General features: G+C 40.7%; 22 protein-coding genes, 2 long non-coding RNA genes and 2 pseudogenes across 25 annotated transcripts; 10 read left to right on the forward strand and 16 right to left on the reverse strand.

Moving 5' to 3' along the window:
* Positions 1-7,573: 7,573 nt before the first annotated feature.
* On the reverse strand, positions 7,574-18,269 carry LOC117541139 (annotated as a pseudogene).
* Positions 18,270-18,618: 349 nt separating this feature from the next.
* LOC117541140 (GTPase IMAP family member 9-like) lies at positions 18,619-39,491 on the reverse strand. Its single transcript, XM_034208265.1, has 6 exons — positions 39,488-39,491; positions 33,599-34,130; positions 32,096-32,099; positions 26,042-26,306; positions 20,623-20,753; positions 18,619-19,125 (listed from the first exon to the last, which is right to left on the reverse strand). Exons 1-6 carry the CDS (start codon positions 39,489-39,491, stop codon positions 18,619-18,621), a joined length of 1,443 nt encoding a protein of 480 aa, XP_034064156.1.
* Positions 39,492-48,603: 9,112 nt separating this feature from the next.
* Positions 48,604-51,173, reverse strand: LOC117541157 (GTPase IMAP family member 9-like). The gene is made up of 2 exons (XM_034208282.1): positions 51,025-51,173; positions 48,604-50,187 (listed from the first exon to the last, which is right to left on the reverse strand). Exons 1-2 carry the CDS (start codon positions 51,047-51,049, stop codon positions 49,046-49,048), a joined length of 1,167 nt encoding a protein of 388 aa, XP_034064173.1. The 5' UTR covers positions 51,050-51,173; the 3' UTR covers positions 48,604-49,045.
* A 6,251-nt stretch (positions 51,174-57,424) lies between these two features.
* LOC117541141 (GTPase IMAP family member 4-like) lies at positions 57,425-79,732 on the reverse strand. Its single transcript, XM_034208267.1, has 3 exons — positions 79,672-79,732; positions 74,470-75,214; positions 57,425-57,434 (listed from the first exon to the last, which is right to left on the reverse strand). The coding sequence occupies exons 1-3, from the start codon at positions 79,730-79,732 to the stop codon at positions 57,425-57,427; spliced, it is 816 nt and encodes a 271-aa protein (XP_034064158.1).
* A 1,063-nt stretch (positions 79,733-80,795) lies between these two features.
* On the reverse strand, positions 80,796-88,136 carry LOC117541142 (GTPase IMAP family member 4-like). The gene is made up of 4 exons (XM_034208268.1): positions 88,112-88,136; positions 83,243-84,005; positions 82,868-83,058; positions 80,796-80,863 (listed from the first exon to the last, which is right to left on the reverse strand). Exons 1-4 carry the CDS (start codon positions 88,134-88,136, stop codon positions 80,796-80,798), a joined length of 1,047 nt encoding a protein of 348 aa, XP_034064159.1.
* A 1,693-nt stretch (positions 88,137-89,829) lies between these two features.
* On the reverse strand, positions 89,830-120,052 carry retreg1 (reticulophagy regulator 1). The gene is made up of 9 exons (XM_034208290.1): positions 119,775-120,052; positions 117,900-118,006; positions 115,152-115,182; positions 95,062-95,179; positions 94,477-94,561; positions 94,131-94,253; positions 93,591-93,661; positions 92,577-92,700; positions 89,830-91,888 (listed from the first exon to the last, which is right to left on the reverse strand). Exons 1-9 carry the CDS (start codon positions 120,050-120,052, stop codon positions 91,368-91,370), a joined length of 1,458 nt encoding a protein of 485 aa, XP_034064181.1. The 3' UTR covers positions 89,830-91,367.
* A 3,110-nt stretch (positions 120,053-123,162) lies between these two features.
* rnf182 (ring finger protein 182) lies at positions 123,163-124,322 on the forward strand (the record flags this gene model as incomplete). Its single annotated transcript, XM_034208269.1, is given in 2 exon segments — positions 123,163-123,862; positions 123,865-124,322. Coding segments are annotated over 2 exon segments (837 nt in total), but the record flags the coding sequence as incomplete, so codon positions are not given.
* A 9,673-nt stretch (positions 124,323-133,995) lies between these two features.
* Positions 133,996-169,309, forward strand: ranbp9 (RAN binding protein 9). The gene is given in 15 exon segments (XM_034208296.1): positions 133,996-134,738; positions 143,341-143,452; positions 144,412-144,464; positions 146,859-147,026; positions 148,961-148,983; positions 152,910-153,094; positions 156,425-156,537; positions 157,014-157,122; positions 158,211-158,353; positions 160,877-160,970; positions 160,972-161,025; positions 162,299-162,417; positions 163,363-163,514; positions 165,197-165,308; positions 165,725-169,309. Coding segments are annotated over 15 exon segments (1,788 nt in total). The 5' UTR covers positions 133,996-134,518; the 3' UTR covers positions 165,856-169,309.
* Positions 169,310-171,183: 1,874 nt separating this feature from the next.
* On the reverse strand, positions 171,184-185,382 carry nol7 (nucleolar protein 7). 2 transcript variants are annotated; one of them, XM_034208297.1, is made up of 9 exons: positions 185,021-185,348; positions 181,962-182,214; positions 181,074-181,134; positions 180,727-180,773; positions 180,615-180,640; positions 177,849-177,930; positions 176,826-176,947; positions 173,995-174,072; positions 171,184-171,916 (listed from the first exon to the last, which is right to left on the reverse strand). In XM_034208297.1, the coding sequence occupies exons 1-9, from the start codon at positions 185,331-185,333 to the stop codon at positions 171,846-171,848; spliced, it is 1,053 nt and encodes a 350-aa protein (XP_034064188.1). In that variant the 5' UTR covers positions 185,334-185,348; the 3' UTR covers positions 171,184-171,845. The 2 variants fall into 2 exon arrangements, with proteins under 2 accessions (XP_034064188.1, XP_034064189.1); XM_034208298.1 differs by lacking the exon at positions 176,826-176,947 and having other exon boundaries at positions 185,021-185,382.
* Positions 185,383-194,920: 9,538 nt separating this feature from the next.
* epdr1 (ependymin related 1) lies at positions 194,921-198,706 on the forward strand. Its single transcript, XM_034208294.1, is given in 5 exon segments — positions 194,921-195,158; positions 195,160-195,320; positions 196,305-196,513; positions 197,983-198,128; positions 198,130-198,706. Coding segments are annotated over 5 exon segments (639 nt in total). The 5' UTR covers positions 194,921-195,083; the 3' UTR covers positions 198,178-198,706.
* An 8,512-nt stretch (positions 198,707-207,218) lies between these two features.
* LOC117541144 (histone H4-like) lies at positions 207,219-207,832 on the reverse strand. Its single transcript, XM_034208270.1, has 2 exons — positions 207,796-207,832; positions 207,219-207,604 (listed from the first exon to the last, which is right to left on the reverse strand). The coding sequence occupies exons 1-2, from the start codon at positions 207,830-207,832 to the stop codon at positions 207,273-207,275; spliced, it is 369 nt and encodes a 122-aa protein (XP_034064161.1). The 3' UTR covers positions 207,219-207,272.
* Positions 207,833-210,692: 2,860 nt separating this feature from the next.
* LOC117541145 (histone H2A-like) lies at positions 210,693-211,241 on the forward strand. The gene has a single exon (XM_034208271.1). It carries the CDS (start codon positions 210,693-210,695, stop codon positions 210,990-210,992), a length of 300 nt encoding a protein of 99 aa, XP_034064162.1. The 3' UTR covers positions 210,993-211,241.
* Positions 211,242-213,006: 1,765 nt separating this feature from the next.
* LOC117541155 (histone H4) lies at positions 213,007-213,394 on the forward strand. The gene has a single exon (XM_034208280.1). The coding sequence runs from the start codon at positions 213,029-213,031 to the stop codon at positions 213,338-213,340; it is 312 nt and encodes a 103-aa protein (XP_034064171.1). The 5' UTR covers positions 213,007-213,028; the 3' UTR covers positions 213,341-213,394.
* Positions 213,395-214,099: 705 nt separating this feature from the next.
* On the forward strand, positions 214,100-230,864 carry LOC117541154 (annotated as a pseudogene).
* On the forward strand, positions 216,939-217,365 carry LOC117541152 (late histone H2A.L3). The gene has a single exon (XM_034208278.1). The coding sequence runs from the start codon at positions 216,957-216,959 to the stop codon at positions 217,338-217,340; it is 384 nt and encodes a 127-aa protein (XP_034064169.1). The 5' UTR covers positions 216,939-216,956; the 3' UTR covers positions 217,341-217,365.
* On the forward strand, positions 220,137-220,853 carry LOC117541151 (histone H1-like). Its single transcript, XM_034208276.1, has one exon. It carries the CDS (start codon positions 220,183-220,185, stop codon positions 220,786-220,788), a length of 606 nt encoding a protein of 201 aa, XP_034064167.1. The 5' UTR covers positions 220,137-220,182; the 3' UTR covers positions 220,789-220,853.
* On the forward strand, positions 229,122-232,271 carry LOC117541146. Its single transcript, XM_034208272.1, is given in 4 exon segments — positions 229,122-229,450; positions 230,180-230,575; positions 231,282-231,478; positions 231,480-232,271. Coding segments are annotated over 4 exon segments (1,122 nt in total). The 5' UTR covers positions 229,122-229,143; the 3' UTR covers positions 231,702-232,271.
* On the forward strand, positions 229,824-230,859 carry LOC117541153 (histone H2B 1.2-like). Its single transcript, XM_034208279.1, has one exon. The coding sequence runs from the start codon at positions 230,233-230,235 to the stop codon at positions 230,611-230,613; it is 381 nt and encodes a 126-aa protein (XP_034064170.1). The 5' UTR covers positions 229,824-230,232; the 3' UTR covers positions 230,614-230,859.
* Positions 232,272-237,450: 5,179 nt separating the features above from the next.
* Positions 237,451-244,580, reverse strand: LOC117541169 (histone H2A-like). Its single transcript, XM_034208302.1, has 2 exons — positions 244,371-244,580; positions 237,451-237,700 (listed from the first exon to the last, which is right to left on the reverse strand). The coding sequence occupies exons 1-2, from the start codon at positions 244,554-244,556 to the stop codon at positions 237,503-237,505; spliced, it is 384 nt and encodes a 127-aa protein (XP_034064193.1). The 5' UTR covers positions 244,557-244,580; the 3' UTR covers positions 237,451-237,502.
* On the reverse strand, positions 238,622-239,093 carry LOC117541174 (histone H2B 1.2-like). Its single transcript, XM_034208307.1, has one exon. It carries the CDS (start codon positions 239,052-239,054, stop codon positions 238,674-238,676), a length of 381 nt encoding a protein of 126 aa, XP_034064198.1. The 5' UTR covers positions 239,055-239,093; the 3' UTR covers positions 238,622-238,673.
* On the reverse strand, positions 239,808-240,196 carry LOC117541175 (histone H4). The gene has a single exon (XM_034208308.1). The coding sequence runs from the start codon at positions 240,171-240,173 to the stop codon at positions 239,862-239,864; it is 312 nt and encodes a 103-aa protein (XP_034064199.1). The 5' UTR covers positions 240,174-240,196; the 3' UTR covers positions 239,808-239,861.
* An 8,342-nt stretch (positions 244,581-252,922) lies between the features above and the next one.
* Positions 252,923-253,546, reverse strand: LOC117541168 (histone H3). Its single transcript, XM_034208300.1, has one exon. It carries the CDS (start codon positions 253,523-253,525, stop codon positions 253,115-253,117), a length of 411 nt encoding a protein of 136 aa, XP_034064191.1. The 5' UTR covers positions 253,526-253,546; the 3' UTR covers positions 252,923-253,114.
* A 603-nt stretch (positions 253,547-254,149) lies between these two features.
* On the reverse strand, positions 254,150-254,598 carry LOC117541173 (histone H2B 1.2-like). Its single transcript, XM_034208306.1, has one exon. It carries the CDS (start codon positions 254,580-254,582, stop codon positions 254,202-254,204), a length of 381 nt encoding a protein of 126 aa, XP_034064197.1. The 5' UTR covers positions 254,583-254,598; the 3' UTR covers positions 254,150-254,201.
* Positions 254,599-260,204: 5,606 nt separating this feature from the next.
* LOC117541178 lies at positions 260,205-260,787 on the reverse strand. The gene is made up of 2 exons (XR_004568274.1): positions 260,569-260,787; positions 260,205-260,457 (listed from the first exon to the last, which is right to left on the reverse strand). It is a non-coding gene; the product is annotated as an uncharacterized LOC117541178 (long non-coding RNA).
* Positions 260,788-262,322: 1,535 nt separating this feature from the next.
* LOC117541179 lies at positions 262,323-263,185 on the reverse strand. Its single transcript, XR_004568275.1, has 3 exons — positions 263,030-263,185; positions 262,564-262,665; positions 262,323-262,412 (listed from the first exon to the last, which is right to left on the reverse strand). It is a non-coding gene; the product is annotated as an uncharacterized LOC117541179 (long non-coding RNA).
* Positions 263,186-265,733: 2,548 nt separating this feature from the next.
* Positions 265,734-266,197, reverse strand: LOC117541177 (late histone H2A.L3). Its single transcript, XM_034208311.1, has one exon. The coding sequence runs from the start codon at positions 266,162-266,164 to the stop codon at positions 265,781-265,783; it is 384 nt and encodes a 127-aa protein (XP_034064202.1). The 5' UTR covers positions 266,165-266,197; the 3' UTR covers positions 265,734-265,780.
* Between the last annotated feature and the right edge of the window lie 8,845 nt (positions 266,198-275,042).

Genomic DNA, 275,042 nt, shown 5'->3' on the forward strand with positions numbered 1-275,042 from the left:
AGTTTTTAATGCTAAATGTATATCATTTTCTCACAGGATATAGAATGAGACAACACAGTTTGTATCCATTGTGTATGAATGCTTCAGCTCTTCAGACCAACATACACTGAACAAAAATATAAACGCAACACTTTTGTTTTGCTCCCATTTTTTATGAGATGAACTCAAAGATCTAAAACATTTTCTATATACACACAATAACCATTTCTCTCAATATTGTTCAAAAATCTGAAAAAATCTGTGATAGTGAGCACTTCTCCTTTGCCGAGATAATCCATCCCACCTCACAGGTGTGGCATATCAAGATGCTGATTAGACAGCATGATTATTGCACAGGTGTGCCTTAGAATGGCCACAATAAAAGGCCACTCTGAAACGTGCATTTTTGCTTTATTGGGGGGGTCTGGGGGGGTCCGAAAACCAGGCAGTATCTGGTGTGAGGGGTAGGGGTAGGGTTAGGGTTAGGGTTAGGGTTAGGGTAATGTTGTGAATCGAGTGGCCTGTGTTCGTCGTCCATTAAATACGCTAAAATACGCTCCTGCCCTGCCATACGCCTGCCCATACCACCACCATGGGCCACTCGATTCACAACATTACCCTACCCCTACCCCTACCCCTACCCCTACCCCTCACACCAGATACTGCCTGGTTTTCGGACCCCCCCCTATTATTTAATCTATAAAATAAATAAATAGACAGACAGACACTTATCAATCCCAAATTGGGAAATTATTTAACAGCAGCAGTGTGTTCATGTATTAAAATATTTGAAGTTGGAATAAAGTATAAACTACACAACACATGTATAATGCACAGCAATCCATAAGAGAAGTCCGATATGTTCATGAAAACTCCGCAGGAGACACCGACACTATCTTGGCCGAGTGGACTCCGGAGTTTGCTGCATGAGTTGCACTCTATGATCTGTGGTGTAGAGGGCTCAAAAACTGATTAGCCAATGGGGAAGCACCCCTGAAGGTCCCACCCACCTGGGATGTTTGTGTCAAAATCGGGGAAAAAAACGAGGGAGCGCAAATGAGAAGAGCTGCAGCGAGAGCAAAAGTCTGATCATTGAGAAAGAAGCAAAGAGAACTGCAAACAAAAACCTATGTTAAAACAAAGAAAAAATACTTATAGTTTACATGATTACACAAATTGATTTGTTTGCAACTTATAGTTTTATTTTTAAAATGTATTTTATTTTGCTTGACTCCGTTTTTTTTTCTTTTAAACTCATAGTTTTGCTTTATTCTGAGAAAGTGTTGCTTTATCTTTATGATACAAAACGAATCCCATACCTACTACCTCTTTTGTTACATTGGAGCTCTTTAACTGTTTGTTAATGCACTTTTTGATGTGCATGTGTCATATGTATCCAATTTTATTTTGTATGTGAGGACATGTATTAAGACTGCTATTATTGTATTCATTTAAATGCACTTGTGCCTGGAAAAAAAAACCTGAATATTTGACTTCTAAAGCAAACAAATGTAATGCTACAACTGTGCACTTTTTTCAGATTCTGTTAAATTAATGCTAATTTGTTGTGTTTTTATTCTTTGACGTGCCTTTGTTAGATCAACAATGAATAAAAATGGCATGTTTTTCATCGCAGTAATATGTGTTGGTTTAAAATGTGTCATTACCCGCTTTTTACAGGCCGCTGAATGTCTGGCCGAGCTGAATTTTGTAGTTATACAATCTGGCCCAACTGAATGTGTAATTGAATTGCCCTGATTTAAAGGTTGCTTGCATTAATCTGACTAATTACTAATTTCTCTTTTTATTGGCTTGATTATTTTGGTTCTTTTAATTTCTTCCCCTTTCTTTGTTTTTGTGTCTGTAACTATTTGTTTTTGCTTATGTGGCTGTTTGCTAGCTTGCTAGCTGGCAACGTTATCGTTTGCTGTATCAAATCATTATCGACTGCTCAATAAACCCAATAAAATAAACAGCAGATTATTTTTGACACTAGTACTGTATAGCTGTCCGTTTATAAAGTTATGAGTAAAAAAACATGTGTAACTTCTTTGTTTGTTTTGTTTGTATAGTGCTGTGTTCATCGGAGCAACTGCAATGGCTGATTAACGGAAAAATGTAAACGATGAAACTGTATTAGGTGAGTTGAAGGCAAAAATACCCATAATATTAGGTTCAAATAATATTATTACTTTCATCTATACCGTTATGTGAAATCTGTTGACATAATACATTTAATTAAAGTTAACGTTTCCGTTTTTTTCATTTTGTTCCTTCCGCTACGTAGCCAAGATGGCGCGTAGAGTATGACAAGTTTCCAATGTTCCACACTCAACCTTTTGACCGTTATGAGCACATCCTGGTAATTGTAATGCATTTTGCAGCAATTGTAGGTAAAGAAATATGCATATTGAGACAGAGCACATGTTGCACATATATTACTTCCTTAGTTGAATTCTGGGGGTAACAATAAAGATAACACCATTAAACAGTTACACAACATAACAGAAATAATATCGATAGCAGCGTCCCTAGCAACAAGTAGTTAATCATAATAAAAGACATTAAGAAAAAGGCATTTTAAACAGTCATTAAAAAGCAACACAATCTTCCTGCATTGCATTACTCTAAACGTGTAATAACGTGCTTTAACCAGTAGGTGGTTTGGGTTAAAAAGCTGTCAAGTTTACAGTGTTAACAAAATAAAATATACTGCTGTTTCTGGTTTAGTTTACGACGGATTTATTAGTTATTGTTTTGATATTTGTAACACAAAAGCGATGGAAAAAACCCACAGCAACACAGAAAAGATGGTCTTAACATGACCCAGCGGTCTAGTAGTTAATAAAAAACAATAATATCAAAATACATTATTACTACTAACTTTATTGTGAAATTCAAACAGAACGGTAAAAGAATAGTTTCCGGTCTATTCTGAGCCCGATCTCTGTAGATAAATAAAAATAAAGAACTACGACAGATGTGTAATATATTTAATACAGCCGAACCATTTATTACAATGCATTCATGTGATGACTTTCAAAGAGTAAAGCAAGCACTGCTGAATAAAGTATGATTTTATCTTTACGAAACGTTTTTATATGGAATGCAGTTGGAGGTCAACCAATCACAGAGCTTGAGAACTAATCACGGGGTTTGTCAAACAGAGCACATGGTGTAGTCCAAACGATAGCTGGGGATTCTGGGTAGTGTAGTGTCTTCTGCCATCCTTTACTCCGAAAAAATATTTGTTTCTCCGAATCGAAGGGGAAAAATACAAAAGTATTGCACACAATTTAAACCAATCAATGTTGTGTAATTAACAAGGATAATCTGGTGTTTTTTAGTCGATGAGTAGTGCAGATATCACTGTAAAATCAATCGACAGTAAGGGGAATACTTACTTCCGGGTGTACAATTCTCCGTTATCCAATGGGAATGGTGGCTCACATTGCCTTTAAGGGCAGCCGACACAAACGAATGCCGTGCTTCCATGAGCGTCAAATCCCGCCGCAGATGGGAATACGTTGCAATCAGTTGAAAGCTATTTGCGTCCCTTTATGAAGCTGAAGGAGCCTAGGAGCGTCACAACTGCACGCCACGGGACCCTGACCAAACGTCGCTCCTGGACGATTAAGTGAGAGTGTGTTGCCCCAGAAGAACCAGCATTTCAATTATTATAATACTACATGTGAAAATATATGTAAGTATTGATCATTGTGTTGTTTGTGCTGTACTATACGGTCTGTTTCTTTATTGTTTTAAGTGAGAAGTAAAGAAAAGCTGTGCTATGAAAGTTAGCTTTAGATCCATAACAATGCTAGCTAAGTAGCCTAACAGCAGGGACTGTTAGCTACAGGTTATTGTTGTGATAGTATTGTTCAATACCAAGGGGGTATTCGTTTTATTTTGGATAGCGTAGTCTACTTCTCTAAATGAGAAGCGCCAGTTCGTAAAAAATATGAATGCAGCTTCCGGTAACACAAACAACAAAAAGGGGCAGGAATTATGATGGGCGAACTTTTGTTCCCACAGCCACGGGAGAAGTTGGCGACAGTGTGTGTGAGGCTCCAGAGACAGCGTTGGTTTTCAACCTGATGCAAATCTGATGCAAATCTGATGAGAATCTGATGAGAATCTGATAAATAGTTTCTTTCAAATAACTGCTGAGCAGAAAATAAAGACAAAAAGAAAGAATCTGAGTTGTCCAAGCGTCCTCTGTTGCCCTCCAGCCTCTCAAGTCTGGGCAAAACACTGAATACAGGCCAAAACCTGAAATAACTTGAAAGCAACCTAGGTCTGGTCTGTTTAATCAAGAAAATCTGCCACTTTTATATTGTAGAATTTGTTAAATTAAAGCAGTCTTTAATTGTGTGTCCTAAACATAGCCATATATGCTTTTGAAATGTCTTTAAAAAATAACAGTATAGAGTTTATATTGTTATCACCTTTAGCTTGAAAATACATGGATGTGTTTTTTATCTATAAAATAAATAGACAGACACTTTATCGATCTCAAATTGGGAAATTATTTACAGCAGCAGTGTGTTCAGGTGTTCAGGAATTAAAATATTTAAAGTTGGAATAAAGTATAAACTACACAACACAAGTCTAATGCACAGCAATCGATAAGATAAGTCTGATATTATCAGGGAAACTCCCCAGGAGACACCGACACAAACATGGCTGAGTGAACTCCGGAGTTTGCTGCATGAGTTGCACTGTATGATCTGTGTGTAGTGAGCTGTCACTCAAAAACTGAGTAGCCAATGGGGACGCACCGCTGAAAGTCCCGCCCACCTTTTTCTTCTTCTCGTAAACTCTTAGTTTTGCTTGATTCTGAGAAAGTGTTCCTTTATGTTTATGACACAAAACTAATCCCATAGTGTTCTTGTACTCACCATGTTTGGCTTCCTTTGCATCGCAGGCCATGTTTAAGTTGTGGAGGACAGAGCACATGTGGAGCACTGAATGTTTTCATGCACAACACCTCTCCATGAAAGCTTCCTCCAGCAAACCACACCCATATCACCATGTTGACAGCAAAGCAAAGTGAAGATGAGGTTTGTATAGTTCTTCATCTGCAGAGTGTTTTCTTGGTCTGAACGCTCAGGAGAAGAAGCATTTTATTCTAAAAGTAAAATAGTACTTACTTAATGTACCATTAATCTATTCGAAAGCTAAAGTCAATCCACCATAATGGTAATAAGTTTATAAATGACTTCAGATGTACTCAAACATATTGGAGTATATTGTCCTTCTGTTTTGGGGCATTTTGTTCATTTGAAGTGTGCTCAATATTGGTTTTCTTTGTAGCTCTAGTGTACAGTCTTCATATTCTAATATATGTGAGAATAAAATGGATATATTTTATATACAGACAACTCTAAAGAGAAACCCCTACAATATGTTCAGTTTCTCTGGTTTTACTTTATTATTCATTTGATGAAACAATTAATAAATAATAAAATGTGATCTATTAACTTCGACCAACATATCTCCCATATTTCAAGTACATTTCAAATATGGTGATTTAGACCGTTTCTTTGTAAAAGAAGGACAACCGGTCAAAATCACAAAATGATTCATAGAACATGTGTTCATAATCAGTTTTAAACAACACAAAACATATTTTTGAACGTAGGAATAGTTTAGGAATCAATAGTTGGTGGACAATTTGCATCAATGAAGGCACAAGATAACCCAGCAGCTATGATGTCTTGTGGAGAGGATACCAACAAGCATGGAAGCTCTGATTGGAAATATATATCTATAATATTCCACCAAGAATTTGATCTCTAAACTCTGCTTGAGTTCAAACATAAATGATGTTGTTAGAAAATAATATTAACAAGTTTCCTTGGGCATTATTCGAGGTCTGAAACAACTGCACCGTTTTGTCACTCGATTTGTTAATACATCTACATTTTTATTTGTATAATAGAGAGAATAGTCAGGGGTTCCTTCAGTAGATCTAACAGGACATTGTTTTCTGATCCAGCAGAACTCCTTTCTGTGCCAACGTGTACTTCTGTAGCAACACCTTTTGTGTTTCACTTCCTTAGAAAAGAAACTGGTATGATGAATGATCCGATGATGAATCTCCTCACCAACATCATCAGAATCTGCCCGTCAGGTTTTTGGCACAGGAAATAATATCATCCCTTAAAAAAGATGCAAAAATACTTGAAAATATTTGTTATTCAATCCCACACACCATGTTTAAAACCAAATATAGGATAGTTCCAGGATAACTAATGTCTTTGGATGAATGTTTTGATGCAAACAGCTTGGCAGTGTTCTCAGAAGAATTGTCATGCTACAAACAAATGAGTTTACCAGATTAAGGGATATCAAAAGGTTTCCAAAAGGGCTTCAGGGCCCTCTAGGGGGTTGGGGGAGATGTGAAGCATTAAGAGTACAGGAAAGGATAACAATTTATTTTTACTACACAATGTTGAATATTTTGTAATCCTTATATTGGTGTAGCTCTGAATACAGCAGTGATTGAGTCCACCACTGTTGACATCAACTGCAGCAGTTTATCAAATGCCAAATATATGAATGTTTCCAAAAGATCAATGCTGTCTGAGATATCATATGTGAGTGGAAATGTGTGACCGAATGTCGGCCAGGTGCTGAGAAATGGAGAAAGATCATGTTTGAGTTACAGCACCCCCATGTGTCCAGCGAAATAAAACTACTCTGTGCTAGATCTGATCATTTTGTCAAAGCTCCATTACTAATGCAAATGATAAAGGAGATAAAGGGCATCCTTATGTTCTACTTTTATATTAAAAAATACATTGACCCATTAATGGAACCTGACGCTTGGTGTGTAGAATATTGTAATTTGACCCTAAATAAGTTCAGCTATTATTGAGATCATTAATGAGTTTGGGGTATTTTCTGGATATAAAGGTCAATGATGGAACATCCTTGAGACCCAGATCCAAATGAGTTGAGACCCAGTGGTGATTAATACTGTGATTTCTATTAAGATAGACCCTAAACAAATATCTTAGATCCTTTATTAAACAACAGAAGCACATTACACCCTCTATGTGAACTCAAGAGTCTTTTATAATGGGACATTATTGATAAGATGTTTGTCTTTACACATTCATTTCTGTTCTAACCTTTTCATATTGAATACAGCATTCATTATATAATATACTTTATTTATTTTAACCTTTCATTTAACAAAAGCCAACATTGACATTACGTCTTCAGTTATTTGTGGAAAGTCAAAGAAAATGCATCCGTTTTAACATTTTAAAAGCTTTAATTCATGATGTGTATATATTTTTTTTTCTTGTAAAAGCAAAAGCAATGAAAGAACAAATTAGTTTACAGTACATTACTATAGTTTAGAATGTTAACATCTTGGTTGTTGGCGATCTGTCACCCAGTATTTAATTAACTCACCACTGAATAGAACTGATATTACTATAAATCAAATCAAACAACAACATTTAAAAGGTGACTGTGAAAGATTAACAAGGAGGTATTCCAGAGAGTCAGACTGTATCATGGAAACCAGAAAACAAACCTTTTCCCACAGCGTCCACACCTTTTCCCACAGCTTTCATACCTATTCCCACAGCGTCCACACCTGTTTTTCGCAGCGGAACAAAGGTCCGTCAATCCATGAAGCGTTGTCCCTCAGCATCCTTTCCTGGCCCTCTTGTCCTCCTCTTCTCTTATTCTCCCTCTTTTCCTCCTCCATTTCCCTTTTGTGAGCTTCTCTCACCCTTTCCTCCTCTTCTTTTATTCTGCTCCTCTCCTCCTCCATTTCTCTTTGTGAGCTTCTCTCAGGCCTTTCCTCCTCTTCTCTTAATCTCATCATCCCCTCCTCCATTTCTTTTTTGCTGGCTGCTTTTTGATTTTCCAGCTCTTCTCTTTTTCTCCTCATGTCCTCCTCCATTTCTCTTTCACGAGCTTCTATATGCCTTTCTGACCTCTCCCTATCCTCTTTGATTTGTTTTAATTGGTCGTCATACTTTTTATCTAATCTCTTTTTAAATTCCTCTTCCTGTTTGCGTATTTCCTCTTCTCTCTCTTTAAGGTTTCTCTGTTGTTCCTCTTCTTTGGCCCTCTCTGCCTCCTGGAAACATGTCAGTGGTGTAATGGCTTCCTCCGTTCTTCTCTGTTATGTTCTGATCTTGTCGAGCAGCTCTCTGACCTGAGAAACGATCCTTCTCCTTATTATTGAAGACGTGGGTACTGCCCGTTACATCTGGCCACAAGTTCCATCAGATCTTCATCATCCTTCAAGAACTCTTCAATAGTTTGGTCTTCGAGCAGATCACCGTGAGTAAAGAGAACCATGCTGTATCCGTCTGCTTGCTCTCCAAAGATTTCCTGAATCTTCTTCACCGTCTGTTTTTTCTTCAATCTGTGAATCTGCCCAGTCTGATGACGACCAGGAAGACATGGGGTCCAGGAGAAGCAAATGTAATGCTCTGGGCCAACATCATTCTGGTCTCCCCTTCTTCAATCTTGGTGTCAAACAGACCAGGAGTGTCAATAACTTTAACTCTTTGTTTCATCAACTTCACCAAAGGCATTAGAACAGTCTACAGTCATGGATTTAGCAGAGAACTTTGATTTCAAAGTGCTTTTTTCCAAGAATGATGTTTCCTGTGGCGCTCTTCCCAACACCGGTCTTCCCCACCACCACAATCCGGAATACCTCATTATTGTATGTGTTTGATTCTGATCGGAGGTCTGAAAAAATGAAGAAAATATTTCGCAATCTAGGTATTTATAAAATGGTTCAACTACCAAATGAACAATGTTGACAGTGAGGGGGGTGGGCTCAAGATGGTTTAAATAATTTAGAATATGTGTAGAAATTATGTCATTCAATTGATGTTTTTCATTTATTCCTGTATTGGCAACATAGAAAGCGTTTATTAGGTGGTGATAAAGGTAGTGGGTCTGTCAATCCAACACGTTCTCACTCCCAACCGGTCACATGTTGACGGACGGTCAGGGCCCCTCCCCGTCACTCTTACGTACAGGGTACGCCTTGGCAACCCTGTCTCCTAAAAATTACGTTCCCACAGAACTAAACTGCATTCTCAATTACGTTTAGCAAGAAACGTATTTTCTCCCACGTTACGTTTCTTATGAACGTATCTTAAATACGTTTATTTTCTACATATCTTTGCCATTTATTGTCTTGCTTATAATAATGATAATAGTCATTTATAAATATAATTTTAGAGCACACATTTGAAATCAGTAGGCGAGGCTGTAATTTCGCCAGCTGTTACCCCCCCCTGAGCAAGGCAGAAAATAATAGTTTTTAACATGCCAAAAAGCTGCTGTGTCGTTTATTGCACCTCAAACATTAAAACAATCCCGTTACGTGTTTCTGAACTTCCTCTAGAAGAAAGGACAGTAACAGAAAGATCTCTGTGACGCCAGATGTGGGTGTTGTTAATTGCGATATGATATCCGAAAAACATTTCAGTTTAGGATGGCCGAAGGACACTACACTACCCATAATCCCCAGCTATCGTTTGGGACTACAGTCCCGTTGACAAACCCCGTGATTAATCTTCAAGCTCTGGGATTGGATGTTGAGTGGCAGTGCGCCAAGGTTACGCCGAGCGTCAAGCTCTTTGAAATGGAACGAAACCACGGCAGACTATTCAAAAACTGGACTTGAACGCCCCCCAGAACTACACATGCTGGCTATTGTGTTTCGCAACATGTTCTCGATGGCACGTCTCTACTGCGAATTGTAGTTTTAAAAGATGTTTTCGTTTTTCCAAAAATTAGAAGTTGACAGTATTAAACTGTGTACAGCCCTGGAGGTTTAGGCCATAGGAAACACATTGGTGTGTACACATGTAAAACATGTAAGTACTACATGGGTGAAAATCGTTTGTATCCATAATGGGAAGCATTCATATATATTCTACTCCACTACAATTCAATTTTCTTTACTTTAGTAACTCTGCAGATTCTGATTAATGATGTGAAATATAAACAACCCTTAAAGCAGACTTTAGTTACACCTGAGTAAAATTCAGGAAAAGGTGATTGTCAAGTGCCAACAATCAGGAGAGATATTTGATTGTTGGTGCTTGAGAAGACTAAACATGTATCTGGGTCGCAGGTTCCTCAACAGTGCATTACAAGACATCTATCAATATGTGTGTACCTCCACCATTAAACGGTCATATTCTGCACATTTCTTATACTATCTACATAAGAGTATAATTAATGTGTATAATATCAGTTAAAATAAGTGCTTCAACATAGTTAACATTGCAGGAAAGCAATACATTAGACATTAAGTACTTTGTCAGGCTTAATATTTATCTGTAGATAGATACCCCCAAAGCTTTTTTCTTATTTTAAAGAAGACCTTAACCTAATGTATTCTTTAATGTGTTAATAAAGGTTAATTAGTTTGTCTGTTTTGCACATCCTCATATTAATATCTTTGTACATCCTGCACTAAACTGTTTTATTGTAGAGATCACTTACAGTATTTTCTTGATTTTTTTATATTCTATACTTCTATCATTGACCTTCTACTTTCCCCCTATGAAAGTATGTACTCTTAATATGTTTTTCATCAAATAACATTATTCAACAAAAATAACATTATTCAACAAATATAATTCAATAACGTGCTTTAACCACTAGGCGGTGCACACAAGGTACACACAGCATACTAATAATAACTTTGTATTAGTGTAGGACACTTATGTATGTATATTGTATAACATCTGAAGATGTGTAGTTTTATTCATGTTTTTACAGGATATTGCTATACTATTTCTCATGCTTTACTTCTACACATTAATATCTGATTTGTAAAACATCACAGACAGAAAGGTATCCGTCATTTAATGGTAAGCTATTGAAATTGTGATTCCATAGATGTGTCTCCCATCACCCACATTCCCAAACTATTCTCTCAACTGAGTATTTACATTCTGATATTCAAAGAAAATCAGTAATATCTTTAAAAACTACAAGTCCTTTTCTACCAGCTGTGCACCGTTATGGTGTAAATATAACCTATCTACCAATTGGATCAAATATAAAAGTCAGCCGAATTACTATTGATGCTACAAGGAGACGTATTGTGTGAAAAGAAATGCAAGATGTTGTTTAATTGTTGATATATTTATGATTCACGTCACATATTCAGTTTTGGCGGCAGTTCTCCTGTTTGTCCAGAAGTCTTCTCATCAGGGCTCTATAAATAAAGAACTACAGCAGATGTGTAATATTTAATGCAGCCGAACCGTGTATTACAATGGCGTTATGTGATGACTTCCAAAGAGAAAAGTAAGATCACTGGGAATAAAGTATTATTATTATTATTTTATTTTTTCGGATATCATATCGCATTAACATCATATCCATATGCATTGCGGCTAAACATCCAATCAACGAGCTTCAAGCTGAGGATCTTGGGTAATATTTTCAGTGGGTTTGTGTGTAGCCTCAAATGTCCCTTATAGGCCTACGTCTGTTTCCGGTGACTTTATTTACGGCTAAAAAGCCCAAGATTATAGAAATTAAACGAATAAATAAAAACAAGGATAATTGTGTGTTATTGTTGAGTAAATAAGGAAAAAAGATTTTCAAAAATACAGATTTCAGTATTTTGAAGCTCTAAGCCCCATTTATTTTCCTCACAGATGGCAAAAAAAGTCCGACATTATACGATTTAAAATAAAAGCAAATAAATAAAAAGATAAAACACTGTCATGTAATTTACGTTAGAATAAATAGAATGGTTTTGAATGATAGATGAGAGTAAAATCTACGTCACTTTACAGCCCCGCCCACTTTTGGGGAAACCAACGCTGTCATTTGAACGGCGATCAAGCCTGAAGCCACAGAGATCTTCTGTTACTGTCCTACGGTGGCCCTGAAGTGCAAAACACTACAGCATTTCAGAAAACACCACAGCATTTCACATTGGACGGAAAGGGTATTCCTTTAGGGAGACACGTCTTGTTTGTGATTGGACAGAGCCAGCCAGAGAAGCACTGCTGTGATTGGTTGTTTTTGCTGCCAGTCAAGAAATGATGCTTCGTGATTGGTCAACACCCGACAGCGAAATATGTCCCAACAAATCAGCCGTTAGCACACACTCAGAGCTCACAGCTCCTCATATCTGTTCAGAAACTGGACAAAAGTTAAACATGTACAAACCACAGACTGTCTATGTCATGGTGAATACAGTCACTGCTTTATTTATGTCTGTATGACGTTGTTGTGAGTGTGGATGGAGCAGCTACAGGTTAGTTTAGCCTGATGGATCCGATTCCATTCAGAAAACACGCATTTTAAAAGCTTTTTGCCTGCCGTCTTGTTTGCAGACTTGTCAAAGCGTTAATTCATGGTTTGTACTAACCGTTATCAGTATGCAGTTACTTCGGCATCACTTTGAAATGTGTATTACAATTAAATCACAGTCAAATATGTTCATTTTGTTGTAGTTGGTATCTCCCATAGGATTTACATAGAGCTACGCCCCGCCCCCTCTCAGCGCCTCTTGTTTGAATGACAGGAGCAAACACAGCTGACAGCCGCGGTGAAACTCGAGCGATTAGAGCGATGCGAATATTGGGTGGTCTACCATAGTATTTACATGGAGATAAGCCCCTTAAAAAACCATGAATTAATAAAGCTTTAATTCTGTGTTTACTCCTGTCATTCAAACAAGACGCTGGAGACGGGGCGGGCCGTATCTCCATGTAAATCCTATCAGAATCGGATCGATCAGGCTAAATTAACCTGTAGCTGCTCCGTCCACACTCACAACAACATCATACAGACATACATAAAGCAGCGACTGTATTCACCATGACATAGACAGTCTGTGTTTTGTATATGTTTAACTTTTGTCCAGTTTCTGAACAGATATGAGGAGCTGTGAGCTCTGAGTGTGTGCTAACAGCTAACGGCTGATGTGTTGGGCCAATCACGAACCGTCATTTCTTGACTGGCAGCAAAAACAACCAATCACAGCAGTGATGGCTGGCTCTGTCCAATCACAAACAAGAAGTGTTCTCCCTAAGGAATACCTTTTCCGTCCAATGTGAAATGCTGTGGTGTTTTGTGAAATGCTGTAGTGTTTTGTGAAATGCTGTTGTGTTTTGTGAAATGCTGTGGTGTCTTGCACTTCAGGGCCACCGTACTGTCCTTTCTTCTTAGAGGAAGTACAGAAACACGTAACTCTGGATTTGTTTTAATGTTTGAGGTGCAATAAACGACACAGCAGCTTTTTGGCATGTTAAAAACTATTATTTCTGCCTCGCTCATGAGAGTAACAGCTGGCAAAATGACAGCCTCGCCTACTGATTTCAAATGTGTGCTCTAAAATGATATTTATAAATGACTATTATCATTATTATAAGCAAGACAATAAATGGCAAAGATATGTAGAAAATAAACGTATTTAAGATACGTTCATAACGAACATAACGTGGGAGAAAATAAGTTTCTTGCTAAACGTAATTGAGAATGCAGTTTAGTTCTGTGGGAACGTACTTTTTAGGAGACAGGGTTGGCCTTGGAAGTCAGTTTTCAACAGGCAGGGCGTCCCATTGACCTTCATAGACCTCCGTTAGCGTTGATAATAGACGCCAAGAGAACGCTCCCCGACGGTCGGTTGTTATTGTCAATATTAATAAATATAAATAATAATTTATTTATTTATAATAGTCACACTCGATTTCGCCGATTTTCTTGTCGCCCCAGCTGGTCGACACCTCTTTTAGCAGAAACAAAGGCTACATTAATGTGTTAAATCGATGTTAATCCATGTGTGTGGTTGTGGAATTAATGGACGTGCGTTATGCGATTGCGCAACGCAATAATTTAAAAACTCTTCAACTACAGCCCTAATTATATTTTAAAACATTTTAGAAGGCCTCACGAAATACTGTAATATAAATGTAAATTTAAATGTGAAGGGATGTGTGTAATGTGGTGATTATTATTCACCCGCGGATCTATAGGTTGGGTTATTGTTGCGCACGGACATTTTAGTTAACCGGACTTCCTGTTGATGTGAAATCCGAAAACATTTTTAAAAAAAAAAATAATACTTTATTCCGAGTGTGCTTGCTTTTCTCTTTGAAGGTCATCACATAACGGCATTGTAATACACGGTTCGGCTGCGTTAAATATTACAGATCTGCCGTAGTTCTCTATTTATAGAGCCCTGGTGAGAAGACTTCTAGACAAACAAGAAGAACTGCCGCCGAAACTGAATATGTGACGTGGATCATAAATATATCAGCAATCAAACAACATTTTCAATTTCTCTTCACACAATACGTCTCCTTGCAGTATCAATACTAATTCTGACTTTTATATTTGATTCAATCGGTATATTGGTATATTTACACCATAACGGTGCACAGCTGATAGAAAGGGACACCTGGTGGTTAAAGCACGTTATTGAAATGTATTATTTTTATTATTAGATATTAATAGGAGACACAGACAGACAAACTAATAAGGCTTTATTTAAACATTAAAGAATACTTTAGGTTAAGGTCTTATTTAGAATAAGAAAAAAGCTTTGGGGGTATAAATATTAAGCCTGACAAAGTACTAATATATTGCTTTCCTGCAATGTTAACTTGCTGTATGTTGAAGCACTTATTTTAACTGATATTATACATTTGTATTATACTCTTATAAGATGTATGTAGATAGTATAAGAAATGTGCAGAATATGACAGTTTAATGGTGGAGGTATACACACATATTGATAGATGTCTTGTAATGCACTGTTGAGGAACCTGCGACCAAAGTTTTTCATCTCCGGCCGAGTCAGGTATTGAACAATCAATAAATAAAGAACACAGAATTATTAAATATAAAACACAGAATTTGTGTGATTATACTAAATGATTTACAAATAAACACCACTGCATATTTACAACTGTTACACATGCTGATGTAACGCAAATGTTTCCAACTTAGGATCAATAAAGTATATCTCATCTCTTTCGACTCCACTTCGAGCGACAGAATTACTAACAAAGCACTTACATACTAATAAAGGACTGGCTTATCTAAAGCCAGTTGAGTAGCACTTGAAATGTTTGAGCTCTATGAAACCTGATGTACTTATATGATTCTGTTTTCTTCAAGTTTGTATCTTGTTGGTCGAATGCACTTATTGTAAGTCGCTTTGGATAAAAGCCTCAGCTAAATGCAATGTAATGTAATGTAAGATGATCGATGGCTATGCCATATTTGTCTCTGAACCTTGTGCATGTTTCAGGCTTATCAATGAACAGGAGGGGTCACAAACATAAGAGCTGTTAAATAAAGCTCTTCTGACCTTAGCTGGCATGTGGGTATATATTAATGCTGCCCATTATGGGCACAAGCAATTTTCACCCATTTATTAGTTATATGTTTTAAATGTGAGTGTTTCCTATCCCCTAAACCTCCAGGGATGTACACAGTTCAATACTGGCAACTTCTTATAATGGGAAATACGAAAACGTCTTTTAAAACTACAATTCCCAGTAGAGACGTGCCATAGGGCATGTTGCAAAACACACAATAGCCAGCATGTGTAGTTCTGGGGATGGGGTGGGGGAGGGGGGGGGGACGGGGTGGACCCGTTCAAATCCAGTTTTGGACAGTCTGCCGTGGTTCCATCCCATTTCAAAGTGTTGTTCGACGTTCGGCGTAACCCTCAGCGCACACTCAAACATCCAATCACAGAGCTTGAGGACTATCACAGGGTTTGTCAAGCGAAGCGTAGAGAATACTTACTTCCGGGTGTAATATTCTCTAAAGCAACTACTATGAGCTGCTCCGACCCTCGGTCCTGACGGACTCCAACTTGTGTTTATTTATCAAACAAATAAATAAACACAAGGATAATCGTGTGTTATTGTTGAGTAAATAACAGTGTGTGGTTTAGAAAATAATACAATATTAGAAGGAAAAAACAATGAAACAATACAGATTTCAGTATTCTGAGCCCCTATTCTCCCCATAACTGACGGCAACAAAAGTCCTACATTATTACATTAAAATAAAGAAGTAAACACAATAAGTGTGGCTTGATATTGAGCAAGAAAAAGGTTGATAAACGCTGTGAGAATAGATCTGCGGAGAGCATTTCGCCGCGATCCCAACTCCTCTATTACCAACGTTCAGGGAGCTCTATGCAAGTCAATGGGAAGCCCTGCTCGTTGAAAACTGACTTCCAAGGGGTACCCTGTACGTAATAGAGTGACGGGGAGGGGCCCTGACCGACCGTCAACATGTGACGGGTTGGGAGTGAGAACATGTTGGTCAATCATGATGAACACAAATACTGGAAATTAAAATCAAAATAAATTGTAATCTTGCCTGGATGTTTGACTTCTTAACTGCCTGTGTACAACCTGAACTGACATGGTGCAGCAGTGGCCTCTAGCTGTACGTTTATTTTAATTAGAAAACATTTTTGACAGATAGTCCTTACAACATGTTTAGTTTCGATCTTTCATACTTCTACAAATTACCCCATTTTGGGCCTAAAAAACTTTTAAGTATATAAGTTGCCTTTAGTTATAATCAGGAGCCCAAACAAACTTCGTACTGGCTACCCCTCAATATGTAGTCTTGTGAAGAATGTAATACAAGCAAGTAAAAGCTGTGTCGCATTCTCAAAATCACCCAGGCTCTTAAAATGCTTGGAATATAAGAAATATTAATTTTGTATTAACTGTTTTGATCTGTTCATTATTAGGAAATATATCAAGCTACATATCCATCTATGAATATATATTGAGATAAATTGCAATCATCATTAACAGTACAGTTTATTCACTTGCCATTTTGGGCAAGTTTGCTGGCCATAGTTGGTTCTGGAGGGAGGAGCTGGTCTGCTGCTGAGCTGAGGAAGTGAAGTTAGTCTGCAGCAACAGCTCCTTAAACACAGACTGCATGAAGCAAACCACACCCACACACACTGACATCACAGTCTGAAGTTCAAAAGAAACATTGACGCTGATTCAGCATACAACATAATAGTGATTCAACTGACCATGTTCATTTATTTACTTCCTTTTCTTTCCCCTCTAGGCTTTCACGTTCTTGTGATATGATTTAATTCAACCTCTTATTCAGGGTCTCAAATGATTGATACCCTTACATTTCCCATTAGAATGTATTTTCCTTTCACTTTTAGATAACTGCCCTCAGTAAACTCTGCTCCCCCCTCCCTTCAGCATTTACAAGAAATGCCCTCTGTTCTTCTAAATCCCATAAAAAACCTGCACGTACAGAGTGAAGCCATGCCTTTGAATTGCAGCTCGTAGTCTCTGTTGATCAGCATCTCTTTGTCTGAGGCCATGATACTCTGATTAGGGATTGAGTCCTCAGAAAGTATTTGCAAACATTAAACATAAATAATATATGTTGTAAGACTGAGATATAGTCAACCTATATTAGGGATTGTGTATGTTCATTTAAAAGTCTGTATGTTTGTACACAGACTGGCTCGGATCAATTTGAGCTGAACAGTACCAAAGAGTGCAACATGTGAACAGAACACAGGGGTTAATTAAGTCTTTAAACTTTAACGTAATCATTTACATTGTAGGGATGTGACTGAGTACTCATGGGCCCCACAATGTAACTGTACAGGTACACCGCCACACACTGATTTCAAATACAGGAAACCACAGACTGAGTTACAATATTTTATTGACATCCTTGAGTTCCATTACATAAAAGTCCATTTGAGTCCATTTGTTCATAACAAACGTAACGTGGGAGAAAATATCTCTCCCAGCGTATCCCTGGCGCGCCTGTAACATGCCTCCCCCCCGATGTGGCTGGTGTGTATGCGTCTTAACATCTCTGCCCTCAAGGCCTTAGGGATAACAACGCACTGCCCTCTGTTGAGCTCATCCCTTAAGGGCCAGTATTCTCGCACCAAGAGGGGGGGTGTCCTCTTTGAAATCAGGCCATCCCCTGAGGATTACTGATGTCAAAGCTTGTAATACATCGTCCATCTCTGTGTGCTGGGCAATTTGGCGAAACCTGAAGTCAGTAACATCCAGATGCTGTGCCTGATCCAGCTCTGAGTCCTCCGCCTGAAAGCTCTCCATGGAACACACCGCCTGTCGTACACAGGGGGTGTCAGAACCACGACACGGTGGAGTGGCTCTGCTTAGAGTGTCACTGACATACATCTCCGTGTCTGGTTTGTAAACAACATCCAGATTGTACCCCTGGAGCTGCAGTAACATGCCCTGAAGGCGTTTAGGCGCACTCATGAGGGGCTTCTTAAAGATGGTGATCAGTGGTTTGTGGTCTGTTTCTGCAGTGATTGTGTCCCTGCCGTATAGGTACTGGTGAAATCTCTGGCATGCAAAAACTATGCTTAAGCACTCTTTCTCTATTTGAGCGTAGTTTTGCTCAGTCCGTGTCAGTGCGCGTGAGGAAAAGGCTATGGGCTGCCCCTTTTACAGCAAGCAGCACCCCAGTCCATTCATGCTGGCATCACTCTGGATCGTTACAGGCTTTGTGACGTCATAATATTTGAGAACCGGCGTGTTGGTGACCATCCGCTTTATCTCGCGTATTGCATCATCGTGTTTTGGCAGCCAGTGCCATGCTGTGTCCTTATCCAGGAGTCTGGTCTCTGTGAAGAGGCTCACAGATCTCCGATAGCCTTGGCAGGAACTTAGCCAGATATGTCACAAACCCGATCATGCGTTGCACTGCCTTAGCATCCGTGGGCGTCGGCATGTCCAACACTGCTTGAGTTTTCTCTGGGTCGATTTTCAGTCCTTCTGTAGACAGTACATGGCCGTGGAAATGTACAGCTTTGAGCTTGAACTGCAGCTTGCGTTCACTCAATCTGAGCTTCACAGCCCTGCACCGTTGCATGAGAGCTCTTAAGTTGATGTTGTGGTCCTCTTCAGCCTCTGCGTCCGTATCGCCACACCCGACCACCAGGATGTCATCCGCAATAGGCTCGATGCCAGCCAGGCCTGATAGCAGCTCATGTTGCTTGCGCTGATAGATGTCTGGCGCCACTGAGACTCCAAACGGGAGTTTGAGCCATCTCATCTGACCCCATGGCGTCCAGAATGTCGTCAAGCGCCTGCTTTCCTCATCAAGCTTGCACTGGAGAAATGCGTCACGAGCATCAACCAGTGTGAAGACACGAGCCTTGGGCAGTTTGTACAAGACGTCTTCTAGCGTTGGCATGTGGTAATAGGACCTGAGAAGTGCCTGATTGAGAGGCTTTGGGTCAATGCAGATTCTTATGTGCTGCCCCTTTAAGAGGGCCTGCAAAGGGTTTTGGGTTTTGCACTGTGTGTCCATAAATGCTTGCCGTGGTTTCCTGTTTCTGGCTGTCTATGGAGCACATGGGTTGTTTCCTGTCAACTAAATCCTTGCTCAAATCCTAGGGTCTTTATGTCTGTAAGTACCATTCCATATATTGTCTGTGTATACTTAGTTGCACATTTAAATTGATTATATGCAAACATGAAGAACAATGAATGATGCTAAACTTGTTAGCCTGTGAACAGCAGTGGAAATGTTTGTAGCATTTATGCTAACAGGTACTCTGTTGTTTGGAATGTTTGTTTTAGTCTTGTTTCTTTGTTTATTTAGTGTTTAATGTGACAACGTTTTATGACTTTGGGTTTTGTTTGTATTTCAGTTTTACAAAATGGAAAGGAAAATGGAAAGGAAAATGGAACTTAATCAGTAAACATGCAAAACTGAGCTGCTGTCTCCTGGGTGTTTATTTCCGTGTTAAGCTATCTGCCAAGCCTGCAATCCGAAAAGTATTCTTGCGAGAGCAGAATATCTTATCTTGTCCGGTTTAGCTACTGTCACCATGTTGCTTATCCACGCTGTTGGCTCTGTCACTGGCGTAATGTTGCCTGCTTTCACATGTTTGTCCAGATCTTTATTAACCCGGGCTTTTAGCGCTACAGGGACATTTCGTGGTGAGCACTGGACTGGTGTCACTTCAGGGTTCAGATCGAAATGAATATTACCTGGGACTGACTCGATCGGGTCATGGAAAACATCATGAAAGTCTTTCAGTAGCATTTCTTTTGTGAGTGGCATAGACTGGCTAGCATCAATAGTGTTCACCTCCGCTGGAAGTAGTTCTCTTGGAATAGTGAATTTCACAAGGCCCAGATCAGTGCATGCAGCACCACCGAGCAGGGGCTTTTGTTTGGTGTTCACTATCTCAAACACAAGTCTGTGTGTTTTCCCCCTGACCCCACAGTCAGTGTGAAATGTCCCCAGGGATGGCATGTATGTGTCAGAGTACAGCTTTAGCCTTGTTCTGGTCGGCTGTAAGGCTGTCTTTGGTGACAGTTTCTCTTTAAACTGGCGGCCCATGACATTGCAAGTGGCCCCTGTATCTAGCTGGCATAGCTGTCTTTTCTTATTCAGGTGTAGGTGCACAAACCATTTTCGTCCAGGTGCTTTCACATTCCCCACATATTCAGTGACATTGTATAGGTTTTCACTTGTATCTGAGTCCCCTTCAGTTTGCTGGACATCGTCAACAACATTAACTTTTCTCTGCTCTGCTGCTGGCCTGAAATACTTTTGCAAAGTGATTTGAAACGCCACATGCTCGGCAGGTCTTACCATAGGCTGGGCACTGCTCTCTGCCCCGTTTGTGTCCATTTCCACAGTATTTGCAGGTCCACTGCTGCTCTCTCTCAGCCGCTGTGTTTCTTTCCGCTGTTTTCCACTGTGTTTTGCGTTGTCCGCCTTGCCTGTCCACCATAGCATTAATACTGTCCGCCTGTGCCTGCGGGCTCTCAATAAGCCTCATGCGTGACTCCGTCAATTCTGCAAGGCGGCAAATCTCCACAGCTGTTGGCAGCGTTAGGTCCTGTTCACCAGCCTGTCCCTAATCAGTTCATCTTTCAGGTCACGTTACTCACATGAAGATGCTTTTTCCCTCAGCTTTGTTATAAAGCTATCGATCGGCTCGTCTGGTCCTTGTTTGCAGCATCCAAACGTGTATCTCTCATAAATCACGTTTTTTGCCGGCTTCAAATAATCCCCCAACGCATCCAAAATAGTTTCGGGGTCTTTCTTTTGTTCCTCGGTCAGCGTGACCATATATGCCGGCACTCGTTCCCCATAACCCCCAAAACACACCAGGAGCGTCTGCGCCGCGTTACGTTGCGGCTGCGCCACGCTGCGACCTCCTCCTGCGACAACACACACCAGACGCGTTTCAAAACGTTGCGGAAGCGGAGCGTCGTGTGTGCAGCCTCGCAGTTGATTTTGGAATATTTCCTGGACATTTGTACTTCTACAAGTAAGTAGGCTATACGTAGTTAAATGGTTTATGTTTGTGTCCGTTTAAATCGTGTTTATTGTTGTTATTTCCTATTTTGTTGTGTTGTAGACTACAGACACAGTTAATAATAATTGTAATATTCCAGTTATAAACGACATGAATCAAAGATGTGTTGCTGTATTTTAGTGGTAAAAAAATATGCATTCATCATCATAATTATTCTATATATCATTTACAGTGCCTGTAAACCGGAGGAGAACGCTGGCATGTATTCTCCTACTTGAAAGACTACGGGGGATGGGCCTGGCCCGGATGCTCACCTTTCCACTTCCTGCGAAGGGGGGGCTGCCTGCCCGACTTTACCTTACGGCTGCGCCGCGGAAAAAATAGGATTCATCCTAATTTTAGAGAAGCGCTGCGCCGAGCCGCTTCTGGGACGCGTCTGAGCCGTAACACGGCGCGTGTGGTGTAATAGCACCCATTGACTAGAGTGGCCGCGATCCTTACGACCGCCGCGGCGCGGCCGTAACACGACGCAGACGCTCCTGGTGTGTTTTGGGGGTTAGCCGTCTCAGCGTGGCTGCCTGCACCGCATTTGTCTTTTCGGTCAGACCTGTAGCGATCAAAAAGTCCTCAAATACTGCTCTAAAAACCTCCCAGTTTTGGGCTATATCACCAGACATATGTATGCATGCCCTCGGGTGCCGGAATACTGTTTGTCGTAATGACGTGAGTTTTCCTGAGCTTTTAGTCCAAGAAGACCACTTCTGACACCATGTTCCAGTCTGCAGCTTTACTCCGTAACTCACAACTCCATCACATGTATATTCCCGTGCTTGCGGATATAGTACATCACAGTGTAAGCCTGTGTCAGAATGCAGTTTACTCAAGCGCCAACAGGCGTCACTATATAACAGGCATTAACAGATGCCCATATCTGTAACAGCGTCTCCACTGCAGCCTGTGCGTCTCAACCCCCCCGCAGCAACTCTATCCACCACTTAAAGGAAATAAAACAAATGTTTTGTGTTATATCAGCTGCACAATTTACCAAATATATGTTGTTCTTAGTTTACATGCCTCCTGTGTTTTATGAGCGATTTATCAAGTCCTGGCAAATGGCATAAAACATGATTAAACATGATATAAAACCATTCGTATCTATACAACCTAGAGAAAAGCAAAACATTAACTGTCACAATCCTAGTTTTCTCTCACATCTTAGTTGTCTGTCTTGTCAGGATTTTATGTTGAAATTCTGTTCTCCCTGTGTCTTGTCTTCCTTCCTGTGTTTTCCCTCATGTGTCTGATTGTCTGATTGTGTTCACCTGTTGCCCTTGTGTTTCTGCCTCCCCTGCCCAGCTGTGTCTTGTCCTGTGATTACCCTTCTTTGTATTTAGTCTTGTCTTCCCCTGTGCTCCTTGTCGGTTCATTGTCTTTCCTGTCACCCTTCACAGGGTCGGCTCTAGAACAAATCAAATGGGGGGGGGAATCATTTACCAAGGCGGGGCACACACTGCCATCAACAACCAACACACAAACACCAACACAACTTCAATTTAAAAAAACATGCTGTAAAGTCTATTGTCTTTCACACACATTGCAGGGTGTAGTGCTATGGTATAGCGCACCTATGACTTGTGCAGACATGCACGGTTGTGGCACGACCACCAAAACAGAAATATATGGAAATAGGCCACCATATAAAAAGTGTGCAAATGTATTTATAACATGTTTTAGGTGGGGGTGGCCCTAACCTCCTCTAGGGGGGTCTGGGGGCATGCTCCCCCGGGGAGATTATTTTTAAAATATTGAAGTTAAAAGCATCAATCTGGTGCACTTTGAGAGCAACGTGAAGAGATCTATGGATACATCTCTCAGCATCCATATGAAACAGAACTGTAAACAGATTTACTTTTTCTTTATGGATATTTTACTAATCACTCCCCTTTTAAACTGTATTCTTGTGTTACTGTCCTATAGTATTTCATACCCGTTTCATTTATTCTCTTATTCTTTAATAACTATAATGATCATATAAAGGTGTTCCTCGCAAATACTTGTTTACATAAATGGTGACCAAACCGTTTGAGACCCACTGAGATAACCTACACTAACGTTAACTATCTAAACACTGAGAGAGTCCTTACCTCACTGAGCTGAGGTTATAAGATCCTCTCAGTCTGACAAGAGAGGACTCTCCTCCACCTTGGTGTAGAAACAGCTCTTTTTATCCGTTAGCATAGCTAGCTAACCAGATGCTAACAACAACATTCCACGTTACCGCTCGCGCACTCACAAAATGCGCTCGTGCCACACACACACAGAGCCGAGCTTGAATGAAACACAGAGACCCAGAAGTAGGCTACTTGTACTGTATATCATATTATGTTCGATGGCTTTACTGTATAATCAGTGTAACAGATGAACAGATCGCCCCCGGGCTTTCATCTAAACACGCAGCCACATAATGATAACAAAACAAAGGTCATTGGTCAAGCAACACACCAATCAGAGAGCAGCAGTGAGCACACCTCAGGCTGTGTTTTATGTGTGTATTCTTTATTTATGATGTATTTCACACAAAAAACCTTTAGTGGAAACGTTTTCACTTATATGATTAAAAAATAAAAATGGCAAAGTGGCAAGGCTTGCCCACCCTGCGTTGGGGGGCACAGTGACTCATTTGGGGGGGCATGGCCCGTGAATGACCCCCCCCATGACGCCGACCCTGACCCTTCATGTTGTCATGGTCAGTTTTGTCTGGATGCTACCTCGTGTTACCTACTCTTTGGATTCATGGTTTTTGTTAAGTTCTTTACATTGGCAACAGCTTGTTTTTTGTAATAAAGCTCGCTTTTTGTTTCATTTTGAAACCCGCTTCCCTTTTTAAACTACCTTTTCCCGAATCGTAACAGCTATGACTTATCAAGCACGCAACATTGGTAGTTTGGAGACTGTACAATTTAAGTTACAACAACTTCCTGTTTCATGGAGTGTCTAATTTGGCTGCCATCGTTATGGTCTTAAAAAGGTACTGAAATTAAGTTAAAAATACCTAAATATTGTACATCTACAGGTGAAATGTAGAGCAAGAGCTTTGTTAAAGATGTGTGTAGGGAGCTATCGAGCCACCTTGCCTAACTGACTAAATATAACCATATCAGTGAACTAAGTGTATGCATGTGCCACGTTTTGTGCGTCTAAATGCAGCCCTTAGCCCTAAAAAAGTACTATCTGTTTAAACCGTTGAACGCAGACACACAACTTTCCCTATCCAGCTTTCCCCATGTCTTATGGCTTTACTTACTACATTTCAGAGAGATCTGCATAACCAACACATTTACCTCATTCACACCAACGGGGGAGGAGGAAGTTAAAGTACAAAACCTTCTTTCTTCTTTTTCCCATAGTAAAAGAAAAAGCAATCAAACAAAGAAAACACAACATCTGAAAAACATTGTTCAGTTGAAATCAGATTAATAACACCACTTTGCCATATTAACATCTTTGTTCTTGACATTCTGTGACACAGGGACGTGCACAGACATTTGGAGGGGCTATTGCTCTAAACTGGAAAAGCCAGTTATAACCGACAGTGTCAAGAGCAAGTAAAGTCCCCTGGTTTGTCCCCTATACTCTAACTGCCATGAAAGAACTCAAAATCAATATAAGCATATTTAAAAACGAGGACATTTCCGGGGACAGATTGACCCGGGGATTGGCCACCAAAGCCAGGCAGGCATTTGGTATGATCACAATAGCCATATGAGGCCGGAGGGGTTTCCTTTACTTTCAGCTGTCAGATTGTAAACAAAGTCACGTGACTGGGGGCAGATGACAGCGCTGACAAGGTGTGTTTTATCGCAGCGAGACGCTACAATACTAATTGTGGGCTTATCATGTTTATTCGGTCACAACAGAAAGAAAAAAAACTCTCGCTCTCTCCAGAGGTGTCACAATCTTAAGGAGAACCCAAATGCAGCACTCGAGAAACCAAGGGGAATTGGTAATAAACTTTATTGGAGATTCCACTGGATCTGAGGAATACCAACCGAGCAGTTTAACGCACCGGAGGACAGCGGGCAGAAGGTGAGTCAGGGACAGGCAGAGAGTCAGGGAGTAAGCGAGGCGGTCAGCGTAGATACAGACAGGATCAGGGAACAGGCAGAACAGGCAGAGCAGGCAGATCGAGGACAGGCAGGGTCGGAACCGGGTAGGCAATCTGGTATCAAACGCGGGAAAGACAAGCATGAGGCAAAGTACAATCTGGCAAAGAGTGTATGTAAGGTGCAGGTTTAAATACTGGCAGAAGCTAATGGGTGCAGAAGAGAAAGAGAGTGAGCTAACGAGTGGGTGTGGAAAACAGGTGAGACAGGTGAATGGAAAACTACTGGTGAATGATGGAGCAGACAAGAGGGGCAGGTCAGCCAAAAAGGAAAAACGGGCTGTTGCCCGGGCAACAATAGCCCGTACCTGTGCACGTCCCTGCTGTGACACTGTTTAGTATTTGGTCGCAACTCACCCCTGATATAACTGAGAAACTTTAAATCACACATTGAAATTCAAAAAGGGGGATGGTGAACATTCATTAAAAAGGATTCCTAATTCTGCTGCCGTCTCACGCCAACCTATAAAGGATTTAAATGCTTTAATTACGCCATTCATAAAAAAATATTATTAAAGGGCTGTTCTCAGCTTCCTGTCTGGCGCTCCATTTCTCTTTCACAAGTTTTAAGTAGCTTTTTCGACCTCTCTCTCTGTCATCTTTCATTTCCTTCATTTGTTTCTCATACTTATCCAATATTTCCTTCTCCATTTCCTCCCGCTCTAAGCGCATTTCCTCTTCTCTCTCTGTAAGGATTCTCTGTTTCACCACTACTATGGCCCTCTCTGCCTTTTGGAACATTTCATTGGTGTAATGGCTTCCTCCGTTCTTCTCTGCTATATTTCTGATCTTGTCGAGCAGCTCTCTGACCTGAGAACGATCCTTCAGGGAATTATTGAAGACGTGGTACTACCCGTCAGAGGTGGGACCAAGTTATTGTTTTGCAAGTCCGAGTCAAGTCTCAAGTCAGGATGGGCAAGTTCAAGTCAAGTCAAGTCCTAAACTTTGACAAAACAAGTCATAAACAAGTCATTATGTGTTTTTCACCAAATGTAATGACATCGATCAACAGAATAATACTTAATAATCAAACTGCTCTTTATTAGTCACATTAATCATTTAATAATCCATTTTCTCTCTGCTGGTAAAGTAACGTGTGTTTTTCTAATTTAAGAGGGATCAGTAAGGTAAGGCTACCGTGACGGTTTGATTCAGAAGGAGTTTAATGTATAAGATCCCTGATGTTGAGGTAACCCGAATGTTTATTTCCACTGTGTACAACATGTTATAAGGGACCCACAATCTATCTTTATGCAAGGGATAATGTGCAGCGAGGCGTCTCTATGGGGAAAAGAACACCTGCATCTAGATCCCTCTGCAGGTGGTACTTTAAGTATATTTTGATGCTAATACTTTTGTACTTTTACTTGTAACATTTTGGATGCAGGACTTTTTATTGTACAGGGTTCCTGCAGGTTTCGCCAACTCAAATTTAAGACTTTTTAACACCTTTTTAAGACCACTTTGAATAGAATTTAAGACCTATTTCACGGCAATAAAGTATGAAGGAAAATGTATATAAAGAAGAAATACGTCCCATAATCACTTACAAAGTAAATGTATTCATGTTCAACATAAGAACAATGACTGAACACAACAGCGTAACAGTACAGAACTGTGTTAGCGTGTGAGACAAAAAGTGTGTGTGTGTGTCTGTGTGTGCTTGAGTGTGTGTGTGTGTGGGTGTGTGGGTGTGTGTGGACTGTGCAATTAATCATATTTTAATCGCAATTACGATTTTGGCCTGCCACAATTACGAAAACAACATAATCGGATAAAACGATTATTTTGCTTTGCTAGGTTGTGACAGTGCACTACAACATATTTGATCTAATGAATTTTTTAGTAATGTATCATTTATTTAATACATTTTAGAATTGTTTTTTCAGTTGAATTATACGTTCAGGGTAATCAACAGTTAAAAAGATACTGTTCAAATTATTATTTGTATTAAAGTTCAATAAATGGATGTTTTCAAAGTGAATGAATAATCATATTTAATAATCGTGATATTAATTATTGACCAACATAATCTTGATTATTGCTATAATCGAGCAGCCCTAGTGTGTGTGTGTGTGTGTGTGTGTGTGTGTGTGTGTGTGTGTGTGTGTGTGTGTGTGTGTGTGTGTGTGTGGTGTGTGTGTGTGTGTGTGTGTGTGTGTGTGTGTGTGTGTGTGTGTGTGTGTGTGTGTGTGTGTGTGTGTGTGTGTGTGTGTGGGTGTGTGTGTGTGTGTGTGTGTGTGTGTGTGTGTGTGGTGTGTGTGTGTGTGTGTGTGTGTGTGTGTGTGTGTGTGTGTGTGTGGTGTGTGTGTGTGTGTGTGTGTGGTGTGTTGTGTGTGTGTGTGTGTGTGTGTGTGTGTGTGTGTGTGTGTGTGTGTGTGTGTGGTGTGTGTGTGTGTGTGTGTGTGTGTGACCACGCGCTACTATTCCGCAGCTCTGCTGCCTTGGCTACCCTATTTCATCGTTGCTGTTGTATGATTGGTGTTTAGCTACGGTATTTAGCGTCTACAGCACCCTCCGCTTTTTAGGGTTGACGTAGGCCCAAACTTCGCCCCGGAGGTCCCCGGTGTTGTTTGCGGGAGCTGCTGCACTAGCTAACGCTGCATTAGCTGCTGCTGCACTAGCTAACGCTACATTAACAAAACAAACACTAATTTCTTTTGCAAAAGATGCAGCGGGCTTCAAACACGTTCCCTCCACTGGTTTCAACCAAGCACTAAATTAGATGTTTTCTAACCAAATACGGTTGAACTTACACTTCCCCATATTTATTTGTAAGTAGATTCGAAGATAGGCTACATGAGCTGAAGCTTGGTTGCTAGGTTACTAGCTGGGTGTTCTCCAATAAGGGGCCGGGTATGGAAGCAAACAAGAGACAGAAGTATTTGAATTTTATTAGACACCGAATTTATAGCATTGAAAAGAATTACTTTGAAAATCATGTATACGAATGTTTTTGCTCCGAGTTTACCGATGTGAAATAAAAATGTAAAAATTCAAGTTAAAAAAATTCGAATGTTCAAATTCAGATCCCAAAAATTCAAGTGAAAAAAATTCGACGTCAAATATTTCGGTGTTTAAAATTCGATGTCAAATATTTCGGTGTATACAATTCGACGTCAAAAATTGCGATGCAGCCTCATCCGGGCTACTCAGACAGGATAAGCAATCGAGTCCGAATGCAATCAAACCGACTTCTGGCCTATCAGAGCCAAGCGGCAAACCCCGGGACAGTGCGGTGAAGCCCAATGCTGCAAACTGTAGGCGATGGATGCAGATGGGAGCAATTCCCGTAGACCCTTTGTTAAAATGTCCAACTTAACATCAGAAAATGAACATGTTTCTAGCCTGGATCTACAAAAACATATTCTGTATATAGTTAGATTCCCCCTTCATGACAACGGGACTGCTGCTCCTAGCTCCTCTCTGCTAGCTCAGTTAGCTCCATTGGCTCCGTGATGCTACAGCGGCTCAGCTCATGAGGAGAACACTAATTGAACTCGGCCGTGTTTGTTGTGTTGGTTCCTGGTGGACTATTCGTCATGCAAATATAGGATTTATCTGCGGTTGAAACAGACCGTCCATGAATGCAGTTTCTTCGGTAAGTCAACCCTGCGTACTTTATGTTATGTTACTGGTGTTTTTATTAAGCTAACGTTAATGAATGTTTAGAGTTGGGTTAGCATTTGAGCAATCGTAGCTCCATCTGTGCTAACGATGCTATGCGTAGCATCCAAGAGTGTAAAACATTAAGTGGGATGCTACTGTATACCAAAAGGCTTCTGTGCGAGGTTGCTAAAATAAGGTCATCCTTGTACGTTAGATAGTTAGTTTGCTAGTTAGGTTACTGTATACATTGTTAAGGTTCATTTAAATTCGCTATGCTCTACTATAGCATAAAATATACTAGCTAACGTCAACGTATTGTTGAAGAGAGGCTTAGTGTATATTAAATCAACCTCACAATGAAATGTGTGTATCTTTAAAATATGAACGTCACATTTCAAGATGGTCCAGAAATAACGCTCTCTTAGATATTATAATATGGTTTGTTGAACTGGAGTTATTTATTGCAGCTAACCGCCTATCCGACGAACGACCCAAACATTGTTGTTTTTAATATTATTACCAATGCCTCTTTTAATTGTATTATCCTCACACTTGAGAAACAGCCTTATCGTGGCTGTAGAACAGAACATGTAACTTAATGCCTGCATTTAAGGACGATGAATAGCGTAGTCAATGCTTTAGTGACAAGGAAATTATGTTTAAATAGTAGATATGACGTTATCTGTGACTTCAGTGGAAATTAAGCTTATCCATTGCATTGCATTTGTTCAATAGGTTTGTGTCTTACCCATACGTGTGTGATACATATGAATATGGCATATGAAAACAAATTAATTTGACTGACTCATGAAAACCTCATCCAAAGTAACAGTAAAATAAAAAGGACCTACACAATAATACTCAATCAAACTGATACAGTATAAGGACTGTGATATCCAGCAATTTCTTAAGTATAACAATAAGATTATGATCTGTTTTTAAAAGAAGATAAAAAGTAGTTTGCATGTAAAGAAGTCTGTAAGCCACGCATGTAACTTTACATCTGTTTGTTCAAAGTGTCCTCAAGGTGATCCAGACAGGCTGGACCAGAGGAGGAGAGACAGATCTGGACCAGAGGAGGAGAGACAGACCTGGACTCCTAGCAGCAGAGAACTTCAGCACGGATTCCAAGGTGCATATACCTTTTTCATACTTTACAAAGAATGCATAAAGTAATGACTCTAATACACTGATATACATGCCATTAAACATGACTGAATACTAGATCACCTGCACATCAGTGATGTTGAGTGGACTTTCTTAGCTAAAGGTTACCTTTAACCAAGCAACATCACTTTTTTGTTCAACTTTCACATTTCAATGTATTTAAGGCAAATATTATTGAACATAGTGAGAGCTGCGACCCTTTGTCTTTCAGTGAGACAACCGGACAGAGCAAGCTTCTACAGTTGCACTAAGTTTTGATAACAGTTAAATATTATTTGAATAATACATTTATTTCAATGTTGATGAATTTAGAACGGTTTATTCATAATCTGATTATCTTTGTAGTACACTGTTGGATTTAAAAAAACACATTTAAAATAAGAAAATCATTATATTTATGAACAAACAAACACACCTCTTTCTTAAATAACACACTTGCTCTGCAATAATATGTTTCTTGATATTTCTGTTAGGAAAGGACACGCCTGAGAGACAGGACTGCTTCACCATTTCTCTGAGGGTCCAGAAGAACATCCAAGAGGGAAAGGAGAAGCTGATGTGATAAAAGTCAGCTGATCAAATGCATTTGCCTCACTTTAAGAGCTTCACAATACTTGTGCCTTGTACCGCCGAGTTTGCAACGTCACAAATAAATGGTGCCAATCTTCATTCAGATGTGAATGTGTAATTTAACATTTTCAGTAAGAATAACGGACAAAAGGAGTGCAAATACAATTTATTGAAATGTGAACTAAAAGTTATCAAGCATGAACCATCACCATTTTTTTTTTTAAATAAAAACGAAATAATATACATAAGTTACACTCAATGTTAATCTGTTAATTGACAGGCCTGTGCAGGTGGTAACAGCTATGCCCAGCATGGGCTAAGTTCTGTAGGTGCAGCTGGTGCAGGTCCTCCTCCCTCAGGCCTGGTCCTCCTCGCAGGGAAAGACCCTCAGCCCTCTCCGGCCAAACCAACAGACAGGACGGTCATAAAGCTGAGGTTTACCCCAAAGTCTCTAATCATCCATCCTGTGAATATGAGAGGGCAACAAATAGTGTAATAGATGCTTTGGACAATAAGAAATATAAAGTTAACTGTTGAGTTGCTCAGTTTTTTAGATTGACAGGGTTTAATAACACAAACAAAAGGAGAGAAATAAAGATTGGTCTTTCAATAAATTGTGTTGATTTTGTCTTTTGAATTGTTTGTCTGAAGTCAAGTAGCTAGAACTGTTACTTATAGTTTTAATGATACAGTCTGGTTATAATGTTTGGAGGAGGCATCACAGGTAAGAGTACCATTTGTTGTGTTCCATCCACAACAAATTGATGTGTATTTATTTATTTACTATTTCTTGACTCATTACTGTCAGTCCAAAACAAGAGATTTTGTTTTGGTAACGTTTAAAAAAACAAACATTATCTATTTTCCACTACACTATCTTGAATACTTTAGTTTTTACGTCACTACATTTATCCAACAGCTTTAACATTGTAAAGGTGTCACTTCGGACTCTGGGTAATTATGACAGCATGTCCTACTATTTTGAGACTTTGAACAAACCAGACCTTAATCTATTAATGTAGAAAATAGTCAGCACATTAAACCATTATGAAATTAATAATTAGTTAGCTCATTGTTCAAAATGAGCTCCAACTACAACAGTTAAGTCAACTCGTGCATCGGTAATAACAATAAATCAAATGATATCATATAATAGTATAACTTGTGTCTACTTTAAATACTTTAACAACACTTTCCTAATTGTACTAGCATACTTTTACTAAAGTAACATTAACATGTTTAAATGCAGGGCTTTTGTAAGAGTGTATTTCGTATAGTGTAGCATGGTCTACTTGACTTATCTAACCGAAGTGATCGTTACGTTACTTTGCAAACCGTCACCCCCCCACACACACACGGTAACGTGATTCACTTCAATTAATGATAACTACGGAGCTTGCTAACAGCAAGGCACAAGGCTATTTCACTCATTTAGCTAGCTAATGTAAGATACAAATGCTGTCGAGCAAGTAAAATAAAGAGCACAAACTGACTACTTACCCGAGCGGCGAGCCCCGCTGTTCTCCGTCATTTTTCTCCCGGGTTGTTGTGATCACATGACTGACAAAGCCGTGCTCTGATAGGCCAGAAGTCGGTTTGATTGCATTAGGGCTCGATTGCTTATCCTGTCTGAGTAGCCCGGATGATGCTGCATCGCAATTTTGGACATCGAATTTTATACACCGAATTTTTTGACTTCGAATTTTTTTCACTTTAATTTTTGGGATCTGAATTTGAACATTCGAATTTTTTTCACTTGAATTTTTACATTTTTATTTCACATCGGTAAATTCGGAGCAAAAACATTCAGATACATGATTTTCAAAGTAATTATTTTCAATGCTATAAATTCGGTGTCTAATAAAATTCAAATACTTCTGTCTCTTGTTTGCTTCCATACCGGGGGAAAAAAGTTAGTGATTACTGGTTCCATGTTGATTTAATTCAATACAAATTGTTGGGGGGAACTGAAAGGCTATTACCGTACTGGTTACTTTGCAGCCCGGACATTTCCCCCAAAACACATTTAGACGCTATCGCAACATAGAAGTACCTTTCAAATCCGATAATTTTTAAGACCTTCTGAATCATATTCAAGACCTTTTTAAGACTTGTTAAGACCCCGCGGGAACCCTGATTGTAACTTTTTTTAATTGTCTGAACTTCTCCCACCTCTGACAATAAATCCTGAGTGGTAACCAAAAAAAACCCCTGCTCTGAAGGTTATTTTCATTTTACAAATCCTGCACTCAGCTTTGCTTTCTCCAATATTATTGAAAAGCAGCCAGATGCTGCTTCTTTTTTCGGTTTTCGCTAATTTCTTGACTTTTTCCGACGCGCTTGCATTTAAATCCGTCTCCCCGTCACTCTGTGCAGCTGGCCTGTACCACTACACATGCTGTGCCCCCCACCCTTCTTTCACATAATGGTATGATCCTAGTGTGCCCTCGCATATGATTGGCCGCATGGTGGCCCAGCTAAATAAAGACCTGCCCCTGCCTGCAAGGATTCTCAGCAAGAGTAGGAGCGGCTGAAGATTCTGCTTTCCCCGTCGGGAGTCTGCTCTTCTAGCAGCAGCTCGCGATCGGCGTGTTGGAGACCTCTGAATTAAAGTAGCAAGTCACCTCAAGTCAGAAGGCTCAAGTCCAAGTCAAGTCCCGAGTCATTGGTGTTCAAGTCCAAGTCGAGTCGCAAGTCTTTTGTGATGTTGTCAAGTCAAGTCTCAAGTCATAAAATGTGTGACTCGAGTCTGACTCGAGTCCAAGTCATGTGACTCGAGTCCACACCTCTGCTACCCGTTACATCTGTTCACAAGTTCCTGCAGCTTTTTGCTGTGTTTCAGGAACTCGCCAATAGGTTTCCCTTTGAGCAGATCACCATGGGTAAAGAGGACCATGCTGTATCTGTCTGCTTCCCCTCCAAAGATTTCCTGAATCTTCTTCACTGTCTGCTTTTCTTCATCTGTGAATCTGTCCAGTCTGATGACGACCAGGAAGATATGAGGTCCAGGAGCAGCAAAAACAATGCTCTGAACAATATATTTTCTGGTCTTCTCTTCATCAGTGCTGGTGTCAAACAGACTTGGAGTGTCAATGACAGCAACCTTTTGTCCTTCCACTTCCCCAAAGGCCTTAGCACAGTCTTTAGTCAGAGATTCAAAAGAAAACTTTGATTTAAAGTACTGTTTTCCCAAAATGGTGTTTCCTGTGGCGCTCTTCCCAGCTCCAGTTTTCCCAATCATCACAATCCGGACAACCTTATGATTGAGGTAGTATGTATCGCCAGAGTATGTGTTGTGGCAGTTTGTAGAAGGTTGAGACGAACAGACTGAAAAACAGAAATAAATTATTTTCATTTCAAACCTTTATTTAACGAGATTGGTCCCTTGAGATCATAGATCTATTTTTCAAGGGAGACCTGCAGCATATAGGTTCCACATGAAACATAAAACAGTAAAGGACATCATACATTATATTTACAGGATACATTTACATAGTTATAGACATTTACAAGTGACCATAGTATCAACAAGCATTTCATTTAGCCTAGCTTTAAAAACATGCAGAGGAATGAGATCGCTCAGTTTCAATTCTTGCTGAAGATTGTTCCAAGCAAGTGGAGCTGCGCACATAAAAGCTGTCGTACCTAAGACAGTCCTTGCTCTTGGCACATCTAACAAGACTACATCATGCGATCTCAGACAATAGCTGCTTGCAACTCTCTGTGTTATCAGAGAGCAGATATAATACAGGAGTTTACCCAACAAAGCTTTATAAATAAACGTGTACCAATGACTGAGCCTCCGTACAGTAAGTGATGGCAGACCTGCCTTGGCATACAGGGTACAGTGATGAGTAAGTGCTTTACAATTTGTGACAAATCTCAGTGCGCTATGATAGGCGGCATCTAACTTGTTCAGGCAATAGGCAGGTGCATTCATATACAACAAATCACCAGAGTCCAGCACAGGTCAAAAGGTCACAGAGCCTTTTCCTGGCTTCAAGCGAGAAACAGGACTTGTTTCTGAAAAAGAAACCTAGTCTAACCCTCAGCTTTTTAAGCAGGTTATTGACATGAAGTTTAAAAGTAAGACAATCATCAAGCCAGATACCTAGGTATTTGTAACAGGCAACCACTTTGAGTACTTGTCCTTGCATAGTAACAATATCCAAAACAGGCTCTGGTGTCTTTTTAGCTTTTGAAAATAGCATTACCTTGGTTTTATCAACATTTAAAAGAAGCTTAAGCTCAGCGAGCTGAGTCTGAATAATGTTAAAAACAGCCTGTAATTTAACACCAGCCTCCTGAATGGAGGGACCTGCACAGTACATCACGGTATCATCAGCATACAAATGTAAAGTAGCTTCATCCACATTTTCACCTAAACTATTGATGTATATGGAGAATACAAGTGGACCTAAAACAGAACCTTGAGGAACACCATTAGTAATGTTTAACCACTCAGAAGTGAGCCCATCAAAGTGAACACATTGGGACCTTTCAGAGAGGTAGTTCACAAACCACCCACTGCATGGCTGGATATGCCGATACTGAGTAGCCTCTGCTTTAAGATGCGATGATCGACAGTATCAAAAGCTTTGGAAAGGTCAATAAATAGAGCTGCACAACTCTGCTTATTATCTAAAATACTCGTAATGTCATTCACCACTTTCATTGTCGCAGTGATGGTGCTATGTTGCTTTCTGAAGCCTGACTGATGTTTAGACAGGATATCATTTTTACGTAAAAACTCCTTTACCTGTTCACTCACTAAGCGTTCGAGCACCTTCGCCAGAACTGACAATTTAGAGATTGGCCTATAGTTATTTAAAATAGTTGCCTCCCCTCCTTTTAGCAAAGGCAAGACATAAGCTGACTTCCATACTTTTGGAATTGCATTTGTGCTGAGGGAGAGATTTATTGCTTTCTTAATAAATGTTTTTTCGTTGCAGTTCCACAAAATACCTTTGAGGTTCCAAATAGAACCCTTTATGGTTATAAAAATAAACCACAAGGAGTGCCTGTCAGACCCTCTAACATCTGATATCCCCTCTCTTTGTACATTAACACATTTACAAACAATATAATTAATGCAGTCAAAATTATCGCGTTAACGGCGGTAATGAATTTTTTGAATTAATGGCGTTAAAATATTTAACGCATTTAACGCAACGAACAAGTCCTCCAACTCATACGACCAAATGGGTCGATTGTTCAAGCGCTTAATACGACCTATAATTATGTTTTAAAGTTTTCGGCCTCTAGTGCTCCCGTTGAATGCAAATGTTACAGAGGGTCGTTTATTCACAAATAACCCTCTCTGTAAAATCCTAAATTGTAGGATAGTTTGGCCATTAAAACGCTATGTGATTAGATTTCTAGCGAGAAGTATATATTGTACTTTTAGAATCCACGTCCAGTCGATATGTAGGATCTATAGTTTGATAGATATTATGAAGATTATTTGAGGTTTCGTCAGGAGAACGTGTATATGCGGCAAGCTTCCATGTAAAGTTACGGGTTGAAAACGGTCTCGACGTTTTCATAATAAAACCAATGATCAAATTATTTAACAGTGATATCTGCATTACTCATCCACTAAAAAACATCAGTTTATCCTTGTTAATTATACGACATTAATGGTTTAAATTGTGTACAATGCTTTTGTGTTTTTCCCATAGGGTTTTCTCTTTCGATTCTGAGAGACACATTTCTTTTTTCAGAGGTTTTGATAGGCTAAAACATCGATTGTTTTAGCCGCAATGCATGTTGGGATTTGGTGTTTATATGATATGAAATCGGAAAACATTTAAAAAAAATAAAATAATACTTTATTCCGAGTGTTCTTTCTTTTCTCTTTGAAAGTCATCACATAACGGCATTGTAATACACGGTTCATCTGCATTAAATATTACATATCTGCCGTAGATATTTTTTTATAGAGCCCTGATCAGAAGACCTTTTGACAAACTGGAAGAGATGCCGCCAAAACTGAATACGTGACGTGGACCATAAAATATCAACAATTAAACAACATCTTCCATTTCTTTTCACACAATACGTCTCCTTGCAGTATCAACACTAATTCGGCTGACTTTTATATTTGATCCAATAAGTAGATAGTCTGTATTTACACCATAACGGTGCACAGCTGATAGAAAGGGACTTTTTTGTAGTTTTTAAAGATATTACTGATTTTCTGAACTACCTTTCCAACTCCTCATGCAGTTGACTGTTACAGGTCTATACAAGTTCATGGTACGATGCATAAGCTTCACATCGAGAGACTGAAACTGTATTTTCCTTTACCGTTCTGTTTTAATTTCACAATAAAGTGAATAGTCATATTATGTTTGATATTATTATGTTTTAACTACACCACTGTTTTTTTTAAACCGCACCGCCTAGTGGTTAAAGCACGTTATTGAATTTAGTTGTTGAATAAGTTATATTTGATGAAAACATTTAAATATTAAGAGTAGCCTACATACAAAATAGGGGTCAATGATAGAAATATAGAATAGAAAATATCAAGAAGATACTGTAGTGATATCTACAATAAAACAGTTTAGTGCAGGACGTCCAAATATATTAACAGGAGGATGTGAAAAACAGACAAACTGATAAGGCTGAATTTTACTCAGGTGTAACAAAAGTCTGATTTAAGGGTTGTTTATATTTCACATCATTAATCAGAATCTGCAAAGTAACAAAAATAAATGTAGTGGAGTAAAAATACCAGGTTAACCTCTGAATTGTAGTGGAGTAGAACAAAGTAGTACATGCTGCTGTAACAAAAACATTTCCCAACTTGGGATCAATAAAGTATCTTATCTTAAGATGATCGATGGCTACTGCCATATTTGCTAAATGTGCATCTGAACCTTAACAAGTGCATGTTTCAGGCTTATCAATTAACAACAGGAGGGGTCACAGACATAAGACCAGCTGTTCAATAAAGCTCTTCTGACCTTAGCTGTCATGTGGGTATATTAATGCTGCCCATTATGGACACAAGCAATTTTCACCCATGTATTAATTATATGTTTTAAATTTGATAACACCAATGTGTTTCGTATCCCCTAAACCTCCAGGGATGTATACAGTTTAATACTGGCAACTTCTAATTGTGGGAAATACGAAAACGTCTTTTTAAAACTACAACTCCCAGTAGAGACGTGCCATAGAACATGTTGCGAAACACACAATAGCCAGCATGTGTAATTCTGGGGGGGGGGGCTGGGCTGGACCCGTCCAAGTCCAGTTTTGGATAGTCTGCCGTGGTTCCATTCCATTTCAAATAGCTGTTTGACACTCGGCGTAACCTTGTCGCACTGCCACTCCAACCTCCAATCACAGAGCTTGAGGGCTAATCACGGGCGGATGTTGTAGTCCCAAACGATAGCTGGGGATTCTGGGTAGTGTAGTGTCTTCGGAAACTCTGTAGTGTCTAAACTCTGAAAAAACAATTTATTTCTTCGAATCGAAGGTTAAAAACACAAAAGCATTGTACACAATCAATATTGTGTAATTAACAACGATAAACTGATGTCTTTTAGTGGATGAGTAATGGAGATATCACTGTGTAATCATTTGACAGTGTGGGGAATACTTCCGGTTTTATTATGAAAACTTCGTGACCGGAAATATGTGTTCTCACCCACGCTAACTTTACATGGAAACTGCCCCATATACAGTACACGTTCTCCTGGCGAGACCTCAAATCATCTTCGTATATCTATCAAACTGTAGATCCTACACATCCACTGGACGTAGATAATAAAAGTACAATATACACTTCTCGCTAGAAATCTAATAAAAAAGCATTTTAATGGCCAAACTATTCCACAATTTAGGATTTTCCAGAGAGGGTTATTTGTGAATAAACGACCCTCCGGAGCGTTTGCAATCGATATATAAAGAGACGTCCATTAATTAATATATATACACCGAGGGTCGGAACAGCTCATTTGCTTTAGAGAATATTACACTTGCACAAGGATAATTATGTGTTATTGTTGAGTAAATGGAGAATTGCACAGGGGAAAATAACGTATCTATGCCACAATTTTAGATGCGGATTTTGTTAAACTAATAAGTTTGCGCTGTTGACCAACACTATACATTGACGGGGAAGGGGGTAGCAATAAAGATAACACCATTAAACAGTTACACAACATAACATCGATAGCAGCGTCCCTAGCAACCACCTTGGTAACAATGAAAACGTTGTAAAGACTCAATTTCCTGAAGTAATCTTCGTAATAACTAGCAAACTAAAGATCATGCACAACCACTGCACACATAATCTGAAATAACAACTCATATTTCTCACATAAAATGACATCAAAACGCATTTTAATGGCCAAACTAAGTTTAAAATAGGCATTTTCCACCGAGAATAAAACGATGTTCGGCCATGTTTCTTTTTTCTGCAGGGAGAAATGTGAAGATCACGTGACATAGACGCAGCCATTGGAATGAATGGTGAAAAAAAACGTAGGGATCCTACAATTTCAGAGGCGTTTTTGTAGAAATACTACGTCCTATGTTGTGGACCAACGTAGTTATTAAACGTTTTTTTATGAGACTGGGTTGGGTTATCCATGATGGACAACAGCCTGTTCAGTGTCCTCCTCTCCACCACAGCTTCAAAGGGGTCCAGCTTGATGCCGATGACAGACCCATCTTTCCTGATCAGTTTATTGATCCTGCTGGTGTCACCGTCTCTGATGCTGCCCCCCAGCAGACCGCAGCAAAGAAGAGTGCACTAGCCACAACAGACTAGAAGATCTCCAGCATCTTGCTGCACACGTGGAAGGATCTCAGCTTCCTCAGAAAATAGAGTCTGCTCATCCCCTTCTTGTGCACAGCGTCAGTGTTGATCCTCCAGTCCAGCCCATTGTCTAAGTGCACTCCCAGGTACTTGTAGTCCATCACAACAGCCAAATCCTCTCCCAGAATGCACAGGGGTAGAAGAGACGTCCTCACCCTCCTGAAATCAATGACCATCTCTCTGGTCTTGGCCACATTCAGAATACTCACAACATTAGGCTGAGGTTCATCTTCCGCTCTTCTTGAAGTGGTTGTGCTTCTTGTTGCTTCCGGCTAAAATAAACATAATTAAAGACATTTTGAGTGTTTAAAATGTGCTGTAATACACAACACATTATTTATTCCTAAACTTGCAGAAAGAAAAACTAAATTGTGACATTTAATCACATATTTATATATCAATCTTATACACCTTGAATTCTTGTTGGCCAATGATACACATACCCTTTGAAGATGAGCTGGGAAATTGAATATTGTTGGCACAACACCATCTTTAAGCCGGACAGTCTGCCCCGTCCTGTCAAAGTCCTCACTCCTGAAGTGCTCACTGCAGAGCAGCGTCCTGCCAGAGGAAACAAAAACTTCCCACTGCAACTTCCCACTGCAACTTCCCACTGCAACTTCCCACTGCAACTTCCCACTGCAACTTCCCACTGCAACTTCCCACTGCAACTTCCCACTGCAACTTCCCACTGCAACTTCCCACTGCAACTTCCCACTGTACCTTCCCACTGTAACTTCCCACTGCAACTTCCCACTGCAACTTCCCACTGCAACTTCCCACTGTAACTTCCCACTGTAACTTCCCACTGCAACTTCCCACTGTACCTTCCCACTGTAACTTCCCACTGCAACTTCCCACTGCAACTTCCCACTGCAACTTCCCACTGCAACTTCCCACTGTAACTTCCCACTGCAACTTCCCACTGTACCTTCCCACTGTAACTTCCCACTGCAACTTCCCACTGCAACTTCCCACTGTACCTTCCCACTGTAACTTCCCACTGCAACTTCCCACTGCAACTTCCCACTGCAACTTCCCACTGTACCTTCCCACTGCAACTTCCCACTGCAACTTCCCACTGTACCTTCCCACTGCAACTTCCCACTGCAACTTCCCACTGCAACTTCCCACTGTAACTTCCCACTGCAACTTCCCACTGTACCTTCCCACTGTAACTTCCCACTGCAACTTCCCACTGTAACTTCCCACTGCAACTTCCCACTGTACCTTCCCACTGTAACTTCCCACTGTACCTTCCCACTGCAACTTCCCACTGCAACTTCCCACTGTAACTTCCCACTGTAACTTCCCACTGCAACTTCCCACTGTACCTTCCCACTGTAACTTCCCACTGTAACTTCCCACTGCAACTTCCCACTGCAACTTCCCACTGTACCTTCCCACTGTAACTTCCCACTGTAACTTCCCACTGTAACTTCCCACTGCAACTTCCCACTGCAACTTCCCACTGTAACTTCCCACTGCAACTTCCCACTGTAACTTCCCACTGTAACTTCCCACTGCAACTTCCCACTGCAACTTCCCACTGCAACTTCCCACTGTACCTTCCCACTGTAACTTCCCACTGTAACTTCCCACTGCAACTTCCCACTGCAACTTCCCACTGTAACTTCCCACTGCAACTTCCCACTGCAACTCCCCACTGTACCTTCCCACTGTAACATGTTTACATGGCAGATGCGCGTTTTTCGTCGTCTCTCTGGAGTACCAATCACGTAATCTGTGTCACTGAGACAATCACGGATTTCGTACGGGCCGAGGAATTTTGCTGATAGCGCAGAGCCGGAGATAGGCAATAGTGCGAGGACCTTATCACCTATTTCAAAGTGCCTAGGGACAGCGGCATGGTCATAATTACGCTTCATGACAGCTTGTGAGGCGGATAGCGACTCTCTAGCGAGTGAATTTGCCCGGTGCAAACGCTCACGAAACTGACTAACGTAATCTAATACGTTCTTATCTGGTGGATTATCAGCCGAAAGAAACTCATCGTGTAGAATTTTAAGTGGACCGCGGGGCGTATGGCCGAAGACGAGCTCCGCGGGACTGAATCCTAATGACTCCTGAACAGCTTCACGGGCTGCGTACAAAACAAAGGGAATTCCCTCATCCCAATTTTTTTCTGTTTCCATGCAGTATTTTCGCAGCATGCTTTTTAACGTCTGATGCCACCGTTCCAACGCCCCCTGCGACTCGGGATGATACGCACTGGATATGACATGTTTAACCTGCAATTTGTCCCTTGGTCACTCTGAATTACACGCGGAATTCCAAAGGTAGAAAATAACTTCGTCAAGGCCTTAACTACAGCACCGGAAGTAATGCTACGCAGCGGAATAGCTTCCGGGAAACGAGTAGACGTACACATTATGGTGAGCAAATACTGTTGACCTGTTTTTGCACGTGGTAAAGGGCCAACACAATCTATCAACACCCGGTCAAAGGGCTCACCTATAGCCGGTATAGGATGTAAAGGAGCTTGAGGAATTTTCTGATTAGGCTTACCGACAACCTGACACACATGGCAGCAGCGGCAAAAGCTAGAGACATCCTTCTTTAAACCTGGCCAAAATAAATGCTTGAGGATTATTTGATAAGTTTTAGTCACGCCCAAGTGTCCCGACCATTGGCTTTCATGCGCTACAGATAGTACATGCTGGCGGTATGGCGCCGGCACGACTACCTGATGCACTACACTCCAGTCAACTTCAGCAGTAGCAGTGAGGGACCATTTGCGCACTAATACCTCTTTATCAACACATACGCTACCTTCTCATGCCTTGCTTTATTATTACTCATCACCTGCTCGAAACACTTCACAAGCGTCGGATCCGCCGTCTGCGCGGCAAGTAACCGCTCTCGGGTTACCGGGAGTGTGGAACCGTCAACGGCTGGGCTGGCAGGTTGCGCTGGCGCAGCGGTCACAGCAGGGAAAGCGGAAATCACCACTGCTGGCTTTTCCTCCGGCATTTTGTCATCTGAAAACATGGTCCAAAACATAGTATCATGTAAAGACACCTCCGAGTCACTCTTACGCGCCTGCGCGCGAGTGATAGCACAAATGGGAAAAATGTGGGCATTTGTTGCCTCAGACAACACAGTCTGAGGGGAATCCAATATTTCAAGGGCAGGAGTTACCTTACCTCCTGCGATATCATTTCCCATTAAAATAACTATACCCCTTATGGGTAATGCTGGGCACACAGCAACAGGGAAAGATCCAGTAATTAACTTAGACTGTATGTGTACATTGTGTACGGGACGGGGCACATAACCCATTTCAATGGGTCATAATATCGATCCATACCCACACGCTGATTGGTCTGAGAATGGCAGAGCCGAGGCCACAATCACTGACTGTGAGCCTCCAGTGTCTCGTAGAATGTGGACGGGTCTCCGATCGTCCGACTCACCTGTTAATGATATCAACCCCTCGAACACAAAAGGCTTAAAACAGGGATCTATTTCCTCATCGTTGTCAGATGCGGAAATACCGAGTGAGTTCGTGTTAATTAAGCCGATGCCTTTCGGCCTGGTCATGGTTGGTGGCTGCTCCTTCCGCTTAAGAATCATGCAGTTAGCAATAACATGTCCAGGCTGATGACAATAGTGACATTCTCTCTCCTCTCTGTTCCTTGTGAATACTTTAGCTGACTGACCAACAGGTGCACCTGGCATGCGGTGAGAGTTCTCAGCAATAGCCGGAGAAAACACCGTTTTATGCGTTAGCACATATTCGTCTGCCAGCACAGCAGCTGCGGAGGGAGATTGCACTTTCTGGTCATTTATATGCCCCACAATACGGTCAGGTAATCCCCTTTTAAATTCCTCCATCAGGATTAATTCTTTCAAGGCAGAATACTCTGCAGCGTCACATGAGTCAATCCACTTAGTGAGCAACATCCCCTTCTCCCTGGCAAACTCGACATGTGTTTGATTAGACCCCTTTCTGTGATTCCTAAACTTCTGCCGATAAGCTTCGGGAACTAGCTCGTACACCCTAAGTATGGCACGCTTTACCAGATCGTAACTTAGGCTGTCCTCTAGTGAAAGAGCAGCAACCGCCTCCTGAGCTCTCCCGTGAAGTTTACACTACACTAACAGAGCCCAGGCTTCAGCCGGCCACTGTAATGCCGCTGCAATGTGTTCAAACGCACCAAAATATGCATCCACTTCAGTCTCACGGAACACCAGCACTAATGCAACATTTTTCCCTACATTGAAGGCAGGTGGATGAGAAGGAAGTGAAAAGCTTTCTCTAGGATTGCCAACAACACCGGATGCGCGCAGTTTGGAGTCTAGCTCCATCTGCCGTATCCGGATCCGGACTTCCTTATCTGCCTCGATGTTCCTTATCTCTAACTGAAACTGCCTGTCTTGCTCCCTGTCTTTAGCTTCCAACTGTAGTCGGGCAAGACAGACTTTGAGTTTATTCCCTTCCCGGGAATCTGTACTGCCCACAGAAGAGGGTGGACCTCTGCGAGGCGGCATGAACCATGCTTCACACGACTCGCCCCCCTCGCTGTCACCACTCTTTTCTTCTGTAAATGTAAACTCCGCCGCCTGCCTCCGACTTAACGGGTCTTCAGTTAGAACATTGGACACTGGGAGCTCAGCAGGTACAGCCAGGTACTAGTAATTCCTTTCTCACCATCTCATCCCCTACCAATGCCTTCAACTCTTGTTTTAACATTTGCCGGCTCACCACAAGTGCCGCGCTATCTCCATCAAGTCGTCCTTTTTACACCGGTCCAGCTCCTCATAGGACGGCCAAACTAAGAACGATTCTAAAGTGAAGGATGCCATTTTCGGGTGTACCGCCCACACGTTTTACAAAGTTTTCAGCCACAATAAAACCACCTATAACCCCAGGAATTGATTTAAATATCCCGGACGAGACCCCACGTGTTACGTTCCCTACTGGGCTAGGGGGACCAAAGGGACACGACACGACCAGATTGGATTTGGTATATGTTACCGGTGGTTTATTGGTAACCCAAAACAAAGAACACAATAATATACACACCAACAGCGGACCAACTGTTAGCTTTAAAACAAAAAGGGGAACTCCAAAAGAGAGTTTCACAATATAATACAAAAGAAAGAACCTCACTTCTAAAGTGGAACAAAACACTAACCAGAATGAGGCTGTGTGGGAACACAGCTGTTGCTGATCAACCGGTGCTAATCACCGGGGTCTCAGCAATACTTTCACAAAGGCTGATCTACAGGCGCTAAGCTAACCTGAGTCTAAGCTGTTTCACAATGTCAATATCCTACATGCTGTTCTACAGGAGCTAAGCAACCTGGATCTAAGCAATACCCACACACAAACCCTACACTAAACACAGAATACTACGACACACTGCTAATCAGTGTGCTCGCACAGAACCCTACTGAACAAACTGCTAGGCAGTCTAACGAATCACAAAATACACACTGCTAGGCAGTCTTAGGAATCACAGAATAAGGCAATGTCACAATGAGAGGCTTGGGGCGTCTGTCCCACAATACAGAGCCTCCAGAATGATGTCCGTGCCCGGCCTTTATACTCCTCCCCCAGATGACGTGGCAGAAGCGGGCGGGATTGGGTGACGTCCGTCCAATCACTGCGGATGTTGCGAGGTCGGTACGGCCACTGACAGCATAGGAACCGCACAGCTCATTTACATACACACACACAAACAAAGTTAAGGGCACAAGGTAACAGCGACTGTAACAATGACCAAAGTTGGAATTGAAATAAAAAAGGAAAGTGAAACTTATGCTCGTCACCCTCTCCCTCCGGTCCACATTAATACAAATGATCCCAATACGTATGATTGTATGAACTATGAAAATATCTTAACATCAATACAAATGTATTTATTATAAACGTTAGTCCTTAACATCTATCACTGTGTATATCACCATTAAACATATTTTAAAAGTTGAACAACCCCACACAGCTCAGTGAAATGTTGACTTTATTTGATCATTTCAGTAAAAACTAACGTTCATATTTCTCTTTGATTATAATACTGATGAACGTTCAAAACAAAGCACTTTGGCAACTTACCACATACGTTTTAAAATGCTTAATAAGCACCGTAACTTTCATGATATAATTTCTCCGTCATAATCGGTTGTTTCCGTGAACGGCCGACTGTTGTGTGACGCAAATGCTGCGGCTGCAAGGCATTGTGGGGCAGCATTGTCTCCTTTCCTTTCATAAAGCAAGGTCCAATGTTTCCTAAGCTAAAGCAGGTTATAACCAGGGAGCACCTTGAAATCACCCTGTCATGCGGCTTTCACACCAGCGCTTTTCCCTTTCTAGCTCCGAGCGGGAGCTTTTCTGGTTCAGCTCCAGTTTCCCTTTTCTGCTCCCGCTCTGTTCACACCGACCAGAGCTGCCGCTGCTGCGTCATGACGTCACCGTTTACGTGCCTGCTTAATAAAATCCAAACCGCGGAAATCCCTCACATCGACAACAACAACAATGGCCGATTTTATTGAAGCGCTGTTCGCTTTGGTTATCCTCTTACGAAACGAATTGGAAGGCATCGGACGACTTTACAAGGGACGACTTTACTTGGAACTTTCCAAACATCACATGCGAAATTCAAGACTTCTTTGCGGTCTTCAGGAGGTTGATCCCGCCCATGCCCCTGCCTCGACGTAAGAGAGACGTAAGCGACGCCGCCTCTTAGCTCCGAAGCTCTTGCCTCTACACTAGTGATGGGCATTTCGATTCCCTTCGGGGACACAAATCTTTTGATTCAGTTCACTTTGAAGATTCGTTCACTGATTCGTTCACCTGTTCGCGAACGACTTCTGGTGATTTGCACGTTCGCGAACGATTCGTCTTTGTACTTAATTAGTTCAGTGAGTCTTCACTACTGCCGAAGTCCGTACAAGAAGTTTGCTGGCGTAAAATATATGATATTAAAACACATTTTACACCTCACCTTGTTGCCCCATAAATTATGCTCTGGGAATAGGCTACATATTATTTAAGAAATATAATTGGCCATTGTTAAATCTCATAAATGTGTGCCTGACAGCAGGCTAGCACGTTATACTTTCAAACCCATGCACGTACTATGTGGCCTAACTTAAATCCCAAAGCATTAAACTCCATTTGGCCGAGTTCAAAGTGAATAAAAAAATATATCCTCTACATCGGTGACGATTTATTAATATTCTATGTACCCATCTATGTTTACCTTTAGCTAGCGGCTAAGCTAGTTGGACGCTACGGAGCCCAGATATACGCCCTCTGAAGCTTTTAGGGCCGACAGGGGGAGGAGAATGTCCCGCTAACGCTGTGTGTGTGTGAGGAGAATACAACGCTGTGTGTATTTATTGCTAAGCTAGCGGCTAAGCTAGCTGGACGCTACGGAGCCCAGCTATCCGCCCTCTGAAGCTTTTAGGGCCGTCAGGGGGAGGAGAATGTCCCGCTAACGCTGTGTGTTTCACATTAGCGGGACGCTATGGAGCTCAGGTATCCGCCCTCTGAAGCTTTAAGGGCCGACAGGGGGAGGAGAATACAACGCTGTGTGTATTTATCGCTAAGCTAGCGGCTAAGCTAGCTGGATGCTACGGAGCCCAGCTATCCGCCCTCTGAAGCTTTTATGGCGGACAAGTTGAGGAGGATGTCCCACTCCTGTGTGTGTGTAACGGAGCTCAGATGAGAGGGCTCTGATTACAGTTTTAATCCTGTCAAACTGCATGTTTTCTGCTATATTTGATGAGAGATCAAATTATTTTTTGCCACAGGAGTTTGACAGAGAATAACTGAAAGTACACAGTAAAATAACTTCATAGTAGCCTACTTGTGGTAGAATTCCAGCTAGTACTGAGTCCAACAGTAAAGTACTTCATTGTATTTGTGGTAGTTGTCTAACTGAGTCCAACTCTGTGTAGATGGAACATTCAGTATTTCGGAGGGGCCCTAACGGGACCCTCCTCTTGAAAGAAAGGGATATAATATAGAAGAACTGTAGGTTCTTTAAGTTCGTCGTTCGCGAACAGCTTCTCTTTAGCTTTTGGCGGAAGGCGGCGACTCAAACAAACGAATCGTTTTGTGGGAGGAATCAATTCATCTTGTTCACTTCAAAGATTCGTTCAAAAAGAACAAATCGTTCGCGAACGACCCATCACTACTCTACACCGACAATTTTTTGGAGCTGGAAGTGAACCGGATTCCGGAGCTAAGAGGCGGCGCCTCTGCGGTGTGAACAGGAAAAACCTGTACTTTTCAGGCTCCAGCTCCGAACCGGAACTGAAAACGCGTTGGTGTGAAAGGGGCATGAGAGCCGGTTTGTGAAGTATTGAGAGAACAATGTTGGATATTTTCCATCATTCTACTGACTATAGTGTTAAAAACTGCAGCATTTTATTAAATGGGTGGCAGTGGCTCAGTCTGTAGTGCCTTGGCAAGTGCCCATGAGCAAGCCACTAAATGACTTACAACATTTAATTGACTTTCTTGAGTTTAATTACATCAAGTTTTGTTCATACATTTAGGTTCTGACATGTTTCTAAAATAATAAATAAATAAGTTGAAAAGACTTTTCACCTTTAGATAAATGCTCTTCTCTAAAAAGTAAAACATTTTTCCTCAAACCCTTATCATGTTTAAAACAAAGATAAATAGTTCAATGATAACTTATCCCTTTAGATAGATGTGTTGATGCAAACTGCTTGGCTGTGTTTTCAGAAGAATTGTCATGCTACAAACAAATGTATTTACCAGATGTTCCCTAAAGTTCCTCTCCAAAGCTGTAGGGATTGGTACACGTTCATTTCCAGTTTGCTTTTAATGGGTTATTATTTCTTCTTTTTTATGATGACATGACATTTTTTTATTTAGATCCAGTTGTGAATAACACTGTGATTTCTAATAAACTGTCTTTTAAGTCCTTTATTAAACAACAGAAGCACATAATACACTCAATGTGAAGTCAACAGTCTTTTATTATGGGACATTATTGATCACTATGTTTGTCTTTACACATTCATTTATGTTCCAACCTTTTCAGATTGAATTACAAAATTCATTGCATACATACATTTTAACCTTTCATTTGACAAAAGCCAACATTACGTTAGTTACAGGAAAGCCAAAGAAAACGTATCCGTATAACATCTTAAAAGCATTCATTCATGATATATAATATATAATTTTGCTTTTTTCTTGTAAAAGCAAAAGCTATCAAAGAACAAATTAGTTTGCATTACATTACTATAGTTTAGTAACATCTTGGTTCTTGACGATCTGTAACCCTGTTAGTATGTAATTGCAACTCACAACTGAAATAACTGATATTACTATAAATCACATCAAACAACAACATCTAAAAGGGGACTGTGAAGATTAACAAGGAGGTATTCCAGAGGGTCAGACTGTATCATCGACGCCAAAAAAAAAAGATTTCACACCTTGTGCCACAGCGGAACAAAGGTCGTCAATCCATGAAGCGTTGTCCTCAGCATCCTTCCTGGCCCTCCTGCCCTCCCCTTCTCTTATTCTCCTCTTTTCCTCCTCCATTTCCCTTTTGTGAGCTTCTCTCACCCTTTCCCCCTCTTCTTTTATTCTGCTCCTCTCCTCCTCCATTTCTTTTTTGCTAGCTTCTCTCAGCCTTTGCTCCTCTTCTCTTAATCTCCTCATCCCCTCCTCCATTTCTTTTTTGCTATCTTCTCTCAGCCTTTGCTCCTCTTCTCTTATTCTCCTAATCTCCTCCTCCATTCCTCTTTCATGAGCTTCTATCTGCCTTGCTAACCTCTCACCATCCTCTTTGATTTTCTTCAATTGTTCCTCATGCATTTTATCTAATCTCTTTTCCATTTCCTCTTCCTGTTTGCGTATTTCCTCTTCTCTCTCTTTAAGGATTCTCTGTTTCTCCTCTTCTATGGCCCTCTCTGCCTCCTGGAACATTTCAGTGGTGTAATGGCTTCCTTTGTTCTTCTCTGCTATATTTCTGATCTTGTCGAGCAGCTCTCTGACCTGAGAACGATCCTTCTCCTCATTATTGAAGACGTGGTACTGGCCGTTACATCTGACCACCAGTTCCTGCAGCTCTTCACTTTCCTTCAAGAACTCTTCAATAGTTCCTTCGAGCTGATCACCGTGGGTAAAGAGAACCATGCTGTATCTGTCTGCTTGCTCTCCAAAGATTTCCTGAATCTTCTTCACTGTCTGCTTTTCTTCATCTGTGAATCTGCCCAGTTTGATGACGACCAGGAAGACATGGGGTCCAGGAGAAGCAAAGGCAATGCTCTTACCAACATCTTTTCTGGTATTCTTTTCATCAATCTTGGTGTCAAACAGACCTGGAGTGTCAATAACCTTAACTCTTTGTCCATCAACTTCACCAAAGGCATTAGAACAGTCTACAGTCATGGATTTAGCAGAGAACTTTGATTCAAAGTGCTTTTTTCCAAGAATGGTGTTTCCTGTGGCGCTCTTCCCAACACCGGTCTTCCCCACCAACACAATCCGGAATACCTCGTTATTGTATGTGTTTGATTCTGATGGGAGGGCTGAAAAAAATGAAGGAATATTTAGCAATCTCTGTATTTATAAAATGGTTCAACTACCAAATGAACAATGTTGACAGTGAGGGGGGTGGGCTCAAGATGGTTTAATAATCTAGAGCGGGTGTAGAAGCTATGTCATTCAATTGATATTTTTCATTTATTCCTGTAGCTATTCTCAACATAGAAAGCGTTTATTAGGTGACTGGCAGGTTTGGTGATAAAGGTAGAGGGTCTGTCAATGTCAAGTGATGCACCTTGAAGGGACCTTATTTTTTCTTCACCGGAGCAAGAGAGAGGCACCATGATGAACACAAATACTGGAAATTAAAATCAAACTAAATGTTAATCTTGCCTGAATGTTTGACTTCTTAACTGCCTGTGTACAACCTGAACTGACATGGTGCAGCAGTGGCCTCTAGCTGTACGTTTATTTTAATGACAAAACATTTTTTACAGTTTATTTTATAGTCCTTATAACATGTTCAGTTTCTATCTTTAATACTTCTACAAATTACCCAATTTTGGGCCTAAAAAAACTTGTAAGGGTATAAGTTGCCTTTAGTTGTAATCAGTAGCCTGTGGTGTCCAAACAAACTTCTGACTGGCTACCCCTCAATATGTAGTCTTGTGAAGAATGTAATGCACGCAAGACTACAAGCTGTGTTCGCATTTGCAAAATCACCCAGGCTCTTAAAATGGTTGGGATTTAAGAAATATTAATTTTGTATTAACTGTTTTGATCTGTTCATTATTAGGAAATATGTCAAGCTACATATCCATCTATGAATATCTATTTAGATAAATTGCAATCATCGTTAACAATAAAGTTTATTCACTTACCATTTTGGGCAAGTTTGCTGGCCATAGTTGGTTCTGGAGGGAGGAGCTGGTCTGCTGCTGAGCTGAGGAAGTGAAGTTAGTCTGCAGCAACACCTCCTTAAATACAGACTGCATGCAGCAAACCACACCCACACACACTGACATCACAGTCTGATGTTCAGCTACAGTGGGATGATTCATAGATTAAAAAGTATAAATCCTTCCCTTAATAAACAGAACAAGGGGAAATACAGCCTCATGTGTTCAGATTTAAAATTGAACAGATTATATATTTTAGATATAAGCCCTCAATGCTCTTTACATATCAACATTCACCCGTTCACACCCATTCATAGAGGCAGAGGCTGCCATGCAAGGTGCTCAGGGAGACTAACATTCACACACACTCACACACGTTAGCCATACCAATGTGTGGTTAAGTATCTTTCCCAAGGTCACATGGACATGTAGAGCTACATTTTATTTACAGTTTGAAGCACCTCCAGCAGTCTGCAGCTCTCAAAGTGTTTAAAAAGAAACATGGACAGTTAGCTTCAGCATTCAGCATAATAGTGATTTAATCTAATCTGGCTTCATATTATTAAAAGCAACACGAGAATCAACCCGACGCAGTCTGCCATTGTTGTGGTTGTGAGCGGCTGGGAACACAACTGGAACTAAAAAGGAGAACCAGTTCAGAACCAGAAAAGCACGGAGCTTTGGGCAAGAAATTCTTCTTCTTCTTATTCTTATTAGTCGCCATCTTTCCTGTTTTTGAGGCCTTTAGGACGCTTAAAAAGTTGTATAATTTTGCACGGACACCCGAACCGGTAAAAATTACAACATTCTGGAGTCAATGGGTTAAATATTCCAACCTGCTCACTAGCGCCACCTATCAAAATCCCATTTCGGAATAAATTTAACAAAGTCGCACCGTAACTCCGAATGACCTGAAATGTTGCACACATATCCGGGAGGGCCTGCTCTACAAATAACCCTCATGGAAACCTAAGCTCCGCCTACATTTTTTTAAAAAATTGGCATAATTTACATAAACAGTGAAATATTCACTTAAATTTCAATTTTCAGTTTTTCAACACCAAACTTCGTATACAGCATCGGTTGAGGGTCAGACACATTACCCTAGGAGATGAGCATGTCCAAACGATAAATATTTCCGCCATGAATTAAAACGTACTCGCAAAAAGGCGGGGCTTAGAAAGAAATGCTCATAACTCATCAACAATGTATCCAAACATCACAGATTTTGGTAAATAGGTTCAGTTTGTCTTGGGAAATAGGTACACCAAAGCATTTTCATTTTGGACTATAGGGGCCGCCAAAACACCACCAATTTATAACTCGAGGGCAGATGGATTAATCTTTTTTTTTCTTTTTTACACATACTCTCGGGGTGACTACGAACTCAGATTTAAAGTTTCGCAACAAATGCAGAATGTGGGCGTGGCCTATACTTTTTTTTAAAATTGTGATAGCATAAAATGAGCTTCGGACGCAAAACTTGGGACACACGTCAGAGCCCAGGACCTTTTCGAGAATGTAAAAAAAAAACGCAAATTTTCAAAAAAACTGCTCACTAGCGGCCCCTATTGTGTGGTAGTCACATAGTTTCTCAGAACTTCACGAATTTTGGTACAGACATTCCTCATGGAATTGCGGACATATTTGTACATACATTCCATTAGCCCCGTCCCCCAAAAAGTCGGCCATTTTGAAATATGTGCGTTTTTTATGCATTTTAAGCATATTCTTGCGCACTCCTCCTAGGGGAATGATCGGAAAAATTCCAATCCAGGACACGTTCAGCCCCTATCCAATATGATACTTAATTGAGGAACACATTTTTGAAAAATTACTCGTGGAGGTCGTAAGCTAACAGCGAATACACCATTTTTGACGATTTACATGTCGCCAATTACTCCAAACTACTCGAATATAGTTATTCCGATATTCACGAAACGCTGTATACATACTGCTATTATGATTGCACATATATTTCAAATTGCTTTCCATTAGCCCTGCCCCCCAGAAAGTCGGCCATTTTGAAAGATGTGCGTTTTTCAGCCATTTTAAGCACATTTCTGCGGACTCCTCCTAGGGAAATTATCGTAAAAATTCCAATCCAGGACAAGTTCAGCCCATTTCCAATGTGATGCTAAATTGCGAAGGAATAATTGATCGCTCAAATGAGGACTTCGTAAGCGAACGAAGAACTTTCCATTGTTTACCATTTACATGTCACAAATTACTCCAAATTACTCCAAACTACTCGCGTATAGTTTTTCCAATATTCACGAAACACTGTATACATATTGCTATTATAATTTCACACATATTTCGAATTGACTTCCATTAGCCCCGCCCCCCAAAAAGTCGGCCATTTTGAAATATGTGCGTTTTTCATGCATTTTAAGCACATTCTTGCAAACTCCTCCTAGGGGAATGATCGGAAAAATTCAAATCCAGGACACGTTCAGCCCCTATTCAATATGATGCTAAATTGAGAAGAACATTTTTGATAGCTCAATCGTGGAGGTCGTAAGCTAACAGCGAATACACCATTTTTTACGATTTACATATCACAAATGACTCCAAATGACTCCAAACTACTCACGTATAGTTTTTTAAATATTCACGAAACACTGTATACATACTGCTATTATGATTGCACACATATTTCGAATTGCCTTCCATTAGCCACGCCCCCCAAAAAGTCGGCCATTTTGAAATATGTGCGTTTTTCATGCATTTTAAGCACATTCTTGCAAACTCCTCCTAGGGGAATGATCGGAACAATTCCAATCCAGGACAACTTCAGCGCATATCCAATGTCATGCTACATTGAGAAGGAATAGTCCTTCGCTCAAACGGGGAGCTCGTAGGCTAACGGATAATGTACAATTTTTGACCAATTATATGTCAGATAAGCAACTGAGACCTGCCTGTCTGCCTGGCACATCAACTCACACACACACACACACACACACACACACACACACACACACACACACACACACACACACACACACACACACACACACACACACACACACACACACACCTACTGTTAGTCCAACAACGCCCTTTGCTGGCGGCATATTCATTACAAAAGACACCTCGACACTCCCTAACCCTAACCCTAACCCTACTGTTTATTTGTAGATATCTCCTAAAGCCTACAAATAAAGTGTGAAATGTAGGCCTGTTACATTTGTTATTGAGCGATATATATTATACACACTGTTCTTCTTTCTGCACTGACCTCAGCAGCTGTTCTCACTGTAAACATCGCGTCACAATGAAAGCAGTTGTGTTGAGAAAAAAAAAAGCCTAACATCCAGGGGACATGTGATTAGTGAGTAAACAAACGGTAAAGGGCAGAAAGTCTGATGCACATTTGATCATCTCAAATAACACAACGGGAACAGTTTACAGAGCTGTGCTTCGTTTGACAGAAGTCCAGCCATGCGTCACGCCTCTTTTAAACATCACTGTTGGCTGAAATCGTCTCAGGAGAATACTTCAGTGTACCCTCGGTTATAGCTCCTCCAGAGACACTCCTCTCTCCTCTAAATCAGTGTATCCTCGGTTACGGCTCTTCCAGACAGCCTCCTCGATAATCGATCCTCGACGAGCCTTTAGAGACATTTGTTTTCCTTCGAGACGGCGCGCTGAAATCCGTTTCCGGGTCGCTGCCGGAGGACCTGGGAGTCTGTGACGCGAAAATTATAGAAATGAGAAACGGCTAATTTCCCAGGACTCGCGCGCGTCTGCTTGACGCCGGGACGACCTGCCGCCTAAATCTAAAAAATAGTTTTTTACATAAATCCACGTTTATTTTTTAAATGAGCCGTTGCGACTTCCGACTGATTTCGATAGAGCGGGTCACAAATAGAACGGAATAATGGTGAAAAGGTTAGGTAAGAGAAAAATTGATTCAGAATGCAGGGTATTTAACCTGCAGTGGTCAAACGATTATTTTTTTGTTCAATGCAAAGAAAAGGCTGTTTGTCTCATCTGTCAAGAGGCGGTGGCGGTATTCAAAGAATACAATCTGCGCCGACACTATGAATCCCGTCACAAAGACAAGTATGATTGTTATGGAAACAATTGTCATAGACGCCAAGATGTGACATACAGGACAAACCTTGATGTCTGTTTACCTTCTTTAAGGACACAGGTTGCTTAGCCAATAATGTTATTGTTCCCATTCTGTGACCGGTCAATACTGGGTCACAGATGGTCTGTGTTGTGGGTACACTGGGACACTTCCTTCTCTGTATTTGTGGACTCCAAGGTGAAATCTTCGAGGTCATAGGTGTCCGACGCAAGTAGCTCAGTGTTCCCACACTGTTTAGGCTATCTCCTCAAATATGTTGTTTACTCTCTGCGAAACCAGTTAGATGGGCTGGCAAGAGAGAGGCTCTCCAGAATTGACGTGGCAACTCTACCGTGAAGTCAGAACCTCTGACTCTTGGACTTGTGATGTGAATCCTCCGGCCGTAACTCCAAATAAACCACCAGTGTTTGACATCAAAGCTACTGCTCCTACCGTGTCTCCTTCCTGAGTCGGTGACTCCCACTGCATAGCTACACAGAAGTTTCCTCTACAATGATAACTTGCAAGGCCAAATGCGAGCAGACAAACTCTCAAAGCTAAAAAGTGGACTGTTAGATCAGCAGAATACATTTGTACGCCAAGCTCAGCTGAACCAGTCATCCGTTCGGGCCAGCTTTCGGGTTGCTCAACTGATAGCAAGTAGCGGTAAATCTTTCACTGATGGAGAGTTTGTCAAGAAATGTTTGAATGCTGTCGCGGAAGAGCTGTGTCCCGAGAAGAAAGATGTCTTTAATACCATGAGTCTGTCGGCGAGTACAATCACCAGACGCATTGAAGAAATCGGGGGTAATGTATATGCCCAGCTGCAGCAGAAGACAAAATAATTTGACTTTTTTTCATTAGCACTGGATGAGAGCACGGATGTGCAAGACACAGCGCAGCTGCTCATTTTTATTCGTGGAATTAGCTCAAACTTTGAGATGTGCGAGGAGCTGGCAGCCCTCCAAAGTCTCAAAGGGACTACAACGGGGGAGGATATTTTCGGCAAAGTATGCCAAACCATGGAAGAGTTGGACCTAGACTGGTCAAAGCTTGCCAGCATCAGGACTGACGGGGCTCCTAGTATGGTGGGCGCGTCTCGGGGTCTAATAGGACGCATGAACCGGGAGATGGAAGAACGGGGTCTCACCGCCCCGCTACAAGTCCACTGCCTAATTCACCAGCAAGCACTGTGCTGCAAAGTGTTGAAGTGGGATTCTGTCATGAAGGTTGTGGTGTCTGCGCACGGCGATGTGCTGTACTACACAGAGGTCCGATGGTTGAGCCGGGGCAGAGTTTTGAGGCGTTTTTACGAGCTGCTACCCGAAATTAACGCATTTCTTCAATCAAAAGACAAAACGGTCCCAGAGCTGATCGACCCAGAATGGAAATGGCACCTCGCATTTTTAACAGACGTGACAGAAATGCTGAACAGCCTTAACTTGCAGCTACAAGGCCAGGGGAAACTCATTTGCGACATGTATTCTCACATAAAAGCATTTGAGGTGAAACTTGCGCTGCTTTTGGAACAAGTGAAAAAGCACAACTTCATCCATCTCCCTGCTACCCAAAAGCTCTCTGTAGAGAACCCAGCGGTCCCGTTCCCAGCTGAAAAGTGTGTGGAAGCACTGGAAATGCTGAAGGCGGAGTTCGGTGTGCGATTCCGGATACTACATGTTAATGCAAAATAAATCCGTCTTTTCCAGAACCCCTTTCTTGCCGACATCGATGAAGCCCAGCCTTCTTATCAGTTTGAGTTGACCGAGTTACAGAACTGTGATGTTCTGAAAGACGCATTCAAGCCCAACAGTCTCATTGACTTCTATGCCGCCCTCCCAAACGACACATACCCTAACATAAAAAAACACGCAATGAAGATGTTTACACTTTTTGGCAGCACGTATATCTGCGAGCAAACCTTTTCACACATGAAACACCTGAAAACTCCGATGAGATCAAGATTGACAGATGAACATCTGCATCAGTGTTTGAGACTGGCTGTGACTAGAATAGAACCTGACATTTAACTTCTCACCAGCCAGATGCAGGCCCACGGTTCACACTGATGAACTTACATAGGTAAGCTCACTTTTCTGACTTGAATGAGTCATTCTGAGTATAAACAAATGTAATCATAATAAAATCTACTGCGATAAAATCCATCTCCACAACCATACTGGTAGTGAAATGTATTGTGCTGTTTAGGTGCTGTATCACTTAGTTCGGTTTCTCAGCCTGCTTGCTTTGTGGTTTTCACAGGGAAGTTGATGAGAGAGAGCTGCAAACACGGTGTCTACAAGACTACTGTAACCTACACAAGGATTATAAGGAAGGAACACAAGAACTTTGAGAGACTGCTCATGAGTCATTTGAGTAAGAGATTCTGCTCTGACAACTAAGCTAAACTTGTACCTGTTAAGATTGTGCACGGCACAACAGAAAGTTAATGTTCAATGGACTTTTTTTCTGTGAAGAACCCATAGAGGGTTATTTGGTTATTATTTATTTCATAAATAGTGTTATTATATATTTCCAGACTTTATTTTTTTCTGTGAAGAACCCAGAGAGGGTTATTTGGTTATTATTCATTTCATAAATAGTGTTATTTATTTCATTAATTCTGTTATTACTTATTTCCTGACTTTTTTTTCTGTGAAGATCCCGGAAAGGGTTATTAATATTTGGTTATGTGTGGCTTTCTAGAACACAATAAATGTTTACGTTTAGACACTCCTGCGATCGTCACACTTTTTCTGTTACAAACTGACCCCGGCCCCCATCAGAGAAGGGAAAAGTTATGTGGCCCTCACAGGAAAAAGTTTGGGGACCCCTGGTTTAGATGGTTAACTTTAGTCTAAGTTATCTCAGTGGGTCTCAAACGGTTTGGTCACAAATTATTCAAAAGATTATTTCCGCGGCACACCTTCATATGATCATTATAGTTATAAAAAAGGGGAGTGATTTGTAAAATATCCATAAAGAAAAAGAACATCTGCTTACAGTTGTGTTTCATCTGGGTGCTGAGAGATGTATCCATAGATCTCTTCATGTTGCTCTCAAAGTGCACCAGATTGATGCTTTTAACTTCAATATTTTAAAAAAATCTTCCCGGGGGAACATCCCCCCGGACCCCCAGAGGAGGTGAGGTCCGCTCCCCACTTGTAAAAAATAGCACTTTACCCCTGCCTATATGCCGTGAGCTGATTATCGAGCCTTCATTGTCGCGGGTGTACTCACTGTGTGTTTGCGTGTGGAGAGTGCTTTTGTTCGTGCTCTATAGTGCCCGTAATAGTGTTCACTGGAGTCCAGCACCTCAGCACCCCCACTCAAAATACCTTCCCGCGCCTCTGCATGAGACCATGACGTTTAAACATATACAAGTATAGCTTTCAGAGAGACAAACATGTCACATTTGTGTGGTAGGCTGCATGATAAAATGTGTGTGCGTTAAACATGCTTAGGGAAAATATGTGTGTGTTTATTGCAGTGGCTATATGCTGTATGATTACTGCTACTGTCGGGGGGCATTTCCGCGATTGGCGGCTGTGGCAGCAGGTGATGTACTTCCCATTATTGTTTGTTTGTTGCAACAACTAAATAATAATTACTGATCAGCTATATCTGTGTTTGTGTTTTATTGATTCCTCTCTGTTTCATTATTTCCTGTTGTGTTGTGCTGGATCGCCACAACAATTTATTTACTTCCTTTTCTTTCCCGTCTAGGCTTTCACGTTCATGTGATATGATTCTATTCAACCTCTTATTCAGGGACTCAAATTATTGACACCCTTACATTCGTCATTAGACTTTATTTTCCTTTCACTTTTAGATAACTGCTATCAATAAACCCTGCTCCCCCCTCCCTTCAGAATTTACAAGAAATGCACCTTGTTCTTCTAAAGTTCACAAAAACCTGCAGACTGTGGTTAGCACTTTGAACTGTAGCTCTCAGTCTCTGTTCATGACAGGATGTGGCAGTTAAGCTCAGATGCTGTGAAGCAGAGAAAGGTCAACTTTGATTTAAATCCTTGAAATACAGCACCCTCATGTGGCTGGCAAACAGTGGTTCAAGATGAAAGGGAAATAATACTGTAAGGCTTACATTTATCATTTTTATTCAAGAAAATATTCCAGTAGCGTTATCAGCTAAATGTACTAGAAGAACCAAAAATGCCCATTAGGTGACATAATGACCCTGTTGCCCCTTTCACAACAACGCGGTTCCCGTTCTAGCTCCGTGCTTGCGCTCTTCTGGTTCGGAACCGGTTTTTATTTTCAGCCCCCGTTTTGTTCACACCGCCCAGAGCCCGACTGGTGCTGCGTCACAACGTCACCATTCACGTCGCTGATTTTCTCCCCAACGGCGCTCACAACAACAACAACAATGGGGCACTGCGTCGGGTCGATGGTCGTGTTGCTTTAAATCATACAAAGCCAGATTAAATAAAATAACTACTTCTCAACCCTTATGCTTTTCTCCAGAGTGCCGTGGTTCATTATTTATTAATGTGTTTCAGCTGCATTTACCGACTGATGCAGTGCTGCCCGCTGTTTGGCATCACAACGCTGTTATGAAAGTTAATCTGGTAAATGGGTGATGTTAGCATAGCAAAGCTAAACTGACTGTTTTGACTACTTGTTGCTATCCTATTGTAGCATAAGCCGTTTTCTACAGGCACATTTTACTGTCGTATTTTTCATTGTGATTCTACTTGTGATAGACGGACATGTATTGATTCCATCTGATAGCTGCTATAATACAAAACAAAACGTCTGTCTGCTCTCCACAATGATCAATAACAGCGAACGGATGGTCAAAGTAAGGTACAAATAAACAGAATCACACTAAGCCTGGCAGTGGTTAGAGTTGCCTGACTTTATAGAGTGTGTTTTTTTACAAGTGTGTGGTTGCGTTCTAGTCACTTTGCTCAGCGCTACTGCTTGACAGAACTTTTATTTGCCGTTCTCGCCATAAACTGTTGCTCAGGTTGATCTCGCCCCCGTTCGACGTAAGCGTGACGTATGCAGTTCTTCATTCTGGACCAGGGGTGCCCAACCTTTTTTGAACCGAGAGCTACTTTTAAAGTTGCCAGTCTGCCGAGATCTACCAGTCCAAATAGAGAGGCGTAGCCATTACTGACAGCCTACTACCAGGTAAATACACACTTCTTCTTGTATAAATCTGACCTTTGTACGATTAATACTCCATAAAATACTGCAGATCCTTTATTTTACCTCTTTCTATTCTACACACATACAAGTATTTAACTGAAGTTACACAACAGTGTTGTTGATACAGAGTTGGAGTTTATTCACACGTCACTACAGTGGGTAATGTTTTCAAGAAACATTGAACAGTGCTGCCACATATGACACAGGAACAAAAGATAAGACTCTGAACCCTTTCTTTGTCCTTATATAAAATTAGTGTTGCTACAAAAGTATAAATTAGGCTTACTAATAAGACAACTCAGATCTGAATCTACTCAGGAATCTGCTGCAACAGTGCAATAAAAAAGACTAAATTAATAGAATCAAACCCTTTTTTTGTTGCATTTTAGTAGAGTATACAAATAAATGCCTTTAAAATAGGATGCAAGCAACACTAGTTTCTTAACCTGAATTGATAGATTATAATCAATTTAAGTTTGCATTATTATACCATTTTGTACAATAATTATAATGAATAAGTTCAAACAAACTCAAACTTACAGCTGATTAATAACGGTATCTAACTTGAGTTTTTATCATATAAAAAACCTGTTGAAATGCTACTGTTATTTTTATTACGCATCGGCAGCCTCCAGGAATGCTTCTTTCACAACTTCGCCATCTTTGAAAGACTTCATGTGTTTCGCAAGAACGTGCGTGACACGATAAGATGCTATGGTAGCAGCCTTGCTCTTGTTGTTGGGCCTGGTGAAAATGGACTGCTGTGCATTTAGCCGTCCTTTCAGGCCCCTCCCCTTTTGGAGCGTAGGGCAGAATTAGGAGGGAATTCCGTCTCGTAGCGTTTGTGCACTGTTTTGAAATGCCGCTCCTAAATTACCCTTCTTCGATAAAGCCACGCTCGCATTGCAGATGAGACAGATGGACTTTGAATTGGAATAGATACAAACATAATCATCCTCCCACTCGGAGCAGTGCTTGAATTGGAATTAAAAAGGTGCCAGTACTCTAAAATCAGCAACTTTTTCAAGTCAATTTTATATATACAGCCCACAAACAAGAATTTGGCTACTATAATGCTGGTGGGTTTGTCTCTTTACTACTGTATATTTTAGAAAGGTTCACTGTACTTAACATTTTTTATGATAGGCAGTGGATATGGCTAAAGCTCAGTAAGGTCAATATTAACTGAAAATATAGCAATCAAAGTCTAGATCTTCTGCTGAAGACACATGAAGCAGAGACCTTTCAGGTGAGAGCCCCTCTGGTGGTGTTCAACATTAATGACAAGGAAACAAAGCTCTGGTCAGAAGCATTTTTTATAAAAAGCTTTAACAAAATTAAGTATTTCTGTACATTTTGAATGCAATCTAACTTTCCAACTCAGAAAACGAAAAACGAAAAAGTGCCAAAAGTCTTCTCACATGGCTGAGCTGCTTTGCAATATACTTCACCACTGAAGAATACAAATATGTATAAAGTAAACTATGATGCAATCTAACTTTCCAACTCAGAAAAATGATAAAGAGCATGAACAAAGAACATGTAAAAACAAATGCAAAATTTGCACAATCTAAAATGAGAAACTGTAACTGCAAGTAACAAAGTCTGAGCCATGGTAAAGAGTTACATTGAACACCAAGCTGATCAGATAACTCCCTGGTTGGTCTGAAGTCCTTCTATCTCCAGGATCTGTACAAATCGGCACATTATGCCAAAAGTCTTCTCACTGGGTGAGCTGCTTTGCAATATACTTCACATTGTTAGAAAAGGCTCCAGAAGGCCTTGGGGACATCAGTATCAGGGGCTGGAGCTGGACAGGCTCTTTCATCAGCACTTCTCCTTCCCTTTGCCAGCCAGGACCTCACATACTGTTCCGGATTGAACTGTCCTAGTGATGGTCCATTACATTTAATGAAAACCAGGCTGGACAGTCGGCTGACAGAGAGAGCATTCCTTTTTGCAGTAAGGATATCGTTCATGCAGCTGAATGCCCGCTCACACTCACTAGTGGAGACAGCGATGGTTCGGACTGCTTTCAGTAGAGACTCCATGGCAGCAGGTGTACGGGATGCCCTGGTTTCCTTGTATTCGCGAAAGCCCTGAACAGTCTCTCTTCTGTCCACTTTCAGCACTTCGCACAAACGTAGCACCTCTACGTCCCCATACTGTACGTCTAACTCCTCTTCAGGCCAACTTCCAGGATGGATAACTTTCATGTCCTGGATTAGCTGATTGTCCCGGGTCTCCCGGCCATGTAATGGGATTTCTCTTGTGCTGACATGAGAGGAGGTTGTGGAAGTCATTCTGTGTCTCAGATTCTCTACCATACTGCGGAAAAACTGACCTGCATGAATCTGTACAAGCCTGCCATTCTCACGCAGGGCAACACCCTTGAAGGACTTCTCAGCTAGAGCTGTATGAACTGTAGTCATGTGTGGGCCAGGCATGGTGACCATGGATTCAAAAACTCGTATTTCTCGAGTTAAGAGCCTATCTGCTGTAGGCAGTGTCATCTCTCTTTTTTGGAGTTGCCGAGAGAGGTCGCTGAGCTCTGTGAGCGCATCGTACATCAGTCCCAGATTGCTGACAAACGTTGCAGATGTGAGCACATCATCCAGGCCCTTGTACTTTGCTCTGTCTCTGGAATCCCTGCTCGTGTCGTTTGCAGCATTTGTGAAGTGATCATGAAGCACTCGGTAGTTTTCCCAGACTGCTCTGACGCTCCTTTCACTTGAAGCCACCCAGCGGATGGACAAAACACGCCCTATCACCAGGAGACGCTGTCCGACTGCTTGCGCACACTGCGCTAACTGCCTCTGATTTTTGGGGGAGGCATGGAACAAGGAATAGAGTTTGTCAAAAAAGATCTGGAAATGATTGAGCCCTGAGACCTCCTTGACCACATCCCCAACTGCCAGCTCTAGACGATGATTGGAGCAGTGCCACACAAACAGGCTTGGGAATTTACTACACAACTGGGTAGCAACGCCTGTTCTCTTCCCTAGCATGACTGAAGCCCCATCACATGCAAAAGAAACGAAACACTGACCTAAAAAGTCCTCATTAAAATCTCTTCCAAGACACTCCATTAACGCCTTTGTGATGTCATCAGCCGTTGTTCCATCCAACTCGATCAGCTCCCAAAAAAACGTTTCGGGCTCAGCATCAGCTAATGCTGAGCGTAGACACACAACAAGCACCGTTTTACCACTAATAGTGGTAGATTCATCGACCAAAACACAGAGTTTTCTTTGGTTTTCTGTAATGTCTTTTGCCATTTTTTTCTTCAGCTCATGAGCTATGTGGTCGATGATTTCGCCACAGGTTTTATTGGAGTGCAAAACCCTGCCCACGTTCAGCCCATTCAGTTTCTGTACATTCAAATCAATTGGCATGTCTGTGAATGGCCGGCTATGTTTGCCAATTTTATATGCCGTTCGAAAAACTCTGATAGTGGTGTCTAATTCAGATTTATGCATAGACTGCACTTGATGTTGAATAGTTTCACGTGAAGCAGATGTAAGGATGTCAGCAGCTTTTACATGGGCTTGTGATTCTTTATGTTCTTTGATTTTTTTCTCAGGCTAGCTTGTTGTTTGCCCTTGTCAACACCGAAATGAGACACTGCACACTCACCCCATTCAGTTGACAGTTGCAGTCCTTGTCCAGTGTGTATTCCCAAAGATTTGACATCTCTGCATATCCGACATCCTAGCTTCTTATCTTTAAGAAGGAGCCATGCATTGGTCTTGCAAAAATATTGCACCTGGTCCGTTGTCCAGCAGTCAGGTGCATCGCTTTGCCCGGTGTTGGTGGTGGCAGTTGCGCCAGCAGCAGCTAACGTTAGAGGCTCTGGAGGAGGCGGCGGAGCTAGTGCTAATGCTAATGCACTAGAACTTGGAGCAGGAGGATCAACCAAAGAAAGCTCCCCATCAGACACAATTTCCAACACAGGCACAGCATTCTCTGTATTTGAAGTTTCTTCCGGCGACAACCGCTGTCTTTTTGCACTTTTATTAATCCACGCTAACATTTTAGAAATGCTAATTTGTGACGTGACTTGCTTTCCTTCTCTCGGGGGCGTGCCTGCTCTGTTCTATCACTCTACATAGCCACCCACTGGGTGGGAGTTGCACTGCATAAACACAACACACGTGCATCTAGGTATGTAAATTGTAAAGCATTAAAACATGGTTTTACTAACAGTTTTCAGTATGTTGTTACTTCGGCATTATTATTATTATTATTTTGAAACGTGTATTACTATTAAATCACGGTCAAATAGGTTAATTTTGACATAGTCGTTTCCACCACAGTATTTACATGGAGAAGATAAGCCCCGCCCCCTCTCCAGCACGTTCTGTTTGAATGACAGGAGTAAACAGCTGACAGCCGCTGTGAAACTCCAGCGGTTAGAGCGATGAGAATGTCCGTTCGGCACCTCATGACGCATCTACTGAGTACCGGGCGGCTGTATATATATATATGGATGTATAATAAGAACGGCAGGAGAGTGTTGAGTACTGGCACGGTGCATGAGTACTCCATGGGTCAGAACCAGAAGTGCCGGTACTGCGTACCGGTGAGTACCGGCCCAATTCCAGCACTGACTCGGAGTGAGAATTATATATGTTTTGCTTGTGTGCGGACCAGACCCGGCGGCAGACATACGTCTCTGGGCGGGCATTTGATTCACCCCGAAACGTACATATCCCGGGAAATCTGAATTGTCAACGGGGGGAGGGCTGTTAGACGCTTCCCAACTTGGGAAAGCACGCAGGCAAACCTGAGGAGCGCACACAGGGTGGAGAGGTGGAGTGAGGTTGAGTCATGGAGAGAGAGAGCGATATTGAGCGAGGCAGAGAGCGTGTACAGCGGTCTGCTTGCGCACAGAGCCGGAGTTTATGAGAGAGCCGGCTTGAGAGTCAATTTCTCTTCAAAATATAATTGATTGCCAGCCTCCCTTGTCCCTGGCTGGCTTGCTAGCTCGTTGGTAACGTAACTGATGTCTTATAATGTGCCTGCATCTGGCGCTGAGTTGCCATATTCCTTTCATGAACCACTTCCTGATATCCATTGTTGCAGATAAATATAAATGATAATAGCCAAACTAACCTAGCAAGAGTAAACTGACAGGCTGCTGTGCCGCATCTCACTCAAAAACCCACACGACTCAACCCAGCGAAAAACCAGTCTCGCGCGCAGCCTTTCATTCAGAATGTCATAGCAAAATAAAAAAATGATATTAAACTAATCTTTCAACATAGTTTAAAACAAAAATAAATATTAGGACAAAGCCCTACAAATAACAATAAATATAATAATAAAACAATTAAAATGTTGTATTCAGCCCTGATTAAAACAGCGGGCCCAAATCCTGGATGGGCGGGCCCGGCCCCATGGGGCCCGCCCATGACGCCGGGTCTGGTGCGGACTGTCACTCCTGTTGACACGGACAACATTAGCGAACTAGTGCACTGCCCACTGCCCACCAGCCGCGCCCCGACAAGTCACGCCGGCCAATCACAAAGCTTTGATGCGTTCAAATGCATTATTCTGGCACAGGAAGATTATGTTATAGGACATTAACGATAAAACAGAATATTGTTGTTCTATTTTTAGACACATCTCGCGATCGACTGGGAATCTCCCCGCGATCGACCGGTCGATCGCGATCGACTGGTTGGGCACCCCTGTTCTAGACAGACAATTTTTGGTGCTTGTTAAGAACCGGTTTTCTACTGATCATATTTCCATTGTTGAGGTCTACTAGAATAGATTTACATTGTTCAATGTTCCAAACTCACATTGGTTTCTCATACAGCATCTCTGATAGTATGTGTATTCACTCTCTGTCCTACACGGCTTGTTGGAGCTCCTGCCTCCCCCCCCCCCTCCCTGTGCGCCCACTGTGCTCTGATTGGTCAGCTCGCCCACTCTGTTCTGATGAGTCCACCACCGTTACAGTGGAACATCAGTGATTATGTTTTAAAATGGCATTTGTTAGCAACCAGAAAATGACACCAGTAATGACAAACAGATTAGAATGCTGCGTGGGGTCTGGGTGCCGTGTTGGCGGGACGTTGCGGGGCTCGCTGCTCCGCCCTTTGAGGCTCGAGAGGCGGACAGTGTGAGCTGGATTACTGGTGTCGTTTCCTGGTTGCTGCGCGGGGTCTGCGAGATACAGCCTGAACTCAGCCTGAGCACACACACTCGTAGCCTGGCTGTGAGCTTGTTTTGTGGGCTCAGGCTGAGAAATCCGCAGGTAATAACCAGAAAAGCATGACATGGGACCTTTAAATAAATGAAGCCACAGATTGAGTTACAACATTTTATTGACATTCTTGAGTTTAATTACAGAAAAGTACATTCATTTTTAATGCATTTTGTTTCTGGCTTGTCTTTGAACTAAGATGTTTTCACTTTCAGTTAAATGCATGGAAGCCACCGCGATACAACTTGAAGATAAATCAAAAACACTAGTATATTGATCAGTTTACTAAATATTAGAAAGGGTATTTTAGATAATGAAACGTGAACCTGCCTGAACTCTTATTCAGAGTTTTGCACATTTCTTTTTCGTATACATTGTTAGAAATTAAAATCAATGTTGATATGGCGTAATTTGAATAAAATTCACTGTATTTAATTTAAATCAGTTGTATTCTGAACAAACCGGAAGTTCACACTAACTATTAACTTAACACTTTTATTCTGAAAATTCTTAATTTACGGTTAGCATTAGCATGTGACGAAATGCTATTGGTTTTTGATCTCTTCTTTCGGTTTAAAGGTCCGGTGTTGTGTTCCGGTGAGGGGTCGGTGTAAATTAAGATGGCTGACGTAGAGGCATTTATTGAAGCTCCGTCTCAGGAGTCTCTTGCCACTTTCTCAAGAGAGCAGCTGCTCTTAATTGCTGAGCATTTCTCTGTGTCTATTGTCGGTGATAGAAGGGTGAAAGACAACATAAAAGACTCTATAGTGTCAACATTAAGTGAGACAGGAGTGTTTGCTGCAAAGGAAGAGGGGGTTTTGTTAAAACCTCTTTTTCAGGCTAGTTCACTGTCCTTTGAGCAGCAGAAGGAGATGTTATTGTTGCAGCTGAGTCATGACAAAATGAGGTATGAGATGGAGTTTGAAAAGGAAATTGCAGTGGAGCGGATGAGGCAGGAGACTGAGGGAGCCAAACTAGATATGGAAGGACAACGTCTTTCTATGGTCAGAGATGGTGCGGTGTTGGGTGACTGGCACGGTGAACAGGTGCCCAGGTCTCCTCATCGGTTCGATGCTAACAACTTGCGCTTGTTACCGCAATTTAATGAAAGTGATCCTGACACTTTTTTTTTGCTTTTTGATTTTGTGACAACCATACGTTATTATTGCAATATACAACTACACAAAAATAATCATTTAATTGACTATATCAGTACTTTGTAGCTTTATATGTACGTAATCTGCGCGACTTGTGCGTCCACATCTCCACGTGCAGTGCTACATAAACATGGCTGAGTCAGCGATAACTTTCGAGGGGTGGAGGTATGCCCATTATTTTGAGTTGGTCCGAAGAATAGACAGGAATGTGACGGTGAGGTGCAAACTGTGTCCAGGCCAGAAGCTGTTATCTACTGCTGGAAACACCACGTGGTCAAACCTCATCAAGCACCTGCAAAGAACACATGCTAAGGTGAAGCTACCGCACACGCTATTTGTTGTTTGTGTATATCACGCAGTCTGTTCTTCTTCTCTGTCTTCCGGTTGTTGCCTGTTTTGAATGACAAATACACACTACCGCCGCCTGCTGGTAAGGAAAGTTATTGCCACTCACGCATGCGCAGTTCGTACGTGCTCGGCGAGTAAAGTAACGAGTTACTTTATGTAGATAGTAACGAAGTAGTGTAATATATTACTTTTTTTACAGTAATACATTTATAATTTTTAGTTCAGGACCATGGACAATGCAGCTTCCTTGCATTGACAGTTCTCTGTGCTGAATTTTTGCTGAGTTTCCTTTGCCTCATTTTTAATGTTGTGACCTGTCTGGTTTAAATGAGTGTGTTGCTGCTTTGATGAAGCCTAATTTGATAAAGTTTCAAATTAATTTCTGAAATATTTCGTTAATAAATATTTCACGAGTAATATAGTTGTCTTTGTCACATTTTATTTGGCATTAGTAAATAATTATGCACATTTACAGATATTTTACATGATATGAGTTATAACGTGTTATCAGGGCTATTTTGCACAATAGGTGTGCCTTGAGATTTTTACTTGTCCTTTGGTGTGCCTGGGGCACAAAAAGTTTGGGAACCACTGGTCTAAAGCATTTATTATTTTCATTTTCCCAATCTCATATTCAGTGTGGACGGATTGAGACAGCATGGTGTCCAGAGAGCTGCAGAGACTTCAGGGAGAAACCTCCGTGTGATGGACGTTCTGTCTGTTGGTTTGGAGAGGACTGAGGGTCTTTCCTCAGCGAGGAGGACCAGGGCTGATGAAGGAGCCCATGCTGGGCAAAGCTGATACCAACTGCACAGGCCTAGTCGGTCACTTTATTTGACTAAATGTGTTTAATACATTTAATAGGTTTACACCTTCTGTCCATATGTGCTTTATATTTAAAACATTTGATTAACTTTTGGTTCACATTTCAATAAATTGTATTTGTATTTGCACTCCTTTTGTCCATTATTCTTACTGAAAATGTCAGATTACACATTCACATCTGACTGAAGATTGGCCCCATTCATTTGTGATGTTGCAAAACAAGGTACATGTTGTGAAGCTCATAAAGTGAAGCAAATAGAAATAATCAGCTGATGGAGTGTAGATGTGGAAATAGCTGCATTCGATCAGCTGACTGTTTTTACAATAAAAGTAGTTTCTTAGTGAATGTCCTGTACTGGTCTTAAAATCTCATAACATCAGCTTTTAATGTTCCTCTTGGATGTTCTTCTTGACCCTCAGAGAAGGAGAACATGTCGTGTCTTTCAGGCATGTCCTTTCCTAACAAAAATGACAGGAAACATAAAACATATTATTGCAGAACAAGTGTGTTATTTATGAAAGCGGTGTGTTTGTGTGTTTAGGGGCTGTAGATATAATTATTTTGTAATTGTAATGTTTTTTTTTTATTTCAACAATGAGCTACAAAGACAATCAGATTATGAATGAACAGTATGAAGTTCATCAACATTGAAATATATGTTATTATCAAAATAATATTTAACTGTTATCAAAACGTAGTGCAACTGTAGAAGCTTGCTCTGTTGTCTCACTGAAAGAATCACTTTTACCACGTTTTTTACAGACAATATTGAGAGATAAATAGGCGTGTGGTGCAGTGGGTTGAGCGTTGGTGTTCGGATCAGGGGAGCACAGGTTCAAACCCCACTGCAGTCAGCATGTCGTTGTGTCCCTGAGACACTTCACCCCAAATTGCTCCTGTGGGGATTGCACAGTATTGAGTATGTAAGTCGCTTTGCATAAAAGCGTCTAACAAGTAACATGTAATGTAAAAATGTAATAAATAGTAGCAGTTCTCACTATGTGTTAAATATATTTGCCTTCAATACATTACATTAGAAAGCTGACAAAGTCATATTGCTTGTTATCATCTAAATGTAACTTTTTGCATGGAAAAAACCCTCAACTTCACTGATGTGTAGGTGATCTAGTATTTAGTATTGTTTAATGGAATATATATCAGTGTATTAAAGTCAATACTTCATTCATTTAAACCAATATCTTTCTTGATTCTTTGTACAGTATGAAAAAAGAGTCTTTGTACCTGTGCTGAAGTTCACTGCTGTGAGGAGTCCAGTTCTGTCTCACTCTCTGGTCCAGCCTGTCTGCATCACCTGGACACCTTAAACAAACAGATATATATGAAAAGTACTATGTGTACAAACAATATAACTGATTATCTTCTGTTGAACATGTTGGATTGTGTATGGTCCGAGTCAGGGGCCTTTTTATTTTACTGTAACTTTGGAAGTTGTGTTACCAATGCTTACTGTTTATTTGATACCCATTTGGTAATGCAATTAATAAAAACAACAAGGTTTGGGTTCGTTCTTCAGATGACTGTGACGTTAACGTGTAAGCTCAATAATGAACTCCAGCTCAACCAACCATATTGTGATATCTAACTAATCATCTTGAAATATGACATTAATAATTGTAATATACACACATCTTATTGTGAGGTTGATTTCACATACACTACTTCGACATTAGCTTGTCTACATACTTGAGCATAGCCAATTTACATTAACCTTAGATGCATACAGTGCTACCTACATAATAAAATATCTCTAAGTTACAAGGATGTAACCTTATTTTATCAACCTCAAACAGAAGCCGTTTGTTCAACAGTATTATCCCACTTAACACTTGTCTATTTAGTTTTAACCTTTATATATACAGTCTATGATTTTAACTTGGAGGCTACGATTACAATCGTTAGCACCGATGTAGCTACCACTAGCTTACATGCTAACCCAAGCCTTACCATTCATTACGTAGCTGATTAAAATCATTAACACATAAATACAGCACTAGAATTTCACTTACCGCAAAACCACATTCATGCACCGTCTGTTTTAACCGCAGAGCGAGTCACAATAGTCCGATATATAAGCATGAAGAACAAACAACCACGGCCGGCTACAAGTTGTGTTTCCTGGATGAGCTGAGCAGGCAGAGTCCCTGTAACTTTACGGAGCAGCTAGCAGAGAGACAAGAAGCTAACAGCGGCAGGCACTTGACAGAGCCGTCACTCAATGTGACCACGCCCTAATTTATGCAAAAACGTTAAGACCTAATATAAATAAAAGGGTCGCGTTAGAAAACAATTCACTCACAGATCCATAATCATGAAGGTGGAATCTAACTATATCGATAATAAAATGTAGGAGCCAGGGGTAGAAACATGTTTTTTTCTGCTGTAAAGTTGGGCATTTTAACATGGGGGTCTATGGAAATTGCTCCTTTCTGCAGCCATCGCCTATCGGCCAATATATGAACTGCAGTGTGTGGCACTTCCGTATTGGCTTCCCGGCTATACCCATGGATGTATAATAAGAACTGGATACAGCGTGGGAGGCGGGGCCTCATTCATTCCTATGAGAGCTGCTCATTAGCGCATGATGATAAAATGGCCCAACTTTTGAGAGAGTGAAACGTCACAGATTACCCAGCATTTCTGAGAAGTACCCGTATGTGCACTCATAGAGCATGTGCAACTTTAACCAAAATGCTCGTTCACATCAAGCACGTCAATTTGCGTACACGTAACAGCACCGCGCGTTCATGACAGCATGGTAATGGCTTGTTGTTATCATGGATTTGATATGAACGAGGCGGCAGTTAGCAGCTAGCGGCTTAGCTAGTAATGATGCTAATGTACACATCAATCGTTATGTACTTATATTACGCTGTAACAGGATCTAGTGATATCCAACAGAGCTTCATTTAGCATGAAATTATTATTGCACTGTATATATATATATTTATATACAGTGCAATAAGCTTCTTAGTGCAATACGAAGCTACAGGGACGTTAATAATGTCGGTAATATTAACTTTATTTAATACAACATTTACGGTACAAGATTTAATCATACAGCCCATGTAGTATGATAATGAATTGCAGCAAACATGTGCAATATATCCATTATTACAGCTCCGTGGGATGGCAGTAAGACGATATGGATCCGTTCTTATTGTGCATCCATTGGTAAAGATAAACGCAACTCACATTGGTTTCTCATACAGCATCTCTGTAAACTACGTGTATTCACTGAATTTCACTCTCTGCCTTTAACGGCTCGTTGTAGCTCCAATAGCTCCAGCCCCCACCCTCCCTGTGAGCACAGTGTGCTCTGATTGGTCGGGACACGTAACATGAACGTGCCGGGTGGCGCGGTCCCGTGGGTTAGATGCGCGTTCATAATGCAGAGGGAAATAACTCTCAGAATAACGTTATTAGCACATTTTTACAACTTGAGGAACGAATGTTTTTAATAAGGGATATACAAGTGTTCATACTGGGTAGTTTATTTAGTTTAAAAAAAATTATCCAACGAGTTACAGACCACTATTTCCCCATGTAAGTCAATGGGAAAAAGTGTTTCCGGGTCTGGCAACCAAACGGAAGTATAGTACCGCCGTTTGGCCAGCACGAATATTTTCATCTGAGTCCGGCGCACTTCCTGTGGGCTTGGCTCTACCCCACAGTTTGCCGCTTGATTTATATACATGTAGGCCTATGTAATCTGCGCGACTTGCGAGACCACATCTCCACGTGCAGTGCTGCATAAACATGGCTGAGTCTTTTCATCTGTAAACTCCCTCAACGGGCCGCTCGCTCTCTTTTGTTGATCGCCCTCTCACGGGTGAACAGTTCAATGCCCCGCTTCATTGTAGGAATTCTGCCATGTCTCTACTTTAGTTTGACCATCTCTGTTACTAAGTTATGGAATACTAAATAAATAAGTAATTAGATACCTTACCGTTACTGCGCTCAAAAAGAATGATAAGAATAATGCGTCTTGAACTGGTTTCATTAATTAGTGTCTTGACGTTTCACAGACTGTTAGCTTGTTGTGGTGCAAGTGGAGTCTCGAGAGAGGCAAAACGTACACTGTGGCGTGCTTACACTGTAGGTGCGCCGCAGTCTGCGTGATCTGCCTGTAGGTAGGGGCGGGCCGGCAAAGTAACGAGTTACTTTATGTAGAGAGTAACGAAGTAGTGTAATATATTACTTTTTTTTAGTAACGACCCCATCTCTGCTCATTTATGATCAGCTTTATTTCATGATCACTGAGCAACACATTATTCACAATCTGTACATAATTATCATTGTCTGGTGCAGTCACAGTGATTACCTGGAAGACACTCATGCACTCCACACGCTTCTTACATCACTGAGATAAATGACCCATTAAACCACAAAACCCAGATTCATGTTCCATGGTAAACAAAAGAGTATTAATATCACACATGTTGCATGGAGTGTGATTTGCTGGAAGTTAGACATTGCACACCTTGCACCACTTTATATGTCCACTATGTGGTGCTAGAGAAACACTATTAACAAACAGAATGTCACTAAACATCACTTGTAGACCACACATTGTTATTTCATGATGTTTGTCACATGAGGCTGACTTCCTGTTGCCTTTAGGTGGATCTATGACTTATCAAGCACTCAACATTGGTAGTTTGGAGACTGTACAATGAAGTTACCACAACTTCCTGTTTCATGGAAAATGTCTAATATGGCTGCCATCGTTATGGAATTAAAAAGGTACTGAAATTAAGTTAATATACCGGTTAATACCTGTTAGATATTGTACATCTACAGGTGAAATATAGAGCAAGAGCTTTGTTAAAGTTGTGTAGGGAGCTATCGAGCCACCTTGCCTAACTGACGAAATATAACCATATCAGTTAACTAAGTGCATGTGCCACGTTTTGTGCGTCTAAATGCAACCCGTAGCCCTAAAAAAGTACTATCTGTTTAAGCCGTTGAACGCAGACACACAACTTTCACTATCCAGCTTTCTCCATGTCTTACGGCTTTACTTACTACATTTCAGAGAGATCTGCATAACCTACGGGGAGGAGGAAGTTCAAATACAAAACCTTACTACCTTCTTTCTTCTTTTTCCCAAAAGCAAAAGCAATCAAACAATGAAAACACAACACCTGAAAAACATTGTTCAGTTGAAATCAGGTTAATAACACCACTTTACCTTATTAACATCTTTGTTCTTGACATTCTGTGACACTGTTTAGTATGTGGTCAAAACTCACACCTGGTATAACTGAGAAAACTATAAATCACACATTGAAATTCAAAAGAGGGACGGTGAAGATTAACAAGGAGTCAGGCAGTCAAAGGTTTGATAAATCTGCTGCCGTCCAGCATCAAGCCTGACTGTCTCACGCAAACCGGCTGTTATCACAATCCTGTAATGTGTTTAAATGCTTTAATTAGGCCATTTATAAACCTCATTATGAAATGGCTGTTCTCAGCTTCATGCCTGGCCCTCTTTTCCTGCACTTCTCTTAATCTCCTCCTCTCCTCCTCCATTTCTCTTTCACGAGTTTCAAGTAGCTTTTTTGACCTCTCTCTGTCATCTTTCATTTCCTTCATTTGTTGCTCATACTTTTCCGATATTTCCTTCTCCATTTCCTCCTTCTCTTTGCGCATTTCCTCTTCTTTCTCTTTAAGGATTCTCTGTTTTTCCTCTTCTATGGCCCTCTCTACCATCTGGAACATTTCATTGGTGTAATGGCTTCCTCCGTTCTTCTCTGTGAGGTTTCTGATCTTGTCGAGCAGCTCTCTGACCTGAGAACGATCCTTCTCCTCATTATTGAAGACGTGGTACTGCCCGTGACATCTGTTCACAAGTTCCTGCAGCTCTACACTTTTCTTCAAGAACTCTTCGATAGGTTTCCCTTTGAGCAGATCACCGTGGGTAAAGAGAACCATGCTGTATTTGTTCGCTTTCTTTCCAAAGATTTCCTGAATCTTCTTCACTGACTGTTTTTCCTCATCGGTGAATCTGCCCAGTCTGATGACGACCAGGAAGACATGCGGTCCAGGAGAAGCATAAGAAACGCTCTGGCCAATATTGTTTCTGTTTTTCTCTTCATCAGTGCTGGTGTCAAACAGACCTGGAGTGTCAATGACAGCAACCTTTTGTCCATCCACTTCACCAGCAGCCTTAGCACAGACTTTAGTCAGAGATTTAAAAGAAAACTCTGATTTAAAGTGCTCTTTTCCCAGAATGGTGTTTCCTGTGGCGCTCTTCCCAGCTCCAGTTTTCCCAACCATCACAATCCGGAGTACCTTATCATTGTGGCCCGAGTATTTGTTGTGGCAGTTTGTAGAAGGTTGAGACGAACAGACTGAAAAACAGAAAAAAACATTACATTTGTTACAAACACTATTGTTTAACTTTTGAGGTTCCAACTATAACCTGTTATGGTTATACAAATAAACCACAAGGGGTGCCTGTCAGACCCTCTAACATCTGATATCACATTTACATCAAACCAAACAATATAATCTAAAATCACAACACATTAAATCAGAAGGATACCCAACTTATGCAGGAGCATTGGCAGAACACAGGGAATCACACAAGGAAAATAAAACCAGGAACCAGAGGGGATCAGAGACGACGTATTGAAAGTGAACACAAGGGAAGACATATATCAGACAAACAGGCGGGAAAACACAAAGAAAAAACAGACGGAGGTAAATGGATTGTACTTTTACAGCTCTTTATCAGTTCTTCTGGACCCCTCAAATCTCTTTTCATACTGTGAGTTATTCACCCATTCACACCCCATTAATGCAGAGCAGCACTACTTTCTCTAGGGAAGCTAACACTCACCGCACATACACACTCACAATCAGGAGCAACTCAGGGTTCAGTATCTTACCAGAGGAATCGTCGACATGTTGACGGCACGGGCTGGGATCTAACCCACAACATCCTGGTTGAAAGACGACCGCACTCCCAAGCAGCCAAAGTCGCAGGAACACTTTTCAAAAGCAAACAAGACGAAGTGAAAAACATGATCATGACAGACACATAGTCGGATTCCAGATGTCCCTGATAATGCTGTCAGCATAATTCAGCTAGGAAGGATTCAGCGGGGGAATGACCATGAAATATAGGAGAGTAGCGGGAAAGGGGCATAGGAACTCGGCAGACAGCCTTCGATTGAAACCGTTGTGGAGCAAATGCCGTAAAAAGAGGAAGGCAGGTATATATACACAAAAAGCAAGTTTTTATTTAGGAAAATCTGATAACCAATACAGTTAACCTGTTAAACCCTGAGCCTGTTTTTCAGGTTTCAGGCTCGAAAATGACATTCCCAGAACAAATGACCATATCTTCCCTTCTAAAAGGGTTAAATTAATAATATTTTTTCTCAAAGTAATGATAAACCTGTGAGTTGGATGTAGAAAAGTCAGATTCAATATAGATGTTTTTTATTTTAAAGAAAATTCAGATTGAACATGGTAAAAAACTGTAAATTATAGTGTCCGTCCAAAAAATATGTTGTACTTATAGTGAAAACTAACCTTGGATGATGGGTTAGTAGACTAAAAGCTTTAGGAATCCAAAGTACAACATATAATAAGTACCCTGTATCAAGATTGATGCAAAACAAGTGATATTTTACCTTTTTAGACAGATTTAGCAAAAAAAAACCTCTTCTGGGGCCATTTGGGTGGATTTTCCATATCTCTGGCCCCCCTTGCTCGATTTTGACATGTGACATCTCTTTCTGACAGTCAGAGCCAATGGAATCGAGGGGAACTCCCACATAGTCCTTATTTGGTCATGTGTATGTGTGAGACTGCTGCATCGCCGAGACCGGAAGCAGCAGCTAGCTGTGGTGGCTACCATTAGCAGCTAGCATTTACTCTCCGATTTTTACATAAAAATGGAATTATGGATTATAAATTCAATCAGTTTTTTATACATGGACGTTAAGAACCTATGGATGAACAGATTCAGCCGCGTTTTTTCTCATTTTAATGCCATTGAACACGTACTTTGATCAGATTGACAGCTACTTGTGAGACGATCTCCCTAGAAGCTTCGTAAAGGTACGTGTTGTGATGACTGTATTTGCTTGTCCGGATCACTCAGTGATGATACTATATACCTACATAATCTATGGAGTCTCAGCTTTAATCGGATATATTGTATGTGCAGCTATGATAAGTAATAAGGGTACTTTTATCTTGAGTTCTGTGCCAATGTCCATTAGCATTTTTCGCTCAGGGGTAATTTAGATGCTTCTTTTGAGACTTGTGTTTTGTTTTGGTAAACATGGTTTGTATCGTCAGTTAGCTGAGATTATTTCCGTTAATCTGGTATAACACATTAATAGGTTCTTAAATATTAAGATCCCCTGAGACACAGTATCGTGAAAAAAGATCCAGGGTCCCCGCTGGCGGGGACCTTCGGGCTTAACAGGTTAAAGACAGCGCGTTCAAGTGTTTTAGACAGGAACGGGAGTAGAGAGACAGGCCTGTAGTTTATAACATCAGACGGGTTGAGAGTAGGTTTCTTTAGGAGAGGGTTTACTCTTGCCTCCTTGAGACTGTTTGGAAAGTGACCAGAAGTTAGAGAAGTGTTGATGAAATGGGTGAGAAACGGTAGAATATCAGGAGCGATAGTCTGAAGGAGGTTTGAAGGGATAGGGTCCAGAGGGTAGGTGGTAGGGCGGGCAGAGGTAATGAGGGTAAGAACCTCACTTGGAGAGAGAGGGGAAAAGGAGGTTAGTGTGTTGGTGGAAGGAGGGTCTGGTGACCCAGCGGTGAGTAAAGGGGAGTCAGAAAAAGAAGAGCGAATATCATCAACCTTTTTTTCAAAGTGGGTAATAAAGTCGCTTGACAGAAGTGAGGAGGGGGGAGGGGCTTTTGGAGGGTCCAAGAGGGTGGAGAAGATGGAAAATAGTTTTTTCGGATTGGAATAGGAAGATTGGATCTTATCTTGAAAGAAAGTGCTTTTTGCCTGAGAGATCGAAGCAGAGAAAGAGGAGAGGAGAGCCTGATAGGTTAGGAGGTCGTCACGGTGTTTGGATTTCCACCGTTTCCGCTCTGCTGCCCTAAGGACGGTTCTATTAGCACGCAGTGCATCATTTAGCCAGGGAGCAGGAGGGGACTGACGAGCCTGCCGAGATGTGAGAGGACAGAGAGAGTCCAGAGTGGATGAGAGAGTAGAGAGGAGAGTTTCTGCAGCAGAGTTTGAAGGCAGGAGTTGGAACGAGTCAGAGGAAGGGAGGGCTGAGAGCACCGATGAGGCAAAGGTAGAGGGGGAGAGGGAACAAAGGTTACGGCGGACAAGTGCAGGATGAGAAGAGATTAGTTTGTTATGTTTCGAAAGGGGTAGAGAGAATGAAATGAAGAAGTGATCGGATGTGTGGAGCAGGTTTACAGAGAGGTTAGAAGTAGCGCAGTTCCTTGAGAATATGAGATCAAGGACATTGCCAGCTTTATGAGTCGGTGGGGACGGAGACAGTGAGAAAGCAAAGGCGGTTAACAGGGATGTTAGTTCGTCTATCTTCCCTGTCTGGAGGTTGAAGTCTCCGAGAAGTACAGCGGGAGGGCCAGTTTCAGGGATGTGTGAGAGGAGATTATCTAATTCCTCCAATAAGTCCCCCAAGGCGCCTGGTGGACGGTAGAGAACAACAATGGTTAACTGTATAGGATGGGTTACTGTGACGGCATGGAATTCAAAGGTGGAAGGAGTGAAGTTAGGTAGCTTGAAGAGGGAAAAGCTCCATTTGGGAGAGAGCAGGAGACCAGTGCCACCTCCTCTGCCAGTTGGTCTGGGTGTATGGGAGAAGGAATATGCAGTGGAGAGAGCTGCTGGGGTGGATGTGTTGGATGGAGTAATCCAGGTCTCAGTGAGAGCAAGGAAATCCAGAGATTACAGGGAGGCGTAGCCAGAGATGAAGTCAGCCTTAGGAACAGCTGACTGGCAGTTCCACAGGCCACCTGAAACTAGATGTTGGATCTCAGTGGAGCATGTGGGATAGACGAGAGCAGGCCGGTTATATCGATTAGGAGATACACGGGGCCAGTGATAATTGCGAGAAGACACATGAACAGGAATGGAGAAAATACACATGATTATAGCATGAGGGGTTAGTTATGTCTCTCACAGGCTCTGCCCTCTAGTGGACTATATGGCAGAGCCCCGATGTATACACGCGCTGTCGTCCGACAACATCACATCGTTCCACTCCACTGTCCCGGACCGGCATCCTGGTCAGCAGCCGCAGCCTGCTCCACCTCGGTTGTGGAGGCGTGAGGCGCAGTGGATAGAGCCTTGGTGTTGGGATCAGGGGGTCACAGGTTCAAACCCCACTGCAGTCAGCATGTCGTTGTATCCCTGGGCAAGACACTTCACCCCAAATTGCTCACAGTATTGAGTATGTAAGTCGCTTTGGATAAAAGCGTCTAACAAGTAAAATGTAATGTAATGTGCCCGTGGTGGAGACTGGGCCACGGCCAACATAGCACACTCTGGCGCGCTTACCTCGTGAAAAGTTTGCTCGGAAAACAACAGTGCGAGGGCTTCCCCCCCACGTGCCATAGGCAGATCCCCAGCACTGTATGGGCTCACTGTGCACCACCTCTCCCGAGTCCCTAGGGAGCACGGGAGGAGCACAAGTGCCCACGTCCCACATTCAGACCTTCGGCCTGTAACAGGCTGTGGTGGATCCCGCTCTAGCTGCCTGGATAGTTTGAATATCCACCCTGCCTTAGCCTGTCCCACTCAGGAGCCAAGCCTGGAGAGGTTGGCCCAGAATGGGTAACGCCCCGATTGCACCTGCCTCTTGGGACATCGCCCCCCAGTACTGGGGGGTCGCCCAGGGCTGGCCCACCTTCATCTGTGTCATCTCTGAGTACCACGGTGCCCCGACGCGGTCCGGTGCTACTAGGATGAGTGACTGACGTTCTCGCCTCACACTCCCCAGGAGAGGGAGAATGAGACGCAGCGGCGGAAAGGCGTAGAGCAGCTTCTTTGGCCATGGCTCGTGTGCAAACGCGTCCACCCTCAGGGGCGGGTCGTCATCCAGAGCCATGGAGAACCACAGGGCACAGTGGCTGTTGCGCCGGCTAGCGAACAGGTCCACTTCTGATTCCCCGAACTGGGCCTAGAGCTGCTTCACCACCTCCGGGGGAAGCGTCCACTCGCCTGGCAGGGGACCGCCCCTCGACATGAGGTCGGCTCCCCTGTTTTTCAGTCCCGGGATGTGGAGGGTTCTCAGAGATAACACCACCTCTGATGCCCACACCCACGGTCTCTCTGCTGTGGCCAACAGCGCGATGGAGCGGACTCCGCCCTGCCTGTTGATATACACCACTGTGGTACTGTTGTCGCTCCTGGTTGCTGTGATGTGTTTCTGTCAGGGACCAGCGCCCACCTATAGCTCTGCTCAGGCAGGTCCCTCCCCACCCTATTCTGGACGCAGATCCCCCTCCGGAGGTGACTCCCAAATACAATGCCTGCTGGCCGGGAATGGGGGTGCTCTTCTTCCAATTGATCGTGAAACCTAACTTGGTCAGTTCCCTGGACCCGGCCATGACTATGAAGTCGTCTAGGTAAAAGAAAACCCTCATGCCACGGCTGCGCAATGGCTGGAGCGCTGTGGCCACACATTTGTTGAATGTGCGTGGGGATAGGGAATAACCGAAGGGTAGCCTCCTCCGGCCGCCAGTCAGCTCCTGGGAGCCGGCGCACCCCACCCCTGCGAGGGAGCCGGGGCGCATGCCGGGGCGTATGCCGGGGCGCATGCCGGGGCGTGAGCCTTCCGGGGTCGGTTCTCTTACTCTAGCTCAGTGGTCCGCTTGCTGAAGAGAAAAGGATAATGGTGGGTGAGGCGGCCTTTTATACGAGAGGGTGCACGCATTCAGGTAGGCCTGCATCTGGGCCGGCTACGGTTATAAGTCTCAGTGGATGAATGCTTGCATGATATGATCAAAGGGAAGCACCCATAGAGTCCAGTAGAGGGCGGAGCCTGTGAGAGACATAACAAGTAATTTCTACTTGGGGATTAATAAAGTATGTCTTCTTCATGACCGAAATAATGAGATTGCGGATATAAGCTAACAAAATTGGTTTCCCCCGGAGGGTGGCTGGCATCTCCCTTAGTGATAATGTAAATTCAGTCATCCGGAAGGGACTCAGAGCCGCTGTTCCTTTATGTAGAAAGGAGCAAGTTTAGTTGGTTTTGGCAACTGGTAAAGATGCCAAGTGACCACTTTCCTAGAGAGGTGTTTCAGTCACATACAGCGAGGGGAGAAGGCCAAGACCATGTGGAGGGATTATATCTCTACGCTGACCAGGGAGAGCATTGAAATCACAAACCAGTCGTACCAATTTTGTATCATTCTATTGGTCTAGCTTTAAATACAGCAACGTTGGGGTCCACCATTATTGACATAAACTGCAGCAGTTATTAAATGCTAAAGGTACTGTATAAATGTTTAGCTCAGATATTGTGAAACAGAGAAAGGTCAACTTTGATTTAAAATCTTGAGATACAGCACCCTCGTGTGGCTGGTAAACAGTGGTTCAAGAAGAAAGGGCAAATAATACTGTAAGACCTACATTTATCATTTTTATTATAAAAATAAAATAATAGCATTATCAGCTAAATGTACTAGCAGTACCAAAAACGCCCATTATGTGACATAATGGTCCTTTGTGAGTGTAATATTATGTTTTGTTTTTTTGTTATTGTGTGCTAGTAGTAAAAGTATCATTGTAATGCTGCCAAGGATTTATATTGTAAAGATTTAAATGTTGCCGCCGAACAAAAGGCAAGTCCCTGCAAGTGACTGTATACTCATGGGCCCCACAAAATACCTAATACAGGTATATCAACTGATTTTAAATAAATGAAGCCACAGATTGAGTTACAACATTTTATTGACATTCTTGAGTTTGATTACTGTGACGGGGTTCAAATTGTCCGTCCGAAAACACTGGCCTAGTCGGTTGGGTAAGCTCCAAAACTTTATTTTCAGCAACAACAAAAAAATAGCGAACCAGCACAAAACGTCCAAATCAGACCGTCCATAATTCCCGGAGAGTAAACGTGTTCAGCTGTTGCCTTCTCTGCAACGATCTCTCGAACACGTCCCAGCTGTTGCCTTCTCTGCAACATTCCCCGAGTCCCCTTCCAGGGCCAAACCCGTCCCTTATTAACCCATAGCCCCTCCCACCAGGCTTACCGTCAACAGGTGACAACAATTAAACTCCAAACCACATTTCAACATAAATGTAATTTCCTCAAACATGAGGAAACTATCTGCACCAAACATACACAGGTTAACTACCTCTTAACAGTCATTCCCCATAATTAATAAACACAAAATAAATAATAAATAATTGCATGGTTCATAGCAGGAATTTAAAACACGGAAGTGATGCAGCTCCGTCTTTTCTCCGAAATGTTTGGTGTGTTGTGTGTGTGTGTGTGTCGGCTGTCAGTGGCGGAGTGAGTCACTCATGTGATCCGCTCCGTCACAATTACATAACGTTTCGTTAATTGATCACTAGATGTTTCTCTTAACACATTCATTTGAGTTCCAACCTTTTCATATTGAATTACAAAATGTATTACATACTGTATGTAGATTTTAACCTTTCATTTTTACAAAAGCCAACATTGACATTACACCTTCAGTTATTGTGGAAAGCCAAAGAAAACGTATTCGTATAACATTTTAAAAGCATTAATTCATGATGTATATTGTTCTTCTTTCTTGTAAAAGCAAAAGCAATCAAAGAACAAATTAGTGTACAGTACATTACTATAGTTTAGAATGTTAACACCTTGGTTCTTCACAATCTGTCACCTTATTAGTATGTAATTGTAACTCACCACTGAAATAACTGATATTACTATAAATCACATCAAACAACAAAATCAAAAAGGGGGCTGTGAAGATTAACAAGGAGGTATTCCAGAGGGTCAGACTGTATCATGGACGCCAAAAAGCCAAAGACATCACACCTTGTGCCACAGCGGTCACACCTTCTACCACAGAAGTCACACCTTTTTCCACAGCGGACCACATTTTGCCAAGTGTTGAAGGGCTGTCCTCAGCACCTTTCCTGGCCTTCCTTTCCTCCTCTTCTCTTATTTGCCTCCTTTCCTCCTCCATTTCTCTTTTGCTAGCTGCTTTTAGCCTTTCCTCCTCTTCCCTTATTCTCCTCCTATCCTCCTCTATTTTTCTTGAGCGAGCTTCTCTCAGCCTTTCCTCCACTTCTCTCATTCTCCTCCTTCATTTCTATTTTGCTAGCTGCTTTTAGGCTTTCCTCCTCTTCGCTTATTCTCCTCCTCTCCTCCTCCATTTCTCTTTCATGAGCTTCTATCTGCCTTGCTAACCTCTCACCATCCTCTTTGATTTTCTTAAATTGTTCCTCATGCTTTTTAGCTAATCTCTTTTCCATTTCCTCTTCCTGTTTGCGTATTTCCTCTTCTCTCTCTTTAAGGATTCTCTGTTTCTCCTCTTCTATGGCCCTCTCTGCCTTCTGGAACATTTCAGTGGTGTAATGGCTTCCTCCGTTCTTCCCTGCTATATTTCTGATCTTGTCGAGCAGCTCTCTGACTTGAGAACGATCCTCCCCCTCATTATTGAAGATGTGGTACTGCCCTTTACATCTGACCACCAGTTCCCGCAGCTCTTCGCTTTTCTCCAAGAACTCTTCGATAGGTTTCCCTTTGAGCACATCACCGTGGGTAAAGAGAATCATGCTGTATCTGTCTGCATCTTTTCCAAAGATTTCTTGAATCTTCTGCACTGTCTGCTTTTCTTCATCTGTGAATCTGACCAGTTTGATGATGACCAGGAAGACATGGGGTCCAGGAGAAGCATAAGAAACGCTCTTACCAACATATTTTCTGGTTTTCTTTTCATCAACCTTGGTGTCAAACAACCCAGGAGTGTCAATAACCTTAACTCTTTGTCCATCAACTTCACCAAAGGCATTAGAACAATTTACAGTCAAAGATTTAAAAGAGAAATCTGATTTAAAGGACTCTTTTCCCAGAATGGTGTTTCCTGTGGCACTCTTCCCAGCTCCGGTCTTCCCCACCATCACAATCCGGAGTACCTCGTTATTGTATATGTTCGATTCTGATCGGTGGGCTGAAAAAAAAAGAAGAAATATTTAGCAATCGAGGTATTTATAAAATGGTTCAACTACCACATGAACAATGTTGACAGTGAGGGGGATGGGCTCAAGATGGTTTAAATAATATGTGTGACGATTGGGAAGACATTGTAAACAAACAGTGTTTGCTTGTAAAATCAATAAAATTGACACATTTTTAACACAACCGGCAGACGAGCCTAAGACAAGCCTTTCAGTTATAATGCCCAAATCAACACGCCCGCAGCTCACAGCGAAAGTGCGTGAGCGTCTGAGCGAGCGAGAGAGAGAGAGAGCACCGGTACCGGGGAGAGTTGTTGTTAGCATGTGGTGCTCTCTGCGCTAATGGATACAAGAAGATGTTTCTACAACAAGTAGTCCTCTCCTGTCGGACTGAGAATCTCTGTGAGGTAAAGGACTCTGAGTGTTTAGATAGTTCACTTTAGTCTAAGTTATTTCAGTGGGTCTCAAATGTTTTGATCACAATTTATGTAAACAAATATTTCAAAAGCACACTTTTATAATTATTAGGATACATAAAACAGGTTTGAAATCATTCAAATGTATATTATAGGACAGTCAACCAAAAATATAATTTAAAGCTGGAGAGATTTAAAACAAATGCATAAATAAATGTTAACTAGGTCAAATAAGATATAAATGAACAACAAAAATAAAATATGTTACTTGTATTTGTTATTGGCTATGGTTTATTTATAGAGCCCTGATGAGAAGACCTTTGGACACACTGAAAGAACTGTCGCCGAAACTGAATACGTGACGTGGATCATAAATATATCAGCAATTAAACAATATATTCAATTTCTCTTCACACAATACGTCTCCTTGCAGTATCAACACTAATTCGGATGACTTTTATATTTGATCCAATTGGTAAATAGGCTATATTTACACCATAAAGGTACACAGCTGATAGAAAGGGAATTGTAGTTTTTAAAGATAATACTGATTTTCTTTGAATATAAGAATGTAAATACTGAGCTGAGAGAATAGTCAGGGGTTTTGGGTGATGGGAGACACATTACATTACATTGCATTTAGCTGACGCTTTTATCCAAAGCGACTTACAATAAGTACATTCGACCAGGAAGACACAACCTTGAAGAAAACAGAATCATATAAGTACATCAGGTTTCATAGAGCCAAACATTTCAAGTGCTACTCAACTGGCTTTAGGTAAGCCAGTCCTTTATTAGTATAAAAGTGCTTCGTTAATAGTTCTATGGAATCACAATTTCAATAGCTTACCATTAAATGATGGATATACCTTTCTGTCTGTGATGTTTTAAGAATCAGATAGTAATGTGTATACACATTAATATCTGATATATTACATTATATATATATATCATATATGATATATAATACACACATATATATATATATATTTATATATATATATATTATCAGCTATAATATTATGTAAAATATTATAGCAATATCCTGTACAATTATGTGAAAACATGAATAAAACTACACCTCTTCAGATGTTATACATATATAAGTGTCCTACACTAATAATACAAAGTTATTATGGCATTGTCTGCTGTGTGTTATTTGTAACATCTTCAGAAAATACCTTTCCAACTCATCATGCAGTCGACTGTTACAGGTCTATACAGGTTCATGGTACAATGGCTTCAAATCGAGAGACTGAAACTGTATTTTTCTTTACCGTTCTGTTTTAATTTCACAACAAAGTTAATAGTAATATTTTGTTTGATATTATTATGTTTTATTAACTAGACCACTGTTTTTTTAACCCTAGTGGTTGAAGCACGTTATTGAATGTTGATGTTGAATATGTTATATTTGATGAAAACATTTAAATATTAAGAGTAACCTACATACAAAATAGGGGAAAGTAGAAGGTCAATGATAGAAATATAGAATACAAAATATCAAGAAGATAATGTAGTGAACTCTACAATAAAACAGCTAGTGGACAACATCCAAAGATATTAATAGGAGGATTTGCAAAACAAACAAACTAATAAGGCTTTATTTAAAACATTAAAGAATACTTTAAGTTAAGGTCTTCTTTTGAATAAGAACAAAACATTGGGAGTATCAACAGATACATATTAAGTCTGACAAAGTACTCAACGTAATTATATGTTTTACATTTGATAACACCAATGTGTTTCTTATCCCCTAAACCTCCAGGGGTGTGCACAGTTTAATACTGGCAACTTCTAATAATGGGAAATACGAAAATGTCTTTTAAAACTACAATTCCCAGTAGAGACGTGCCATAGAACAAGTTGCGAAACACAATAGCCAGCATGTGTAGTTCTTGGGGGGAGGGGGGAGCTGGGCTGGTCCCGTTCGAGTCCAGTTTTGGATAGTCTGCTGTGGTTCCATTCCATTTCAAAGAGCTGTTTGACGCTCGGCGTAACCTTGTCGCACTGCCACTCCAACATCCAAACCCAGAGCTTGATGACTAATCACGGGGTTTGTAAAGGAAAGCGGAAGTTGTAGTCCCAAACGATAGCTGAGGAAACTCTGTAGTGTCTAAACTCCAAAAAAACTATTTGTTTCTCCGAATCGAAGATTAAAAACACAAAAGCATTATGCACAATTTAAACAAATCAATATTGTGTAATTAACAAGGATAAACTGATGTTTTTTAGTGGATGAGTAATGCAGATATCACTATGTAATCATTTGACAGTGAGGGGAATATTATTATATACTTTCGGTTTTATTATGAAAACTTCGAGACCGGAAATACTGTTTTCACCCCGTGAGAGTTGACGCCAACTTTACATGGACGCTGCGTAAAGAAGTAGTACACGTTCTCCTGGCGAGACCTCAAATCATCTTCGTAATATCTATCAAACTATAGATCCTACACATCCACTGGACGTAGATTCTAAAAGTACAATATACACTTTTCGCTAGAAATCTAATCAATGGCCAAACCATTCCACAATTTAGGATTTTCCAGAGAGGGTTATTTGTGAATAAATGACCCTCCGGAGCATTTGCAATCAACGGGAGCATGTTGTATCTTACATAACCACTAGAGGTGCTACACTTTAAAACGTGACTATGGGTCGTATTTAGCTGCTGAACAATCAACCTATTTGGTCGTTTTTCTTAGGAGGACAGGCTGTTCTTTATGTAAATAATGTTAATATGTTTCTGTTTTTGTAGTGTTGTGGTCTTTTGTAGAGATTTTTCATATATTCTTTATATATTCAATTGTGTATTCCTCGGATACTCTATTGAACTTTTCTACTGTATGATTTTCAGGATAGCCAGCTAAAATCTTGCCTAGGGCAGCAACTTGGTCAGAACCGGCCATTTATCTCACTTCACATCTAATGTGGTCGGTGGGGAGATCTCTCTCTCCCCTCTCTCTCTCTCTCTCTCTCTCTCTCTCTCTCTCTCTCTCTCTCTCTCTCTCTCTCTCTCTCTCTCTCTCTCTCCTCCTCTCCTCTCTCTCTCTCTCTCTCTCTCTCTCTCTATTTTCGCGTAAATACGAGGAACTAAAGGTATTATGTAGTGAGGAGGTGTGTGGTGAAGTGGGTTGTGTGTTGGTGTTCGGATCAGTGGCTCAGGTTCAAACCCCAATGCAGTCAGCATGTCATTGTGTCCCTGAGACACTTCACTCCAAAGTGCTCCTGTGGGGATTGCCCACAGTATTGAGTATGTAAGTCGCTTTGGATAAAAGCGTCTAACAAGTGACATGTAATGTAGTGGACCCATTTAGCTCTGGACTGTAGTGGAGCAGAATTACAAAGAAGCTAAATAAACACTTAATTACCTCAAAATATGTACAGTACTTGAGTAAATCTACTTAGTTACCACCATTGCAGGAATGTTATGTGTGCTAGTAGCCCTCTACACTATAAATAAAATAAATCAATGTTAATTCTGTTTCCATTTTGACAAAAAAAACAACCTATAAAAATACTGTTAAAGTCCCGGAACAGTAGTATTTGTAATTGTTCAGATTACAAATACTGCTTTGATAAGTTCATTATTAGGAAATATGACAAGCTACATATCCAATCTTTAAATATGTATTTAGATACATTGAAATCATCATTAACAATAAAGTTTATTCACTTACCATTTTGGGCAAATTTGCTGGCCATAGTTGGTTCTGGAGGGAGGAGCTGGTCTGCTGCTGAGCTGAGGAAGTGAAGTTAGTCTGCAGCAACACCTCCTTAAATACAGACTGCATGCAGCAAACCACACTCACACACTGCTGACATCACAGTCTGAAGTTCAGCTACAGTGGGATGAGTATTAGATTAAAAGTATAACATCCTTCTCTTAATAAACAGAACAAGGGGAAATACAGCCTCATGTGTTCAGATTTGTTTTTATTGAACAGATGATATATTTTAGATATAAACCCTCAATGCTCTTTACATATCAACATTCACACACATTCACACAGAGCCAGAGGCTGCCATGCAAGGTGCTCAGGGAGACTAACATTCACACACACTCACACAAACTTCCCCCGTTCCCACAATGGTGTTTCAAGTGGAGCTCTTCCCAGCTTCAGTCTTCCCCTCCATCACAATCCTGAGCACCTCATCATTGTATTTGATATCAGAAATGTCAATGCACAAATGGGATTTATTTTCAGACACTGACACACAGTCCAGATGAATGCAATTTTAGATGCTACTTTTATTGACGATTTAGAGTTTGACTCCAGCTCCTTCAGCAGCTGTTATGTGGGACTGATCCACACTGTTACAGCAGCCTGAACTTTGTCAAAGTGTTTTCAAAAGAAACATTGACAGGCTGATTCAGGATACAACTTAATAGTGATTCAACTGATCATGTTAATTTATTTACTTCCTTTTCTTTCCCCTCTAGGCTTTCACGTTCATGTGTGATAGGATTTTATTCAACCTCTTATTCTGGGACTGAAATGATTGACACTCTTAATGTCCCGAATGTATTTTCCTTTCACTTTTAGATAACTGCCCTCAGTAAACCCTGCTCCCCCCTCCCAAAAAAAAAACTCTTCCCTCTGCCACCTCTCCACTACTGCATGTGATCCTGTTTATGTATGTGATCATATCAACTATGTTTGTATAACGTACAAATAACACCAGAATGAAATAAGTAATTTCCCCTTGGGGATTAATAAAGTATCTCTTCCTCATGACCGGAATAACGAGATTGTGGATACAGGCGGACGAATGGTGGGGAGATGGAGGGATAATCTCCATGCTGACCAGGGAGCAGATGAAGTATTGAGAGAACAATGTTGTATATTTTTCACTCATTCTGCTGGTTTAGTGTTCAAAACTGCAGCAGTTTATCAAATGACAAAGGTATGAATATTTTGAAAAGGATCACTGATGACTGAGATGTCATATGTGAGTTGAAATGTGTGAGCTAATTTAGGCCAGGTGCTGTGAAACAGAGAAAGATCAACTTTCATTTAAAACCTTGAAATACAGCACCCCCATGTGGCTGGTAAACAGTGGTTGAAGAAGAAACGGAAACTAATATTCTAAGGTCTACATTCATCATTTTTTTCAAGAAATATTACAATACCATTAAATGAAGTACCAAAAATTAGCCCATTAGGTGACATAAGACCCCACCTGGGTGTTATATTTAGTTTTTTTTTTATTGTGTGCTAGTAGTATGAGTAGAAATAGCATTGTAATGCTGCCAATGATTTGCATTGTAAAGATTAAAATTATGCCCCCCAAAAAAAGGCCAGTCCCCGCAAGTGACTGCATACTCATGGGTCCCAAAACATCCATAATACAGGTACACACACACACACTGATTTTAAATAAATGAAGCCACAGATTGAGTTACAACATTTTATTGACATTCTTGAGTTTAATTACATAAAAGTACATTTTGTTAATGCATTTTGGTTCTGACATGTTTTTGAACAAAGTTTAACTATGTTTGAACTTTTAGTTAAATGCATCAAAGCCACTGTGATACAATATAAATTAAAAACACTAGTATTTTGATCAGTTTATCAAATATTTTAAAAGATATTTGAGATAATGAAGCGTGAACCTGCCTGAACTCTTATTCAGAGTGTTGCACATCTCTTTTTCGTATACAGCTATCACATGTGAGCTATAAATGAACTGCAGCCACTACAAAGTCCTCTTAGGCACTGAGAAACAAACATGTCTATAGTCATATTATGCTAATACAAGGCATTACATGAATAATTCAAGAGGATACATTATACATTGCTGTGTGTCTTCATTATGAAATCAATGTATTTAAATGTACAAGGCATGTTAAAGAAACAGTTTTTCGTCTTTTGATGCTCAATACAGCAAGGTGCCCTACGTACAGTAGGTGCATCATTAAATAATACTTAAGGTGCAAATACAAATAATCCATCTCAAAACATTTTACTTTCAGTGAACTAAAACTACATTTATGTGTCTAATTTTGGATCATCCTATGATGTGAGAACTTTTCATTGGTGAGCCAAGACTTTTGATACCTGCTGTAGGATTTTACAAAATAAAAGTTGCTTGACTAGTTTTCTTAAATGAAGAAAAAACCGTACATATAAAATAAAAAAAGTTTCACAATAAAATGTTTCCTGGTTTTTAATCCTCCTCAACTTGAGCATTAAAGGTGTTTTGATATTGATTGATTGTATGTCTATGGAATTCTGGGTAGTGTAGTTTGATCAGCTGACTTAACTAGAGGCAGAAAGTAGGAACCTAACCTTAAACCACCAACAATCTTTGATAAAAATCCAAAAGTAGTTCATTAAACCTCCACTAACTTCTATGCCGGGATCAGACTACACTATATCTTTGTATTTACTAATGGTCATGAACTATTAGCATTATGAACCAGTAGGCTGATCAAATTCGCTCTGAGCTGGCTCCTGGGAAAATCGGACAAAAACTCTAGGGGTATATAATAAGACACCAAAATAATGTTTAAAAAGATAAATAAATAAATAGATAACTATGCAGTTGCACGTGTGCAGATTGCACAGTCAACAGCACCCCAGTTTGATTGTGTTTTTTAAGTGTTTCCTTCTGCTCACACTTGATCGCACACTTTGTAGGTGATGTCAAACACCCATTATCGTCCCCACATCTGTCGGATTGGGTCTTTTTCTAGCTGATATTGTGTAGTCTGATCTCGGCACTAAACTAAAATTAATCTGTTTAAAGTTACCTCCATTTTTTACAAACTAAACCGCTTTGAAATGTTGATGTTAGCTCTATAGGAAAATTAAACTTGGAAACATTCTCACAACCCCTAACAGTCCTCAGTGACCACACCACCCCCGCCTCCCCGCCACATGTCCTCTGTAACCTGTTCTCCTCCCCTGTTCATCATATTTTCATCAATCAGTGGCGTCTCAGGAGTTTGGAGAAGAATCCAGTAGAACCTGGCTGATCACTCTGGGCCTTCTCCTCCTCTTTGGCTTTGACCTTCTCATCTCCCAGCCCAAGCTCCCCTTCCAGTTGCTCCAGCTCTGATTGGTCCAGCAGCTCAAAGTCCTCCACGTCGCTGTCCGACTCCTCGTCCAGCTCCAGCGGCCCGATGCATTCTGGGAGTCTGGACCGCTCCGAGGCTGAGCTCAGCGCCGTGAAGCCGACCGCTGCTTCTATCCTCTCCTGCATGGCGGCTGTGACGGCGGCGGTGATGAAGTCGCTCGCCATCTGGTTTACTATTTCAAGGGCGTTGTCGGTGGGTTGGTCTTTGTGAGGAAAGGGTGTTTGCTTGGATTTGTTCGGCAGCTGAGGTGGAGGCGAGGGGAGGCCGAGGCTGAGGTCATCGTCATCGTCGTCGCCATTGGTCGTTGCGCCGTTGTCAAGTGAGGGGAATTCTGGGAGGCCTATAGTGAACGCTTCTTCTCTGTCGAGGTCTGTGAGGTGAAAAAGTAAATGATTGTTTGAAAAATAATGGTAAAACAAGAAAGGTGATTAGGGCCACATGTGGAAAAATGTATTGAGATCTGATTGATCTCTTCTAAATCTAATGTTCTTCAGAATTCAGACTATAATCTCCTAATTGAGATTTTTTTCAGAATTCAGACATAAATCTAATAATTCTGACTTTTTTCAGAGAATTCTGACTTTAATCGCAAAATTAAATATTTGTTTTACCTTTTGTCAAAACTTATTCCGTAGTAAGAAGAATTTGACGACCATTTGCCAATATATTCACATTAGGCTAGGAGACATTTCATATTAGCTAAGTCCCTTTACTTTGATCACTATCTAATATTTGATCAGTAAGCTCATTATTCTTTACAGAAAATGCATATGGTAACAAGGACAACAACAGTAACAAGAGACTGGAATGTGTCAGTGTAGTATTCATATATTTTATATACAGTATGTTTATAGGAAGTACGATAGATCTTTTTGATTGACAAAAAAATACCTATGAAAGAATCATTAAGATAACTCAACATCTACTGTTTAAGTACCCATCAAACGACAACATTGGTTCAGTTCTGTTGCAGCTGTTTAATCAGATGTGCCTCTGTGTTTCTGTTTTTAATCTTAACCATATCCATCTATAGGACATAGGGTATAGAGGTGACGTACCCTCTGAGTTCTCAGTCTGTGGTGTGTGTCCTTCTGACAGGTTGAAAGTACCGTTGTCCGTCCACGTCATATCCGACACCTCTGTGTCCGATACGGACATTTCCTTACACACTGTGGAGTCGAGCTGCAGGGAAACACTCAAATCATCAAACTCACACCTGAGAGGGTTAGGGTTATGTGTGGAGTTATTGACAAAAAAAGTATTTTCTGGTGTGTAAAGAAAAACATCACTGTGTTAATGTGCTCATGAATAAGGAACTAATTACGAATAGAAAGAGGCCTAAATTATGACACTAACTAGAGGGAATTATCACTTTTATATCTAATCTTGTTGCAACATTACTGATGGGAAAGAGGAACAAAATATAAAGCAGTCTGCTATATTATATATATAATTGCTACAACAACAACAGGATACAGAAAGAATGCACAGGAAGTGGTCATGTCATGGAACTTAACCAAGAAGTAGAGCTTTGGTTTAACTTTGTTAATTATGTAAAGAAGCATTTTGTCAACTCTGGGTTTGACCATAGACTGTATATAAAGGGTTTAACACATTGGGCCTACATACAGGATAGTGTCCAGAATTAGTTTGTTCAGTTATGGTCAAACTCTATCTCCACAATTATGCTGAAAACTCCCGAAAGTCAACTTGAGTCTCACTTAAGTCCGAATTACAGCAGTCAAATTCAAATCCAGTCTTTTTTTTTGTAACAGAAACCTGACTTTAATCCATGTTTCTATTCCCAACCAAAGTCCTGCTAGCGTGGCGACTCATCCCTCTGCATTACATCCAATGTTTTCAGTAAATGTTGATAGAAAGGTTCTTTAGTTGAGACTTCTGATGGACTTTACTCAGTGAATGTAATCTGTAGCCTGATGATATTTTGGCAGTCACTTTGGCACAGGCCTTGATGCTGATGCAGATCATGTGTACTGGGTTTTAATGAACTTTAACTGGATCCTGTCAGTCAACAGAGGCATCATTCGATTGAGAAAATATAATAAGCCAACCTTGGGAAACATGGAGGAGAGGTCCGACTCGATGCCCTCTTTCTCAGTCTGAGCCTGAATGATTCTCTTCTCTGAAAGTAAGAAAACAATAATTCAAATAATTTATTTAAGATTCCTGGACACCATTTATTAAGATATCTGCTTTACTATCGAATATAAAAGTAAAGGATAAGCTGTACATTAATGTATATGTGTAGGTATTTAGGATTTGATTTTGGTATATCCTCATGAGCCAATAAAGTGACTTTACATGCATTATAAAAACAATTAGATTTAAATTCAATTCAATTCAAAACCTTTATTTATCCAGGTAAAATCCCATTGAGATCAATGATCTCTTTTTCAAGGGAGACCTGCAGCAGTAGGTTCCACAATATGTGTATTGCTAATATTGCGAATCCATCCAGTAAATAAAAGGGGTTTCCATCTGCTGTGTCATTGTTGTTTTATAAAAGCCAAGTGTTTAACATTTTCAGTGGGTTTGGAAAAAAACTCTCTCGACGAAACACATTGACATACTTTGTAAAAATGTATAATTACCATGATTTTCTTTGATTTTCTGAATAAACTCTCCGAGGCCAAAGTCCAGCTTCTGCAGAACTGGCTTTAGCCACAAACCAATCTCATGAGATGAAATCAGAGGCCACAGGAAAATGCCCAACACTGCAGGGAAAGGTAAAACAAACAAGGCAAAAGAAGAAATTGTTGTCAGAGAAAATAAAAACAAACAATAAGTAACTGTAACTTTATCTGCAGATGTTGCAAACCATTTTTGATGCTTTTGATGATACCTTACTAATAAGTTCAGAGGGTGGCCAAATAACTCATTTACATTTCTAGCATTATAGAAATGGTCTAATCACGTGCAAAACTGAAGTGTACTCACCTAGAATATAAGAAATAACAATTCCTGGAATGTAGCGTCCTACGGCAGCGACGAAGGTGCACAAACTGCAAACCAGCAGGCAAAACTAGAAGAGATTGGAAGCAAACACAACGACAATGACACCAAAGCACATGTATCTACCGTCAGTAAGTTAGTATACAGTATCAGTGACATTCTTTGGAAAGGTCAAACATTTTGGAAACACCATGAATTTAGATTCCTTATATATGAAAGATATTGTTTGTTTCGAAGCTTACACAAATAATTTAGTATAATCAGTTAGTTCATTATCTGATAAGCTCTTACAGGTGATCAATTGTTATAAAAAAGTATTTGAAGAATTTTAGAATATAGCAAAACAGTCATTTGATGAAATAAAAAAATTAAAACCGATTTTCTGATTTGTTGTTGTTGTGATAAAGTGTTACATCATTTGACTCTTCCCATTACCGTTTGCAGTCTTACCGCCTGACAAAACTCATAAAGTATGACAACGACATGGCTCTCTGCTCTACTTTGGTATCTCAGAATAGAGTTTAGTCTGGGGTCTTTCAGACTCTGCCTTAGTCTGAAACACTACCTTACCTTGCCAGGGTTTTGCTGTTTGAAAGCAGATGTCTCCTGGAGGAAGAGTTTGAGGGAGGTGCTGAGCTGAGGTCCAGTCCCAGACCGGCCGTCCTGACCTGAGTCAATTATCTCCCAGCTATAAGATAACACCAACAGAAGCAATGTTAGTGATCTTTCATAAAACTCACCTTGGCAGTGCCACTTAAAGCATCAGGAGGAAGACAGTTGGATAGTTGGGCATTGAGAGTGTCTGGATGAGATTTTCACGTTTTGTTCTACGACTAAGCGACTAAATTAATTACTAAACCTCATCACGCTGACACGAGTCACCATTTGCATAGCGGTGATGATGCACATACGTTTGACCGTGATGTAGTTTGTTTATAGACTAATGTTAGAATTGTGTTTGTGTAAACAATTGTTGTTCCACAAAGCTTTTTTTCTGCAATATTCCAAAATCCAATGGGGGCAATCTCATTGCTTTTTGTTGAAGGACCCCTTGTGATGCTAACGTCTTGGTCGGCCTACAAACATATGCATTAATTAACTAATTAGTCGATAGGTAGTGGTGTAAGAATAATGTAATTGGTTTACTGCTATGCTGATGACACCCATGTATCTGCTGCTGAACCCAATGCTACTTCTAGAACTTGTACGCTTGTAAAAAGTGCATTGACAGAGTTGGTCAGTGTTATAATGTTTGGAAGAAAATGTTGTCTTCCTACCACCTATCTATATCCCCTATCCTATCATGTTACATTACATGTTACTTGTTAGACGCTTTTATCCAAAGCGACTTACATACTCAACACTGTGGGCAATCCCCACAGGAGCAATTTGGGGTGAAGTGTCTCAGGGACACAACGACATGCTGACTGCAGTGGGGTTTGAACCTGTGCTCCCCTGATCCGAACACCAACGCACTAACCACTGCGCCACACGCCTCCCTATGTTCTATAGCCTCTTCCAGGACTCTAATAGCGCTTTTCCACTGCAGGGCCTCGCACGGTTTAAGTGTGCCGTGCCAAACCCGGCCCGCTTTTTTTTGCTTTTCCACTAGGGCTAGTTCCGGCTCAGGGCTACTTTTTCACCTTTTTTCTGGCCCTCCAAAATCGAGGTTCTTGCCGGGCCGACAACCGGGCTGAATATGCTAAACTAGTGATGTAAATACTCTCGACTGCTGATTGGTCAGAGAGAATCGCTGGCAAGGGGGCTACAACTACAACAAGATGAACATATTTGACCGTGATTTAATTGTAATACACGTTTCAAAATGATGCCGAAGTAACAACATACTGATACCGGTTAGTAAAAACCATGAATTAATGCTTTGCCAAGTCTGCAGACAGACAGCAGGCGAAAAACCTTTTAAAATGCGTGTTTTCTGAATGGAGATCGGATCGATCAGGCATAAATAAAGCAGCGACTGTATTCGCCATGACACAGACAGTCTGTGGTTTGTACTTGTTTAACTTTTGTCTAGTTTCTGAACAGATATGAGGAGCTGTGAGCTCTGAGTGCTAAGAGCTAACGGCTGATTGGTTTTGTGGTTCTCATTGAAGATGACGTCACGGCTCCGCCTACACTGCGTTACTATAGTTACTGCCCCAGCTACTAAACTGTAATGGAAACACAGCATAAAGTGAGCCTGGCCTACCAAGGCATAACTATACCGTACTAAGCCGAGCGAGGCCCTGCAGTGGAAATGTGCCATAAGATCATCTGCTCTAAAGATGCTGGAAAAAAAACGTTCTTTTTTTATACAACTTTGAACAGCACTCAGATAAACTTGTGTCCTTTGCATTTTCTTTACAGCTACATAGGATTGGCTTGTTGATATGTGTACATGGTCATCATGTAATTTCTGACACGGTATATACTATTAAAAATAGTATCAACACTTGACTTTCCAGATGCAGGGATTGAATAGGTTTATTTGCAGGCTTATAATGTTATTCGTCAAGGGTCATTTATAGAGTTTAGTCCAAGGGAAAAGCCCGTCCAATACAAATGCCATCGTCTAAATTAAGAAGCCGACAATAAAACTGGCGAGATGACTAAATAGACAGGTGGCAGATTGGAAAAGGAACGTGCTTTCCATGCTGTTACTGCCGAGCCACCTAGCGTGGTATGAAACTTTCCCCTGCACCTCGAGGTTTTCCAAAAAGCATCTCCTGTTAAAGCTCTATTAACAGCCCTATCACATCACATTAAACTGCTATAAAAGGCACACATGTGGCTCATGTGTAGGTCATGTGCGATAAATAGATAAGGTTATGAGGCAGCCAAAGTCCTGCTTCTTATTAGCTTTTGTTCCACTAGCTTAAACTAGCCAATAGGTTTTGATTAATCATTTCATAGTTGATTTAATATTCCTAACATTTTCACAGGACTGTTAATATAAAGGCTCTGAGATAGACATATGGGATGATTTAGTAGGTTGAATCTTGATTAATGCTAATGTTACTTGTAGTGAACCCTCAGATAAGATAGAGAACATTATGTGAGGAAAATATTGAGTATTATCACCATATATTAGCAGTAAAGGAGACAGCATTATATGTTTACAACATGTCTGCCCTGTATTCAAATGTTTTATGTAATTGCACAATGCTGGCAAATCCTACCTTGATAACAAATATGAATTATAATCAGAGGTGGGAAGTAGTGGAGCACAAATACTTCGTTACTGTACTTAAGTACATTTTTTTGGTAAAAGTAATTTACTCCGCTACTTACGACGACTTTTAACTTTTACTTCTTACATGTTGAACACAAATACCTGAACTTTCTACTTATTACATGTTGAACTCAAATACCTGTACTTTCTACTTCTCACATGTTGAACCCAAATATCTGTACTTTCTACTTCTCACATGTTGAACCCAAATACCTGTACTTCTACTTCTCACATGTTGAACTCAAATACCTGTACTTTCTACTTCTCACATGTTGAACTCAAATACCTGTACTTTCTACTTCTTACATGTTGAACACAAATACCTGTACTTTCTACTTCTTACATGTTGAACACAAATACCTGTACTTTCTACTTCTTACATGTTGAACACAAATACCTGTACTTTCTACTTCTTACATGTTGAACTCAAATACCTGTACTTTCTACTTCTTACATGTTGAACACTAATACCTGTACTTTCTACTTCTTACATGTTGAACACAAATACCTGTACTTTCTACTTCTTACATGTTGAACCCAAATACCTGTACTTTCTACTTCTCACATGTTGAACTCAAATACCTGTACTTTCTACTTCTTACATGTTGAACACAAATACCTGTACTTTCTACTTCTTACATGTTGAACTCAAATACCTGTACTTTCTACTTCTTACATGTTGAACCCAAATACCTGTACTTTCTACTTCTCACATGTTGAACTCAAATACCTGTACTTTCTACTTCTTACATGTTGAACACAAATACCTGTACTTTCTACTTCTTACATGTTGAACCCAAATACCTGTACTTTCTACTTCTCACATGTTGAACTCAAATACCTGTACTTTCTACTTCTTACATGTTGAACACAAATATCTGTACTTTCTACTTCTTACATGTTGAACTCAAATACCTGTACTTTCTACTTCTTACATGTTGAACTCAAATACCTGTACTTTCTACTTCTCACATGTTGAACACAAATACCTGTACTTTCTACTTCTTACATGTTGAACTCAAATACCTGTACTTTCTACTTCTTACATGTTGAACACAAATACCTGTACTTTCTACTTCTCACATGTTGAACTCAAATACCTGTACTTTCTACTTCTTACATGTTGAACACAAATACCTGTACTTTCTACTTCTTACATGTTGAACCCAAATACCTGTACTTTCTACTTCTCACATGTTGAACTCAAATACCTGTACTTTCTACTTCTTACATGTTGAACACAAATACCTGTACTTTCTACTTCTTACATGTTGAACCCAAATACCTGTACTTTCTACTTCTTACATGTTGAACTCAAATACCTGTACTTTCTACTTCTCACATGTTGAACTCAAATACCTGTACTTTCTACTTCTTACATGTTGAACACAAATACCTGTACTTTCTACTTCTTACATGTTGAACTCAAATACCTGTACTTTCTACTTCTTACATGTTGAACACAAATACCTGTACTTTCTACTTCTCACATGTTGAACTCAAATACCTGTACTTTCTACTTCTTACATGTTGAACACAAATACCTGTACTTTCTACTTCTTACATGTTGAACTCAAATACCTGTACTTTCTACTTCTTACATGTTGAACACAAATACCTGTACTTTCTACTTCTTACATGTTGAACACAAATACCTGTACTTTCTACTTCTTACATGTTGAACCCAAATACCTGTACTTTCTACTTCTCACATGTTGAACTCAAATACCTGTACTTTCTACTTCTTACATGTTGAACACAAATACCTGTACTTTCTACTTCTTACATGTTGAACTCAAATACCTGTACTTTCTACTTCTTACATGTTGAACACAAATACCTGTACTTTCTACTTCTCACATGTTGAACTAAAATACCTGTACTTTCTACTTCTTACATGTTGAACCCAAATACCTGTACTTTCTACTTCTCACATGTTGAACTCAAATACCTGTACTTTCTACTTCTTACATGTTGAACCCAAATACCTGTACTTTCTACTTCTTACATGTTGAACTGAAATACCTGTACTTTCTACTTCTTACATGTTGAACTCAAATACCTGTACTTTCTACTTCTCTCATTTCCCAAACAGCTGGTTCCTTTAGTCTGAATGTGTGTTTGATGCGTGATCATTATTCTTTAGAGTCATTGCGTGCCTATTGATTTGAACACGATCCGTGTATCCATCATTTCCTGGTCTTCTCTAAAGAAGAGGGACCAATGTAAACGTTGTCATGTTGCCGTTGTTCAGCATGGAAACATTCATTAGCTAACAATGACATTATTGTTCTATTAATATAAAGGGAGGTCAGGTACTCTTTAAAACAGCTGCTAGTTATGGGTACTTTTTACTGAAGTACATTTCAAAGCCCATACTTCTTTACTTTTACTTGAGTAAAGGATGTGTGCATCTCTGATTATTATAATACATTTTATTTGGATGCGCCTTAAACGACACCCAATGACACCGTACGTAATTCATAAATACTTTAAATATTTGTGGGCATTCCTACAATGCATTCATAGCAATGTTTAACAAAAACCTATGTTATCCAATATAAATATTTATGTATGTGTACTATAGGATAAGTGACTTGAACTGTTGTCTCCGGGACCTGGGGCAATTTTCCCAACACCATTTGGGAAATGTTGTAATGAAGTTGAAACATGTTGCAGAAACCTGTTAAGCCCCGAGCCTGTTTTTCAGGTCTCAGGCTCGAAAATGACATTCCCAGAACAAATCACCATATCTTCCCTTCTAAAAGGATTACATTAAAAACCTATTTTCTCAAAGCAAGGTTACATCTGTGAGTTGGATGTAGAAGTGTCAGAATCAATATAGATGTTTTTATTTTAAAGTAAATTCAGAGTGAACACAGTAAAAAAAATTAAATGATTGTTACTTATAGTGAAAACCACCCTTGAATGATGGGTTAGTAGACTACAAGCTTTAGGAATCCAAACTACAACATATAATAAGTACCCTGTATCAAGATTGATGCAAAACAAGTGAAATTTGACCTTTTTAGACAGATTTAGCAACAAAAAAAACACTTCTGGGGTCATTTGGGTGGATTTGACCTATCTCTGGCCCCCCTTGGTCGATTTTGATGGTTGACATCTCTTTCTACCCGTCAGAGCCAATGGAATCGAGGGGAACTCCCACATAAACACACACATTACCAAATAAGGAGTGAGAGTGACGCATAGCCAAAACCGGAAGCTGCGATAACTCTGGTGGCTATCATTAGCAGCTAACTTTTACTCTCCGATTTTTACATAAAAATGGAAATATGGATTATAAATCATTTTTTTAAAGCGACAGACACATTATCAACCTATGGATCAACCGATTCAGCCGCGTTTTTTCTCGTTTTAATGCCATTGAACACGACTTTTGATCAGATTGACTGCCACGGTAAGACGATCTCCCTAGAAGCTCCGTAAAGGTCCGTGTTGTGATGTCTGTGTTTGCTTTCCCTGTCGCGAGTTTGGATCGCTCAGTGATGATACTATGCTTATATAATCTGTGGAACCTCAGCTTTAATAGGATATCTTGTATGTGCAGCTACGATAAGTAATAAGTGCGTTAGCATTTTTCGCTCAGGGGTCATTTAGATGCTTCTTATGAGACTTGTGTTTTGTTTTGGTAAAAATGGTTTGTATCGTCAGTTAGCTGAGATTATTATATGGTATGACACATTAATAGGTTCTTAAATATTAAGATGCCCTGAAACCAGTGTTGGGACTAACGCGTTACAAACTAACGCGTTACAAACTAACGCGTTACTGTAACGCAACTACCTTTTGCGGTAACTAATAACGTTACTAGTTACCTATTCCCATTCAGTAACGCCGTTATAGTTACTGTGATTTAAATGGGTGCGTTCCTGCGTTACATTATGTGATGGAACTGAACCGAATCTCCCTGTGGATGTAACTTACAGGCGAATACAGCGATATCCTCTCACAGTACCATGGAAAAGTGAAAGTAACCAGAGAGGAGTGATGAGTGGTTAACGCGGGGTAACATTTCAGGGTAAGCCAATCAGAGACAGAGTTGGGCGGGTCTTGCCTTATGGGGAAAATACACAGACACACAAACACTTGCTAACACATACACGGCAACGCTCACCACCCAGTGTTGCCAACTTGGCGATTTTCTCGTTAAATTTGGCGGCTTTCCAAACCCTCCGGCTACTTATTTGTGTCAAAAGCGACTAACGACTAATCTAACGATTTATAATGGTGTTATTAGGGACTTTTCTGGTGTTTGGAGACTCACGTATTGTTCTGCAGTTAACGAGCCGCGGGTGCTGCCGTGAGCCCCGCCTCCCTCCCATAGGACTCACAGGCGCTCAGACTGACAGTTGCCTGGCCGCAGCAGAGCTGCTGCTGCAGTCAGAGCAGAGAGGAGACAACCACACTCCCCCGCGTCGAGACTGCAAATGAATTGCGCATGCGCCAACTGCCAAGCCGTCCCGGTTTTGAGCGGGATTTAAATGTAAATGTTTCTTCACTCACTTTCAAACTATAATAAAGTTATGTTCTGCTTAAGACGGGGAAGCAACAAAGTAATTTTACCTTGCAGAATAGAGACATTTCTGATCTACTGTCGTCTGGATTTAACTCCGGTGGTTTCAAGTTTTGATCCTTGAAGGGTTGGGAACGTTTTTTGTACTCCCCTCTACCATGCTTTCTCCTACAGCCGCCATTACATGATATGCAAATTAGGCGATGACGTCATTTAGCGACTTCTGGCGACTTTTCGGACAGCCAATAGCTACTTTCCTTACTATGGAGTTGGCAACACTGTCACCACCAGCACACACACACTATGGCAGATGCAAGTATCAGCGAGAGCAGCAGCACATTTACAACTTGGAGATTTAACCACTATTTTCAATTTGTGGGGATAAAGGACGCAAAAAATATTATGGTCAAATGTAAACTGTGTGCAGGACAGAAAGCATTGTCCACATCGAATAACAGCAATGCCAATCTCCTGAAGCACCTAACTAATGTACATGGGGCTATAAAACTAGTCGCCAAAGACCCCACCGTCTCAACCACCGGCAGTGACCCAGATGGAGCAACACCATCTAAACAGCCAAAAAACGATGTTTTTTAAATCGCCACATGTCAACTAAACAGATTGATTGCCAGGTATGTTGTTGAGGACATGCTGCCCATCGCAACGGTCGAGTCTGTTGCCTTCAGAGAACTAGTCAGCAAAAACCAACACAAAAACTTGTATTTTTATTGTTATTATTTTAAGTAAAGTAAAGTAACTTGTTACTACTTACTTTTATAATTTAGTAACTAATAAAGTAACTAGTTACTTTTTTACTATAACTATTAATAGTTACTTTTTAAAAGTAACTTGCCCAACACTGCCACACTGACAGAGTGTCGTGAAAAAAAAAAAAAGATCCGCCGAAGGGGTCTTTGGGGCTTAACAGTAAGCTAGTTACATTTATGATATATCAAGCAAAGATCCTCTTTTTAGCATTCAAGAGCTATATATACACCTTTATGTTTTTGAACGTACCGATGGTTGAAATCACATTTTGCTTTGCTTCAAACCAATCTAGCCTAACCAAATTAACAAAACTGTAGGTCTAACAAGGGCAAGGTAAGTGCCTCAACATGTTTCATCAGATTAAGTAACAATGTACTAAATTTAAATCCAACAAACGATGGATTACATACACCTTCTGTGAAAGCTGTCCTGTAAACAGCTGGTGTGAAATCACCATGAAGATCGTGTTACAGCAACAGCTAAGCAGGTTCCCGCCAGTTTATACAGCTGTTAGGTTCCTGTGCTAATTAGAAGATGTGGTCTTTAAAGGGCTTTATGTTTGTAAGAGTAACACGCATGAGAAGCCTCGAGAAGATAAAGTATCCCATAAACACCCACCCAAACACCCAGCCTTGACACATAACCCTGATGACGTAAGGTCAACCGGTTGCCCCCCTCTCACTTTCCAGGCACACTCCTTCAAAAGGAGGCTGATTTCCGGGGAATCATGATGGGTTAAACATGTGACAGTGATAATGAGAAGCACTAATAGCAGTGGGGGATGGAAAGGATCAGTATTGCAACGTTCCACGAAATAAAGACTTGTACCTGGAAAGAGTCTTCCTGGATGAAGTACTGTAAAGTTTCACCATGTCACAGATCTGGCTGTCGACGAATACCAGAACAGTGTTATAGGAGCTAGTTTTGCACTTGCCAGAGTGCAAAATTCAGTTGGACTTCAGTAATGGCGCGTTTCCACTGCAGGCCTCGCTCGGCCTCGCTCGGCCTCGCTCGGTTTGGTTAGGCCTTATTAGGCCCGTCTCACTTTAATGCTGCGCTTCCATTACAGTTTAGGAACTGGGGTAGTTACTATAGTAACGCAGTGTAGGCGGAGCCGTGACGTCATCTTCAATGAGCCCCCAGAAAAACAACATGGCCGTTAGCTCTTAGCACTCAGAGCTCACAGCTCTTCATATCTGTTCAGAAACTAGACAAAAGTTAAACAAGTACAAACCACAGACTGCCTGTGTCATGGCGAATACAGTCGCTGGTTTATTTATGTCTGTATAGGCCGTTGCTGTGAGTGTGGACGGTCGGAGCATATATAACGTTAGCTTAGCCAAGCTCCATTTAGAAAACACGCATTTTAAAGGGTTTTTCGCCTGCCGTCTGTCTGCAGACTTGTCAAAGCATTAATTCATGGTTTTTACTAACCGGTATCAGTATGTTGTTACTTCGGCATCATTTAGAAACGTGTATTACAATTAAATCATGGTCAAATATGTTCATCTTGTTGTAGTTGTAGCCCCTTTCCAGCGATTCTCTCTAGTTTAGCATACTCAGCCCGACTCAGCCTGGTTGTTCCTGGCCCTAGAACCACAATTTTATGGGGCCAGAAAAACTGTGAATTAGGACCCGCTAGCTGGTACTAGGTCAAGTGGAAACGCAACCAAAAACGGGCCCCGCACGGCTCGGCACGCTTAAAGCGAGCTACCCGCTGCAGTGGAAACGCGCCATAAGACGCCATGAAGGGTGGATTTATATTCCCATCCGTCTCTCTGACTGATTCTGCCCCCAGTGAATTACATTTAGCCATTTTAATCCAGAAGCATTTGCACAACTTGAGGAGAATAACAGTCATCCTAACACAAATGGGCTGCAAATCCTGACATGTTTTAGCCCTCGTGTCACATGCTGTCTGAGCTCCATAAACATTTTGTATACCAACAACTGTTTCAATGCTCCAGATATTTACAGACCACCCACTGATCTGTCAATCAATGCGGACAAGAAGAAGTGTCAGACACCATAGTCTGACGATGTCACTCCAGGCAGATAAATGTCCAACTTTCAACAGAGAACTTGTCACGTCAAAGGCGTCCCAGGTGGAAAAGCAGGGCAGCGGCAACACATGAGCAGCTGACGGGCAGATGTAACTTTTTACCCAACCTCTGATCTCTGAAACAACACAGGAAGCAGCGTGTCTGAGCCTCCAACAAGCCCGTGACGGTGCTTTAAAAATAGAGCGAGACAAACAATGTGAGGAATGGCGACAAAAACATCCAAGCTCTTCACTCGTGATTAGGAAGAGGTCTAAATATGTTAACCCCGACTCTGATGCAACTAATACCTGTTTATGTTCCATGTACAGCCACATATACAGCTGACCTAAGCAGGTTGAGGTTACGGTTTGCAAAAGGCCCGTCTGGCCATGACATGAATCCAACAGGAGCAGGTAATATAAGACGACGGTGTTATGGAAGGAAGGGGAGAGATGCCGCAGCGATGTGTGCCGCTTTCCAAGTAGATCCATGCTCTGCTGTTCATGTTGTTGACCTATTTAAATTTAAAGTAAGAGTAGAATGTGCCAAACATGTGAGCCAACTTTCCTCCTCATGAGAAAAGGTGAACAAATAGCCTGTGTACGTTAAACGCTGATTGCACAATCCAAACACAGACAAGAACAAGACTGCAGTCCTCTAAGTGTGGAAACATATTCAGTATTCAAAGGTCTTAAAGGTTTACCAAAATCACCAAATTAAGACAACAAAATAATAATTCTCAGAGCTTTATCCTAAGTATAATGAAACTAGGGTTAACTGTGCCATTGATTATGAACAAAAAAATATATCTTTAATAACCAGAAACACTTTTCCATTTATCTCCATGAAATCTGTGAGGCTTTCATCTAAAAACCTATATTTCAAAAACGAAATCAGCATGGCAAGAGGTTAGTGAGAAAATAAAAACTGAAATGTTATTTGGGGCGAAAAGACCCTTTAAATTATTGTTTACTTTATTCACTAGATCACAACAAACTCCAGACATACCTCAGTCCTGCCCCACAATCTTCAGAAGACATCTCAAGAGCTTCAGGTGCCTTCAGAAGGTTTGAATTATCTTTTAAAAGCAGCCAAACCCTGGATATTCAAGACGATGGAGAGAGCTACAACTTATCTTTGCAGTTCAAAAAAATGCCAGCGAAAATGAAGGGTCGAGCCAACTTTGTTTTTAAGTGCCACACGGCGCGAGAGCAGCTTGTGTTTATCCTCAATGAAGCCCCGGTTGGAGTATTTCAAGCGGCCTCGTCTAAAAATACCCAGGTCACACTACATTCCTACTGGCAGCCATCAGGAGGACAGAGGGATGGGGTTAAGGGGTGTAGAAACAGCAACACCCTCCACCACCAACCCCAACACCAACAAGACATCAACCCAGACACGCCTCCTCAGTGTCAGTGACACCAGCATTAGAGGGGTCATGTGACTGTTGATGAAGGGGTTTCCTAAACACCTTGGAAATGAACTTTCTTGCCGAGAGTCAGATGAGAAGATGTCAGTCAATATCAGTATGAGGGTAATGAAGCTATACTGCCATTAACTACCTGATTTAGCTTAGCATAACAACTGTCCAAAGGTTACAAAACCAACCACACCAAACCTCCAGAAAGAGCATTGGGCGTTGAAGCAAATGTTCGTAGTGGCCGAGTGGTGGTACAACAACTTTAGTGGCAGTTGGTGACGTCATTAGGCCCAAAAAGACTTTTCCCATTTACTTACATTCGAAAGGGAGATGTCTGTAAATCAGACTACTACCCAGTACGAACACTTTCACTTCCATTGGTAGAAGTCGTTTTAAGTTTTGCATACACACATCCGAGTCCAATCGATGGTCTCAACTCTTAACTTACAAGTGAAAAGGCAAGGTTAACGGAAAAGGTTACGGGAAAAGAAAGGGTAATATAATTTAATATATATTAAGAAATACAGTATATCGTTTTTGAGGTCTACATGATGGAGTAGTACACACTTTTGTTTATGTGAAGAATCTACCAGTGCCTGACTGGTCCCCAAAATGAGGAACAAAACTTGATTATCATGAACATTTTAAACATCTTGACATGTTGTATTGTGGAAAACTGGACCATAAACTGATCCACAATTAGACAAAGTGTTGGCTGATATTTCGATATGTCTTTATAATAAACCATGATTGAAATATTTAATGTACATCATCTATGCATCCTTCAAATGTTATTATGCAGCTTGGATCCAAAAAAATAGATACTTGTATAGCTTAGTTTAATTTTGAAACTGACTTCAAAGTGATCCAAATATATGTATAATATTCAACACAAATATTTATGGGTAATAAATACACAAATATTACGACACTATGACTCTTGGTTATATATGACTTGATCATTTGACTGTGATGAAACTCTCGAGTCTGGTTTGTTGTTTTGTTTTCTACCAGTCGCCCTCTTTTCAATCAGACGCTTCACTCTGAAGCACACCCCCCTCTGTGGCAAGTGATCTGATTGGCTCGACTGCCTCAAGTCACACCTCTGAAACAGCTCAGACAGTGGAGAAACAGCTGAGGGAGGCACGCACGCACGCACACACGCACACGCACACACACACGCACACGCGCACGCACATGCACACACACACACACACACACACACACACACACACACACTCAGGTTTCACAACTCTTAAGGCACTTGTGTTTGTTGTGGGAACAAAAAGCAGCACAGCAAGTGTTTCCTAGAAACAACAAAAACAACATCCAGCTAATGGTCATGTGACATTTGTCCACATGCTGAACTTACTCCATAATCACACACAAGATGATGGTCATGCTTTATGTGTGTCATCCATGATGCAGGTATATTATAATTAGAGATCTTACTTTCCTCAAATTTAAGAAAATCATTCAGAATCCCACAACTTTCTCTCATGCTCTTTGTTTCTAATAATGCAGGAAAAATATTCGTTATAAAATAATTCAGGATCCTTTTTCCTGAAATGTAGAAGAATCACTCAAACCGTAAATATATCTGTGTTTATATTTTGTATTGTAATTGTATTGAATGTATTATTCTTCTGTTTTGTTTTATGTATAAAGTGTAAAATTGTGAATTTGTACTATGAGCAAAGTGCGATTGGTGAGTTGCAAGTAATTGCAAAAGTAAATCCTAAAATAATTACAGATAGGGTTAGGGTTAATTTTAAAGTGATTTAAATGCCACCTCTATATATAAGGTTTAGTTGTCAGAAACTAGACGAAACAAACGTTATATTTTATTTAATATAATTCAGGAATCCTTTTTCCTGAAATGTAGAAAAATCACTCGAAACCTTAAATAAATTTGTGTTTGTATATTTATTTTATTGAATGTTTTATTTTTCTGTTTTATTTTATGTAAAAAGTATAAAGTATGTAATATCATTTGTATGTGCGAAATGCGATCTGTGAACATAGTTGATAAATAAGTTATTAATTGTTACTAACTAAAGACTAAAATATGTCAAAATAGAAAAAACGAATGAATACTTTCTGATACCAAAACCACTACAGAGAGGGTTAGGGTTAAATAATTTAAAAGTTATTTAAATGCCACCTCTATATATAAGGTGTTGTTGTCAGAAACTATAAGAAACCAATGTTAACTCTTGGTAGGAAACACTTTGTTGAGCCATTAAAAAAAACAAATACATAAGTTGGACCCGATAGATGGCCAATGCTATGTTTTGGACTACATCCACAGCTCAAACATCCCAGCTGTCAGCTCACATTTTGAGTCAGCGGCTAATCTCCCACAAGCCTTTGCATGAGCCTCGCTCTGAGCCTGATGTACAACTACCCACAATCCTCTCTGACAGACAGCAGCAGGTGACAACAACACAATCCAAAACACTCTGCTGCTGGCCAAATGTCACAGAGAGAGGAAGCTAAGAGGGTAGAGTGGAACTAGATATGTAAATTAGAATAGAAGGAGCATGTCGTGAAGCCAACTGCTAACAGTCGAACTTCAGATAAATGAAAGATACGTTAAGAGTTTATAAGGTACAGGATAAACTTTAATGCACATTATAGGCATCATATAAGTAGACTGTATAGCAGGGCAGTTGCATTTGATTGCATAAAGGCTTCTCAGGGCGGTGGTGGCAAAGTCGATAGGGACTTGGCTTGGCAACTGGAAGGTCACCAGTTCAAGTTCCGGAAATACCAAGTGCTACCGAGGTGTCCCTGAGCAAGGCATCGTTCCCCACACTGCTCCCAGGGCGCCATTCAAAATGGCAGCACACTGCTCCTAACACTAGGATGGGTCAAATGCAGAGAAAAAATTTCCCCACGGGGATTAATAAAGTATATCAAAAAATGTACATGCTTTCCATGTTGCAGTTGTTTTATGTAATGTACTGTTGCATAAAGTACTTAAATGGATAACAAACATTTATTTGAACCTAAAGCACAATGTTGTCCTTATCCTCACCAAAAAGTTATATTTGTGCATTGAAATGTATGGAAAACTGTATGAAGTGCAAACTGGGGTGCAAAAATGATGAACAGGTAATGTGAAGTATCATAGTTTGAAGCGTAAAGCCAATAACAAATCTGACGTATTTGACGAGTTGGGTTTAAAATCTGATGTGCAAATTATTCAAGATTATGATATTCATGTATTTGCCTTTTTATCTGCACGGTCCCCTTTGCTGTACAACGTAAATATCCCCACTGTAGGACAAATAAAGGATTTCTGATTTCTTGGAGTTTCCCTACAAATGAGTTAGCAATAACTTCAGTAACCCTCTTTCTCCCCAAAGACTTCATCAACACGGAAGAGACATTCAGCTCAATTGTCCTGATTGTATTCAGTCTTTTTAACTTCTATTGTTATAATTCTGATATGGAATCCCAGCTCTTGTTTTTATACCCAAACTCGACCCTGACCTGGCTTCACCCGGCTTTATGTTACATAACTCAGATGTGTTGCATCCAGCCTGGCGCCCACAAATCCCTCTCACCTCCTCTCAATCCCACCGAGCCTTTAGCGCTGGCATCGAGTAACAAACATAAACACATTCCTTCAAAATGAGGGCACGAGAGTAAACCAGGTGACATATATTAATATTGTTTCTTCTAAATTTGACTACATGTTGTTATAATGAGAAGGGGTTCGGGATTTGGGTTAGGGTAATTTCCATCTGCAGTCTCTGGGCATGTACAAACATACCAACAAACATTAAAAACATTTAATAATGCCGTAAAAAACTAACATAAGGCTAGAGAGGAACTACAGCATGGTCACATGACTTCACTTCACCACCGCTAAGCTAAAGAGGGCTAATGTTGAGCAATAAAGGAACTACAGCACAGTCACATGACTTCACGTCACCACCGCTAAGCTAAAGGTGGCTAATGTTGACCTATAAAGGAACTACAGCACGGTCACTTGACTTCACATCACCACCGCTAAGCTAAAGGAGGCTAATGTTGGGCTATAAAGGAACTACAGCACGGTCACATGACTTCACGTCACCTCCGCTAAGCTAAAGGTGGCTAATGTTGGGCTATAAAGGAACTACAGCACGGTCACATGACTTCACGTCACCACCGCTAAGCTAAAGGTGGCTAATGTTGACCTATAAAGGAACTACAGCACGGTCACTTGACTTCACATCACCACCGCTAAGCTAAAGGAGGCTAATGTTGGGCTATAAAGGAACTACAGCACGGTCACATGACTTCACGTCACCACCGCTAAGCTAAAGGTGGCTAATGTTGGGCTATAAAGGAACTACAGCACGGTCACATGACTTCACGTCACCACCGCTAAGCTAAAGGTGGCTAATGTTGGGAAATAAAGGAACTACAGCACGGTCACCTGACTTCACGTCACCACCGCTAAGCTAAAGGCAGCTAATGTTGGAGTATAAAGGAACTACAGCACGGTCATATGACTTCACGTCACCACCGCTAAGATAAAGGAGGCTAATGTTGGGCTATAAAGGAACTACAGCACGGTCACATGACTTCACGTCACCACCGCTAAGCTAAAGGTGGCTAATGTTGGGCTATAAAGGAACTACAGCACGGTCACATGACTTCACGTCACCACCGCTAAGCTAAAGGTGGCTAATGTTGGGCTATAAAGGAACTACAGCACGGTCACATGACTTCACGTCACCACCGCTAAGCTAAAGGAGGCTAATGTTGGGCTATAAAGGAACTACAGCACGGTCACATGACTTCACGTCACCACCGCTAAGCTAAAGGAGGCTAATGTTGGGCGTGATGACGTTTAGTCGTCTCCTTTAGACACTTGTTAGCAACCTCTGTTCACCAGTGGGGTATTTACTGACGTCATGATGACTGACTGACTGATGTCCTAGAACAAACATATCTTCAGCTTGTGTTACCACAGACCTTATTACAACCAAACACTTGACTTCAAGATGATGGAACTCATAATTCTTGGGATGCTAACTCTTTTCTCGGTTTAGGACTTTTTACTGCACCACTCTCTACATGTAGACATTGTTTTATTTTACTCATATTTGAAAAAAGCTAAGTACAAAAAGATTTCTTAACAACAAAGTCCCAAACAGAGCTTAGAGCATATCACTGAATAAGATTCTATCCTGCACAGAAACATGCTGTGTGACAGGTCGTCTGCCTTTCATATCGTTTTCAGTCATAAAACCCAAAACCCAAACATGTCTTCCCTACAGTGTCCCCCCTCTCGACAAATGTCTCATGTTAACACTTTATCACAAGGTGAGTCAGTGATTTGTGAGGTGAAACTGAGCCGTCACATGGTCAGTCGGAGAGGATTATATCAGAGTCATGCGTGGGCTGCAGCTTCTCCACAGTGCAGATAAGAGAGGAGTGTTTCCCACAGGATTATAAATATAATGTTATGGTGGACACACCTCTGCACGTCTAGGGGTGAAGCTCATATTCATACATTTTCAAATTAAAGAGTCCTCTCCTGCTGATGTTCAGGTGTATATCAGTATGTAGTGTCTCTACTTTAAAGAGTCCTCTCCTGCTGATGTTCAGGTGTATATCAGTATGTAGTGTCTCTACTTTAAAGAGTCCTCTCCTGCTGATGTTCAGGTGTATATCAGTATGTAGTGTCTCTACTTTAAAGAGTCCTCTCCTGCTGATGTTCAGGTGTATATCAGTATGTAGTGTCTCTACTTTAAAGAGTCCTCTCCTGCTGATGTTCAGGTGTATATCAGTATGTAATGTCTCTACTTTAAAGAGTCCTCTCCTGCTGATGTTCAGGTGTATATCAGTATGTAGTGTCTCTACTTTAAAGAGTCCTCTCCTGCTGATATTCAGGTGTATATCAGTTTGTAGTGTCTCTACTTTAAAGAGTCCTCTCCTACTGATGTTCAGGTGTATATCAGTATGTAGTGTCTCTGCTTTAAAGAGTCCTCTCCTGCTGATGTTCAGGTGTATATCAGTATGTAGTGTCTCTACTTTAAAGAGTCCTCTCCTGCTGATGTTCAGGTGTATATCAGTATGTAATGTCTCTACTTTAAAGAGTCCTCTCCTGCTGATGTTCAGGTGTATATCAGTATGTAGTGTCTCTACTTTAAAGAGTCCTCTCCTGCTGATGTTCAGGTGTATATCAGTATGTAGTGTCTCTACTTTAAAGAGTGCTCTCCTGCTGATGTTCAGGTGTATATCAGTATGTAGTGTCTCTACTTTAAAGAGTCCTCTCCTGCTGATATTCAGGTGTATATCAGTTTGTAGTGTCTCTACTTTAAAGAGTCCTCTCCTGCTGATGTTCAGGTGTATATCAGTATGTAGTGTCTCTACTTTAAAGAGTCCTCTCCTGCTGATATTCAGGTGTATATCAGTTTGTAGTGTCTCTACTTTAAAGAGTCCTCTCCTGCTGATGTTCAGGTGTATATCAGTATGTAGTGTCTCTGCTTTAAAGAGTCCTCTCCTGCTGATGTTCAGGTGTATATCAGTATTTAGTGTCTCTACTTTAAAGAGTCCTCTCCTGCTGATGTTCAGGTGTATATCAGTATGTAGTGTCTCTACTTTAAAGAGTCCTCTCCTGCTGATGTTCAGGTGTATATCAGTATGTAGTGTCTCTACTTTAAAGAGTCCTCTCCTGCTGATGTTCAGGTGTATATCAGTATGTAGTGTCTCTACTTTAAAGAGTCCTCTCCTGCTGATGTTCAGGTGTATATCAGTATGTAGTGTCTCTACTTTAAAGAGTCCTCTCCTGCTAATGTTCAGGTGTATATCAGTATGTAGTGTCTCTACTTTAAAGAGTCCTCTCCTGCTGATGTTCAGGTGTATATCAGTATGTAGTGTCTCTACTTTAAAGAGTCCTCTCCTGCTGATGTTCAAGTGTATATCAGTATGTAGTGTCTCTACTTTAAAGAGTCCTCTCCTGCTGATGTTCAGGTGTATATCAGTATGTAGTGTCTCTACTTTAAAGAGTCCTCTCCTGCTGATGTTCAGGTGTATATCAGTATGTAGTGTCTCTACTTTAAAGAGTCCTCTCCTGCTGATGTTCAGGTGTATATCAGTATGTAGTGTCTCTACTTTAAAGAGTCCTCTCCTGCTGATGTTCAGGTGTATATCAGTATGTAGTGTCTCTACTTTAAAGAGTCCTCTCCTGCTGATGTTCAGGTGTATATCAGTATGTGGTGTCTCTACATGTCTCCATGCTTTAATGTTCAAAAAGCTCTTTGTTTTCCTCATACTGCCTGTGCTGCAGCACCTCTTTTCACCCTCTGTCTGAAACCAGAGCCCAGTCTGCTCTGATTGCTTAGCTGGCCGGCTCTGTTGTGATTAGTCAAATCACGTGTTGGAGCACTAGCCAATAGAGTGTGAGTGTTACATAAGGCACATTCACACCGCGGTACTTTTCCCACAAAGGTTCATGCGAACTTAGTTCATGAGAACTCTTTTATCGCGTTCACACCAAAAAGAGCCGCTCGAAAGTCCCTGCTAGAGAGCAGGGACTTTCGAGCGGCTCTTTTGTGAGAAAAGAGCTATATTTCTGATTGGCTGGGCGGATTGCAAACCACGCCCCGTAAAACTCCCAAAAAGTTTTGTGAAGCCGCCATTTTATTATCCTCGCATTAGCATTATTAGCATTAGCATTAGCCCAGCGCAGAAACACAGAGAGACTAACTTATGGCAACACAACATAAAACATGGGAGCGGTGGAGATGAGGAGGTGTCGGCGTTCTGGCGATTTACTCGGAAGGCTTCAGTAGAAGCTGCTGGGAGTCCCAGCAGCTTCAACTGAAGCCAGTCCCCAACTCCGGGGACTTCCGGCCGGGGACTTTGGGTGGCAGTATACGCCGTGAAGTGGTTTGCGGCCTGCCAGTAAGCCCAAAGCAGAAGAAGAAGAAGTGACGTCAGCGGCTTCATTTGCCTAATCCACCCCCAGGGACTTATTCCGGTGTGAACGCGATCTGTACTTAGTTCATGAGAACTAAAGAGTTCTCATGAACTAAGTTCTCATGAACCTTTGTGGGAAAAGTACCGCAGTGTGAATGCGCCTATAGTGATGTCACTGATGTTCACATGGACACAAACCTATAGAACACACTACAGGAGAGGGAAAATAAAGAGCAGAATCGTTTTTAAAAAAAATACATTTTAAAAAACAGCCACATTCTGGACATTCTATTTATTTTGCCATTATTTTTCCTTTGTATAAGATTGTTCTAACCGTTCAAATCCAAAGCCCATGACACACCTCAAGCTTTGCCACGCCCAAAAAAATGTTTTCCTCAATCAATAGGATTATTACTGATCCACACACACACACACACACACACACACACACACACACACACACACACACACACACACACACACACACACACACACACACACACACACACCACACACACACACACACACACAACACACACACACACACACACACACACACACACACACACACACACACACACACACACACACACACACACACACACACACACACACACACACACACACACACACACACACACACACACACACACACACACACACACACACACACACACACACACACACACACACACACACACACACACACACACACAGAGAGACACACACACCTACCTTGTCGTCATGCTGCGCCATAAGTGAGCTCCTGTGGGAGAGAAGAGATCTATTATTCATCACCTCACTGGAAAACAGCATAAAGATGACTGATACAAAATACTGTGCAAACCGATATTGGTTGCCTTTATAGAAAAGGCAGTTCTAACAACATGAAATATTTCTTTCTGAAGGTTATAATTCTTGACAAATACTGCGCTCTTAAACACTCGTTGTGGCTGTCGAGCTAATTCAAACTATTTTGCTTTTAAATCGCTGACCTCTACTGGTTTAATATGCAGCGTTTTTGTTGTAGAGTGAGCAAGCTGGGGTTTCTATTTATATTGCCATTGGACATTTTGCACTTTACATCACAGCCAGATTGTTTTATGTAGAAATAACTCATGCGCCTAAAGGACAACATGTGAGATGTAGGTGCATAGACGCTGCAGATTACAAACTTGTGGAGTAATACACTGACTAAGTACCTCACTTCAAAACATCCAATCTATCCCTTTAAAGTGCACTGTCTCTTTAATTGGTGTCCATTTACAATAAACAAATATTAAGTGCACGAGAGTCAGAGCCACAGAGCTAAGATGTAAAAAATGAAGAGCTGTTTCTTTGGATAATAGAAACCTAATGTGTTTCTAAAGACATCAATGACATGAGGAATACATGCGTCTAGGTAGAAGTGCAATAGTTCACGTTCAGGCTGAGGAGTCTGACTCTTCCTCACGTCAGACTCGTCCTCTCTCATCAGGCTAACGAGTCAGGGGGAAATCATCAGGACTAACATCAAGCATCTTAAAGAAACTGCTGCCGTTGTTATTCAGTTAGCATTCGTCTCTGATTTGGGCTTTACATTACATTACATCTCAGTGTTGCTTTCATCTGAAGCGACTTAAGTTAAGTGCAATCCACCATGAACTGTCTAACAAGTACATTAGCTTTAAAATAAGCCACACTTATTTTAAGTTGACATGCAGTCAAAACAGATGGGTTTTCAGTCTGTGACAAAGATGTGTAGGTATCTAATGGAAAGTCATTTTTTCAACACTAAAAAACACTGTCAATAGGACTTATTAAACATCTGTAGTAGCTGCATCCTCCGGTCTTGTGCATAGATGTTGTACTCCAAGGTCTTCGGTTAAAGTGCATTGTGATGCACCCTTACGGCCCGTCCACACAGCGGCGTTGGAAGAAGCTTCCAACGTGTCTGCCCATTCACTTTGAATGGGGTGACGTCACTTTTCGCCGAACTGCATTGTGGGAAGCAGAGCGGAGCTTCCCTGGCGTTTCAGGCTGCAAAAGTTGAGCAATGTTCAACTTTTGAAGCTTCTGAAGCTTTCGGTGGAAGCGTCAGCCAATCAAATCATATGCCAGTACAAGCTCTAGCCAATCAAACCGCTGCTTGTGTGTCAGGGGCGGGAGATTCATGTGATTGGTTGTTGGTCGAGCTTCAGACACGCCCAGCTCCAAGCTTTTTTTGAAGCTGTAGTGTGGACGGGCCGTTACTGTGTTAGCTACAGAGTCACCTGAAACAAGTCTATTTAATAAGCATGGAAGCAGCATAAAGAGTAGGGGTGGGGGAAATAATCGATACAGCGTAGTATCGCGATACTTTGCGTGGCGATATTGTATCGATACACGGACGCCAAGTATCGATATTTTATTATATAAACTTTTTTTTTTTTTTTTTCATATAAACTGTAGCATATCCCTCCGAAAGATGGCCGTATATAAAACAGGAAGTTACGTTAAGACATGAATACAATTGCAATGAAAGTAACAAAAACAATGCCATCTGCTTTTCAGGTTCAAAGAACACACATTGGGTTATTCACATAAACTATTATGTATGTGCAATAGGGAAAGTTCTGTACCTGTATGTTTCTTGTTTGTTTCTCTGTTCTGTATCTATGACTGATTGACCTGAATGTTTTATGTGTATTATCTAGATGCCCAAGACACATTTCTCCTAAGGGAGACAATAAAGCTCTATCTTATCTTATCTATTCATATTGCAAATACATGTTTTAACCAGGAAGGGACGACGGACATGGATATGACCCATGTGATTTGCAATATCGCAATATATCGTATCGCAATACTTAGCATATCGTAGAATCGCAATACTATCGTAGCTTAAGTATCGCAATAGTATCGTATCGCGGGGAGCCTGGTGATTCCCACCCCTAATAAAGAGTGCAACTAAATTCTGCTAATTCATTGTTTGATGGTGTTTGCTTCTGTGCCGGCCCAGAGTCTCTTGTAAGAGACTTTCAGAATCTCAATGGAGAAAATCCACGTAAAATAAAGGAGAAATAACAAATTAAAAAAAGGAAACTCTAGTTTTGAATGTTTCTTGATTCATGTTGCAGCTAAAGTCACTTATTCATTGTTTAGTCTTTACATCTGTATTTCATTCATGTCATGAAGTCTTCTTTCTCTGACCAACAGCCTTAAACCGCAAATCATTTTATATACATGGCAAGAAAGAGAAGCTGCTTTTAACAATTGAGGAGTATAAATGACTTTTAAGTACAAACCAATATTAGGATTTATACAAAAATACACCTTTATTGATAATCGTTTGTTAGTTTTTTGCCCATAGGGTGGAACATTCATGTATTTGGAATGTATGTACTTGCATCCTCCCTTTGTGTTTTCTGATATAAATAGATATGTTTACCCAGGATATAAATCAGGTGTGTAATTGATTTGTGTTTTCTGAGAGATATTTGTACCCAGGTGTGTTGTTGTTACCTGTGGATCTGGACCGAGCGATGTCTCTGATGGTCACCATGACGACCAGCAGGGCCAGCAGGAGGAAGAGGAGGCTGAATCCTCGGAGAGAGGTGAAGGCCACAAACCTTAAGGAAATAAAAGTTTCACCAACATCACAAAACAGTTGTATCAGTGCATGGCTGGTGTTTAAGGGTTTATGCAGAAGGGTAATCATTTTTTGCTTTAAAATGTTGGTGTGGAGTTTTTCATCTTTGCTGTTGGATTCTTGTTGCTGTACTAATGGACCTTCGCTGTTGAATACCATTACCATTACTGGTGAATTAATATATACAATGTTTAACACAACTGTACCATATTTTATACCATAATCGGCTGATTCCAGTGTCCAAGATTTTGGCATTTTCCCACCAATATTTCATTTTGTCTCAGCGCAGAAATGTAAACTAAATATATAGGCTATGTGGGGAAATATTTTCCAAGGCCCATAACTGTGACCCAGCTTATCAGTTCAAACTGTCCTCACTGAGCACACGCACCTGTAACCTTGGCTGCTGTGCTCTCAGTGTTTTGTCTCCCTGTTCCTGCCTGTTGGCGTCAGCTGATAGAGGTGTTATCATTCTATCTTGTTATGAAGCATGTTGATGATGCTCTCTGAACTAGACACATGGGTCTGGGGTAGAGTTCTTCAGAATTGGTTTGGCATCTCAACCTGTGACAACTCGTGGCTCATGACCTGTCTTGTGAATTCTCCGGCCGAAGCTCCAAATAAACCGTCAGTGTTTGCCATCAAAGCTCCAGCTCTCCTCGTGTCTCTCTGAGTCCTGACTCCCATTGCTTCAGACGTTTCCCCCACAGGCTATAGACTCAGAGTATATAGGCTACATTGGAATATCATTTTTAAAATATACGTAATGACAAGAAATGTAATACTCCAGAACTAACAGGATAAATCGTGTCAAATATTAACAAACACCTGATATGTTTAAAGTTATAGGCCCAATGAAGTGGCACCATAACATAGAAAGAATAACATTTATTTTGGTCAATATTGGTTGATATTAAAGGAACTGAAAAAGGAAACCCATTGTAACCATTTAAAACATTATTATGGGAGGAAAAAACAAGATCTGTAGACTTCATTTAAAATAATAAACACTATGCGTTAACGTTAAACCTTTTAACCATTTCATTTTAAAATTGTATAATAGTTGTTCTTTTATTACCACCTCATTTCTTACTGTGTTCATATATGCACCATTATACACCAAAGCAAATTCCGTGCATGTGTACTTGGCAATAAAACTGTTTCTGATTTTTAATATTATGATATTTTTCTGAGGTTTGGGGTCATTTTCGGATTTGTAATTAGGTAGATCATTTGTTTATATATCATTTGTAAGTCAATAATATTGTTGTTTATCAAATTGATACTGCATACGTTTGTACAGTATCATAATTCTCATTTAATTATTATTATTTATTATTTGTATGTGCAATATGTACAATATTATATATATATATATGCCGTTAATAACTGTGTATATATACCTGGCTGCTAAATCCTCAGGACTGTTACAGGATGTGTTTTTTGTAAATTTTGTAACTTTTTTTATTATAATTTGTTTTAATCTTTAATACTTTTGTATGCTTGCTTCTTAGGTAACATTAAGCTGTCTTTGGCTCTTTTCTGCTGTAATAATGTAAATGTCCCCTCTGTGGGACTAATAAAGGTATTCTGATTCTGTATGATAATTCTCATTTCATTGTTATTATTATTTTTTGTATTATTATTGTTTTACACGTTCGACATAAATCCAAATCAAATCAAATCCAATTATAATTTTCCCTGCAGTCCTAGAGTTGTGAGGAATATCCCTGCGTCATGGTTCCTACCAGATCACCGCGTTGGCTGCAGCGAGCAGAGCTGAGGTCCTGCACGGTCTCTGCCTCCAGTTCACCAGGCCGGAGAGACGACTTCCTCCGCGGCCGGACAGCGGCTCCTCGCCTCGCTCTCCCCAGATCATAGGCACCACCGGCCGGGCAGATGCCTCCCCGCAGCCCACTGTTCCTGGTTCCCGGTTCCCCAGCATCGGAAGACTCCCCGGGGCCCCTCGCTCTCTGCCGCTCCTCCAGCAGAGAACCGGTGTCAAGCTCACAGCAGGGGGTATCATAGCAGTTCTGGTGCTGGATTTTCAAAATAAAAGTCACACAATTGAAACAACAATTAAAATGTACTGTTGTTTATTAGTGTTGGGAAGCGGCAGAGGTGGGAGAAGTAGGCTACTTGAGTAAAAGGAGAAGTACTCAGATCTTGTACTTGAGTAAAAGTAGAAGTACTCAGATATTGTACTTGAGTAAAAGTAGAAGTATCAGAGTATAGAAATACTCTGTTAAAGTACTGCATTCAAAATGTTACTCAAGTAAAAGTAGAAGTATCAGAGTATAGGAATACTCTGTTAAAGTACTGCATTCAAAATGTTACTCAAGTAAAAGTAGAAGTATCAGAGTATAGGAATACCCTGTTAAAGTACTGCATTCAAAATGTTACTCAAGTAAAAGTAGAAAAGTATTATCATCAAAATATAGTTAAAGTAGCGACAGTAAAAGTAGTCATTGTGCAGATTGGTCCATTTCAGAATAATATATCTGATATGTTTTATAATTATTGATTATTGAGTGTTATCAAAGATGTGGAGGTGCAGCTAGTTGTAATCACGTCTGAACACTGTAAAGTATTTCACTAAAACATGTTTTGAAATGACAATAAAGGCTCCTTGACAAGCCCACACTCCTCAAAAGGATAAACAGATACAATATAATTGATAGGATAAGACGGGATAAAAACACAATACCTTCCAAAAAAACTATTACAAAAACTATCTTTGACACAAACCTATGATTAGTTGCTGGTTTTCTCTCAAAATGAACATAGATAAAGTAAACACCTACAGTAGAATAATAATTGTAGTAAATTGCATTTCAGAGACTGTAATGGTAGTTTTCCATTTTATATGATGTGTTTTATTTTGAAATTCAGATTAGCCACATATCCTCTCTTGTTGTGTCCAATTCTTTCTGACTTGAAGCCTTCAGCTGATTATTGACTGTGTGTGTGTGTGTGTGTGTGTGTGTGTGTGTGTGTGTGTGTGTGTGTGTGTGTGTGTGTGTCTTTGTGTGTGTCTTTGTGTGTGTTTAATGGAATGTGACATTTGTTTTGTGCCATGACCAACCATGGAATATGTTGTTTTTTGTTGGTTAAAGTGTATTATTAATGTATTATTTCAGTGATATTTCCTGACCGAGAACTAGCTAACTTGTTTATTTTATTTGCTTTTGTACTATCTGGAGCTTTATACCATTATAATGAACTCTGAGAGAACTGATATGAACCCTCTGTTATCTGAAGAAGCAATGGAGAAGCATGCTTCACATAACTGGATGAAACTCCAACAAATCTGCATCCCTCACTTCTTTAAAATCAAGACTGAAGACTTGTCTGTTTGCTGCTGCATTTTATTAAATCAAAAAACTATTATCTACCAGTTGTATTCTTGTATTTAATGCATGTCTTACTCTGTGGTTGTTTTAATGGTATTTTCTTGACTTAACGACTGTTTTTAAATGTATATAACGGCAATCTTAATGTGTTTGCATTGTGTTGAAATGTGCTGTATAAATAAAGTTGCATTGCATTGAATAATTTTCTGGTTGGAGCCAAAAATTGCAGTTTATTCTTGATTGTTCAAACTAGAGTGTGTTGTCAGGCAGGAGTAGTTGGACAAGGCCGAGGTAACATTTTGACTGGTCAGATATTGCAATTATTAAGCCAAATACTTCAGTACGCAGATTTCTGGTCACGATCCTGGAATTTGCTCTTTGCCATTTTTACATTACATGACATTTGGCTTGTTTCCAAAGCGACTGCAACCAAAGTGCAATAAACTATGAAGATACCACTGTCAGTGCATACGTTTCAACTATAGGCTTAACTCTTAAGTGGTGGCTTTTTTAGTTTGCAACACAATTTGCCAAGTGCAACTCTGAAACCCAATGGTCGCACAATGAACAAAAACACATTATGCAGAAACAGGAACCAGACAATGTTTGATTTAGTAATGCACTTTAAAGTCAGATCATTGAAGATGGACTTAACTTAAAATAGGATGATAGCTAGATAGATATGCAGCCTGTGTGTGGGAGAGGCTGTATAGAAAGACTCCAAGAAGAAGAGTAAAATGAACCGGTCTTGGGAAGTTACGGCAAAAACAAGGAACTGTTTTTGTTTTGTATCAAGATCTGAGCTAAGTGCCAAATTGTGCACACACACACACACACACACACACACACACACACACACACACACACACACACACACACACACACACTTAAACATTATCATGCACTCATTCTTGTTTTGTTGAACATACCGTTACATCTATGTGTGTGTGTGTGTGTGTGTGTGTGTGTGTGTGTGTGTGTGTGTGTGTGTGTGTGTGTGTGTGTGTGAGTGTGTGTGTGTGTGTTGTGTGTGTGTGTGTGTGTGTGTGTGTGTGTGTGTGTGTTAGCCACTAATTGGACTGAATTTCACTGAACAACAAAAGATCAGGCTCGAAAATTCCAGCTCTGGTTTGTACAGGCTTTGCTTTGTTGTCCCTTGGCTTTCTGTCTCTTCTAATGCTGTGTTAACAGTATATCTATCTCTCTCTCTACTCTCTCTCTCTCTCTCTCTCTCTCTCTCTCTCTCTCTCTCTCTCTCTCTCTCTCTCTCTCTCTCTCTCTCTCTCTCTCTCTCTCTGTGTTTCTTTCAATCTCTCTCTCTCGTTTTATTTTTCTTTCACGCGGCCCATGAAAGGTTTTTTTTTTGTTGCCCCAAACGAAGCACCGTTACCCAAACTGCTCAGAGGCCAGAACTCACGAGGGACTTCCCTCATCAACTCCCGAATATCTCTCCCTCGCACACACACACACACATTAACACACACACATTTCAGGAGCCTGTTGGACGGCCACAATGAACCCCGGACCTTCATTGGAGTGGACCGTTGCCACCGTCTCCATCTATAGGAAACTCTCTGTGTCGCTCGGTGCTGATCCTGGACTGGAGCTTCCTGTTTGGTCTTTCTGTTGATGTTGAGGGACGGATAGATCTCGGAGGAAAGGATGATGATTGAGCTGCAAAGCCCGGATGATAGAGGAGGAGGAGGAGGAGGAGGAGGAGGAGGGAGGAGGAGGAGGAGGAGGAGGAGGAGGAGGAGGAGGAGGAGGAGGAGGAGGAGGAGGAGGAGGAGGAGGAGGAGGAGGCGTTGGGTACTTGGACATACTGAGCACAGAGGAGTTTGAGTGTAAGATCTGCTACTGCGCCTACAATCTGAACAGCCGCCGTCCGAAAGCGCTCGATTGCTGCCACCGTCTTTGCGCCAAATGTCTCACCAAGATCCTTGACCTTGGTGAGTCGCCTCCGAACGTTCTGGTGTGTCCGTTCTGCCGATACGTCACCAGACTACCTGGGCAGGAAGTGAGCAGCCTGCCAGATGATTGCAACCTGTTGGCAGCGCTGTCTCACCGAAGCAGGAACCAGAGGAACCTCCACTTCCACCAGGAGGCGACGACAGAACTGCTCCTCAACCCCCGGCGCCTCAACTCTCTGATGGGAAGTAATCTACCCATGACATCCCCTTTCTCCTCCTCCTCTTTGTCCTCGTCTTCTTCTTCTTCTTCCTCCTCCACCACTTACTCCTCCATACGAGGGTCCTCTAACTTTGTGGTGATCACCATCATGGAGCCGCCGCCGCCAATACCCACATCCAACCGAGGAGAAGTCCACCATCACGGATCGGACTACCGCTCCTCCAGCGTGGACTCCATGGCGTCCATCACTCAGAGGTGGACGATGTGGAATTGTGCCGCCCTGCTTTGTCAAACCTCCGCCCGAGCTTTGGTGTGGGTTTTGGGGTTGCTGTACTTCAGCTCGCTGCCCATGGGGTCTACCTGCTCATCATGCAGAAGACCACGGTCGGAGTCCTGCTGGTGAGCCTGGTTCCCGCCAGCCTGGTCATAATCATGGTCTATGGACTGTGCCAGTGTATCTGCCACGAGCTGTGGGACTGCATGCCTCCATAATGGGAAGCACATGAATGAAGGGAGTTTAATGGGTTTGTGTTAGAAAAATGTTACTCGTCACCGGCTTGAGCTTCAATATCAGGATCCATGTATTTATGATCCTCTCAAGAATGGAAGTAGTCATCACATATAGAGCATCAACTAGTTCCTGAACAGTGTCCTTCACATGCTGATATCCAAGAGAGGGAGTTACACAGTCACAAGATGGAGGAATGCCGGGTCTTCTAGGTATCACACATTCTGTCATGTTCAAATATTGATTTTTTTTCTCAAAATATTGGCTTTTTTCTTAAAATCTCAACATTCTGACTTTTTCTCAAATTGCTGACTTTTTTTCAATTTCTCAAAATTCTGACTTTTTTTCGGAATCTCAAAATTCTGACCTTTTCTCAAAATTCTGACTTTTTCTCAAAGTTCTAACTTTTTCTCAAAATCCCCAAATCATGTATTTTTCTCAAAATCATGTATTTTCTTTTCAAAATTCTGACTTTTTCTCAAAATCCTGATTTTTTTCTTAATACTTAAAGATGTTAATACTCCCTGGTCCCCGGCTTGAGCTTCAATCTCAGGATCCATGTATCTGTGATCCTCTCCAGAATGGAAGTAGTCATCACATACAGAGCATCAACTAGTTCCTGAACAGTGTCCTTCACATGCTGATATCCAAGAGAGGGAGTTACACAGTCACAAGATGGAGGAATAGAAAGCAGTATTCAATGTTTACATCAGATTAGCTCCACGTCAGAAATGAGCATGCTTGTCATATGTGTATCTCCATAGAGGCTGAATCATCATGTTAATCACATAGCTATCATATGCCTCAAACAGTCCTGATGCTCTTCTAGGTAATCATACATCCTGTCATGTTCACAGCTACAGTTGGGATACCTTTGTTATCATGTGTACTCTGATACTGGAAGAGTTCATTCACTATGTTTTGCTTAGCTAGACAATGGGTCTCCAGAGTTCACTAATGGGGACGTTACCATGTAACTGACCATGCAAACGCTTCAATAGCAGAACAAAAAAAATGCTCCTTTTCTTTATGGGAGATTATGTACATTACAAATGGAGTTTAGAGCGTTTTCATTGTTATACATGTTCATTTGTGCTAATATGTTTAGCTTGGTAGCCGATTAATCTGCTACGTGCACAGTCACTTTCGCATTCTGTGTAATACTGCTCGTCTGTTTCCGGTTACAAGATGACAACCTTTTATATCCGCTTGAAAAGCTCTTGAAAATCAACATTTCCGATGTTCATCGAATTTGCCTGACGCCAGGAAACTGGAAAAAGCCTTTTTTCTCCGTCGTTCATTTGTGCTAATTAGTTTAGCTTGGTAGCCGACCTTTTACACCCGCTTCCTACAGGAGCTCCTGAAAATCAACATTTCCGATGTTCATCGAATTTGCCAGGCTACTAAAGCCCCAGCCAGAAAACTGGACAAAGGCTTCAAATGATATCCAGCATCATATATACACAACTATGAAGAACAGAAAACCACTATTTCCGCATCGAGTGGCGCTAACCAGCTAACGCTAGCATACGCTGGCTAACGTCTAGAGTACTTTTTCTCCTGTCTTGGAAAATATTCCGTCGCTTGTGTTAAAATAAACTTTTAAACTAAATCACAGCCAGTTTAAAAGGACACTCTTCAGAGCAGTTTTACGGTGTGTTGGGACTGTGAGTACGTCAGAGACCCTCGTGCAAATAGCGTATTAAAGTTCAAAGTGTCAGACTTCGCTACGAGGTAACTTAGTGTCAAAATGTAACTAACAGATATCAACATGAAACTTTCCCAGTTGATTACCGACATAAAGAGAAATAGTTTTTGTATTACAAGTTTTCTGAAATGTCATGTTTGAATATGCAAATGAGGGATTATCTAATTAAATGTGTGTTGATTTGCATCTATTTACATTGTATTAAATCTGGGTTTAAAACTCTTGTTTCATTTTGTTGACATATGAGAGTAACGCAATGTTTTTGGAATAAAATCTTCAATAAATCAGGTTGTGTGACTTTTTTTGTAGAGGTTTGGTGAATGTATGTGCGTCTGAAGCAGAGATTAATATGAATTAACATACATATGCAAATGATATAATTTAATGCTATTGGTGAATTAAGGGAACATGCAAATAACGAAAGTTAGTGGGATAAACACCTAATTAAGTAAAAGTTTGGGAGTAAAATAGCAACAAAAAATGTATTGGGTTTTTTGCTTGGGCTATCTCGTCTTATTGCCATTTCTGGTGAAATCTGCTAAATAAATGTGTGTGGATGAGAAAAACAAGACGCTTTGGCAGGTCATTCTGGTCATTTTTAATCAGAGCACAGGTTGCAAAGTTCTTCATACAATGCAGCAAATTAAAATCAACATACTGTAAAATAATAACAAATGTTGAGTAAACTGATTTCACCAATTCACGTAAGATTGGAGAAATGGAGAGAAAAGTCAAATAAAGGCAAGAAATTCTCTATTAAAATGTTTAGGTGGATATTTGTCAGAATGCCTGATTTCCTCAGACAGATCCATCTTAGTATGCAGCAAAATACATTTAGCAATAATGGAAAGCCATGTATGAGATCTTAAAACTTGCTGCTAGCCAGTGTATGATGCTAAAAAGGTGATATTTATAACGTCATGTTCTGGTTTAATGTCTGGAAACTGAAATAATTCTTATTCAAACATATCTGAAATTTGCTTTAAGGAGTTTTTTCTAGAAAGTTCATTTTGATTAAACACTACTTTGTTTAGTTCAGTCTATATTGAAGAGTATACTCATATCTTGCTCTGTGATGAGTTTGAGCCTGAACCACCAGAGGGGGCTAATGTCCTCTGCCTCTTTATGTCTAAGAACATAGAAATCAAATCAAATCAGTGTTGTTGGAGAACTCCAGACTTTACATGTCAGAAAAAATCCAACATGCTTCAAGTCTCACACTATCCATTCAAATGATGAAACAAATGCAGCAGGAGTGTTTACACAAATCATTTGAAAGTCAAATTAAACTTTAATGCTGTTATTACACGACTTACTGGGAGAAACAAATAGCTGTGAGCACTTCTACCACTCTTTGTGTTTGTAATAGTTGCTAATTGATCATTCATTAGTGGCAATAAGGCACACATTAATAAAGAGACCATGTTATTGCAAGATAAACTGTTATAATACATTATTTAAATGTAAATGTTGTGCTTCAACATACCTTATTAATAGAGTTTGAATGTAAAATAAACAACAGTCAGAGCCTTTTCTACTAAGATATGCAAATATGTAAAACTCGGGAAACTCTGCAGCATTATAGTGTTTTTTCGTCGTTAAATAAATAAGAAGGCCCCTTTATGCTTTAGGGTTGTTCCCTTATGTAGTGTGTTATATAGGTTTGTGTGCATGTAAATGGTTTGCAAAGGCTACAATTCCTTATCTCCAGAGGGAGTTTCTCTCCCTCACACTCCCTTCCCCCCCTTCCTGAAACGCCTCCATTGGACTCCTTTGTTTACTTCCTGAACATAGTGACATCGCTATTTAACACTCCGGATCCTATTTGGCTAGTGCTCCAACGCATTGTTCGTGCTGAGGGGCAGGACATATCTAAGCGGTTGACCAATCACAACAGAGCCGGCCAGCTAACCAATCTGGTTTCAGACAGAGGGTGAAAATAGGTGCTGCAGCACAGACAGGATGAGAAAAATAAAGACCTTTTTGAACATTAAAGCATGGAGACAGGTAGAGACACTACATACTGATATACACCTGAACATCAGCAGGAGAGGATTCTTTAAAGTAGAGACACTACATTACATTACATTGCATTTAGCTGACGCTTTTATCCAAAGCGACTTACAATAAGTGCGTTCGACCAACAAAATACAAACTTGAGGAAAACAGAATCATATAAGTACATCAGGTTTCATAGAGCAAAAACATTTCAAGTGCTACTCAACTGGCTTTAGATAAGCCAGCCCTTTATTAGTATATAAGTGCTTTGTTAATAGTTCTATCGCTCGAAGTGGAGTCGAAAGAGATGAGTTTTCAGTCTGCGCCGGAAGGTGTGTAAGCTATCTGCTGTCCTGATGTCAATGGGGAGCTCATTCCACCATTTAGGAGCCAGGATAGCAAACCCACGTGTTTTTGCTGATTGGAACTTGGGTCCCCCTCGCAGCGAGGGTGCAGCGAGCTGTTTGGTTGATGCAGAGCGGAGTGCACGTGCTGGGGTGTACAGTTTAACCATGTCCTGGATGTAGGTAGGGCCAGATCCATTCGCAGCATGGTACGCAAGTACCATTGTCTTGAAGTGGATTCTAGCAGTTACCGGAAGCCAGTGAAGGGAGCGGAGGAGCGGAGTGGTGTGGGAGAATTTAGGAAGGTTGAAGACCAGACGAGCAGCTGCATTCTGGATGAGCTGCAGAGGTCGGATGGCACATGCAGGTAGACCAGCCAGGAGGGGAGTTGCAGTAGTCTAGGCATGAGATGACGAGAGCCTGGACCAGAACCTGAGTCGCTTTCTGTGTCAGCTGGGGACGCATCCTCCTGATGTTGTAAAGCGTGTATCTGCAGCAGCGGGTTGTAGCAGCGATGTTTGCAGTGAAGGACAGGTTGTTATCTAGGGTCACACCCAGATTCCTTGCAGTCTGAGTCGGGGAAACAACAGAGGTGCCAATGTTGATTGTTAGGTCAAGAGTGGGACAATCTTTTCCCGGAAGGAAGAGCAGCTCAGTCTTGTCAAGGTTGAGCTTGAGGTGATGATCAGACATCCACTGAGAGATGTCAGCTAGACAAGCAGAGATGCGTGCGACGACCTGGGTCTCTGAGCGGGGAAAGGACAGAATTAATTGGGTGTCATCAGCGTAGCAGTGGTAAGAAAAAACATGCGGGCTAATGACTGATCCGAGCGAGTTTGTGTACAAGAAGAAGAGGAGGGGACCAAGAGCAGAGCCCTGAGGGACCCCTGTAGTTAATTGACAAGGGTCGGACTTGGACCCTCTCCAAGTAACCCTGTAGGTGCGGTCTTTGATGAGGTGAGGAGGGAAAGTGCAGAGCCTGAAACTCCAAGTTCTTGGAGAGTGCGAAGGAGGATCTGATGATTCACCGTGTCGAATGCAGCAGACAGGTCCAAAAGGATGATGAAAGAGGAGAGGGAGGCTACTTTAGCAGTGTGCAGTTCCTCAGTGACAGCAAGGAGGGCAGTTTCTGTGGAGTGACCTGCCTTGAAACCAGACTGGTGCGGATCCAGAAGGTTGTTCTGATGGAGATAACAGGAGAGTTGTTTAAAGACAGCGCGTTCAAGTGTTTTAGACAGGAACGGGAGGAGAGAGACAGGCCTGTAGTTTATAACATCAGACGGGTTGAGAGTGGGTTTCTTTAGGAGAGGGTTTACTCTTGCCTCCTTGAGACTGTTTGGAAAGTGACCAGAAGTTAGAGAAGTGTTGATGAAATGGGTGAGAAACGGTAGAATATCAGGAGCGATAGTCTGAAGGAGGTTTGAGGGGATAGGGTCCAGAGGACAGGTGGTAGGGCGGGCAGAGGTAATGAGGGTAAGAACCTCACTTGGAGAGAGAGGGGAAAAGGAGGTTAGTGTGTTGGTGGAAGGAGGGTCTGGTGACCCAGTGGTGAGTAGAGGTGAGTCAGAAAAAGAAGAGCGAATATCATCAACCTTTTTTTCAAAGTGGGTAACAAAGTCGCTTGACAGAAGTGAGGAGGGGGGAGGAGCTTTTGGAGGGTCCAAGAGGGTGGAGAAGATGGAAAATAGTTTTTTGGGATTGGAATAGGAAGATTGGATCTTATCTTGAAAGAAAGTGCTTTTTGCCTGAGAGATTGAAGCAGAGAAAGAGGAGAGGAGAGCCTGATAGGTTAGGAGGTCGTCACGGTGTTTGGATTTCCACCATTTACGCTCTGCTGCCCTAAGGACGGTTCTATTAGCACGCAGTGCGTCATTTAGCCAGGGAGCAGGAGGGGACTGACAAGCCTGCCGAGATGTAATAGGACAGAGAGAGTCCAGAGAGGATGAGAGAGTAGAGAGGAAAGTTTCTGCAGCAGAGTTTGGAGGCAGCAGTTGGAACGAGTCCGAGGAAGGGAGGGCTGAGAGCAGCGATGAGGCAAAGGTAGAGGGGGAGAGGGAGCGAAGGTTATGGCGGACAGGTGCAGGATGAGAAGAGACTACATACTGATACACACCTGAACATCAGCAGGAGAGGACTCTTTAAAGTAGAGACACTACATACTGATATACATCTGAACATCAGCAGGAGAGGACTCTTTAAAGTAGAGACACTACATACTGATACACACCTGAACATCAGCAGGAGAGGACTCTTTAAAGTAGAGACACTACATACTGATATACACCTGAACATCAGCAGGAGAGGACTCTTTAAAGTAGAGACACTACACACTGATATACACCTGAACATCAGCAGGAGAGGACTCTTTAAAGTAGAGACACTACATACTGATATACACCTGAACATCAGCAGGAGAGGACTCTTTAAAGTAGAGACACTACATACTGATATACACCTGAACATCAGCAGGAGAGCACTCTTTAAAGTAGACACACTACATACTGATATACACCTGAACATCAGCAGGAGAGGACTCTTTAAAGCAGAGACACTACATACTGACCTGAACATAAGCAGGAGAGGACTCTTTAAAGTAGAGACACTACATACTGATATACACCTGAACATCAGCAGGAGAGGACTCTTTAAAGTAGAGACACTACATACTGATATACACCTGAAACATAAGCAGGAGAGGACTCTTTAAAGTAGAGACACTACATACTGATATACACCTGAACATCAGCAGGAGAGGACTCTTTAAAGTAGAGACACTACATACTGATATACACCTGAACATAAGCAGGAGAGGACTCTTTAAAGTAGAGACACTACATACTGATACACACCTGAACATCAGCAGGAGAGGACTCTTTAAAGTAGAGACACTACATACTGATATACACCTGAACATCAGCAGGAGAGGACTCTTTAAAGTAGAGACACTACATACTGATATACACCTGAACATCAGCAGGAGAGGACTCTTTAAAGTAGAGACACTACATACTGATATACACCTGAACATCAGCAGGAGAGGACTCTTTAAAGTAGAGACACTACATACTGATATACACCTGAACATCAGCAGGAGAGGACTCTTTAAAGTAGAGACACCACATACTGATATACACCTGAACATCAGCAGGAGAGGACTCTTTAACGTAGACACTACATACTGATATACACCTGAACATCAGCAGGAGAGGACTCTTTAAAGTAGAGACACTACATACTGATATACACCTGAACATCAGCAGGAGAGGACTCTTTAACGTAGACACTACATACTGATATACACCTGAACATCAGCAGGAGAGGACTCTTTAAAGTAGAGACACTACATACTGATATACACCTGAACATCAGCAGGAGAGGACTCTTTAAAGTAGAGACACTACATACTGATATACACCTGAACATCAGCACGAGAGGACTCTTTAAGTAGAGACACTACATACTGATATACACCTGAACATCAGCAGGAGAGGACTCTTTAACGTAGAGACACTACATACTGATATACACCTGAACATCAGCAACGAGAGGACTCTTTAAAGTAGAGACACTACATACTGATATACACCTGAACATCAGCAGGAGAGGACTCTTTAACGTAGACACCTACATACTGATATACACCTGAACATCAGCAGGGAGAGGACTCTTTAAAGTAGAGACACTACATGCTGATATACACCTGAACATCAGCAGGAGAGGACTCTTTAACGTAGAGACACTACATACTGATATACACCTGAACATCAGCAGGAGAGGACTCTTTAAAGTAGAAACACTACATACTGATATACACCTGAACATCAGCAGGAGAGGACTCTTTAAAGTAGAGACACTACATACTGATATACACCTGAACATCAGCAGGAGAGGACTCTTTAACGTAGAGACACTACATACTGATATACACCTGAACATCAGCAGGAGAGGACTCTTTAAAGTAGAAACACTACATACTGATATACACCTGAACATCAGCAGGAGAGGACTCTTTAACGTAGACACTACATACTGATATACACCTGAACATCAGCAGGAGAGGACTCTTTAAAGTAGAGACACTACATACTGATATACACCTGAACATCAGCAGGAGAGGACTCTTTAAAGTAGTGACACTACATGAACCTGAACATGAGTATAATATGTCCTATTTAAGTTATTACCTAATATTTTTGTACATGTTTTGAACTATTTCCTCCCTCTCTGTCATGATGCTGTCCACGCAGGATATAAAACAAACAGCAAGGATGTTTTCCAAGAACACTTTGTCCTGCTTGGCTTCTCAAACATTTGTCTTGCCGATGATAAACAGCCGTCTACCCTTTGTGTTTTCCAGAGGACTCGGAGTCTGAGTCTGAGCGAGTCTTCCCTACAGGGACAGCAACATCATTCCAGATTCCTCCTCAGTGATGCAATGAACATTCCCACATGTTGCTGTGAGGAACTTTCACAGGAAGTAACCTCCTCCAGTCTGTTACCACTGATCAGAGCTGTTGGAGACAAAAACAACATGCTGTTCTCAACCTGGGGTTTGGGACCCCCCAAGAGGGTCGCAAGAGAACTTCTGGGGGTCGCCAGATTATACTTGCCTATAGTGATGATATCATTTGTCTAAGAATATTGTATTTGAGAAACAAAAGCTCCCCTAATTATGCCCTACTCATCTAACAGTTACAGCACACAAGTCCACTTGCTTTGCTACGGTTCTTACACTGAATATATGGCAAAAATATTTAGATAAAGAACATTAAAATACGTGCCAGCCTTACCATGCATCTACTGCTAGTGATAACTTAATTTAAAGGGGGTTGCAATCACCAACCTGATTCTTTTTCTGTGACTTGAAAAGGTTGAGAAGGTTAATTTCAGTCACTGACAATCATAATATTATTTGTTAATAATAATAATAATAATAGCTTCGATTTCTATAGCGCCTTTCAGGGGACCCAAGGTCGCTTCACAAGTAATAGTGCAAAGACAAACATAACAAAACAAAAGACAGACAAACAGAACAACAGATCGATTTAGGGGCCGAAAGCCTTGGCAAACAGATGGGACTTGAGGGCCCTTTTGAAGGCTTCAAGTGAGGGGATGTTGCGTATCTCCGCAGGGAGAGCGTTCCAGAGGGTGGGGGCTGCCACACTGAAGGCTCTGTCCCCGTAAATGATGCTGTATTTATTGATGTATTGCATTATGGTGGGATGTTACAATTAAGGAAACCACTAGTAGGGCTGGATAATCAACCAACCATATCCTAAGATTCAGAGTGTTAATTAGTTTAAGGCTTATTTGATCAGTTGTCAATTAATATGGTAATTTTCTCGACCGCACTCTGGGTCCCTTCCCATTAGTTATGCCAAAGCTTCATAGGGGGTCACGTTGATTTTAAGGGGTGCAACAAAACATACATTTTATTTAATTCATGTTATTAATTTCTCGTCCTTAGTTGCTATTCCAGAGGTTCTATATTCTCTTTCTGTTAAAGTGCTGAAGCAATTTTGTGCTTTGTGATATTCTGGCTTGAAAAATAGAGTTATATAATATTTTTAGCATGACAAATTGCTTGTCCTTGGATGTTAAAATGTTGAGGTACTTGTACACAGTAATATGCTACTTGATGCAACAATGTTATCTAGAAAGTTCACCTATATAAGAATAATTATATACACACACATAAAGACTGTTTGTACTATTACTTGTAATACTTTAAGTACATTTAGCTGATAATACTTTTACTTAAGTAAGATTTTGCATGCAGGACTTCTTGCAATGAAGAATGTTGACAATAATGTATTGGTACTTTTACTAAAGTTAAGCAACTGAAACTTATTACACTATTGATTTTATATTATATTTCTTTATTTCACATTCCCCATAGGTAGGGAGAGCTGCTCTCAGCCAATCAGATTCGCGGATATCGCTCCGACAACAAACAAAAGATCGAGGCTAGCTGAGCTCATTACACTCGGTCCGTCTCTACGCAACATAACTGCTCTCCTACCTTCCTACGTCGACCAACTCTTCTGTATTTCATCCACTCTCAGTCTCCTTCTAGTGTCTATATATATGTGGCTTTGTATCAGCTAATGTCAACCTGAGCCGAGCGCTTTGCCTTTTGCTGAACGGGTTAGCCACCAGGTTAGCTTCTCGGCTAACCAGGAGCTAGTTAGCTGGGCATGCTAGGTAGCTTAGCCTGCTATTCAGCTTAACCCGTACAAACCAACAGAGACAGTTAGCTTAGCATGCTAGTTATATTAGCTTGCTAGTTAGCATCTCCCCTACGAACCAGTTAGCTTATCCCATACGAACCAGTGGAGCCAATTAGCTTAGCTTTTGCTAACAAAACTCCATTTAAAAACACTCGATACTGACCGACACAAGTGGATTTGGCTTGTTTTCCGACAAGCCATTTAAAGAGTGAATCTTCGTGATGTCTGGACAGTCGTCGGGGGGCTGTGGGTTCCTGATGTCGGTTGTTGTCCACGGAGACTCTGCTCTGAACGACCAGGAGAAGGAGCTCAACCAGCGGCTCCGACGGCTCTACCCGGCCGTAAATGAGACGGAGACTCCGCTGCCCCGATCCTGGAGCCCGAAGGACAAGTTCAGCTACATCGGGCTCTCACAGAACAACCTCCGTGTGCACTATAAAGGTAATGACACGAAGACAAACGCTGCGTTTAAAGCACTTTTATTATTATCCTCCCCTTCCTCCAATGCTAATGTTAGCTTAGCTTGACAGTTAGCGGACCAACCGTCAAAGCTAACCGTTGGGGCTAAAAACAAACTAGATATGATCAGATAAGTTGGACCGTTATTAATTCCCGTATGGAAACTAACGTATCATAGCAGCAAAAATAATAAGAAAGAAACATACATAGTTAAAATGGAATATAACGCACTTTTATCCCCCCACCCCATTGCTAACGTTAGCTTAGCTTGACGTGGCTAAAAACAAAGTAGGCTAGTGGCTTCATCAACAACAAGGCAGAGGACATCTTGCAACCCGACCAGCTGGCGAGGTTTTATCCACAGCCTAAAACTGACCTACTAGCTCGTTAGCTTCCCCGCTACCTTGTTAATAAAGTTAGACTAGACCAGTCTGTCCTAAAATTAAATACATAGCAAAATCCCAGATATAATGTACGCTAAAGGGTATTCGAGTTTCTATACAGTGGTTGTGATGTTCTGCTAAATGTTTGTTTTCCTTGTGTCGTGTATGTGTCCTTGTTTGATGTTGCAAATGGAGCTGCTGTGATGCAAGTAAAAGGTTTGACAAATGACTGACAGTGAATTAGTATCGTATAAAGTGTCATCCTGAAGCTATAACGACGGATGTCATGTCAAACAAACACATAACGTGTAGGTGTAGAAGCACCCATAAGTCACATAATCAAGCCGAAATAGACATGAGCTACACATCCCTTTTGGTTGGCTAATGTAGCATTATTAGGTAATTACATGACAGGAAATACACAGTGTCGAATATCCCGATTGGCTTCAATTACTCCAATGAATTGCTAGGCTACCAGTGAAGTAGTTATAGATGACATGACAGGCAAATATAGTCGTTTGCTGCTGAGGTTTTAATATCAAGTGACATCCGGGCTGATTAGCAAAGCTATCAAGAGGGTTTTTGTTGCAGGCCTACAAGAAAAGGATAGAGTTAATACAAATCTGTGCTTCCTGGGTGTGTTCTACTATTCTGGGTCTGACCAGGCCCACTACGCACACTCTTCCTTCTTGACGACTAGAATGTTCTGCCTCTATACAACAGATTTATTTAATAGCAGGTACACAGGTATTGTGTAATGTTAGCCTTCAAACACTGCAAACTGTTAGGCATTCGTTGGAAGGACATCTGAGTCATTTTACTTAAATAAACAAAAAACACACCTGATTTATTTTTAGTACAAATAATCTTATAATACACCGATTTTAATGCATGAGGAACAGCAGGATTCAAATCACTTGAGTGTTACTTTTGCATGTGACATACGTTATTAAGGAATTAAACAGCTTGTTATCTAATACTCAAGATAATATTTGTATTGGATATTTTTTATGAAAACCAATAAGTAGTTTTATCATTTAAGTTTTTTTGTAACCAAAAATAACAATAATTTCCTTGTTCTAGCTTCTCAAAAGTGATGAATTCTTGATTTCTTTGGAAGTTGAATATCATGTTTTGAACTGTTTATCGGACATATCATTTATATTAAGACTTTCCATTCTTAGTGGATTATGAGTTCTCATTTTTTGATTCATCTTAATTACATGAAATGGCAGTGACACTAACAATTATAAAGCTGCGATGTACGTTTTGAATATGGGTTCTTAGTGTGTTATTGTGATGCTTGTGTTTTCCCTCAGCTGCACACTGTATTAATCTGTCAAACACCTTCACTAAACACATGTAGAATAGGTTTTATATTTTAGTTGATCAACATCAGTTCATATGAAAGTGTTCTGGGTATTCCCAAACATTCATTCATTAAACTCACAGTAGCCAGATTGAATTGAAACATCCTCTGAAGGGACAATGGGAGGAACATATCTGACTATGATTTTGCTTTTATTTTTGATTCCAAATGCGATTAGGATTATTGTTGTTGTCAAAGCATTTTTCTGTAGATTCATCTTCAGGCCTGTCTTGTAGTCATCGTATTATCTGGCAGTGGCTCAGTCAGTAGGGGCTTGGACTGGGAGCTGTAGGGTCGCCGGTTCAAGTCCCAGATTAGACCTACATATGGAGTGTGGACTGCTACTTGGAGAGGTCCCAGTTCACCTCCTGCCCTGCCGTGGTGCCCTTGAGCAAGGCACCGGACACCCCCCCACTCCCATTGCTCCCCGGGCGCTGTACAATAGCTGCCCACTGCTCCTAGTGCTAGACTCCTGGTACTAGGATGGGTTAAAAGCAGAGAACACATTTCACTGTGCATGTGTGACCATTAAAGAGGGTTTCATCCCTCCCAATTCTATAAATAAAAACAATTATATTTATATCTACAAAAGTCATGACCTTAATTCTACTTAAACAAATCAGTAAAATAATGCAGTTGCTTGTTGTTATCCTTTCAGGGTTCTGTTTCTCCCAAACCACTTTTTCCATAGTAAAGAAAGCTTGTTTACTACAGGAAACACTTCCAGATTTAGCTCACATCTAGTAAGACATTACATTAGTGGTACACTAGGAGTAGTCAGTATTTCTTAGTATAATCATGCAGTGTATCAATGGCAGCGACTTAGTTATCCACATTTTAAAATAACTTAATCAAATTGTTGTTCAAACATTTTTAGTAGTTTCATCTGTATTGTTGGCATCGTATTTAACAACATGTCTACAACAATTAGTGTGTGCAGTTTATATTAAATAAGATATTACATTAGTGGTACATTTAACTTTGTAGTATAATCATGACGTTTAGTAGTGTATTCATAACCAGGCACATGTTATAACAACTTAAAACAGCTGCCAAGTAGCGTCTTGCAGTGTAAATACTTCTGGTATTGACCGCTCATAAATCTGTTGACAGCTCTGTAGCTGTTGAGCAAACTTTAGCTTCAACAGAGTAATGGGATGAACTGCTTTTTAAAACCCACGACGTCCAGATTCAAAAGTATTAAATGTTATGGTCCTTCACAGATATTAATACAAAATACTGACTCTCAAATTCGTAATCTGTGGAATTGCAATTATACAAAATACTGCTGATCGAAATGTACCTGCGAAGGTATTGGGACATTTCCCTTGAGGCTGATTTCTGTTAGCACAGCAATTAGGTTGTCAAACTCTTCTTTGTGTATAGTCTCTGCAGAAGCCCCACCTGACTTTAATCCAATTTGACAAAGACTTTGAAATCACCTTCTAAACTTTAGCACTGAATCAGTGTGGGGAAAACAGGCAATGACAAACATAGACACCTTGAAACTTGACTCAGTGAAAACTGCTCAGGTTTTCTCTCTATCTTTAAAATACATTGTTTTATCCGGTTGACAATGATTGACAGGTTTGTGGGATTCAGTGCTAAAAATCTACATACAGTCCTGCACTCTGCTTTGAATTAATTAATTTGGATTTGGCCTTTCATTATCCATTAGATTAGATTTCATTTTAACCTTTGTGTTGTCCTCATGTCAACTGTTTGTGTTGTCCTCATGTCAACTGTTTGTGTTGTCCTCATGTCAACTGTTTGTGTTGTCCTCATGTCAACTGTTGGTGTTGTCCTCATGTCAACTGTTTGTGTTGTCCTCATGTCAACTGTTTGTGTTGTCCTCATGTCAACTGTTTGTGTTGTCCTCATGTCAACTGTTTGTGTTGTCCTCATGTCAACTGTTTGTGTTGTCCTCATGCCAACTGTTTGTGTTGTCCTCATGTCAACTGTTTGTGTTGTCCTCGTGTCAACTGTTTGTGTTGTCCTCGTGTCAACTGTTTGTGTTGTCCTCGTGTCAACTGTTTGTGTTGTCCTCATGTCAACTGTTTGTGTTGTCCTCATGCCAACTGTTTGTGTTGTCCTCGTGTCATATGTTTGTGTTGTCCTCGTGTCAACTGTTGGTGTTGTCCTCATGCCAACTGTTTGTGTTGTCCTCGTGTCAGATGTTTGTGTTGTCCTCGTGTCAACTGTTTGTGTTGTCCTCGTGTCAGATGTTTGTGTTGTCCTCGTGTCATATGTTTGTGTTGTCCTCGTGTCAACTGTTTGTGTTGTCCTCGTGTCAACTGTTTGTGTTGTCCTCGTGTCAACTGTTTGTGTTGTCCTCGTGTCAGATGTTTGTGTTGTCCTCGTGTCATATGTTTGTGTTGTCCTCGTGTCATATGTTTGTGTTGTCCTCGTGTCAACTGTTTGTGTTGTCCTCATGTCAACTGTTTGTGTTGTCCTCATGTCAACTGTTTGTGTTGTCCTCATGTCAGATGTTTGTGTTGTCCTCGTGTCAACTGTTTGTGTTGTCCTCATGTCAGATGTTTGTGTTGTCCTCGTGTCAACTGTTTGTGTTGTCCTCTTGTCAACTGTTTGTGTTGTCCTCATGTCAGATGTTTGTGTTGTCCTCATGTCAGATGTTTGTGTTGTCCTCGTGTCAGATGTTTGTGTTGTCCTCATGTCAGATGTTTGTGTTGTCCTCGTGTCAGATGTTTGTGTTGTCCTCGTGTCAACTGTTTGTGTTGTCCTCGTGTCAACTGTTTGTGTTGTCCTCGTGTCAACTGTTTGTGTTGTCCTCGTGTCAACTGTTTGTGTTGTCCTCGTGTCAACTGTTTGTGTTGTCCTCGTGTCAACTGTTTGTGTTGTCCTCATGTCAACTGTTTGTGTTGTCCTCGTGTCAGATGTTGTGTTGTCCTCGTGTAGATGTTGGTGTTGTCCTCGTGTCAGACTGTTGTGTTGTCCTCGTGTCAACTGTTTTGTGTTGTCCTCAGTGTCAACTGTTTGTGTTGTCCTCATGTCAACTGTTTGTGTTGTCCTCATGTCAACTGTTTGTGTTGTCCTCATGTCAACTGTTTGTGTTGTCCTCATGTCAACTGTTTGTGTTGTCCTCGTGTCAACTGTTTGTGTTGTCCTCGTGTCAACTGTTTGTGTTGTCCTCGTGTCAACTGTTTGTGTTGTCCTCGTGTCAACTGTTTGTGTTGTCCTCGTGTCAACTGTTTGTGTTGTCCTCGTGTCAACTGTTTGTGTTGTCCTCGTGTCAACTGTTTGTGTTGTCCTCATGTTAACTGTTGGTGTTGTCCTCATGTCAGATGTTTGTGTTGTCCTCATGTCAACTGTTTGTGTTGTCCTCATGTCAACTGTTTGTGTTGTCCTCGTGTCATATGTTTGTGTTGTCCTCGTGTCAACTGTTTGTGTTGTCCTCGTGTCAACTGTTTGTGTTGTCCTCGTGTCAACTGTTTGTGTTGTCCTCGTGTCAACTGTTTGTGTTGTCCTCGTGTCAACTGTTTGTGTTGTCCTCGTGTCAACTGTTTGTGTTGTCCTCGTGTCAACTGTTTGTGTTGTCCTCGTGTCAACTGTTTGTGTTGTCCTCATGTCAACTGTTTGTGTTGTCCTCATGTCAACGGTTTGTGTTGTCCTCATGTCAACTGTTTGTGTTGTCCTCATGTCAACTGTTTGTGTTGTCCTCGTGTCAGATGTTGGTGTTGTCCTCATGTCAGATGTTTGTGTTGTCCTCATGTCAGATGTTTGTGTTGTCCTCATGTCAACTGTTTGTGTTGTCCTCATGTCAACTGTTTGTGTTGTCCTCATGTCAACTGTTTGTGTTGTCCTCATGTCAACTGTTTGTGTTGTCCTCATGTCAACTGTTTGTGTTGTCCTCATGTCAGATGTTTGTGTTGTCCTCATGTCAGATGTTTGTGTTGTCCTCATGTCAACTGTTTGTGTTGTCCTCATGTCAACTGTTTGTGTTGTCCTCATGTCAACTGTTTGTGTTGTCCTCATGTCAACTGTTTGTGTTGTCCTCATGTCAACTGTTTGTGTTGTCCTCATGTCAACTGTTTGTGTTGTCCTCGTGTCAGATGTTTGTGTTGTCCTCATGTCAACTGTTTGTGTTGTCCTCATGTCAACTGTTTGTGTTGTCCTCATGTCAACTGTTTGTGTTGTCCTCATGTCAGATGTTTGTGTTGTCCTCGTGTCAACTGTTTGTGTTGTCCTCGTGTCAGATGTTTGTGTTGTCCTCATGTCAACTGTTTGTGTTGTCCTCATGTCAGATGTTTGTGTTGTCCTCGTGTCAACTGTTTGTGTTGTCCTCGTGTCAGATGTTTGTGTTGTCCTCGTGTCAGATGTTTGTGTTGTCCTCGTGTCAACTGTTTGTGTTGTCCTCGTGTCAACTGTTTGTGTTGTCCTCGTGTCAACTGTTTGTGTTGTCCTCGTGTCAACTGTTTGTGTTGTCCTCGTGTCAACTGTTTGTGTTGTCCTCATGTCAACTGTTTGTGTTGTCCTCGTGTCAACTGTTTGTGGTTGTCCTCGTGTCAACTGTTTGTGTTGTCCTCGTGTCAACTGTTTGTGTTGTCCTCGTGTCAACTGTTTGTGTTGTCCTCGTGTCAACTGTTTGTGTTGTCCTCGTGTCAACTGTTGGTGTTGTCCTCGTGTCAACTGTTTGTGTTGTCATCGTGTCAACTGTTTGTGTTGTCCCTCGTGTCAACTGTTTGTGTTGTCCTCGTGTCAACTGTTGTGTTGTCCTCGTGTCAACTGTTTGTGTGTCCTCAGTGGTCAGATGTTTTGTGTTGTCCTCGTGTTAGATGTTTGTGTTGTCCTCGTGTCAGATGTTTGTGTTGTCCTCGTGTCAGATTGTTGTGTGTTGTTCCTCGTGTCAACTGTTGTGTTGTCCTCGTGTCAACTGTTTGTGTTGTCCTCGTGTCAAACTGTTTTGTGTTGTCCTCGTGTCAATGTTTGTGTTTGTCCTCGTGTCAGATGTTTGTGTTGTCCTCGTGTCAACTGTTTTGTGTTGTCCTCGTGTCAACTGTTTGTGTTGTCCTCGTGTCAACTGTTTGTGTTGTCCTCGTGTCAGACTGTGTTTGTTGGGTTGTCCTCGTGTCAACTTGTGTGTTGGTCCTCGTGTCAATGTTTGTGTTGTCCTCGTGTCAACTGTTTGTGTTGTCCTCGTGTCAACTGTTTGTGTTGTCCTCATGTCAGATGTTTGTGTTGTCCTCATGTCAACTGTTTGTGTTGTCCTCATGTCAACTGTTTGTGTCACCAACTAATTACCACACGTTGCACTTACATTTAATTATTAAAATACCTCGCGTGCACAAATATATAAAGCTATTTTTACAGCGCAAACATTGTGAATCATTTTGACCATCGTTATTACAGACTATATGTCAAATAATATTTACTTTGATTAGGATCCTGTTTTGAAACTATTTGAAAGAGGACACATTCTGCTAATTGACGGGCTCATATTCGTGTTTTGTTCCTCGACTGTGACATGTTTTAATGTTAAAGTGAGAGAGAAACTTCCTCTGGAGGGAACACAGGGATTTTAGCCTCTGCAGACCATTTACATGCACTAAAGCAGTGGTTCTCAACTGGTCCGGCCTCGGGACCCACTTTTTACTTGGTCAATACATCGCGACCCAACATTTCGAAGCACTCAAATCTATTCAACAAAAAATCGTGCTGTAATATATATATATACGCTTTTCAGCATACATTATTAATGAAAGTGAAGGACAGTGCATACATCCCTTATATCCCCTCACAGAACTAAAGAATGCTTTTTAAAAAAGGTTTAATGAGATGATGGAATCAAAGCTGAACTATATAAAAAGGCACGCATGCTGAAAACCCAACCCCAGCAGGGGGGGTCAGGGGGGATTCTCCCCCAGGAGATTTTTAGAAATACTAACAAACTATGCATTCTGGTACTCTGAGAAGAAAGTAAATAAATCTATTACTACCCGACATATTAATAATATTTTATGCCATTGTTTGTTTTTCACTTTGTTCTGACATCTTGCTGCGAGAAGAGCAAAGAGGAGAGAGTCTGTGTGACTTACTTTAAATTGTGGGTAAGGGTAGATAGCTCCCATTGTTCTGTGACCTGTCAGTCATCAGACTGGGGGTCATATTTCATTATGTGTTCATTTGTATCTGAAGTTGTACCCATGGATGTGTAAAGAAGAGTTCTACCGCTAAGTTATTCTCCGTGGGGACTTCCGGCAACAATCTTGATTCTGATTGGCCAGAAGACACAAAAACATCAGCAAAGATATTTTATTGAGAAGATGATCACTACGTGAAAGAAGTTTTCAAAACCGTTTATGGTCTCCGGTACTTCCAGTCCAACGTCGACAAAATAAAAGTTTGACTTTTTCCCCAAAAAAAAGAATTCCAAATTTATTTTTTCTTCACTCACACATCCACGACCCACTCAAAACGGGTCCGCCACCCACTTTTGGGTCGCGACCCACCAGTTGAGAACCACTGCACTAAAGGAAAGGGAAAACCCTCATAAAGCATAATGGGGCCTCTTGCATTATTTAATGGCAGCGCAAAATGACACCAGATGCTATACATTTAAACAACACACACAAATCAATGAAAGTAATGAGTATTCTTTGCGTAGAAACTAGTTTGAAACCGTCCATGTTGTTTTTGGCTATGAGATGAAATAAACTGTTATCCTGACAAACATATTTTATAATCATCCAAGCACAACACAAAGGCTAAGTAGCATTGGAAAAGCTTCTGTCTTCACACTCATGTCCATCCTTTGATTATAGCATGATCTGTTTGTAATACCCGCTCTCTGTGGCTCTGTGTTTTTACCCTGAAGGTCACGGAAAAACCCCTAAAGATGCAGCGTCAGTGCGGGCCACACACCCCATCCCTGCTGCCTGCGGGGTCTACTACTTCGAGGTCAAGATCATCAGCAAAGGACGAGATGGGTGAGGACTCAGAACACAGAAAAACACTTACACAACTCCTCATTGACTATATTTTAACCTGTGTTAGTTAGGGCTGTACCTGAATATTCGTTCGTTGGAGTACTATTCGGGTTTCAATTTCGTTATTTGTTTTTTTTTTCCCGTTTCTTTTGCAAATTGAATGTATTGAAATCTCCAATATCAACGTAAGAGCTCGTGCCTCTTCGGGGGGTGCTAACACTTAGCCATAAAAGTTATTCTTTACTTTCTCCGTCTTTATATGTAGATATTACTTTTCTCCGTTAATCTCCGTCACGTTGTTTCCAAAGCAACAACAACTTCCTGTCAACAGCGCTACCTCTCCTTCAAAATAAAAGCACACTTGAGACATATACAACTGCAACGAAAGTAACAAACACAATGCGCTATCCTTTTCAATTTCATATTCCCCCCCCCCACCGCGGGCCGAATATTCGCTGCTGATTACTACAGAATATCCGGAGCCCGAAAAATGGTATTCGGGACAGCCCTAGTGTTAGTGATACGTCATCAGGGGGATGGCAGTAGGGCTAACACAGAAAAAACATTAAAGTGATTATTTTGTCTGATATGTTGGAGGGATTGATCCTTTTTTTTAAACATTATTCTCATTATTATTAGACTGTTAGTAGGCTGGGACCTCTCTGCAGCTCCACAACACTTCATTCAGATATAATTACCTATTAAACGTTACCAAATATTGCACTTACTGCGATTTGGATATTGCACGATGGATATCATTTTGATTAATTGTGCCCTGTGTCACAAACAAAGGGGCTTTGGCTCTTCGGTGGGGGCTGTCCTTGACTTGATAAACTCTTAGATGACTGACACACTTATGCAATGTGTTGATGTTTATCAGCAAGGCATAATTAATGGCGGGTCTTGCTCTTAAATCTCTTTTGACGTGTCTAAATAAACTCTTAAATCTCTCTCCACAGGTACATGGGCATCGGCCTGTCCGCTCAGGGTGTAAACATGAACAGACTCCCAGGTAAGACGACACTTTGTGTGCTTGCTTTCTCTCTTTGGGTGTGGTGAGATAAATGTCTGTTTCTACTACAGGGTTCCCGCGGGGTCTTAAAAAGTCGTATATTTGATAATCAGAATTCAAGGCCTTAAAAAGTCTTAAATATGATTTTTTTTAAAAAATAAGAAAGGTCTTAAATATGATTTAGAGCAGGGGTCTCCAACACGTCGATCGCAAGCTACCAGTAGCTCGCTAAGCAAATCCAAAATGTAAAAATTACACACAGAAAAAAAATAAATGTAATCTAAAATAATCTACCCTATGCATAAACGAAACATCTACATCTACACTATCTACTTACTACAACTCTATACACCCCTCCTCCGCCCACCTCCCACAATGAATATCGACAAATCCCGTTCTTGCTTGATTTGCGGGACCAGCGTTGCAGTCGGGAAGAAAAGCAATGTGGAGCGGCAGCTCACCGCTTCATAAGGAGTTTGACCGAGATTTTCCTTCTGGCAGAATCTACACAACATTTCAGCCCCATTGAACAGCCTATCATGCCAGCCTGTACAACACATGAGGGGCAGAGTTTTTCTCTGTGTGTGTTGCAACTTGTATATATATTTATTGCACTTGACGCACACACGGCGTAATTTTCACTGGGGACATGCCCCCCCCCCCCCGCACTTTTCAAAATCCCGTTTTTTTTTTTTTTATGCAAGCTGTCATCGCCATGGAGGAGCACACAGCCTCTGTGAGAGAGAGAGAGAGATTTAAAAATAAACCTTCCCGGGGCTGCATGCCCCCGGACCCCACTAGCAACCATGACAACCATGACAACCATGCTCCGGGGTCTTCTTCGCTGCTTTTGGTGTATTTTGTGGCGGCAGCAGCGTCACTTACAGGCCTGGCATATGTACTACAGCGTTTCCAGCGGTCTAGTGTGAACGGACACGTTAATGAATCGAATGCGTGTGAACGGAAGACTTTTTTGCGTTTGCGTATGTGTTTTACTGTATGCGTCCTCGTGGGGCCGGGGTCTAAGCCAAACTATATCCGGTCACAGAGATCTGCTATTTTAAGTAAGGTCAACACATATCGACGCTAAATATAGTCTATATTAAGAACGAGAAAAGTCTTAACATATATACAGTTTTTTGTAAACATATGACAAATGTGTGAGGGTGATGACGTCAGAGCATCGTCCTATGTGCCGGGCTTAGCCCCGGACAGCCCCAGCCCAATTTAACCCCTGGGTATTTGTGAGGGAGCTCCTATATGGCGTTACCCCGCTGAAGCTCACCAACGTTTAATATATTTCATAGTTCAAAGTTTTGTCAATTGTTTTGTTTATTGGTCAAATACTGGTTTCTACTGGTTTCTAATGGTTTCTACTGGTTTCTAATGGTTTCTAATGGTTTCTACTGGTTTCTAATGGTTTCTAATGGTTTCTACTGGTTTCTACTGGTTTCTAATGGTTTCTACTGGTTTCTACTGGTTTCTAATGGTTTCTACTGGTTCTACTGGTTTCTAATGTTTCTAATGGTTTCTACTGGTTTCTAATGGTTTCTAATGGTTTCTAATGGTTTCACTGGAATGAAAGAGCACAGAGTACAGAAGCAACAAAGCAGCATCCTGCATTAAACCTGACCTTCACAGAGAGGTTGAAGTTCATGTGGAGAGGAGGCTTCAGAAGTCTGTCTGCACTCTGTTTAGTTGTGCTATCTTACAATCAATATAGTCAATGTGAGGTAAAGTGTGTCGCCGATGTAACCGGTTAGAACTCGAAGTTGCGATGCGGTCTTAAAAAAGGTCTTAAAAGGTATTAAATTTGACTTCAGGATTCCTGCATACACACACACACACACACACACACACACACACACACACACACACAGAGCTGTTATGTTCAGTCATCGTTCTTATGTTGAACATGAATACATTTACTTTGTAAGTCATTATGGGATTTATTTCTTCTTTCAAAGCAGTTTTCCTTCATACTTTCTTGCTGTGAAATAGGTCTTCAATTCTATTCAAAGAGGTCTTAAAAGTCTTACATTTGAGTTATATTAGTTGGTATATATATATATATATATATATATATATATATATATATATATATATATATATATATATATATATATATATATATATATACCAACTCAAATGTTTTTTAAAGCCAAGATTATGTCGAGCTTGAGTAACTTTAATGAGAACACGGATTTTCTTCCAGATAATTGAGTCTGTCTTATTGTTTTTTTTTTTTTTTAAACACTATCAACACCTTTTCTCTGATTTATTTGTTATGCGTCTGTTTTTGTTTTAAATTCACGCTCAGATTGGACGATTTGTTGCATATTTCGCACCTGCTTGCTCTGCGCTCTTATTCTTAAAAAAATTCTCCTCCCTCAGGTTGGGACAAGCACTCGTATGGTTACCACGGAGACGACGGTCACTCCTTCTGCTCGTCCGGCACCGGGCAGCCCTACGGACCCACGTTTACAACGGGCGACGTGATTGGCTGCTGCGTAAACCTCATCAACAACACCTGCTTCTACACAAAGAACGGACACAGCCTAGGTAAGGAGCACAGAAACGAAGTGCAACAACTTCTGTTCCACTGTACAGTAATAATGTGATTTTTATTAACATAAGCAACAAATTAGCTTTCCTGTTAAAGTCTCTTTCTAATCTCACGAAAGCTAACGATCATCACCTGGGAGAAGCTCACTGCTAAAGTTACTGTAGGCTAGTATCAGGTCTCCAGACTAACTTTCTCTATTACATTTTTGTGCCTTATAGCCTTTTTTACATTTTATTTACCATTGTGTTTCTTGAAGACATTGTGCTTTTTTTTTCCCACACGAAACTGTCTCAGGGCTTCTTAACATTTAACAACCTATTAATGTGTCACACCCACTTAACGGGAAGAAACTCAGCTAACTGACGATATGAACATTTTTTATAGAAACAAAACACAAGTCTCACAAGAAGTGTCTAAATGAGCCCCGACTTAGAACAGATCTCAAGTTAAAATACCCTTATTACTTATCGGATCCGCACAAACAAGATATCGATTAGCAAGCTGAGATTCTACAGGTAACAGTATCATCACTGAGCGATCAGAACTCACGGCGAAATGACAACAAACAACAAAAGTAGCTTTACGGGACCACATCGGAAAATAAGTCTTACCGTTACTGTTGTTCTGATCAAAAGTCGTGTTCAATGGCATTACAACGATACAACGCTGCTGAAGGTTAATCCAATGTGTCTGTCACTTTGAAATTATTTCTGATAATCCATCTCCATTTTTATGTCAAACGGAGATTTCATATTAGCTGCTATGATCGCTACCAGAATGTATGACAGCTTCCTGTTTTGGGCATCCTGGCTGCGCATCTCATTCACCAATGGTAATGTTTAGATGGATTTTAGGAACTTCCCCTCGATTCTATTGGCTCTAACGGTTCAAATAGAGGTGTCAATTATCAAAATCGACCAATGGGGCCAGAGATATTGAAAATCTACCCAAATGACCCCAGAAGTGGTTTTTTTGTGCTAAATGTCTCTAAAAAGGTCAAATGTCACTTGTTTTGCATCAATCTTGATACAGGGTACTTATTATATGTTATAGTTTGGATTCCTAAAGCTTTTAGTCTATCCCATCATTCAAGGGTGGTTTTCACGATAAGTAATGTTTCTTTTTTTGGACGGACACAATCATTTACATTTTTTTACTGTGTTCAATCTCAATTTACTTTAAAATAAAAAAAATCTATTATGATTCTGATTTTTCTACATCCAACCCACAGGTTTATCATCGCTTTGAGAAAAAAGATTATTAATGTAACCCTTTTTAGAAGTGAAGTTATGGTCATTTGTTCTGGGAATGTCATTTTCGAGCCTGAGGCCTGAAAAACAGGCTCGGGGCTTAACAGGTTAACTGAGGTACCAACAGAAAAAGCGCTGTTCCCAGGCAAGCTCAATTTGTATTGCACAAAGGGATAATCACCTTAGGGAAATATTATATAAGCAAATTGTGTTTTTAAAAGATCATTTAAATGTGCAGCAATGCATTCAGTTTTCTTCTAGTTCCATTTGTGACCAGTTGATTGGCTACTCAGCCGCAGCACATTAAACAGCACGTAAACACTCCTGCAAATATCAATGTGGTCCAGTTAGATGCTCTTATGGTCTTTTACTCTTTAATATCACCGCTAACCGTCTGCCCTTAGCTTGTAGATACAGGGTGATAACAAACACTGAACGGAGGATGTCAATCAATCACACTCACACCTCCATGCAGCATTTCATGTTGACTGCAAAGATGGAAGACTAAATGTGACAAATGGAAATAGACCTGTCTTGTTAACATGGTGTTGAAGCGGTCAGATTAATGCAGAAAGATGACAGGTAAACACACTGAGGCCTCCTGCTGTGTGTGTCAGTGTGTGTGTGTGTGTGTGTGTGTGTGTCCTTCATGCTGACTCTCTCTCTCTCTTCCTCTGCAGGCATTGCCTTCACAGACCTACCAGTAAGTACCACATTATCTCCTCTCCTTAAGTTTCCATAATGAATCAGGACTCTAGGACATGAGGCTTTTTATAGAAATCAAGTGTTTGATTCCCTGCAGAGTGGCCACTGTAGTCCGAATGTTTACACTGTGTGGAAAGCAGGCTGGAACATGTCTGCGCCATTCAGGTCGTTGATGTTTTCACGAAGGGGAGAAACAAGCCTGGACACATTTCACACACCTGGAGCGCTTTATTGAGTAGTGTAAAAGCTATGTTCAGCATGTAGTGACAAATTATTAGATGTACGACTGGTTTCCTTTCTGCTTCACTAAGACACATTTGAACCTTCTTGTTATACAATTTGTATCCGCAGTGTAGTGTCGGTATCTTTAGCTATACCCAGTCAAACGCAAGCAAGAGTTTATCCGGATTTTCATTTCAATTCCTTTCTTTTTTTAAACAAATTTCCATCCTTAAATCTTTGCATGAAAGAAACGTTTGTGTTTTTTTTTTAATTGATCAACTCTGGCAAGCTTCAGTATTTGTCATAATACCCTCTTTGGAGTGCTTAGGATTTATCATGTCCAACTAAACAAGCGATTTTAAACAAGGGTTTTTTAGGTCCAGAAAAAAAGGAAAACAGTTTAAAATGTGCTTTTAATCTTCTTAAAATGTTGGCCATAAAAGTCCAATTGTTTTACATATTATTAAGTAACTGAACTAATGAAAGCCTATATATTTAATATGATGTTTTGTGTTGCAACAGGACACAACTTGTGTTGCTTTGTGCTGTTGTGGCTTGTCATCAGCTCCCATGCTTCATTATGAGAAACACTCCCACGCCAAAAGGAAATTCATTCTAATGGGATTCATGCATGCATTAACGGCGTCGAGATGTGAGAGGAGACGCTTGTTTTGTAAAGTTTATTTTCCTCCTCTCGTCTTGCAAATTAAAACGAGTCCGGGAAGAAGCAGAAAATAAGAGTCTTATCCACAACAATAATCCATTGAGCAGAACACAGTGTTGGCAGAGGGCCAGACATTCATGCTTCTGCAGAGAAGTGCGTCACCTCCACACAGCTGACGTTTCTGGTTATTGAACCGGGACAAAGGCGACTCTAGAGACACACACAACTTTTGTACTTTTACAACTATTTATTCGCTAACCCTTATAGACATGTACAGCTTCTGCTCTGGGTTATAGAGGGGCTATCTGACCAACATTAAGCAATACAAATGTTTTTTTTTATTGTATCTTTGTGGCTAAAATAAGCTTAACTGCTGCCCCAATCCAGAGCAGTACAGTTTTTATATGTAGTGTCTCTACTTTAAAGAGTCCTCTCCTGCTGATGTTCAGGTGTATATCAGTATGTAGTGTCTCTACTTTAAAGAGTCCTCTCCTGCTGATGTTCAGGTGTATATCAGTATGTAGTGTCTCTACTTTAAAGAGTCCTCTCCTGCTGATGTTCAGGTGTATATCAGTATGTAGTGTCTCTACTTTAAAGAGTCCTCTCCTGCTGATGTTCAGGTGTATATCAGTATGTAGTGTCTCTACTTTAAAGAGTCCTCTCCTGCTGATGTTCAGGTTAATATCGTATGTAGTGTCTCTACTTTAAAGAGTCCTCTCCTGCTGATGTTCAGGTGTATATCAGTATGTAGTGTCTCTACTTTAAAGAGTCCTCCTCCTGGCTGATGTTCAGGTGTATATCAGTATGTAGTGTCTCTACTTTAAAGAGTCCTCTCCTGCTGATGTTCAGGTGTATATCAGTATGTAGTGTCTCTACTTTAAAGAGTCCCTCTCCTGCTGATGTTCAGGTGTATATCAGTATGTAGTGGTCCTCTACTTAAAGAGTCCTCTCCTGCTGATGTTCAGGTGTATATCAGTATGTAGTGTCTCTACTTTAAAGAGTCCTCTCCTGCTGATGTTCAGTGTATATCAGTATGTAGTGTCTCTACTTTAAAGAGTCCTCTCCTGCTGATGTTCAGGTGTATATCAGTATGCAGTGTCTCTACTTTAAAGAGTCCTCTCCTGATGATGTTCAGGTGTATATCAGTATGTAGTGTCTCTACTTTAAAGAGTCCTCTCCTGCTGATGTTCAGGTGTATATCAGTATGTAGTGTCTCTACTTTAAAGAGTCCTCTCCTGCTGATGTTCAGGTGTATATCAGTATGTAGTGTCTCTGCTTTAAAGAGTCTTCTCCTGCTGATGTTCAGGTGTATATCAGTATGTAGTGTCTCTACTTTAAAGAGTCCTCTCCTGCTGATGTTCAGGTGTATATCAGTATGTAGTGTCTCTACTTTAAAGAGTCCTCTCCTGCTGATGTTCAGGTGTATATCAGTATGTAGTGTCTCTACTTTAAAGAGTCCTCTCCTGCTGATGTTCAGGTGTATATCAGTATGTAGTGTCTCTACTTTAAAGAGTCCTCTCCTGCTGATGTTCAGGTGTATATCAGTATGTAGTGTCTCTAATTTAAATAGTCCTCTCCTGCTGATGTTCAGGTGTATATCAGTATGTAGTGTATCTACTTTAAAGAGTCCTCTCCTGCTGATGTTCAGGTGTATATCAGTATGTAGTGTCTCTACTTTAAAGAGTCCTCTCCTGCTGATGTTCAGGTGTATATCAGTATGTAGTGTCTCTACTTTAATGAGTCCTCTCCCTCTGATGTTCAGGTGTATATCAGTATGTAGTGTCTCTAATTTAAAGAGTCCTCTCCTGCTGATGTTCAGGTGTATATCAGTATGTAGTGTCTCTACTTTAAAGAGTCCTCTCCTGCTGATGTTCAGGTGTATACAGTATGTAGAGTCTCTACTTTAAAGAGTCCCTCCTTGCTGATGTTCATGTGTATATCAGTATGTAGTGTTTTCTACTTTAAAGAGGCCTCTCCTCTCCTGCTGATGTTCAGGTGTATATCAGTATGTAGTGTATCTACTTTAAAGAGTCCTCTCCTGCTGATGTTCAGGTGTATATCAGTATGTAGTGTCTCTACTTTAAAGATCCTCTCCTGCTGATGTTCAGGTGTATATCAGTATGTAGTGTCTCTACTTTAAAGAGTCCCTCTTCCTGCTGATGTTCAGGGTGTATATCAGTATGTAGTGTCTCTGCTTAAAGAGTCTTCTCCTGCTGATGTTCAGGTGTATATCAGTATGTAGTGTCTCTACTTTAAAGAGTCCTCTCCTGCTGATGTTCAGGTGTATATCAGTATGTAGTGTCTCTACTTTAAAGAGTCCTCTCCTGCTGATGTTCAGGTGTATATCAGTATGTAGTGTCTCTACTTTTAAAGAGTCCTCTCCTGCTGATGTTCAGGTGTATATCAGTATGTAGTGTCTCTACTTTAAAGAGTCCTCTCCTGCTGATGTTCAGGTGTATATCAGTATGTAGTGTCTCTACTTTAAAGAGACCTCTCCTGCTGATGTTCAGGTGTATATCAGTATGTAGTGTCTTACTGTGACATGTGGCATGTCAGGTGTAATGTTCAAAACGCTCTTATTTATTTCTGAACCAGAGCCCGGTCGTCTCTGATTGGTTAGCTGGCCGGCTCTGTTGTGATTGGTCAACCGCTTAGAGATGTCCTTCCCCTTAGCATCACGTACAATGTGTTGGAGCGTTAGCCAATAGAAGAGTGAGTGTTACATAGTGATGTCAGTGATGTGTACATGCACACAAACCTATAGAATACATAAAAGCAGAGGGAAAGCAGGATAGGATTTCTCAAGTAAATAAAAAAAAAAAATCAGCCACATTCTAGATATTCTATTTATTTATTTTGCGATTATTTACCTTTACAGTTGTATAAGGTTCTTCTTGGGCAGTTAAAATCAAAAGTACAATGTGTTTGAGCGCTAGCCAATAGAAGCGCGAGTGGTCCACCGTGATGTCACTATGTAAACAATGGAGGTGTTTTCCAGGTGGCTTAACCCTGTACTCTCTCATTTCTCTCTGCTGCAGCCGAACTTGTACCCGACCGTGGGTCTCCAGACTCCAGGGGAGGTGGTGGACGCAAACTTCGGGCAGCACCCCTTTGTGTTCGACATCGAGGACTACATGCGCGAATGGAGGACGAAAATCCAGGCGCAGATCGACCGCTTCCCCATCGGAGAGCGAGAGGGCGAGTGGCAGTCCATGATCCAGAAGTAAGATGATTTTAAAAGTTAATTATTGTGGTGTAACCCGAAACACTTTTAGACCTTATTTCAGACCAATGTCGTAGCAACTCGGGTCGCATTCACACCAGCCTTGTTTAGTCTGGTTGAATCGAAGCCTGGTTTGTTTGGATCGGTCTGAGACCTCTGAAGTGAACCTAGAAGAGGTGGTCTCGGACCGCTTGCTAGTGAACTCTGGAGCGGTTCATCGCTGGTGTGAACGCAGTCCGCACCAAAACACAGGAAGCGTAGTATTTACGAGTCACAAGAACGCGGATATCTTCAAAATCTTTAGCGAAAGAGTGAAGCAGAATGAAGTGTTGAACAGTGAAGTAAAAGTTCTCCGTCAACTACACATAAAAGTCAGAGCCACCTGTCGTCGGTGAAGCCTCCTCCTGACTGCAGAACATCTCATTATGTGTTATAATGTTTTTTATTGCACGTCGTCTGATTATATAATCATATGCGCCGTCTGCTAGAGTCTGTTGATCTGCTCTCCAGATTAACAGCAGCATGAAAGTAACCTGCCGATGCTCCATGGCGGAGGCTCCGGTAGAAATTGCCGGGTTTTGCGTTTTTACCCCCTTGATGTCTGACCAATGGGTGAACAGCATTTCCGTGCACATGACTTGTGTTTAAAGTTTATAGTCCGTTTTAGTTTTGCCGTGTGAACGCAAACCGAACCTTCTGAAAAAGAAAACAATGTAACAAACTAGCAGACGATTAGGAGTGACCTTAAAATCAGCTGCTGTCTAGAGAAAATGATGAGTGAGGCAAAGAAACACAATATCGATATAAAGTCTTTTAAGATATTTTCTTTTAACACTTGCAAGCATGACGACTCCTCCTGAGTGCTCTGTGTGACAGACTCTCTTATAGGGAAACATCAAAGATCATTCTCCTGACAGCACAACATTTGGGCCCAGGTGGATCACAATAAGCAAAACTCACACCCTACAAAGAACAGTTTGGTGTCGTAGCTTCCCCCCAGAGCAAACGTCTTCCTTTCCTGTAGTGTCATAAAACCCTTCATCTTACCCTCGTGAACACAGACCACATGTTCTCAGACATAAGGATTTAAAACACTTGAAAGGATACTACTTAAGTTACATTTCATTAGGGTTACCCTGCATTAAGCTTTAATATCATGATTGCCATAACATTTACAACCAAAAACACATTCAGAAAATCAGTGACCTCCACACAAGGGAACAGGAAGGGCTAACATGCTGACTCATTCCTGCACCACTCTATTTAGTAGGAGGTCTTGACGCCAACAGTAACATTATGAAAACTGTAACAAAATGAGTTTTATTTCTATTTTAAAACCCATTTTAACCGACTACTACAGCAAACCTATAGTGGATTTACAATTTTTGAGCACTTACCATGACTTAAAACTGTATTCAGGGCAGTTTTACTAGCAATGCTGAATTTAATAATGAGTTAAAAGGAAGTTGTGGACACTTTAGGTGACAGGGAACCAGTGCTGATATGATGGAGAGTCGTGATCCAGAAGTGAAAGCTGTGGCACTTTGTCTCTCTTCATGCTGATGGGATTAGCCCTCTGTTGCTATGATGAATGGTCCCGAATGGATTTAATCTCCGTTTGATGGGGATTGGAGGGTGGAGGGAGCCGTCGCCTTTTATCCTTACTGCGTGGGATTGAAAACAGGAAGTTGGCATGCTTGCGTCCCATTGGTTGGATGTGTTATTGTCTCTGCAGAAGATTTGTGGTCATCGTGTTCCTGCAGCTCTGCAAACACGTCACGAGGCGATTTTGAGGGAGAGAGAGAGAAAGTGCAAATATTACACTGGCTCTCATCCTTTTTTAAAGCACTGTTTCATTGTGGGTCATCTTAGTACTGATGGAGGGGTGGCTTCATCATTTTCACATGAAAAAGTCAGCATACTTGGACACATTAAACGGATATTTTACACACATTCTTGAAGCATGATTCTGGTATACAACTTATTTTTCTTCTTTTAGTGACCTTCTATTTCTGTTATGAAAATATTTGTTTCATAAAGTTAATTCCTCAAATTCATGCAATCAGAGAAATTGGAAACAAGCGACATTTTTGCAATGGACATAAAAAACCGTGAATTTAAAGACAAGTTATGACCAAATCTGTCCGTTGTTAAACTTGGTGAACAAACAAACTTCCTGGTTGGACGCTTTGTAGTTGTGTGCAGACTTTTCTAAATAATGCAAGGAGTTTTTATCAGATATTTAATAAACGGATTTAGATAGACTAACATTTTTGCTCCTCGTTGGTTGAAAGTGTCCTTGCTCGTTTTTATAGTTTTTTTCGCTTTGTTTTTAAGCAATGAAAATATAAGTCTCTGTCGATGTCACTTTAGAAAATATTCTAAGATCTTAAATGGGAATCATTTCAGCAGTGGGTATTATATATACATTTAATAAAACAAAATACTAATACTTGGACTTTGTTGACATCATTTGACATTTCCTGTACTTTCTTGAGTTCCGAGACAAGAATTGTTCATGAAGTTAAATGACATCTGATCGTGTGATGAAAGTTAAAGGTGGGGTGGGTAATTCACTTCAGAAACACTTTTTGTTATATTCCATGGAATGCTCTTAACATCCCGATAGCAATGAATACATTAAATGCTTTGACAACAAATACATAAAGAAATGTCATCTGTGGAAGCAGTAGCACTGTAAAAAGCACGAGGGCTGTACCCGATTATTCGTTCGTTGGAGTATTATTCGGGTTTCAATTTCGTTATTCGTTTTTTTTCCCGTTTTTTGCAGTATCAGTATCCACGTAAGAGCTTGTGCCTCTTCGGGGGGTGCTAACACTTAACCATAAACGTTATCGTTTACTGCCTCCGTCTTTATATGTAGATATTACTTTTCTCCGTTAATCTCCGTCACGTTGTTTCCATAGCAACAACAACTTCCTATCAACTGCGCTAACTCTCCTTCCAAATAAAAGCATGTCCATAAATAGGAAGCCAAGCCAAATTACACTTAAGACATATACAACTGCAACGAAAGTAACAAACTGGATGGCCTACCTGCCTGTCAGCCTTCCATCTGTGCACAAACTTATCTCGTGCCCTCATTGGTCATGTGCGCGTCCGTGTGTGTTGGAGGAGGGGCTCTGTGAGGAAGTCTGAAGGAAGAGGCAGATTGTTTTCGGCTGCGTATTTTCAAATTCTAGCGCACTCGAGCTGGTTTCTCCATTCTTACCTACCCTACCTTTAATAAATGCTCGTATCTGTTGAGTGTAAAACGCTCTTAATGATTCCTCCCTTGCTGTGTCTAATCCCTGAGTCTTGTCTCCTCAGGATGGTGGCTTCCTACCTGGTTCATCACAGCTACTGCGCCACGGCTGAAGCTTTCGCTAAATCCACAGACCAGGCCGTGCACGAGGAGCTGGCCTCCATCAAAAACAGACAGAGTGAGTCCTCATGAATGATGCTTCTAACGGGTTGAACAAAGGAACCAGAAACATTCTCTATCAAAAGGAAGTTGAAAGCTTCACCGCTAACGGTTACACTTGTCGTGTCAAATGATCATATAATCAATTAAAACATATAGTCTTGTACTCTGTTAACTTGTGTTTTAAGTGTTTAACAGAGTAGACAGATGTTAAGGATTTACATTTCAGGAGAGCACAAGGAAGAGTAAAGGGGGTTTGATGATGGGATGGAGGAGCAGCTGTTTCCTCATGAATATATAGAGAGACTGTCAGCAGAACTTCTGTGTCCTCTGAGGAGGAAGCTGCTCTGTTCCTGCATTCGAGATCCATTTCACTTGAAATGGATCTCGAAATGTTGAGAAATATCCTCACTAAATAAAAACATGTCTGCACAGCACACACAGTACAAGACAATGTTTTAAGTCTCACCTCTGATGCTCCCTGTCGCCGTGCAGAGATCCAGAAGCTGGTGTTGTCGGGCAGAATGGGCGAGGCCATCGAGACCACCACGCAGCTGTACCCCACCCTGCTGGAGAGGAACCCCGACCTGCTCTTCATGCTCAAGTACGACCCCCCGCTGACTCAAAATGTTGTTGTTCTTCACATTTGATTGAACCAAATCACCGATTATATATTGTATACTCCTGTTGTTACTGGAAGATCATCAGGAGCCTGTTATTACTTCAGGCAAACTAAAATATTGACGGTTTTTCAACAAATTCCTGAAGATTATCGTTCAAAAAGTTAACGGTGCACTTCTTGTGGCATCTTTGGCTTTTATCGAAACTCATGAATACTTTAAAGCGGTGATTGTGATTTAAGCATCAACATTGAAAACTGATATTTAAAGAAATGAGGAAAATAAAGTTAAAGGTGGGGTCGGTCATTTTGGAGAAACCAGCTCGAGTGCGCTAGAATTTGAAAATACACAGCCGGAGAAAATGTGCCACTTCCTTACAGAGCCCCTCCCCCAACACACACGAACGCACACATGACCAATGAGGGCACGAGATCAGTGTGTGCCCAGATGGAAGGCTGACAGGCAGGTAGGCCGTCCAGTTACTTTAGATGATTGGTCGTGCTTTTTACAGCGCCACGGCTTCCAGAGGTGACATTTGTTTATTGTCAAAGCACTTCAGATATTCATTGCTATCGGGACGTTAAGAGCATTCCATGGAATATAACAAGTGTATATCGAGCCGGTTTCTCAAACTTACCTACCCCACCTTTAACTTAATGAATCTTGCAAGGGGAGATTAAGTTATTTTACCGCTGTTATATACCGTATTTAGTTTCTTCTATAACCTGACCTGTCTATAAACCATAATATTCAGATTAATTAATGACTTTTTTCTGTTTTCTCTCCTTCCTTTCATTCTTTTCCATCTGTTGTATTTCTTTTTGGGATGTGTTGCACGGTAGGTTCATGTTAGGACCACAGGTTATTCTAGGTCTCGAGAGCAGAGAAGAGAGAAGAGATAGAGGATCTATTCTATAGAGCTCTCTCTCTCTCGCTCTCTATCTCTATCATCTTCTCTCATCGTCTCTCTCTCTCTCTCTCTCTTCTTCTCGTCTATCCTTCTCATCTGCTCTCTCTCTCTCTCTCTCTCTCTCTCTCTCTCTCTCTCTCTCCCTTCCCTTCTCCCCCTCAGAGTGAGACAGTTCATAGAGATGGTGAATGGGACGGACAGTGAGGTGAGATGTCTGGGGGGTCGCAGCCCAAAGTCTCAGGACATTTACCCCGCCTCCCCCCGGCCCTTCAGCCCGAGCCACAAAGCCAGCGGCTCCCTGCCAGGTACACGGAAACATACATATATATATTCTTCTCCATGTTACACAGTGACAACGATTAGCTTTTTACAGCCGAGTTTCTGTATGTGGAAAAGTGTTTAGTTTGAGCAGCTTGAACACTAATGCTATCTGTGCACTGCATGAAGAGTTATCTTTAGGTCATTAGTTTATCACAGTCTTCTATTTGTGTTTCAGAACGGACAATTTGCACTTTAGTTCATCATGTGAACTTTAGTTCATCATGTGAACTTTAGTTCATCATGTGAACTTTAGTTCATCATGTGAACTTTAGTTCATCATGTGAACTTTAGTTCATCATGTGAACTTTAGTTCATCATGTGAACTTTAGTTCATCATGAGAACTTTAGTTCATCATGAGAACTTTAGTTCATCATGAGAACTTTCGTTCATCATGAGAACTTTAGTTCATCATGAGAACTTTAGTTCATCATGAACACTTTAGTTCATCATGAGAACTTTAGTTCATCATGTGAACTTTAGTTCATCATGTGAACTTTAGTTCATCATGAGAACTTTAGTTCATCATGAGAACTTTAGTTCATCATGTGAACTTTAGTTCATCATGTGAACTTTAGTTCATCATGTGAACTTTAGTTCATCATGAGAACTTTAGTTCATCATGAGAACTTTAGTTCATCATGTGAACTTTAGTTCTTCATGTGAACTTTAGTTCATCATGTGAACTTTAGTTCTTCATGTGAACTTTAGTTCATCATGTGAACTTTAGTTCTTCATGAACACTTTAGTTCATCATGAACACTTTAGTTCATCATGAGAACTTTAGTTCATCATGTGAACTTTAGTTCATCATGTGAACTTTAGTTCATCATGTGAACTTTAGTTCATCATGAGAACTTTAGTTCATCATGAGAACTTTAGTTCATCATGAACACTTTAGTTCATCATGAGAACTTTAGTTCATCATGTGAACTTTAGTTCATCATGTGAACTTTAGTTCATCATGTGAACTTTAGTTCATCATGAGAACTTTAGTTCATCATGAGAACTTTAGTTCATCATGTGAACTTTAGTTCTTCATGTGAACTTTAGTTCATCATGTGAACTTTAGTTCATCATGTGAACTTTAGTTCATCATGTGAACTTTAGTTCATCATGTGAACACTTTAGTTCATCATGAACACTTTAGTTCATCATGTGAACTTTAGTTCATCATGTGAACTTTAGTTCATCATGTGAACTTTAGTTCATCATGTGAACTTTAGTTCTTCATGTGAACTTTAGTTCTTCATGTGAACTTTAGTTCATCATGAACACTTTAGTTCATCATGTGAACTTTAGTTCATCATGAACACTTTAGTTCATCATGTGAACTTTAGTTCATCATGAGAACTTTAGTTCATCATGAGAACTTTTAGTTCATCATGAGAACTTTAGTTCATCATGTGAACTTTAGTTCATCATGAGAACTTTAGTTCATCATGAGAACTTTAGTTCTTCGTGAACACTTTAGTTCTTCGTGAACACTTTAGTTCTTCGTGAACACTTTAGTTCTTCGTGAACACTTTAGTTCATCGTGAACACTTTAGTTCTTCGTGAACACTTTAGTTCATCGTGAACACTTTAGTTCTTCGTGAACACTTTAGTTCATCGTGAACACTTTAGTTCATCGTGAACACTTTAGTTCTTTGTGAACACTTTAGTTCTTCGTGAACACTTTAGTTCTTCGTGAACACTTTAGTTCTTCGTGAACACTTTAGTTCTTCGTGAACACTTTAGTTCATCGTGAACACTTTAGTTCATCGTGAACACTTTAGTTCTTCGTGAACACTTTAGTTCATCGTGAACACTTTAGTTCTTCGTGAACACTTTAGTTCTTCGTGAACACTTTAGTTCTTCGTGAACACTTTAGTTCTTCATGTGAATGTGCCAGATGTTTCCATGGCAGGTTGATGGCATTATAAGAGCACATAGGATAAGAGAGAAACAACACAGTGACACAGATCAGTCCCTAAAATGCAAGTAGCATCAACAATACTTGACTGTTATTATTTCCATGATTTTAGAAGTCAAGCACAATTTAATAATAAAGTTTAGCCACAAATAAAATAAAACGTTACCAGTGTTTCACCGTTTCACGGTTAGGCGTCACAAATTCATTCTTTGCTGTAAATAGAGCTGTACCTTTTTAAAATAGGAACCACATGAATCTGGTTTAGTTGCGGAGGTCATTAGTATAAGCAGAGCCTTCTTTATATCAATCAAATCAGTGAAAACTTTATTTATATAGAACCTTTCTTACACAAAAAGGTTAGTGATGGTAGGCTTCACAAAACTAAAACAGTCCATAGACAAAGCATAGAACACGTGACTTTGTGATTGAAAAAAACATTAAATAGCAATAGAAGTAAGACAGGACTTAATAAAACGAGAATAACATTTAATTAAAAGTCAAATAACTGCCTCTTTTTGTTGTTTGTATTTTGTGGCTGTTGAGAAATGAAAATAAAAGTAACATTTTCAACATGTCCCTCTCTGTTGTGTTCAGGGTCCGACAGTACCTGCTGTAATGGAGTGACGTCCAATAAGAGCCACAGCACCCCCCCCCACAGTCACAAGCCCTGCCCCCCCGCCTCACCCCCCCCCTCCGTCTGACGTCAGTCTCAACGGGAGCCACAGCCAGACGCCCCTCACCAGGTACTGAACACACACACACACACACACACACACACACACACACACACACACACACACACACACACACACACACACACACTCCCTCTTAATGTGCTTATTCATGCTGTATTGTAATTAAACCCCTCAGACACTGCAACGCCCACACAGGAAACTTGAATCCACATTCACTTCAAGGGTATAAATCTACATAAATATATTACTGTGAGAAACAAGAATACTTTAAATCTGACTGACTCTAAACTCTGCAGATATTCTGAGAGGATAAACTCCTATATATGATAATGTAGGAAAACTGCTGTAGTCTACAAGAGGTAGGTAGGTAGGTAGGTAGGTAGGTAGGTGGGTAGGTAGGTAGGTGGATGGGTAGGTAGGTAGGTGGATGGATAGGTAGGTGGATGGATAGGTAGGTAGGTGGATGGATAGGTAGATGGATAGGTAGGTAGGTAGGTAGGTGGATGGATAGGTAGGTAGGTAGGTGGATGGATAGGTAGATGGATAGGTAGGTAGGTAGGTGGATAGGTAGGTAGGTGGATGGATGGATAGGTAGATGGATAGGTAGGTAGGTAGGTGGATGGGTAGGTAGGTAGGTAGGTAGATGGATAGGTAGGTAGGTAGGTAGATGGATAGGTAGGTAGGTAGATAGATAGGTAGCAGTACTGTATTGATCCCAATTTAGGAAATGATCCTGTTAGCAACAGCAGCAGGTTTTCGTGGCACGGAACAGAAAAAAGACACGGTAAATATATGGAAATCAACAATTTAAATGTATATCGACAGAATCTAAGATTACTCAATATAACATGTTAGGAAATACGTTGGAATACATTATAATATAACGGCTAAAGCTTAAATACAAACAAAGGATGCTGTATAAATGAGACTATTCTACAAAGCATGTCAATGCAAAGAGATAGCATGTGAGTTTAATATAATACTGACCAAAGATCTCCTTCCAAACAACAGGCTTAAGTTGCACAAACAATATAACCGGCCACCCTTTATACAGGTAAGTGAGAAGCTGCATCATTAGGAAATGTTGGGTAACTTAATACAACTATTTCTCAGTTAGTAAAACTTCAAATACTTACATTCAACACAAAAAGGAACACCTAGGCGTGAGTTGTTGACTTCAAACATGTCTGCTGGAAAGTTTTCGACATGAGATGTTACTCATGGTTTTAATCCTCAGCGACGCTATGATATCCCACTCATCCTTCCTTTATTAGGGTTAGTAGTGATCTGTAGCCCATAGCAACCCTCTGTCTGTCCTCAGTAGCGATGTGGACATGGAGGTGGACCACGTCTCCAACGGAGTCACAGAGTCGTCCTCCAACGGGTTCCTCAACGGCTCCAAACACGTGACCGAGCCCGACGAGTGTGAGGCAGACATGGGTACGGAAAGTGTGTGTGTGTGTGTGTGTGTGTGTGTGTGTGTGTGTGTGTGTGTGTGTGTGTGTGTGTGTCAGCATGGATACACGCATCAATAATGCTGGGTAAATATGCCACTGGTAAGGAAAGGTACGTTTATGTATAAAGCACATTTTAGCCAATACAACAACATTAAAAGCAATTGCTACGCTACTGTCTGTTACTGTTTGTTTTGTTGCTTTCTACTGTAAGACATGTGTTTGTTTAGTAAATCTGCTAACGAGCCCTCTCTGTTTTTGATTTATTCACCAACATCTTTTGCAAATCAGTCTCCTCTTTCGCTTTGTCTCCCGGTTATTTCATCTGTTGTTACTTCCCTTTTACTCTATAGCGTGATTTTAGGTATCTCTGAATCTCAACAGAACTTCCTTCAAAATGTATTTTAACACATATTTAGACTCAAACGGATATTGTGCTTCTTGCATTTTGGATATTAGACAGAACCATATTCACATTTGTTTTAATCATGCAGCTTTATTACCCTCGCGCTCCAAGTGCCTGTGCCCTCTCTAAAGCATAGACATGGCAGTGTACGATAACAATTAAAAGACTAGAAATAAACATTCCTACATTTAAACATCTCAATAGAAATAAAATAGCATTACAAAAATAAATGTATAAAATATACATGTGGTGTTTATATACAGCCCTACTACCTTATATTATAAGCGCTCCATCTAAATGACTGCTGTATATGTTCCCTGTTGAATGTCTCGATAGCTATTATTATGTATACATTTTTTTTGTTATACCCCTGGAAATAATTACTGCACTTTATTCTTACATAGGTTTGTATGCTGCTGCGTGTATTTGTTGTTGTGATGTTTTTGTTTTGATGGCACCTTTTTAAAAGGGAGAAGCTTTCCTTTCTTTCATTGTTTAAGGACATTAAATGATTCTATTCTGCAGAGGTGGAGTCAGCTCAGTCGAAGAGGCAGCTGTGCGGCGGCAGCCAGGCGGCGATCGAGAGGATGATCCACTTCGGCCGCGAGCTGCAGAGCATGAGCGAACATCTGCGCCGCGAGTGTGGGAAGAGCTCCACCAACAAGAAGATGCTGAAGGTAAAGGAATCGCTCGGTGCAACACGATCTGTTTGTGTCAGGACTGTCTTTAACGTTTCATTATACACTTTAAAACGGGTGCTTTTCTTACTGATACACGGCAAGCTATAATATGTTGAAAAGCATTCTGAAGAAACCTAAACAACCTTAACTGAAATAGAGGTACAGTGTTATTAGTATGACTCGATTCAGGTGGCGATAGCATGAATACAAAAATATATAAAAACTGAAGCAGCAGAGACTGAGATATTCGGACAAAATAAATTCTCATAATTTTTGTTCAAAGCAACTCAACAAAATCATATTTGTATTTAAAGGTCACCTATCATGCTATGTGTAGGCAATAGCATAGGTCTCAGATATATATATATATATATATATATATATATAAAAAACATGTCTATGAAGTGTCACCCATTCTAGCCATGCCCCATACCCCTCTATTTCACTTCCTGTTTCTAAAGTGCTGATTTGGGAATAAAGCTTTAAAAAAATTAAAATTGATAACAAAAAATAAAGAAGGAGGGTCTGAGCTCATGCGGGACCCGGCAGCTACTGTCTAAACTAAATGCTGCCGTGATGAAACGCCATATCATGGATCATCAAGGATTCTCTCTGAAACAGTTTGGAGCTCAAAGGCTTTCTCTCTTGCCGGTTATACCACAAGGTGAGTTCCTTTTTACTTCCTGCTTCTTCACACACATGCTCTGCAGTACAGGTTAGCTCTGAGTGTTAGCGATGCTAATGTAAACACCGACCATATTACGTCCAAAACAGTCGGGCATTGTTTCTGATAGCAACGTTTCTGATTGGGCCGTGGGTCCACATTTCAGATATTACGTCATATCGGACGCAAATCTGGATCAGCTCCGTTGTTCCCCGTTTTTAGAGATTTGGGTACGGAGGAAAAGAGAGAGGGTTTTATTCCCTGACGCTGCGTGAGTTCCCCGACACACCGGGGACACATGTTGATGGAGAGGAGACATCAAAAAGTGCATTTTGCATGATAATCTGAAAATAATCTGGACATAATCCATCCTCAAACTGCGACTTGGCACTTAAACGCTTCAGTTTTTGTACAAATGAAGCGTAAGTAATAAGATGGACCTTTATTAATCCCTGTGGGGAAATTCAGTAATTTGTCTACAAGTTAGTTTTAGAGGTGATGGCAGTAGCATTTTGGACTCGACAAGGCTCTTAATGCTAAGCTAAGCTAACCAGCCGCTTATGGTAACTTCAAACTTGGTGTCCAGACATGTGTTCGGTACAAACCCTCTCAAATATTTCAAAGCAAGAAAGCGCGTAAGCCTGTTTCCCCAAGATGTTGAACTGTTCTTTAAATTGTAACGCGCTGTAACGACACCAAACTAACCAGTTGTTCTTCAAGAAGATCTCACATGTTGACCTCCCTATATCTACTGATATCAGAATCAGGTTTATCACCAGGTAGGTTGACGCGTACGAGGAATTTGACTTGATGTCGTGGTGCAAACATAAAAATGTAATTTAAAAAAAATAAAAAAAACACAGAACTATTTTAAGAACACTATAATAACACTAAAAAATAAGAAGAAATATAGTAAAATTAAGCAGTAATTACATTGAAATAGAATGGAATAAAATATGTGTAGTAATAAAACAGATATCTTCAACATATCTGTATTTTGTGTGTCCTGCTGCAGGATGCCTTCAGCCTGCTGGCGTACTCGGACCCCTGGAGCAGCCCGGTGGGTTTCCAGCTGGACGCCATCCAGAGAGAGCCCGTCTGCTCCACCCTCAACAGTGCAATACTAGGTACGTAGCCATTATCAAAGACCCCCATCACCCCAGCAACAAACTGTTCTGTGTGCTGCTTCAGGACGGAAACCACCAGACTCAGACAGCTTCATCCCACAGGCCGTGATGCTGCGTTCACACGGGACGCGCCCGGTGTGAACGCAGCATCAGACTGTTGAACACCTGAAGTTTTGAAAGAACATCCATCTGTTTACAACTTACACATTATTTATCTAATATATCATATTCCAATCACTTGTATATAGACTCTCCTTCCACTATTTCTATTCTATTTGTATTGTATTTACTATTTTATCTGTGTTATTGTGTTGCTCTGTTGGAGCTGTAGTACCTTTACTAAAATAGAATATTTGAGTACTTCTTACCTTCAGTCCTGACGTTATTGTTGTTGTTGTTCCCTCCTCTTCCTCCAGAGACTCACAACCTGCCGAAGCAGCCCCCCCTCGCCCAGGCGGTGGGTCAGGCGGCGCAGTGCCTCTCCATCATGGCACGCACCGGCACCGGATCCTGCGCCTTCGCCTCTGTGGACGATTACCTGCACTAGCCCCATGCTTAAACACAACACACACACACACACACACACACTCTGAGGAACTGTCCAGAAACGCCTCCTTCCACCTCCTCCATCAGTGAAGTCGTATTAACGCTCCGATTAAAAAAAGTAGGCGAAAGTTCACTCGCTTCTGCTCACCGCTGAGGACCAGGAGACGTTTCTGGGCAGGTGTTTTAGATTGCTAACACATCGTACATTTAAAAAAACAAAAACATCCCTTTCCATCGTAAATATGAGAAAAAAACCCTCGCAAACAAACCCCTCTTTCCCCTCCTCCTCCAGTCCTGCAAGGCTGCGTCTTTCTGACTGACGGTGTGAAGACGCTATTAAAAGGGTAGCCGACTTGAAAAATAACTCTGTATACAAACCGACCGACAGACTGACAAAAAAAGAAACCCCTGGTCAAACATAAGTAGAAAAAACAAGTAGAAAACCGACGAGTGGTCCCTGTAAACCAGGTACACACACACACACACACACACACACGCCACAGGCTGATGCTGAAAACAGGACGGAAAATACATCTCCAATTTATCTCCGGTCAACTTAAGGCTCCATTAAGGATAGCCTAAATCCCCCCTTTCTCCCCCTTTCACCCCCTTTCTCCCCCTTTCACACCTCCACTCACTTCAGGACATTATCGGAGATTTGTGTGGCGCATGTGGACTCGGGACTTTGACGAAGCCGGAGAGAATCTGCAGTCTGAACTCCCTGTTTTTAATAATCTGTTTTTGTTTTCATGAGCAAATTTGCGGGGATGGGGGGGATGGTTACCTGGCTCTTGTTTTAGGTTTTTCCAGGTTTACAAGGCATCGGCGCAGACTATTATTATTATTATTCTTAATTATCATTATATTAATTATTGTTACTTGCATTCACAGTATATTTGTTGAGCGCCAGCAAGAGCAAGTTCCAGTTACTATAATAAAGGTCCCGATCCCATCGATCACCAGTGTGTACATGTTAACGTTTATATATGAATTTAACAAATGGAATTATATCAATAGAGTGAGATATTTAGTTATCAAATGAAAGGAAATCGTTTGAAAAAAAAAAACCCAATCCTTTAATGCTTTGTACCGACATCAGTGACTCCTGAAGCGTCGAGTTCTTATGTCGCTTGTTTTCTTTTGTCCAGGGTTCCTATGCAGGGGAACGATTATACATCTGACCATTTCAAGGTCTTTACGATGATTACATGTTAGATCATGGAAAACAAACTTAAACTAAATATATATAGATATCTGGAACTTTAATTTCACATATTTTGTTTCTAGCCGTAAAGTAATGTCTTTACCACAGCCTAGCTACATTTGGTAAAACCCTCTAAACTTTTCTGGGTTTTTCTGAGAAGTCGACCCTGTGCAGGAACCCTGACCTCTGACCCCCGTTAAACCCCCCGCTGCACAGCAGGTTTGATGCAAACGTTGTTAATCTTTATTTTCGTATCGATGTCTATGGTAAACCCCTTATCCCACAAATAACTCAAGAGCCAAACATGTCCCTCATGGTTTTAGAATCGGCCGACAGACCTCTCGATTACAGGTGGACTCGTTTTATTTTGTATTAAAAAAAACGCTTCAGACTCGAACGCCGGGAAACACAAGCGACGGCGAAACTGAGCTGCGATGAAGTGCGCCTCTCAATGAGCTTTGGGTCACTTTTACAGAGGGAAAGATAACGAGACTGCAGCAACGTTCACGCTACTTTATTTTACAAAAAAGGAAGTATTTTTGGGTTTATTTGTGGAAACCGTTTTAAGCGGAAAGAGTGGACTTTTTTAATGACAACAAAGAGACGGCATAGCAACTTCTGTGGTGCGAAGAGATCAAAACCCTGTAGAGTTAACGCCCCTAAATGTTTATAAGAGTTTATTTTTTCTCCCCGGTTCAACACGTGTTCAAGCTGTGTTTCCCCTGTTGACATTTTGGGTGACTCGTTGCATTTGAAAAAAGCGGAAGCTAGCAGGCTAGGCTAATTAGCCAAACCCAGAGGAACAGAGCCAGGCTTGGAGGCCAATTTCCGTAGTGGCCAAACCAGACCTACATCTGAGGAGACATCTTTTTAATCAACATTAACACTCAAGTAGCCCTCATCTAAACCATAAGGTCCAGACAAGTTTTAAAATGCACTTCTATCCAAGTCCGTTCTCTGTTCATTCAAACGAGGAGATGCTTGTGCGCCTGCTCTATGGGCCCATAGATGCGCCAATGAGCAACACCTCCAACACGGTATCCATTTCTCTTTAGTTAATCGTGGCTAAAGCTAGTTAGCTCATGAAGTTAGCCGCCCCCACACATTCGATCTTTGTCCAGCATTTTATGAAGGAGGACATCTTGTTTTTATCATCTATAAATCCAAATCAAACACCAAGGGGATATATGTGCTGAGTTATTAGCCGACATTTCTGTTATTTCTGGTTTGGGTCAATGTTGGGTAGCAAAAGTAAAATGTCTTTGTTTTCAGTTTGTCAGATAATAAACCTCAACCTTGTTTGAATGCTAGTTTGATCTCTCGTAGCATTTTGCTGATAAACAAGTTATAATTGATATAGCTCCAGTTGAAATGGAGTGGTGCAGCAATTGAGATTTGTGTAAGTTATCCTCTTCCTGTTTCCCTCCACAAACAGCCAATGGGATTTCTCTATTGGATTTGGAATATTGCAGAAAATAATATCTGCAGCAAATAAACGTTTATGATAGCTAACGTTAGGCTATAAAGGAACTACAGCACGGTCACATGACTTTACGTATCACCGCTAAGCTAAAGGTGGCTAATGTTGGGCGTGATGACGTTTAGTCCTCTCATTTAGACACTTGTTACAACCACTGCTTACGTATTTATTGTGGTCAAATAAAAATCTCTAGCCCATTGACTTACAGAGGGAACAGGAAGTGCTAACTCATTCCTGCACCACTCGTTCAGGAATGAAAGGCCCTAAAGTTGGCTTATCGTCCCTCAGAGGAAAGCTTTCTCTTCTCTCTAGCTTTTCAGTTTTGTTACAGAGTCCTTGCGTTTCTAAAAGCATCGACGGGGAAAATAAAACAATAAAAAACCTTCAGTATTGTCAACACCACATTTACAAAAATAAAGAACCAAATACTTCGGGAAGGGTCTCTGGAGGAACCGAGCTTTTCTGTCCCTTGGTTTCTCTTCGTTTGTTTTTCGGATCGCAAGCAGTCACGGCATCGTTTAGAAAACTTCTTAGACAAAGTGTCTGTCATTTTCTGAGTACGGTCTGAACCCTATGCATGCCATAGTAAAGTGGTGGTAAGATCAAGTTAGATGTCGCTATTCTTTTTTGTTTCTCCGCTGGTTAACGGTGTGTAAGGAAGATGTCAACCAGTAAGTTGTCCACTGCTGACTGTGTGTCCATTTGGAGAAAAAAAAAGTGCAATTTGTGTGAGGGTGAAAAGATTTATATTAAAAAAATGACAAACGATGATTGACGAGTCTGGATGCTGCATGACGCCCAGAGAGGGAACGGTTTTATCCTGTTTGACAAGAAACTACCTTTTAAAAAAAGGTGATTTGATTCTAATAACACTTACACACACTACAACAACTCTAAATCTTGCCCAGTATATGTGTCTAATATCTAGTCAGAATGTGTCTCTCTCTACACCTGATATAAGACGTAACTTCAGAAGCAACACTGCAGTGAGATATCGGGTCTTGTTTTTAGACAAAACATGTTATTTTGAATCGTATCTCAGATGAAATGCATATTTATTAGAAAATCACCAACATCAGAAAACTTTTGAGCATTTGTGGATTATTTTGTAACACAGCATTTCCTGATTCTGGTCAAATATAGTTAAATGAGTTCTCCAGATAATTACAAGATGTGATTTATCTAAATATCCCTTCTTACTTCAAGGAATCTCACTAAGCTAATGTTCATTCGTTCTATTGGCAGGCGTTTGAACTTATTTCAAGTGAAAACACCTTGTTTTTATTATTGTTTAACTTGTTTTGGAGCAGCATTTGTTAACAGTGCATAACCCTCAAAGGAAAAGTCCACCTATAAAATCTGCACCCTCTTAATAACTGACCAAACATATGGTCTATAAGCCTATTTAAATTAATGGTTCATCTGTGAGTCTGTAATGGAGAAAAAACGTAAAAATAACGTTTCCAGAATCAGTTGTGACGTGAAAACCTGGACAATATTACATTCTTAAGCCGAAAACTAACATTTGAGTTCCAAAAAACTACAAGCAACTTAAAATTAAATGAATAACTCCTTTTAATTTGCTTATTTTCAACAATATATGCATTTTATGGGGCATGTTATTGTTAAAAAATAAGGTTATTTGTGTTATATGGACAAACTGCACCCTCTTAATAACTGGCCAAACATAGAAATAAGCCTATAATTTAAATTAGTGGTTACTCTGAGTCTATTGGGAAAAAAACGTTGGCAGAATTAGTTGTGACTTGAAAACCTGGACAATATTACATTTTAAGGCCAAAAGTAACACTTTAGTACCACACAACTATAAATAACTTATTCAACTTCTTTGATTAGCTTCTCACCAATATATGCATTTTGTGAGGCCTGTTCAAAAATAAGGTTATTTGTGTTATGTTGGTCAAACTGAAGTGAAAGTAGTACCGACAGTTTCTAAATTACTGTTTTATCCAGTTTTTCCAAGAAATTACCCTTAAAAAAAGCGATTTTATTGTAATAACATGTATCCTCAAAGGAAAAGTCCACTTATAATATCTGGACCCTCTGAATAACTGACCAAACATATAAAAATAAGCCTATCATTTAAATTAGTGGTTAATCTGTAAGTCTGTAATGGGGAAAGAAACGCAAAAATAACGTTTTCAGAATCAGTTGTGACGTGAAAACCTGGACAATATTACATTTTTAAGACCAAAACTAACATTTGAGTTCCAAAAAACTATAAGCAACTTAAACTTAAATGAATAACTCTCCAATATATGCATTTTGTGGGTCATGTTACTGTTCAAAAATAAGGTTATTTGTGTTATATGTTGGACAAACTTAAGTGAAAGTAAAGCAACAGTTTCTAACTTAGCTCAAACATTATTAGTACCTGATTCAAGACTTAAAGGTTTATCGTCATTACATACACTATGTTGTAATTTATGAAAAGCTTAGATCACAGGTTCCTCAACAGTGCAATTAACAGACAAATAAACAAAGATAGCTCTGCTCAGGTGTTTAATATCTGTACGTCTCTACTTAAAGAGCATTAGTTTATTAACTTGATCCCAAAGTAGACGTTTAAATGCTTATTTAGACCAATAATATGTAATTAGCCGGTTTAAATGATGAACACGTGATCTTAGAGAAACTGTTTTATTGTAGAGCATAAAAAGTCTCAACTCATTTTTCTCTGAGCTTTTAATCACATCTCAGTCTTTCAAACATATTTACAGAAATAACAAGCTTTTAATGAAACACATGGTACAGAAAACGAAGAGCAGGTCATGTGATCTACAGGTGGGAAGTCTACCTGTGAATCCACACGTCCTGCTCTTTAATGAACCGATGTAGAAACGTCTCAGTTCAGAAACAACGTTTTGAAAAATACCAAAAACGATCTGCTGCAAATGTTCCCGTTTCTTTTCCCGTGAGTCAGGGCTAGACGGCGAATTACATTTAGATATCCTGTTAGACTTGTGATATCGGAACAGATTAAGATTATTTTCCTGGTCGTATCGGCTGCATTAAAGTAAAGTAAGGTTACAAACTGTACCAGACTGTTCATTAATCAAAAACAATAGTCAACCCTACAATATATTCACACGATGGAAAGAGATGTACGAACAGACATGATATTTGATGTTACATCATTTCGAACAGATGCATCTTGAATCTCTATTTGAGTTGTTGCAAATCCCATAAGTCAACATCAGTCCGTCCACCGCCTCTCCTGACGTCTTCCTCCAGGTTTCCGTGCGTTCAATTCACCGTAAAGGCTCCTCTGGTGGACGTGATGTCGTCAGCAGGGGATCTGCTGCTTGTGGATCCATCTCTTCTTCAGCTTCTCTGCTTTGGCTTTCTCACTGCAGGCTGAGCACAGACACGAGGGATTAGACGCCGAGAAAATATAGATGTATTCAGTCTGCATGTTGACTCATCTGGGTCAGTGTGCCATCGGGACACACGTCGCACTACAACACATTGAGCCATAACATGTCACTTCGTTATGTCATTAAACCGGCTTTTCCTTCAATCATCTGATAAAACATTTTATTTATAGGGCGATTTTCTAGAAACTCAAAGACACTTTACAGTCAAATTCATAAAATATATAAAACACAACATTATATAAAAGCAGGGGTGTCAAACTCAATTTCATCGCGGGCCACATTCGCATAAAGGTTGCACTCAAAGGGCCGGTTGTAACTATATAAAATAATGTATTACATTATTGCCTCTGCATTGGATTATTATCGGGTAGGATAATAACTTAGTAATTAACGTCTGAAAGCAGAAGTCCAGGGCAAATAATTGCAAGTCTCTTCAGTGCGCATGTCACAAAACGAGATGCATTGTGGGACATGTAGTTTATGGGCAACCTGCTTCTGTAAATGTAACCGTATAATAAACCTATTATATTCTTTGCAAGCTCTTGCGGGGCCACAGAAAATGAAGCCGCGGGCCGGATTAGGCCCCCGGGCCTTGAGTTTGAGACCCCTGCGCTAAAGGAAAGGAAACCTGTTCATTGTTCTTTTGTAAATGATATGGGATCATTTATAAAAGCACAAACGGAGATTCTTGCCCTGCGTAAGGTTCGCTAACTGGTCCCTGATTTTAAGTTAATTACCTGTTTTATTTCTATATGATGAAACACTTTCAATACAAATCCTTATGACTCATGTGGCTTGATTCCAAGTGAACGGGTCGATTTGACTTTGAACCGAAGAGGCGTCTCGTCTCTATCAACATCAACAAGTTCGATAATTAAAACAAATGTATTTTATATCAAGGTTTTTCCAATGTAGAAATACGTTTGAATTAAGTGACTTATTCTAATGATCTGAGACGTAACTAAGGTCTGTGGTTGAGACTCATTGAAGAGACGGGTCACGTTTTGTTCTACATTAAATCATCAGCAGTGACCCCACTGGTGATTTCTGAAGAGTTGACGTGTCTGAGAAACGATGGTTGTTACCAAGTGGCTGAATAGGACTACAGAAGTCGTGGAGGTCGTTGTACGTCATTACGCCGAACACGTGAACACTCCTCTAAGTTAGTTTCTGTTCTGCTTGAAAGCAAGTCCCTGCCTCCTGCAGAGTGTTCAAACAAACGCTTCAACTCGTTCCATCTAGAATCTGTGAGTTTGAATATGGATCTGAAGTTGGCGTGACGTTGAAGTCGTGCTGCTGGACTCGCTGTAGTTCCTTTATAGCATCACGTTAGCATTTAGCTTCGATTAGATTTATGATTCGAACATTATGAAAGTAGGGTAGACATGTGGAGATGAACAGGTTTGTTTTGCACAGACCTTATTTCCAGCTCTTTTCCTAAATCTATGGAGAAATCCTGTTGCTTTTAGTCGAGGGAACCAGCAGCTTACTCCCGGGTCAATGCGTCATCCCTGCTCCGCTCTATTGCACTAAATATTGACTCATTGATAGCAATAAAAGGTACCAACTATGTACAGTCTAAAAATCAGGACGCGGGGGTTTCTGACCATTGCACAAACATGCACTGGGTCACATTGAGCCAGGGTATTATTGATTTGACAGAGAAACAAAGATAACAGGAGGAGAAGACATTCAGTCTGCATAGTGACTCAACTGGGTCAGTGTGACACCAGGACACACGTCGCTCTGAAGCAACACGTTGGGCAACATAAGTTCCCTCATTATGTCATAAAACCTGCTTTTCCTCCAATAATCTGACGTTATTAAAATGCTCGAGCAGGAGACTCATTGCTGACACTGTCGGAGCTATATTTTGCTTTATATTATTTAATAGTTAAGCTTTTATTTTCTAGACATTTATAGTGAATGTATTCTTAAATCAGTGTTATTATTTAAGTGAGTTAAAGTCGTTTTTATGCTTTTTTTTTTTTAACTCAATTTAAAAAGCCCAAACTGTGGCAGTTATTCCACAATGAAGTTAAATGGTTAAAACCTTACCCCAGTCTTTATTGACAAACGTCACCGCTGCACTTTTGTTCCTCCCCTTCTTGTTCTCCAGGGACAGCAGCTCGTTGCCTGGAAGCACAGACACACGCTTACATATAAATATCATTTATTTAACCAGGTAGAAGTCTCATGAGATTAAGGTCTCTTTTTTACAATAAAACCGCCACCGGGGTCAAATTGACCCGGTATTAGAATGCATTGATTTTCAAGGTAAAAGTATTGCTTTAAAAAGAAAAATGGTATTGGTATTTTGACAAGCAATTTTGTTAAATTGTTTCGTTTATTAACGGTACAACATAGCGTTTCGTGAGGCAGTTGTCGTTGTTGGGTGAAAAGCAAACAGCTGTTTGCTGCGCAGCGCGAGCAGTCTCCCGTGAGGGTGAGCGCGCTCCTTCACTACAGACTGTCGCTATCAATATGTCTCTCTCTCTCTCTCAATCTATAAGGAACCGCAGTAGACAAAAGGCGTTGCTATAGCAACACGTCATGTTTGTTTACACTCAAAATCAATAGCGCGAAAAGGGGTGGGGTCAATATGACCCGCTGGGCGGAAATAGGTATAAATGGCAATTTTTTGGCGATTTCTTCAATCTGACTTCATATTGACCATTTTTAACAACATAGGGTGCTACATAACACACTTTCAGGAAAAGTCACGGACTGGGAGACTTTAATATGTTGTTGAAAAAAAGTTACATACAATAAAAAACAGCTCTTGGCGGTTCTAGTGTTAAGAGCGACCTGTCCAAGAGGGCCGTTTCTAGCTGTTTGGACTACAATGGGGGGCGAAGCCTTTCAGAGGATCTGTGGAGACGCATCAGTCTGTTACACTTTAAGAGCAAAACAGGCTGATTCACGAAAACAAAGCAATTGAAACGTACACACAATGATATTAAAAAGGTAAACAATAAGGCTCCTCTACGTCAATGAATGCAAGAGATGCAGCATTTTCTCAACAATGATATTTTTCATCTTCCTCAGACGTCACTCATTGGCTGACAGCCCAATGATGATTTGGGCTTTATTACCCCAAAACACAAGCCTCAGCTTTGCTATCGTTGTGTTTATATCCTACATTTGATTTGTAAGCATATCATGCTTCACCGAACTCAGGAGGGGGCTCGGCTGTCGACAAATAAAGACGGCTCTTTTAATCCTCCCCAAATATATTGAGGCTGAACCTGAACTTTCAGCTTGGAGGCCCCCTAGTGGGCGCGTGGGGGCCTCCTAGTGGGCGCGTGGGGGCCTCCTAGTGGGCGCGTGGGGGGCCTCCTAGTGGGCGCGTGGGGGCCCCCTAGTGGCCGCGTGGGGGCCCCCTAGTGGGCGCCTCCTAGTGGGCACGTGGGGGCCCCCTAGTGGGCGCGTGGGGGCCCCCTAGTGGGCGCGTGGGGGCCCCCTAGTGGGCGCGTGGGGGCCTCCTAGTGGGCACGTGGGGGCCCCCTAGTGGGCGCCTATGCATCTGCACAGCCCGCCGATAGGAAGAAACGGCCCTGACGAGAGGGAGCATGAACAAAGTTACAACAAATTAACACAAAACAATACAGGCAGACGAATACAGCTGTAAAACACTAATGAAACATTAAACATCAACCAGTCAATATGCAAATGAAATAACTGTTATCATTTAAAAATACTTGAATGATGGGATATAAGAGCAATCACGTCGACCAATGGATTCTTGTTCTCTGTCCTTTAAGATGGACTTAACCCCATAGTGATACAATCTGAGAGTTTCAGCTCCTTCTGTTTTCCAAGCAGAAGGGGCTGCATATTGAAATAATATTAATTTATTGATATTAATGTGGCCGTCTCTCTGCAGGGATCAGATCAGAACTCAAATTGAGACAGATCATCGTCTGTCACAGAGAGCCTGCGTTTAAATCACATTTCAGGGTAAAAAAAAAATCACCAAAATGCCGTTAGTAAGTGTGCATTATACACCTGGCTGCTACATCCTCAGAACTGTTACAGGATGTGTTTTTTGTAAATCGTGTAACTTTTATTATAAGCGGTGTGGAGGGGGAGTGGGAGCGGTGTGGAGGGGGAGTGGAGCTGTGTGGAGGGGGAGTGGAGCGGTGTGGAGGGGGAGTGGAGCGGTGTGGAGGGGGAGTGGAGCGGTGTGGAGGGGGGAGTGGAGCGGTGTGGAGGGGGAGTGGAGCGGTGTGGAGGGGGAGTGGAGCGGTGTGGAGGGGAGTGGAGCGGTGTGGAGCGGTGTGGAGGGGGAGTGGAGCGGAGTGGGAGTGGAGCGGTGTGGAGGGGGGGAGCATTTTATTATAAAGTTGTGTATATTTACAGACTGTACAAACTAAGAAGCTTATAAACATCAGGTTTAAAACTAAAGAGCTTTGAAACACAATGAAAGATGTTTGGAGTTTTATTTGAGTTATTCATTTAAACTTTTTGTCAAAGAGAAGCTGATTTGAAACCGTTGTTACAAACAGTTACGGCATTTCCTGTTTCTGCCGGAGAGAGGAGAGGCCGTCCCAAAGCTTGCTGCTGTGTTTACTCCCTCCATCTGACAGGAGGGAGCCTCGTTGAGCTGCGAGTGGGAGTGGGTAGGGTGTGGTTTGGAATTGGGCCTACACGTCCCTTTTTAGGCGCTTTTATCCAAAGCTACTCACATGCAATCTCCACAGCTTCTCTTACTCACTGTACATTTATATTCAACGTAATATTGCATTCCTCACACACTTCATGTATATATGATATCCTGCTTTATATGTTGTTGACTGTTATAATTTCAACATGTATATTTTAGTTTTATTTCCATTTGAGATTGTTGAGGTGCAGTGTTGGTTACCCCCCCCCCCCCCCCCACTCACTTGTGGTCCGGCAGCTCCCGGCTCCATAGAGTCTGCTCTGCAGGAAGTCCTCAGCTGTCTGACGCTGAGACGCCTCGGACGCTCCGTGCTTCACCGTCTGCACCGTGTACTTCCCCTTCAGACTGAAACCGTTTCAATACACAGTCATCAGACAAAGCTTCCTCTTATGCCTAACATTTAGAGGGGTTTCTTATTCCTTTTAATGCAACATAAGTAGGGTTGCCCCTCATAGTCGACTTATCGCTAGTCGACTAATGGAGTCTTAGTCGCGCAATTCTTCATTAGTCGTTTAGTTGGGAAAAAAAAAAGTATAAGTATATATATATATATATATATATATATCATTTCTGTGTGTAAAATTAAATGTATTTTTTAAAGGCTCATTACTACAGTTTTATATGTATCAACGTAGCGTGTTGTTTCTAATAACGTTCTATCTCAGCCCTGGAACTGAAACCATTTTTAAAAAAGTAAATAAATAATAATATATCATAAACATGCAACGATTAGTCGACTAATCGCCTAAATTGACGAATATTGGTCGACTATAAAAATCTTCAGTCGAGGGCAGCCCTAAACATTAGGAGTAACTAATTAAGTGTATTTCCAACAGCAGAGGAAATGTTTTAACTTGCTCTGTAACTAACATACTTTTCTTGATTAACTAAAAGGGCCCTTCAATGTAAGCAGTGCAGCGGAAACACGTTATAAAATGAACCTCATCCCAGAGTCATGTCTTCAAAAATTATAATTTTGATCAACCGCAAAACTCCAACAGTCCCTAACCCAAATATATTTAATTACCAGCTTTCAGCACAAAAAAGGGAAGCTAAAACTCATATTGGAGAATCTGGAACTAGCAAATGTACGGCCGGATTGCTCCCCTCCAGACGGACACACAGGAAACTGATCAGAAACCGTTTCCCTAAAAACAGCTGGAGAGTTGACCCTTCGTTAAGCTACTCTGATGATCAGTTCAGAGTTCAAGTCATCCAGCAAGTCCATACAAATAGATTTACGTACTTTCTGGCATTAGCAAGTTTCCCACTCTTCTTCTTCCTCTTCTTCGTCTCCTCTCCTCCTTCTTCCTGCTGCTCGTCTTCAGCTGGAGGAACAGAGTCACACGGATCAGAAGCTGCTTTTACAAACAGTCAGGAAACACTCAGAAACATGTGTGCAGTAAAGAGTCCTGGATCAGGAGTATGGAGCGGTGCAGTGACGCGTCCTAAAACCAGGAAGTGAGTCAGCATTTCTCCACTTCCTGTTCCCTCGTCTCAGAGCCAATGGGATAGCTCAGTGGTTTTTATCCCTGGTGGGTCGCGGAGGTACTGCAGGGGAGGCGCGGGAAGATTTTTTTATTTTATTATTTTCTCCTTTTAGCTTTGTGAAGCACCTTGAGATGACGTTGTTTTTAAAGTGCAGCTATATAAATCAAACGTATTATTATTATTATTCAATTGTAAACAAACACTGCTCGAAAATATCTCATTGGTCAGAGAGCTGTGGGCTAATGCTGCCTTTTGCAACATCCTACTTTAGTGAGATCGGCTTTTCTTGCTGCCATCAAAACGAGATACAGATCAAAGCTGAACATTGAGAATGAACTGAGAGTGTCTCAAAACAACAGCCCCGCTTTGAGGAGATCTGCGAGGGAAAGCAAGCACACGCAAGTCATTGATGAGCTATGTGTGGAATAGGAATGGTCAAGTGATGTGATCGTTTCAGTAGAAATAGTAGTTCATTAATATATTTTCCTTAACACTAGAACCGCCAACGGGTACATTTTACCCGCAGCTGTTCTTTGACTGTATGTAACTTTTTTTCAATAACATATTAAAGTCTCCCAGTCCGTGACTTTTCCTGAAAGTGTGTTATATAGCATCCTCAGTTGTTAACAATTGTCAATATGAAGTCAGATTGAAAAACTCGACAAAAAAAATGCCATTTATACCTATATCCGCCAGCGGGTAATATTTACCTCATAGAAAATGCAGCGTAAACATGACGTGTTGCTATAGCAACGCCTTTGATCTACTGCGGTTCCTTATAGATTGAGAGAGAGAGATAGATAGATGGATAGATAGATAGATAGAGAGATAGACACACAGATAGTGTAACATCTTGGAGAATACAAGATCTTGGATGACTGAGCTCACGTTGAGGACGTAATGCATGTGTGCAGGTTACGTGCCAGTTGAAATGGACACTCTGAATGAGAGAAGTAGTCCGCGTCGTCTGTTTGTGTAGACAATTATATGTCCATAGAACAGAACATTACAGATAGTTATAGATGGATAGAGAGAGAGAGATTTGTACCTAAACAAAACACAAGTCTAACACCAAGTGTTTAAATCAGCATTCTTAGCGATATGTTATACTTCATGCTATCTGCACAAACTATATCATACGAAAAGCTGAGAGTCCACAGATTCTATTGGTATAAGTTTCATCCCTGTGCGATCAAAACTCACTGTTCTGTATGATCAATAAAATAACATTGTACCTTGCAAATCAATAGCGGGTACATTTTACCCGTTGGCGGTTTTAGGTATCCAGCGACCTCTGGCGGTTCTAGTGTTAAAGATGTTTGAATTTAAAAATCTACTACTCAGGGAAGAAGGCCTGCTAGTTTTAATTAGGCCAAATTAATTCACAGTATCTATTACAAGCACTTTTGTTCATGTGTAATCCATAATAAAATATAAAATTATATATATTATAATTATTATTATTATTATCAGAGAAAATGTAATGTTTTCACAACAATTAATCCTACCAATATAGATGGGAACCAGGTTGGGGGGTCCCGAAAATATTTCCAATTACCCAAGGGGGGCCCGACTGAAAAAGTTTGGGAACCACTGGGATAGCTGGAACTAAGGTCTGTGGTTGAGACGCATCGAAGAGACGGATCACGTTTTGTTCTACATTAAACCATCAGCAGTGACCCCACTGGTGATTTCTGAAGAGTGGACGTGTCTGAGAAACGATGGTTGTTACCAAGTGGCTGAATAGGACTACAGAAGTCGTGGAGGTCGTTGTACGTCATTACGCCGAACACGTGAACACTCCTCTAAGTTAGTTTCTGTCCTGCTTGAAGATTTATGATTCGAACATTATGAAAGTAGGGAATACATGTGGAGATTATCCGGCTGAACAAAACGTGCATTTATCAAACAGGTTTCCACAGACCTTATTTCCAGCTATTTTTCAAAATCCTCTGGAGAAATCCCGTTGTTTTTAGTCGAGGGAACCAGCAGCTTACTTCAGGGTTTAGGACGCGTCACTGCACCGCTCTATTTGAGCCGCATTTAAGCTGATTTTGTTTTGATCTACTTAACTTTTATTAATGCATTTGAGCCTCAGTGAACAGATTAAAGTTTAAGCTCCATTTTGATATTGTTTTCGTATTTTGATTACGTTTTTTTGGCAATAAATGTTCAAGATCAATAAATCAAAACGACCAGTGGATGTTTTACCCACTGATACACTCTCCACGTGGCCAACAAAGGAACATTCAGGAATAAGGAGTTACAAAATAATCTCATGGGATTTTAGCCACTGCAAAGGGTGATTTGGGGAAACTCGTTGGCCTCAGTGAGGAGGCGGAGAGGTGTGATTAGAACTATAGAATTAATTTGATAATGATTTGATAAAGACCCCCCACATTTAATGCAGTCCATCGTTGAGTCTAATTGGACATTTCTGACAGATTTAAGGAAATTCCCTCAAGACGTTCCTGAGAAAAGATGAGCCAGAGTCAATCCTGAGGGCAGAAATCTTCCTCACCTTCGTCTTCAGACGGTTTCTGCTTCCTGTGAAGTAGAGCAGATGTTAGCGACGGAGGAGAAACGGATTGAAATGAAGAAGCTGCAGAATTCAATCAGACCGGTAAACTCACTTTGAGTCGATCTCCTCCAACACGGCGGCCGGTAAGAGCTTCCTTTTCTGGGGGAAACAGCAGAATGATTATTTCATTGCACATTACAACCACATGGGTAAATGTCATTTTCTGTCACTGTAAATATGACAATTTGAAAAACAGGGATTTATTAATACCTGCCATGGTATATTAATTATTTCCCAAAATAAGTTTCCTAGTGCCTGAAATCTGATTGCTGTTAATGTAAAGGCTATTCTAATGGATACTACAAAACACATTTAGACAAGAACTGTCTTTAAGCAATCAATAACAGCAACCATCGAGTCTGTGAAATGGTTTTAACGGACATTTTAAAACACACTTACCTTCTGTTCCTGGAATAATTCCTGTCTCTTCTTCCTCTTCTCTTTCAGCAGCTCTTTGTCCCTGCAAACACACACACACACACACACACACACACACACCACACACACCAACACACACACACACACAACACACACACACACACACACAACACACACACACACACACACACACACACACAACACACACACACACACACACACACACACCCACACACACACACACACCTTGAGTGGGTTCTGTTCATATCCCCATTCAAATTGTCCCAAAATAGAGCTTCACTAAAAAAAACTACATAGGTCTTCCTAAAACCTGCACATTATGGTAGCGGTGTGCATTTGTGAACCAAACACACACACAGAGCTGATCAGTGCTAAATATGAAAGCCGAAGTGTCAAATGTGTCCAAATTAATCAGAATATGTGATAATGTATTTGTTTGGAGATTTTTTTCTGACTATTATTACGAAAAAAACCTTAAAAGTGAGATTATTTTGGATGCTGGTTCTTTACCTTCCGGAGTTATTAATGTACCTAGTTACTTCCCAGCTCTGTCAAATACACATATATAAGGAGCTGATCAGTGCTAAATATGAAAGCCGAATTATAGTGTGTGTCCAAATAAACCAGAATATGTAATAAATTATTTGATTTGGTTCATTTTTCCTGACTAATATCACGAAAAACCTTAAAAATCTGGGATATTTTAATGGAGTTTGGCTGGTTCTTAACCTTCTGGTTCACACATGTATTTATAAAGAGCTAAATATGACCGCAGACGTGTAAAATGTGTCCTAATAAATCAGAATAATACATTTGTTTTGGAGACTTTTCCGGACTATTATGAATAAAAAACATGAAAAGTCTGTTTTTCAAATGGAGTTTGGTTACCTCCTCGCGGTGTCCAGCGCGAGCTTCATGCTCTTCAGAGCCTGAGCCTTTGAGTCTTCAAACGTCACTTCTTCTGGAGCCTCATCGTCGCTGGACTCCAGTATCAAATTGAAGTTATTCGAGTGTTTCTCCATCTTTAGAGACGAAGATGTTACCCCACGTTGTTTCTTCACCATGTTGGCTGGAGAAGAAGAGACGTCATCAAGCCGCGTGGTGACGGACATATCATGGGACAAATGGGAACGACTGCCCCCTAGCGGCGGAGAAGAGAATTACCAATAAAAACATGAACAATGCAAAATAAAAAAATCTACTTTAATTGGAAAGTCATTAGCGCTGTTTTTATTAAATATATTGTTTTCAAATATTATCATTATTCTATTATTATTATAATTTGTTTTAATATAACTGTTTTATTTTTTATATAATTGTTTGTATTATTTATTTATTTAATTTATTGAATTTATTTAACTTATTTATTTATTTATTTTATTTAATTTATTTATTTATTTTATTTATTTTATTTATTTTATTTATTTTATTTATTTTATTTATTTTATTTATTTTATTTATTTTATTTATTTTATTTAATTTATTTATTTTATTTATTTTATTCATTTAAAATGATTTGTCGTAGTTGTTTGTATTTTTTTTACACATTTTTGTATTCATGTATTTTTCATTTATTGTACTTTTTATTATCATTTTTTGTATTTTTTTGTTATTATGAGTTTATCCATATCATTTTGATTTCTTTCTTTATTGTATTTGTATTATACATTTTTGTATTTATTATTATTATTTGTTTATTTATGTTTTTTTTATTTCTCTCTTTATTGTATTTTTCATTATAATTCCTTGTATTTTTTATTATTACCTCTCATATTAGTTTTTTCCACAGGCTTTGGGAATAAAGACCAAAATAAGAACACGTTATTGATGTCAGTTTATTCATCATGTAAAGCGGCAGTTTGTTCACACATCAGGAAAGTCTCTTCATTGATTTCATCCACACTGAGCTCATCAATCCTCTCCTTATTGATTATGATCAGGATGAGTACACCTCTAAAATACCTACAATAACAAACACATGTGGTTATTACATATTATTATTATTACATATCATTTAGCTGACGCTTTTATCCAAAGCGACTTACAATAAGGGCAAAGACCATACATAATCGACAAGTGCAGATATATTCACTTCAATCAAGATCATACTTAATAAGAGCTGGTGAATCAGTTACAAGGCCTAAATTAACTCAACAAGTGCTTCGTTTCTTTTTTCAGAAATAACTTAACTGCCAAGGTACAGTTGAAATTGATGTGTTTTCAGTTTGCGACGTTATAGACGTCTTTACAAATGATCAGAGAACAAGGTGTGCAGGATAAAGGAGGTCTGCTTCCTCTCTGCAGAGCCCTGCAGTGGAAGAGAAACAGCAGCAAAGAAACACATGAATACAAATCTTCCTCCGACATGTGGACGCAGAGAAGAGTTCCTGCAGAGAAACACACACACAGCTAAAGGAAGTCAAACACTTACTCAACAACTATAGATAAAGTTACTGCCCCTAGCGTTTGATTGACAGCTGAGAAACACCACAACAATCAGCCAGCAGTGTTAGTTCACTTAATGATACAAAAAGGTCCCCTATTATTATATTTTTCAAAAATATATCACAAGTCTCAGATATAAGTCTCCCAAGTGTCAATAAATCATTGTAGCGTCCCATAATCCCCTCTGTTTCAGCCCGGTTTCAAAAGTGCTGATTCTGTGTTTAGCTTTAAAGGCTAATGAGCTGCTGCTGACCACGCCCCTCTGAGAGATGATTGGTTATAAAAGAACACAATCTTTGAGGAAAAAGTCTGAGAACCCAGTGATTCACTTCTGTCTAGATGAGTTTACAGAACTCTGCATTTTTTCCAAAGTCCAGCATGCAGCGGCTCAGTGAAGATGGTCTGAACTCTGAGGAGGAGGGTCATGGTGTCAGTGAAGCTGTAGAAAAACCCCTGCATCGTGATCCAGGTACACTCCGGTTTCACGTGAATATTTTAAGAATCCAGTTCTGGTTCTGGGCTCTGGTTCTGGGCTCTGGTTCTGAGCTCTGGTTCTGGGCTCTGGTTCTGGGCTCTGGTTCTGAGCTCTGGTCCTGGGCTCTGGTTCTGGGCTCTGGTTCTGGGCTCTGGTCCTGGGCTCTGGTTCTGGCTGTAAAATACCCACTTCAGTCCCCTTCAGTGAGATAATGGTCCACTTCTTTCTCATCACGTCCTCAAAGCATCTCAGAGGACGGACGTTGATGCTGAATGATCCTGTAGATTCACTGACAGGTGGCAGCTAGTTAGAAACTAGGTGTGATACACAATGAGTTTAAGAAGAGTTCCTCAAATGACTTCAGGCTATTTCTGTTTACACAACTCAGCTGTGGTTTCATAATAAAGCAACACTCCAGCATGTAGCGGCTGAGTGAATGTGGTCTGGACTCTGTGGAGGAGAGTCATGGTTTCAGAGACGCTGTAGAAGGACAGAACGCCTGCTCTGTGATCCAGGTACACTCCTACTCTGGAGGAGCGAGGACCTGAGACGGGAGTGTCGATACTGTTGTAACTAAATGTATAACTGTTTCGGTCACACTCTAACGCCCAAGATTTGTCATTGAATCCAAATCCACTTCCCCACCCTGCTCTGCTGATATTCTTGTATGCGACTGCTACAGAAACTCTTCCCCCTCTCCACTCCACCTCCCAGTAACAACGTCCAGTCAGACTCTCTCTACTCAGGACCTGAGACCATACAGCGAATCTGTCTGGATGACTGGAATAATACTGTTGTTGTTCCGTGAGTGTTGCTTTTCGGTTCCCCTCAGATAATAACAGTTGTATGTGTGCTGTGTTTAGATCCAGATTGATTTCACGTGAATATTTTAAGAATCCAGCTCTGGTCCTGGGCTCTGGTTGTGGCAGCAAAACATCCACTACAGTCCCCTGAAAGGCAGGAGATTCATAGCGAGGCTGGAGGTGTTTCTCACAGTAAGAGATCAGACACTGCAGACAGGACTTACAGGCTCTCAGTTTCCTCCCAGTGCAGACATCTTCAGCTCCAGCATAGCCGTGATCAGCAGGAGCAGGTTGGCGTCCAGTCTTCTTCAGCTCCTCCACTAAAGCTGCTAACATGGTGTTTTTCAGCAGGACAGGCCTCGGTGTGAAGCTCTTTCTACACTGAGGGCAGCTGTATAGCTTTCCATCGCAGGAGCTTTGAATACAGTCCATGCAGTAGCTGTGTCCGCAGGGAATGGTCACCGGGTGCTTCAGTAGATCCAGACAGATCGTACAACAGATTATTTCTTGGTTGATCTGATTTCCTCGCTGTGCCATTTCACCTCTCAGTGACTGTTAGTAATTTTCTCTGAACAGAACCAATGTGTTCTCCGTCTGCTCTGGTTCACCTGCAGCAGTGAGTGAGGAATCAGCTGAACTTTAAGAGAGGCAGGGTGTGTTTTCTGTCCTTTACAACATGCCGTTAGCAAAGCCGTACTTCGACCTTTGACCGCCAGCTCACACGAGTCAGGCTTTAAACGGTTTTCAGAAGAGTTTTGGGACTTTTACAGAGAAACAAAACAATGGTGCTTCATCTGTTTCAATTCTACTTCCTATTGTGTATTCGCACAACAAAATCTGTAGACCTGTCCAAGAACTTCGAAAGTAGTCACCTCAGCAGATCCAGTCATTTTTGTCATATGGATGGTATATGTTTTAATTCGATTTAGTGCATGCCTTGTTGGGTTTATTTTGGGGTGTAACTTGTTGGCTGCAAGGGTCTCAGGACAGATTGTATGCTGTATAGTTTGTAAAGCCCCATAAGACAAATGTGTATGAAACTTTAGGAGAGTCCTGGAAGGGAGCAGCACTGAACTTTGATCCTTAGTAGATTCTAGTTGTATGAGTAAGATAAGTTGTTTATAACATGTGTTTACAATGGAGCGCATGTCTCTTTAAAGGTAGAACCTTACCCTTACCCTTCACAGTTATAAAAATGACTGAGTTGTTCTGTAACATGCCAAGTCAGTCAACCTATGCTAAGAAGCAAGCTCAGCCAGAAGTAAGGTGCTACCAGTGTAATGAGTTTGGCCATACGCAATACACATGCCCAGTGGCATGCCCTCCCTCATTTGCACTGTTCCCAGACCCACCAGGCAATCAGTGGTTAGGCAGGGAAAAGCATGTATAGTTCCGGTACTCATCAATGGTCAGCGTGAGGAAGCACTTGTGGATAGTGGCAGTTTCCAGACAGTTCTGAGGTCAAGTCTTGTTGTCAAGGATCAATGGGCCCATGATAAAGCTACCATCAGTTGCATCCACAGAGATGAAAAGCCTTACCCCACCGCCGAGGTCAATCGACTGTCGGACTAACTTTCTTCCTGTGGCACTACCACATAAACTTCCCTATTCAGTCATTTTAGGCCTTGATTTTCCAACGTTGCAAGAACAACCACCTCCAAGTGCCCTATCCGGTCCTACACCAGTTATTCCCTCTGATTCTGACTGCCCGTCTACACTACAGGCATCGAAAAATGCTTTCAGCGCTTCGCCCATTCATTTGAATGGGGTGACGTAGAAGATTTTTAAACTTCGCCGAACTGCATTGTGGGGAGCATGGCATGGCTTTGCAAGAATCACGAGCATCTATCGGCATCAAAAGTTGAACAATGTTCAACTTTTGAGGCTCGATGCTTGGCATCAGCCAATCAAATCCCGCGTATGCAAATCTGACAGTACAAGCGCTAGCCAATCAAACCGCGTGTATGCTGGGAGAGACTACGCAGGTCATTTCCTCATATTCAAAAAAATGGAGCGGTAGTGAATCACCCGGTGCTGTATGATCAGTCTCTGTTGTGTTCATCTACCGGGATACAAACCGGAGGAGCGAGGTATGGAGAGAGGTGGCAGAGACAGTGGATGAAACTGGTAGGTTTTCGCCTGTTTTTTATATCCAGTTTACTTCGTTTTAACATTGCTATTGCTTTGTATGCCGGGGGCGGGCGGGAGATTCCTGATTGGTTGTTGGTTGCCTTGGGCGCGAGAAATCGCCAAGCCTCAGACACGCCGAGCTTCAAGATTTTTTGATGCCTGTAGTGTAGACGGGCCGTGAGTGTGTAGATGCCCGGGGAGTCAGAACCCTGTGATGCTGAGTTAGAGGTAAGCTCAGACACCCAGATTAAGATGTGTAATGTCGCTACAAGGACGCAGACGACAGACGACAAAGGAGACCCTTAGTGTTGTCTCTGTGTCCACTTAACATCAATTCAAACACCATGACACAGTTCCATCAGATTAATGATAAAAACCTAGAGGACATTATACAACTTCTGAAATCCTCCTCCTGCTGCCTTGATATTATTCCAACAGGATTTTTCAAAGATGTTTTGCCTTGCATGGCCTCAGATCTACTTCATATAGTAAACACATCTCTTCACTCAGGTATTTTTCCACAGGCCCTGAAAACTGCAGTCATTAAACCGCTCTTAAAAAAGAATAATCTAGATGCTTCAGTAATGAACAATTACAGGCCCATATCTAACCTCCCATTTCTAGGTAAAATCATTGAAAAAGTTGTTTTTCAACAGTTGAGTAATTTCTTGCATTTAAATAACTGTTTCGATGTGTTCCAGTCAGGCTTTCGTCCAAACCACAGCACTGAGACTGCTCTTGGAAAGGTCTTTAATGACATCCACTTAAACACAGACAGTGGCAGAACTTCAGTGTTAGTATTATTAGATCTCAGTGCTGCGTTTGACACTGTTGACCACAGCATATTACTAGACCGACTGGAAAACTGGGTGGGACTTTCGGAAACAGTTCTAAATTGGTTTGAATCCTACTTAAAGGACAGAAACAACTTTGTTTCTATAGGTAAATACACATCTGAGTTGACAAATATGACATGTGGGGTACCTCAAGGCTCCATCTTGGGGCCTCTTCTCTTTAACATCTACATGCTACCACTGGCTCAGATAATGAAAATCAACAAAATAAGTTACCATAGCTATGCAGATGACACACAAATTTACGTAACAATTTCACCAGGAGACTATGCTCCAATTCAAACACTGAGCAAGTGCATTGAACAAATCAATGACTGGATGTGTCAGAACTTTCTCCAATTAAACAAAGATAAAACTGAGGTAATGGTTTTTGGAGCCAAGTCAGAACGTATAAAAGTTAGCGCTGAGCTTCAGTGTGCAATGTTCAAAACAACAGATAAAGCCAGAAATCTAGGTGTAGTCATGGACTCTGACCTGAGTTTCAACAGTCACATTAAAACAGTTACTAAATCAGCCTACTATCACCTAAAGAATATATCTAGGATTAAAAGACTAATGTCACAGCAGGATTTGGAAAAACTTGTCCATGCTTTTATCTTCAGTAGACTCGACTACTTTAATGGTGTCTTCACAGGTCTCACTAAAAAATCTATTAGGAAGCTGCAGCTGATTCAGAACGCCGCTGCTCGAGTCCTCACTAACACTAAGAAAGTGGATCACATCACTCCAGTTCTGAAGTCTTTACACTGGCTTCCTGTGTGTCAAAGAATAGATTTCAAAATACTGCTGCTGGTTTATAAAGCTTTGAATGGTTTAGGCCCAAAATACATTTCTGACCTCCTGCTAAATTATGAACCATCCAGATCTCTCAGGTCTTCAGGGACTGGTCAGCTTTCTGTCCCCAGAGTCAGAACTAAACATGGAGAAGCAGCGTTCAGTTATTATGCTCCAAATATCTGGAACAAACTCCCAGAAACCTGCAGGTCCGCTGCAACTCTGACTACTTTTAAATCCAGGCTGAAGACTTTTCTTTTTGTCGCTGCTTTTAATTGAACTATTCATATCTTAGACTGCACTGTAACTTTTATCCATGTACTTTTTCTTTTAATGTTTAATTGAACTATTTATATCTTAGACTGCACTGTAACTTTTATCCATGTATTTTTTCTTTTAATGTTTATTTTATTAGCTTTTCTTTTTAATGACTGATTTTAAATGCCATTTTCTTAATGTCTTTCATTTTTTGTAAAGCACTTTGAATTGCCTTGTGTTGAAAAGTGCTATATAAATAAACTTGCCTTGCCTTGCCTTAGTGAGCTACTATTTTATAACTTTGAGCTAAAGGCAAGTACACACAAGCAGCGCCTGTCCAAAGCCCAGAAGTGCAGGGACACGTTTTTGGCTGCTCCTAGGGAAAGCATTGAGCTTCCTGTACCTAGTCACCTGCTAGACATTCAGATTCCCCCTGATGTAGGTGAGTTGCAGAGGAAAGACCCTTCCCTTACACAGTGGTTTGAGAAAGTGTCAGAGGTTGATGGTGTAAAAACAGCAGATGCAGAATCTATGGAGATATGCTACTCACCTCATTAAACAGGGTATCTTGTACCGCCGTCAGGGTGAGATTGAAGGGTTAGCTTTACCCCAGTCACTCCGAAGCAGACTAATGGAACTAGGCCACTAATGGCGCGTTTCCACTGCAGGCCTCGCTCGGTTTGGTTAGGCCTTATTAGGCCCGGCTCACTTTAATGCTGCGCTTCCATTACAGTTTAGGAACTGGGGAAGTTACTATAGTAACGCAGTGTAGGCGGAGCCGTGACGTCATCTTCAATGAGCGCCCCAAAAAACAACACAGCCGTTAGCTGTTAGCACTCAGAGCTCACAGCTCTTCATATCTGTTCAGAAACTAAACAAAAGTTAAACAAGTACAAACCACAGACTGCCTGTGTCATGGAGAATACAGTCGCTGCTTTATTTATGTCTGTATAGGCCGTTGTTGTGAGTGTGGACGGTCGGAGCATATATAACGTTAGCTTAGCCAAGCTCCATTTAGAAAACACGCATTTTAAAGGGTGTTTCGCCTGCCGTCTGTCTGCAGACTTGTCAAAGCATTAATTCATGGTTTTTACTAACCGGTATCAGTATGTTGTTACTTCGGCATCATTTTGAAACGTGTATGACAATTAAGTCAAATATGTTCATGTTGTTGTAGTTGTAGCCCCCTTGCCAGCGATTCTCTCTCTAGTTTAGCATACTCAGCCCGACTCAGCCTGGTTGTTCCTGGCCCTAGAACCACGATTTAGTCGGGCCAGAAAAAAGGTGAAAAAGTAGCCCCGGGCCAAAACTAGGCCAAGTAGAAACGCAACCAAAAACGGGCCCCGCACGGCTCGGCACGCTTAAAGCGAGCTACCCGCTGCAGTGGAAACGCGCCATTAGTTCCTTGGGCAGGGCATTTAATAAAACACTGCGTAGAGTGGGTAGTCGTTTTGCCTGGCCAGGCCTGTACACCCAGCTTTCCCAGTTTTGTAATGCCTGTGAGACCAGATCACGTCCAGACAAAGGGTAGCTAAAGCCCCGTTACAGCCATTGCCCCTCATTGAAACACCTTTTGGAAGGATAGGTATGGATGTAGTTGGGCCTTTAGAGAGAAGAGCATCTGGTAAACACTACATTCTTGTAATTTGTGACTATGCTACTCGCTACCCTCAAGTGTTTCCCTTGAGATATGTTAAGGCCAGGTATGTGGCAAATTGCCTAGTACAGTTGTTCTTTAGGGTAGGCGTAGCCAGAGAGATACTCACTGACTGCGCCACAATCTTCCTCTCCAAGTTACTGAAACTGTCACGATCTGTCTTTGTGGTGTTTTGTCTTGTTTGGATCTGTCTGTGGTTCCCTGTCGTTAGTTTCCCTGGTGTGTCTGATTACCCGATTGTGTTCACCTGTGGCCCCTGTGTTTTCTCCTCCCTCCTCACCTTTGTCTTGTTTGTGTGATTAGTCTTGTGTGTATTTAAGTTCTGGTTTTTCTGTCTGTCTTTGTCGGTTCGTCTTTCATTGTTGACTGTGTTCACCGGTGAGTGTTCTGTCTGTCGAAGTTCTATTTTCGTTATCCTTGAAATAAAGGTATATCAGTTTAATCTGCATTTGGGTCCTGCTTCCTTCGCTCTACCGTGACAGAACGAACCGACCACAAAATGGACCCAGCAGATGATCCATGGGAGGTTGAATTACAGCATTTAACTTTCTATCTGGCTTGCTGCTTCGATTGGTGGAAGGGAGCGTCCAGTGTTCGGCAGAAGAGGGCCGCTCTGGTAGAGGCGCTCCGGTTGGCAGCAGAGAAACCATGTTTTGTTGAGTTTTTACCTGACTGGATTTTGGACTTCCTTCAAGCATGTGATTCCAGGCATGCTAGCTCCCTGTCTCCCAATTCCCAAACTGGCACCATACGCCTTGGTGGGTTCTGCCTGAAGTCAACCCGTGCTTCTGCCCCAGTTCCTGCTCCTGTCCAGGAGTCGTATTCCGGAACTCGTCAGACTTATGGAGGTCCACGGAGTATTCAGGAGGCTGCTAAGAGGAGTCGTCGCAAGGCCAGGCTAGCAGCCCGAGCCCCAGCAGCCATGGTTCCGGCTCCAGTACAGGCCCCAACAGCCATGGTTCCGGCTCCAGTGCCGGACCCAGCAGCCATGGTTCCGTGCTCCAGTACCATCCCACATAGCCATGGTACCGTGCTCCAGTACCACCCCACACAGCCATGGATCCGTGTTCCGGTTCCTTGCCCAGCAGCCATGGTTCCGGCTCCAGTGCCGGCCTCAGCAGCCATGTTTCCGGCTCCAAAACCGGCCCACACAGCCATGATCCAGGCTTCAGCTCCGGACCTTACAGCCATGTTTCCGGCTGCAGAACTGGATCTTACAACCGTGGTCCCTGCACCAGAGCTGGCCCATACAGCCATGGTTCCGGCTCAAGTACCGGCTCCAGCAGTCATGGTCCCAACTCCAGCACCTCGTCTCCTGCTGGCTCCCTAACCGACGCCAGCTTCCCGAGTCTTGTCGGCGTACCGGCCGACTCCAGCACCTCGTCTCCTGTTGGCTCTCCAGCCAACACCAGCTCCCCGAGTCTTGTCGGCGTACCGGCCAACACAAGTTCCCTCTCAAGTCCCCTCTCAAGTCCCCTCTCAAGTTCCTACCCGAGTCCCCTCTCAAGTTCCTACCCGAGTCCCCTCTCAAGTTCCTACCCGAATCCCCTCTCCAGTTCCTACTCTCCTGCCGGGGGTCCTGCCAACCCCTTGTCCTGTCCCGTTGGAGGTCCCGCCGTCTACTCTCCTGCCGGGGGTCCTGCCAGCTCCTTGTCCTGTCTCGTTGGAGGCCCCGCCGACTACTCTCCTGCCGGGGGTCCTGCCAACCCTATGTCCTGTCCCGTTGGAGGTCCCGCCATCTACTCTCCTGCCGGGGGTCCTGCCAACCCCTTGTCCTGTTCCGTTGGAGGCCCCGCCATCCTCTGTCTCGCCGGGGTTCCTGCCAATCCTGTGTCCTGGTCCTCTTCCGTGGGGGATCCTGCCAAGGCCTGTCCCACCAGCTCCGGTTCCTGCATTTGGGTCCTGCTTCCTTCGCTCTACCGTGACAGAAACAGGTGTATCAGCTGCTATGAGTAAAGGGCATTAAGACCATCCCTTATCATCCCCAAACGGACGGACTTGTCGAGCGATACAACCAGACCTTGAAGAGCATGCTCCGCAAGTTTGTTTCAGAGTCAGGCTCCGACTGGGACCAGTGGTTGCCATCCCTCCTCTTCGCCTACCGGGAGGTGCCACAATCTTCAACCGGGTTCTCAGCTTTTGAACTTATGTATGGACGCCAGGTGAGGGGCCCCCTGGATTTGCTAAAGGCCACTGGGAGAATCCGAAGCCCGCTGGTGAGAACATTGTGTCCTACCTGGTCAAGATGAGGGAGCGTTTGGAGAAGATGAGATGAGGGGTGCCGGCCCCTGAAGAAGGAGATACAGCTGATATTAGAGCTGGGGATCATCGAAGTGTCAACCAGTGAGTGGTGCAGCCCAGTTATGCTTGTACCAAAGAAAGATGGCTCCTTACGACTCTGTATTGACTTCAGGTATCTCAACAGCATTTCAAAGTGTGACCCATACCCAATGCCAATAATCGACGAGCTGCTGGAGAGAGTGGGAAGAGCAAAGTTCATCACCACATTGGACCTCACCAAGTGGCATTGGCACCTGAGGCCAAGATGCTGATGGCCTTTACCACAACTTTTGGACTGTTCCAGTTCCGGGTAATGCCATTTGGACTACATGGTGCACCTGCGACCTTCCAGAGGCTCATGGACCAAGTACTGCGGAAGTTTGCAACATTTTCAGCAGCTTACTTGGACGATGTGGTGATCTTAAGCCAAACCTCGGAAGAACACAGGGACCACCTACAACAGGTCCTCCATTGTATCCAAGCTGAAGTTGGCCTTCGACCCCCTGAGGTACTACCTTGTTGGACGGAAGTTCATCCTGGAGACAGACCACCGTGCGCTCCAGTGGCCTCACAAGATGAAGGACACAAACATGCGTATTGCGGGGTGGTACCTTGCCTTGCAGCCATACAACTTTACGGTTAAGTACATGACAGGGAAGTCAAACCTTGTAGCTGACTGGTTGTCCCGAAGCCAAGACTGATAAGACACTGTGCTTCCTAGGGAGAAGGGTGAAGAAATGTAACGGAGGTGATCTCTGGGGCCGTAGATCTCAGTCACTCTCCATTACATATTATATAGCTTCGGTATTGGCGAAGCATATTCATTTTGTACCACGGTAGAATATGATTTCACAGGAAGCATTTGATTTATATAAAAGATGACAAGAGCTTGTGTGGCATTTAAAACCTGTTTTATGGAATGGTTTTATTTGTGTACATATGATTAATAAATTCCCACACTGGGTTGTATTTTGACATTCTGTCCCTGCCTCATTACTTTGGTCGGGCCGCTCACTTGTCAGCTTCACAGAGGGTTATCAAGCTTTCCTGGAAGAGGAGCAGCACTGGACTTTGTTCTTAATTCAACTTGTTGTTGTTTGATAACGATAAACACGCGCTTACATCAAAGTTAATTTCTGGTTATAAAACTGCTCAGGTAAACTCTTCTCATGAATCAAAGGGGTTTGGGTTGTTCTGTACTTAAATGTAATCTAACTCTTGGTTGTCAGTCATTAAAATACATTAAAGACACATACATAGACCACTGCTGCAAAGGTAATGAAGTCTGATAGCGAGGCATAACAAAACAATGTTAACGTGAACTGTTCAACAAAACAGGCTAACAACAAAATGTAATTTGGAGTAAAAAACATATTCTAGTGTTAATTATGAGACAAGGTGAATTGGTTAAAACAAACCTGTGTACATTTGTTTTATGTATCCTTTTATGAAACCAGTACACATAAAAGTGGCTGCAAGGCTTTTTTGAGAATGAACAAGGAAATTAAACACACTTTTTTATATTTATAATAAAAAGCAATCTAGAATTGCTTGTTGGACTTATTGGAGGCTTTTATGTTGAATTTCCAACAAGAAAGCAAGTCACCCAGACTTTTATTTTCGTCGGAAGCAGAGATCTACAGTGAATAAAACATAAATATTTATGAACATGTAAAACGGACTGCTCTCTAGTGGCTGAGACGATAATCAGCACCAACAAATAAACAGCAATTTTTATTTTACTTTTATTTAAAATGCATTAGTTCTGCTGAAGTTAAAAACATTACTTTATATTGTTTGTATTTATTATAAAACGCACAACTATAGAAATCCTTTTATTTTGAAATTCCAACAAGAAAGCAAGTCTTCCAGGCTTTTATTTTGTATTTTGGTAATAAATATGGTAATTATCTTCATAAGAATACATTTACAAGGTAACTTTTACCAATTTCATATAATACAATTAATAAGCAGTTACATTTGTACCGTCATATATTTATTAATGTTATCATTTGTATTTAATTGCTTTTATTTATTCATTTATTTATTTATGTAATCATGTATTTATTATTGAATTCATTTATTTTTGTATTCATTCATTCATTTATTTATACGTCGGAAAAAAAAGTTCATCCAAGCTTTTATTTTGAAATCACAACCGGAAACGCTGTTATTCTAGCAGCAGATGCAGCCCATGGATGTATAATAAGAACGGTGCAGCCGCTCATCAACAACAACAACAACAACAACAACAACAACAACAACAACAACAACAACAACAATAGAACCGGAATCAGAACCTAACGGGACTCCGTAGTTTCCAGAGACCCAGAGATGCACCGACTCCTGCTAGTGTTTGTGGCCGCCTCCGCAGCGTCTGTCCTCGGCCTCCCTGTAGAGGATGTGTCCCCCCCCCTCTGATCCCTGCCTCGCCCCGCTGCAGTGGGAGGGCCGCTGGGTGAGTTTCGACCACAGCACCGGGAGAAATAGCCGGTCCTCGGTGTCGTACGACGGCCTGAAGCAGAGGGTCCGCGTCCTGCAGCAGAACAAGAAGCACACACCCTGCCAGAGGTGACAGAAACATGCATGATAGCACAGTCTGTACTTACTTATTTTAGATGCTTACACGACTAACCTAATCTATTTCACCTTTAATTAAAATAAACTGTGCACATTTTGTGTATTTAATGTATATAATACACTATTTATAGTAGTCCCTTTATGTAGATTATTCTATTAGAGGGTATTCTGTATATGTGTAGGCTATGTATATTTTGTTTGTATTTTATTCTATTTTTAAGAAATGTTGGAATAATTCTACATTGACTTTCAAAACTACTATTTGTGAAAAGTTGTCTATCTATCTTAAGGAATATTATTTATATATTTGTTATATATAGGAACCTATTACACACTGTTAATATGTTATGTTAACACAGATTAATTTGATTCAAATCTAAAACCAAATCAATAACCTAATAAGTATATTGGATGAAATAATAATAATATTGATAATCACAAATAATAAAAATACTACTACTATATAATAGTAATAATTATTATTATAAAAAAATACATATGAATACATTCATAATAATAAAGTAACACATATTTAAAATAAAATAAAAATACTACTACTATATTATAATAATAACAATAATGGTAATACAAATAATAAAATAATATTAGCAAAAAAAAACAAAAAATAATTATTAACATTTACAAATAATTAAAAAGAAAAACTACATTCCTACTAAATAATAAAAAAATAATTCTTAGTAATAATAATAATAATAATAATACAAAATAGTATAGTAATAATTTAATTTAATTCAGCTTTAATGTTATTGATGCATTGAACGCACCCCTCTCCCTCTGCTTTTGAGTATGTAATAATACAAATAATACTATAAAAAATAAAACATATTAATTATAAAAAAATAACAAATAACAATTACATTCCTACTACTACTAAATAATATTTAAAATAATTGTTAATAATAATACAAAATAGTACTAGTGGTGTTATTAATGTTATTAATGTTTCTGTTCCAGGTTCTTTGAGTACATCTTCCTGTACCAGAGCGGGGTGATGTTCCAGATCGACCAAAAGACGAAGGACTGCTCAAAGATCGCTCTGACGGACGCCTTCGATCCCTTCGACATCCCCAAAAACTCCACCTTCGAGGACCAGTACCTCATCGGGGGTCCCGGGGACAGCGTGGAGGTCCAGGAGTGGTCCGACAGGAAGCCTGCGCGCCAACGTGAGTCTGGTTTAAGATATATTCTCTCTTATTAAAAATAAATTGAAATAAGCTTTTATGGAGGTTTTTCCGGATCTAAAATGTTCAGATCTGTTAGTGATAACTTCTGGTCTCTCTGCAGATGAGAGGCCAGCAGTTTACACCCTGAAGGGCTGCTACAAAAATACAAAAATGTGTTATGGTTTTGTGGGTGCTATTATGTTTTGTTGTGCTGCCCCTAATGTTTTTTGTATTGTCTCACCTGAAAATAAAATTTAATAAAAATGTTGGAAGAAAAAATGACATGAAATAGCCTGAACATTTTAACTTAAACACAGTACTTGAGTAAATGTACTTAAGAAAAATCGTCCATGTCCACGATCAATATTTCCTGCAGCTGATTTGAAATTGAAGGGAGCTTTTAGCGAGATTTTTACAGATTCAAACTGCATCTGTTGGTGATAACGGCTGGTCAGAGGTGGGAAGTAGTGAAGTACAAATACTTCGTTACTGGTATCAGTACTTTACTCCACTACTTATTTTTCTGACGACTTTTTACTTTGACTTCTTACATTCTGAACACAAATACCTGTACTTTCTACTTCTTACATGTTGAACCCAAATACCTGTACTTTCTACTTCTCACATGTTGAACCCAAATACCTGTACTTTCTACTTCTCACATGTTGAAACCCAAATACCTGTACTTTCTACTTCTTACATGTTGAACACAAATACCTGTACTTTCTACTTCTTACATGTTGAACCCAAATACCTGTACTTTCTACTTCTTACATGTTGAACCCAAATATCTGTACTTTCTACTTCTCACATGTTGAACCCAAATACCTGTACTTTCTACTTCTCACATGTTGAACTAAAATACCTGTACTTTCTACTTCTTACATGTTGAACACAAATACCTGTACTTTCTACTTCTTACATGTTGAACCCAAATACCTGTACTTTCTACTTCTTACATGTTGAACACTAATACCTGTACTTTCTACTTCTCACATGTTGAACACAAATACCTGTACTTTCTACTTCTTACATGTTGAACTCAAATACCTGTACTTTCTACTTCTCTCATTTCCCAAACAGCTGGTTCCTTTAGTCTGAATGTGTGTTTGATGCGTGATCATTATTCTTAGAGTCATTGCGTGCCTATTGATTTGAACACGATCCGTGTATCCATCATTTCCTGGTCTTCTCTAAAGAAGAGGGACCAATGGAAACGTTGTCATGTTGCCGTTGTTCAGCATGGAAACATTCATTAGCTAACAATGACATTATGGTTGTATTAATATAAAGGGAGGTCAGGTACTCTTTAAAACAGCTGCTAGTTATGGGTACTTTTTACTGAAGTACATTTCAAAGCCCATACTTCTTTACTTTTACCTGAGTATTTTTAAACACGAGTATCTGTACTTCTACTTGAGTAAAGGATGTGTGTACTTTTGCCATCTCTGCTGCTGGTCTCTCTGCAGATGAGACCTGGGTGGGGGTCTACACCCTGAAGGACTGCTACCCGGTGCAGGAGACCTACGTCAGGAACAGCAGCGTCACCACCTCCACCCGCTTCTTCAACCTGCAGCTGGGCATCAGTGACCCCGACATCTTCACCCCGCCCTCCTACCTGTCAATCAGCCCGGCCCCAGAGGATGTCCGACTCCTCCTGCTGAGCAAACCCTCTCCTCTTGGTTTAGGAACCTTAGGGGTGACTTCGGTGTTTTTCAACCCTTTAATCAGGTTTCAGTGAAAAGGTAATAAGGGGGGAGGGTGTTTCTCGGGGGTTAAAATGGGCGTCCACCAATCGATGGATCAGTGCTTTGATCCCCAGTCTCTAATCAACATGTCCAAGTGTCCTTAAGCAAGATACTTAACCCTTAATAGGTCCTGCATGTCTACTGTATAAAAGTGCACGTAAGTCACTCTGCATAAAAGCTAAAATGACTTAAAATATAACCCTTTATCAATGTCCATCCACTAAAGTGCTCAGATCTTGTTCTTGATAAAAGTAGAAGTACTCAGGTCTTGTACTTGAGTAAAAGTAGAAGTACTCAGATATTGTACTTGAGTAAAAGTAGAAGTACTCAGATCTTGTACTTGAGTAAAAGTAGAAGTACTCAGATATTGTACTCGAGTAAAAGTAGAAGTACTCAGATCTTGTACTTAAGTAAAAGTAGAAGTACTTAGATCTTGTACTTAAGTCAAAGTAGAAGTACTCAGATATTGTACTCGAGTAAAAGTAGAAGTACTCAGATCTTGTACTTAAGTAAAAGTAGAAGTACTCAGATCTTGTACTTGAGTAAAAGTAGAAGTACTCAGATCTTGTACTTGAGTAAAAGTAGAAGTACCAGAGTGTAGGAATACTCTGTTACAGTGAAATTAAAAAGTATAAAAGTATTCTCATCAAAATATAGTGAAAGTAGCGACAGTAAAAGTAGTCGTTGTGCAGATTGGTCCATTTCAGAATAATATATCTGATATGTTTTATAATGATTGATCATGAAAGTGTTCTCAAAGCTGGTGAAGGTGCAGCTAGTTTGAATGACTTGTCTTTTGAGAAACGGGTCACATGACACGCTAACAAACAGAGAAGATTTGTAATAATGCAGTCGGCACTTTTTGGACACTGAGGGATAACATTTGTAGCATTTAACTGCAGGATTGAAAAACACTGAGGTTCCCCTTAAACAGTTTTCTGATTCTGAAATCACTCCCTATACAAACGGCACTTAGAAGTTTACCCACAGTGAACACTAACAGTTTTCTATCTGAAACCTACAGTAGCACATTGCATTGCTTTTTGGCACAATATACTCTACTGTTTAAATCACAATCATGCAGGGTGGATAAAGTGCACTGTGTAGTAAAGAGGGAGTGATTGTGATGCTTTTGGTGTTTTTGTAATAGTGTTTTATAGAATTGTTTGTTCATGTGTTGCTTGTTTGCTGTAACGATTGAGCCGTTCTAAATGCAACAAAACAACACCAAACTAGCTCATTGGGATTCTTAAACGATTAGCTTAATGCTAAAAAGGGGACTTGGTCAGCCCTCTTAATGCATCACATTGATCATATGAATCGACATCTGACAGATATAGCTTTGCGACAACATACTAAGGACTGTTGCTTATGTATTTGCACACGACAGCAGTTTAATGAATCAACATCAAACATATGAAGTGCCTCACAAACATGGACTGGCATTATGGTTTTCAGTTTCTTTGACATAATTAACATTTGTATTTTTTGACGTTTAATAGATTTTTTCTCTAATTACAAACGACTGAATGTGCCGCAGTGGGTGGAAACTCATTGCCACAGCGTCTTGTTGCTTATCTGGATATTTTCTATGTTTTATTAATAAAGCAGCTGGCTTGAAACTTGATGCACTCTCCATTCAGATTCTTGTTTATGTCATGTATGAAATGTTTGAAAAAAATCGACCTTATTTAAATCGAGGGATAAATAATAATTCTGCGATCTCTATTCGTGGAACAACATCATGCCTCAGAGCTCTGATGTCCAAACCAACAATGCATTCCCTTTCCATAGACAGCTCTTTGCAGCCTTTGTGGGTTTTCATTATAACAACAGCTTTAGTCATTGATGCCTTACTTGAAATAACCAGAAAAGACTCAAAACAATTAAAGAAAACTGGCATCAAGCATCATTAAACCACAAACCTAACTCTGCAAAGGCATATTTTAGAGATAGCTAGTTTTCCATGTTATTAAGGAGGCTCTCTTTTAAAGTAACTTGTTTGCCACGTTTACTTATGCTGCAGACGTAACCCGATCCGAACCAGATTATGTTAATAGTTTAGGAGTGTAATCGGCTAAAAGGGGCTTTTCCCGGACTCATTTCATTGAAAAAAGCACCACTTTATATTCAAAAAGCAAACCCAAACCTTAGCTGACGGAGTCAATTATGCAAACTTGTTCAACGTTGCAGTAATGCCACGAAACAAAGCTTTACAATTACAGTAGCACATGTATCACAGTTCTTGAAACAGCAGCCTATATCGGTGTGACGGAGCGGGTCACAGAGTGACTAGGCTTGTTTGAGACAAGCGAGACCTGCGCAGACCTGCGCAATTTCGATCAACGTCTTGCTCGTGCGTTGCATGATGGTTAGTCATTTTGTCCGACTTGCTTTGGAGGCCCGCCTACATGAGACGTTGAAATCTCGCGGGACAAAGATGCCCGCAGCCTTGAGAGCGTGGCGCGGCGGCGCAGTAGGCTTGTTTGAGACGCGTTGCGGCTCGCCTCGAAAGTAGACGAGAAAAGCCGATCGCAGCCGGGGGAGGTCTCAAAAAGCTCGCCTGAAGTCGGACAGCTCGGAGTCCATGCTCGGAGTCGGCTTCATCTTCTTCTTCTTCTCTCGGTTTTTTGGCGGATTGCAAACAACTTTAAGGTGCATACAGCCACCTCCGGAGTCGGCTTGACTCGGTTTGCATTTATAAAGAATGCACACATGTGTTTAATCGTTAATGTCAGATATGTACTAAGTAAATACATTTGTTCCTGCTCAAGATTAGATTCAACTTTATTGTTATTGCACATATTACAGGTACTGAGACAACGAAATGCAGTTTAGCTTCTAACCAGGTGCAACAAGCAGTAAAGTGAAAAGTAATGTACACAATCTCCAGAATAAAATATAGAATGAATTGAATGATGAATAAACAGTGAGCGGTATGAATACACTAGATATACACAGCAGCCTGAGAGCAGTGTGTATGAATATGCTAAGATATATAAAGTATGAAAACGGTAAGCAGTATAGTATACAATATATAGATATTAATTTCATGATGATAAACATTGTGGAACAATGATGAAAATGGGAATGGATGTGGCGACGTAAAACTGACACAAAACAACAACAAACTTTGCCAGCCAATTGGAGAGTCTCATCAGAAGCACGTGGTAAAAACCACCAATGAGCGCTCAGCTCGAGATACCAGCGAGCCGTTCCTCCCATCAAGCATTTCGCTTCCGCGCCCGTGGAGAGCAACTGCGGCCACCCTCGCCGCGCCTCGCTCTCAAGGCTGCGGGCGTCTTTGTCCCGCGAGATTTCAAAGTCTCAGTGGGCGGGGCCTCAGAGCAAGTCGGACAAAATGACTAACCATCATGCAACGCACTAGCAAGACGTTGATCGCAACTGCGCAGGTCTTGCTTGTCTCAAACAAGCCTAGTTCCTCTCCACGGGCTGCGGAAGCGAAATGCTTGATGGGAAACGACTCGCTGGTATCTCGAGCTGAGCGCTCATTGGTGGGTTTTTCCACGTGCTGCTGATGAAACTCTCCAATTGGCTCGGCAAAAGTTTGTTGTTGTTTTGTGTCAGTTTTACGTCGCCACATCCATTCCCATTTTTCATCATTGTTCCACAATATTTATCATCATTAAATTAATATCCATATATTTTATACTATAGGCTACTGCTTACCGTTTCATACTTTATATATCTTAGCATATTCATACACACTGTTCATACTGCTCTCAGGCTGCTGTGTATATCTAGTGTATTCATACCCCTCACTGTTTATTCATCATTCAATCATTCTATATTTATTCTAGATGGTGTACATTACTTTTCACTTACTGCTTGTTGCACCTGGTTAGAAGCTAAACTGCATTCGTTGTCTCAGTACCTGTAATAGGTGCAATAACAATAAAGTTGAATCTAATCTGGAGCAGGAACAAATGTATTTACACAATCTGACATTAACGATTAAAACACATGTGTGCATTCTTATAAATGCAAACCGAGTCAAGCCGACTCCGGAGGTGGCGGTATGCACCTTAAAGCTGTTTGGCAATCCGCAAAAAAACCGAGAGAAGAAGAAGAAGAAGAAGAAGAAGAAGAAGAAGAAGAAGGAAGAAGAAGAAGAAGAAGAAGAAGAAGAAGAAGAAGAAGAGAAGAAGAAGAAGAAGAAGAAGAAGAAGAAGAAGAAGAAGAAGAAGCAGAAGAAGAAGAAGAAGAAGAAAGAAGAAGAAGAAGAAGAAGAAGAAGAAGAAGAAGAACTCCGAGCTGTCCGACTTCAGGCGAGCTTTTGAGACCTCCCCGGCTGCGATCGGCTATTCTCGTCTACTTTCGAGGCGAGCCGCAACGCGTCTGAAACAAGCCCTACTGACTCCGCCACTGACAGCCGACACACACCAACACTTTCGGAGAAAAGGGAAGGCGCATCACCTTCCGTGTTTTAAATTCCGGAAATGAACCATGCAATTTATTATTTATTGTGTGTTTGTTAATTTGTTAAATGATTATGTTAAGAGGTGGTTAACCTGTTTTATGTTTGGGTCGGATTTTTATGTTGACAATGTGGTTTGAGGTAATTGCGTCACCTGTTGACGATAAGCCTGTGGGAGGGGCTATGGGTTCAAAATGGACGGTTTTTGGCCCTGGAGGAGGACTTGGAAGAATGTTGCAATGAAGGCAACAGCTGGGACATGTTCAGGAGAGGTTTGCAGAGAAGGCAACACCAGAGCATGTTTACTCGGATGAGTGATGGACGGTTTGATTTGGACATTTATTTATTTTGTTTAAGTTGTGCTGGTTCGTTATTTTATTTTTTGCTGCTGTTATTAAAGTTTTGGAGCTTAACCCAACCGACTAGGCCAGTGTTGTGAACGGACAAATAGAGCCCTGTCACAATCGGTCTGAACATCTGAACAAACGTTTATTTGCAAGGTTTTTATTTATCTTACTGGTCTAAGAAATATATTGCTGTTCAATGCAACCCAAAAGCAACCATCTCCAACAACCTTTAATCAATCGTATCTTCACCTGAACAAGGTCTATTTAAGGGTGAATGGACGGCCCTGACACCAATGAATACAATGCTGAGAACCAGCCATTTATAAATACTCACCCTCAGTTTGGGAACCATTATTTAGGGATTGTTAATATGACATTGATATACATCTACCGATGTTTAATCAGTTGTATTTGAAAAGTTAGCTGCATCACTTATACTCTTATATTCCTTTCACATATAGTTTTCACCATCTTGTGTAATACCCTGGAATAAAGACAAGATCATTCAATCGTGTAAAAACCTTTATTGATTCTTCATTTTTTTTCAGTAAAGTCCAGATTATAAAGAATTATATCTGATCTCAGGTTAGAAATACCAACACAACCAACTCAGCTACAAACATGGAGACAAAATGAGTTAAAGAAGTTAATCTCAACATTTAACCCAATGCCCCTTGAATTTCTTCTGTCTAGTTAAGTCTACAGAACTCAGCATAGTCTCCAAAGTTGTCATAAAAGCAAACTCCAGCGTAGAGAGGCTCAGTGAAGGTGGTCTGGACTCTGTGGAGGAGGGTCATGGTTTCACTGGAGACGCTGTAGAAAGACAGAACCCCTGCACTGTGATCCAGGTAAACTCCTATCCTGTTGGAACGAGCACCTGAGAGGGGAGTTTCCACGTTATTGAACCAAAAGGAAAAATAGTGGTTCTCACATCTCAAACTCCAAGATCTGTCTGTGAATCCTAATCCAATTTCATCCTCGTTCATGTTGACACTCTTGTATGCGAGGGCCAAATCCAGTTGATACCCTCTCCACTCGATCTCCAGGTAACATCGTCCAATCAGAGCCTCTCTACTCAGGACCTTAGGCCAGATATCTAATCCGTCAGGGTGACTGAAATATATCTGTTTTCGTTTTGTGACTGTGACTTTCCTGTTCTCCAAAGACAAGGACAGCCCTTTGGTTGCTGTGTTTGGATCCAGTGTGATTTCACGTGAATATTTAGAGAATTCAGCTCTGGTTTTGGGCTCGGTTTGTGACAATAAAGCATCAACTTCCTCCACCTCCTGTTGAAGCAGCTTTACATCTTCCTCTCGGTCCTGGATCCTCTGCTGTCGATTCACATTGAGCTCTTTTTGCTTCATTTCAACACGAAGGAGTCCAGTCTTCTTCAGCTGCTCCACCAGGAATGCTAACATGGTGTTTTTAACCAGGTCAGGTCTGGGTGTGAAGGCCTTCCTACACTGAGGACAGCTCTCCCTTTGATTCGGTTTCTCTCCATCCCAGTAGTTTGTAATACAGTCCATGCAGTTGCTGTGTCCACAGGGAATAGTGACCGGATCCTTCATCACATCCAGACATATCGAACAGGAAATGGATTCAACGTCCAGCTGAGCTCCTTTCTGAGACATTCCTCCTCGTAGCAGTGACGGTGAGAGAGTTTCTGAGATCAGATAAGTCTGTGCTCTGCCTCTAAAACAAACTCTAGTCCTTCTGTTTCTGTTTATTTGCTAATTTACACCAATGGTCAGCTCGGTCCCACCCAACTTCACACTTGCATATCAGTGAGGGGGAGGGGAGCTGGCTGGCTGGGTTTAACAATAGAAGTGTTTGGCTGTGTTTGTAAAATATGTTCTTATTATTGTGTTTTTGAAAGTTTGTTGAGTTGGCTCACATGGATATATAAACGTACATGTTCACCTGTGTGAGGAAGAGACAGTGATGGGTTTCTGTATCTTCGTTGACCGCCAATGTCATCGTGTTTGGGTCATAATCGTGTGCATGATATAATAAGTTAATTATTTCTTACTAAATAAGATTAGTTCAATGTATTTTGGATATCAGCTAACTGCCAGTCACACTGCCTCAGCTTCTCAGTAAATGTTTGTTTTCCAAAGTCGATCCAACTGGTTCAGCAAAGTCAGTGAAATAAGTTGAGAAACCCCAACGGCATTTCTCAACAAACGACAGTTGAGTGATCTGGATAGAAACCAACACATTTACATCTGTTTTATTCATAACGTCAAGAGTTTAGAAAGCTAGCATAGTATCACAGCAACGAAAAATAAGGTTGGAAAAGATAGAAAAGTTTGGGAAGTGAGGACAAGTTTGAAGAGACATATAACAGGTTTAGCGAGGCAGTGAGAGACGCTGAACGACTCTGAAGAAACTCCAGCACAGTTCTCAGTAAACGACTCCTCTGCTGTCTCAAAGGGTCTCAGATTGATCACCAATAGCAAACCTAAAGTTCCAATCCAATAACGACTTGAGGCGGTCCAACGACCTGAAGGAAATCTTCGTCTGTTTTGAAAGACGGGACAGTTCTGGTACCCATTAGGACTTTTCTTTATTATGGAGAGAGTCGTTAACAAGAAGCTACCGTACAAAACCTGCCCAGCAACAAGCAGAGGGTCTGCTGCTTTTTCGAATTGATGACTCTGTGGCATTTGTAAAGTTATTTGTATTTAAGTTTCACTGATATTTGTAAGGAAGTTGTATTAAAGTATCCGTATTCTTTAAGAACATATTGTGAATCTCAATCATTGCAAACTTTGTTAACACACTCTGAAAAATTATGTATAAGAAAAAAACAACCAAGTGATAAATAATTAGTTAAGACATAAGATATCACTCCTACCTTAGGAATACAGCTTTTAGACACTGTTTAAGAGTAAAAGCTGTACAGAAAATACTTTATGACAAATACAATTATACGTCTGATTGTGAAGCGGCTCAATTTCCCTGTGTTATTTTATTTTTCTGTTTCACGTATTTTAAATCACTGCTTGCAGTAACACTTGTCCCTGCTGTTTGTCATCTTAAACTGTGTGTAGAAGATGAAGTTAAATATTATTAATATAGTAATAGTATTTATTTATTTTCTTCTCAGAATGTACCAGAATGCGTAGTTTCTATGTTAGTATTTCTAATAATCTCCTGGGGGAGAATCCCCCCAGACCCCCTGCTGGGAGTTTTCAGCATGTCACATTTTTCACGTGTGGTGAATTTACAGGATTGGCTCCAAGTCTGCCTTTTTATTTTAATGAATACTTTAGTTCTGTGAAGGGATATATGGCCTGCACTTCACTTTAATTAATAATGTATGCTGAAAAGCGTATTACAGCACGATTTATTGACCAAGGTCCGAGGCCTGACCAGTTGAGAACCACTAAAACATATCATACAAGATTATGCTAATTATTGTGTTCATCAAAAAAAGTAGAGGGAATATGGTTCATGCCATCTAATCAAGACAAATACAATATGTTTATAAAGGTGAAACATTAATTTGATCAATCAAAAATTGCAATGGTGTGCTCTGTGAAAATAAGTGTTTTCAGACGATTGTGTTGTGCTCTCATGTTTATAATAATAAAACTGTGTCCACTAGTTAACTGCTGGCAGGTCTGGACAGTCCAATGTTAGAACCAGGCCTCTCCTGAATACACACATAGCTCAGATAGGACAAATCAATGTCTTGCAGAGAGTCATTTGATTTAAACAGGATTCGAGTGGATATAAATAAGCCCTTCTTCATTAATGTTAAAGTGTGACAATACATTGATTACAATTCAGACAACCAATAACGATGCTCTGAGAATCCCTTTCCTGACTATTGAAATACATTTGGAATTAATTATAGATTGATGGTATTTATTTGAGGGCTTTCCAAAGTCCTCAAACACCTTACATTAGCTAATGTTAGACATGTTATATGTTGATTACTGTGACATTACCCAGTGGCTGACTTGTGTCAAAACCCTGTGGTATTTAGAACATAATTGATTTGTCCATCTTGGATGTGAATAAACAACATTGTCCATTAAGTGTGATTTGTAATATCAAGTATCCTAGCAAGTTATGTTTTGGAGATGGAATTTAGGTTGATATAATGTTAATCGACTGATATGTGATATTGCCGATATCAAAAGGAAATAGACTCTTGAGTAATCTGGGTGGCTCTTAAAAGAGCCGTTGTTGTTCCAGGTATGTCAGGGTGTAGATGTTTAACCTCCGAAGCCGTACAGAGTGCGGCCCTGCCTCTTCAGGGCATACACCACATCCATGGCGGTCACCGTCTTCCTCTTGGCGTGCTCGGTGTAGGTGACGGCATCACGGATCACATTCTCCAGGAACACCTTCAGCACCCCACGGGTCTCTTCGTAGATCAGACCGGAGATACGCTTCACTCCGCCACGGCGAGCCAGACGGCGGATGGTGATGCCCTGGATGTTATCACGGAGAACTTTGCGGTGACGCTTGGCGCCTCCTTTGCCGAGTCCCTCAGAAAATTCAGTCTCATTCTGAAAATAATTCAGGCGGCAGACCGACCTGTTTTCTGATTGGACGATCAAAGTTACGGATCAATTTGACCAATGAGCGTTTAGCTGCGCTCCTATATAATCTGGTGAGAACGATGATCGACTCACTTTCTTCTAAACGTCAAAGAATAATCACATAGAAAATCTCTGGTCGCGGAAAAGGTGCAGGAAAGGTCAGGGCGAAGGCTAAGACTCGCTCATCCCGTGCCGGGCTCCAGTTCCCCGTCGGCCGTGTCCACTGGCATCTGAGGAAGCAGCCTGTCCTCCTACAAAAAACAACCATATAGGTCGATTGTTCAGCAGCTAAATACGACCCAGAGTCACGTTTTAAAGTGTAGCACCTCCAGTGGTCGTGTAAGAAACAACATGCTCCTGTCGATTGCAAACGCTCCGGCGGCTCGTTTATTCACAAATAACCCTCTCTGGAAAATCCTAAATTGTGGAATAGTTTGGCCATTAAAATGCTTTTTTATTAGATTTCTAGCGAGAAGTGTATATTGTACTTTTATAATCTACGTCCAGTGGATATGTAGGATCTACAGTTTGATAGATATACGAAGATAATTTGAGGTCTCGCCAGGAGAACGTGTACTGTATATGGGGCAGCTTCCATGTAAAGTTAGCATGGGTGAAAACAGTATTTCCGGTCTCGAAGTTTTCATAATAAAACCGGAAGTATTCCCCACACTGTCAAATGATCTCCATTACTCATCCACTAAAAAACATCAGTTTATCCTTGTTAATTACACAATATTGATTGGTTTAAATTGTGTACAATGCTTTTGTGTTTTTAACCTTCGATTCGGAGAAACATAGTTTTTTCGGAGTTTAGACACTACAGAGTTTCCGAAGACACTACACTACCCAGAATCCCCAGCTATCGTTTGGGACTACAACATCCGCCTTGCTTTACAAACCCCGTGATTAGCCCTCAAGCTCTGTGATTGGATGTTGGAGTGGCAGTGTGACAAGGTTACGCCGAGTGTCAAACAGCTCTTTGAAATGGAATGGAACCACGGCAGACTATCCAAAACTGGACTTGGACGGGTCCAGCCCAGCCCTCCCCCACATAATTACACATGCTGGCTATTGTGTGTTTCGCAATATGTTCTATGGCACATCTGGGAGTTGTAGTTTTATAAGACGTTTTCGTATTTCCCACAATTAGAAGTTGCCAGTATTAAACTGTATACATCCCTGGAGGTTTAGGGTATACGAAACACATTGGTGTTATCAAATTTAAAACATATAATTAATACATGGGTGAAAATTGCTTGTGCCCATAATGGGCAGCATTAATATACCACATGACAGCTAAGGTCAGAAGAGCTTTATTTAACAGCTGGTCTTATGTCTGTGACCCCTCCTGTTGTTAATTGATAAGCCTGAAACATGCACTTGTCAAGGTTCAGATGCACATTTAGCAAATATGGCAGTAGCCATCGATCATCTTAAGATAAGATATACTTTATTGATCCCAAGTTGGGAAATGTTTTTGTTACAGCAGCATGTACTACTTTGTTCTACTCCACTACAATTCAGAGGTCAACCTGGTATTTTTACTCTACTACATTTATTTTTGTTACTTTGCAGATTCTGATTAATGATGTGAAATATAAACAACCCTTAAATCAGACTTTTGTTACACCTGAGTAAAATTCAGCCTTATCAGTTTGTCTGTTTTTCACATCCTCCTGTTAATATATTTGGACGTCCTGCACTAAACTGTTTTATTGTAGAGATCACTACAGTATATTCTTGATATTTTCTATTCTATATTTCTATCATTGACCCCTATTTTGTATGTAGGCTACTCTTAATATTTAAATCTTTTCATAAACATTTATTTATTCAACAACTGAATTCAATAACGTGCTTTAACCACTAGGAGGTACGGTTTAGACCAGTGGTCTAGTTAATAAAACATAATAATATCAAACATAATATGACTATTCACTTTATTGTGAAATTAAAACAGAACGGTAAAGGAAAATACAGTTTCAGTCTCTCGATGTGAAGCTTATGCATCGTACCATAAACTTTTATAGACCTGTAACAGTCAACTGCATGAGGAGTTGGAAAGGTAGTTCAGAAAATCAGTAATATCTTTAAAAACTATAAAAAAGTCCCTTTCTATCAGCTGTGTACCGTTATGGTGTAAATACAGACTATCTACTTATTGGATCAAATATAAAAGTCAGCCGAATTAGTGTTGATACTGCAAGGAGACGTATTGTGTGAAAATAAATGTAAGATGTTGTTTAATTGTTGATATTTTATGGTCCACGTCACGTATTCAGTTTTGGCGGCATCTCTTCCAGTTTGTCAAAAGGTCTTCTGATCAGGGCTCTATAAATAAATATCTACGGCAGATATGTAATATTTAATGCAGCCGAACCGTGTATTACAATGCCGTTATGTGATGACTTTCAAAGAGAAAAGAAAGAACACTCGGAATAAAGTATTATTTAATTTTTTAAAAATGTTTTCCGATTTCATATCACATAAACACCAAATCCCGACGTGCATTGCGGCGTCATTTTAGCCTATCAAAACCTCTGAAAAAAGAAATGTGTCTCTCACAACACAAAAGCATTGTACACAATTTAAACCAATTAATGTCGTATAATTAACTAGGATAAAATGATGTTTTTTAGTGGATGAGTACTGCAGATATCACTGTTAAATAATTTGATCATTGGTTTTATTATGAAAACGTCGAGTCCGGAAATACTGTTTTCAACCCGTAACTTTACATGGACGCTCGCCGCATATACACGTTCTCCTGACGAAACCTCAAATCATCTTCGTAATATCTATCAAACTATAGATCCTACATAACGACTGGACGTGGATTCTAAAAGTACAATATATACTTCTCGCTAGAAATCTAATCATAAAGCGTTTTAATGGCCAAACTATCCTACAATTTAGGATTTTACAGAGAGGGTTATTTGTGAATAAACGACCATCTGTAACGTTTGCATTCAACAGGAGCACTAGAGGCCGACAACTTTAAAACGTAATTATAGGTCGTATTAAGCGCTTGAACAAACGACATATTTGGTCGTAATAAGGGCTTAAACAATCGACCCATTTGGTCGTATGAGTTGGAGGACTTGTTGCAGCAAGGGTAACTACGCCCATCGTGTCGGTGCCGGAGCCCCGGTGTACCTGGCCGCTGTGCTGGAGTACCTGACCGCTGAGATCCTGGAGCTGGCTGGAAACGCCGCCCGGGACAACAAGAAGAGTCGTATCATCCCCCGCCACCTGCAGCTCGCCGTCCGCAACGACGAGGAGCTGAACAAGCTGCTGGGAGGAGTGACCATCGCTCAGGGAGGCGTGCTGCCCAACATCCAGGCTGTGCTGCTGCCCAAGAAGACCGAGAAGGCTGCCAAGAAGTGAACACCCCGATCCCGCTTCAACAAACAACAAAGGCTCTTTTAAGAGCCACACATTTCCAACTAAAGACATTTCTCCCCCTTGCCCTATATGTATTGATGTGCACAACATGTCATGTTACACCAAGTCACCCAACTAAAACACCCACATTATAGAGCAATATACAATTGAAACATAACCCTAAATTACTATTAATGATATCATCTATTGCAGGTTGTAGCCTCTCTAAAATAAAGCCTTATTTCAACTAAAGCAAACTCCTTTCACAATTTCCTTCGTACATCCAGCAGGTTAATCACCACATTCTCAAATGAATAGCGGTGTGGTTTCTACATCTGTCAGTCCACATAAATAAAGCCACAACGTGTGTTGGACCCATCATTAGTGTTTAACTCAGTTCACACTATATCAGTATTACTTATTGGCAGGTGTCTGCAGTTCACCGATCAATAGCGTACCGTAGCATTTAAGCACTCGATGGTATCTTTATCCCACGCGCACATTGAAATGAATAACAGGTTATATTTAGTTCCAGCCTTCATCCACCAGATGTCAGTGTTCACCAACTAATGTTTGGAGCAGAACGAGAATAGTGGCTCTATTGTAGTGGAATAAATATTAACACACGTGTCTTTCTAACAGTTATTTATTTATTTTGTATTAGCATTTTAAGAAATGAGGTACATTTAGTACATATATTAATGAAGTTAATATATTTTTGCCAATTAGCAGTTCTTTAAGAGGGTGAATACATGTGCACACACAACTTTTCAGTTTTTCATTGTTTAAAACAGGATCATTTGTATTTTCACTTCACCAATCTTGACTGACTTTGTGCAGGTTCATGACATAAAATCCTAATCAAAATATTGAATTATTATTGGCTTTAATAATAGAAAATAGAAAAAGAGCCAAGGGGGTGAATACTTGTGCATGGCACTGTATGCCCTGTTTTCATTTGGCTCTACTGTAGACCTGCAAGTGAATCTACCTCTTATGATGTACCAACAACACAAAGGCTCTGCCACCCACTGCATCTGAACACCTATTCCAAACATTTCCTTTCGAGGCTTGTCTCTATATGATTAATGAAATCGACTATTCTTTCAATCTCATAAGTGACACACATCATGAATATGTTTTGTTTTAATCTTCTGTCAGAAGTATAAACTGGATGAATAAATACTTTTTGAATCGTAATCATACTCTCAGAAAAGGAGTTTGACCCTTCTCAATTGTTTCTATCTAAACCCTTCTAAAGACTCGATACGATAGCATATCATTATCAGAGCTAAACAGTAGTTATATTGTTTTTCTTTTCTTTTAAAAAATACAATCTGTCAAAACTGTTTCCATGAGGCAATACCATTTTCTAATAAATAGTTTTCTCTACTAAAGTATCTTTTAAATGTGCAAATTAAAAGCTTTAATTGACCAAACTTATAACATTTTGTGAGAGCTGAAATATGTTATGAGTTGAAGAAGTCCATGGTTATTTGTCTGTTACTTTATATTTTATATTTAACATGAACAATTTGGTACATTTCTTGATAGTCACACACCCAAACCTAAATACAGTGTCTACATTCAGGTGTTTCTATTGGACTAATTCTTACTTTTATGTCAAATTGTTGACGTGTTTTATGTATACAAATGTATGTCTTGACTCATCAGAAACAGAATGAAAGTCTCCTATAAAGAGTATTTTTTAAAAACTTTGATCAACTTTAAATGTAATGTTAATCTCAGAAAGGGTCATATTTCAATTATAAATGTTATTAAGCATGTGAGGGTTTTATTACATATTAACACACGTTTAATCATCAAACGCTTAGTATAAAGCCTGACTGAATTATATAAACAATATTAGAAGAAGAGAAAATGTTTTGAAAGATAATGTGGAGGATGCAGCGTTGGCCCCGCCCAGCCGCTTTCCCGCTCTCCGTCTTCTCTTAGGTCCGCAGTGAATGTATAAATACTGCCGGTCACTCTGCTTCTACTCATTCGTTCTGAACGAGCCGACAGATCAATAACTGAAAATGAGTGGAAGAGGAAAAGGAGGAAAGGGACTCGGCAAAGGAGGCGCCAAGCGTCACCGCAAAGTTCTCCGTGATAACATCCAGGGCATCACCAAGCCCGCTATCCGCCGTCTGGCTCGCCGTGGCGGAGTGAAGCGTATCTCCGGTCTGATCTACGAGGAGACCCGTGGGGTGCTGAAGGTGTTCCTGGAGAATGTGATCCGTGATGCCGTCACCTACACCGAGCACGCCAAGAGGAAGACGGTGACCGCCATGGATGTGGTGTATGCCCTGAAGAGGCAGGGCCGCACTCTGTACGGCTTCGGAGGTTAAACATCTACACCCTGACATACCTGGAACAACAACGGCTCTTTTAAGAGCCACCCACATTACTCAAAAAGAGACATTCCTTTCGATGAACTTTATATCAAACCTAAACTCCATCTCCAAAACTCTTGCTATGATACTGGATATTAAAAATGTAGACCATTTCACAATGTTGTTTATCCGACATCCAATGATATGTTCGTAGAGGATAAAGTCTCCACAACTACAGCCACAACCACGACTGCTCCAAAAACTTCTGCTTCCAGCTGTGGGGTTTCTTAAACTTTTGAAATATGTTTTAATGGTGAAATACACCGGGATATTAAGGACTAACTCGCTTATAATGAATACATTTGTATTTATTTTAGGATCTTAAAATCATACGTATTGGGATTCATGAGGATTAATACGTGTGGACTAGAGGGTGACAAGCATCACTTTCACCTCACTTTTTTATTTAAATTCTAACGGTCATGAAAAAAATGTGTTTCTCTGTTGTCCACGTTATACATAGTTAAAAACATATGAACGAGTTAAAAGGACATTGATCCCAACCGATTTGTTGATTTATTCATGTACAACACATTATAAAACCCCAATAATACAAATACATAATCAATGGGGGGTTCATTTTACATGTCATCCAATCTGTTTTGATTCTAAAACTCGTTAAGCGCATGCGCCGTCCTGCTCAGAAGACAACCAATCCCGTGCGAGCAACAGCACAGTAAAATGTGCATCTGGTGAACATAAATAAACCGCTCTGTGACAAAGAAGTATCTCGACTCTGTCGCACCTCTCTCTCTCATAATGCCTGCTGAAGCACCTCCCGTCAAAGCGGCCAAGAAGGGCTCCAAGAAAGCCGTCGCTAAGACCGCCACCAAGACTGGAAAGAAGAGGAGAAAGTCCAGGAAGGAGAGCTACGCCATCTACGTCTACAAGGTGATGAAGCAGGTGCACCCCGACACCGGCATCTCCTCCAAGGCCATGGGCATCATGAACTGCTTCGTGAGCGACATCTTTGAGCGCATCGCCGGTGAGGCCTCTCGTCTGGCTCACTACAACAAGCGCCGCACCATCACCTCCAGGGAGATCCAGACCGCTGTCCGCCTGCTGCTGCCCGGAGAGGCTGGCCTAAACACGCCGTGTCTGAGGGCACCAAGGCCGTGACCAAGTACACCAGCTCCAAGTAAACTCTGCTGCTGACATACCAACAACACAAAGGCTCTTTTAAGAGCCACCCACTTAATCTACTGCTGCTTTCTTCTTACAAAGTGTCTAATATACGTCAACATGATTTCCATTTTAATAAAACAAAAATAATACTTATGGTCTAAGTCAGGGGTGCCCAACCAGTCGATCGCGGGGAGAGTCCCAGTCGATCGCGAGATGTGTCTAAAAATAGAACAACATTCTGTTTTATCGTTAATGTCCTATAACATAATCTTCCCGTGCCAGAATAATGCACTTGAACGCATCAAAGCTTTGTGATTGGCCAGCGTGTTCCATGTGTCGGGGCGTGGCTGGTGAGCAGTGGGCACTATTTCGCTGACTTTGTCCGTGTCAACAGGAGTGACAGTCCGCACACACACAAGACCACAATTATGGCAGAAGCAAAAAAGCCCAAAATATATAATTTTCACTCCGAGTGGGAGGATGATTATTTGTGTATCTATTCCAATTCAAAGTCCATCTGTCTCATCTGCAATGCGAGCGTGGCTTTATCGAAGAAGGGTAATTTAGGAGCGGCATTTCAAAACAGTGCACAAACGCTACGAGACGGAATTCCCTCCTAATTCTGCCCTACGCTCCAAAAGGGGAGGGGCCTGAGAGCACAGCTAAATGCACAGCAGTCCATTTTCACCAGGCCCAACAACAAGAGCAAGGCTTGCTACCAGAGCATCTTATCGTGTCAGTTCACGTTCTTGCGAAACACATGAAGTCTTCAAAGACGGCCGAAGTTGTGAAAGAAGCATTCCTGGAGGCTGCCGACGCACTTTTGGGGACAGTAAAAATAACAGTAGCATTTCAACAGGTTTTTGATATAATAAAAACTCAAGTTAGATACCGTTATTAATCAGCTGTAAGTTTTAGTTTGTTTGAACTTATTCATTATAATTATTGTACAAAATGGTATAAGAATGCAAACTTAAATTGATTATAGTCTATTATCAATTCAGGTTAAGAAACTAGTGTTGCTTGCATCCTATTTTAAAGGCATTTATTTTTATAATCTACTAAAATGCAACAAAAAAAGGATTTGATTCTATTAATTGTGTCTTTTTTATTGCACTTTGGCAGCAGATTCCTGTGTAGCTTCAGATCTGAGTTGTCTTATTAGTAAGCCTAATTTATACTTTTGTAGCAACACTATTTTAATATAATGGCAAAGAAAGGGTTCAGAGTCTTTTCTTTTTCCCTGTGTCATATGTGGCAGCACTGTTCAATGTTTCTTGAAAACATGACCACTGTAGTGACGTGTGAATAAACTCCAACTCTGTATCAACAACACTGTTGTGTAACTTCAGTTAAATACTTGTATGTGTGTAGATTAGAAAGAGGTAAGATAAAGGATCTGCAGTATTTTATGAAGTATTCATCGTACAAAGGTCAGTTTTAAACAAGTAGAAGTGTGTATTTACCTGGTAGTAGGCTGTCAGTAACTACGGTTCTCTATTTGGACTGGTAGATCTCGGCAGACTGGCAACTTTAAAATGAGCTCTCGGTTAAAAAAAGGTTGTGCACCCCTGGTCTAAGTGAACACTCTTCTTTTTTTTAAGCTGGTTTTGAAATTATTTATTGGTGGTAGTGAAATTAAACTGCCATGCTCACTGGATCATCTTCCTGTGATCTGGCTTTTACTATTTACATTTTGTTCATTTTACTTTCCAAGCAGTTTTATTCACAGTTTTGTTTGTATTATACATCACTTTAACCTGGAGGTTTTCAAATATATATATTTATTAAGTGCTGCAAATATAATGTATGTACAGTGTGTGTGTATATATACACAAATGAGAATAGGTTTTATTACCAAGTAGCTTGTTGACACATACAAGGAATTTGCTTTTGTATATTTGGTGCATACAAAGACAGAATGAATAATACCTAGCAAAACTATTAAAATATGAAATAAGAAATGTCCTCAAAAGACAAGATAAAAAAAATAGACATTACACAAATTACAACCTACACAAATAAGTTACAACTGATGATCATTTTTTCCCCGTTAAATGTTTAGCCCAAACAGCTGCATGTATTTAGGTGGTTGTGTAATTTGAGTTATAATACCAAATATATTATTTAATAAGTTAATTACACACTGTAAATAATCATTAAGTATGACACCTTTTTGAATGTCTTAATGTTCTCTACATATTGAGACTTTCGCTTCTTAAATTACAGGAGTTTATGTTCATCTTTGAACGGGTGAAAACAATTTCAGAAAATTCAGTCTGATTCTGAAAAGAATTCAGGCGGCAGACCGACCTGTTTTCTGATTGGACGATCACAGTTACGGATCAATCTGACCAATGAGCGTTTAGCTGCGCTCCTATATATACTGGTGAGAACGGTGATCGACTTACTTTCTTCTAAACGTCAAAGAATAATCACATAGAAAATGTCTGGTCGCGGAAAAGGTGCAGGAAAGGTTAGGGCGAAGGCCAAGACTCGCTCATCCCGTGCCGGGCTCCAGTTCCCCGTCGGCCGTGTCCACAGGCATCTGAGGAAGGGTAACTACGCCCATCGTGTCGGTGCCGGAGCCCCGGTGTACCTGGCCGCTGTGCTGGAGTACCTGACCGCTGAGATCCTGGAGCTGGCTGGAAACGCCGCCCGGGACAACAAGAAGAGTCGTATCATCCCCCGCCACCTGCAGCTCGCCGTCCGCAACGACGAGGAGCTGAACAAGCTGCTGGGAGGAGTGACCATCGCTCAGGGAGGCGTGCTGCCCAACATCCAGGCTGTGCTGCTGCCCAAGAAGACCGAGAAGGCTGCCAAGAAGTGAACACCCCGATCCCGCTTCAACAAACAACAAAGGCTCTTTAAGAGCCACACATTTCCAACTAAAGACATTTCTCCCCCTTGCCCTATATGCATTGATGTGCACAACATGTCATGTTACACCAAGTCACCCAACTAAAACACCCACATTATAGAGCAATATACAATTGAAACATAACTCTAAATTACTATTAATGATATCATCTATTGCAGGTTGTAGCCTCTCTTCGTACATCCAGCAGGTTAATCACCACATTCTCAAATGAATAGCGGTGTGGTTTCTACATCTGTCAGTCCACATAAATAAAGCCACAACGTGTGTTGGACCCATCATTAGTGTTTAACTCAGTTCACACTATATCAGTATTACTTATTGGCAGGTGTCTGCAGTTCACCGATCAATAGCGTACCGTAGCATTTAAGCACTCGATGGTATCTTTATCCCACGCGCACATTGAAATGAATAACAGGTTATATTTAGTTCCAGCCTTCATCCACCAGATGTCAGTGTTCACCAACTAATGTTTGGAGCAGAACGAAAATAGTGGCTCTGTTGTAGTGGAATAAATATTAACACACGTGTCTTTCTAACAGTTCTTTATTTATGTTGTATTAGCATTTTAAGAAATGAGGTACATCTAGTACATATATTAATGAAGTTAATATCTTTTAGCCAATTAGCAGTTCTTTAATGTGACCATTGTTTATACCGTTAGGAGTTAGTTTAGTAGCTCTAAAACATACATGGCACAAGCTATTATACAGCACTATTTCAAGATTAGATAAGCATGTAAATATTAACATCTTGTAGAATATTGTTTAAACTAAACTGTATTTTATGGACAAAAACGTTTCTCAACTTTATTTAAAACTCAAACACTAAGTACAAGAGCCACAATTAGAAACAGTGGCAGAATAGTATAGTTATATAACAGTAATTATAATAATTGTATTTACATTCAATAAAAACAAAAATATTTAGGATTAAAAACTCAACTTAATAAAATATACAAAACATAATTCTTCATGTTTGAATTATATTCTTTAAATACTGTTTATAGCTCTACTATTTTCTGCTTGACTACATTATTGTTATAGAGATACATTTCCGTGATCCATTATTCGTTCACTTAATTTGAATATAAAATTAACCCAAAATACATTTAGATTAATAAGGTCAAGTTTCATTTATTATTTATTGTCATATGCACAGTAGCTACAGTGTAGACATGGCAATGCAAATCTTAAGTCCCAGGCTCCTCCAACAATGCAACATAGTTATATAGGACAAAAGACAATAAAACTGATTTAAAAAACAAACTATTGCATTTTATGTTGAAATGAAAGAGTCTATATAGATGTAAATAGAATAAGATGGACAAAAACAGAATGTAAAAAGACATATTGTTTATTGTAGTGATATTTATTTGGACTCAGGCTTTAAGCCTGGAAGAGGCTTTCTGTTTCAAGACTCGAATCACACAATTACGGGTGTGTTCAAGTTGGTGCGTCACAAGATTCATGTAAGAAGTATTTAAAGGCAAAAAACTAAAACATACATCGATTAAGTTATTTTAAAAGGTTTTCAGGTTAAGCATCGACTAAATACAGAAAAGTACACATCTTCTTTTACTGCAATTTATGTTATTTCTAATGTTATTTGGTTAACATTTCTGAATAAAAACAATGTATTGTGGTGAAACTGCTGGTCATTCATCGTGACCTTAAGAATACATGTGATAAACAGTCAGAAGATAATGCTTTATTTTAAGAGTATGCAGAACACAAATACATGAGAGAAAGAAACAAGCACCTTTAACCGGTGTTAAATAATAAATAAAGTTAAAATCCTAGTCAGACATGTGTGGAGCCAAAACACCTAAGAAGCCTATTTACAGTCTCTAATCTTCTGAGTCTAAAGTTTATTAAAGGTGTTTTTTGGAGCACATTTAGTGATTTGATTGTAATAGTCTTTAATGAGTGTAACAAATAACTCTAAAGTAATCAAGTTTCTCAAAAACAGCCCCCGATTTAAATGTTCCATACGAAACATACGAAATTAAAAGACGCAAAATGTATAAATAAAAATCATAAAAGTGATATGATAAATTATAGATGAATACACTTTATATGATTGACGTGTTATCGGAAAAAATAAATATACTTGCATACTGTAAATCTCTCCAGCAGGAAAACGGCAGGTTACTTAGTTTTCTGAAGAAGAAAAGATAGGCCTACATGTTATCAAAGTGTTGAATTAAGTTAAATTATCCTAAATTAGTGAAGTGTAAAAGAAAACATACCGACTCTCTATCAGAACCGGAGTACAATCCCACGACTCTTTTGAGTGTGTTTGCCGAGACAAAACTAACCTCTGTTTAACATTAACATATTTATATTAGTAACCTTTTTTTAGGTTAGGTCTTTAACCAAACATCTTATTTCTATGTCAGACTAGTTTATGTCGAATTTGAAAGTATTTTAAAGCATTTAAAATGGAAATTAGAGAGGAAAGTCACATATTTACGACTCACACGGCAGCATTTGAGGCAGGTCGAAAGGCTTCCCATTAAAATCATAACACAATATTGAGGTTATTTTCACTTTAACATGAAGAGAAACTCCTTTGCTATCGTTTAGGGTGAATTTTACAATATATTGTTTCCTCCAGGTGTGATTTTATTACATGTGTTCGTGAAGAGAAAACACAAAGTGGCACAGTATGCCTGCTGCTCCTGTGAGACAGATTGAGTCTCTACGGCTCTCATGGTGTGTTTAAGTTCCGCTCTTTGCCGGGATTTCTCTCTCCGTCTCACCGAGTCCAGAGAATCCACTTTGAAAGCAACATGGCAGAATCCGCTCCCGCCGCACCGGCCAAGTCCCCGAGGAAGAGAGCCACCAAGCCGAAGAAGGCGGGCCCCAGCGCCGCTGACCTCGTGCTGAAAGCCGTCTCCGCCTCCAAGGAGCGTAAAGGGATTTCCTATGTCGCCCTGAAGAAAGAGCTGGCCGTTAAAGGCATCGACAACGCCAACCAGGTGAAACGCGCCGTGAAGAAGTTGGTGGAGAATGGAGCCCTGGTGCAGGTCAAGGGATCCGGAGCCAGCGGCTCCTTCAAGGCAGCCAAGCCCGCCGAGAAGCCCAAGAAGGTAGCGAAGAAGCCCGCAGTCAAAGCCAAGAAGCCGGCAGCAGCGAAGAAACCCGCCGCCAAGAAGCCAGCAGCCAAGAAGGCAGTAACACCCAAGACGGCGAAGAAGCCTGCTACTCCTGCAAAGAAAACCCCCGTGAAGAAGATCACTAAGAGCCCGAAGAAGGTGGCGGCCAAGAAGGCAGCACCCAAGAAGGCAGCGACCCCCAAGAAGACCTTAACCCCCAAGAAAGCTGTGAAGAAGGCGGTTAAAGCAGCTGCCAAAGCAGCGAAGAAGGCACCAGCCAGGAAAGCAGCGAAGAAGTAAACAGACCATCTGCTTCATGTACAAAAGGCTCTTTTAAGAGCCACCCACAAACACCAAAAGAGCACTTCCTGTTTTAATATTACATGTTTATATTTTTATAACACCAGACTACCTTACTGTTTACAAGAAGTAAATTAACTGATATAAAGATGACTTGAATGAAACATGAATAACATGTTACCTGGTATACTACATTCATCCATTTCCTCTTAGTATAATACATTTCATTATGTTGTTATAAAGACATCTACTTACATATTCTCTAGAACATTATCCCTTACATGTACATTATTTCCTTTAGACATTGTTTTAAAATACATATTTCATAATGACATACTATTATTATATTAAAATTAGGGCTGTCAAACGATTACAATTTTTAATCAGATTAATCACAGCTTAAAAATTAATTAATCATGATTAATCACCATTCAAACTACGTCCAAAATATGCCATTTATGTATGCTTATTGTTGTGGGAATGGAAAGATAAATGAGAGAAGGCGGATATATCCATTTAACATACAGTATCTATGTTTATTATAACATTTTTCTGCGTGTCAAAATGAAAGACAACCCACACACCTATCAATCATCAAACCGTGGGGTCTTAATTCATTACGTGTTGATTTCTATCAACGGAGGAGTACTTCAGGAAAGTCGACAAAGGGGGGGGCTAGTGGAGTACTTCATGACCCTCCAACCTAACAAGGCCACTGGCCACGACAATATCCCCTCCAAATTCCTCAGAGACACAGCAACCGCCATCTCACCAGTCATAGCTCACATAATTAACCTCTCCATAAAACAGGGAAAAGTACCCAAAGACTTCAAAATTGCAAGAGTAACCCCCCTGCACAAAAAGGGCAGCAAATTGGACCCAGGCAACTACCGCCCTGTTTCTATTCTTACCTCCATCTCGAAAGTCATGGAAAAAATAGTATATGAACAGGTCGAAAAGTACCTCGCGGAAAATAAACTAATCTATGAATTTCAATCTGGCTTTAGAACATCCCACTCCACTGACACATGCCTTCTTTATTTGAGCGACCACATCAAACAAGAGGTGGACGAGGGCAAGTACTGCGGCATGGTGATGCTGGACCTACAAAAGGCTTTCGACACTGTCAATCACCCCATTCTGATTGACAAGCTAAAAGCAATTGGTTTTGATAAACTATCGGTGAGCTGGATGCAATCCTACCTGGAGGGGAGAGAACAGATGGTGGAGGTAAACGGTACTCTGTCCCCCCCCTCCCAGTGAGCTGTGGTGTTCCACAAGGAAGCATATTAGGTCCGTTACTGTTCCTAATTTATGTAAATGACATGTCATCAGCATGTGAGTGCAACTTGTTCCTGTTCGCGGACGACTCAGCCCTGCTGGTCTCTGACAGGAACAGGTTGCAGGTTGAAAAAACCCTCAGCTCCGAGCTCGGCAGAATCTGCACCTGGCTCGCCGATAATAAATTATCATTACACCTGGGTAAAACAGAGTCCATTCTCTTCGGTTCGAAACATAATCTCAGCAAATCCGACGACTTCTCAGTTGCAGTGGGCGACATTATTGTCACAAGTAAGAAGGAAATTACATACCTAGGATCTATTCTTGAGGCAAACCTCTCCTGTGACAAAATGGCATCCAATGTAATAAAAAAAGTCAATCAAAGAACTAGATTCCTATACCGGATCTCCTCTCTGGTAAACAAGAACACCCTGAAAACTCTGGCAGGAGCACTCATTCAAGGGTACTATGACTATGCTTGCACGTCATGGTACCATAGCACCTCCAAGGCGCTAAAAATAAAACTTCAAACATCGCAAAATAAACTGGTCAGACTACTGCTTGACCTTTCATCTAGAACCCACCTCACCTCTGCCCACTTTGACAACCTAGGATGGCTTAGAGTAGACGACAGAGTACAGCTACTTGCAATGGGCCTGGTCTACAAGATCCACTACACCTCTATGGTACCCATGTACATGTCAAAATTCTTCCCAAAGATCAAGGAATACCATGATCATAACACCAGAGGGAGCTCCACAAATCATGTGAAACCCAGATTTGGCACAAAAAAGGGGGAATACACGTTTCGCAATTATGCCACATCAAGGTGGAACGCTCTTCCCACAACTGTGAAGGAAAGTAAAACTATACTTACCTTCAAAACCTCTCTTAAAGAGCACCTTCGGGGGAGAGCATTGCAAAACTGGCCCCGGTAATGGTACAAATCTCAACCTGTCGTTCAATGGACAGCTTCCCCCCCCCCCCATCTATGTATATACTCGCATTTTAGACTCTGTTACTAACTGTATATCTGTAGACTTGGTATGTCTTAAATGTCCGGTTAGGATGTATTAGAACGAAATCTAAAATGAAAATTGTAAATAAGCCATCTGTATGTCAGATATGTCTTATATGTCTTAAATGACATGATGAATTGGAAATGGGGGACCCTGATGTAAACAAGACGAAAGTCTTTCTCTGGTCTGCATCCCCTTAACAATTGTATGTTTTGAGCTGTACTGTACTGTACCCAATATACAAGCTGTTAATAAACTTTTCAATCAATCAATCAATCAATCAATGACCACAGAGTGTGAACGTTGTGATCAGCTGTTTTAGCGCAGTTCTCCAGTGAAGGGGGGGGGGGGGGGGGACAAGTCTCCCTCCGCAGCCGGTTGGCGTAGTTTTGGCACAATTCCGTTGTACAGACCGACGTTAACAGCAGCCCTGTCTGTGCACACGGAGACCGACTCTGTCGTCCGGTGATCTAACCACCTTCTGGAAAAGCTTCACAAGTACGTCGGTACGCAAATGCGCTTTGTGACACAAGTGACGGTACGCATTTCAGATTACGCACATAACCTGCGTACCAGTTATGTGCACCCCTGGGCTGCTTCTCAGGTCGACTATTTTCATTTCCTCGCTCCTCGGTCCTCGGTCTCACCGGAAGTTGATTTGCCTGCGCCATCTTGAGTACCGTCCCATGGCTCTTATTTCTGCCGGAGGACCGAGGATCGAGGAGCGATCATGGAGGAGCGATAACCGAGGAACCACCAGACCATCCTCCGATGAAATCCTCAGATACTCACCCCGCCCCCTTACTGTGTATCGCTCACTGATTGGACGATGCAGCGCATGCACTGATCTCATGCTTCTTGACATGAGAGCAGAGTGAAGAAAATACATGAACCTCACGGGAGTCACTCCTCAGTTTATACCGTGTTTTGTTTCAATTCATGTTTCATTTAGTTACAAATATGTGATATATCTGAACAACAAAGTGGTCAAAAATCATTTAATTCATTTTTTGGAAACATTTTCATGATCGCTTTTTTCGTTTTACATTTTCATTTATTGTCATTTCCATTCAGTCATTAAGTGCTATTGAAATGTTAATTTACTACATATCCAAACAAACAAACAAAGTGTGCAATCCAATGAATGTTAATCTAACTGGGTTTTGATAGATAACATATCTCTTTTTCTTCTCTCAATTATTTTATTTATTTTGTGCACTCTAATCAATATTAATCAAACTATTGTTCGTTTATAAATTTTAAGAATGGCGTTTATCTTTTTTCAGAATTAGTTCTTATTGTATTTAATGTATTTGGGTCTACAACAGATGATACAAATGTTTGTGTCAGTAAATGTGTACTAACAGAGGCGGGGGGGGGTGTGTGGAAATAACGGGGACAGAGCTGGCTGCTGTCAGACGATCAGCTGTGCAGCGTCATCACAAACGGACGTCGCTTCACGTGACGCTCCGGAGGAAAGGACGTCCCATTGCTCTTAAAACTAATTTCCCTGCTTCTCGTGGTTTCCTTGCGTCTCTCCATGCTTCCCTGGTGGGAGGGACTAAACGCAGGGAAACGACGCAAGTGAGGGAAGCAAGGATTTCATTTAATCGACCTGAGAAGCACCCCTGTACTACAGCAAAAGTATTCTCCGTCGGGACTTCCTGCAACAACACCACGCCGTTATCAAAGATGTTCTATTGAGAAGACGATCACTACGTGACAAAAGTTTTCAAAACCGTGGATCCTGAAATCAGTCTTACTAACTGCTGTCTGTGCAATTTACTCCGCGCGAGTTGGCAGACTTTATTTTGCTTCCTTTAACATCATTTTTCATGGTGGGGCTAAGCCATTTCTTGGTATGGGTGTAGCCTACCCCAGCCATACCCTGGCGCTGCCACTGGTGGCACGTATGGGGCGGGCCATTCTGCACATGCGTTAAATGCGTTAAATATTTTAACGCAATTAATTCAAAAAATTAATTACCGCCGTTAACGCGATCATTTTGACAGGACTAATTAAAATGTGTCTTTACTACACATGAACTATTACCCTCACCCCCCCCTGCAGCTGGACAGACAGGGAGCTCCTTCTCCCACAGACTGATCCAGCGTCTCCTCCGGCTGGCAGAGAGCTCACTTTAGCTTCTCCCTCTCCAGAACCATGAACCCTCTGCACAACAGCAACCTTGCACATCTGTCATTTATATACTTTGCTATATAAGTCAACTACATGTAAACATTTCAATCCATCCACACTATTCTATAATGTCAATCATTTTTAATATATGTATTTTCTTCTATACTTATATTCACTGTTTATTTTATTTTGTATCTTATTACTTCTATACTTTATTGAAACGTTTTTTATTGTGTAATGCCTGAACACACTGTAACATAATAATTCAGTACATTATTGAAATGATATCATGTTATCACAATTCAAATTAAACTTAAATGAAAAAAGGTTACTGAAACAATATTATATAAAACCCACAAGTTTATTATATATGAAGTAAAACAATCGTGCATTGTAGAATACTAATCATATTATAGTACAGCCGTTACCTTTGTGTACTTTTTAAACATAATAGTTGTGGTTCTCATCCAATGCTTCATATAATTATGACTTCATATTGTTACAAATGAAAGGTTAAAATGTCTTTCCATGTTGTCAGATCAGAAGTCTTTTAAAGACCTGAATACAGAGTATTACAGAGTACAGAGTATACATAAATGAATATACTAAAATCTTACTGACACCCAACATATTTTAACATTATGATGTAACATTTAAAGAAACCAGGAAAATATGCTCATGATCTTTGTTGTTGGTAGTCCTGAAAGACATTAGACAACATGCTTTACACATTTTAAAATGTCCATGTTTTTAGATTTAAAGCTGATGACCAGTATTCCTTTCTTTCTAATGTGAAACCTGAATAAAGCATCATGGTGTCACTCAATGCTAAAATGCTGTATCGCTCATAGATGGACTTTTGACTATAAAGGGACAATATTTCAAAAGTGATATATAATATAAACCTACACAATCTTTGTACCCTTAGTGGATAAAACACATTTATGACATTATCGCATCTGAATGCAATATATCTGTCCAACAGCACCCTCTGCTACAACAGGACACAACACGTGGTTATTTTACCATTTCATGTATTTTGTTTGTGTGTCATGCCAGACAACTCTAGGCAACCTTTTATACACCACTTCAATTAGTTACTTTTTTATTTTTAAAACTGTCATAAATAGTTTTGTCAATACATAATAGACATACACAAACCACTGCATAAAAACATGTACACACAACTCATAGATACATACTTAAACACAACACAACAGTTTTTCAGACGGCAGAAAGGAAATTGTCCGATCAGCCTTTGTCCAATCACAGACTCAGTTTGCTCCATGGTAGTCTGTGACTTGTCGAGGCTTTCTCTTCTCCTTAGCTCGGTTCCGATATGTTTTGTTTTGGTACAACTGTTAATTATTGTTTGATGTATTACCACGGTGCATCTGGTCTTCCATATCTGCATACAAGGGACGCAGAAGAAAACACTTTGGTGCTTTCAATAAGTGATAGAATATATCCACCATATTTGTATTCATTTATTTAAAACAAATATATATATACTTGGAAGTCCATTCCATTCAAAGGTGTATATTCATTTATGAAATCAGCATATACTAATTTGTAATATGAGCCATGTCTCGCTCTACCTCTCCTTTTTGTCCACCTTGATTTATCCCCAACCCAGGGTGCTTTCCTTGATATTGCCGCTGTAAACATTTTAACAAAAGTCAATTTAAGTTTAATATCTAGGTCTACGTCTCCAAATACGCCTCCATATTCCATTCTTTTAAATAATAAATTACGTTGAGTAACCTCCCTCGTTGTGCCCCACACCAAATGTGTTTGTTTAATTATTTAATTATTTGGGAGGGGTTCAATTCTCCCAATTTAGGTCAGCACAGTTTTCATTACAGTCAAACCAAGTATTTTTATTTCTTGTTTAATTTAATTTAAACGTTAATGGCATAAGTTAAGTTTCCTCTATTATATATTTCAGATTTGTTATGATAATTCCCGGTTTAGTCAGTTTTCAAATTAGAAATATTTTCTTCACCCGTTTTAGATTTAACTTGAATCTGTTTTAAAATAATATACTGTTTGATTAGAGTAACATATTTACTATGTGTAGCTTTATTTAATTCTCTACATTTGAATTTAAATAAATGTTTTATCCTATGTTTTAATGTTTCCCATAATCCACAGGATTGTACCATTATCACATCCTGAGAAATTGTGGATTTGTTCACATTTTAGTATCACTAATTCTTATAAATATTTCCTTTATCGAATATGGACCCTTAAGTTCTCTTAAGTCAGCACTAATGTACTTTGAACATAGGTTTCCCTGCAAACTGAATTTCAGTGGATACACATGAAGAATTGTTATTGCTCGAAGCAATCGAAGAGAAATGTCGGCTCAGAATTTTGGATAAAATGTTGCAATAACTTACCATTTATATACAATAGTATATACTATTGTCCTGCAGTTTAGTAACACTATGGAGTGGCCTTGGCTCCATACTTGCTCCATCCTTCTGTTGCGGCTTTCACACCAGCGCTTTTCCCTTTCTAGTTCCGAGCTAGAGCTTTTCTGGTTCAGCTCCGGTTTCCCTTTTCTGCTCCCGCTCTGTTCACACCGCCCAGAGCCCGACTGGTGCTGCCGCTGCTGCGTCATGACGTCACCGTTTACATCGCTGATTTGCTCTCCTACGGCATTACGACGCTCACAACAACAACAACAACAACAACAACAACAACAACAACAACAACAACGGGGAACTGCGTCGGGTCGATGATCGTGTTGCTTTTAATCACACGAAGCCAGATTAAATTGAATAACGACTTGTCCAACCTTATACTTTGCTCCAGAGTGCCGTGGTTCATTGTTTATTAATGTGTTTCTGCAGCATTTACCGACCGCTGCAGTGTTGGCTGCTCTTCCACGGGAGTTTATTCTCCTCCGTTAGCTCCCGGTTAGCTCACACTGCTGCGGCCGCTCTAAAGTATTCACTGTCCGACTCACACAAGCAGCTGATACATATCCCCAGTTCCCCTTAGCCTAAGTGAATGTGTGTCAGTCTGAATTGACGCGGTTTGGTATCACAACGCTGTTAGGAAAGTTTCTCTGGTATAAAATGGGTGATGTTAGCATAGCAACCGAAGCTAAACTGACTACTTGCTATTGCTATCCTATTGTGGCATAAACCGTTTTCTACAGGCACATTTTACCGGCGTATTTTTATTATGATTCTACTTGTGATAGTCGGACACGACAACCTGTGCAGCCCATGTATTGATTCCCTCTGATAGCTGCTATAATACAAAACAAAACATCTGCCTCTCTCCACAATGATCAATAACAATGAACGGATGGTCAAAGTAAGGTACAAATAAACAGAATCACACGAAGCCTGGTTAGTGTTGCCTGACTTTATAAAGTGTGTTTATAAGCACTACTGCTTGAAGGCAGGCATGACAGTCGACCCATGTTCAGGGGAGGTGGGTTTAGTTTCCTGCACGCCTCGACGTAAGAGAGACGTAAGCGACGCCACCTCTCATTGTTGACATGTTTTATACAAATGTATGTCTTGACTCATCAGAAACAGAATGAAAGTCTCCTATAAAAAGTATATATTTAAAACTATGTCAACTTTAAATGTAATGTTAATCTCAGAAAGGGTCTTATTTCAATTATAAATGTTATTAAGCATGTGAGGGTTTTATTACATATTAACACACGTTTAATCATCAAACGCTTAGTATAAAGCCTGACTGAATTATATAAACAATATTAGAAGGAAGAGAAAATGTTTTGAAAGATAATGTGGAGGCTGCAGCGTTGGCCCCGCCCAGCCGCTTTCCCGCTCTCCGTCTTCTCTTAGGTCCGCAGTGAATGTATAAATACTGCCGGTCACTCTGCTTCTACTCATTCGTTCTGAAAGAGCCGACATATCAATACCTGAAAATGAGTGGAAGAGGAAAAGGAGGAAAGGGACTCGGCAAAGGAGGCGCCAAGCGTCACCGCAAAGTTCTCCGTGATAACATCCAGGGCATCACCAAGCCCGCTATCCGCCGTCTGGCTCGCCGTGGCGGAGTGAAGCGTATCTCCGGTCTGATCTACGAGGAGACCCGTGGGGTGCTGAAGGTGTTCCTGGAGAATGTGATCCGTGATGCCGTCACCTACACCGAGCACGCCAAGAGGAAGACGGTGACCGCCATGGATGTGGTGTATGCCCTGAAGAGGCAGGGCCGCACTCTGTACGGCTTCGGAGGTTAAACATCTACACCCTGACATACCTGGAACAACAACGGCTCTTTTAAGAGCCACCCACATTACTCAAAAAGAGACATTCCTTTCGATGAACTTTATATCAAACCTAAACTCCATCTCCAAAACTCTTGCTATGATACTGGATATTAAAAATGTAGACAATTTCACAATGTTGTTTATCCGACATCCAATGATATGTTCGTAGAGGATAAAGTCTCCACAACTACAGCCACAACCACGACTGCTCCAAAAACTTCTGCTTCCAGCTGTGTGGGTTTTTTAAACTTTTGAAATATGTTTTAATGGTGAAATACACCGGGATATTGAGGACTAACTCATACTCAACTCAAAATCATACGTATTGGGATTCATGAGGATTAATACGTGTGGACTAGAGGGTGACAAGCATCACTTTCACCTCACTTTTTTATTTAAATTCCAACGTTGGTCATGAAAAATATGTGTTTCTCTGTTGTCCACGTTATACATAGTTAAAAACATATGAAAGAGTTAAAAGGACATTGATCCCAACCGATTTATTTATTCATGTACAACACATTATAAAACCCCAATAATAAAAATACATAATCAATGGAGGGTTAATTTGACATGTCATCCAATCTGTTTTGATTCTAAAACTCGTTAAGCGCATGCGCCGTCCTGCTCAGAAGACAACCAATCCCGTGCGAGCAACAGCACAGTAACATTTGCATCTGGTGAACATAAATAGACCGCTCTGTGACAAAGAAGTATCTCGACTCTGTCGCACCTCTCTCTCACATCATGCCTGCTGAAGCACCCCCCGTCAAAGCGGCCAAGAAGGGCTCCAAGAAAGCCGTCGCTAAGACCGCCACCAAGACTGGAAAGAAGAGGAGAAAGTCCAGGAAGGAGAGCTACGCCATCTACGTCTACAAGGTGATGAAGCAGGTCCACCCCGACACCGGCATCTCCTCCAAGGCCATGGGCATCATGAACTGCTTCGTGAGCGACATCTTTGAGCGCATCGCCGGTGAGGCCTCTCGTCTGGCTCACTACAACAAGCGCCGCACCATCACCTCCAGGGAGATCCAGACCGCTGTCCGCCTGCTGCTGCCCGGAGAGCTGGCTAAACACGCCGTGTCTGAGGGCACCAAGGCCGTGACCAAGTACACCAGCTCCAAGTAAACTCTGCTGCTGACATACCAACAACACAAAGGCTCTTTTAAGAGCCACCCAACCCATCCAAAGAGCTCATCCTGTTATACTCTATAACTACTCTACCAGAAATCTAAATAACTTAAATGTTATTTATACATAATGTTTTGTAAAGCAAGATAAACCATGATTGAATATTCATTCTTCACTATACATGTTTATACCACCTCACTGGTGTTTGTTTTTCCAAAATGAAAATAAATACATTTCACAATATGAAGGAAATATGGTGGTTATTTTACTGCAATCCTGAGAGAAAATGCTAAGTGGTAATCTTTATCTTAGCAAATCTTTAGAGGAGACAAATGAACACATTTATTATTAAATTATTCCTTTATTTCAGGGCGAGTTTTCACTACAAATTAAATCATAGTTATACATTAGAAAAGGACAGGGTTAGGGTTATATTATATTTAATCATATTTATTTCCCCCCTAAACTAAACTAAAGTTCATGTTGAGGATCCCCCGGATCATCCCCTGTGGAGGAGTGGATTACATTGTCCAATAGTAAAGCAGCTGCTCAGCGCACGTGTCTCCCGGCATGCACCAATCAGCGCTGCCCTGCTCCGGCAGCTCCTTTATAAAGCCGCTGCTCACAGAAAACACAGCACTCCTTCTCTCGCTGTGAACACTGAGAAACTACAATGGCCAGAACCAAGCAGACAGCTCGTAAATCCACCGGAGGAAAGGCTCCCAGGAAGCAGCTGGCCACCAAGGCTGCTCGTAAGAGCGCCCCGGCCACCGGCGGAGTGAAGAAACCTCACCGTTACAGGCCCGGTACCGTGGCTCTGAGGGAGATCCGCCGCTACCAGAAGTCCACCGAGCTGCTGATTCCGCAAGCTGCCCTTCCAGCGCCTCGTGAGGGAGATCGCTCAGGACTTCAAGACCGACCTGCGCTTCCAGAGCTCCGCCGTCATGGCTCTGCAGGAGTCCAGCGAGGCCTACCTGGTCGGCCTGTTCGAGGACACCAACCTGTGCGCCATCCACGCCAAGAGGGTCACCATCATGCCCAAGGACATCCAGCTGGCCCGCCGTATCCGCGGGGAGAGGGCTTAAACTGACCTGAGACCAGAACACCCAAACACAACGGCTCTTTTAAGAGCCACACACACTTTGAAAGAGTTACAATCCTACTCATTATTATTATGATACTGGTTCATATTAGGTTTGGTTAGCTGTACCGTGATGAATGAAACAAGAAAGGTTGTTGTTACAAAAACATTAAAATGTGAGCAATAGATCAGTGTAAACACAACGTATGTCAATTATGGATCATCCAAACTATTTATTTAAAATATTTATTAAAGTTCTAAAACCCAAACGTATATTCCTTAATAACTTTGGGGGATGGTTGTTTTAAGTGTACTAAAAGCTATCGTTATAACTTGTTCACTTTAAACACTATGAACAGGTGAGTAATAATAATGGATGTATTTTGTAAGCGCTCTTACAGGTGCTCAAAGTCGCTTTACAGAGATGGTGAAAAGAACAACACATACATATGGTTGAAGTCAAATAAAAAGAAAGCAATGACAACAGCCACACATTACAATCCAGATTGAAGAAGTGAAGTTCTTTGAAGGTGGTGAAGTGAAGTTCTTTGAAGGTGGTGAAGTGAAGTTCTTTGAAGGTGGTGAGGTCAGTATTGAGTTTTTTATTCTGTCAGTAAATTATCCAAATGAAATGTTTTTCATCATTTTAGTCAACCTGAGGACCACAGATGGAAATGAGCTATTAGCTACAATCTGACATATTGCATCTCTTCTCTTTGCTGAGATTAATGTATTTGTATGCATGGTCCTTCTATAAATAAATACATACATAAATAACCCTAAACTAATTCATTGTACCTTTTAATAATGACCTTACTTGGTCGCCAACGTTAGCTTCACTTCAGAAAATCAAATCTGTTGTGAGAAAAATCAAATAATTGTTTATGATAGGAACTTGCCCTCCTACTGAAAAACAGTCGGATAGAGATTTAACAGCATAGTTTAGTCCAACGTTTCATTTGATTGGTTTATCCTTATTAACACATGTCATTATTTTAAAGGTAATCAAGCCAAGAACCATTCATTTAACAATGTTACAACAGAACATTGAATATAAACTTTAACTAATGTAAAAGTATAAACGGTACTAAAATAATAAAAGGCCATAATATAGTTTGTTACTATGCCAATAGAAAAAAAGTTACTGTGATTAAGGCAAAGTGACAAAACGGATAATATGGATTACTTGACTGTATTTTGCTTTAGTGAAATTGTTCTCCCACCAAGATGTTTGATGCATCAGTAAAATAAGAAAGCACGTTTTAGATTCATTTCACAACAGAGTCAACTATTTCCTAAAGAATATGACATCAATCTCATAACGGAACAATTGATGAAGAATATGCTTAAGACTTCCTGATCATTACAAATGTACAAAACACATGTAAGTATTATTGGTGATTTTCTATCATATTGTATTAGCTTGAAACAGAACTTTTTCACAGTTATGATAAGTTTGTATTAAACTGTGTATTTTGTTATTATTAATATAAACTTTAGACTGTTTAAAATCGATTTAGTTGTTTTGTTTGTAATTTAAAAGCTATCAAAAATAGTTCAGATATGTTTTAAACCTATTGACAATACACATGTATTTGATTAAATATGGTCAAAGAAATAGAAAATGACAAACAGCTTTGGGGTTCATCAGAAGACCTTTATTTGTCCCAGACAGCAAAGTTACATAATACACAATACAGCACTTCCATTTTAAAATAAAACACGATTAAAAACAGGAACACATTCAGGGGGATATAAATATGAGGAGTACGTCCTCCCTCACACTCATCCCTCCTCGGACAGTCCTCTGTGGCTGGAGCCGTCAGGCTGAACAGCCAGGGGCCGAACCTGGAACCAAGTAACAGTAACTGTACTGTTTGTACAAACACCTGCACACTTACATGGCAATATATCTAACAATCCGAACACAAATATCTATTTATCACAACAGTTACTATATTATTTTATTTGAATATCATTTTGTATCCTTGTGAATCTGTACTGTCCTGTTTTTCAATCTCACTCTGTTTCTAATAATAATAATAATAATAATTTCAATTTATATAGCGCCTTTCACGAAACCCAAGGACGCTTTACAATGGGAAGTAACAAAACAAAAAGTAATAATAAAGATACATAGGCTGAAGAAAACAAAACAGGAACAGGTTGCTGAGTACTGTATATTAGTTGAGGCCAAAGGCCTGAGTGAACAGATGGTGTTTGAGGTGTTTTTTGAAGGTGTCCAGAGTGTCTGCATTCCTGATTGCAGAGGGGAGAGAATTCCAGAGGGTGGGGGCTGCGACACTGAAGGCTCTGTTGCCAAATGTTTTCAGCTTGGAGCGCTGGATGGAGAGCAGCCCTTTGTCAGAGGACCGCAGGTGACGAGAGGGGGTGTAGGGCTGAAGGAGGTCAGAGCTGTATGGAGGGGCTAGGGAGTGGAGAGATTTGTAAGTTAGCAGGAGGAGTTTGTACTGGATCCGTGACTTGACCGGGAGCCAGTGAAGGTGGATGAGGGTAGGGGTGATGTGTTGCCAGGGCTTAGTGTGGGTGAGGAGCCTGGCTGCAGAGTTCTGGACGTACTGGAGCCTGTCCAGGGCTTTGCTGGTGACCCCGAACAGAACTCCATTGCAGTAGTCCAGACGAGAAGAGATGAAGGTATGAATTAATGTTTCTGCAACGGGGTCGGGGAGAGAGGGCCGGAGTCTGGAGATGTTTCGTAGGTGAAAAAATGCAGTTTTGACAGTAGACCTGATGTGGGAGTTGAAGGTGAGGCTAGAGTCCAGAGTGACGCCTAGGCTGCGAACCTCAGGGGAAGGGTGGATGGAGCCGCCATCGATGGTGAGGAGCAGATCTCCAACCTTCCGGAGCAGTGTTTTTGGGGCCACAACCATGAGCTCTGTTTTGTTATTGTTGAGTTTAAGTAGATTTTTTGACATCCAGGCTTGGATGTCGCGGAGGCAGTTGACAAGTGACAGTGGGGGTAGCTGGGATGATGGATTGGTACTGATGTAGAGTTGGGTGTCGTCGGCATAGGAGTGGAAGTTGAGACCATGTCGGCGGATGATTTCACCGAGGGGGAGCATGTAGATGTTGAATAGAAGGGGGCCGAGCACCGAACCTTGCGGCACACCTTGGTTGACAGGGGCTGGGGGAGAGCTGGATTTTCCGATGGTCACAAACTGTTGCCTGTTGGAGAGGTAGGAATGGAACCAGGAGAGGGCTGTACCAGAGAGGTAGACGGATAGGCGGTTGAGTAGGATAGTGTGGGAGACTGTGTCGAATGCGGCGGAGATGTCCAGGAGGATAAGGATGCTGACGAGGCCTGAATCGGCGGCTATGAGGAGGTCATTGGTTATTTTAATAAGGGCCGTCTCTGTGCTGTGGTTGGATCTGAAGCCTGATTGGAAGGGTTCGTAGAGCTCATGGTCGGACATATGATGGTGGAGTTGGGCAGCAACTGCTCTTTCCATGATCTTGCTAAGAAAAGGATGGTTGGAGATTGGCCGGAAGTTGCTGGGGTCCTCGGGGTCGAGACCAGGTTTTTTGACGATGGGGGTGACAGCTGCTATCTTGAGGACGGCGGGAACCTTGCCTGATTCCAGGGAGGAGTTGATAATTTTAACAATGGTGGAGCAGAGGATGGGTAGGCAAGTTTTGACCAGGGCAGAGGGCATGGGGTCGAGGGAGCAGGTTGTAGCCTTAGCTTTTGAGACAAGTTTGGTAACCTGTGTGGCATCCACTGGTGAATAGGAGGAAAGATAACATTGAGGCAGGTGTTGAGTTGAGCGAACAGTGACTGGAGGTGGTGTGGCATGTGGATGGGATGGGGCAGAGGCCTGGAGTTCCTGGTGGATGGAGTTGACTTTGTCCTCAAAGAAGTCAAGGAACCTGGTGCAAAGCTCGGGGGCGTCTGCTGGGTTGGGGGGGTCAATTGGGCGGAGTAGGCGGTTTATGGTGGAGAAGAGCATACAGGGGTGGTGTTGCTGGTTACCGATGAGTGAGGAGTAGTAGTGTGCCTTAGCTTTTGAGAAGGCGTCCTTGTAAGATTTGACATGCTCTCTATACGCCTCCAGATGGACGGTGAGGCCAGATTTTTTGTGGAGCCGCTCCAGTTGGCGGCCAGAGGCTTTCATTGCACGGAGACTGGTGGTGAACCAGGGGGCTGAGTGGGTGAAGGAGACAGTGCGGGTAATGAGGGGGGCAAGTGAGTCGAGACTCAGGGAAAGAGCAGTGTTGTACTGGGCTACCAGTCCGTCAACCGAGGTGTCAGGGGGATCGGAGGCCAGGTGGCTAGCTATGAGGCTGGTTATGGCTGGTGCGCTCACTGATTTTAAGCTCCTGTAGGTAATTGTCCGCAGTACAAGCTGTCTGGGGAGGGCGATAGGCACAGTTTTCTGGATTTAAATGTCTCCAAAACCCAGGAATTGATCATTGATTTTAGACGTCACAAGAATGTTCCTAAGGAGTGCATCATACACAATGACAAGGTAGAAATTGTCACATCATACAAATACTTCGGCACCATTTTCGATGACCACCTCAAATTTGATGTGAATACTGAGTGTATTGTGAAGCGGGGTCAACAGAGAATGCACCTTCTTCGCAAACTGAACTCTTTCTCTGTCAGGCCCTTCATTCTTTGTCGTTTTTATCAAGCATTCATTGAGAGCCTCATTTGTTTTTCTTTTATCTGCTGGTTCCATAGCCTTACACTGAAAGACAGGAACAGCCTGAACAGCATTGTTAAAACCTGCTCCAAGATCATCGGCGTGAAACAGAGAGACTTAAATTCCTTCTGTAACCAGCAGATTCTGCGGAAAGCAGAGAGCATTCTGAACTCTCCAGGTCATGTTCTTTCACATGAATTTCGTCTGTTGCCATCAGGGCGAAGATATGCTCTACCTGCTCAAAGGACTAATCGCTTTTCTAAATCATTCATCCCTTCTGCACTCAAACTTTTAAATTCTTGAAAAGGCTTTTAACTTTTTATTTATTTATTTATTATTGTGATGCTTTGAACTATTTATAGTGTAAATTAGAATTATTCACATCTGTGCTCCCGGGTGTATCTGTGTGTTTTTCTTCTTGTATGTTCTTGCCTGTGTACATGACATAAGCTGCTGCTCATAACCAATTGCCCCTTGCGGGATTAATAAAGTTGTTGATTGATTGATTGAGTGAACAGGATGGCATGATGGTCGGAGACAGCCAGGTTGAGGCACTGCAGGTGGGATGCAGTTGTGCCAGTGGTACATACCAAATCCAGGGTGTGGCCTTTGGCATGGGTGGGATCATGGACATGCTGTTCAAAATTGAAGCAGTCCAGAAGTTTCTGCTTTAAATGCTACGGTACGCTATTGATCGGTGAACTGCAGACACCTGCCAATAAGTAATACTGATATAGTGTGAACTGAGTTAAACACTAATGATGGGTCCAACACACGTTGTGGCTTTATTTATGTGGACTGACAGATGTAGAAACCACACCGCTATTCATTTGAGAATGTGGTGATTAACCTGCTGGATGTACGAAGGAAATTGTGAAAAGTAGTTTGCTTTAGTTGAAATAAGGCTTTACTTTAGAGAGGCTACAACCTGCAATAGATGATATCATTAATAGTAATTTAGGGTTATGTTTCAATTGTATATTGCTCTATAATGTGGGTGTTTTAGTTGGGCGACTTGGTGTAACATGACATGTTGTGCACATCAATACATATAGGGCAAGGGGGAGAAATGTCTTTAGTTGGAAGTGAGTGGCTCTTAAAAGAGCCTTTGTTGTTTGTTGAAGCGGGATCAGGGTGTTCACTTCTTGGCAGCCTTCTCGGTCTTCTTGGGCAGCAGCACAGCCTGGATGTTGGGCAGCACGCCTCCCTGAGCGATGGTCACTCCTCCCAGCAGCTTGTTCAGCTCCTCGTCGTTGCGGACGGCGAGCTGCAGGTGGCGGGGGATGATACGACTCTTCTTGTTGTCCCGGGCGGCGTTTCCAGCCAGCTCCAGGATCTCAGCGGTCAGGTTTTAGTTTAGGGGGAAATAAATATGATTAAATATAATATAACCCTAACCCTGTCCTTTTCTAATGTATAACTATGATTTAATTTGTAGTGAAAAACTCGCCCTGAAATAAAGGAATCATTTAGTCAACAACACTAAACATTTGGCCAAAAGTTAAATATGAGAATTAACATCAGTTACAACCCAAAGGAATGAATTCATTAATAATGTAGTGAGCAGAAACAGTCTTTAAATGGCACCAGCTTTTAGTGTGAGTGTAAGACGTCAAATGAATCCTGATCTTCTGCAGTAAAATTAGATCACCTTATAAAAGTATTTGAGTTTATTAGTGTGAAAGATGTAGGTATATAGCCTACTTATCCATATGAAATGTAGGTGCCCATATGAATGTTGTGTTTATGTATTATTTATTTCACAAGCATTTGCAAAGCATTTATCGTTTGTGTTTTTGACATTACTGATTGGTGAAATGATTCTCTTCTCTTATTAAACCCATCACTTTGTATTACCGGTATCAATCATTCAAGGGAGGCTTTGAGTGTCAGAAGAAACACCATTTGGATTGTTGTTACAGCACATTAGAGTTTGTGGTGGCAGAGGGACAACATTTAATAATAAGTGTTCATTTGTCTCCTCTAAAGATTTGCTAAGATAAAGATTACCACTTAGCATTTTCTCTCAGGATTGCAGTAAAATAACCACCATATTTCCTTCATATTGTGAAATGTATGTATTTTCATTTTGGAAAAACAAACACCAGTGAGGTGGTATGAACATGTATAGTGAAGAATGAATATTTAATCATGGTTTATCTTGCTTTACAAAACATTATGTATAAATAACATTTAAGTTATTTAGATTTCTGGTAGAGTAGTTATAGAGTATAACAGGATGAGCTCTTTGGATGGGTTGGGTGGCTCTTAAAAGAGCCTTTGTGTTGTTGGTATGTCAGCAGCAGAGTTTACTTGGAGCTGGTGTACTTGGTCACGGCCTTGGTGCCCTCAGACACGGCGTGTTTAGCCAGCTCTCCGGGCAGCAGCAGGCGGACAGCGGTCTGGATCTCCCTGGAGGTGATGGTGCGGCGCTTGTTGTAGTGAGCCAGACGAGAGGCCTCACCGGCGATGCGCTCAAAGATGTCGCTCACGAAGCAGTTCATGATGCCCATGGCCTTGGAGGAGATGCCGGTGTCGGGGTGGACCTGCTTCATCACCTTGTAGACGTAGATGGCGTAGCTCTCCTTCCTGGACTTTCTCCTCTTCTTTCCAGTCTTGGTGACGGTCTTAGCGACGGCTTTCTTGGAGCCCTTCTTGGCCGCTTTGACGGGGGGTGCTTCAGCAGGCATGATGTGAGAGTGAAGTGCGACAGAGTCGAGATACTTCTTTGTCACAGAGCGGTCTATTTATGTTCACCAGATGCAAATGTTACTGTGCTGTTGCTCGCACGGGATTGGTTGTCTTCTGAGCAGGACGGCGCATGCGCTTAACGAGTTTTAGAATCAAAACAGATTGGATGACATGTAAAATGAACCCCCCATTGATTATGTATTTGTATTATTGGGGTTTTATAATGTGTTGTACATGAATAAATCAACAAATCGGTTGGGATCAATGTCCTTTTAACTCTTTCATATGTTTTTAACTATGTATAACGTGGACAACAGAGAAACACACATTTTTCATGACCAACGTTGGAATTTAAATAAAAAAGTGAGGTGAAAGTGATGCTTGTCAGCCTCTAGTCCACACGTATTAATCCTCATGAATCCCAATACGTATGATTTTAAGATCCTAAACTAAATACAAATGTATTCATTATAAGCGAGTTAGTCCTTAATATCCCGGTGTATTTCACCATTAAAACATTTCAAAAGTTTAAGAAACCCCACACAGCTGGAAGCAGAAGTTTTTGGAGCAGTCGTGGTTGTGGCTGTAGTTGTGGAGACTTTATCCTCTACGAACATATCATTGGATGTCGGATAAACAACATTGTGAAATGGTCTACATTTTTAATATCCAGTATCATAGCAAGAGTTTTGGAGATGGAGTTAAGGTTTGATATAAAGTTCATCGAAAGGAATGTCTCTTTTTGAGTAATGTGGGTGGCTCTTAAAAGAGCCGTTGTTGTTCCAGGTATGTCAGGGTGTAGATGTTTAACCTCCGAAGCCGTACAGAGTGCGGCCCTGCCTCTTCAGGGCATACACCACATCCATTGCGGTCACCGTCTTCCTCTTGGCGTGCTCGGTGTAGGTGACGGCATCACGGATCACATTCTCCAGGAACACCTTCAGCACCCCACGGGTCTCCTCGTAGATCAGACCGGAGATACGCTTCACTCCGCCACGGCGAGCCAGACGGCGGATAGCGGGCTTGGTGATGCCCTGGATGTTATCACGGAGAACTTTGCGGTGACGCTTGGCGCCTCCTTTGCCGAGTCCCTTTCCTCCTTTTCCTCTTCCACTCATTTTCAGTTATTGTTTGTGTCGGCTCGTTCAGAACGAATGAGTAGAAGCAGAGTGACCGGCAGTATTTATACATTCACTGCGGACCTAAGAGAAGACGGAGAGCGGGAAAGCGGCTGGGCGGGGCCAACGCTGCAGCCTCCACATTATCTTTCAAAACATTTTCTCTTCCTTCTAATATTGTTTATATAATTCAGTCAGGCTTTATACTAAGCGTTTGATGATTAAACGTGTGTTAATATGTAATAAAACCCTCACATGCTTAATAACATTTATAATTGAAATAAGACCCTTTCTGATATTAACATTACATTTAAAGTTGATCAAAGTTTTCAAAAAATATACTCTTTATAGGAGACTTTCATTCTGTTTCTGATGAGTCAAGACATACATTTGTATACATAAAACACGTCAACAATTTGACATAAAAGTAATAATTAGTCCAATAGAAACACCTGAATGTAGACACTGTATTTAGGTTTGGGTGTGTGACCATCAAGAAATGTACCAAATTGTTCATGTTAAATATAAAATATAAAGTAACAGACAAATAACCATGGACTTCTTCAACTCATAACATATTTCAGCTCTCACAAAATGTTATAAGTTTGGTCAATTAAAGCTTTTAATTTACACATTTAAAAGATACTTTAGTAGAGAAAACTATTTATTAGAAAATGGTATTGCCTCATGGAAACAGTTTTGACAGATTGTATTTTTTAAAAGAAAAGAAAAACAATATAACTACTGTTTAGCTCTGATAATGATATGCTATCCTATCGAGTCTTTAGAAGGGTTTAGATAGAAACAATTGAGAAGGGTCAAACTCCTTTTCTGAGAGTATGATTACGATTCAAAAAGTATTTATCCATCCAGTTTATACTTCTGACAGAAGATTAAAACAAAACATATTCATGATGTGTGTCACTTATGAGATTGAAAGATAAGTCGATTTCATTAATCATATAGAGACATGCCTCGGAAGGAAATGTTTGGAATAGGTGTTCAGATGCAGTGGGTGGCAGAGCCTTTGTGTTGTTGGTACATCATAAGAGGTAGATTCACTTGCAGGTCTACAGTAGAGCCAAATGAAAACAGGGCATACAGTGCCATGCACAAGTATTCACCCCCTTGGCTCTTTTTCTATTTTCTATTATTAAAGCCAATAATAATTCAATATTTTGATTGTGGTTTTATGTCATGAACCTGCACAAAGTCAGTCAAGATTGGTGAAGTGAAAATATAAATGATCTTGTTTTAAACAATGAAAAACTGAAAAGTTGTGTGTGCACATGTATTCACCCTCTTTGCTATTTAGCCCCAACAATGACCTTCAGAGTCAAAACATTATTTAAATAAAGCTAACTTAACCCGTGTGCAATCAAATGTCTGATTATATCTGTATGTATACACTTGTTGTAGAAGTCCCAAATCTCCCACACCACTTAACAAGTGGCAATACTTAGCAAGAAAACGACACTATGAAGACTAAGGAGCTCTCCAAACAGTTCAGGGACAAAGTTGTGGATAAGTATAAATAAGGTTGGGTTATATAAAAACCTCACAAACTTTGTACATCCCACGAAGCACGATTAAATCCATTATTTCATGAAAATATGCCACGACAACAAACCTGCCAAGAGAGGGCCGCCAACCAAACACACTGTGCAAGGTGAGCATTGATCAGAGAGGCAACAAAGAGGTAATGGATAACCCTGAAGGAGCTGGTTAGCACCACAGTAGAGAGAGGAGAATCTATAGGACCACAGTAAGCCGTACACCCCACAGAGCTGGGCTTTATGGAAGAGTCGCCAGAAAGAAGCCATTGCTTAAGGAAAAAAACAAGAAAACACGTTTGGAGTTCACCAAAAGCCATGTGGAAGATTCCCCAAAATGGATGTGCCAAGCTTATAGACACATACCCCAAGAGACTTGCAGCTGTAATTGCTGCAAAAGGTGGCTCTACTAAGTATTGACTTTGGGGGGGTGAATAGTTATGCACGCAAACGTTTTTTCTTATTCATTATTATTTCTTGTTTTTTTCACAATGAAAAATATGTTTTGCATCTTCAAAGATTCATGTTGTGTACATCAATAAAAACAACATCTGCAAAAATCTATTTGAATTAAATGTTTTTGTGCAATAAAACAAGAAAAAGGCCAGGGGGGCTGAATACTTTTGCAAGGCACTGGAATGACACAGAAGGATGGAGCAAGTATGGAGCCAAGGCCACTCCATAGTGTTACTAGACTGCAGGACAATCACCACAATACATTGTTTTTATTCAGAAATAAATAACATAAATTGCAGTAAAAGAAGATGTATACTTTTCTGTATTTAGTCGATACTTAACCTGAAAACCTTTTAAAATAACTTAATCTATGTATGTTTTAGTTTTTTGCCTTTAAATACTTCTTACATGAATCTTGTGACGCACCAACTTGAACACACCCGTAATTGTGTGATTCGAGTCTTGAAACAGAAAGCCTCTTCCAGGCTTAAAGCCTGAGTCCAAATAAATATCACTACAATAAACAATATGTCTTTTTACATTCTGTTTTTGTCCATCTTATTCTATTTACATCTATATAGACTCTTTCATTTCAACATAAAATGCAATATTTTAATTGAATTTGTTTGTTTTTTTAATCAGTTTTATTGTCTTTTGTCCTATATAACTATGTTGCATTGTTGGAGGAGCCTGGGACTTAAGATTTGCATTGCCACGTCTACACTGTAGCTACTGTGCATATGACAATAAATAATAAATGAAACTTGACCTTATTAATCTAAATGTATTTTGGGTTAATTTTATATTCAAATTAAGTGAACGAATAATGGATCACAGAAATGTATCTCTATAACAATAATGTAGTCAAGCAGAAAATAGTAGAGCTATAAACAGTATTTAAAGAATATAATTCAAACATGAAGAATGATGTTTTGTATATTTTATTAAGTTGAGTTTTTAATCCTAAATATTTTTGTTTTTATTGAATGTAAATACAATTATTATAATTACTGTTATATAACTATACTATTCTGCCACTGTTTCTAATGTTGGCTCTTGTACTTAGTGTTTGAGTTTTAAATAAAGTTGAGAAACATTTTTGTCCATAAAATACAGTTTAGTTTAAACAATATTCTTCAAGATGTTAATATTTACATGCTTATCTAATCTTGAAATAGTGCTGTATAATAGCTTGTGCCATGTATGTTTTAGAGCTACTAAACTAACTCCTAACGGTATAAACAATGGTCACATTAAAGAACTGCTAATTGGCTAAAAGATATTAACTTCATTAATATATGTACTAGATGTACCTCATTTCTTAAAATGCTAATACAACATAAATAAAGAACTGTTAGAAAGACACGTGTGTTAATATTTATTCCACTACAACAGAGCCACTATTTTCGTTCTGCTCCAAACATTAGTTGGTGAACACTGACATCTGGTGGATGAAGGCTGGAACTAAATATAACCTGTTATTCATTTCAACGTGCGCGTGGGATAAAGATACCATCGAGTGCTTAAATGCTACGGTACGCTATTGATCGGTGAACTGCAGACACCTGCCAATAAGTAATACTGATATAGTGTGAACTGAGTTAAACACTAATGATGGGTCCAACACACGTTGTGGCTTTATTTATGTGGACTGACAGATGTAGAAACCACACCGCTATTCATTTGAGAATGTGGTGATTAACCTGCTGGATGTACGAAGGAAATTGTGAAAGGAGTTTGCTTTAGTTGAAATAAGGCTTTATTTTAGAGAGGCTACAACCTGCAATAGATTATATCATTAATAGTAATTTAGGGTTATGTTTCAATTGTATATTGCTCTATAATGTGGGTGTTTTAGTTGGGTGACTTGGTGTAACATGACATGTTGTGCACATCAATGCATATAGGGCAAGGGGGAGAAATGTCTTTAGTTGGAAATGTGTGGCTCTTAAAAGAGCCTTTGTTGTTTGTTGAAGCGGGATCAGGGTGTTCACTTCTTGGCAGCCTTCTCGGTCTTCTTGGGCAGCAGCACAGCCTGGATGTTGGGCAGCACGCCTCCCTGAGCGATGGTCACTCCTCCCAGCAGCTTGTTCAGCTCCTCGTCGTTGCGGACGGCGAGCTGCAGGTGGCGGGGGATGATACGACTCTTCTTGTTGTCCCGGGCGGCGTTTCCAGCCAGCTCCAGGATCTCAGCGGTCAGGTACTCCAGCACAGCGGCCAGGTACACCGGGGCTCCGGCACCGACACGATGGGCGTAGTTACCCTTCCTCAGATGCCTGTGGACACGGCCGACGGGGAACTGGAGCCCGGCACGGGAGGAGCGAGTCTTGGCCTTGGCTCGGGCCTTTCCTCCGGTCTTCCCTCTACCAGACATAATTGCTTTCTGTGGTTTACAAAGAAGTGTGACAGTCTGCTCGCCACAGCGGCTCTTTATATCCACCAGCTGCTCTCTGATTGGCCATCAGCGAGCGTATTGAAGATCGTCCAATCAGAAGGAAGCTCACGTCTTCTTCCAGTAACTACTAAAAATAAAGACACTAAACCTGGAGCTATTCTAGTAAATGTATTGAATATATGTATAATCTCTGTCAGATGAGCACAGTGTTAACAATTTCGGCCTATGTATTTATTGTTCATCATTTTACAATGTGACGCTAACAGGCTACTGATGCAGGCAGCTCACAGCAGCAAGTAAAGAGAAAGAGATGAAGTTATACAATGAAATAATAATCAACACATGATGAAACCCAAAGTCATTCTGACAGTACAGTCCTATTAAACCTATGTGTAATATGTTATCACTTTATTGTATTAAAATGACACATACATTTAATACATCATATTGAAGTTCTAGTTGTAAATCACTACTATCATCTGAGCAGATCTAATGGACCTAAAGGCAGCTTTATTCTTTGTTGAGAAAAGGCTCATTGATGTTCAAACAGAACAGGAAGCTTCATTTACTTGTTAAGATAATGTGTATTTAGAAACACTGATTAAATAAAGTGCGTGTTCTCTGAGGAAAATCTAAAAACGAGTCAGTGAAGGATGGAGATAATCAGAATAAAAGATGGAAGAAACATATTAATACCACACTGTATGAAGTAATACACTAGAAGTAAAAGCAGTGCAGTAAACATGTTCCTTCAAGTGTTTACGTTATCATGAAAAGGCGGATAAGGATGTCCCAGACCGAGTGTTATCTCATTATATCTAATATCACTTATTAGTACTACTTGTACATGTAAGAGCAGGATGTTATGAAACTGTTTAGTTCTGATTAATTCTTGTTTTATTTATTTGTTACCTCTTGAAAATCTCTTTCCACATTGTTGTGCATACATTCCTCGTTGAGATTATTACTGATACTGCCTGCTTCTTAGTTATTCCATCTTTTGCTGGCACAAGAATCTGTATCTAACTCTGTTTCCTTGGTATCTACCTCACTTCCTTCCACATGTTACACTTATTTCATAAATAAGGGAGGATAAGATGGACCTTTATTCATCCCTGTTTGTGGATATTCAGGATTTAAAGCAGAAACAGAGTGAGAGTGAAAAACAGGACAGTACAGATTCACAAGGATAAAAAATGATACTCAAATAAAATAATATAGTAACTGTTGTGATAAATAGATATTTGTGTTCGGATTGTTAAATATATTGCCATGTAAGTGTGCAGGTGTTTGTACAAACAGTACAGTTACTGTTACTTGGTTCCAGGTTCGGCCCCTGGCTGTTCAGCCTGAAGGCTCCAGCCACAGAGGACTGTCCGAGGCAACACATCCTCACTCCCAGGTCGGCCTATGTTGACGTTATGTCAAGTCCCCTGTCGGCTTTTTCCAACGCAAGGGGGGGGGCCTTAGTGTCCATTTTCAACGCAAGGGGGGGGCCCTTAGCGTCCATTTTCAGCTTTCCGGGATGTCCATATGCTTCTATAGACGCTCATGGAAGCACGGCATTCGTTTGTGTCGGCTGCCCTTAAAGGCAATGTGAGCGTCCATTCTCATTGGATAACGGAGAATTGTACACCCGGAAGTAAGTATTCCCCTTACTGTCGATTGATTTTACAGTGATATCTGCACTACTCATCGACTAAAAAACACCAGATTATCCTTGTTAATTACACAACATTGATTGGTTTAAATTGTGTGCAATGCTTTTGTATTTTTCCCCTTCGATTCGGAGAAACACATATGTTTTCGGAGTAAAGGATGGCAGAAGACACTACACTACCCAGAATCCCCAGCTATCGTTTGGACTACACCATGTGCTCTGCTTGGCAAACCCCGTTTTTTAGTCGATGAGTAGTGCAGATATCACTGTAAAATCAATCGACAGTGATGTGTTGTCCGAGGAGGGATGAGTGTGAGGGAGGACGTACTCCTCATATTTATATCCCCCTGAATGTGTTCCTGTTTTTTAATCGTGTTTTATTTTAAAATGGAAGTGCTGTATTGTGTATTATGTAACTTTGCTGTCTGGGACAAATAAAGGTCTTCTGATGAACCCCAAAGCTGTTTGTCATTTTCTATTTCTTTGACCATATTTAATCAAATACATGTGTATTGTCAATAGGTTTAAAACATATCTGAACTATTTTTGATAGTTTTTAAATTACAAACAAAACAACTAAATCGATTTTAAACAGTCTAAAGTTTATATTAATAATAACAAAATACACAGTTTAATACAAACTTATCATAACTGTGAAAAAGTTCTGTTTCAAGCTAATACAATATGATAGAAATCACCAATAATACTTACATGTGTTTTGTACATTTGTAATGATCAGGAAGTCTTAAGCATATTCTTCATCAATTGTTCCGTTATGAGATTGATGTCATATTCTTTAGGAAATAGTTGACTCTGTTGTGAAATGAATCTAAAACGTGCTTTCTTATTTTACTGATGCATCAAACATCTTGGTGGGAGAACAATTTCACTAAAGCAAAATACAGTCAAGTAATCCATATTATCCGTTTTGTCACTTTGCCTTAATCACAGTAACTTTTTTTCTATTGGCATAGTAACAAACTATATTATGGCCTTTTATTATTTTAGTACCGTTTATACTTTTACATTAGTTAAAGTTTATATTCAATGTTCTGTTGTAACATTGTTAAATGAATGGTTCTTGGCTTGATTACCTTTAAAATAATGACATGTGTTAATAAGGATAAACCAATCAAATGAAACGTTGGACTAAACTATGCTGTTAAATCTCTATCCGACTGTTTTTCAGTAGGATGGCAAGTTCCTATCATAAACAATTATTTGATTTTTCTCACAACAGATTTGATTTTCTGAAGTGAAGCTAACGTTGGCGACCAAGTAAGGTCATTATTAAAAGGTACAATGAATTTGTTTAGGGTTATTTATGTATGTATTTATTTATAGAAGGACCATGCATACAAATACATTAATCTCAGCAAAGAGAAGAGATGCAATATGTCAGATTGTAGCTAATAGCTCATTTCCATCTGTGGTCCTCAGGTTGACTAAAATGATGAAAAACATTTCATTTGGATAATTTACTGACAGAATAAAAAACTCAATACTGACCTCACCACCTTCAAGGAACTTCACTTCACCACCTTCAAAGAACTTCACTTCTTCAATCTGGATTTTAATGTGTGGCTGTTGTCATTGCTTTCTTTTTATTTGACTTCAACCATATGTATGTGTTGTTCTTTTCACCATCTCTGTAAAGCGACTTTGAGCACCTGTAAGAGCGCTTACAAAATACATCCATTATTATTACTCACCTGTTCATAGTGTTTAAAGTGAACAAGTTATAACGATAGCTTTTAGTACTTAAAACAACCTTCCCCCAACGTTATTAAGGACTATACGTATCCCTTGTGGCTCTTCGGTTTTAGAACTTTAATAAATATTTTAAATAAATAGTTTGGATGATCCATAATTGACATGTTTACACCCTTGTTTACACCAAGCAGCAAACTGTGGGATTGAGCCGGGAAGCCAATACGGAAGTGCCACACACTGCAGTTCATATATTGGCCGATAGGCGATGGCTGCAGAAAGGAGCAATTTCCATAGACCCCCATGTTAAAATGCCCAACTTTACAGCAGAAACAAACATGTTTCTACCCCTGGCTCCATACATTTTATTATCGATATAGTTAGATTCCACCTTCATGATTATGGATCTGTGAGTGAATTGTTTTCTAACGCGACCCTTTTATTTATATTAGGTCATAAGGTTTGTGCATAAATTAGGGCGTGGTCACATTGAGTGACGGCTCTGTCAAGTGCCTGCCGCTGTTAGCTTCTTGTCTCTCTGCTAGCTGCTCCGTGAAGCTACAGGGACTCTGCCTGCTCAGCTCATCCAGGAAACACAACTTGTAGCCGGCCGTGGTTGTTTGTTCTTCATGCTTATATATCGGACTATTGTGACTCGCTCTGCGGTTAAAACAGACGGTGCATGAATGCGGTTTTGCGGTAAGTGAAATTCGAGTGCTTTATTTATGTGTTAATGATTTTAATCAGCTACGTAATGAATGGTAAGGCTTGGGTTAGCATGTAAGCTAGTGGTAGCTACACCGGTGCTAACGATGCTAATCGTAGCCTCCAAGTTAAAATCATAGACTGTATATATAAAGGTTACAACGAAATAGACAAGTGTTAAGTGGGATAATACTGTTGAACAAACGGCTTCTGTTTGAGGTTGATAAAATAAGGTTACATCCTTGTAACTTAGAGATATTTTATTATGTAGGTAGCACTGTATGCATCTAAGGTTAATGTAAATTGGCTATGCTCAAGTATGTAGACAAGCTAATGTCGAAGTAGTGTATGTGAAATCAACCTCACAATAAGATGTGTGTATATTACAATTATTAATGTCATATTTCAAGATGATTAGTTAGATATTACAATATGGTTGGTTGAGCTGGAGTTCATTATTGAGCTTACACGTTAACGTCACAGTCATCTGAATAACGAACCCAAACCTTGTTGTTTTTATTAATTGCATTACCAAATGGGTATCAAATAAACAGTAAGCATTGGTAACACAACTTCCAAAGTTACAGTAAAATAAAAAGGCCCCTGACTCGGACCATACACAATCCAACATGTTCAACAGAAGATAATCAGTTATATTGTTTGTACACATGGTACTTTTCATATATATCTGTTTGTTTAAGGTGTCCAGGTGATGCAGACAGGCTGTACCAGAGAGTGAGAGACAGAACTGGACTCCTCACAGCAGTGAACTTCAGCACAGGTACAAAGACTCTTTTTTCATACTGTACAAAGAATCAAGAAAGATATTGGTTTAAATGAATGAAGTATTGACTTGAATACACTGATATACATTCCATTAAACAATACTAAATACTAGATCACCTACACATCAGTTAAGTTGAGGGTTTTTTCCATGCAAAAAGTTATATTTAGATATTTAGCAATATGACTTTGTCAGCTTTCTAATTTAATGTATTGAAGGCAAAGATATTTAACACATAGTGAGAACTGCTACTATTTATCTCTCAATATTGTCTGTAAAAAACGTGGTAAAAGTGATTCTTTCAGTGAGACAACAGAGCAAGCTTCTACAGTTGCACTACGTTTGGATAACAGTTACATATTATTTTGATAATAACATATATTTCAATGTTGATGAACTTCATACTGTTCATTCATAATCTGATTGTCTTTGTAGCTCATTGTTGAAATAAAAAAAAAACATTACAATTGCAAAATAATTATATCTACAGCCCCTAAACACACAAACACACTGCTTTCATAAATAACACACTTGTTCTGCAATAATATGTTTTATGTTTCCTGTCATTTTTGTTAGGAAAGGACATGCCTGAAAGACACGACATGTTCTCCTTCTCTGAGGGTCAAGAAGAACATCCAAGAGGAACATTAAAAGCTGATATGAGATTTTAAGACCAGTACAGGACATTCACTAAGAAACTACTTTTATTGTAAAAACAGTCAGCTGATCAAATGCAGCTATTTCCACATCTACACTCCATCCGCTGATTATTTATATTTGCCTCACTTTATGAGCTTCACATCACTTGTGCCTTGTACCGCAGAGTTTGCAACGTCACAAATAAATGGGGCCAATTTTCAGTCAGATGTGAATGTGTAATCTAACATTTTCAGTAAGAATAATGGACAAAAGGAGTGCAAATACAAATACAATTTATTGAAATGTGAACCAAAAGTTAATCAAATGTTTTAAATAAAAAGCACATATGGATAGAAGGTGTAAACCTATTAAATGTATAAGTAAACACATTTAGTCAAATAAAGTGACCGACTAGGCCTGTGCAGTTGGTATCAGCTTTGCCCAGCATGGGCTCCTTCATCAGGCCTGGTCCTCCTCGCAGAGGAAAGACCCTCAGTCCTCTCCAAACCAACAGACAGGACGTCCATCACACGGAGGTTTCTCCCTGAAGTCTCTGCTGCTCTCTGGACACCATGCTGTCTCAATCTGTCCACACTGAATATGAGATTGGGAAAATGAAAATAATAAATGCTTTAGACAATAAGAAACATAAAGTTGACTGTTGAGTTGATCAGTTTTTTTAGATTGTCAATACTATTACTGTATAACTAATATCTCAGGTTAAGAGGCACATTCAAATAAAGATTGGTCTTTAAATACATTTTGTCTTTTGAATTGTTTGTCTAAAGTCAAGGATCTATAACTGGTACTTAGTTTTAATGATACAGTCTGGTTATTATGCTGTTTGGAGGAGGCCTCACAGGTAAGAGCACTAACTAGCTACCATCACATGTACCTTAGCTTGACTTAAATGTATTAAACGTATAGTTAAGTGATATCAAAATATAAATAACTAATGTCATGCAAACATATTAATATTTGCTTGATTCCAGTGTTGAATTTAGTACAATTGCATACAAACGTTAAGGGGTTTTAAGATTCTGAAGTATTATGCTAAAAACTCAATAACTTAGATTATTATTTATAGTTTTGCTGAATAGTTTCATGTCCACTTACCTTAGAAACGTAAAATGCGACGGCAGCGTGCAGATGGGGAGCATGTTAGCTTAGCTTGGTAGCTTCAGCTAGCTCTGGAACTTCCAGCTCGGTGGCAGCAGGTCCCGCCTCGGCTCCGCCTCTTTGCCCTTATTTGGAGCAGGCTGGAGAAGGCGGGAGTTGAACTCTGACGTCACTGTTGAGCCGTTAGTGGCCGACTCCGCCTACTAAGGGCTTCTCGGCAACTCTGCAGAATCCTATGGGTGACGTCACGGACCCTACGTCCATTTATATATACAGTCTATGGTTTACACCAGGGGTGCCCAACCAGTCGATCGCGATCAACCGGTCGATCGCGGGGAGATTCCCAGTCGATCGCGAGATGTGTCTAAAAATAGAACAACAATATTCTGTTTTATCGTTAATGTCCTATAACATAATCTTCCTGTGCCAGAATAATGCACTTGAACGCATCAAAGCTTTGTGATTGGCCGGCGTGACCCCATGTGTCGGGGCTTGGCTAGTGGGCAGTGCACTAATTCGCTAACGTTGTCCGTGTCAACAGGAGTGACAGTCCGCACACACAAGACCACAATTATGGCAGAAGCAAAACATATATATAATTTTAACTCCGAGTGGGAGGATGATTATTTTTGTATCTATTCCAATTCAAAGTCCATCTGTCTCATCTGCAATGCGAGCGTGGCTTTATCGAAGAAGGGTAATTTAGGAGCGGCATTTCAAAACAGTGCACAAACGCTACGAGACGGAATTCCCTCCTAATTCTGCCCTACGCTCCAAAAGGGGAGGGGCCTGAAAGGACAGCTAAATGCACAGCAGTCCATTTCCACCAGGCCCAACAACAAGAGCAAGGCTGCTACCAGAGCATCTTATCGTGTCAGTCACGTTCTTGCGAAACACATGAAGTCTTTCAAAGACGGCGAAGTTGTGAAAGAAGCATTCCTGGAGGCTGCCGACGCGCTTTTGGGGGACAGTAAAAATAACAGCAGCATTTCAACAGGTTTTTGATATAATAAAAACTCAAGTTAGATACCGTTATTAATCAGCTGTAAGTTTTAGTTTGTTTGAACTTATTCATTATAATTATTGTACAAAATGGTATAAGAATGCAAACTTAAATTGATTATAGTCTATTATCAATTCAGGTTAAGAAACTAGTGTTGCTTGCATCCTATTTTAAAGGCATTTATTTTTATAATCTACTAAAATGCAACAAAAAAAGGGTTTGATTCTATTAATTGTGTCTTTTTTATTGCACTGTTGCTGCAGATTCCTGTGTAGCTTCAGATCTGAGTTGTCTTATTAGTAAGCCTAATTTATACTTTTGTAGCAACACTATTTTAATATCATGGCAAAGAAAGGGTTCAGTCTTTTATTTTTTCCCTGTGTCATATGTGGCAGCACTGTTCAATGTTTCTTGAAAACATTACCCACTGTAGTGACGTGTGAATAAACTCCAACTCTGTATCAACAACACTGTTGTGTAACTTCAGTTAAATACTTGTATGTGTGTAGATTAGAAAGAGGTAAGATAAAGGATCTGCAGTATTTTATGAAGTATTAATCGTACAAAGGTCAGTTTTATACAAGTAGAAGTGTGTATTTACCTGGTAGTAGGCTGTCAGTAATGGCTACGCCTCTCTATTTGGACTGGTAGATCTCTGCAGACTGGCAACTTTAAAAGTAGCTCTCGGTTAAAAAAAAGGTTGGGCACCCTGGTTTACACTGATCTATTGCTCACATTTTAATGTCTTTGTAACTTCAGTAAACAACAACCTTTCTTGTTTCATTCATCACGGTACAGCTAACCAAACATAATATGAACCAGTATCATAATAATAATGAGTAGGATTGTAACTCTTTGAAAGTGTGTGTGGCTCTTAAAAGAGCCGTTGTGTTTGGGTGTTCTGGTCTCAGGTCAGTTTAAGCCCTCTCCCCGCGGATACGGCGGGCCAGCTGGATGTCCTTGGGCATGATGGTGACCCTCTTGGCGTGGATGGCGCACAGGTTGGTGTCCTCGAACAGGCCGACCAGGTAGGCCTCGCTGGACTCCTGCAGAGCCATGACGGCGGAGCTCTGGAAGCGCAGGTCGGTCTTGAAGTCCTGAGCGATCTCCCTCACGAGGCGCTGGAAGGGCAGCTTGCGGATCAGCAGCTCGGTGGACTTCTGGTAGCGGCGGATCTCCCTCAGAGCCACGGTACCGGGCCTGTAACGGTGAGGTTTCTTCACTCCGCCGGTGGCCGGGGCGCTCTTACGAGCAGCCTTGGTGGCCAGCTGCTTCCTGGGAGCCTTTCCTCCGGTGGATTTACGAGCTGTCTGCTTGGTTCTGGCCATTGTAGTTTCTCAGTGTTCACAGCGAGAGAAGGAGTGCTGTGTTTCTGTGAGCAGCGGCTTTATAAAGGAGCTGCCGGAGCAGGGCAGCGCTGATTGGTGCATGCCGGGAGACACGTGCGCTGAGCAGCTGCTTTACTATTGGACAATGTAATCCACTCCTCCACAGGGGATGATCCGGGGGCTCCTCAACATGAACTTTAGTTTAGTTTAGGGGGGAAATAAATATGATTAAATATAATATAACCCTAACCCTGTCCTTTTCTAATGTATAACTATGATTTAATTTGTAGTGAAAAACTCGCCCTGAAATAAAGGAATCATTTAATAATAAATGTGTTAATTTGTCTCCTCTAAAGATTTGCTAAGATAAAGATTACCACTTAGCATTTTCTCTCAGGATTGCAGTAAAATAACCACCATATTTCCTTCATATTGTGAAATGTATTTATTTTCATTTTGGAAAAACAAACACCAGTGAGGTGGTATAAGCATGTATAGTGAAGAATGAATATTCAATCATGGTTTATCTTGCTTTACAAAACATTATGTATAAATAACATTTAAGTTATTTAGATTTCTGGTAGAGTAGTTATAGAGTATAACAGGATGAGCTCTTTGGATGGGTTGGGTGGCTCTTAAAAGAGCCTTTGTGTTGTTGGTATGTCAGCAGCAGAGTTTACTTGGAGCTGGTGTACTTGGTCACGGCCTTGGTGCCCTCAGACACGGCGTGTTTAGCCAGCTCTCCGGGCAGCAGCAGGCGGACAGCGGTCTGGATCTCCCTGGAGGTGATGGTGCGGCGCTTGTTGTAGTGAGCCAGACGAGAGGCCTCACCGGCGATGCGCTCAAAGATGTCGCTCACGAAGCAGTTCATGATGCCCATGGCCTTGGAGGAGATGCCGGTGTCGGGGTGGACCTGCTTCATCACCTTGTAGACGTAGATGGCGTAGCTCTCCTTCCTGGACTTTCTCCTCTTCTTTCCAGTCTTGCTGACGGTCTTAGCGACGGCTTTCTTGGAGCCCTTCTTGGCCGCTTTGACGGGGGGTGCTTCAGCAGGCATGATGAGAGAGTGGTTTGTCAGACTCGGTGCCTCACAGACACAGCGCGGTCTCTTTATATCCCCTCGATGCAAATACTGCTGTGCTGTTGCTCGCACGGGATTGGTTATCGTCTGCGCATGACTGAGCCTAAGATGTACTTTGATCAGATGTAGCGTATCTACTGTACTGTATTGTAAAAAGGGGAACAAAGTATTTAAACATTATTCTGCACCCCCCCCCATTTTATGTCTTCTCCACAGTAATCAACATATAACATGTCTAACATTAGCTAATGTAAGGTGTTTGAGGACTTTGGAAAGCCCTCAAATAAATACCATCAATCTATAATTAATTCCAAATGTATTTCAATAGTCAGGAAAGGGATTCTCAGAGCATCGTTATTGGTTGTCTGAATTGTAATCAATGTATTGTCACACTTTAACATTAATGAAGAAGGGCTTATTTATATCCACTCGAATCCTGTTTAAATCAAATGACTCTCTGCAAGACATTGATTTGTCCTATCTGAGCTATGTGTGTATTCAGGAGAGGCCTGGTTCTAACATTGGACTGTCCAGACCTGCCAGCAGTTAACTAGTGGACACAGTTTTATTATTATAAACATGAGAGCACAACACAATCGTCTGAAAACACTTATTTTCACAGAGCACACCATTGCAATTTTGTATTGATCAAATTAATGTTTCACCTTTATAAACATATTGTATTTGTCTTGATTTAATGGCATGAACCATATTCCCTCTACTTTTTTGATGAACACAATAATTAGCATAATCTTGTATTGTATGTTTTACTGTAAGTATAATTGTTGATATTTTAAAGTGTATCTTATTCTCTACGTGTATTTTGAAGAAGTCTCTATTCTGTGCTCTAATGGCCCATACTTTGTCTAGGATATTCAGTTGTATTGTAGTTTTTACTTTATTTCCGATTATTTTATTAATTATTAGTATTTTAATGTCTTAATAAATCTTTAGTTCAGTTTGTAGAACCCCCTGTTAACAGAGGATCCAGAGGAGAGTTGCTGTTCTACCATGATTGGAAACAATCTCAAAATGGTAACTTATTGAACTACTTTATGTCAATAAAACGGGTTTGTATGTTGCTTTCCTAAGAGTGTTGAAAGAATATGTTTATTCACATTTCAAAGTAATTTGCTAAAAGGGATTTTTGAATGATTTATTTGATCTTCTTTTAGTTTAAATATATTCATCCTCTGAACCTCAGTTAACAGAACTCCTTGTAAGTATACATTCATATTGTATTGATGAGAAATGAAAACAGAATGTAATGTATTTAAGATTCATTAGCAGTAGGCCAATGTTTAGCTTCAAACAGACGGCCATCAATGAAACATTTCAAACTAACTCATATGATACCTTTTACATCAGTTATGTCACCAGGGGTCCTTAGGGGTTTCTGCTCTTCCAGCATCAGACTCCCTCGCCCCGGCGACAAAGCAATGGTTAATGCTCAAAGACTTGTGTTCAGGTGACTCTTCCCCTGATCTCAATTTGAAAATGAAATATTAATTTATAAACAGTCAGAAATAGACAGATATCTGGTTTATGCTCTTTAATCAGTATGTTTTATATCAACTCAATAAAATCAATACAACATGTTTTATTCTGTGTACAAAGCATGTGCTTTTGCATATGAAAGCAAATAAATCAAAGGTCACTTTAGACTTATTTTCATAATGTCAAAAGTCCATTATTTTTGCAAAATAGCAAGCACTATTTTATTGTACTCTGTTTCTTCTTGCACTATTCTATTGTTTTATGTCCTATATTTATGTTGCATTGTTGGAGAAGCCTTGGACTTAAATGTTGTCTTTACATATCTACACTGTAGCTGTGCACATAACAATACAAGTATGTATCTCAGTCGGGGTGATTCTTTCACAATGTGTGCTATTTGTTGATTAAGTCATGTGCTTTAATACCAACACAGTTTCTATTTTAAAAAGGGATTAAATATGAATATATATATATATATATATATATATATATTTACAACTCGGGACCCTTCCCCATTTTAAAGTACTTTCGGTTGGTTATGGTTTTTATTTTCCGGTAACTTTTTATATATTGGTGCGGACCCTGATATACGCTTAAAGTGACAGGTATTAAGGCATTTTAAAGTATTTTAAACATGATCTATATTAGCAGTAATATGAGCATCATAAAGACATCACTAGATCGTGTATATATATATGTATATACATATTTGTATATATATATATATTGTTTGTTTGTTTGTAGCCTTTATTTAACCAGGTGAAGCCCCTTGAGATCAAAAGATCTCTTTTTCAAGGGTGACCTGCAGGACATTAGTTACACATGTAACATAAAAACAACAGAACAACAATAAGGATGACAAACAACATAATGTACAGGGTACAGTTTACAAACTCTATTTACAGTGACAGGTACCATGAGTATCAAACAGCATGTCACCCAGCTGAGTTTTAAAATGATGCAGGGGAACCAAAGTGCTCAGTTTTAAACATGTTTGCAGACTGTTCCAAGTTAGTGGAGCTGCACAACTAAAAGCTTTCTTCCCTAAGACAGTCCTAGCACTTGGCACATTTAATAAAACAACATCATGAGATCTCAGGCAATATGTACTTTCAATTCGTCGAGAGATCAGAGAGCAGATATATATATTTGTATATATATGGGAAACGGTATTTTGATCTTTCTGTCTGTACACACAAACTGAAATATTGACAATAAAGTTGATGTGATGGTTTACAGACTGATTGGAAACCCAAATAAAAGCTTTTTGATTTCATATTGTATAGCATATAATCACAAATAAAGGAACATACACTTCTCCTCTCTTCTGTAGCACAGTTCATTATTATTAATGTATACAACTATTTATGTAATGTATAACTGCTCTTTGATATACTATTTACAGTTAGATTATATATCATTATTTAACAATGATGTAAAAACACCATCAGGAGAAAGTAGAGTGTATGAGGGTCCAAGGACAGAGGGGGTCGTATTCACATTCTGTACAAACTGAGTCCACTGAGCCAAATGAAACATGTGTGATATTGGGCTGTATAAATAAACTCTGAGTACACTTGAGTCGTGGTGTGGCTCACTACAGAGGGAGAGGTCTCTACATAGTACATTCAGCCTGCAGTCAAATGTGTCTAAATACAGAAACAGCTGATCAAAAAGGAGTCAACTCTCCGGATAGAAGCGTGTGGCTCTTAAAAGAGCCTTTGTTGAGGTGGTGAAGCGGATCAGGGTGTAAAATAGATCTGTCTCTATATACATACCTGTAATAGCTTGGTTTCACTTGACGTCACACCGCTGCGTTCCTTTGGCGCGAAATTCCATTGGAGGTCAGGAAGTAATTTTATGCAGAGGATCTAGCTGCTGTTACCATTGTGAAAATGCCGGTGTGTTGTGTAGTTTACGGTTGTTCCAATCGATCCGGCCGAGAGAAAAACAAGAGGTTTTACCGAGTGCCGAAGGTTGTCGTCCATAAAGCTGAGCAATTTAAGAAGCTAACCGAAGAACGCCGGAAAAAATGGCTTTCAAACCTACATCTGCGGTCGGGAGGAGCAGAGTCGTCTAATGCACGGGTCTGCAGCGACCACTTCATCAGAGGTATTAGCTAACTTGGTTTTTGTGGCTTTGTTTAGGTATTATTGGGTTGTGGTTAAATGCTTATTTACCTAGTAATACTGATCATGTTTAAGTTACCTGTAGTCTAATATGGACTTTGTTGGGACTTTTTAGGGTGCCCTAGCGCTTTGGGTGACGTTGAGTCGGTAGACTGAGCTCCCACTGTTAGCCTCGGTTACCACACAACAAGTAAGCCCAGATCAGAGGCATCTCTTCGACGAGAGCAGAGGATGGAGCTCAAGGAAGACCAACAAAGACAATCAGAATGTGCAGAGGCTTTGTTGGATCTCCTGCAGACAACCGAGAGCCCAGAACTGACGCAGCCCCCGTCTGACAGCCCACAACTAGAGGACACCAGTGGGATATTAAATGACCAACAAGGTAAATTAACCACCAGCATTATTATTAAATATTACAAATGTGATTGTCAGAAAATCAATGCAAACTTTGAATTAGGTTTAGGTTTAGAAAATAGAGTACTAACTTGAGAATGTGCAATAATTGGAACAGAGAACTTGCATGTCTGTAAAAAGGTTGTCAAAAAGATAACTTCACAACAATTCACATTCATATTTGACTATTTTAAATAACTAATTATACTTGCTACTGCTATATTGTATGCAGATGCAGAATGCCAGACTGATTTAACGATGAAGGACATCGAGAGGATGGAGGATGTTCTGAGACAGAACACAACAGAGCTGGGAGATCTTCGGACAAAGGCACTGGACACAAAGTTCAACCAGGAGTCCTTTGAGAACAGCGAAGAGAAGACAAAGTTTTACACCGGGCTCCCCAACTTCTTAGTTTTACTTCAGGTTTTTCAACTGTGCGAGCCCTACATCACCTGTGGCCCTATGTCTGTGCTCTCCAAATTTGAACAGTTCATTTTAGTTTTGCTGAGGCTGAGACTAAATCTCCCTCTGAAAGATTTGGCTTTCAGGTTCAACATCTCTCTCTCCACTGCTTCTAGAATTTGGCATAAGTTAATTGATATACTTCACGAGAGTACAGAATTTATAATTGAGTGGCCAGAGCGACATGTACTTCAAGCTACAATGCCAATGGGATTCAGACAGGCATTTGGATGTAGAGTTGCTGTGATTGTTGACTGTTTTGAAGTTTTTATTGAGAGGCCCTCTAATTTACTAGCTAGAGCACAAACATGGTCCAACTACAAGCATCACCATACTGTTACATTTCTGATTGGTGTTGCTCCCCAAGGCTATGTTACCTACATATCTTGTGCCTGGGGAGGAAGAGTTAGTGATAAACAGATCACAATACAGAGTGGGCTCCTAAAAAACCTGTTACCTGGAGATATTGTCCTAGCAGACCGTGGGTTCGATATTGCCGATAGTGTGGGATTTTACTGTGCTTCACTAAAGATGCCTGCATTCACCAGGGGGAAAAGTCAGCTGTCAGCATACGAGGTGGAAGAGACAAGAAAAATAGCTAATGTGCGTATTCATGTCGAAAGAGTCATAGGATTAGTCAGAAGAAAATATCAGATTCTGCAAAGCAGGGCTGTGCCCATAGAGCACATGCTAACAAAACCAGGTGAGGCACTAGCATTAATTGACAAGATTGGGGTTATTTGCTGTGCCTTGTCTAATCTGTCAGTGTCTGTCGTCCCATTGGAGTAAAGTCATGGAGCTGTAGTCTAGTAAATAAGAAACCATGTATTATTCAGTATCATTTAATCTTTTCAGTAAACATCGTTTTGTGTTCAAACATCTTGTGTTCAAGTCTTTTCAGTAAACATATTTTTGTGTTCAAACATCTTGTGTTCAAGTCTTTTCAGTAAACATATTTTTGTGTGTTGTAAATTGTGTAGCCCTACTCAATATACAACTTTCATCTACATTCAGGCTTAATTCATTCAACAATATTCTAGAGATGACAATTGGTCTGGTGACCCTCCCATGTATGGCCATTGAGGGTTATTGTAAATGTAAATAAGAAACCATGTATTATTCAGTCTTCTTAGTATCATTTAATCTTTTCAGTAAACATATTTTTTACAATAGCAATATATCACACAGCCCTACTTCCTCTAGTGAGTGTGGTCAGTGAATATGAAGGTGCTGTAATGCAGGTTAAAGAGCTGCCACTGTGCAAATAATAATGCAACAAGGAGAGAACCACAACTTCCGGGACCAGGACAGACCACAGGTGCTGGTAATCACGCCTTCTCTCCCTCCTGATCATCTTGCAACTGAAACTGAAAAATGGAACAGCAGACAGGGAGAGGAGGCTTTTAGTCACCTGATAGTTATGCACTATCATGTTCTTGTGGAAAAAAATGAGCACACCAACTCTTTATGACTTGTACCTTTCCCCTTGTAAGTTGCTGTCCCAACACTTCAGGGAGAACACATAGTCTGAAGAAACTCTCAACTCTGGGAATGATGTTGTCCCACAGGTCCACATCACGCACAATTCTCTCTACAAAGAGGTCATTTTTAGTCCAGACAACAAAGTCGCAGTAGTCAACGTCAACGACGTGGAGCTGAGCCTGTACTTGATGGTAGTAGGCATGTCTCCTGTCCAGCTTCACAGTGCCATCGTTGACGAGACAGAAGCCCTGTTCTCCAGCACACAGGCAAAGATTGGCCTCCTCTTGTTTGCTGTGTGGGCACTAAAAGTTCAATGAAAAGAAAAGCAATATATTGTACTGTAAATAAGTGTCTGCAGCTCAACATGTATTGGGAGAGGATCCCCAGACTCAGGATCACGTCACAATCCTATACTTACCCGCTTTACTGTAGCACAATACTGAACAAATAACTTACCTTTATCTCACAGATACCAGTTCCATGGCAGGTGCACGTGACACCTCCGTCTTGCGACGCTCCCATGTATGGCCACTGAGGGTTCAGCCAAAGCCCGCTGTCTTTACAGCTGAAAACCCTGGTGGTGCAGACTTTGTACTCCTTCATACTGCTTTCGGGCAGTTGCCTCGTATTTGCATCCATACCTGTAATGTATACAACAAGGAACAGAAATAGAACATTGTACATTATAAAACGGACAAGTCAAATCAAGCAATCTGATTGGTTCTTAGCCGTGATATAATCAGCGTATACCACGGGTAGAATTGTAAGTTACTTTTCACAACAAGTCGGTATCCCTCCGCGTCTGAGAAAAACTGTATACAGTTGCGTTGAAAAGCAAACTGCCTGCAAACTGGAACAAGGAAGCAGCGGAGAAGTAACGGGGCAGAAACCCTCCTTTTTACGCAGCGGTCCAGACGCTTCGTGTCGGGCCGAACCACGCCCCTTAGCTGTGATATAATGAACAAATACCACGGCCTGTCGTGAGCTATTGCTTAATTATACCATGGTCTGGGTGAATACTCCATTCTGATTGTCTCCCTAATCCCTAATAAATACCTTGTTGCAGCTGTAGAGAACTTGTGTGCCTCTGGGTAGCATATGGACTTGATCAAGGACTTTGATGGCTGTGCAAGACTAGTCTGTAGAACTTGCTTCAGTCTTGAGGCTGTGATCCTTCCTGCTCTTTGGCTAAACCATATTGGTGATAAGCTCTGGTTTCTGGTCTCCTCCTCTACTGCCTGGACCTGTGGCTGTGTCAGCTCTTCCTGTCTGAAGTCCTGGCATGCATTCTGCAACCCTGTTGGGGATAGCTGTAGCATCTCTGGTGTCCTATACTGAGGTAGTGGTTTAGGTAGCTTGCTCACAGATTTAGGGACAACTTCTTTGTAATATGGTTCCCTGGACATCAGTGCAGCACTTCTTGGGGAATTTCTGCTCAAAGTCTTGAAAAACTGCATATACCTCTGATCCTCGCTCCAATTTTTAACCCTGGACTGTGGGACGATGAAATGTGTGCTTCTCACCTGTCCTTCCAGCAATGGCATCATCCAGTTTTTGCTTTTTGGATTTTGCGGATGAAAAGTCTATCATCGCAACTGGAGCAGCAGGAATCTGCACATGTGAGAGACAGACCAACATGTATGTGAACATACATGTAGGTGCAGTGTAACAATGAGACAGGCAAGGACGGCATGAACAGCTGACTGACCACTGGGGTCTGAATACCTTTTTGACATGTGATGGCATTAGCTCAGTGGTGCAGGATGCAGTCTCTCTCATCTTCACACCTGCTTCGATTGCAAACAGAACTGCTCCAACATGTGAGCAGGATTCTGACAAACTGTATAGACAGAGACATACTAAAATAACTATAGATTGATCGTAAAAGCTAGTAATGGTATAACATGAATATTATAGCAGGCATTATTTTGTCTGAGCTTAAGTGTTGTGTCAAATATGCTTTGGGTTGGGATATTTATTTTATGACTTACCCAGCCATACAGTTACAGTGTGCTGTAACAACCTCTCCATCTTCTTTAGCTACAATCCACGTTTTTAAATGGTGTTTCTCCAGACCTCTGGGAATGGTTGACCTACAAAATTGAAGCTCCAGTTAACAACTTGCTAGTTAGTAACATACATTTAACAACATCAAGCCATAGCTAGCTAGTATAGTTATGTTACGTCCCCAGCTCGTTTCGGGGTAAAAGGGAAGCAACACATAACCAGATGGTCTTGGTAAAGAGGTTGTTTTTAATATTAACCTCAACATAGAGTGATATAAACAACGTGCAGGCTGTTCAAAGGCTCTGAGCTGTCTAAACAGTACACAAAAACGAAGGCCACAGAATATCACAGTCACGAATCAGGACACTTAAGTACAACGCCGTCACCAAAACACAATATATCCTAAGCTAAACACATACACTCACATCAATATCCTAAGTACACACACACCATAAGCACCCGAGTTAACCTCTGTTAACAATATCGTAAGGAAACACACATCATAAGCACCCGAGTTAACCTCTGTTAACAATATCGTAAGGACACACACATAAGCACCAATAACACACAAACATTCTGAGGTATGGTAGCATGGCGTCCTAGCACATATCCAGCGTCCCGAATGTCAACAACGTCGCAGCTTAAGTAGCGTCATCAAGAGGAACGAAACAACGTCGCCGACGCGGTAACCATAGTACCTACATGTAATCATAACACACACACACACACACACACACACACACACACACACACAACACACACACACACACACACACACACACACCACACACACACACACACACACACACACACACACACACACACACACCACACACACACACACACCACACACACACACACACACACACACACACACACACACACAACACACACACACACACACACACACACACACACACACACACACACACACACACACACACACACACACACACACACACACACACACACACACACACACACACACACACACACACACACATCACACACACACACACACACACACACACACACACACACACACACATCACACACCACACACACACACACACACACACACACACACACACACACACACCACACACACACACACCATTTAATTGCTTGAAGGCAAGGCGACAGCCTAACACTGCCTTACATGAGTCCATGTAGCTAAAGTTAGCTAGCTAGAGTCTCCTAATAATGCGACTTATGCCCCTTTCAGACACCACCAGCGCTTTTCAGCTCCGGCTCGGTAGCCTGAAAAGCGCCGGTTTGTTTTCCTGTTCACACCGCAGCCCGCCGGCTCTTTAGCTCCGAATCGGGTTCACTTCCAGCTCCAAAAATTGTCGGTCTAGAGGCAAGAGCTTCGGAGCTAAGAGTTGGCGTCGGCTTACGTCTCTCTACGTCGAGGCGTGCAGAAACTAAAACCCTCCTCCCCTGAACATGGGTCGACTGTCATGCCTGCCTTCAAGCAGTAGTGCTTATAAACACACTTTATAAAGTCAGGCAACACTAACCAGGCTTCGTGTGATTCTGTTTATTTGTACCTTACTTTGACCATCCGTTCATTGTTATTGATCATTGTGGAGAGAGGCAGACGTTTTGTTTTGTATTATAGCAGCTATCGGATGGAATCAATACATGGGCTGCACAGGTTGTCGTGTCCGACTATCACAAGTATAATCATAATAAAAATACGCCGGTAAAATGTGCCTGTAGAAAACGGTTTATGCCACAATAGGATAGCAATAACAAGTAGTCAGTTTAGCTTCGGTTGCTATGCTAACATCACCCATTTTATACCAGAGAAACTTTCATAACAGCGTTGTGATACCAAACAGCGTCAATTCAGACTGACACACATTCACTTAGGCTAAGGGGAACTGGGGATATGTATCAGCTGCTTGTGTGAGTCGGACAGTGAATACTTTAGAGCGGCCGCAGCAGTGTGAGCTAACCGGGAGCTAACGGAGGAGAATAAACTCCCATGGAAGAGCAGCCAACACTGCAGCGGTCGGTAAATGCTGCAGAAACACATTAATAAACAATGAACCACGGCACTCTGGAGCAAAGTATAAGGTTGGAGAAGTCGTTATTCAATTTAATCTGGCTTCGTGTGATTAAAAGCAACACGATCATCGACCCGACGCAGTTCCCCGTTGTTGTTGTTGTTGTTGTTGTGAGCGCCGTAATGCCGTTGGGGAGCAAATCAGCGATGTAAACGGTGACGTCATGACGCAGCAGCGGCAGCACCAGTCGGGTGCTGGGCGGTGTGACCAGAGCGAGAGCAGAAAAGGGAAACCGGAGCTGAACCAGAAAAGCTCTAAATCGGAGCTAGAAAGGGAAACGCGCTGGTGTGAAAGCCGCATCAGAGGTAAGAAGGTATACGTAGTTAAAACCCAACCGGGCAAAAACAAGGCGACATTTGTTTAATGCCTTTTTGGTGCCGAGGTCATTCACCCATCCACACACGAAGTAGTTGAAAGCTTCCAGGCTTTTATACGCTTTCATTTGGCTAGCCGTGTAGTAGGAGGTATGAAGGACGAGGTAGCTGGTGATATCCATCACCTGGACAGCGGGCAAATCTGATAAATCACGAGAAAAGTCGCTCTTTTTCAGCTGACACGGATCGTATCCGATGTGTGCTGTGATTTTTTTCACGATATCTGAGGCGTGCAGGTTCATTTAATTGTTTGACATAATCGGTGTCCTCCATGATTCCTGCATTGATGAATGATTGCGTTTTCACTTCCTGACCTCCACTTGAATTTCGCGCGTCATAGAAGTCACGTGACTGAAACCAAGCTATTCTATAAATACTGTGACTGATCAAACAATACCTTGAAAGTCTATGTTGACACACTGGGTCAACTTGTACAGGGGTTTGAAGTTAATGAGCACTAAAAAGTATCAGCAACATCCATTAATTTTTGTAGTCTCGGTATCCTACAAATTAAAAATACTCTCAAAGTTGGACCTTAATTAGTGAATGTTTGGAAAATCTAGAGAAATGGTAATAAGTGTTGAAAGAGCAGTAACACCACAATATACATCATTACAGATCAAGACAATGGAAACTACAAATAAGACAAAGTCGTGGATTAAACATAAAAGTGTTAGATGAAGGAAAGCTCTCTGGATAGAAGTGTGCGGCTCTTAAAAGAGCCTTTCTTGTTTGTTGAAGCGGGATCAGGGTGTTCACTTCTTGGCAGCCTTCTCGGTCTTCTTGGGCAGCAGCACAGCCTGGATGTTGGGCAGCACGCCTCCCTGAGCGATGGTCACTCCTCCCAGCAGCTTGTTCAGCTCCTCGTCGTTGCGGACGGCGAGCTGCAGGTGGCGGGGGATGATACGACTCTTCTTGTTGTCCCGGGCGGCGTTTCCAGCCAGCTCCAGGATCTCAGCGGTCAGGTACTCCAGCACAGCCGCCAGGTACACCGGGGCTCCGGCACCGACACGATGGGCGTAGTTACCCTTCCTCAGATGCCTGTGGACACGGCCGACGGGGAACTGGAGCCCGGCACGGGATGAGCGAGTCTTGGCCTTCGCCCTAACCTTTCCTGCACCTTTTCCGCGACCAGACATTTTCTATGTGATTATTCTTTGACGTTTAGAAGAAAGTGAGTCGATCACCGTTCTCACCAGTATATATAGGAGTGCAGCTGAACGCTCATTGGTTAGATTGATCCGTAACTGTGATCGTCCAATCAGAAAACAGGTCGGTCTGCCGCCTGAATTATTTTCAGAATCAGACTGAATTTTCTGAAATTGTTTTCACCCGTTCAAAGATGAACATAAACTCCTGTAATTTAAGAAACGAAAGTCTCAATATGTAGAGAACATTAAGACATTCAAAAAGGTGTCATACTTAATGATTATTTACAGTGTGTAATTAACTTATTAAATAATATATTTGGTATTATAACTCAAATTACACACCCACCTAAATACATGCAGCTGTTTGGGCTAAACATTTAACGGGGAAAAAATGATCATCAGTTGTAACTTATTTGTGTAGGTTGTAATTTGTGTAATGTCTATTTTTGTATCTTATCTTTATATTTTGAGGACATCTCTTATTTCATATTTTGATTTTAATAGTTTTGCTAGGTATTATTGAATATGAAATGAGTATTATATGAAGTTGCAAGCAGCTATTGTCTGAGATCGCATGATGTAGTATTGTTAGATGTGCCAAGAGCAAGGACTGTCTTAGGTACGACAGCTTTTATGTGCGCAGCTCCACTTGCTTGGAACAATCTTCAGCAAGAATTTAAACTGAGCAATCTCATTCCTCTGCATGTTTTTAAAGCTAGGCTAAATGAAATGCTTGTTAATACTATGGGCACTTGTAAATGTCTATAACTATGTAAATGTATCCTGTAAATATAATGTATAATGTCCTTTATTGTTTTATGTTTCATGTGGAACCTATATGCTGCAGGTCTCCCTTGAAAAAGAGATCTATGATCTCAAGGGACCAATCTCGTTAAATAAAGGTTTGAAATGAAATGAATTATTCATTCTGTCTTTGTGCACCAAATATACCAAAGCAAATTCCTTGTATGTGTTAACCTACTTTGTAATAAAACACACACACACACACACACACACACACACACACACACCACACACACACACACACACACACACACCACACACACACACACACACACACACACACACACACACACACACACACACACACACACACACACACACCCACACACACACACACACACACACACGTCTCCGTTGTGGGACAAATAAAGGATTATCTCAAGCATCTACACATGTAACCTTACTTATACACACCAAAATAACGTTTACACATAAATAAAGTTTACACAGAGTAAACGTTTACTAATCAAGAGTCTATTTTGTCCAAAGATAAAATTCATGACGAAAAAAATAAATGGCTGATGAATCTATTGTTCATTTTCGTGCTCCACAAAATGGCAAATGCACATGTAAATAAGTATATGACAGTCTCATCTGTACAGAACAGTTCGGTAAAATAATCACAGACACACATTTAAATAAGTCTATGACAAAGTCTCATCTGTACAGAACGGTATGATAAAAATAATCACAGGCACACATGTACATTTTATGTAATATTCTTGTTTTGCTCGATCTCAGTGCTGCATTTGATACTATCGACCATGATATCCTGTTGCAAAGACTAGAGCACTTAGTTGGCATACAGGGAACTGCTTTAGGCTGGTTTAGGTCCTATCTATCTGAACGCTCTCAGTTTGTACGTGTCAATGATGAATCTTCCACGCAAACCAAAGTTAGCCATGGAGTGCCACAAGGCTCAGTGCTCGGACCTATTTTGTTCACATTATATATGCTTCCGTTAGGCAATATTATAAGGAATCATTCTGTACATTTTCATTGTTATGCGGATGATACTCAACTATATTTATCAATCAAGCCTGATGAAATTAATCATCTAAATAAAATTCAAGACTGCCTTAAGGACTTAAAAACGTGGATGACCTTAACCTGTGGCAGGGACCCTGTTTTTTTTTTTCACGACACTGTGTCTCAGGGTATCTTAATATTTAAAAACCTATTAATGTGTTATACCAGATTAACGAGAAGAATCTCATCTAACTGACTATACGAACCATTTTTACCGAAACAAAACACAAGTCTCACAAGAAGCGTTAGCATTAGCCCTTAGCTAAAACGGGCAGATGCTACTTCCGGTGCTAACTAGCAAAAACGATCTTTACAACTTAATATTTTCTGCACAAACTACATATTATCTGAAAGCTGATACTCCACAGATTATTTTGTTATAAGTATCATCACTGTAGGACACAAACTCACTGAGATATCAGCCAGAACAGAGAAGAAAAAAAACAACTGTTTTCAAAACCATAACAATAATTATGTCTTACCGTTGCTGTTTTGTGATCAAAGCTCGTGTTCAAGGGAATAAAAACGCTTCTTAAGGTTAATCCAATGTCTATTAGTCACTTTAGAATTGTTCCTGATAATCTATCATTACATTCATGGCAGCAGAGTAGGTAAAACGTTTCGCAGTCCTGAGCTAATGCTGTCTCACGTGCTGTTTACGCAAACCTCTCTACTTGACGTAAGTGTTTAGTGGGACTTACTAACTGTCACTCGATTATATTGGCTCTAACGGTTCAGAAAAGGTGTCAATCACCCAAATCGACCAATGGGTTCCAAAGATATGATCCTGCGTAGTATAAACTACGCCTGCTCCGGCTCCATTACGCATTACGCAGCCAGAAGGGAGAGCTTCACCACCGAGCAGGTGCTAGAGATGCTAGCTGACGATAGCTCATACCAGATGACTCGTCGTCGGATGATGAAGATCTCCTCCAGCCAGACCTGGATCCGGACAGTAGTGACTCGGATGTTGAACTTCCACCACGGGAAAGGTATGTAATCTCTCTGTTTTTATATATTACTTATGTGTTTGGTGGAACTGCGTCACAGTGCTAGTTTAGCCAATAAGCTACAGGAATGATTAGGCAAAATGCTAAATAGTGTTACTTGTCTTTTTGGAGTTACATTTTCTAAATGAATGGCCAGTGAATGAATATATACATGTGTTTACTTATTTATTTGGTGTAATATTATTCATTTATAGTCCAATATTATCCTTTTTATATATTACTTTTGTGTTTGGTGGAACTGCATCACAGTGTTAGCTTAGCCAACAGGAATGATTAGGCAAAATGCTAAATAGTGTTACTTGTCTTTTTGGAGTTACATTTTCTAAATGAATGGCCAGTGAATTAATATACATGTGTTTACTTATTTATTTGGTGTAATATTATTCATTTATAGTCCAATATTATCCTATAAGTATAAGCCAGTGAATTATTCTAATCTCTTTGTTTTTCCACATTTGTTAGATGAGGAGTGACCCCAGCAGGACAAAGCCACACACCCAGAAGACTTTCAGGGAGCAGCTTGCTGCAGAATTGTTGGAGTTTGCTGAAGGCCCTGCTGAAGGCCCTGCACCTCCACCACCCCCACCCCCTCCTCCACCACTCACATGCATGTCTGAGTATTATGGGGAAGATGCCACCAAGGTCAGGAAGAACTGCAGGAGGGGCCTAGATGCTGGACTCAAAAGGGTGAAGACACCTGTGTACTGCAGGAAGTGCCAGGTCCCTCTGTGCTTCACTGTCAAAAAGAACTGTTTCAGGGAGTGGCACGACCTAAATACTGGAACATTCAGGTAGGTATAAAGTTCAGGTAGGTATAACGTTTTGCGAGTGTTTATTTAAAAAAAAAATACTTATACTTAAATATTTGTTGTTTTTACAATCCTACAGTGTGGTTTTATTGTATAGTACATTGGTAAAATGTTTGTTTTTACATGCCTATAGTGTGTTTGTAAAATGTTTGAAATCAATCTGCCCCAATTGGAGTCAAATGTTACCTATGTTTCTGTTTTTTTTTTATTGTGCAAGTACACCTACACACAATGACCTACAGTGTGGTTTTATTGTATAGTGCGTTGGTACCGTTATATACACACAGCTACACTTACACATACACACCTACACATACCCACACAGCTACACACACCTACACATACAGTACCCACACAGCTACACTTACACATACACACCTACACACACACACACACACACACACTTACACACACCTAGTACACACACTCACACAAAAAAATATTTAAAAAAAATATATTTAAAAAAAAATATATATATATTTTTTTTTTTTTTTGGGTGGAATGAATACCTATAGTGATTATTCAATGTAATACAATACTTTTTATAGTCTGGTACCTGAAAAAGGTCAAATGGCACTGATGGAACCAAATGTGCCCAAAGCTTATTCCGCCTTATTTTCATAAACCTCTCTAAAAAGGGCAAATGTCACTTGTTTTGCCTCAATCTTGATACAGGGTACTTATTATATGTTATACTTTGGATTCCTAAAGCTTTTAGGCTACTAACCCATCATTCAAGGTTGGTCTTCACTATAAGTAATGGGTTTTCTTTAGGCGGAGACAGGAATTTACATTTTTTTGCTATGTTCCATCTGAATTTACTCTGACACAGAAAAATCTATATTGATTCTGACACCTCTACATCCAACTCACATATGTAACCTTGCTTTGATAACAACAATTATTCATATAAACCTTTTAGAAGTGAAGTTATAGTCATTTGTTCTGGGAATGTCATTTTCGAGCCTGAAACCTGAAAAACAGGCTCGGGGTTTAACACGTTAAACTTTTTGATGTTAAACACGACCAAAACTGAAGTTATTGCACTTGGCCCGAATAATCTACGAAACAAATTATCTAAAGATATACTAACTATGGATGGCATTAATTTGGCCTCCAGTGAGACTGTAAGGAATCTTGGTGTTATATTTGATCAGGATTTATCCTTTAACATCCACATAAAATCAATTTCAAGGACCGCCTACTTCCATCTACGTAACATTGCAAAAATCAGGCATATCTTGCCTCAAAACGATGCAGAGAAACTAGTCCATGCATTTGTTACTTCAAGGCTGGATTATTGTAACTCTTTATTATCAGGGTGTACCAAGAAGTCAGTCAAGTCGCTTCAGCTGATTCAAAATGCTGCAGCTCGTGTACTAACCAGAGTTAGGAAAAGGGACCACATTACTCCTGTTCTGGCTGCCTTACACTGGCTCCCTAAAGAACACAGGATATAATTGAAAGTTCTTCTTCTCGCCTACAAAGCCCTTAATGGGCAGGCGCCATCTTACCTTAAATAACTCATTATACCCTACTGTCCTACTAGGGCATTGCGTTCCAAGAATGCAGGGTTGTTGGTTGTTCCTAGAGTCTCTAAAAGTACAATGGGAGCCAGAGCCTTTTCTTATCAAGCTCCACATTTGTGGAATCAGCTTCCAGTTTGTGTTCGGGCGGCAGACACCCTATCCGTTTTAAGAGTGCGCTTAAGACCTTCCTTTTTGATAAAGCTTATAGTTAGGGCTGATTAGATTCAGCCCCTAGTTTTGCTGATATAGGCTTAGTTTGTCGGGGGACATCTTACTTATTCATTTTCTCTGTCTATACCTGTGTACTCTCATGTTCCGATTAACCCAGCTTCCCCAAATGTCTTTCTTTTTGGTGTTTATATACGCTGGGATCCGGAGTCATGGATGATCCTGCGGTCCTGTGTCCTGCATCGCGAGCCCTGGATCGTGAGTCGTGGCTGTGGTCCTGGATCATAGGCCCTGGATGGATATCCTCGTGGATTCATCTTCCTATTATACACACATGCATTTCCAAACATTTGGACTACCTATGTTGCAAATGTATTATCTTTTCAATTTACATCTATTGCACGTCTGTCCGTCCTGGGAGAGAGATCCCTCCTCTGTTGCTCTCCCTGAGGTTTCTCCCATTTTTCCCTTTAAAACTGTGGGTTTTCTTCTGAAGTTTTTCCTTGTACGATGTGAGGGTCTAAGGACAGAGGGTGTCGTATTGTCATACTGATATTTTGTACAAACTGTGAAGTCCACTGAGACAAATGTAACATTTGTGATATTGGGCTATATAAATAAACATTGATTGATGTAAATAAGTCTATGACAAAGTCTCATCTGTACAGAACAGTATGATCAAATAAAATACATGTCTATAAATGTCTCCGTTGTGGGACGAATAAAGGATTATTTTTATTCATCTACACATGTAACCTTACTTATACATGCCAAAATAACGTTTACACATAAATAACATTTACACAGAGTAAACGTTTACTAATCAAGAGTCTATTTTGTCCCGAGAAAAAGTTCATGAGGGGAAAATAAAAAGGTTGATAAATCCATTGTTCATTTTCGCGGTACTCCTCACAAAATGGCAAATGCACTACAAGTTATATTTACACTTACCCATCCTCAAATGGATCCCTGCTGTCCCTGTATTCTTCTTCTTCAGAAGAGTCGAAGCCTTCAGGTTCTGATGAGCCATCTTCTTCACTGCCGCTCGCGAAAATAAAATCCAGCGCGTCCGCAACGGTAAAGTTCCTTCGAGCCATTTTCTCTATCTTCTTCACAGACTAAAAGACTGAAACTGATGGGAGACACCTGTTATATGTTTTTTTATTGGTGGGTAGGTCCTTAGATATCTCGAGTGTCCATTGGTCATTTCAGACCGGCTGCCGGCCGGCCGAGATGTCCTTGACTGACACACAAATCCACCAATCACACACAGTGTAACGCCGAATCAAGCTGCTTTGAGCGGCAATATTGGCTGCTGTGCCCTGGGTACAGTCTCACAGGAGATACTCTTGAAAAGCTACGATTCTAGCGATTCCGCAGATATCTGAATCATATTTCTACTCCTTACAAGCGAAAATCTATGATTAAATAATGTACTCCAGAGGGTTTTAACATTGATTTGCTGAACCCACAAGAACACAATGCAACTACAGAATTTATTAATTCTATGTATAGCAACAGTTTATATCCTACAATCACACGACCAACCAGAATAACATCACACAGTGCAACACTCACTGACAACATATTCACAAATGTTATGGAAAGGAAAGTAATAAGTGGAATATTAATCAATGACCCAAGTGATCACCTGCCAGTCTTTGCAACAATACAGAACTGTACTAGGATCAAAAAAGACACCAGTTATTTCTACATATTCTATCAGGGCTGTATGAAAAACATTGTCCTCGTGTAAAGAAAATAGTGAAACAAAAATATGCTGAAAAACCATGGATCACTAAGGGAATATTAAATGCATGTAAAACGAAAAATGAATTATATAAAGACTTCTTAAAGAATGGATCAGTAGAGGCTGAACAAAAATACAAGACATACAAAAACAAACTAACAAAGATAATACGATGTAGCAAAATGGATCATTACAACAAATTATTGGAGGATAACAAAAATAACATTAAAAACACATGGAATGTATTAAATACCATTATTAAAAAAGGAAATGGAAAGGCACAATGCCCAAACAGTTTTCTGTCAAAAAACGATACAGTAATTTATGACATGACCTCAGTTGCTGAAGATTTCAATAAGTACTTAGTCAATGTTGGTCCTTGTCTAGCTGGGGAAATTCCAAATACTGGTTGTAGTGATGGTGTTGAAAGTAAAGATATATATGTGAAGGAAACTATATTCTTAAGAGGGACTGATGAAAATGAAATGATTGACACAGTTCAAAAACTGAAGAGTAAAAGGTCTACAGACTGTCATGATATTGACATGTATACAGTTAAAAACATTATTGAATGTAAACCACTAACTCACATCTGTAATCAGTCAATACAAACCGGTTCATTTCCAAATACAATGAAAACTGCTAAAGTCATACCAATACATACATCTGGAGATAAACATGTACTGTCAAACTATAGACCAATTTCATTGCTCTCACAGTTTTCTAAAATACTGGAAAAAATCTACTATACAAGACTAAATGACTTCATCACCAAACATAACATACTCCATGAACAACAATATGGTTTCAGAGCAAACAGAACTACATCATTTGCAGTTATAGAATATATGGAACAGATTACTAAGGCAATAGAAAAGAAAGAATATGCAATAGGGATATTTCTGGACCTTAAAAAAGCATTTGACACGGTTGACCATGAATTATTAATAAAAAAACTACAGAGATATGGCATTAGAGGTGTTGCACTATCATGGTTATCCAGCTACCTACATAACAGGGAACAGTACGTTGAACTACAAAGCCATAAATCACAACTACTACATGTGGGGTGCCTCAGGGCTCAGTCTTGGGGCCATTACTATTTATTCTGTATATTAACAATATATGTGAAGTATCAAAAATGATTAAAGCCATTCTTTTTGCAGACGACACAAGTCTACTCTGCTGTGGGGACGATTTAGAACAGCTATTGGTCACAATGGAGAAGGAACTGAGCAGGATGAAGATCTGGTTTGACCAAAATAAATTAACATTGAACGCAAGCAAAACCAAACTCATAATATTTGGGAATCGATCGACCAATACAGAGAAGAAACTCACTATAAATGGCGTCCAATTAGAAAGAGTATCGGAAATAAAATTCCTTGGAGTAATCATAGACAATAAATGAAGTTGGAAACCACATATAAGCTATATCAAAGCCAAATTGTCCAAATCAATAGCAATTCTGAATAAAGCCAAATACCTAATTAATCAAGCTTCTTTGTTTATGCTGTACTGCTCCTTCATACTTCCATACATGATGTATTGTGTGGAAGTGTGGGGGAACACATATAAAACAAATACACATCCTATCTTCATCCTGCAAAAAAGAGCCATACGAGTTATACATAAAACTACGTACAGAGAACCTACAAATAAATTGTTCATCAAACTAAAAACACTAAAACTACATGACCTGGTTGACTATAAAACTATTCAAATTATGTTCAAAGCCGCAAAATCAACAATTACCTCATAATATCC

This window comes from Gymnodraco acuticeps, unplaced genomic scaffold, assembly GCF_902827175.1.
Source record: "Gymnodraco acuticeps unplaced genomic scaffold, fGymAcu1.1, whole genome shotgun sequence".
In the NCBI taxonomy this organism is placed as follows: domain Eukaryota; kingdom Metazoa; phylum Chordata; class Actinopteri; order Perciformes; family Bathydraconidae; genus Gymnodraco; species Gymnodraco acuticeps.

What these genes read in the sequence shown, in the direction of transcription:
- LOC117541142 (XM_034208268.1), bottom strand. Translation starts at nt 88,136, where the DNA reads ATGGCCAGCAAATTTGCCCAAAATG. An exon ending in CAGCAAATTTGCCCAAAATG is followed by an intron (nt 84,006 to 88,111) that starts GTAAGTGAATAA and finishes TTTTTTTTTCAG; the next exon opens with CCCACCGATCAGAATCGAAC. An exon ending in TGTGACCGCTGTGGCACAAG is followed by an intron (nt 80,864 to 82,867) that starts GTGTGATGTCTT and finishes TGTCTCTCACAG; the next exon opens with GCTCCGCCCTCTACTGGACT.
- retreg1 (XM_034208290.1), bottom strand. Translation starts at nt 120,052, where the DNA reads ATGATACCCCCTGCTGTGAGCTTGACACCGGTTCTCTGCTGGAGGAGC. An exon ending in GCAGCCAACGCGGTGATCTG is followed by an intron (nt 118,007 to 119,774) that starts GTAGGAACCATG and finishes TATTTCCTTAAG; the next exon opens with GTTTGTGGCCTTCACCTCTC. An exon ending in TGGCGCAGCATGACGACAAG is followed by an intron (nt 95,180 to 115,151) that starts GTAGGTGTGTGT and finishes GTTATCTTATAG; the next exon opens with CTGGGAGATAATTGACTCAG.
- LOC117541144 (XM_034208270.1), bottom strand. Translation starts at nt 207,832, where the DNA reads ATGCCAGTGGACACGGCCGACGGGGAACTGGAGCCCG. An exon ending in CGACGGGGAACTGGAGCCCG is followed by an intron (nt 207,605 to 207,795) that starts GCACGGGATGAG and finishes TCGTCCAATCAG; the next exon opens with AAAACAGGTCGGTCTGCCGC.
- LOC117541173 (XM_034208306.1), bottom strand. Translation starts at nt 254,582, where the DNA reads ATGCCTGCTGAAGCACCCCCCGTCAAAGCGGCCAAGAAGGGCTCCAAG.
- LOC117541174 (XM_034208307.1), bottom strand. Translation starts at nt 239,054, where the DNA reads ATGCCTGCTGAAGCACCCCCCGTCAAAGCGGCCAAGAAGGGCTCCAAG.
- LOC117541151 (XM_034208276.1), top strand. Translation starts at nt 220,183, where the DNA reads ATGGCAGAATCCGCTCCCGCCGCACCGGCCAAGTCCCCGAGGAAGAGA.
- LOC117541152 (XM_034208278.1), top strand. Translation starts at nt 216,957, where the DNA reads ATGTCTGGTCGCGGAAAAGGTGCAGGAAAGGTTAGGGCGAAGGCCAAG.
- LOC117541140 (XM_034208265.1), bottom strand. An exon ending in GAAAGATGACAGAGAGAGAG is followed by an intron (nt 20,754 to 26,041) that starts GTCGAAAAAGCT and finishes TATGGTGGACAG; the next exon opens with GCAAGGCGGACAACGCAAAA. An exon ending in AGAGCAGTGCCCAGCCTATG is followed by an intron (nt 19,126 to 20,622) that starts GTAAGACCTGCC and finishes GCATTTCTCCAG; the next exon opens with TGCAAGCTTGATGAGGAAAG.
- LOC117541153 (XM_034208279.1), top strand. Translation starts at nt 230,233, where the DNA reads ATGCCTGCTGAAGCACCCCCCGTCAAAGCGGCCAAGAAGGGCTCCAAG.
- LOC117541169 (XM_034208302.1), bottom strand. Translation starts at nt 244,556, where the DNA reads ATGTCTGGTAGAGGGAAGACCGGAGGAAAGGCCCGAGCCAAGGCCAAG. An exon ending in TGGAGTACCTGACCGCTGAG is followed by an intron (nt 237,701 to 244,370) that starts ATCCTGGAGCTG and finishes CTGACCGCTGAG; the next exon opens with ATCCTGGAGCTGGCTGGAAA.
- nol7 (XM_034208297.1), bottom strand. Translation starts at nt 185,333, where the DNA reads ATGGCACAGCGAGGAAATCAGATCAACCAAGAAATAATCTGTTGTACG. An exon ending in AATTATTCCAGGAACAGAAG is followed by an intron (nt 180,774 to 181,073) that starts GTAAGTGTGTTT and finishes TGTTTCCCCCAG; the next exon opens with AAAAGGAAGCTCTTACCGGC. An exon ending in CGGGAGCTGCCGGACCACAA is followed by an intron (nt 174,073 to 176,825) that starts GTGAGTGGGGGG and finishes CTGTGCTTCCAG; the next exon opens with GCAACGAGCTGCTGTCCCTG.
- LOC117541175 (XM_034208308.1), bottom strand. Translation starts at nt 240,173, where the DNA reads ATGAGTGGAAGAGGAAAAGGAGGAAAGGGACTCGGCAAAGGAGGCGCC.
- LOC117541157 (XM_034208282.1), bottom strand. Translation starts at nt 51,049, where the DNA reads ATGGCCAGCAAACTTGCCCAAAATG. An exon ending in CAGCAAACTTGCCCAAAATG is followed by an intron (nt 50,188 to 51,024) that starts GTAAGTGAATAA and finishes CATTTTTTTCAG; the next exon opens with CCCTCCCATCAGAATCAAAC.
- LOC117541177 (XM_034208311.1), bottom strand. Translation starts at nt 266,164, where the DNA reads ATGTCTGGTCGCGGAAAAGGTGCAGGAAAGGTTAGGGCGAAGGCCAAG.
- LOC117541155 (XM_034208280.1), top strand. Translation starts at nt 213,029, where the DNA reads ATGAGTGGAAGAGGAAAAGGAGGAAAGGGACTCGGCAAAGGAGGCGCC.
- LOC117541141 (XM_034208267.1), bottom strand. Translation starts at nt 79,732, where the DNA reads ATGAAGGTGGGCCAGCCCTGGGCGACCCCCCAGTACTGGGGGGCGATG. An exon ending in GGCGATGTCCCAAGAGGCAG is followed by an intron (nt 75,215 to 79,671) that starts GTGCAATCGGGG and finishes TCTGTTTTTCAG; the next exon opens with TCTGTTCGTCTCAACCTTCT.
- LOC117541145 (XM_034208271.1), top strand. Translation starts at nt 210,693, where the DNA reads ATGAGTTGGAGGACTTGTTGCAGCAAGGGTAACTACGCCCATCGTGTC.
- LOC117541168 (XM_034208300.1), bottom strand. Translation starts at nt 253,525, where the DNA reads ATGGCCAGAACCAAGCAGACAGCTCGTAAATCCACCGGAGGAAAGGCT.